The sequence below is a fragment of the Amblyraja radiata genome, chromosome 2, assembly GCF_010909765.2.
Source record: "Amblyraja radiata isolate CabotCenter1 chromosome 2, sAmbRad1.1.pri, whole genome shotgun sequence".
NCBI lineage: Eukaryota > Metazoa > Chordata > Chondrichthyes > Rajiformes > Rajidae > Amblyraja > Amblyraja radiata.
In genome coordinates, this window is record NC_045957.1 from 108,198,119 (window position 1) to 108,486,476 (window position 288,358).

General features: G+C 42.9%; 2 protein-coding genes and 1 long non-coding RNA gene across 3 annotated transcripts; 1 reads left to right on the forward strand and 2 right to left on the reverse strand.

The window, feature by feature from the left end:
* The first annotated feature begins 18,421 nt into the window (after nt 1-18,421).
* LOC116966871 lies at nt 18,422-22,109 on the forward strand. The gene is made up of 3 exons (XR_004410084.1): nt 18,422-18,593; nt 20,743-20,751; nt 21,801-22,109. It is a non-coding gene; the product is annotated as an uncharacterized LOC116966871 (long non-coding RNA).
* Nucleotides 22,110-24,096: 1,987 nt separating this feature from the next.
* rsu1 (Ras suppressor protein 1) lies at nt 24,097-221,356 on the reverse strand. The gene is made up of 9 exons (XM_033013184.1): nt 221,221-221,356; nt 220,646-220,757; nt 205,336-205,386; nt 140,678-140,798; nt 134,289-134,407; nt 128,856-128,938; nt 128,505-128,619; nt 82,616-82,748; nt 24,097-24,604 (listed from the first exon to the last, which is right to left on the reverse strand). Exons 2-9 carry the CDS (start codon nt 220,752-220,754, stop codon nt 24,502-24,504), a joined length of 834 nt encoding a protein of 277 aa, XP_032869075.1. The 5' UTR covers nt 220,755-220,757; nt 221,221-221,356; the 3' UTR covers nt 24,097-24,501.
* Nucleotides 221,357-282,525: 61,169 nt separating this feature from the next.
* Nucleotides 282,526-282,986, reverse strand: LOC116966867 (COMM domain-containing protein 7-like). Its single transcript, XM_033013212.1, has one exon. The coding sequence runs from the start codon at nt 282,885-282,887 to the stop codon at nt 282,582-282,584; it is 306 nt and encodes a 101-aa protein (XP_032869103.1). The 5' UTR covers nt 282,888-282,986; the 3' UTR covers nt 282,526-282,581.
* Between the last annotated feature and the right edge of the window lie 5,372 nt (nt 282,987-288,358).

The following is a 288,358-nucleotide window of genomic DNA, read 5'->3' on the forward strand; positions in this document are numbered from 1 at the left end:
TGAGGTACTAGCATGTGGAGAGGTGGCTGAAGCAGGTACATTAGGGACATTTAAAATAATCTTCGTTAGGCATCTGGATATGCAGGGGGTGGAGGGCTATGGCTTATGTGTATGTAGATAAATGATGCATTATGTTCGGCACAGACATTGAGAAACCAAAAGCTTATACTTGAGCTGTACTATTCTACAATCTATTTAATTTATTTTTACTCTATTTCATCATCATTTCCAGTTACAGGTTTATTTTTACAAAAATCTGCAAAAATGAAAATGTATTATACCATTATATTATATTATTCAAAGTACTGAACACGGGGGATCTGGTCCTTAAGCAATGCACTGATCATGTAAGGCCATAGTTACACTGTCACTCACTGCCTTATCCCTGTCCAGGGCCACACGGGCATGGACAGAGCCACACAGGCTAGCTAGAATAAACTAGTCTCAGGAATAGTTGCGAAGAGTTATATTTCTCAAACATTTGTGAAAGATAGCCTTATTTTACACCTCATCTTGGAAAGACTAATGCTGATTAATTAGAAACTAGAGTTAACTAACTATATTTAGTGTTAACCAAATTAAGATATACAGAACCTAAGGCATCCAAGGTTGAAGAATATTCACAGGAGTAAAGAGATTTAATTTTGGAACTGAGACCTAGGAGACATTGTGCAATTCCATTTCTTGCCGGCATTACCGTTGCTATGACAATCTTTATTTTGCTGCTTTATTTTCTGACCACGGCAGTCAGGTCAGTCCAACAGAGACCAGGAGGTGAGAAAGCAGTAAAGTGGTGAGACTGTGTAGCCTTTTTCAAAGTAGCTACAGTAGATGTTTGTTCATCCCTGTGGGTTGCTGAATGCTCAGTGTCAACTCGGTATGTTAGAACCACAAACTGAAAGCATCAGCTGGCAGTGATGGTTCAAAACTGCTGTATAAACACTGAGGACGTGCCGGCTTTCTTTTGCCGGTCACAGTCTATGTGTGAGCAGCAGATACGTAAGTGAAACCCTTTTAACGTTCAAATATCAGTAGCCTGCCCATTGCAGTGTTGCTGCATGTTTGGCAGAGGTTTGGTGGGTTTGGTCAGAGATGGACAGATTGGTAAAGATTAAGATAATCAGGAGATATGGGATCATTGTGGGAAAGTGATTCCGAAATGAAAGAACAGCCGTAATCTTATCAAAGGGTGCACCAGTTGCTTCTTAAAAATAGGGCACAAAGTGCAGGAGTAACTCAGCGGGTCAGGTAACACTTCTCGTAGCTTTCTTCACCACCCTCCCCCCCCCCCCCCCCCCTCACAATCAATCGGAAGAAGGATCACAACCCAAAACGTCACCTATCCATGTTCTCCAGAGATATTGCATGACTCGTTGTTACTCCAGCACTTTGTGTCTTTTTTTGTAAACCAGCATCTGCAGATCCTTGATTATCTATTTCTTCTTTTCATATTTTCCTCTGAGTTCTTCGTTTCCCATCGAGCACTTACTTTTCTGCACTGGGACTTGACCCAGACTTGCAAAACAGTTGAAGCTTTACGTTTTCTTACTCCATTCAAAAAAGGCTGACAGTTCAATTTTTGTTTTTCAGTTCAGTTTAGTTTATTGTCACGTATACCGATGTACAGTGAAAAGCTTTTGTTTCATGCTAACCAGTCAGCAGAAAGACAATACATGTTTACAATTAATCCAATTACAGTGTATAGATACATGATAAGCGAATAACGTTTAGCGCAAGATATGCAATGACATGCAAGATATGCGAGGATATTCTGAGGGACATCAAAGAGGTAGATAATCGTTCAGCACTGCTCTCTGGTTGTGGTAGGATGAATCAGTTGCCTGATAACAGCTGGGAAGAAACTGTCCCTGAATCTGGTGATGTGCGTTTTCACACATGTGTACCTTTTGCCTGATGGGAGAGGGGAGAAGAGGGGGTGGCCAGGGTGCGACTCGTCCTTGATTATGCTGTCTGTGTGGAGTTTGCATATTACCCTGGGATTCCGCAGGATGCTCTGGTTTCCTCCCACATCCCAAAGATGTGTGGTTTGTAGGTTAATTGGCCTCTCCAAATTGCCCCTAGTCTGTAGGGAGTGGTTGCGAAAGTGGGATAACATAGAACGAGTGAGAAGGGGTGGCGTGGACTCGTAGGCCAAAAATGTTCCCTTGCCTGGGATCGCTCCCACCGCGGCCTGCGGACTTACCATCAAGAGCTCGTGGTCTCGGGAGAGGCCGAGTCGGGAGCAGAAGGTTCGAACAGCCCCGACGCGAGGTTTGATCGCCCGGCGCGGGGGAGCTGACACCACCCCCCGATGCAGGAGCTGAACGCCTCGACGCAGATGGCCTGAACGCCGCCGGCTACGGGAGTCAAGACCGTCCCGGCAACGGAGGGCTCTAGGCCCCCGACCGAGGAAGAACAAAAGGAAGGCCTTGAACTTTATTTCGCCTTCCATCACAGTGAGGAACGTGTAGGAGTCACTGTGGTGGATGTTCATGTTAAAATGTGTGTTTGAATCTGTTGCTTTTAATTGTATGACTGACCTGGCAAGTGAAATTCCTCGTATGTTGCAAAACATACTTGGCAAATAAAATCTGATTCTGATTCTGATTAATAATATCACCTCTTCATAAATGTTATAAAGTAATCATTTTTAAGGATTATTCTTAACATAATCTTATTACACAGGAAAATAGTTGAAGATTTGGAATGAAATTTACTGTCTGCAGCCATTAATTGATGCATAGTTTAAAAAATATTTTAATCTTGAACAACTTTAGGTATTACGAGACCAAGTGGGACCCGTTGGGTCCCTGTCACATGGGAGGTCTGGTCCCCCTACGCAATATTCTACCACTGACCCATAGCCCCCAACTGCGCATGCTCGGCTGATGGACCCGCACTAATGGCAGAAATTAAGTTAAAGTTAATAACTTGGCGTTTAATATTTCCATTACCTCACCATCCCTCTTCCCCGATTCTTCTCCATTCCCCCTGATCCCCAGCACTTCTCCCCCCTCCTATTCAACTCTCTCTTCTGTTCCCTCCCCTACTCCCTCCCTCACCTCTCCCTCCCTCTCCTTTCCCCTACCCTCAGTCACTCCCTCCATAACCCCTCTCCTCTCTCCACCCCCCTTTATGTCATTGTGAGGTGGAAGCTGCTGTTTTTTAAAAGGGAGGTATTTTTTAATGTAAACGTGATCCCATTGCGATGTCATTCTGGGGTGGAACAATGCTGACAGGCAGTTTATATAAATGAGATCCCACTGTGACGTCATATGCTGCTAACTGCCAATGCAGATGGAAAAGTCGTTATTGTAAAGATTTAAATGTGAATAACTTGTAGAATATACCATCAGTCTGAACGAAACTTGCCACAGTACACCACTGGACAATGGTGAGTAAAGTGGGCCATAAATTGTAGTGCTATCGTACACTGTTTTGGTGTAATTTCAGGATCACACACACAGACATAATAACAAACAAGACGAGAGTTTTAGTAATATACTAGACTAAGTGGGATCCGTTGGGTCCCAGCTTCACACGGGAAGGCTGGTCCCCCAACGCAATATTCCACCTCTCCACCAATTCTAATATTGCTGGCCAGTGGGGGGACTTTCTAGAGCGCTAACATGGGTTTTGTGGGCCGAAGGGATTGGTTTCCAGAGGGTTGGTATGGAAATTGTGGCCCGAATGGATTCTTGGGCTGTCAGCTCAGTCACTGAGGCGTGGCAGCTCAATCACTCAGGCCTGGCAGGCTGGCAGCTCAGAAACTCAGGCCTGCTGGGCTGGCAGCTCAGAAACTGCCAGAAATTCTGCTGAAAACAGGTGACAGATTCTGTGAGAGAGAAGGGGGAGAGGGTGGACAATCAATTTTAGACATTTACATCTTTTTTTTACAGATCACAGCAATGAAGGAGGAAAGTCTATCCTTGCGTGGATCTCTGGAGCACTAGTGTGGGTGTTGTGAGCTGAAGGGACTGGTTTCCAGAGGGCTAGTATGGACATTGCGGACTGAATGGATTCTTGGACTCGCAGTTCAGTGAGTCATGGCTGGTGGGTTGGCAGTTCACCAAGTCATGGCTGGTGGCACACGCGGGAGCATCCCACAGTCACTGCCGCGATGCACCGCCATCGGACCCTAACCCCCACATTAGGGTGATTACCCCCCCCTCATGTCTCCCTTCTCTCTCTCCCCCTCTATCCCCCTTTTCTCTCTCCTCCGTCTCCACCCGCGGGTGGAGGTGTCGGGGGGGGTGTCAAAGTCTGAGGGTCGAAGGGGGGGAATCACCCTGGTGTGGAGGTTGGGGTCCGATGGCGGTGCATTGCGGTCAGTGATTGTGGGACGCTCTCGCGGGTGGAGACGGAGTAGAGCGAGACGGGGGAGAGAAGGGGAGAGAGAAGGGAGAGAGAGCTGGGGGGGGGAGGAGAGAAGGGGAGAGAGAGAGGAGGAGAGAGAGGAGGGAGAGCGAAGGGCGAGAGAGGGGGAGAGGAGGGTAAGAGAGAGGAGGAAAGAGAGAAGAGTGAAGAGAGGAGAAGAGAGAGAAGAGGGGAGAGAGGAGAGAGAAGGGAGAGAGACAAGGGAGGGAGAGAGGGGGAGAGAGAAAAGAGGGGAGAGAGAAGGAGACGGGAGCATGGGGTTCATTTTCCCACACAAGCCACAGGTGACTGGGCAGTCTGAACCCAAGCACCAAGTGGAAAGCGTCCGAAGGTGTGCATCGCTCGATACAGCCCCCACTCTCCCCCGGCCACCCTCCACGGGCTGCGGGTCAGGTGGAGCAGAGGTTTGGGACAATGTTCATGCATTCGCAGTGATGTGATTGACACGGGAGTCTAGACCAATCGCTGACGAGGCCCGCCCCCCGGCAACGTCATGACCGTTATTGGACTTTTCTGTTGAGCGGCAGTCGGTCCTTTGGCCTGTAGGCGACGCCGCCTTTCGGGTAGGTGGCGTTTCGACAGAGCGGCCATTCGTTAAGTTTGCTTTTAGACGACGCAGCCTTTCAGTTTTTTGGCTTTTAGGAGTCCCGCCCTTTTGGTTAGTTTGCATTTAGGCGTCCCATCCTTTCGGTTAGTAGGCGTTTCGTCTTTGGACTCTTTCGGTTCATTGGCTTTTCGGCCTCGTTTCTATTCGATTCTTTGGCTTCGACTTCTTTGCTTCGGCTTCGTGTCTGTCGGCGCTGCAGAGTAGTTACAATCACAGTTAAAGGTGCTGAGATGATGGTTCATTTTGACCTCCTACTGAGATTGCCACCATCAGTGGGGAGTGATTCTGTAATGATAAGACATTGTTGAGAGTACAGGATGTAGCAAAGGCCTTGTAACACAGCAATATTCTAGCTGCACGCCAAAGTCTTTTTTTGCCAGAACCAACTGAAATTCCAGTCAAACTCGTCCAATATGTTTATGGCATGGGTATCAACAATACTCAAGGGCGTGAACAATTGTTCAAGTAAGTCCTGTTAAAAAAACAGGACAAATCTAATCTAGCTCATCAATCTTCCGTCAAGTGAAGGAAGATAATGACAAAGTTATTAAAATAGCTCTTACTCGTTATTAACTTTCATATTCATGGTCTTTCGAAGTTCTGTGATAAGCTCCAGATGTTATCACGGTCTTCCATCAAATGTGGACAGAGGAACTGAATGGCAGAGGTAAGGTGAAAGATTCACGATTCAAGAGTTTATTGTCATGTGTCCCTGATAGGACAATGAAATTCTTGCTTTGCTTCAGCACAACAGAACATAGTAGGCATTTACTACAAAACAGATCAGTGTATCCATATACCATAATATAAATATATGCACACATGAATAAATAAACTGATAAAAAGTGCAAATTAACAGATAATGGCTATTAATGTTCAGAATTTTGTCCGAGCTACGTTTAATAGCCTGATGGCTGTGGGGAAGTAGCTATTCCTGAACCTGGTCGTTGCAGTCTTCAGGCTCCTGAAGGTAGTGGGGAGATATAACCATATAACAATTACAGCACGGAAACAGGCCATCTCGGCCCTACAAGTCCGTGCCGAACAATTATTTTCCCTTAGTCCCACCTGCCTGCACTCATACCATAACCCTCCATTCCCTTCTCATCCATATGCCTATCCAATTTATTTTTAAATGATACCAACGAACCTGCCTCCACCACTTCCACTGGAAGCTCATTCCACAGAGATGAGTGTGTGGCCAGGATGGTGTGGGTCCTTGGTGATACTGCCAGCCTTTTGAGGCAGCAACTGCGATAGATCCCTTCGATGGAAGGGAGGTCAGAGCCGATGATGGAATGGGCAGTGTTGTAGTATTTTCCGTTCCAGGGTGCTCAAGTTGTCGAACCAAGCCACGATGCAACCGGTCAGCATGCTCTCTACTGTGCACCTGTAGAAGTTAGAGAGTTGACAAACCGACTCTCCGTAATCTTCTCAGGAAGTAAAGCCTCATCAGTTAGCATTTGACTGAATGTTGCTCCGGGTCCCTAGTAAAATAAGTTAATAAGAATTGGTATGGGGATGTACTGGCCCAAAGGAAAATGGTTGATGCCACTGGAGACCAATTGTCGCAGCTAAATACTGTGTTGCAGATGTGGATTAGGGCAATGAACTGGGCCCAGTCACTCTCAACTGCTTCATCATTGATTTTGTATTCATCAAGATGTGGGGATAATCACTGAAAATTATAGAAAGTTCAGGCCCACTTGCAACTCCTTGGATGATGAAGCTGGAAAATGATATTTGCACCACATTTTCAACAAGATGGAGTCACACCTACCATGGACAATCAACAGTATGAGCATTCCCAACTTTCCTCACATTAATTTCTTGGTGATCACCATTGACTAGAAACTTAATTGGCAAGAACATAAATATTGTGTCTAAAAGGGCACATCAGATGCTGAGTACTCCACAGGGAGTGATTCCATAAAAGTCTTCCAGCACATAAAAGACCACCTGGAATGTGATGAAATACTCTCCTTTTGTCTGATCACGGTATTGTACTTAAACTGACTATGATAATGACAAGGATAAATCAAACATAAAATTACTTAAATTCCTAACTAGAAAAGAGCCAAATTTAGTGGCTAGAGAATAGACCTGGCTGGAGTAAATTTGAATCAAAGACTGGTAGCGAATTGCCTCTTTGAACAATAGGCAGCCTTTCAAGTGGACAGAGTTCTTTCAGGTACAGTTTGCAGATACAAGTCAAAACGTAGGGTAAAAAAAGCCAGAGGTCTTGGATTGCAAAAAAAGAGTAAGTGGAAGCAGAAAGTGAGTTTATTTATCAGAAGATAGGCACAAAAAGCTGGAGTAATTCAGCGGGACAGGCAGCATCTCTGGAGAGAAGGAATGGGTGACGTTTCAGGTCGAGACCCATCTTCAGACTAGTTAGGGGAAAAGAAAACCATTGTTTATCAGATGGAGGTGGGTAAAACAGATGGCATCCAAGCTAAATATAAGAAAAGAGAAAGTGAAAAAGAGGCATAAGGGGAAGTAGCTAAAATGAAAAGAGAAGCCAGAGATATGTTATTAAAATGTATTGATTTTGCAGGTTATGAGCTTTGCAGCAAGGCCAGCATTTTTTGTCCATCCCTAATTGTTCTTGGGAAGAACTGCTTTCTTAAATGCTGCAGATCTTCTGGTGATGGTACTCCTATAATACTGTTAGGATTTCTAGGATTTTGACAAATGAAGGGTTAGTAATGTATTTATAACTTGGGATGGTGCATGACTTGCAGGAGAAACTGTAGGTAACTGGGTTCCAATATATTTATTGCCCTTATCTTCAGTGAAACCCAAATTCTCAGATGGAGTTGCAAGAGACTGAAGAGGTTGGGAACCTGTTGCAAAGTATAGAGGGCTGTTGAGGAACTCAGTGGAACCCAGTGGCTTTAGGCAGCGTCAGCGGAGGAAAATGAATGGTTGACTTTTCGGGTCGAGAGGCAATGGGAATATACATTGTTCCAATCTGTAGGTCAAGAACAAGAGAACACAAAATTTTAAATGTTCAGCAAAGGAACCAAAGGCGATGTTCAGAAAAACTTAATATACACATTATAATATTGAGTAGTCAATATTCTCCCACTTACTACAATCAGTCTGGTGGTAAACTATTCATGAACTATTCATAGAAACATAGAAAAATATATGCAGGAGTAGGCCATTCGGTCCTTCGAGTCAGCACCACCATTCAATATGATCATGACTAGAGCCAGGATGTTTACGCACTAAAAAACACTGAAATAGGCAGGCAAAAGGGCATAATAAAACGTCAAAAGGCACGACAAAGGCATTTATTGACTAAAAAAAGGCATAACATGGCATTTATTTTCACCAACAAAATTTGGTTTTAAATGATAATATAAAGGTATACTGCATTAAATGACCAAAGTTGTCTGGTTGCACATAATTACTAGCTATTTTTTCAAGTTGTCTGGTGTTAAACTATGCCGTCTGTCAGACAGAATATGCTTCAGTTGTTTAAAACTTCTGCCTACCTCAGCTGTGGTCACTGGTGCATACCCGAAACAAGCTACAGACTCTATAGTCATGCCGATATCTTGTGCATTACAACTACCTTTGAGAACTTTAGTTACGTTTTGTATTTCATCAAGATCTTTGTTAGCTAAAATCACTCTCTCACATTTTCCTTGTATGTCTTTAACTACATCGCCAGGAACTTTACGAATATCTTTATTCACTAATGTTTCGCCACGTTCCTCAAGGGAAGTGATAGCTTGTGGGAAGTTTGCAAACCAAGTTTGGAAGCAATAAACACAAGATCGTGGTGGAGGGACTTTTTCTGCATGATTTCACTGATGATCCTGATTGCAGCAGATTCTTCTTCAAAGTTGACAATTTATTTTATCTTTTCAAAATTTGCAGCATAGTAGAGTACAGCAGAGATTCATGTACTCCATCTAGTCAAAATGCCATGAGGAGGTAGCGGAATCTCGGGTGCATTTTCTTGAACAACTGCACATGTGATGGTGCTTTGAGGAAGATTTTCTTGACATTGGAAACTAGGCGATCGACATTTGGAAACAAGGTATGTATGTGCTTGGCAATTCTATGAAGTTCTTGAGCTAAGTATGTCAAATGCAACATTTTGGGGAATAAAACTTTAAGTGACTAACAGAAGAACATTCTCGTGTTTTATACCATCTGGCCAAAGTACAGCAGGTGAAGATGTAAACAACTGAGCAATAGTTGAGCTGTTTGACTTCTCCACTTCTCATGTCAACAAATACTCCTTTGATGGTTGACCTGCCTCCAGTTTACCGATGATCACATTGGCAACATATTGCCCCACAGCATTGATTGTCTCGTCTATTGAGATCCATATTTTGTTGCATGCAACTTCATCTCTAATTTTCTGCACAACAATGTTGAAGTTGCTGTCAACATAACTTTTCCGTAATGATGACTTGCTTGGTATATGTTCCTCTGTGTATTTCTCTAAAAAACCTCTGAGAGATTTGTTTTCCAATTTCCACAGCGGAATTCCAGCATCAATGAATGCCTTGCACAGATTACGTGAACACTCAGATGTGCGACTGGAGCCAGCAGTAAATGTAGTGAGGAGACAAGCTTGGGTATTTCGCTTGGATAGTCTACACACCAGCGGTATCAACATTGACTTCTCTAATTTTAGATAGCCCTTGTCTTCTCCCTCCTCTCCCTCCCCCGTCCCAGCTCTCCTTCTAGTTCTACTGTCTCCGCCTCTTTCTTTCTTTTTCTGCCACCACATCAGTCTGAAGAAGGGTCTCGACCCGAAATGTCACATATTCCTTCTCTCCATAGATGCTTCCTCACTTGCTGAACTTCACCAGCATTTTTTATCTACCTTCGATTTTTCCACCATTTGCAGTTCTTTCTTAAATAGATCTTGGAGAAGACTGAACCAGCAGGTAGCGGCACAAACGAATGAATGACTGGCGGTGGCGCCCCCGGTTTCGCCCCAGTGCTAGAAGTTTTCATGTAAGTTTTACTATGTTAACACGTTAATAATAACATAAATATTAACGTATTAACATAGAAAATGTCATTGTAATCACGGTACAACTAGAAAAAATAGTGCAACCTTTTTAGCAAAACAGCAAAAAAAGGCTGATTTAGGCACTCGATCGTGAAAAAGGCATTGTCCTGGTGAAATCATCAAAAAAGGCATGAAAAGGCACATGCCATTTATGGCAAAATCCTGGCTCTAATCATGACTGATCATCTAAAATCAGTACCCCGTTCCTGCTTTTTCCCCATATCCCTTGATTCCTTTAGCCCTCAGAGCTAAATCTAACTATGTTATCCAGAGGTGCTGCCTGAACCGCTGAGTTACTCTTGCGCTTTGTGTATTTTTCTTGTCAAGAATGCAGTGTCTGATGGCTGAAGGCTGATTTTAAAAGGAAACTGGATCAGTACATGGCAAATAAATCAGATTTCTGAAAGGGTGTAGAGAATGGAAGTAGCTGCATTGCTCTTGCAGTAAGTCAGCATGCATTAAAAAGGCAGCTGGGCTCCATCTGCACAGTTAACATGCAATAATTCTAAGCAGGAGGCTCACCATCACCCACTCAAGGGTAATGAATGCCAACAAAGGCCACATCCCACAGGACATACAAAGATGGAATGTATAGGTTTATTTGCTGAAGATAAAATAAATTTGAGATGCTGCGGTAAAGAAGACTAGTATAGTTCAGAGGCACAGTGCAAAGGCTTTCTTAATAAATCAAGCTTGAATCCTAACGAACCATTCAAGTAGAATGAAGAAAGATTCATAACTGACCCAATAATGTATTGTACCATTATTACATACAGGATATTAGTGCAGACTTTTTTTATAAACACCACTGGAATTGTTATGAGAAATTGAAAAGCCAAGTTATTTTAATCCAGGAGTCTGAAGAAGGGTCCCATCCCAAAATGTCACCTACCCAAGTTCTCCAGAAAAGCTGCCTTACCTGCTGTGTTACTCCAGCACTTTGTATCTTTTTTGTAAACCAACATCAGCAGCTCTTTATCATAGTCCTTAATTCTAAGGAAGAGAAGAAAACATAGAAACATAGAAAATAGGTGCGGGAGGAGGCCATTCGAGCCAACTCCGCCATTTTTTGTGATCATGGCTGATCGTCCCCTATCAATAACCTGTGCCTGCCTTCTCCTCATATCCCTTGACTCCACTAGCCGCTAGAGCTATATCTAACTCTCTCTTAAATTCATCCAGTGATTTGGCCTCCACTGCCCTCTGTGGCAGGGAATTCCATCAATTCACAACTCTCTGGGTGAAAAGGTTTTTTCTCACCTCAGTCTTAAATTACCTCCCCATTATTCTAAGACTGTGGCCCCTGGTTCTGGACTCGCCCAACATTGGGAAAATTGTTCCTGCATCCAGCTTGTCCAGTCCTTTTATAATTTTATATGTTTCTATAAGATCCGCCCTCATCCTTCTAAACTCCAGTGAATACAAGCCTAGTCTTTTCAATCTTTCCTCATATGACAGTCTCGCCATCCCAGGGATCAATCTCGGGAACCTATGCTGCACTGCCTCAATCACAAGGATGTCCTTCCTCAAATTAGGAGACCAAAACTGTACACAATACTCCAGATGTGGTCTCACCAGAGCCCTATACAACTGCAGAAGAACCTCTTTACTCCTATACTGAAATCCTCTTGTTATGAAGGCCAACATTCCATTATCCAAAAGGAAGGAAGAGTCTATAAAAATCAGTTGTGTAGGGTGGGTGTTAATAAACATATTGAACATATTTTTTACAAGATACAGACGAAGTGGGACCCTCTTGTCACATGGGAAGACTGGTCCTCCAACGCAACCCGTTCCCCCAATGCAATATTCCACCACTCACCCATAGCCCCCACGGGAGGACTGGTCCACCAACGCAACCCGTTCGCCCAACGCAATATTGCACCACTCACCCATGGCCCCCAACTGCGCAGGGGAGGCTCATTTCCCCTTATCCCCAGCACTCCATCCCCCTCCTCTTCACACTCCCTCTTTTAAAACTTAAAACATTTTACTTTTCACTTTAAAAATCCAATTGCACTAGCTGCCAGGACTCAGTGTCCTGTGATTTGCAACATTGTAACAGGCAGGGCCAGCAAGTGCAATTGGATTTTTTAGTGAAAAGTTAAGTGGGCAGTTTATGTAAATGAGATCCCATTGTGACATCATAGCTGTTAACTGCCACTGCAACTTCGTGATTTTTCTCAAACTGGATTTTGTAAATTTGAAAATGTGAATAACTTGTAAAATATACCATCAATCGGAACCAAACTTAATACAACACACCACAGGACAATGGTGAGTAAGGTGATCCATAAATTGTAGCGCTATCGTGTACCATCGTGGTGTAATTCAGGCCATGGCCCACACACAGACTCACAAACAAACAAGATGAGAGTTTTGGCAATATACAGATAGATATTAAAATAATATTTTAGTTATTTTATAATATTATGAACGCACCAAATTTTCTTTCAATCTGTAGATTCTAAATTTCAGTCAGAAAAACAAAACATAAAGGCACACCCTTGGAATTAAGGTGCAACTTCATATGGTTGTAGTGGAGAAATCTTGGTATGGGAGATAAAATTGAATCATGTGCATCAATAGTAATAAAACACTTAAAAAGCTTACAAAGGTTTGGTGACATGGTACAACAATAAATGACTTACAATTGGTAAAACCGAGAGAGCGTTTTTTGTTTGTGTTATAGATTATCCCAGATGATCAGAGATGGAGTCCACTACAAATTTTCAGTGTAATTTCCATCGCCACACTATAAAGGGACTCGAATACAAGTACCGACATTCTCCACAGATGTCCGTGACCTGATGAGTATTTCCAGCATTTCCTATTTTGATTTTGCATCTTAAACTATTGAGTTATTTCTTGTACTTTCCTGACGTAGGATGTCAGCACCTGTCAAATTTAACACTGCATTATCAGTCTGCGATGTCAAGAATGGAAATATGGGAACCTTTCAAATATTTAAAGAGCTGAAAAAAGCAAATCTCCAGAAGAGTCTGGACCCAAAACATCATCTGACCATTACTTCCAAAGATGCTGCCTCACCTGCTGAGTTCCTCCAGAATTTTGTGTGTTTTTCCTCGGGATTCTAGCATCTGCAGTGTATTATGTCTCCAAATCTCCTAAAGAGATCCCTGCTGTACAGCATAACTTGACTAACCCTTAACTTTTTGTCATTGACCAGATATATCATTTAATCTTTCTGGTTATCAGCTCGAATGGCATGAGGCTGACATGGAGAAACTGTGATGAAGAATGAGAGTTCAACGTCAATTTCATAGGACAGATTCAAGGAAAATGAAATATTTATTTAGTGATTTATTTCCTCCCATGCTCTTATTCCCCCACTGATCCAACTCCTGTATGAACACAGTTAATCATCCAGTCACTTTTCTACATTACTGCTAAAGTAAACATATTGACACTGCATCACTGGCTATTAGGAGTTTGTAATTGTCAACAAATTTATCATTTTGGAAAATGGCACATCCTCTGAACTTTTGGTGATTTTTAAATTGTGGTAGTGGAAATCATAAAGTTGATTTTAAAACACACTCTGGAACAGCAGAAGTGTTTTAGCATGGAAATAGCCTGTGTGACCCTCTAGCGCACTCCAGCACTTTGCAACAGCAATCATGTCAATCTTTTCCACAGGTTTTTTCCCTGCAGCTCTGCGATTCTTCTTACCCAAAAATCAATGAAATTCCCTTTTGAAAGTCACAATTGAATCTGATTCCATCAACCCTTCAGGACCCAAATACCAAATCATGACCTCTTGTATGAATATGTTTCCTAATCATAAGATCATGTGATAGGAGCAGAATTAGGCCATTCGGCCCATCAAGTCTACGCCATTCAATCATGGCTGATATATCTCTCCCTCCTAACCCTTCTCCTGCTTTCTCCCCATAACTTCTGACATCCGTACTAATTAAGTATCTATCTACCTCTGCCTTAGAAATATCCCCTGGCTTGGCCTCCACAGCCTTCTGTGGCAAAGAATTTCACAGATGCACCATCCTCTGACTAAAGAAATTCCTACTCATCCCTTTCCGATAAGAACGTCCTTTAATTCTGAGGCTATGACCTGTAGTCCTATAAGCATACTCTCCACATCCACTCTATCCAAGCCTTTCACTATTCTTGGAATAGTGCCACCCTGGGTCTTGTAGTAATTAAATCGGTACCAGCTGGTTCTTGACTCTACTGTTAATGGGGATATCTTTGTTTATTTACTCTGATAAGATACTTGCTTACTAATTTTGAACACAAGTCAAAAATTGTTTTATTGTAATGTATCCGTGTCTGTAATAAGATAAAATATCTAGGGCATATTATTACAGAACAAATTACAGATGATGAGGATATTTATAGGCAACGACGCATGCTGTATGTACAGGCGAATATCCTCTTGAGTAAATTTGGTGCGTGTGCAGATGTGGTGAAGATGTCGAACTATTTAAAGACAAGTATGCAGAGACTAAAGGTGGCATATAACGATGCCATGAGAACACTGCTAAGGCAACCTAGATGGTGTAGTGCCAGTAATATGTTTGTGGCTGCAGGAGTCAGTACTTTAGAAGCTATCCTAAGACACCACATGTATAAATTCATTTGCAGGATAAATGACTCTAAAAATGTGCTTATTGTGGCCTTGACAAACATAAGGGTTAAACTACACGCTACGAATCCCAGCTGTGGAGACACTGGTATCGTTGTCTCGTTGTAGGACATTGATCATCTTTTAATCTGGATTTTTAACTTAAGTATTGTGTTTTAAAAAAAAAATATCAATTATGATGTTTTTATAAGTGATATACCATGGTTTTATATGTATTTATGATATTTTTTATCATATTGCATTTGCAATGCAATGCAATGTAATGCAATGCATTTTTAATGTAATGTTGCCACTTGTCTGGACCTTGAGTCCGTAATAAAGTTCATTATTATTATTATTATTTATCCCAGACAGAACTTGCAGGGTACAACATAGTACTCCTTAAACAATATAAGGGGAAAAAAACATATGTTTAATGAGCACTCATCCTCTGCTTTAACAAGAAGAATCCCAGCTTTTCCTAATAGCCACTTCACTCAAGCTCCTCCACCCCAACATGCTCTCCATATAAACTTAGTGATTTATCTAATTTCACTATAGGCAGCTTTTCTAGCACCTTCCTTTTAGCAATTTTATTATCTTAATTATCTTTGCTTTGAGTAGGACATGGGCAGAATTCTCCATCTTGGAAAAGACGTCACATATAACATGGAAATAGGCCTTTTGGCCAGAGTCCAAATCCATACGCAAATCCGAAGATAAAATAACCAGGGAAATAGCAGGTCCTATAATGGGCAACGGAGTCAATCTGTGCATAGGGCCAGGTGGAGGTCGGTGAGGCCCTAAATGGTTACTTTCCATAAAGGATGAGGTCCTAAATGGTTACTTTGCACAAAGGAAATAAACTTTGTTGCTGGTGGATTCAGCTCGGGAGAACGTGAAGTGCTAGTGCAAGCCTCCATAAATATAGAGGACATGCTTGATGCTTATCTCCCAGGGCTGGATGAGGTTTATTCCTGCAGAGGGAAACAAGGAAAGAGGAATCTTCAGTGGCCATAATTGAGGTACCAGATGACCAGAGAACAGTAAATGCTGCCCCCTTTTCGAGAAAGGCAATAGTGAAAAAACAGGTAATTATAGACCCGTGATTTAGTAGTGGGGAAGTTATTGGAAAAAATCCTCACTGATAGGATTAATGATCACTTGGAAAGGCAAAGACTAATTGGAGAGAGCCAACATGGCTTTGCAAACAGCAAGTCTGATCGATCTGATTGAATTTTTTTAAAGAAATAACAGGATATTGACAAGGGTAGTCTAGACATCACTTACATGGATAGCAGTAAGACCTTTGACAAGGTCCTGCATGGAAGACTGGTCCAAAAGGTTGTGGATCCAAGGCATTTTTGTAAATTGGATCCAAAATTGATCTGACTTAGCAATCGGAGACAGAGGATGAAGGCAGAGGGTTGCTTTTGCGATTAGATGCCTGCGACTAGTGGTATGCCACAGAGATAGGTGGTGGGACCCTTGCCGTTGTAATGTAAGTGAATGATTTGGATTTGGATGTTAGAGGCATGATCACATCCTTCACAGATGACATTAAGATTGATGGATATGTGTAGGAAGGAACTACAGATGCTGGTTTATGCCAAAGATAGACACAAAATGCTGGAGTAACTCAGCGGGTCAGGCAGCATCTCTGGAGAAAATGAATAGGTAACGTTTTGGGTAAAAAGCCTTCTTCAGACGGAGAGGGAAGAGGGAGAAAAATCAGAGCCAGCACTGATGACCAAGAAAAGGTGGAGCCAACAATAGTGATAACGAAGGGATTGTTCCAGGGGGTGCTGCACTGGCAGCAGCCTGTCCGTTTTTTCCCAACTTTTTAAATTTTTTTAGTATATTTAAAAGTCTGTTTTTAATGTTTCTTTGTGTGTTATGTGTGGGGGGTGGTGTGGGGGGGTGAGGGGGAAACCGTTTCGGCCGCCTCTTCCATGGAGAGGCGATTTTTTCAGGTCGCCTCCCCCGTGGCCTAACAGCAAGGATCGGCGAGGACTTTCCCGGAGACGCGCCCGGAGCTTCAGCGGCGGGCGCAGCGTGGACTCTCAACACGGAGCGGGTGAGACCTCGCTGGAGGGGAGCGCTCCGTTACGCTGGCCCGCGGCAGACGGCAGCCTGAAGCCGCAGTCTGCAGAACTCCAGCTGGTGCGGCGTCTACAGCCCGGGATCCCTCGTGGAGGACCCGGGGGGAAGAAAAAGCTTCCACCGCCGGCCCGCGGTCGTCTTCTACCGCGGGTGCGGCATGGACTTACCATGTCCCCTGGAGGGGAGCTTCGACCGCCGGCCCTGCAGACTGCGGTGCTTCCGGCTGCGGCACGGCAGGTACTTTAAAACTTTGACCGCCGGCCTGCGGCCTACACCAGCCTGAAGCCGCGGTCTCTGGTTGGGAAGAGCCGATCCTGGACTCACCTTGACTTTGACTTTGTCCCTTACCATCTGGATGCCCGCAGCAACGGCTGTGGAGGGTGGTGGTCCCGACCACGGGGGAAAATGGAGGAGGACTGGCCAAGCTCTGTGCCTTCCACCACAGTGATGAATGCTGTGGTGGATGTTTGTGTAAAATTTTTATTGTGGTTGTGTTCTTTATTACTGTACCGCTGCTGGCAACCCAAATACCACCGACCTTGGTTGTGTGGCAATTAAATTATATCAAATCAAATCAAATTATATCAAATTATCAAATGTATGGATGCGAACAGTGGAACTGGCAGGACAACTAGGATAGGGGAGAGGTGGAGAGAGAGGGAATGAAGGGGTTACTAACTGACAGGACGACGAGGGTGGGGGAGGGGCAGAGGGAAAGGGAACGCAGGGAGTTGTTGACAGTACGGAGGTCAGTCTAAGCAACAGGATGACATTGATGTGTTAGTGAACTGGGCTGAGTAATGGCAGATGAAGTCTAATCTCGATAAATGTGAGGCATGCATTTTGGGAGTACTAAGAATGCTCGGACATATATCATGAGTGGTGGGATCCTAGAGAACATTGAGGAACAGAGGGACCTTGGTGTACATGTCTAAAATGTGTTGCAGTACAGGTAGATAATGTGGTTAAGAAGACATATGGAACGCTGGCATTCTTTGTCAGGTAACTGAATACAAGGGCAAGGAGGTTATGCTCCAACTATATAAAACATTGCTCATGTTCCATTTGGTATTGATTTGGTTTATTATTGTTGCGTGTACCTGTATACAGAGAGAAACTCTGTTCTACGTACTATTCAGATCAATTGTTAATACATGATCATAATCAAGCCACACAACAGTACAACAGGTATTACAAGAGATAGGAAACAGTGCAGAATATAGTTTTATAGCGAGAGTTCCGATTTTAAAACATTTGCAAAGTAGATTGGGGGATTGGAAATGCTTCCTCAATTTGTGAGAGGTTCATTCAAAATTCTAACAGCGAGGAAGAAGTTGTCTTTGAATCTGGTGGTACATGCTTTCAACCCTTTTATCTTCAGCCTAACAAGAGAGGCGAGAAGAGAGAATGACCGGGCTTAAACAATCCTTGATTATTTTGGCTGCTTTCCCGAGGCAATGGGAAGTGTAGATTGGGTCAATAGGTGTGGAGGTTGGTTTGCATGATGAGACTACCCTGCATCCACAGCTCTCTGCAATTTCTCTTGTGATATTGGGTAGAGATTAGTTTTAGTTTAGAGATACAGCATGGAAAGTGGTCCTTCGGCCTACCAAGTCCACATCAACCATTGATCATTCACTCATTGTTATCTCACTTTCTTATTCACTCTCTACACACACGAGGGGCAAATTTGTAGATGCCAATTAAAGACAAACCTGGGATATGGGAGAAAACCCACATGGTCACAGTGAGAACATGCAAACTCCACACAGCCAACACCCAAGGACTGGATCGAGCCTGGGTATCCAGCACTATGAGGCAGCAGCTCTACCACTGTGTCACCATTGCCAAACCAAGTTAGAATAGAATAGAATAGTTTCTTTATTGTCATTGTAACATGAACCATGTACAACGAAATTTAAAAATGTCAGCCAGTCAGTGCACCATTCAAACATTTCTAAAAGCTAACGATACGTACAAGGTAAAATATTAAAAAAAAGATAAACTAAAATAAATATCATGAAAATAGCACGCATAAACACCCAGCCCTACATCCTTCTGTCGATTTCAGTGTACCACAGTCCCTTAGTATGTATCGCCCCTGCATTCCTTGGCGGCTACATTTAGTGCCTTTATAGCAGTGGGGTAAAAACAGTTTTTAAGTCTGTTTGTCCTTGTCCTTGTAGATCTGTACCGTCTGCCTGACGGCAACAGTTCAAACAGGGAGTGTCCGGGGTGGGAAATGTCCTTTATAATACTGGGATTTTTTGATGCAGCGGGAACTGTGTAAGTCCTCCAAGGTAAGGAGAGGGCAGCCGACAATCCTCTGGGCGTTGTCAATGGCCCTCTGGAGCGCTTTCCTCTGAGCTGCTGTGCAGCTGGTGTACCATACGCATACACAGTATGTTAGGATGCTCTCAATGGAGCACCGATAAAAGGACAGCAGCAGTCTCTGAGTGATGTTATTCTTCCTGAGCACCCTCAGGAAGTGCAGTCTCTGCTGGACCTTTTTCAGCAGCGCAGAGGTGTTCACGCTCCACGTCAGGTCCTCCTCAATATGGATTCCCAGGAAGCGGAAATCCGCCACCCTCTCCACACAGTCCCCTCTGATAATTAATGGTACCATGTCCGTTTTATTCTTCCCGAAGTCTATTATTATTTCCTTTGTCTTTAAGGTGTTGAGGAGCAGGTTATTTTCTCCACACCACACTGTCAGCTGCTCCGCCTCATCCCGGTAGGCGTACTCGTCCCCCCCGGAGATGAGTCCCACCACCATAGTGTCATCCGCAAATTTGACAATGGTGTTGCTGTGGTGGGCGGGGGTGCAGTCATGTGTGTAGATGGTGTAGAGCAGGGGGCTCAGCACGCAGCCCTGTGGAGAGCCGGTACTGAGGCTGAGGGCCGTGGATGTGTGATGGCCCACTCTGACTCTCTGGCTGCGACCCAACAGGAAGCTATTTATCCACATGCAGGCGGAGTGTGGAAGTCCCAAGTCCCCCAGTTTGTCCACCAGTTTGTGGGGAAGGATGGTATTAAAAGCAGAGCTGTAGTCCACAAAGAGCATCCGCACATAGCTCCCCCGCTGCTCCAGGTGGGACAGTGCAGCATGGAGAGCTGTGGCTACAGCGTCCTCTGTAGATCTATTCGCTCTGTACGCAAACTGGTGGGGGTCAAAGCTTCGGGGCAGGAGTGATGTGATATGACCCCGGACCAGTTGTTCAAAACACTTCATCACCACTGGTGTGAGTGCGACTGGCCGGTAGTCGTTGAGGCTGGAAATGTGGGGGGTTTTGGGCAAGGGGACTATGGTTGCAGACTTCAGACAGGGTGGAACAGTGGACTGGGCCAGAGACTGGTTGAAAATCCTCATACAGACTCCAGCCAGCTGGTCTGCGCAGTCCTTCAGCACGCGTCCAGAGAAGCTGTCGGGTCCAGTAGCCTTCCTTGGATTGATGGCCCGCAGCGTGCGCCTCACCTCATGCTCCTCTATCTTGAGGGTTAGGCTGCTGTGGACCATGTGGTGTGATGTGGCTGTCTCGGGTGGCTCCACTTCAAAGCGAGCAAAGAAGAGGTTCAGCTCCTCTGCCAACGAGGCGTCACCTTCAGCAGCTCCAAGGTTGGTCTTGTAGTTGGTGAGATACTGGATCCCCTGCCACACCTGCCTGCTGTTGTTACTGTCCAGGTAGTCCTCTATCTTCCTCCTGTAGTCTGATTTGGCCTCTCTGATGCCTCTTCAGGTTAGCTCGGGCCGTGCTGTATAAAGCCCTATCGCCAGACCTAAAAGCGGTGTTCCTCTCTTTTAACAGCTGCTGGATCTCCCGGGTCATCCAGGGCTTCTGGTTGGGGTAGACCCGGATGCGTTTGTCCACTGTGACCGTGTCCATGCAGTTTTTAATGTAACACAGTACACTGTCTGTGAACACCTCCAGGTCCCGGTGTTCAAACACATCCCAGTTGGTCCTGTCGAAGCAGTCCTGCAGCTGCTGAGATGCACCATCAGGCCAGGTTGTGATGGTCTTTGTGATGGTAGGAGCGGTTTTCCTGAGGGGGGCATATGCAGGAATTAAAAGCAGGGACATATGGTTCGACTGACCCAGGTGTGGTAGTGGTCTAGCCCTGTAGCCCAGCTTGATGTTGGAGTAGACCTTGTCCAGTGTGTTAGCTCCTCTTGTAGCACATTTAACATGCTGGTAGAATTTGGGGAGCATTTTCTTCAAGTCCGTGTGATTAAAGTCCCCTGCTATGATGTGAACACCGTCAGGATATATGCTCTGTTGACTGCTAGTGCTACCATACAAATGTCCGATAGCCGAGTTAGCATTAGCATCCGGTGGTATGTACACAGCAGTTATCATGACAACAGTAAACTCTCTAGGGAGATAAATGGGCCTGCACTTAACAGTCACATACTCCAGGTTCGGGGAGCAGTGACTGTCCACAATCACTGTGTTTGTACACCAGGTGTTGTTCACGTACACACAGAGCCCTCCACCTCTGCTGTTACCAGAGTCTCTTGTCCTGTCATGACGCTGTGCTGTGTAGCCTGCTAGCTCGATAGCAGAGTCCAGAATGAAAGAATGAAGCCAGGTCTCCGTGATCAACAGGATACAGCTGTCCTTCACGGCGTTGTTAGCTGCAGTCTGCAGCCTCAGTTCATCCATCTTGTTAGCGAGGGATCTGGCGTTCGTGAGAACCAGGCTGGGAAGCGGTGGTTTCAGTGGCTGCCTCCGTAGCCTGGCCAGCGCGCCGGCCCTACCGCCTCGCTTTTGCCTTCTCTCTCTGCGCCGTCTTCGCCTCCTCCCCGCGGGGATGGTGATCCACGGAGAGTCGGGGCTCCTCGCTATGTCCGCCGGGATCTTGTATGAGCGGACGAACTCGGCGGTAACCCCCCGTTCGCGACCGGCTCCAATCCTAAGAAGATCCTGCTGGCCGTAGACATTGTTCGCCCGACAGTAAGTACACAGGGCACAAAACAACACGCACACATACACAAAAAACACGAAGCACTGACCGGGAGGACATCGAGCCGCTGCAACTGTGTGCGCCGCCATTTTTTCTATCAGCATTCAATAGTATGCTTTCTATAATGGATTTATACAAATTGATTAGGGTCATTAGAGACATGCTTGGTCTTCTGAGGATGTAGAGGCTTTGGTGCCCTTTCTTGGCTTAGCATCAATGTGAATGGATCAGGTCACATCAGGTGGTATTGAGTTGGAGTAATGCCTGCAATTCCGGTCACTGCACTTAAGGGAAGATATTATAGTGCTGGAGAGGGTGCAGAGGAGATTCATCAGGCCATTCCCTGGGAAGGAACATTTCTATTGTGAGGAGAAATGAGAGAAGCTAGGTCTGTTTTCCCTGGAACAGAATTGGAGACCCTTGGATTATCTTTAATCAGACTTAATTTGACTTTATCTTGCACTAAACATTGTTCCCTTTATCCTGCATCCATACACTGAGGACAGCTTGATTGTAATCATGTATAGTCTTTCAGCGACAAAAAAGCCTTTCACTGTACCTCGGTAAATGTGACAATAAACTAAACTAAACCAGATATAATTGAGGTAGATAAAATAATGAGATAGACAGGGGTAGATGGCAGGAAAGTTTCTCCTATGCCACAGGAGGACAAAGATTTAAGGTAGGGGTGACAGATTCCGAGGGGACCCAAGGGGGACATTTTACACCCAAAGAGTGGCAATAGAGCAAGCTGGATATCATTGACCACATTTAAAGAGTGTTAAGACACGCACTTGAATTGCCCAAACACAGTAGGGTGTGAATCAAGGACTGGAAAATGGCAGTAATACTGATGTTTCCCCATTGATTGGTGTGGATGCAGTGGGCAAAATGGCATGTGTCCATGATGTGGAAGAGTATGAAGTGCTCAGTTACACTAATCCTGCACAGATACTTGTTTTCAATTCTCACATTCCCATCAATTCCCTCTTGGACAGTATCACTCACCTACACACCAAGGACAATTTACAGTGGCTGATTAACATACCAACCCGCACATACATACGATAAGAAACCAGTGCTCTCACATTAATCCCACTTGGTTACATAGGTATTTCACGCAAACTCTACACAGAGGCATCCAAAATTAGGATTAAACCCGGATCTGCGGTGGTGTAAAATAGCAGCTGTACTGGCTCCATTATTGTATGGGAAAGATATTCAGTTCAACTGCAGAAACTTCAAAATGTAGTAACATAATTCTTCTCAACATTGATTTTTATGAGGATGGTATTTTCAATAAAGGATTGGAATTTTGCTGAGAAAAGTTGAATTTGGCATTTCCCACATATTTTTCCATGTCACACACAGATAGATAAAACAAGAAGACAAAGATTTAATGTTTAAGAAGGAATTGCAGATGCTGGAAAATTGAAGGTAGACAAAAATGCTGGAGAAACTCAGCGGGTGCAGCAGCATCTATGGAGCGAAGGAAATATGGCCGAAACCCTTCTTCAGACTGATGTGAGGGTGGGGGGGGGAAGAAGAAAGGAAGAGGAGGAACCAGAGGGACGAGGGAGAGCTAAGAAGGGACTACCTGAGACAGTTGGGACTACCTGAAATTAGAGAAGTCAATGTTCATACCGCTGGGGTACAAACAAAGATTTATGGTGGGGTAATAGATTTAGAGGGGATTTGACTGTATGTTTTTCAAAAACATGTGAATTGGCTCGACCAAAAGCATGATCTTGTTAGGTTTTCTACTCATTCCCTCTTGTTCCCTAGCATCAAATTTTCCCCTTAATAATTCAAATGGTTAATATGCCATTTAATTCAATTTCTCATCATCTTGGCTATTAATTTACATTGAGATTTTGGACCATGTAACATTTACCGACAGGAAGATGACAAAATAATTATTCTGCATTTTTTTGGAATGCACCTGAGATATTGGTCACTGAGCCAGTCATCTACAACAGATTATATATATTTATACTGTGACAATGAGTAAATGTTACATTGATCATTTAGCAGTCAATTAATGTCAACACTGAGGATTTTCGACCAATACGGAGTAAAAACAGGAAACATTTATCTCATAATGTGAGAGAAAATGATTAATTAGAATCAAATTAATTTACTAACTGCTTACAGTGGATTATGGAATACACTAACGGATGATTCAAATAGTGCAACAGAATAATGGAAGGCACAACAATTAAACAGGGGATGATGTAACTGATGATTTTAAATTCACACCAAATTAATATGCTTGCCATCTAATGGAGAATTCCTGAAATTTCCATAATTATTATAATTTCTATATCCCCTTGGAAGCCATGGAAAGCCTCATCCATCTGGAAAATAGCACATTTCTGCAAACTGTCAAAAAATTAATTATTTATAAATATATATTTTATTCAAAAATCAAAATAGCAATAAAAATTAGTAAGCTGCATACATTAAAGTGTAATTATGAAAGCACATGTAACACCAAATACAAATGGTTTCCCTTTTTTTAAGCATAAATAACCTATTCAGTGTAACATTTGCGAATAAGGCGTAATTTGTATGTTTTATCTAAAGTGTTTACCCATTCAGAAAGTTTCGTGAAATTAATGTAAAGACCATTAACACTCAGTAGAATGTATTATCAGCTTAGGATATTAAGCTATAAAAACTACAATAAACATGAAAGATTATACACGGCTCCGAACACAAGATGTTAAGATAGTTGAGGTAATAAATACAGATTGAGGCACATGCAAGCGGAGTTCATCAGTAAGATGCAAGTCAATTGATTCATTTGTTTTTGGCAGCCAGAGGCTTCCGGCTTATCTTCTTAGTCTTGTCATTGTTCTTGTTTGGAGGTTCAGGATTTGCTTGCATGTGTCTACCATAAAGGCTGCAAGGAAAAACAAAATCAAGAAGTAGCTGTGAAATTTGCAACATTTGAAAAGGGCAATGACATAAATAAACTGAACTAGAGAGATAGGGTGGCCATTTACACCACTCTGATCCTCACGCCTTAACCGGAAAGCCCATGGGGTCAATAAAGCGACAGAGAAATAGTGTCAGGGCCTCCCAGGCTATTTCAACATGATTGATAACTTTGAGATAGCTACACAGCCATCAATGCCACATTATTAAATACTGGCGATTAAATGTTGACAAAATAACCAGTGATTTAGGAGGTTGGAATACCACAGCCTTCAAATGATTATTTAAAGATTTAACAAATTTGGCCAGATTCTTTATATGATTTAATTACAACAAAAAAAATATCATGAACCACTAAATATTAATCAAAAAACATTTATAACCAGAATATCAAAAAATAAAAACACCGTGTTAATCAGATTTATGTAATTCATTTTCATTTATAAACTTGGAAATTTTCACAAGACCGTGGGTCATTCGATATGTTACAATAGTTTTTTCAAATTAAAATTTTATAAATAAACAAAAATGTAATGCTTTATCTATTTAATAGTTGCATTACTTCAAAACCAATTTAAATATTCAACTTTGCATTATGCTTTGTATTATTGATACATTTTGCAGATCGATTTGCAGTGTACGTAAAGTATTTTTGCAGATCTACAATGCAGTGCGAGATTTGCATTTAGAGTAATGTTAATTTTATTCAGAATAAAAACAAGTGCTGCTTATGAATGCCAATGGGGTAAAAAGATTGGAAGATGGTGTTGGGAATTTTTTTTTAAACATAATCAATTGGAAGAATGCTCATTAAATTTTATCAGGCTACTAACAACAATGTCCTATCTTAATAAAAATAGGCAGAGATGATAGCAAGGATATTAACTGAAGAGTTTGGCTATGTATCAGAGGTCTAAGCTGTCATTGTATTGTACACAGTTCAGCAGGCACTGTCTCAGGGGACTGCAAGAATACAGCACACTTAATAAATGCAGGAAGGATCAATACAAGATGCTTACTGTTCCACTGTTACCCTCATATCTCTTTTTTTAACTTTTAAATAAATTACATGCACTTCTAGGGAATGTTATATTCATTAAAACAGTAATTAACTATCCCATGGGATAGCAATTTGTCACTAACACTACAAACTGGAAATATAATTCAAATGTCTTATCAATTTTCTTTAAAATTGGTGCTGAATGTTAATACTTTTGGTGATTACAAAATGAAAATTGAAAAGTGCATTGATGGCAAATGTTTCATATAATGATTCTTGCTTTCCTTCCTTCTCTTTACACCACAACCTTCCCCCATCGTTCCCTCCACAAAACTTGCTGCATCCACACCCGATTGAAAGGATCATTGTGGTGAAAGATCACATCATCAAACGACAGCACACACAGGAATTAGCTGGAAGCTACCAGCACTGACGGGAGCGACCAACTGAACAATGACAAACGTTATCAGAATAACCTGAGGAAAATGGGAAATTCTGCATGCTTACCAAATTTATCTAGTGAGCAGCTGAGCCCTACAGATCTGAAAAGCTCAAGATTTGGCTCTCAATCTATGCCGATTTATCTGATAGCAGATGATGGAGGGACTACAAATGTTCTCAGTGTGTCATGGTTACAAAGAGAAAACCAAAGTCAGGAGTGTCAGGCATCTTCCTCCCAATCATTACTGAAGCCATCAGTGTATTGGATTTTAGGTGAGCATAAAAATGTATGTAGCTCTCGTCTCTGCTCGATGAAAATATCAACTTACAGAAACCATCTTGACTAATTTATGAAAACAGATGGAGGGCAATGTGCTCCATAATCACATACCACCAGGGGGCACCGACGATGGCAGCTTTGCCAAGAGTCTGTCTGTCTTTACGTCTTTTTTTGTTATTTTCAGTGTATTTTAAAAGTTTGTGTTAATGCTCTCTGGTTTGTTTTATATGGGCGGTGGGGTGAGGGTCGGGGGAAACTTTTTTTCAATCTCTTACCCTGCCGGAGATGCAACTGTTTTCCTGATTGCATCTCCGGTCGCTCTGCAGCCTAACATCATGGAGCTGGTGGCCTCCATCGGAGCCTGCGATCCCTTGCCTGGGATCAATGCTCCAACCACGCGCGGCCTGCAGATTTCACCATCGAGCAGCTCACAGTCTCGGGTAGAGACCGATGTCGGGAAGCTCCAAACGACGCAGAAGGTTTTGATTAGCCTCGACCTGGGGTTAGATCGTCCGGCAAGGGGGAGCTGAGACCCTCCCCCCCCCCTCCCCCCCCAGATGCAGGACCTTGATCACCCTGATGCGAGGGCCCAAATGCTGCCGGCTACGGGAGCCAAGATCGCCCTCAACGGAAGGCTCGAGGCACCCGATCAACGGAAGGCACGAGAACAAAGAAGGGAAGGGATTGAGGAGGTAGGGCTACCAGGAGGAAGTGGCTAATCTGGCATCTAGTGTCAGGACAACAGCCTTCTCTTGAATATCAAAAAAACGAAGGAGCTGATCGTGGACTTTAGGAGGGCACATCATCCGAGGACGTACACACCATTGAAGATGAATGAGGATACTGTGGATAGGGGAGTCCACATCTCTGAGGAGATGACATGGACATCACACGCCGCAGCACTCGTGAGTAAGGCAAGGCAGCGCCTTTACCACCTCAGGCAATTGAGGAAATTCAGAGTGTCTCTGAGGATCCTCCAGTGCTTCTACTCAGCGGCTGTAGAAAGCATCGTGTCCGGAAATATCACGATTTGGTTTGGGAATTGCTCTGCCCAGGACAAGAAGGCTCTGCAGAGAGTAGTGCGTTCGGCCGAACGCACTATGGGAACTACATTCGCTCCCCTGCAGGAACTTTACATCAGGAGGTGCAACTCCAAAGCCAACAAGATCATGGGTGACCCCTTCCACCCCAGCAACGGATTGTTCCAGCTGCTACGGTCAGGCAAACGCCTCCGTTGCCATGCTGTGAGAACGGAGAGGATGAGAAGGAGTTTCTTCCCAGAGGCCATTAGGACTGTAAACTCCTATCTCTCCAGGAACTAACTTTACTGAACCATTCAGTGAGTCTGAAGAAGGGTTTCGGCCCGAAACTTCGCCTATTTCCTTCGCTCCATAGATGCTGCTGCACCCGCTGAGTTTCCCCAGCAATTGTGTGTACCTTTGAACCATTCTACTGTTGTGTGGTGTCTTTTTCCTTTTTCTTCCCTCCCACAAATATGTAATATGTGAATATGTGATTCTGTTCCATTCTGTTTGTAGTTTGTTTGGTTGTTTTTTTGCATAATACGCGAGCATTGCCACTTTTCATTTCACTGCACATCTCGTATGTGTATGTGATGAATAAACTCGACTTGACTTGACGAACCTTTATTCGCCTTCCATCACAGTGAGGACTGTGATGGATGTTTATGTTAAAATATATTTTTTGTGTGTTCTGTTGCTTTTTATTGGTATGACTGTGTCAAATAAAGTTCCTCGTATGTTGCAAAACATACTTGGCTAATAAAGTATTATTATGATTATGATTAGATTTATAAAAGACAAACTATTAATCACTTTAAGGTTTAAGCAAATAGTCAATCAGAAAGGGGAACATAACAATGAGATATGGGTGCATGGTGTTTAAAAAACAGCCAGAAATAGCCAGTTTGAATCTTTATACAATATTAATTAATGTTACATCAATGGACATCAATTTATTTTAATTTAAAATAAGTTACCACTTCCCACAAATTCTTGAACTAGAATTATGCATCCCAATTTTTTGGGACGTGCTATGCTCTAAAAGATTGGAAATATAAAAACTATCAAGATTCTCAGTTAGTCTGCAAATTAATTCTCCTCAGGCACATAGAGTGTGCAACAGTTAATTTACATGAAGATGTAGGCGATGGGATGGGAAAAGAGGGTGATATATAAATTTTCCGGATAAGTTGTTTTACAAAAACAAGCAAATCTGGAATTTTTATATAAAACTGATTTTCACAGCAACTTTTTATAAACTAAAGTTTACTCAATTGGAGGTAAATTAAAAATTAAAGTAATATATCCCATTTAGATTAACTAAGAATGAGATTTCCTAAATGGAATTTATATATTCTGTGTACTATTAGATCTACCATATCCAAATTCCATGTTACCATACAAAATGATGTACATGCCAGTGAATTGCAGCTGCTCTGTAATTAACAGTGGTGGATGTTAAATTTGTGTTTATTGTGTGTTTTTGTCATGTTTATTATATGTATGACTGCAAGGCAACGAAATTTCTGAAACCGAAAGGTCTGAATGACAATAAAGGCTACTTTGACTTTGACTTTGAACAGGATGGATATGGAGGCTTTGGAAAGGATGCAGAAGAGGAAGCTGTTGGGTGGGTAGCTTGCAACCCAATGGCATGAACATTGAATTCTCCAATTTTAGGTAACCTCAAACAGCCCTCCTACCCGAGCCCCACTTGGATTCCCACCGATTTTCCCCTCCATCCTCCTACATTCCTTTCTCTGGCTTCACAATTCGTAACTCCTCAATCCTATCTCACACCTGCTTTTATCTCTGGCCTTTGTTCCAATCATCTGACTATCAAAACCTTCCTCACCTGTGTCCACCTATTACCAGCCAGGCTTTGTCCTGCTTCTCCTGGCTTCCAGGTTTCTTCCCTCCCCCTATAATCTGTCTGAAAAAGGGTCCCAACCCAAAACATCACCTATCCATGTTCTCTGGAGATGCTGCCTGGCCCACTGAGTTACTCCAGCGCTTTGTGACCTTCTCAGCAGAATGTTGCCAGGATTGGGGGGTATTAGCTAAAAGGAGAGGTTGGACAGACTTGGGTTGTTTTCTCTGGAGTTATGGAGGCAGAGGGAGGATCTGATAGAAGTGGATAAAAGTATTAGAGGTATTGGAAGGATAGACAGTCAGAAGCTTTTTCCCAGGATGAAAAAATCTAAATCAAGAGGGTATAAGACGTGAATTGGCCAAGATAGACTGGCAATTGATTCTTAAAGGGTTGACGGCGGACATGCAATGGAAGGCATTTAAAGACTGCATTGATGAACTACAACAATTGTTCATCCCAGTTTGGCAAAAGAGTAAATCAGGGAAGGTAGTGCATCTGTGGATAACAAGGGAAATCAGGGATATTATCAAAACAAAAGATGAAGCATACAAATTAGCCAGAAAAAGCAGCCAACCAGAGGACTGGGAGAAATTCAGTCCAGCAGAGGAGGACAAAGGGCTTAATTAGGAAATGGAAAATAGATTATGAAAGAAAACTGGCAGGGAACATAAAAACTTTGGTTCTGTCTTCCCTAAGGAAGACATAAATAATCTGCTGGAAATAGCAGGGGACCGAGGGTCAAATGAGATGGAGGAACTGAGTGAAATCCAGGTTAGCCGGGAAGTGGTGTTAGGTAAATTGAATGGATTAAAGGCCAATAAATCCCCAGGGCTAGATAGGCTGCATCCCAGAGTACTTAAGGAAGTAGCCCCAACAATAGCGGATGCATTAGTGATAATTTTTCAAAACTCTTTAGATTCTGGAGTAGTTCCTGAGGATTGGAGGGTAGCTAATGTAACCCCACTTTTTAAAAAGGGAGGGAGAGAGAAAACGGGGAATTACAGACCAGTTAGTCTAACACACGGTAGTGGGGAAAATGCTAGAGTCAGTTATTAAAGATGGGATAGCAGCATATTAGGAAAGTGGTGAAATCATTTAACAAAGTCAGCATGGATTTATGAAAGGTAAATCATGTCTGACAAATCTTATAGAATTTTTCGAGGATGTAACTAGTAAAGTGGATAAGGGAGAACCAGTGGATGTTTTATATCTGGACTTTCAGAAGGCTTTCGACAAGGTCCCACATAAGAGATTAGTATACAAACTTAAAGCACACGGTATTGGGGGTTCAGTATTGATGTGGATAGAGAACTGGCTGGCAGACAGGAAGCAAAGAGTAGGAGTAAACGGGTCCTTTTCAGAATGTCAGGTAGTGACTAGTGGGGTACCGCAAGGCTCAGTGCTGGGACCCCAGCTATTTACAATATATTTTAATGATCTGGACGAGGGAATTGAATGCAACATCTCCAAGTTTGCGGATGACACGAAGCTGGGGGGCAGTGTTAGCTGTGAGGAGGATGCTAGGAGGCTGCAAGGTGACTTGGATAGGTTGGGTGAGAGGGCAAATGCATGGCAGATGCAGTATAATGTGGATAAATGTGAGGTTATCCACTTTTGTGGCAAAAACAGGAAAGTAGACTGATATCTGAATGGTGGCAGATTAGGAAAAGGGGAGATGCAACGAGACCTGGATGTCATGGTACACCAGTCATTAAAAGTAGGCATGCAGGTGCAGCAGGCAGTGAAGAAAGCGAATGGTATGTTAGCATTCATAGCAAAAGGATTTGAGTATAGGAGCAGGGAGGTTCTACTGCAGTTGTACAGGGTCTTGGTGAGACCACACCTGGAGTATTGCGTTTCTCCTAATCTGATTCTCCTAATCTGAGGAAGGACATTCTTGCCATAGAGGGAGTGCAGAGAAGGTTCACCCGACTGATTCCTGGGATGTCAGGACTTTCATATGAAGAAAGACTGGATAGACTCAGCTTGTACTCGCTAGAATTTAGAAGATTGAGGGGGGATCTTTTAGAAACGTACAAAATTCTTAAGGGATTGGACAGGCTAGATGCAGGAAGATTGTTCCCGATGTTGGGGAAGTCCAGAACAAGGGGTCACAGTTTAAGGATAAGGGGGAAGTATTTTAGGACCGAGATGAGAAAAACATTTTTCACACAGAGAGTGGTGAATCTCTGGAATTCTCTGCCACAGAAGGTAGTTGAGGCCAGTTCATTGGCTATATTTAAGAGGGAGTTAGATGTGGCCCTTGTGGTTAAAGGGATCAGGAGATATGGAGAGAAGGCAGGTACAGGATACTGAGTTGGATGATCAGCCATGATCATATTGAATGGCGGTGCAGGCTCGAAGGGCCGAATGGCCTACTCCTGCACCTAATTTCTATGTTTCTATGTTAAGAGTATTTACGGTGAGAGTGGAAAAATTGAAAGGAGATGTATGGGGTGTTTTTTTTTACAGAGTGATGGGTGCCTTTAACGTTCTGTCACAGGTGTTGGTGGAGGCAGATATGATAGTGGGGTGACAAAAGGCTTTTGGATGGGCATATGGATATGCTGGGAATGGAGGGATATGGATTACGAGCAGGAGGATAATTGTTGTGTTTTTACATCGTGCTCAGCATGGACATTGTGGACCAAAGGGCCTGTTCCTGTACTGCACTGTTCTAGTTCTAACTGCAAGCCTAAATATGTCCAACAATTGTTATATATTGGAGTGCAGACACATTACTTAGATTTGGCTTGCATCTTCAACTTATTCGTTGGCAATAAAATAAAATGATCCTACACTTGTTTCTTTGTATTGGAATGAAACAATTTCAATGAGCTTCAGAGAAAAGAGCTAGATTGTGAGACAATTACGGAGCTTTTTCAAAGAGATGGTACAGGCAAGCATGCTGAATAGTTGACTTTGTGCTGTAGGGTTCTAAGAAGAGGGACAGGATCAATGTATTATTCTGAATATGATTTAAAAGGTCGGTATGATTTGGAATTGAGAGGTTCTTGAAAATGGTAGGTGCAACCACTTTTATATTTGTCCAAAGTGCCTCAATTTTATTTGATGGTGCATAATAATTTCCGGTAAATTAAAAATCTTGTCTCCTTAATTATTCAATTTTATGGCATTCAGATTTGTTAGAAATTAATTTTGGCTGTGAAATTAAAAAAAAATAGTTTTACAAAATATTATAAAAGCGAATGTACATGGTACATTTAATTGCTGATACATGAGATACATTATGACCTAAAATTGGTAGAAATCCAGGTTCTGCAGCAGATTGCAGTCACTTGTGACACTTGAAACCGTGATAGAAAATGTGTTAAAACAAAGGTAGCCAGAAATCTTTGCAGGTGCTGGGATATTTGATCACGCTGATAAAAGCCATATGGGGTCTTTAGATTTAGAGGTAAAGTACGCATAAGCATAAGCATGTATGCTAAAATATCAATAATTAATCTCCAGTCTGAAGAAGGGTCACATCCAAAACTTCACCTGTTCATTCCCTTCACAAATGCTACCTGAACTGCTGAGTTCCTCCAGAACATATTTTGCTCAATAATTAATCTCTGATTAGTTGTCATGAAAAAAAACTTTTCAATTATGGATATTAAACTTTAGAAAATTTGGCTGGGCTTTGGATGGGCGATTTATTAGCAAAATGTTTGGATTATAATCTTGTGGATAAATCAATCATGCATTCTCTTCAGGACATGATGGTTTAAGGAAAATTTAATGGGGAATTCAAAAAGTCACTGGAAGAATCATCTTTTAAATAATTGCCTTAAAAATAGTGAGTATGGAGATTACAAATAACATTAGCAAGTTATGATGACTTCATACATATTGCCAGAGTGGATGATGTTAATATTAGTCGTTTAATGAACATAATATTTGGAAGGCTAAGGAGAAGGATGAGGAAGCACATTTGATAAGATAGCTGTCAGATAGAACTGGCACAGTTCTTTCTGACAGTGGTGGGTAGAATGGACTCCTCCTAGATGGTAAGATTCTGTAATTCTTCAGAGATGTAATTGATTACTGAAATAAAACAATACTTTTGAAAAGTAAATACTCATGTGATACTTTAGTATATTTTCAGGTCGCTCAATTGCATTGCATATTTGTCTGAGTGTGTTATGCTATTATTAACTGAACAATTGCAAACACAAACAATTGACACTTATACGTAGGAAATCTTCCCAGGAAGAAGAAGCCAGATATTAAAGGCTAAATATTTAAAAGCTAATATTAAAGGCTAACTAGAGATCTTTATAATTACCTGTAACTCATCTTAATGCATTAAAATTACATTAACTTCGCAATTCTAGATGCAATGCATTTAATTATCATTGCCACTTGACTTTAATAGGACAGATATACCAAACTAGAGTATGTGAACTTTATGACCAGTTATTTTAATCATTGCTATCATTTAGCTGCTTCTGTTGAACACATTTCACATTAAAGTGCATTCAATTACCCCATCTGAAGATTTTATGAGTAAGTGTCTTAACAGCAAATATATATCTGAAAGCCCATAGCATAGCCTATACCAAAGCTCACAGCCCATGCAATTAGAGCTTTCAGAAATGACAAGCTCACTGAGACTTCAGTTTCTATATCCTGCTGGTAGATAATAATATATTAAATGAAAACACAAATTAGCAGTTTAAATAGGTTTAAAAAGAAACGCACTGGATCATATTTCAGAGACTGATGCAAAATACTTTGAACCTCAGTCATGTAGTGGATCTGGACTTTCAGAAAGCCTTTGATAAGGTCCCACACAGGAGTTCAGTGAGCAAAATTAGAGCACATGGTATTGGGGGTAGGGTATTAACATGGATAGAGAATTGGTTGGCAGACAGGAAACAAAGAGTAGGAATAAATGGGTCCCTGTCAGAATGGCAGGTAGTGGCGAGTGGAGTGCCGCAAGACTCGGTGCTGGGGCTGCAACTATTTACAATATATATTAATGATTTGGATGATGGAATTAAAAGGAACACTAGCAAATTTGCATGTGACCAAAAGCTGTGTGGCAGTGTGAACTGCAAAGAGGATGCTAGGAGATTGCAAGGTGACTTGGATAGGTTGAGTGAATGGGCAGATGCATGGCAGATAATGTAGATAATGTAGATAAATGTGAGGGTATCCACTTTGGTGGCAAGAACAAGGAGGCAGATTATTATCTCAATGGTGTCAGATTAGGAAAAAAGAGAGGTGCAACGAGACCTGGGTGTCCTTGTACACCAGTCACTGAAAGTAAACATGCAGGTACAGCAGGCAGTGAAGAAAGCTAATGGCATGTTGGCCTTCATAACGAGAGGATTTGAGTATAGGAGTAAAGAAGTCCTTCCAGGTGAGACCACATCTGGAGTATTGTGTGCAGTTTTGGTCTCCTAATTTGAGGGAGGACATCCTTGCTATTGAGGCAGTGCAACGTAGGTTCACGAGGTAAATCCCCGGGATGGTGGGACAGTCATATGAGGAAAGATTGGAAAGACTCGGCTTGTATTCACTGGAATTTATAAGGATGAGGTTGGATCGTAAAAACATATACAATTATTAAAGTCTGAGGAAGGGTTTCGGCCCGAAACGTTGCCTATTTCCTTCGCTCCATAGATGCTGCCGCACCCGCTCCAGCACTTTTGTCTACCTAAAATTATAAAGGACTGGACAAGCCAGATGCAGGAAAAATGTTCCCAATGTTGGGGGAGTCCAGAACCAGGGGCCACAGGCTAAGAATAAAGGGGAGGCCAGACAGTTGTGAATTTATGGAATTGTCTGCAACTGAAGGCAGCGGAGGCCAATTCACTGGATGAATTTAAAAGAGAGTTAGATAGAGGTCTTGGGGCTAGCGGAATCAAGGGGTGTGGGGAGAAGGCAAGCATGGGTTATTGACTATGGATGATCAGCCATGATCACAATGAATGGCTCGAAGGGCCGAATGGCCTCCTCCTGCACCTATTTTCTATGTTTCTATCCCTTGCACTTTAATCACATTTTTCTAATTTGATAAAATATTATTCATGGCTATATGAAAATACAGGAAGAAATATTAGAAATAATGCAATAGAAATCTGTTAAAATTAAGTGTATTGTTCATCATTATCTATATAAACATAGAATAGTATAGCACAGGAATAGATCCATCAGCCCACAATGTCAATGCTGAACATCGTGCCAAATTAATCTCCTCTGCCTGCATGTGATCCATAACTCTCCATTCCATCTCTATCCATGTGCCTACGAAAAAACCTCTTAAACACCATCATCATATCTGCAACCACTACTACTCTTGGCAGCATGTTTCAGGCACTCACCACTCTGTGTAAAAACCTTGCCCTGCACATCTCTTTTAAGCTTTATCCCTCTTAAAGATATGCCCCTAGTCTTTGATAATTCCACCTGGGTAAAAGGTTATCACTATCTACCCTATCTATACCTCTCATAATTTGATATACTTCTATCAGGTCTCCCCACAACCTCCAGAGTTCCAGAGAAAACAATCCAAGTCTATTCAACCTCATTTTATAGCTAATACTGTACACTCTAATCCAGGCAGCATTCTGGTAAACCTCTTCTCACCCTCACTAAAGCCTCCACATCCTTCTTAAAATGTAGTGTTAAATGTTCAGCAATAAGATAACACACTGGTGAATATAGTACTTTTAAACCTGAAATTAAGTTAAAAAATGGAATTTTGATTGTTGGGCCTGCTCTGCCTTTCCAAAAAGTTCTGACTGAATTTCCACTAGCCAACTCTACCGTCATGCCCTATCCCCTTATGTAAGAAAGAAGGGAAGGAGAAAACAAGACAACATCAATATCTATCTATCCATCCATCCATCCATCCACACATCCATCTCTAAAACTTTCATCTTGTTTGTTTCCATGTCTGTCTGTTTGTGTGACTGTGATGTCTATTCAGTGATATCCTCAAATTACGCCAAAATGGTACACAATAGCATAACAATGTTTGGACCACTTTACTCAAAATTGCCATGCGGTGTGGTGTATCAAGTTTTGCTCATATTTATGGTATATTTTACAAGTTATTCACATTTTAAACTTTAAAAAAGTTAAAACAGCGCCCCCACTTGCCGTTAGCAGCATATGACATCACAATTGGATCTTATTTACATTTAAAAACTTGCTGTTCCTGATAAAAGCATGCTGGACACAGACACGGTCACAGACTGGGCCCTGAGCGCGACTCCGGGTCCTGGGCTGGGGTTCGAGGCAGTGCGGGGTCTGGGGGCTATTGCTCCGAACTCGCGGGGAGGCCTCTCCCTCTCCCAACCCCTCCCGCGGCTCCAGGCCGCATCCTCAAAAAGTGACTGACTGACTTTAAGTAATTTTAAAATCCGCATGCGTGGATGCCTGAAAGAGGAGGGAGAGGGAGTGCTGGGGGATGAGGGGGAATGGAGGAGAATAGGGTTAGGAAGCTGGATGGCGAGGTAATGGAGGAGGGGAGGGTGAAGAGAGAGGAGACGAGAGGAGGGAGGGGGTGTGGGGAGGAACCAGAGGACGGTTGGTGGAGGGTGGGGAGAGGGAGGATAATGGAGGAGGGAAATAGGGGACTGAAGAGGGAGAGTGAGCTGTGTTCACACTGATCTTATATCACAGGCACATGTCCCACTTGGTCTAGCTATATATTTTACTAAAACTCTCATCTCGTTTGTTTCTATGTCTGTCTGTGTGTGTGTGATGTCCTGAATTATGCCAAAATGGTACAAGATAGTGCCACAATTGGACCACCTTACTCACCATTGTCCTGTGGTGTGCTGTATCAATTTTCATTCAGATTGATGTTATATTTTACAGGTTATTCATATTTTAAACATTAAAACATTAACTTTTCACTGTAAAAAATCCAATTCCATTTGCTGCCCCTACCCGTTACAATATTACAAACGACAGGACACTAGGAGGGGCAGCACGTGGAATTGGATTTTTTAAAGTGAAATTTCAAATTTTTTAAGCTTAAAAAGAGGGAGGGTGAAGAGGAAGGGGAGGGAGTGCTGGGGACGAGGAGAAATGAGTCGTGCCTGTGTTATTGGGAACTATGGGTGAGTGGTGGAATATTGCGTTGGTGGAACTGGTTGCATTGGGGGAACGGATGAGTGGTGCATTATTGCGTTGGGGGAACGGGATATTTATAAAAAGGAGACCGCGTTCGACAATTGTTCGACTTTCTTCTGAGGTTGCAATTCACAACATTTATGAGAGATTGAGAGAATATGGTGTATTTGGAATATAGTTAATTTCAGGTTGGGAGGTTTAGTTTAGTTTAGAGATACAGCGCGGGAAACAGGCCCTTCAGTCCACTGAGTGTGTGCCGACCAGCGATCCGCGTACACTTGCACCACCACACTAGGGCCAATTTACAATTTTTACTGAAGCCAATTAACCTACAAACCTGTACATCTTTGGAATGTGGCAGGGAACTGGAGCTCCCGGAGAAAACCCATGAGGTCATGAACAGAATGTACAAACTCTGTACAGACAGCACCCGTAGTTAGGATCGAATCCGAATCTCTGGCACTGTAAGGCAGCAACTCTACCACTGTGCCACCCCTTGTTATGGTAAGTGGGGTGCCTCTGAGTTTGATGTAGGGAGTGCCCAGCTGCTCACAATATCAACAGATGTTCCAGTGATGAATGTCGGGCCATGGAGCTGTTGTGACGGTGGCAAACCACATTGGATTAGGCTGTTTGGGAAGCTGGAGTTAATGTGTGCCAACATCAGCTTCTTGAAGCACTTCATGATGGTGGATGCCAGAGCTAACAGACGGTAGTCATTAAGGTACACTGCTTTGCTTTTACTTGGCAATGGGATACCAGTAGTCTTTTTAAAGCAGTTGGGAACCTCAGAACAGAGTACGGAGAGGTTAAAGATGTTTGCGATTCCAGCTGATCTGCACAGGCTCCGAGAGGGGGACAGGGACTCCATCCAGACCAGTTTCTTTCTGTGGATTCACTTTCAGGAAGGCCGATCTGACCGGTGACAGTGATTATTGGCACAGGTACGCCCAAAGCTATTTGGGTGAATAACATAATTCCACCGGCCTTCTGTTCAAAGCGAGCATAGAATGCATTGAGCTCATCGGGGAGAGATGTGTTGTTGCCAATGATACTCTCCGACTACAGCTTGTAACCTTCATAGCACCAAAACCTTGCTACAATCAATGGATGTCCATGTAGTTATCAAGGACTGTAGATTGGTCCAGAATTCCCTCTTGGCATGTTTGATGAATTTGTGAAAACCGTACATACGTCTCTTGTACTGCTTTGGATCATTTGACCTGATCGTTGCAAACTTGGACTTCACCCAGGAATGTACCTCATGATTCATCCACGGTTGATTGGGGAACACATGTATTTGAATATGGACCAGTCCACTAACTTGAAGCATTCACAAAGGATCTCATCTGTTTCCTCGGAGCAGCATTGTATGACTCTCTGTAGCAGATCCTCCCGCTTCAGTTTCTGGTTTTAAGCAGGAAGTAGAAGCACAGTAGGTGGTCAGATTTTCTAAATTGCGGTCGGGAGATGGAGCGGTAGACATCTGATGGTTATATAGTAGTGGTCGTGGGTGTTTGGGTGTCCAGTGGGCAGGAGATGTGCTGATACAGTTTTGATTAACACTCTTGAGGTTGCTATACTTGCCTGCTAATTTTTTTGCTGGCAGTTACCCAGATCTCTTTAAATACTGACATTTCCCAATCACTCAACATTTAAATATCATATTTTGCATGTCTGATTTTCCTTTCCAAAGTCGGTGGCTTCATATTTCTCCACTTTATATTTTAACTGTCATGTTTATTTTAGAGATACAGCATGGAAACAGGCCCTCGTCCCACAAGTCTATGCCAACCATCCATCACTCATTCACACCAGTAGTGTGTTATCCCACTTGCTTGTCCACTCCTGACACGAGGGGCAATTTGCAGCAGCCATTACCTTGCAAACCAGCACGTCTTTGGGATGTGGTAGGAAACCGAAGCACCAGGGGAAAACTCACATGGCCACAGGGAGAATGTACAAACTTGCACAGACAGTATGTGAGGTTAGGATCGAACCCGGGTCTCTGGCACTTTGGGTCGGCAGCTCTACTAGCTGCACCACTGTACCACGCCTATGTTCACTTGGTTATCCATCTACATTCTTTTGAGTTTTTTTTTTAACATTTTCCGCACAGCTACCACCTCACTTTGGATTATCAGCAAACTTTGATTAATTACATTGGTCATTCATTGACATTGATCAAGGCCCAAATGCTAGTCCTTGCAGTAAGGCCCAGTTAAAACTTGCATTTAAAAAAATATTTATTATTCCAGATGTCTGCCTTCTGTTAACTAATCTTCAATTCAATCTTCACGTAATATCCTATTCACAGGGTGCTTACATTTTTTTGTGTCAATTCAGATCTACCTCTTATACAGAGGACGTTAAACGCGGATGCAAATTCTACCATCGTTTTCGATGGCAACTGCAGTTTTTTGCATGCAAGTCTCAAAAGGATTCGATCATTGTCCAAACTTGGTTGTGCCTTCAGCTAATTTGAAGTCGCATGTTTCAGTTAATACATCTGGACAATGTGCAGGATTTTGTAAATTTTGCTTAAAACCATCCAGCCAAGAGGCGTGGATGGCAATTGTGTCATAAGATACATGGTTTCAGTCAGTTGAATTCCATGGACATAGTTGGAATGCCTCCAAACCTTTAGGATTCAGCTAACTGGAACAATGTGTATAATCAACAAGAACAAAACAATAAATAATTTATAAACTCTTTCAGTAGCTTGATCAGAATGGTAAGCACATCCTGCAAGTCACTTGATGAATCAAAAATAATAAAGCACATCCCCATTGGCCAAACAACATTTTATTTTGAAAAGATATTTGTGAATATCTTCTCAAAAGAGAGACATTTTTGCAAAGGATTCCATCAAAATAGCTATAAAAATATAATCTGGTCAAAAATCAGAGAGAAGGCAGATGAACAATATTAATAAGTACAGGAAAACTCCAATAATCCAGCAACCTTGGGACTTTGATGGTGCCCGACTAGTGAATGTTCTGGACTATTCACCTTTGCAGAACTCCCTCCCTAACAGCATTGTGGAGTGACCCACACCTCAAAGATTGCTGTGAGTCAGGAAGGCAGCTCCTCCCTATCTCCACAAGGATACTTAGGGGCAAACTATTAATCACTGGTTCAGCCTGTGAAGTCCACATCTCTTAAATCAATAATAAAATATTAGGTGTTGTTCCTGCTAATTCCTTAACATACTTCTATTTCAGCAAAAAACAAACTGCAGGATGAACTCAGCAGGTTAGGCAGCATCTGTGGAGGGAATGAAAAGGTGTCATTTTGGTTCAGGAACCTTCTAGATATTTTTTCCTCTGGAACGTCAGAGGTTGATGGAAGACTTGATAGATGTATATAAAATTATGAGAGGCATAGATAGGATAGACAGTCAGAACCCTATTCCCAGGATGAAAATGCCCAACACTGGAGGGCGTAGCTATAAGGCAAGAGAGGGAAAGTTTAATGGATATGTGCATGGCAAGTTTTTTTAATATAGAGGGTGGCGGGGGCTGGAACACATTGCCAGGGCTAGTGGCATTTAAGAGACTTTTAGATAGGCACATGGAAGTGCAGGGAATAGAGAGATATGGATCATGTGCAGGCAGATGAGATCAGTTTAACCAGGCATCAAGTGTAGGAAGGAACTGTAGATGCTGGTTTACTCCAAAGATAGACACAAAATGCTGGAGTACCTCAGTGGGTCAGGCAGCATCTCTGGGGAAAACGAATGTGTGATGTGTCAGGTGAAGAACCTTCTTCAGTCTGTGACTGTTACTCCAGCCTTTTGTGTCTAACTAGGCATTATGTTCTGCACAAAGGTTGTGGACCAAAGGCACACAAAAATGCTGGAGAAACTCAGCGGGTGCAGCAGCATCGATGGAGCGAAGGAAATAGGCAACGTTTCGGGCCGAAACCCTTCTTCAGACCAAAGGGCCTGTTCCAGTGCTGGACTGTTCTTTGTTCTAGTAGGGGGAGGAAGCTGGCAACCGAGGGGGCACATTGAAAGAGGGTTTAACATAGGTCTTGTCAGAGAGAGGAAAATGTATTTGTTTTTTTACATACAAGTGAGTTTAAAGGGAGCGAGAAACATGCAAGCACTCTGGAACCCATCTCTGGCTACAATCCTCCCACTTGCCTGATCTTGTGATCCGGATTCTAATCTCGGTTGCACTTCTGGCTCATAGTCTAGGCTCCTGGCTCCGGCTGCCCACCCTGGTTGTTTTCCAGATTCCCAGCTGTTATTCCAGACTAACAAGAATGCGGATGCCAGACCATCAAGATTTCTGAACAATCGGACGCAGAATTATATTCTCATACTCTGTGTTTCAGGGACTATTGCAAGGTATTTGGATAAACTATGAGGCAAGATCAACTGTACTGAGCTATTACATTGCCAGGCTTGACAGGAAATATGCAGAGATGTTGTTTCCCCTGGCTGGGGAGTCGAGGATTAGGGAATAAGATTATCAAAAATAAGTATATTGCCATTAAGGATCAAGATGAGAAAAAAGTTCCACATGCAGAAATTAGTGATTCGTTAGGATTCCCAGAGGACTATGGATGTTTTGGCATCGAGACAAGGCTTGACCATTTTTGGATAAAAGGATATTGGATTCATAACGATAATTTGCGCTGAATTATTTTAAAAAGATCAACCAAAATTGTATTCAATTGCAGACTATGTACTAGGAACTGAATGGACTCCTCCTGTTTCTATTGGGGTTTTAAAAAAAAATAAGAATTGGTATACAATTAGTTTATAACAGATTTTCTCATATAGAGAAATTGTATTTTAAACTAACTGTAAACTAATTGTAAACTACATAGTTCTCCATAAACAGAGCCCAACACATAGATAACACAACCTAACAGAAGCTGGTCTGTCGATTGATCATGGAGATAGCTATCCTTTAAAACAGATTTTCTGTTAAACAGGTTTATTAATTCTAAAGGATAGCTACCTTCATGGTCAATCCCCAGACTAGATTCTGTTAGGTTGGGTTATCTATTTATCTCTCTACTTTATTGTCTAGTCTGAACTAGTCTGAAGAAGGGTCTCGACCCAAAATGTCACCTATTCCTTCTCTCCAGAGATGCTGCCTGTCCCACTGAGTTACTCCAGCTTTTTGTGTCTATTTTCAGTTATCTATTTTTGGGGTTGTTTGTTGGGTACTGTATTTACAAACCTGTTGTGCTGCTGCAGCACATAACTATTTCTTCATTGTTCTGTTTTGGGACATATAAAAATAAAACAGTCTTGATTCTTCTGATGGAGCTCCCATCAGCTTTAATGTCTAATACAAGGAACAGGAATTGTGCCAAGCAACTAGCCAGAATTAGAGATTTTTAACCATCTTGACATATTCAGATAATTCCAGCACCCGAAGAACCATAAGTAATTATGCACCATCAGTTCCACAGAGCAAGCAAAACTCTCATTAATTAGTTCCATGCTGCAACCATCTATATTTGAAGTGTGAATCTCCCTAATATGCATGTTATTCTCCGAGTACAACCGCCATGTACTTTAAGCCCATCTTCAGCAGGAAAGTAAAACGGATTTTCAAATTGCTTCAAGGTGGCATGTAGAGATGATGTTGGTCTACACGCTCCAACAACAGTGCTAGTACAATGAACCCATGCTATTAGAGAACATATCATTCACCACTGTAAGCGGAACTACTACTTGCTGCCTCATTAGCCTTAGATGAACAGGACATATACTTTTCTGACCTATAATTTACATCAAATGCATGAATGACAAATCTGCCAGCAACTTTAAGATGTATTTTTATGAGACTGTCCACGCACAGGTGCATCATCACAGTGTGAAATGGGGCTATCACAAGCTCCATCTAACAAAGTAGATAGCTTCTTCTGCAATAAAGTAAAGGTTTCTGACAGCGATTTTGGAAAAATACAAGTTATCAACAGAATGAAAAAGATCATCTAATTCCTCCTCTTTCATCCTAGTTATCACGATGCACAATAGTGGCGCTGAAAGAAACCTAAGCAATAGAAATCTTTGAGAGCTATAGAAGCATTTGAATCACTTGATATTTATCTGCTTCCACCAACATAACCTTTGGGGAAAATATTTCACTTGCTCACATAAGTAAAAGCACTATGTTTTGATTAAAAATAAAAGAAGTTTGACATTTGCCAATATTTAATGTAAGTTATCAGAAAGTTCAGGACACAAAATATGTTAGAGATTGTCATAACTGATTGATCTTTCTATTGCTCCCCTGTTTGATTTGTGTAAATAAATACTTTCCCTCACAACAGCATTATCATTTTTGTTAAAGAACGGGTCAAAATTTGTTTTGAACAAAATAAACTTGCATTGTGTGATCGATAGGCAACATGGCTGTCAGATACACAAAATTGCTGGGGAAACTCAGCGGGTGCAGCAGCATCTATGGAGCGAAGGAAATAGGCGACGTTTCGGGCCGAAACCCTTCTTCAGACCTCAAGGTATGGCTGTCAGATAGTCAGCTGAAGGACCCATTTCCATGCTGTATCTCTGAATTAAACTAAACTTGCTTTGGCAACCGCTCTTGTCCAGATTGAAAGAAAATGCAGATTTGTGGATGTCGCCCAGTTTATAATGTAACCCAGCCACTAAAGTCACACATTATTATTAAACATCGTAGGTCACTATTATTTTGGTTGAATTTCAGTTGTAATGTATATCAGTTGTATTCAATGATACTGCCATGTTCAGAAAACATGACAGGCAAATGAAATCAGCGTCAGGCTGAATGATGCCTAGACAAATCCCGTCCCGTTTTATGTTTGGCAGGACTCTGTCAGAGGCGGACACCAAACAATGTAACTTTGCTTTGTGTGTTACTCACACAGAAATAAAATGTGGAAATCATCCAGCTTCTGGGCACTTATCATCGCTGCTCTTTTGCTCCTATACTAGGCCCTCTAAACTGTCACTATGATGATGTGCAAACCCAAGATGTTTACTGTCACCAAATGACTACTTGCACTTACATTGTGGATGGGATTATAAACATTTTGTCAGTCTCAGTATGATGCCTTACTGTGGCCTGAAAAATTCACCAGTACTTCGCAAGCAAAAAACAAAAGTCTTGACTCTGGTCGCTGAATCTCAAGAATCTAAAGTTTATTGCCTTCCTCGAACATAACTGCCCCTACATTGAATATCTCCACAATAGGTGGAGGGGCAGGTAGTGTAGAGAAAGTAGGGACTCTGCAGAAGGACTTGGATAGGTTGGGAGAATGGGCAGAGAAGTGGCAGATGGAATATAGTATGGAGTCATGCATTTTGGTAGTAGGAATAAAGGCGTAGATTATTTCCTAAATGGGGAGAGAATCCAGAAATCGGAGGTGCAAAGGGACTGGTGCAGGATTCCTGAAAAGTTAATCTGCAAGTCGAAAATCTGTAGTAAGGAACGCAAATGCAATGCTAGCATTTATTTAGAGAGGGCTTATATACAGAAACAGGGATGTAATGCTGAGGCTCTATAAGGTGCTGGTCAGGCCGCATTTGGAATATCATGAGCATATTTGGGCACCATATCTGAGGAAGAATGTGCTGGCTCAGGAGAGGTTCCAGAGGAGATTTACAAGAATGCTCCCAGGAATTAGTAGGTTAACATATGATGATTGTTTGACGGCACTGGGCCTATATTTGCTGGAGTTTAGAAGATTGAGGGGGAACGTACAGAATAGTGAAAGGCTTGGATAAAGTGGATGTAGAGAGATTCTTTCTACTAGTGGGAGAGTCTAGGACTAGAGGTCATAGCCTCAGAATTAAAGGACATTATTTTAGGAAGACGAGGAGGAATTTCTTTAGTCAGTGGGTGGTTCATCTGTGGAATTCTTTGCCACAGAAGGCTGTGGAGGCAAAGTCAGTGGATATATTTAAGGCAGAGATAGATAGATTCTTGATTTGTACCGGTGTCAGAGATTATGGGAGAAGGCAGGAGAATGGGGTTAGGAGGGAGAGATAGATCAGCTATGAATGAATGGTGGAGTAGACTTGATGGACCGAATGGCCTAATTCTACTCCTATCACTTATGATATTAAAGTTGAAAAAATATTATCAATTCTGGTCACGAGGAGCAAATTTGGTGATTTTTTTGGTCCCTCAAGTAAAAACAGAAGTGAAAATCAATTAGCATAGCCTGTACTTTAATTTTCATGAACTTCCAAAAAAAGCTTAATCTTCCGTGATGGATCAGATCTCAATTTTTCAGATGCCAAAATCCAATTTTTTCTATTATTCCTAATAATCAATAAAGCATGGTGTGTTGAATGTATTCAATTATGTGATTTAAAACTGTTGTGCCTATCAAGAGATGCCTAGGATTTTGTTTATACATTCAAACAAAATTAACTCTAGTACTTCCTGTTATTTTATTTTTCCCGGAATTAATGTTGTTTGAAAACATTTGGATACACCAAACATTTGAATTGTTTACTTTATGTTTCCACTGACAACCTTACTGGATCCACCTAAATATTCCCTTTTAAATATAGACATACCGTAGGACCAGGTTTTGATACTCTGAACATATTTTTCATTTAGAGGGATTAGAGGAAAGAGGCAAAGATTGTTTAATATCAACCTCGGTGCAGGATTTGGAAGAAGGGAAAATTAAAATCACTTCTCCTAACCGTGCCTTTTTAAAATGAGCGTTGAATTTGGAGGAGAGACTATGAAAGTAAATATTCATTTGTTACTTGAGGGACCATTAGGGGAGGTGGATGGGAACCAATGCAAGGAGGCAAAGGGCCTTAAAAGGAGGACAGAAGCAAAAGATAGAAGGGTGAAAAAAAAACAACCTGAAAGCTTTGTGCCTTAATGCAAGGAGTATTTGTAATAAGGTGGATTAATTGAATGCGTAGCTAACAGATATGATATAGTTGGGATTACGGAGACATGGCTCCAGGGTGACCAAGGCTGGGAGCTAAACATGCAGGGGTATTTAATATTCAGGAGGAATAGACAGAAAGGAAGAGGAGGTGGGGTGGCATTGCTGGTTAAAGAGGAGATTAATGCAATAGTAAGGAGAGACATTCGCTTGGATGCTGTAGACCTATGGGTAGAATTGCGAAATAGTCAAGGGCAGAAAAAGCTTGTTGGAGTTGTATACAGACCACCAAACAGCAGTAGGGAGGTTGGGGATAGCATCAAGCAGGAAATTAGGGATGCGTGTATCAAAGGTACAGCAGTTATCATGGGTGACTTTAATCTACATATAGATTGGGCCAACCAAATTGGTAACAATGCTGAGGGGGATGATTTCCTGGAATGTATCCAGGATGGGCTTTTTAAGCCAATATGTAGAAAAAATGACTAGAGGACAGGCCACCCTAGACTGGGTATTGTGTAATGAGGAAGGATTAGTTAGCGATCTTGTTGTGCAAAGGCCCTTGGGCAATAGTGACCATAATATGGTGAAATTCTGCATTAGGATGGAGAGTGACACGATTATTTCAGAGATCAGGGTCCTGAACTCAAAGAAAGGAGACTTTGAAGGTATGAGATGGGAACTGGTTAGGATAGACTGGCAAATTATACTTAAAGGGTTGACGGTGGAGATGCAATGGCAAAGATTTAAAGACTGCATGGATGAACTGCAAAATTTGTTCATCCCAAATTAGCCTACCGATGTAAGGCTAACTGGTCTATTTTTCTCTCTCCCTCCTTTCTTAAAAATTGGAGTTACATTAGCTAATCTCCAGTCCACGGAAACTGATCCAGAGTCTATAGAACATTGGAAAATGATCACCAATACACCCACAATTTCTAGGGCCGCCTCCTTGAGTACTCTGGGATGTAGACCATCAGGCCATCAGGCCTTATCTGCCTTCAGTCCGAACCGTTTACCTAACACCATTTCCTGACTATTGGGGATTCCCTTCAGTTCCTCCCGCCCACTAGATCCTCAGTCCCCTAGTATTTCTGGGAGATTGTGGCAAAAATCTGGCAAAAAAAAAAAATGGGGAAGGTGGCTCAACCGTGGCTATCGAGGGAAATCAAGGATTGTGTTAAATCCAAGGAAGAGGCATATAAATTGGCCAAAGGAAGCAGCAAACCGGAGGACTGGGTGAAATTTAGAACTCAACAGAGGATGGCAAAGGTGTTAATTAAGAAGGGGAAAAAAGAGCATGAAAGAAAGCTTGCGGGGAATATAAAAACTGGCTGTAAATGCTTCTTTAGATATGCAAAAAGGAAAAGATTGGTGAAGATAAATGTAGGTCCCTTGCTATCAGAGACAGGTGAATTTATAATGGGAAGAACAGTTAAATGAGTACTTGAGTTCTGTCTTCACTAAGTAAGGGCCTGTCCCACTTACGCGATTTTTCAACAGACAGACAGACAGACAGACAGACAGACAGACAGACAGACAGACAGACAGACAGACAGACCCACACACACAGTAAAGGCAGGGGCCAGGGAAAGTGGGGGAGCGCTGTCTGAAAGTGCAAAGCCAAGGTGATACAGACACACACCGAGATGAACAGGAAGGTTAAGACGGCTAGCACAGTATACGGTAAGTCCTTTAAAAGAACAGGGAGCGGGTCGGGGGGGGGGGGGGGGGGGGGGGGGGGGGGGGAGGGGAGAATGGATTTTCTCCATGGCGACCAATGTTCAACATGTTGAAAAATTTGGTGCGACCATACTGAGGCCGCGACTAGTTCCCAGAATGCGGGAAATCCTCGCGACCATGAAGGGGACGCACCAGAGACCACCAGCGAACATGTGGCGACCATGAGGCGAGCGCAGAGTCTCCTGCACTCACCGTCACCTAAGTGGGACAGGCCCTTAACAATCTCCCAGAAATACTAGGGCACTGAGGATCTAGTGGGCGGGAGGAACTGAAGGGAATCCCCAATAGTCAGGAAATGGTGTTAGGTAAACGGTTCGGACTGAAGGCAGATAAGGCCTGATGGCCTGATGGTCTACATCCCAGAGTACTCAAGGAGGCGGCCCTAGAAATCGTGGAAAATTAGAGCACGTGGTATTGGGGGTAGGGTATTGATAGAGAACTGGTTGGCAGACAAGAAGCAAGGAGCAGGAATTAATGGGTCCTTTTCAGAATGTCAGGCATTGACTAGTGGGGTGCTGCAAGGCCCAATGCTGGGACCCCAGTTATTGACAATATATATATTAACGGTTTAGACGAGGGAATTAAGTGTAACATCTCCAAGTTTGCGGATGACACAAAGCTAGGTGGCAGTGTGAACTGTGAGGATGATGCTCTGAGGCTGCAGGGTGACTTGGATAGGTTGGTTGAGTGGATAGATGCATGGCAGATGCAGTATAGTGTGAATAAATATGAAAATATCCACTTTGGTGGCAAGAACAGGAACACAGGTTATTATCTGAATGGTGTCAGATTAGGAAAAGGGGAGGTGCAACGAGACCTGGGTGTACTTGTACATGGAGTATTGTGTCCAATTATGGTCTCCTAATTTGAGGAAGGATATTCTTGTTATTGACGGAGTGCAGCATAGGCTCACCAGGTTAATTCTCAGGATGGCAGGACTGACATATGATGAAAGAATGGGATGACTGGGCTTGTATTCATTGGAATTTAGAAGGATGAGAGAGGATCTTACAGAAACATATACAATTCTTAAAGGATTGGACAGGCTAGATACAGGAAAAATGTTTCCGATGTTGGGGGAGTCCAGAACCAGGGGTCAGGGTTTAAGAATAAGGGGTAGACCATTTAAGACTGAGATGAGGAAAAACTTTTTCACCTAGAGTTGTGAATCTGTGGAATTCTCTGCACTGAAGGCAGCGGAGACCAATTCACTGGAGGTTTTCAACAGAGAGTAGGGCCTGTCCCACTAGGCGATTTTTTCGGCGACTGCCGGCATCATTGGGTGACGTATCAGGTCACCAAAAAATTTGCGGCGTGATGCGGTGGTGACGCGGCGTAATGACGTATTGACGCGCGTTATTTTTTCAAGTGTCGCAACATTTGTTTTGTCGCCGCTGGATTTTGAAATGTTCAAAATCTTTCGGCAACACTGATATGACGCATTTAATAAAAAATTACAATAGGTCAGGTGGACTAAGTGGGACAGGCCCTTTAGATTTAGCTCTTGGGGCCAAAGGAATCAAGGGATATGGGGAAAAAGCAGGAACGGGGTACTGATCAGCCATGATCTTATTGAATGGCGGTACTGGCTCGAAGAGCCGAATGGCCTACTCCTGCACCTATTTTTCTATGTTTCTATAATTGTATGTAGACTGCTACATGTAGCTATTGTTAAGTAATTGCATTTAATAAAAATATACAATAGAAGTCAGGTGACTAAGGAGGACCTTTACTTTTACATTACGATGAGTACAGGTCAACATCAAGCAATTAGGCAGACAAATGGAGAAGGACATTTGGAGTGCAAGAGTAAAGATGTCTTACTGCAATTACACAGGGTCATGCTGAGAACGTACATTGTGGCTGGTCTGTTCTTCCCGCTCAAGGAATTATATTGTGTAGCAATGTTACAAAATTTTGAGATTTTAAAAATCAAGTCTGTAATTTATCCCATCAGATAAAGCATAAAAATAAGTTTAATTTGACACCTAATTCACATTCATATCTCAAGTATTTAAAAAGTTATGGCCATTTTCATACTGGGAAATGAGCATCTTGTTCCCTATTGATTTTCTATGGACATAACAAAAAAGCTGTGATCGTGAACAGTCAAAAGCCCATAACTTTCTTAAAAATTAAGAGAACTGAATGAAATTTTCAGTTATCATAGATTGAAGCATTCTGAAACAAATATAAAATAATCTTACTTGGATGACCTGAAATTAAAGCATATAATTAGTTAGTTACCTAATTGTAGCTAATTTCAGACTTCAATTACTAGATCTAAACATCTATCCATTTCTTAATAAATGATTAACATTTTTAAATAGCCTAAATGTCCAAATAATATTCACAAATAATTCACAATAAAACATGATTTTTAAATCTCATTTACATTAATTTATAGGCCAAATGGAAGGAATTTAGTGTTTAATTGCTGTAAATAAATGCCCATTTAAATCAGCTTTCCAGTGGGTCCCTGTGGAACGCGCTGGTTTAGAACGTTCACATTGCGGTAGATTTGTGCCCCAAATGCCGAGAAAAATACTGCGCGATATAATGGGCCCAAATTGAGCTACTCGCAATATTAAACTTAGTATAAAGGGATCTTTAGAAGCCCTTTTTAATGTAAAAATATACAACCTAACTTCTGCTATTTGCTTTATGAGACCCTGCGTTGCTGGCGGTCGCGGGTTTAGAGATTGATTTTTAAACTACTATAACTATTATTCAAGGCCTTTAAACCTAATAATAGCTTTTGCGACGGGGTCTTCCAGCGATTTTTCGTTAATAATTAACTAGGCTGAACATTTTCGATTGGAACAGCTTAGAGAAAATCGCGTTTTAAACCCGCCCCCTCTAAACGGCGCCAAAATCGCGCACACCCTCAGCAGCAGATCTTCAACGACGCTTCAGGTAGGCTTTGCAACATACCTATATTGTGATAGAGGGAGTACCACAAAGGTACATCAGACTGATTCCTGGGATTGATTTGAAATAAGAATGGCATCACAAAGGGAGTATAGAATGTCAGGATCAAGGAATTAGGATTAAGCTTGCTGTATCAATATATTCTTTCGGGTCTAGAGAAATAAGAGAACAGTCTCATTGAAACATAAAATTACTTCTTGCAGGGATTGATAGGGTTCGTGCAAGGGCCATGATTCCTCCAGCTGGGTTATATAGACCTGGGAATGGGGGGGAGATGAAGGAGAAGAGAGACAGTCTCAAAATAAGGGTTGGCCATTCAGGACTGGTGTAAGAATAAACTTCCTCAACCAGACAACAAGAAATGTTATAAATTCTTTATCTGGCAAGACTATGGAGGCGCGGTCATTGAGCTTATTTAAGGCAGAGGGACACACTTTTTGGTAACTTGACGAGCAATGAACTTAATACAGGAGAGAGTTGCCTTGGATAACGAACAGTTATGATCCTACTATTGTGGAGCACGCATCAGCAGCTATATGGCTGACTGCTGCTTTATCTAATTAGTTTAGAGCGCGGAAACAGGCCCTTCGGCCCACCGAGTCCGTTCCGACCAGCGATCCCCACACATTAACGCTACCTACAAACCCTCGGGACAATTTACATTTATACCAAATCAATTAACCTACAAACCTGTATGTCTTTGGAGTGTGGGAGGAAACCGAAGATCTCGGAGAAACCCCACGCGGTCACGGAGAGAACGTACAAACTTCGTACTGACAGCACCCGTAATCGGGATCGAACTCGGGTCTCTGGCGCTGTAAGTCCTGTAAGGCAGCAACTCTACTGCTGCTCCACCGTGCCGCACTTAAAACACAAAGTTCCGCAAAAGAGAAAAGAAAATTCACCTTTTCTGCTTACAAGAGTAAGCCCTGAATTTATCTGTGACTATAGTTTGGTATTTGACCCGACAACATGGGAGAGCATCTTGACATTTTACTCTTGCATATATTGATCTGATATGTAATTATACACATATTAGCAACTTCCACAACTACCTCTTTATGAAATATGGAATATCATATACAAGTGTGAGGATTATTCACACCTCTTCAATCTAATCTACAGAACAGATGGCTACAGAAGCAATTGCCGGGTTCTTCTTTAAAGACAAATGCAACTGAATGTCTAAAGTATGCTACATAAAGCAGATGTAAGTGTTTATCATACAGAATGTAATTTTGTCCTGATTTGGCAGTCCATTGTAACATTGATGCTAAAGTGGAGTACAGTGCAAAAATAGCAGCAAGCAATAGTTGCCAGAATACAACTGGAAGGAACTCGGTTAAATTCCATCAGAAATAGGATAAAACAAACTACTTTTTTGCAAACCAAGATCTTGAGAATGATTAATAACTTATTTACAATTATTTTGGTTGGATCCATCTCCATACGCTCATCATCCAAATTGCTGTCCTATAGCTTGTTTAAAATGCTTAAAACAGATACAAACTAGATCTAATTTATCCACGACCCCAGGAGATGTGTTTTAACATTTTGTCTCAAATCCTCCTATTGTTATGATAAAATTGATTTTTGAGGTTTATGAAAATATTATTTATTAATTTAAGTGCATTGCAACTATAAAGCTATGCCTTACATTTACACGGCTTTATTGTGAGGTTTACATCAGCAGTGTGTACACACTGAAAATGCAAAATATATCTGCCATGGAGATCAACAACCATTGCGCTGACAGTATATAAATTAATATCTTGTACATCAAAGTCGTATTAATTTATTTATATATCACATCGGTAAAAATCGTTTTACATCATCATGTTAACTCAACAAAAACAGACCTTTCTCTCGGTTAGATAACATAAGTATAGAAAGAGTAGATGAAAATAAATTTCTTGGTGTGATCTTAGACCACAAAATCTGCTGGAAACCACGTCAAAGCAAAACTGTCAAAGTCTATAGCAATATTGGGAAAATCAAGACACATTCTGGACCACAAATCATTACATACTCTGTATAATACACTCATATTGTCATATCTGAGTTACTGTGTGGAGATATGGGGTAACACCTACAAAACCCACCTACAGCCGTTATGCACATTACAAAAAAGAGCAATAAGAATTATCAATAATGTTGGATATCTTGAACATACCAATTTATTATTCTTAAAGTCACATACACTGAAGTTCACCGATCTGGTTAAATTTAAGACTGTGCAAATCATGTACAAAGCAAGAAATAATTTACTTCCAAGAAATATACAAACACTGTTTATGGAAAGACAGGGTGGGTATAATTTGAGAGGGGAATATAATTAAAAAAAACTCAATGTCAGAACAACTCTTAAAAGTATGTGCATAGCAATCTGTGGTGTGAATTTGTGGAATGGTCTGCAACAGGAGATAAAACTTAGCACAAACATAATTCAGTTTAAAAAGATATACAAAAACACTTGTTTAAAAGGATATTGGGATGAGGATAGGTGATTGTGAGTGGGATATTTGTTATACTGATTGTATTGGGAAGGGTGATTATAGGGTGATGGGTTGTATATATGACTAAGATACTGTATAGTATATGAGGGTTTTTTCTTTTCATTTTTCTTTTTTTCTCTCTTTTTTGTATGGCTTTGTAAATATTTGATTAATGTATAAATGTAAATAATTTGATGTACATATAGCTGCTGGTGTACATATAGCTGCTAAATTTGTATAAGATAATTATAAGCAGTTGAGTAAGGGGTGGGAATTAATAAGCTTTGGCTTCTTCCTGCTCCTTTTCGGACACATACGATTTCAGCTATTTATAGATATTGTTTATGACACTTTATAAATATTCTTGTTTTGTTTTTTGTATGCTGTTTCACACTTGCTTTTTATTCTTTTATTCTGTTCGAAATAAAGAATCAAATAATAAACAAACAAATAAATAAATAAATAAATGTTAAAATAAATTCTTATATTTATGGCACGTTTCAGTCATTAGTGATCGGATTCCAACAAAATCAATCTTCTAGGACACCATGCTTACTCGTTTGTTTTGATGCAGAATTTGCACATTTCTCCAAAATTATTAATTTATATAGATTTTTGCTGCGCATGAATTTTTTTTGCAAATGCCAGCTGTAACAGAGTTCATCAAAATGAGTCGGAGCCATTTGATTTGTCAACTGTTGACTGATGAACATGTCTGCATTTAAAAAAAAATGTACAAGTAAGATAGATATTTTATAGCAATAGACATTTCTATCTACAGGCAAACCATCAGGGCAGCATTTTGTCAAATAACTATTTGAATCTTCTGACAGTCCTGATGTCTATTTACTGTTTCCCTCCTCAGGCCAGGTTTGTTCTTGATGTATCTACGGAGAAAAGGCAAACTAAGCCTCATCTGTACAATTGGTAGGGATTATAATGATGCAGTGGGACCTATGATGTCAACACCAAACTTACATGCCCTTCCTCAAAGATTTTTAAATTATTCTTCATAAATGTTACCAAGTTTTAATGAATGGACTGGGTAAAGTAGATGTGGAGAGGATTTTTCCACTAGTGGGAGTCTAGGAGCAGAGGGCACAGGCTTGGTGTAAAAGGACGTATTGTACCTTTAGAAAGGAGGTGAGGAGGAATCTCTCTAGCCAAAGCGTGGTGAATCTGTGGAATTCATTGCCACTGATTACTGTGGAGGCCAAGTCATTGGGTATTTTTAAAGCAGAGATTGACAGGTTCTTGATCAGTAAGTTTGTCAAAGGTTACGGGGAGAAGGCAGGAGAATGGGGTTGAGGGGAAAAATAGATCAGCCATGATTGAATGGCAGAGTAGAGTCGATGGACCGAATGGCCCAAATTCTGCTCCTATAGCTTATGAGAGTGGCAATAAAGCAAGCTGGATATCACAGAACTTATTCCTATTCAATATGTTCTTTCAAGACTTAGCCCACTGTGTTCAATCAGCTATGGTTGAACTGTGGTGGCAGAATGGAAAAACAAATGCACCCTTTCATTGTGCATTTCTTTCTTTATTCTTCTAACTACTCCACCTCTGCCATTCCTATTCTTCTGCTCGCCATCTTTCATCACATTCCTGTTTTTTTCTCTTCTGTCCACTATCACTTCCTTTATTCACCTTTTAATTCTAATTCATCAACACTTAAAAGTTATTTGTGTATTCTTCTCATTACTGTGATGGCAATGCTTAGGGAGCATTTACGGGTAGGAAGAGAATGCTGAATAATTTTCAGCTGGCCAAATGATGAGAATGATTCAAGACAACAGATTAGTTCATTGATTGAAAAAGGCAACATTGAAACAAGTGCTTTGGCCTGCCATGTCCACGTCAACCACAGATCGTCGACCAATGGAGAAGAGGCACATTTACAAGGGAAGACACATGGTGCTGGAATAGCTCAGTGGGTCAGGCAGTTCTCAGAAGAACATGGATAGGTGACGTTTCACGTTGGGACCCTACAGAGGGGATTTTACCACGGTCAGAATGGCATGGAGGTTACTGACATATTCATACCTGGGTTGCCTCTAGCTTCCACACTCCATAAACCTGCAGTCACTCATGTTCAAGCTTGCTTTAATCCCATTTACTCATCTTTGTTTTACTTACTGACCCACACTGGCTTTTAGTTGAGCTAATTCTTGATTTAACAACTCCCAATTTGCTTTTTTCAAATTCCTGTGATCTGTAGATCTTGACCACCATTTCCCGAAATCTCGCTTCTTTTTCACCAAATTCCACTGTTAGTACACTTGACCAAGTTTTTGTTCATCTTCTCCAATGTTTTGTGTAACTGCCCAATCTTGATTTGTGTACATTGTTGTGAAGCACTTCAGAAAGTTTCTGCCTCACCATGGCACTTCACAACAGAAGAGATTGGTTGTTGATTATGACAACAGAGATGCCAGTGAGCTTCAATAAGACCAAATAATCATTTGTAAAAAAAAAAAGGAGTCAAGATTACTAAATGCTACATGCATTTGGCAGGTAAAGGTTAGGCTGACCAAATGGACCATAGCTTTAAATGTTGTCTATTCTTTATAAGACATTTCATTTAAAATTGACATATGAATTGATACACTGTGAATATTCACAGAGAATGAAATTGAGCTTAGATTAGAAATATAACTCGGATACAGGCCTCACCGGGTCCGTGCTGACCAGAGATCCCCGCATATTAATGATTGCACCCACTAGGGACAATTTTACATTTAACAAGCCAATTAACCTACAAACCTGTACGTCTTTGGAGTGTAGGAGTAAACCGAAGATCTCGGAAAAAAAACCCACGCAGGTCACGGGGAGATCGTACAAACTCCGTACAGACAGAACCCATAGTCGGGACCGAACCTGGGTCTCCGGCACTGCATTCGCTGTAAGGCAGCAACTCTACCGCTGCGCCACTGTGACCACCGTGAGCTGCAAGATCATTTTAAGAAATAATTGTATACATACAGACACATACAAACTCAGTCATATCTCAGATTGGATGTTAGCGTGAATAGTAACAGCTTATGCTTCTAGTGTACCTGAGGTTTTGATAAAAAGAAAAACAACTGCCTTTGTTAGAATTGATTAAACCTTTCCTCTTAAAATATTTCAATCAGAATTAGGGGTTTGGGTTTTCTATGTGCTAAAGTGAAATCATTGCAGAATGATGAAAAATGCATAAGTGGATTAAATCATTAATTTTAAAAAGGGTTTCAAGTTACAGTATGTAATTGCTAGAGATTCTTTTCACTTTGTTCAGGTTCTTTAGAAGAACTCCAGTACACAATATTGGTTTCATTATATGAACGTCAACAGAACTGGCAAAGCATCTTTCTTACTTTAACAAAAACATACTGAACAAACCAAATTCCATTTTAAATCTGCATTTTTCTGTTCATCCATCTGCAAAATTAATATGCAAGTCGCAGTAAATAAAGATATTGGATACAAGGTACACAGTGGTGCTCATGATTTTACTTTCACTGAGATGCCAATGGAAGCACCCCACGAAAATAAACGTGTTGGCAAAGTATAATGAAAGAGCTTGCGACAAGATGAATGAAAAATTGTCTCAAGGGCAGAAAACAAATGATCATAAACAATTACTTTTCCAGTGTGGAGAATGGTATGCTGTCTTGGTCTCTAGGGTGAGTGTACAGGCTCTGTCCCACTTGGCGATTTTTTTCGGCGACTGCCGGCTTCATATCAGTGTCGCCAAAAGATTTTTGAACATTTCAAAATCCAGCGGCGTGAAAAAGAATGTTGCGACACTTGAAAAAACACCGCGCGTCACACGTCATTACATCGCGTCACTGCCGCATCAAGCCGCAAATTTTTCAGTGAACTGATACGTCAGTCAATGATGCCGGCAGTCGCCAAATAAATCACCAAGTGAGACAGGCCCTTTAGGATCATCGCTTTAGATAAATATTTATGACATGGGAATACAAAGTACAATTTCAACAAATGCAGATAAATCCAGGCATGGATGTATGGTAAACAGTGAGGATTATAGAAACGGTTTGTTGAAAAACATAGATGGGATTGAAAAATGGGCAGAGAAATTTAATATAGAGAAATACAGAGCGATACATTTGGCGACAGAATAAAGAAAAGGAAGAAAGACTAAATGACAAAGTACAAAGGGCTAGGAACAATATATGCATCAATCTTTCAAAGTGGAGAATGGTATTAATAAATTATATGAGACACCGGATTTTATTAATTGAGAGTACAAAAGCTAGGAGGTTGCAAATTAGGCCATTTTGGTCAGCATGTTTTAGGAAGAGTGTGAAGAGTCTGCAGAAGAGATGTGGCTCCAGGGATGAGCGATTTCAGCTACAAGACTCGACTGAAGAAGCTGGAGTTATCCTCCTTGGAGCAAATAAGGTAGAGATTTAAAAGAGATGTAAATGATCAAGACTGGTTTAGATAGGAACAGGTTTCTATTTCTCCCATTAGTGGAGGGCTCATAAATCGGAGAACATTGATTAAAAGAGATGGTAAAAAATTACAGGAGTTACAAAGAATGCTTTAAATAAATGCAGAGTGGTTATGATCAGGAACACACTGCTTGCAAAGGGTAATGTAGTGGTGTTACTGGATTGCTGGTGACATCCATGTGTTGTGAATGACTAGATAAACATAAATAGTTAAGAGTCACTCAGGGTTTTCAAAATAATAACTGGTTTGGCACTTGAGGGAAAATAGGAAAAGAAAGAGGAAAGAAGACAGTATTACCTTCCATCGCAGTGAGGAATGTGGGGGAGCCACTGTGGTGAATGTTTATGTTAACTTTTATATAGTTTGTGTTTAGATGCTTTTTTTCTTGTATGACTGTATGGTAAATCAAATTTCACTGTACCTTAAATGGTACATGTGACAATAAAGGACCATTGAACCATATTCTGCAGTGCCAGTGGGGAGAAAACAGGGTAATGGACCAGTTTTAATTTGTTTATAGAGAGGCAGCATGGCCTTCTCTACTACAGTATATTGACACGTAGCTTTAGGTCTGACCAGGATCAGATATAGGATGGCAAAAGGACATTAAAGGACTGGAGTTTTTTTTTTTTTATGTTAAGACCGAACATTAAGGGACACTTTAAAGAAGTGTAATGATTAGGTTTGAAGGCATAAGACACTGCAGAAGATGGAATATGGAATATAAAAACATAATTAAAAAAATATGCTGGAGGTTATTTTTTGCTTTAGAAATTAGGCTTTCTCAGATATTTAACCTTAACCTTAACACGCAGTAGCAACTACACTGTAACTGGGCACTCACTGTTGTTAATGATTCGATTCTTGGAAAACAATGCAAGCATGATGCTCATTTTAAATTTGGTCAACACAGATCCCTGAAAGTGGAGGTTGCTCGCAACAGCTGAACAATTGGCTGAAAAGTGACATTAATGCGTACAAGGAGGCTCTTTTTAATTTGTTTTTGTTTTTTTTGAAAATATATTTAGACCCAATTATTGTTAAAATGCTTTTGTCTATCAGGAGGGAAGCATCTATGAAATGGTCTTCAAAGTCTTCACACAGCTTGAAGTTTGCTCCATTTTACAGGATGCTCATCAGCGTGGAGGATCAGATTCCCTTTCAAAAAAAAATTTCAAGCTTAGATAGTCGGGCTCTGCATGAGGAAATGCCAGGCAGCAGGCCAGGTCCTACACCATGGGGCTGTTCAGTTTAAATGTTCGATATTTGTAAAATGTGTGCAGGATAGTTTTTTGCAGCAATACATAGAGGTACCTACTAGAGGAGGGGCAGTGCTGGACCTCCTGTTAGGAAATGAGACTGGACAGGTGGCGGAGGTATACGTTGGGGAGCACTTCGGGTCCAGTGATCACAATACCATTAGTTTCAATATAATTATGGAGAGGGTCAGAACTGGACCTAGGGTTGAGATTTTTGATTGGAGAAAGGCTAACTTTGATGAGATGCGAAATGATTTAAAAGGAGTAAACTGGGACATTTTGTTTTATGGGAAGGATGTAGAAGAGAAATGGAGGACATTTATAGGGGAAATTTTAAGAGTACAGAGTCTTTATGTTCCTGTTCGGTTGAAAGGAAACAGTAAAAATTGGAAAGAGCCCTGGTTTTCAAGGGAAATTGGACATCTTGTTCGGAAAAAGAGGGAGATCTACAATAATTATAGGCAGCATGTAGTAAATGAGGTGCTTGAGGAGTATAAGGAATGTAAAAAGAATCTTAAGAAAGAAATTAGAAAAGCTAAAAGAAGATATGAGGTTGCTTTGGCAGTAAGGTGAAAGTAAATCAAAAGGGTTTACACAGCTATATTAATAGCAAAAGGATAACGAGGGATAAAATTGGTCCATTGGAGAGACAGAGTGGACAGCTATCTGCAGAGCCAAAAGAGATGGGGGAGATATTGAACAATTTCTTTTCTTCGGTATTCACCAAGGAGAAGGATGTTGAATTATGTGAGGTAAGGGAAACTAGTAGAGTAGCTATGGATACTATGAGTTTCAAAGTAAAAGAAGTACTGACACTTTTGAAAAATATAAAAGTGGATAAGTCTCCAGGTCCTGACAGGATATTCCCTAGGACATTGAGGGAAGTTAGTGTAGAAATAGCCGGGGCTATGACAGAAATATTTCAAATGTCATTAGAAACGGGAATAGTCCCCGAGGATTGGCGTACTGCGCATGTTGTTCCATTGTTTAAAAAGGGTTCTAAGAGTAAACCTAGCAATTATAGACTTGTTAGTTTGACTTCAGTGGTGGGCAAAATAATGGAAATGATACTTAGAGATAATATATATAAGCATCTGGATAAACAGGGTCTGATTAGGAACAGTCAACATGGATTTGTGCCTGGAAGGTCATGTTTGACTAATCTTCGTGAATTTTTTGAAGAGGTTACTAATGAAATTGACGAGGGTAAAGCAGTGGATGTTGTCTATATGGACTTTAGTAAGGCCTTTGACAAGGTTCCTCATGGAAGGTTGGTTAAGAAGGTTCAACTGTTGGGTATAAATGCAGGAGTAGCAAGATGGATTCAACAGTGGCTCAATGGGAGACGCCAGAGGGTAATGGTGGATGGCTGTTTGTCGGGTTGGAGGCAGGTGACTAGTGGGGTGCCTCAGGGATCTGTGTTGGGTCCTTTGTTGTTTGTCATGTACATCAATGATCTGGATGAAGGTGTGGTAAATTGGATTAGTAAGTATGCAGATGATACCAAGATAGGGGGTGTTGTGGATAATGAAGAGGATTTCCAAAGTCTACAGAGTGATTTAGGCCATTTGGAAGAATGGGCTGAAAGATGGCAGATGGAGTTTAATGCTGATAAATGTGAGGTGCTACACCTTGGCAGGACAAATCAAAATAGGACGTACATGTTAAATGGTAGGGAATTGAAGAATACAGTTGAACAGAGGGATCTGGGAATAACCGTGCATAGTTCCTTGAAGGTGGAATCTCATATAGATAGGGTGGTAAAGAAAGCTTTTGGTATGCTAGCCTTTATAAATCAGAGCATTGAGTATAGAAGCTGGGATGTAATGTTAAAATTGTACAAGGCATTGGTGAGACCAAATCTGGAGTATGGTGTACAATTTTGGTCGCCCAATTATAGGAAGGATGTCAACAAAATAGAGAGAGTACAGAGGAGATTTACTAGAATGTTGCCTGGGTTTCAACAACTAAGTTACAGAGAAAGGTTGAATAAGTTAGGTCTTTATTCTCTGGAGCGCAGAAGGTTAAGGGGGGACTTGATTGAGGTCTTTAAAATGATGAGAGGGATAGACAGAGTTGATGTGGACAAGCTTTTCCCTTTGAGAATAGGGAAGATTCAAACAAGAGGACATGACTTCAGAATTAAGGGACAGAAGTTTAGGGGTAACATGAGGGGGAACTTCTTTACTCAGAGAGTGGTAGCGGTGTGGAATGAGCTTCCAGTTGAAGTGGTGGAGGCAGGTTCGTTGGTATAATTTTAAAATAAATTGGATAGGCATATGGATGAGAAGGGAATGGAGGGTTATGGTATGAGTGCAGGCAGGTGGGACTAAGAGAAAATAATTGTTCGGCACGGACTTGTAGGGCCGAGATGGCCTGTTTCCGTGCTGTAATTGTTATATGGTTATATGTTTATATGAGCAGCCACTTGTAAATATTGAGGAAGCCTTTTTCAGAAATACATCATCGTTGAGTATGAGATACAAACAGGTCATCTAATTGTCATGTTAATTAAAACCTGTTAGGATTCTTCTCATTATTCACTCAAATGTTTTAGTGCAAAAAGGAGTACTTAATTTAATGAAGTGGATGACAAAAAGTTACTAGAGTGTAGCTTTCAGCGTTGTCACATCACAAGATACCACAATCATCATCACCTTTGCACCGTGTTTCTTGGAGTGTCTAATTATTCTTCTCATGTGCAAATTTATATTCTCTCACATTTAAACCAAACTTCAATTGCTATTCTTTTAGAAATTGTGTGGGGACCTCTCTACATAATAGATCTCAAACATAATTTGTATTATCATAATATCTCTCGCAGAAAACATAAATATGAACTTTTTGTTGAGCAAAATGGATCCACAGAAACAAAGAGGCCGGAGGAGGTGATTAATGTTTTGTCTCAATTGATTATGGATAGGAAAGGATGAGAGGGTTACGGGCCAAGTGCAGGCAAGGTCGGCATGGACAATAATGCCACGATTCTAAGATAAAGAAGTGTTGGTTGTGTGCACATCTATGATTTCAAGACAAATTGCCCATCAAAAATATCACTCTATTCAAGTTCTGACATTTTAATCCCAATGCCTCTGGAACAACTTCCTTGCTGGCTTCATCTAGTTTCTCCCATATTTTTTCCAAAGAGTGGGTCCAGCTTATTCAACTAATGTGCTTAATGACATAGTAGAAGACAAACTGTTTCTCAATCAAAAGTGACAGTTCTAGCTCAGTATTGCCACCTCTAACAGGGCATCAGAACGTTGCATAGACTGCTCTGGTTCCTTTGCTCCTGACATTGTGGTGCTATGCAGATGGTACGTATAGGTCATGAGCAGTGGTAGCTTCCTAAATCATGTTGACTCTGCCGCACAATGGGATGTAATGCTGAGGCCCTATAAGGCGCTGGTCAGGCTGCATTTGGAATACTGCGAGTCATTTTGGGCACCATCATTTTGGGCATTCATGGTGGCACAGCGGTAGAGTTGCTGCCTTACAGCAAAATGCAGCGCCAGAGGCCTGGGTTCGATCCTGACTACGGGTGCTGTCTGTATGGAGTTTGTACCTTCTCCTCGTGATCTGCATGGGTTTTCTCCGAGATCTTCGGTTTCCTCCCTCACTCCAAAGACGTACAGGTTTGTAGGTTAATTGGCTTGAATAATTGGCTTGATAAAAATGTAAAATCGTTCAAGTTGGCGATATGCAAGGTACTGCCCTGCCGACTACAAAAATCAGCAGGTTCATATATGAGGAAGGATGTACTGGCTCTGGAGAGGGTCCAAATGAGGATTACAAGTATGATCCCAGGAATGAGTGGGTTAACATATGATGAGTGTTTGATGGCACTGGGCCTGTACTCACTGGAGTTTAGAAGGATGAGGAGGGGGTGGATCTCATTGAAACTTACCGAATAGTGAAGGACTTGGATAGAGTGGATGTGGAGAGGATGTTTCCACTAGTGGGAGAGTATAAGACTAGAGGACATAGCCTCAGAATTAAAGAACGTTCCTTTAAGAAGGAAATGAGGAGGAATTTCTTTAGTCAGAGAGTAGTGAATATGTGGAATTCTTTGCCATAGAAGGCTATGGAGGCCCATGGATATTTCTAAGGCAGAGATAGATAGATTCTTGATTAGTACGGGTGTCAGGGGTTATGGGGAGAATGGAGTTAGGAGGGAGAGATAGATCAGCCATGATTGAATGGTTGAGTAGACAATGGGCCGATTGGCCTAATTCTGCTCCTATCCCATATGATAATAGAAACCCAATTTATTTTTTTGACAGAAGCTCCATTTCTGGAGAAACAATGCTGCCCTGATAATTTGGGCATCAGAATGAAGATTCATCATTCTGATCATTTGAAGAGGTGCGTAGATGTCTACCATCCTTGCATGTTCCACATATCCCTTATAGATCAGGTGCTCAATGACTGAAAGCCTCTCAAAAATCTGCAAAAGCGCCAAAGCACAGTAAATTGGAAAATCCACAACCTTGTGAATGGCCACTTCACATCCTCGACCACACCACAGAGTGGGCTCTTGGCTGATATTAAGCTCTAAATAAGAGCTGCTGCTTCCAAAAACAAAAGATGCTACATATTAAGATTTATACTTAGCAAAATATTATTGCTATTTGTAGAAGCTACACGAATAAGGATCAGAAAATCACCTATTTTGTTTGTTGTTCAGTATGCAAGTGACGTATTTAGCATACAGGTTGTTAATACCCCGTATCTTTGTTCACACAGTTATTTTGACATTGTTCAGGGGTATGCAAAGGGTGAAGCAGTGTGCAATTCCCTACCACATGCCAATTAATTGAATAAATAAATTGCGAGGTTAAACACATTCATGCGGATTTTCACCCTACAGCTTTAAGGAAATCTTTACATTCCTCCAAAAGTTAAAGTTTGATTTTTGTCCACAATCCTGGAACAGAACAAATCAATCATTTTCTCAATGAACGAACTCTTCCACGTTATTTGTTGGACAATCCCTGTGTGATTTAATTGCATAACAATATGCATGAACTCCAATAATCATCAGAAGCTATATTGAACCATTTAAATATCCAGGAAACACCAAGACCTGCTCTCTGTAACCAAAAATGATTAAAAATAAACATGTGCCTTCTTACATTCCATTCACTGGCATTCAAAGAAAAATGGTTTGGAGAAAGCAAGGTAAATGTTTGAGTTGCATGCAGTGAAATGCTTCTCACTGCCTCTTGCTTTAATAAAAACACAAATGGATACTCCCAAATTTGTTACATTTTTATTATTAACGGTTATTTTTTTACAGGGATTAGGGATAACATTCAATACTTTTCCATTTAAAATGCTTAGTATCATATAGTAAGACATAGAATATTTACAAAAGATTCTGGAATTATTTCATGTGGTGGGTGGGGCACTAATAGTAAATGTGTATTTTTTACAACAAATGAACACTTGCAATTTAGAACACCAGGAAGGTTAGAATTTTTACAATATTTAAATATGCTTGCCTTTTCTCACGTGGATCAAGGGATTAAAAAACTCTTAATTAAAAGATTAGCAACAACCGAAGATCTCCCATGGATCGGGAAAATTAGGCTTTTGATTAGATAAGATGCATGCAATTTTTCCTATCAAAATGTGTGTGTGTGTGTGTGTGCGCGCGCTTGTGCGTGTGTGTGTGTGTGTGTGTGCGCGCTTGTGCGTGTGTGTGTGTGTGTGTGCGCTTGTGTGTGTGTGTGTGCGTGCGTGTGTGTGTGCGCGTGTGTGTGTGTGTGTGTGTGTGTGTGTGCGTGTGTGTGTGCGCTTGTGCGTGTACACGTGTCTGTCCTTTAAACCAGGGAGGAAAACATTTTCCCTCACTCCAATTAAAATAATGTTAGGAGACTGAAACAGGAGACACGGAATTACTGATTTAGAAAATATAAAAGGTAATTTTACATGCAACCTTCAAATCTTTCAAGTAGTGAAGTACGTTTTGTAAAATGTCTCCACAAATTGAAAGGTATGATGGGTAATGGATATCAGGAACTCACGTTTCCAAAAAGTTGAGTCTACTAAAATTAAGACTGAGATCAATATATTTTGGGAAGCCTGGATGGGGGAATAAGGAGGGAGTTAGAGCATTAAAAGCTATTGTATGATCTAAATAAATGGTAGAACAGGTCAGAGGGGTTGAAAGATTTACTACGTCCTCTATTCTGAACAATATATTTCCATCTTTAATGGTATTAAAATATCCAAACTACTTCAAAGCTATCGAGGATGGTTCTTAAGCCACTATGAATGAGAGTTTTTTTAAAGTAGGGCAGAATGAGGGCACAAGATGGAGAGCCTTGGACAGAGGACAGATGCAATCAATTGTGTAAAGTGAATGTGTAGAAAGTGTGCCAAAACACAATCGGTCAATGTGGAATTTAGATTATGGTGAATTTGTTGTGGAATGGAGAATCTGAAATGAAAGGTTTCAGCATAAATGAGGAGAGGGTGGGGACAGGTGCTGCTGCAAAAGGTTGAAATAGCTATGCTTGATGCTTGACGATGTTTTGTGGTGGTAGCTGAACAAAGAGTTTTGATGTCCGTGATATTTATATTCCACTAAGTCCTGGCTGTACGGCTTCACACCATGTAAGTAACTCATCACCTAATAGTTGTTGTCAAAGAGTATAAAGTAACGGCCGAGAGGCAGAATAGAAACGGAATATGACCATCAGCATGATGTTGCCAGGGGCAACATATAGACAGGACATAAGCAAAGGTGGAACAAGCTACTTTTAAAAAAAAAGGCACTGCAACATTACCACAAAATAATTTTAGAAAAGCAAATTTGTGCTTGCAAATTCCTCCCATATTGAAAAGATTTATTGCTGTCCTAGTTCCTCTAAACTAAAAATACAGGCAATTTAAAACACCAATGCAACATCAAAGGAAATGCAAAAATTCTGTACTGTAGTTAAAATATAATACATTCAGTCTGTTGGAACTGCAACCTCATTAACACCTGTCCGCCATCATCTCTATCTGTTGAGCTTAACTCATCAAAAGAAATGCAATTAATTTTGCTGGAAGCATTACAACCCAAAGCTAGTTCTATCTTGAATCATTCAGCTCATCAACGGAAGGGAAAAATGTAGGGACACGACACTGATGTAGTTATATTCAAAAATGTATTCATTAGAACAACCAACTTTATCATAATATCTTTTGTCAAAACAACATTTTATAATCGTATTACTACCTTTTTGCCAGTAAAGTAGGGTGTAGCTGGTGTTTTATTTTACAGGTATGCTTATATGCATATTTTAAAATACATAACACTGCCATTAATCAGAATATCACACCAGGTGAACTTGATACTTATTACACAGAGACACAGAAACGAGCCCATCTGGTTTGGACCATGCTCACTGGCAGAAGAATAATAATTCTAATGACAGGCTAAATTTAGGTACATTAGCATTTGACTACTCCTCCCCTTACTTGGGACAAGATCAAGTCTCTTCAAAGCCAAATCCAGTCAGCCTGCAATACCTTAATGCTTACTGTAGAATATAGATGGTAAATATATCAATTTCTATCTTAAATGCAACTAACGTATACATTTTGCATAATTGCTATCTCCAAAAATACTAACATGAATAATACTTACTGGACTTCATTAATTTCATAAGTTGCATTGCTTTTCTGAATATCAGGTAGATATCAGAAATTACAGCTCTGTAATCGAGAGCTTAAAAACACAAGTCTAGAAATGGGATCTATTAGCACCCACTTCTCATGCACAACCCATGCATAAAAACAAATTAAGATGGGTTCTATAAACACATTCCCAACATTGGTTACAAATCTAAGAATTTCCCTAGCACCACTTCTTCCCTGGCTGACATAAATATGAGTTTTTAGGTACCATCTATGATCTTGTCACACACAAAGTGACCACACCGAATACAAGGAACAATCAGATCACCAATGGGACATCACTGAAAAGCGTCTCCATTCTGACAGTAATGCCTTCCACATACAATCCGCAGAACCGGAATTTTAATGCTTGGGTTATTAGAAACCTCAACAGCTTATTTTAAAAAGCTGCTTTGAACAGCAAGGAAACTCCATTTGATCACAGAGAAAGCTTCACCCTGGTCACTTGCAGCATGGGCCTCTATCAGGCAGACAATCATGGGGTTGGGATAAGCAGGTACACAGCAGCTAATTAGCTCTCCATCCAACACCCCCCCCCCCTCTCTTCTTCCCCCCCCCCTCTCTCTTTCCCCCCCCTCTTCCTCCCCCCCCCTCTCTTCCCCCCCCTCTCTTCTTCCCCCCCCCCTCTCTTTCCCCCCCCCTCTCTTTCCCCCCCCTCTCTTTCCCCCCCCTCTCTTTCCCCCCCCCTCTCTTTCCCCCCCCCTCTCTTTCCCCCCCCTCTCTTTCCCCCTCTCTCCCCCCCTCTCCCCCCCCTCTCTCTTACCCCCTCTCTCTTCCCCCCTCTCTCTTCCCCCCTCTCTCTTCCCCCCTCTCTCTTCCCCTCTCTCTCTTCCCCCCTCTCTCTTCCCCCACCTCTCTCTTCCCCCCCCTCTCTTCCCCCCCTCTCTTCTTCCCCCCCTCTCTTCTTCCCCCCCTCTCTTCTTCCCCCCTCTCTTCCCCCCCCCCTCTCTTCCCCCCCTCTCTCTTCCCCCCCTCTCTCTTCCCCCCCCTCTCTTCCCTCCCCCCTCTGTCCCCCCCCATCTCTTCCCTCCCCCTCTCTCCCCCCCCATCTCTCTCCCCCCCCTCTCCCTCCCCTCCCTCCCTCCCCCCCTCTCTCCCCCCCTCCCCCCCTCTCTCTCTCTCCCCCCCCTCTCTCTCTCCCCCCCTTTCTCTCTCCCCTCCCTCTCTCTCTCTCCCCCCCTCTCTCTCACCCCCCTCTCTCTCACCCCCCCTCTCTCTCACCCCCCCTCTCTCTCACCCCCCCTCTCTCTCACCCACTCTCTCACCCCCCCTCCCTCTCTCTCACCCCCCCTCTCTCTCCCCCCCCCCTCTCTCCCCCCTTCTCTCTCCCCCTCTCTCTCTCCCCCATCTCCCCCTCTCTCTATCTCCCCCTCTCTCCTCCTCTCTCCCCCCCCTATCTCCCCTCTCTCCCGCCCTATCTCCCCTCCCCCCCTGGGGGCCAAGATTTGATTCAGTAGTTACATCCTCCAGCCTGAAAAAGCAACGATTCATTCCCACTTTTTTTTCCCTATATGACAATTGCTTTACAATCCAGGCTAATCTAACATGCTTATTCAATACATTGGATCTTAACTAATGGATCAAACTCTATGTGGCACCTTGTCAAATGTTTTTTGGGAATCCAAATCCACTGATTCTGCAGGATATCCTACCAACTCTCCGCCACATCCTCAAAGAATTCTGCAAAATTCTGCCAGACAACTAATCAATTTTACTAAAATAAAAAATGTTTGAATGGTAAGGAATTATTATGTTGTAATAATTGCACTGGAAACAGCACGCTTGGCAGCATTAAGAAAGCATTAAACATTAACATTTCAGCGCAATGACTTCTCATCAGAACCGTCAGATGTGTTTCTATACCTCAGCAGCTTTCAATAAAGCAGTAAGAATCTTGGAAAGGTGTATTTGCCCGAGCTGGTGAAAATACTTCACTAGAATTGCAAACATAAGCAGCAATTCACCATCTGTCTCTGAAATAGTACACACCTTCAAATGGACAACAACATAGATAAAGTGTTAGAGAAAGAAACCCCGAAGAACATAAGGAATTAAATCAGATGGATAAGCAATACATATCTGAGTAGTAACGGCTTTGAACCATGGAGTTTTATACTTACTAAACCTGAAGCTCAAATTTAATTCAATCCAAAATAATTTTACTTCCACATTGTCAAATTCAAAAATGATTCAGAACAACTGTAATGAAGTGCATTAGAAGAACATTCATATCATCAGTTTACAATAGATTAAAGACGATTGCCTGTATACAATAAGCTGTCTTCCTGTTGTCAATCACTTATTGGAGTCAGGGATTTGAAGTGCACATATCTCTTCCAAATCCCTAAGTCTCTTCAAAATGTTAAATGCATGCAGCGTGATGCTTTGTCAAATCCTTTCCCTTGATAGGTGTTAGTCTGACAGCAGCTGAAGAGAGAACTTGCACTCTCTGCACTCAGCTGACAATATTTTGATAGCTGTCTGTTACCTTCATTCACAAATTAAGTTGTCGCCCTGATTTTTCTGAAATCAAGACTACTCTTGGGGGACAATCATTCCACACAGCAAGATGCTAACTATCACGTCATCAAACAAGCGGAGGGAACATAAAGCATGCCAAAAGTTGATGTAATCGTTGTCTGAAGATGGCCGTTTTAATAGAGCAATGACCTTGATCTCAGGCAGAGGCCAGAAATTTCAAATTAAAGCGAAAACACTCAGCAAGTTATGCAGCATCTGTGGAGAGATGCACAGCAGGAATTAACGCATTCAAATGCTGCAGAAAGATTTCTTTGCACTTCTGGGCCCCGGCGCCAACCTGCCTCTCTCTGCTCTCCTGCCTTCTCTCAATCTTTATGCTGACAAATGCCGGCACAATATTGACTTTGTCAGTTTCTCCATTGTTTACTCATCTCCACCTTCACCACCACCCTCAGAAGATCAAGCAGCTTCCTTGGAGATTCCATTATTTTTTTGTTTCTGTCCTGGCTGGCAAGATTTCATTCAGCATCTGTGCGCTGATAAATATTCTTCCCACAGAATGCAATTTCAAAATTACTATTCTATAATCATTAGACAAAATTGTGATATTATGAAAGGATTCAAATAAAACCTCTTCCAGTTTAAAAGAAAACTTGTTAATGGGCTTAACGCACATAAAATAATTTAGCAATGACCTTTTGATCTCTGTGCAGTGGGATGCACTTCTTCACTGCCATTTCCAGACCTCTGCAGTTCTCAAGATCACAGGGGCACTTTCTTGGCACTAATGCTCAAACTCACACAATCCATCATTTTGTTTTCTGTCATCATCCTAGGCATTCCATAGACCCTCTGAGGCTGTGATTACAATTCAAAGGTCACTTTTAAACTTGACTAAGTACTCCAATTGAAAAAAAATATTCACACAGTTGAAAAAATTGGATTAAGCAGCTGCCTTTAAGTTTTGCTTAATTTAATCAAATACAGAGCAATGCGCATATGCGTGATTTAGCAGGGAGGCTGCAGAGAAATTAGAATATACTCTTCTCAGCTTCACAGTTTTAAAAGACGAGAAGGAAATGTTTCAGTTAAGGAGACGGAAGTTACAGTAAACCAACTAAACAAGGAAAAGCACTCAAGGACTGCTTTATATATAATTGTTAAAGTGCCACATGTAAAAATTCAAATGCCAGAGATGACAAAAGAAAATCCATTCATCCAAAGGGCAACACTTTGTCACGGCATAATTTATTAATATTGAAAATATTAACATATATGAGGATTATCAAAATAAAATGTTTTCTCCTGGTTCCCTCAATAGATTCCAGCATAAATAATACTCTCCAAGGGATTATGTACAATTCCTTTTAGGTTTTATTAGAGTTAAATATTGTTTGGCATGATGGGAGGGTAATTTTTCTTTCTACACCAGTCACGACACAAATGCAAAATGTTCTATTTCTGACACACCACAATTCAAATGCATGTATTAATTACACTAAAATAATATTTTCTCCAGGCTGTGGTGTGGTTTAACCTTTAATAAAATTTTACTATCTGATGTAAGGACAACTGCCACTGAGTGTCCATTTTCCATTTTGCATCGAGAAAAATAGATTACTCTTTGCCAAACATCACTCACCTTGGACAGGCTTAAAGTTCCTCAAACACTTATGGGGCTTTTTCACGGGGCGACTTGACGCAAGAGTTAACCAGAGTTTAACATCGTGGGAACCTCGTGCGATAACAGTACGGCATTCGTGGACCACCGTGGACCACCGTGGCGCTAACGGCAGGTAATCGTGTAACTTGGTGACTCGGGAGAAAATTCAAGCAAGCTTGAATTTCTACAAGAGTGACTTGTACACTTGTGGTTGAGCATTGCAACATTATATGCACGTAGTGGCCAGTGCGATATCCGTGCGATATCCGTAATAACTCTTGCGGTTACCGTGGGAACTCCTGCGAACGGTAAACCCGGAAGCTGGACAGAGGGGACAGAAGGTGAGTAAAAAAGGTGTTCTCAATATCCTTTATAAATGTCTGTATGTTAATATGTGTGTCTTTTCCTCTTGGGCATTACTTTGTTTCTGTTGGTGGCTCCACATTTTATGATAGCCTGAAGTGTGATAAAGCTTTTACCTCAGCAGTTTGATTGTCAGTGCTTGTTTACCTCATTGTTAAATAAATATATTTTTTACTATCAGCTTGATGTCTGCAATTCTCCATTAACACATCACTACAAGATGAATGTCTCTAATGTTATAATCCCTCTCATGCTGAAACACAAAATAGTTGAAGGGAGGTGATATAATCACATTTTCATTAAGTTTCATTTTTGAGTGTTCAGGTCCATCAATTGTTGAGCTATTTAAACATTTGAAAGTTTCACCTCTCGGTAGAAAATAAAATAAGCCAATCAGTACGGTAAATGTGAGACAAAGTCTTTATTCCTATTTGACAATATAAAAAGACGACTTCTTGCACATATTGAGAGAAGGTGCATCACACCAAACATTAGTCCATAAAAGGGCCTCGCAAACACGAAAATCAACAAATGAGGCACGCTAGATTATTTTAAACACATTATATTCATTAACCTCCACAACAAGCCTAAACTCAGGCATTAAAAGGGACAATGCAATGTGCTGAATGGCAGGTTTTGCGGACGAACATCTTATAGGAAGCACTTTTCAGAGGACAACACTAGAAAGTCAGCTTATTTGCTATGCATTTCTGCTAACATGCAGTAGTGTTCCTGTGGTCGGCTATCCATCAATATAGCTGTCCTGCCACGGCACACTCCCCAATTGTGAATTGTAGTAAGCGCAGAGATGGCCTCTTTGCTCTTTCACACCCAGTGAGACTTCCTCTTAATTCTCTTTTTAATTAATCTCTCCCTTCTGCCTTCACGCAAGCATCCTCGATGCACATAGTGGGCTGCTGCATACAGCGCGTCAATGAAAAAACCCACCATCCTGTACTCGAAACTACTTAGTATAGGCATGTCTCCAAATGAGCCAATTCAACCAAGGGAGGATATTTATAGTGTGTGAAAAAAAAAGTGACATCATTTGTGCCACGTGTAGTTCACAATGTTCATTCAAGATTTAACGGGAAAGCTCGGGAGACGGAAAAGTCACTCGCACAAATAACGGAAATGCCGAGTACCGTGGGAACTCTTTATCTACACCCCGTTATATCGTGTGATATCGTGCTAGACCACGACCACTTCACTCTGGTTACATCTTGCGTCAAGTCGCCCCGTGAAAAAGCCCCATTAAGATATGATCAGAACCAGAGCAACAATTCATTAAGTGGGGGACTGATAGGAAGAGAGGTGTTATGACTAATACGTCTCAAAGGAAACACAGGCAGGGACAGGTAATTAATTTGGTGAGACTCGTGGGTGAGACTCATCGTAGTTATTTCAATGCAAGGAATATTCTGGGTAAAGCAGATGAACTAATGTTTCAGACAAGATAAAGAGTGCGGTAAAAGAAGTGGAGAAGTTGCATTATCAATCAGGGATGAGTAAGCAATCAGGATATAGATAAAACATCTGGTTTAATGGTGCTGCAAAAAAACTCTTGTTCAATGTCAACAAGATCAAGTGTTGATTTCAGAAAGGGATAGTCAGGAAATCAAAAGCCAGTTTTTATTGATGGATCAGTCATGGAGAGAGTTAACAGCTTAAAATTCCTGGGCATAGTCCAGAAATTCCACATGTCTCAGAATACTCTAACAAATGTTTATAGATGTACTGTAGAAAGTTTCCTAACTGGTTGCAATCTCCCACTCCCACAATCTCTCATGGCAATTCCAAGGTACAGGAATGCACGACGATGCGGAGAGTGGTGGACACAGCCCATTCCATCAAAGGCACAGCCCTTCCCACCATTAAAAGCATCAACATGAGTCCATGAAAGCCGCATATGCCATTAAGGATCTACCTATCTAAGCCATGCCGTCTTCTCACTGCTACTATCATGCAGGAAATACACCACACCACTAAATTCAGAAGGGACAAACTAGATGGTTCATTCATTGAGGCAATATGGTTAGAGCTCAAAAATAAAAAAGGTGCAATCACTTTGATGGAATTATACTATAGGCCTCCCAATAGGTAGAGGTATAGATACAGGGCATTCAGAAAGTATTCAGACCCCTTCACCTTTTCCACATTTTGTTACGTTACAGCCTTATTTTGTGGGAGATTGCAACCTTCACGAGGGCCGTCCTGTTTCAATGAATGCAATCAACCTGGCGTGCACAATCAAATAAGATCAAATAGAACAAGATGTCCTACAACTTTAGGCTGGGCATGCCATATCCAAGAAGAAGAAGAAGCCTTATTTTAAACTGGATTAAATTATTATTTTGTTTATCATCAATCCACACACAATACCCCAGAATGAAGAAGCAAAAACAGGTGTTTAGAAATTTTTTCGAAGTAATTACAAATAAATAACAGAAATATCACATTTACATAAGTATTCAGACCCTTTGCTATGACACTCAAAATTGAGCTTCGGTTCATCCTGTTTCCATTAGTTATCCTTGAGATGTTCCTACAACTTGATTGGAGTCCACCAGTGGTAAATTAACTTGATTGGACATGATTTGGAAAGGCACACACCTGTCTCTATAAGGTCCCACAGTTGACAGTGCATGTCAGAGCAAAAACTAAGCAATGAAGACGAAGAAATTGTCTGTAGATCTCCGAGCAGGATTGTGTCGAGACACAGATCTGGGGAAGGATATAAAACAATTTCTGCAGCATTGCAGGTCCCGAAGAGTACAGTGGCCTCAGTCATTCTTAAATTAAAGTATTTTGGAACCACCAAGACTCTTCATAGAGCTGGCTGCCTGGCCAAACTGAGCAATCGGAGGAGAAGGGCCTTGGTCAGGGAGAAGACCAAGAACCTGATGGTAACTCTGTCAGAGCTCCAGAGTTCCTCTGTGGAGATGGGAGAACCTTTCAGAAGGACAACTATATATGCACCAATTAGGCCTTTATGGAAGAGTGGCCAGACGGAAGCAACTCCTAAGTAAAAGGCACATGACAGCCCACTTGGAGTTTGCAAAAAGGTATGAGAAACACGATTCTCTGGTCTGATGAAACCAAGATGGAACTCTTTGGCCTGAATGCCAACCATCACGTCTGGAGTAAACCAGGCACCGCTCATCACCTGGCCAATACCATACCTACGGTGATGCATGGTGGTGGCAGCATCATGATGTGGGGATGTTTTTCAGCAGCAGGAACTGGGAGACTAGTCAGGATCGAGGGAAAGATGAACAGAGCAAAGTACAGAGAGATTCTTGATGAAAACTTGCTCCAGAGCATTCTGAATCTCAGATTGAGGCGGAGGTTCACCTTCCAACAGGACAACGACCCTAAACACACAGCCAAGCCAACGCAGTTGTGGCTTCGTGACAAGTCTGTGAATGTCCTTGAGTGGCCCAGTCAGAGCCCGGACTTGAACCTGATCAAACATCTCTGGAAGGACCTGAAAATAGCTGTGCATTGACGCTCCCCATCCAACCTGACAGAGCTTGAGAAGATCTGCAGAGAAGAATGGGAGAAATTACCCAAATACAGGTGTGCCAAGCTTGTAGCATCATACCCAAGAAGACTTGATGCTGTAATCGCTGCCCAAGATGCGTCACGAAGTACTGAGTAGAGGGTCTGAATACTTATGTAAATGTGATATTTCAGTAATTTCTTTTTAATTACTTTGGAAATTTTTCTAAACACCTGTTTTCACTTTTTTATTATGGGGTATTCTGTGTAGATTGATGATTTAAAAAAATGAATTTAATTCATTTTAGAATAAGGCTGTAACATAACAAAATGTGGAAAAAGTGAAGGGGTCTGAATATTTTCTGAATGCATTGTATGTCCAATATTGACAGAAACTTCCTAAGTGCAAGAGGCTTACATGGTGCAGCATTTGTGATTTGTATTAAAAAGCGTTTATTGAAACTTTATATGGATAGCCCAACTCGAAGTGAGACCAGACTGGAACATGCATTGGGAAATAATAATAATAATAATAATAATAATAATAATAATAATAATAATAATAATAATAATAATAAATACTTTATTGATCCCCTCAGGGAAATTCAGATGTCCAGAAGCCCCCAACCAACAAACCCACAGATTCAAAACTAACGCAGACAGAAAATACATAGAATACAATGTGGACACTACCTGAGAGCAATAAATACTTAAAAAGACCAATAATTAACAGTTAAAAATTAAAAATTGCAAAATGCATCCCCCTACAGCCTAGCGGTCCGAATTATAACATCTAATGGCTGCAGGGGTGAAGGATCTCCTGAACCGCTCCGTTCTACAGGGCAGGGAGAGGAGCCGGTAGTTGTTCCGAGTGCTCTTTTGACTCTCCAGAATTACATGGAGGGGATGCCCGGGGTTTTTCAGGATGACCTGCACCTTGTGCCTCATACGCCTCTCAAGCACATCCATCCCAGAGTCTACTCTCCCCTCCAGCACTGAGCTAGCTCGTTTAACCAGTTTGACCAGCTTCTTGTTGTTTTTTGCACTAATGCTGTTGCCCCAGCAGACAACAGCATAGAAAATAACACTTGCAACCACCGTGTTGTAAAACATGTGCAGCATCTCATTGCACACATTGAAGGATTTGAGCCTTCTGAGGAAAAAGAGTCTGCTCTGGCCTTTTTTGTAGAGGGAGTCAGAGTTGACAGACCAGTCCAGTTTGTTATCAAGGTGCACTCCAAGGTATTTATATGTCTGCACCATCTCAATGTCAGCCCTTGCAGCGTTGACCGGCTGAAGGGGGAGATTGGACCTGCCAAAGTTAACCACCATCTCTTTAGTCTTAGTTGTGTTCAGTATGAGACAGTTCTCTTCACTCCAGGCACAAAAGGCACTGGTCAAGTTCCTGTATTCCTCCTCCTGCCCGTTCCTTACACATGCCACAAATTAGCCTATAACTAGCGTTATAGTGGGAAAGCTTTTTGGGAACAGTATTCACAACTCCGAAAGTTTAAACAAAGGTTTGAATAAGGATAAATCTGGATTTTGGGGGGAAAAGCATGAAATTGGGGTTGTGCAAATTACAACATTAGTAGGCAGGAGCTAGCAAAGAATAAATTGGAACAAGCTGTTATTGGGTAAATCCACGTCTAACATGTAGGAGAATTTGAAAGAGCAGCCAATCAGTGTTTAGGACCAGTATGTTCCCTGAAGTGCATTTGAGGAATATAAAGAAAATAGAAAATAACTCGTATAGGTATAAGGAGGGCTAAAAGAGGCCATGAAATGCCATTGGTGATTGGGTTAAAGAAAATACCAAGATTTTGTAATACATACATTAAAAACAAGAAGCTAACTTGGGAAAGGGGTAGGACTAATTCAAGGATAAAGGAAGAAATTTATGCTTGGAGTCAGAGGATGTAGGTGAGGTACTAAACAAGTACTTAGCATCGGTATTCACTAAGGAAAAGGACCCAGACGACAGCAAAGTCAGTGTGTGGTATATTAACATGTTAGGGCATTTTGAGATCAAGGAGGTGGTGGTGTTGGGTCTCTTGTAGAAAGATGGCAGTTGGAGTTTAATCCAGACAAGGGTGAAATGTTACACTTTGGGAGATCAAATGCAAGGGGAAAGTATACAGTTCATGGCCCGACCCTTAACAATGTACTAAGGGATCTTGGAATCCAAGTCTACCTCCTGAAAGGTAGGAGTACAGGTAGATAGAGTGGTAAAGAAGGCATACGGTATGCTTGCTTTCAACCACTGGGTCATTGAGTATGAGTTAGGAAGTCATGTTGCAACTTTATAAAAGTTTTGTTAGGCTGCAATTGGAGCAGTGGTCCAGTGAAGAAGGAGCCCAACCCGAAACATCACTTGTCCATTTTCTCCAAAGATGATGCTTGACCCGCTGAGTTACTCTAGCATTTTGTGGCTATCTTTGGTACCAACCAGCATCCGCAGTTCCTTTTTATTACATTAGTGTGGGCCGTTTGCAGTCACCCTATTACAGGAAGAAAGTAGAGGCTTTGGACAGGGTGTAGTAGAGGTTTATCAAGATGTCAACTGGATTAATGCGGATCAGTTACAAAGAAAGATGGGACAAACTTAGTTTGTATTATCTGGAGCATTGGAGGCTGATAGGTGACCAGATAGAAGTTTATTAAATGATGACAGGCTTAGGTGGAGTAGACAGTCAGACCTATTTCCCAAGTTCAAAATGTCAAATACTCGAGGGCATAGCTTAAAGGGAGGGGTGACATAATCACATACTTTTTTTAGACTGAGAGTGGTGGGTGTGGAATGAGTTTCCGGGGTTGGTGGTGGAAGCAGATATGATTGTGGCTTTCATATAGGTTCATGAATATGCAAGAAATGGAAGTGCATGCATCATGTGCAGGTAGAAGAGATCAAATAAATCTTGCATCATGTTCGACATAGATATCATGGGCTGAAGGGCATGTTCCTGGACTATACTTGCCTTTTTCTACCAAATCTAAATTTCATTAACTTGGATTCATTGGTTTGAAATGAAGTTCATATCTCCAAAGATATGGATTGATATTGAACTATGTTTGAAGTTGTGAGTTCTCCAGCCAAGTAAATTAAAGCAGAAACAAGGAATTGCAGAGTCTCGACCCAGAAAATCACCTATCCACGTTCCGCAGCCTGACCTTCTGATTTAATCCAGCACTGTGTCCTTTTGTGTATTAAAGAGGCATCTGCAGTTCCTTGTTTCTAAGATCAGAACAATGCTAGGATTGATTGTAATCATAGCTCAACTGAGATCCCTCTACTCCTATTCCCATTCTGCCTCTCTCCATGCTTCCATCATGCTTCCTCCAAAAACAACCAAAAGGAATAAGAGAGATTAGGTTAATACTTTTAAATGTAACATTTTTACAATTTTGTTTTTAGTTATTCATTCATGGGTTGTGAATGTTGTGGTCAACACTGGGAAACAATGTCCAGTCCTATTTGCCCCTGAACTGAAGAGGTAATTAAGAGTGAATCATATACATAATCAAAGGGTTGATTCTACTGATTCATGAATTAGTAACAGGGATAAGAACACACTAGATAATGAGCGATACAAGTTTTAAGAAATTACATCTTGGTAATATGGGTGCTTTCAATTTAGGCGCCATCTTGAGACTGCAATCTAATTTGAAATATGATATCTGTAAGAAATATATAAATTGTACAAGATCATACCAACAGCTGGGATGTAACACAGACAGTCTCACCTGTACAATCTCTAGGCAAAATACCTACCCCCATCAAACTGCAGACCTCAACTTACGACCCCAGATTTTCCCCGTCTACCCATTGTGAAGCCTTGAGAAAATAATTTCTATCGATCACCTCACTCCCTTCCCACGCCTCTTCCTCCTTCTATCTTGAATGCAAGCATGCAGTCTTCTGAATATCTTCATCTCTGCCTCTATTTATAAAGACCTACATCCTGCAGTGTACAATCTGGCCTTCATAACAGGTTTATCATCATTCCATAAATAGTAGAGGAATGCAATTAAAATTCCACTACACTATAGATATAATGTAGGTTACGTTACTGCAAGGACTAAAACCTGGAGTCTGGTTCTATTGAATGAATGATATCTCGTCTGTTAAAAGCAGCACCCCTAGAAATTGACAAACTTAATTGAATTGTAATGAATACATTATTGTCACATGAGACAAGTCAAAGTGAAATTCTTTCTTTACATACGCAAGGCATGCAAATGTTTAAGAAGGAACTGCAAATGCTGGAAAATCTAAGGTAGACAAAAATGCTGGAGAAACTCTGCGGGTGAGGCAGCATCTATGGAGCGAAGGAAATGGGCGACGTTTCTCCAGCATTTCTGTCTACCAAGGCATGCAAATAGTCGCACATAAAGGCCGTTTACAAAGTTACAAATTCCCCACCCCCAAGTTCCCCCTTTGTTCTTCCCCCCTCCCTCACGGCGGTCCCCCCACGCGGGGTCCTCCATTGTCCATAGCAGCATAAGCTTAAGATGAGTGAAATAGTGAACAGTTAATGCAGATTTAAATGTGTCAGAGGACAGTGAAGGTTTAGAACAAGCTGTTCATGGATAGACAGTTGAGGAGAAGAACATTGGCGCAGCTGGTAGTGTGGTTGTCCCACATTGCCACCACCCTGGGTTCAATCCCAACCTCCTGTAGTGCCTGTGTGACCCTTGTACTAGAAACATAGAAACATGGAAAATAGGTGCAGGAGTAGGCCATTCGGTCCTTCGAGCCTGCACCGCCATTCAATATGATCATGGCTGATCATCCAACTCAGTATCCTGTACCTACCTTCTCTCCATACCCCCCTGATACCTTTAGCCACAAGGGCCACATCTAACTCCCTCTTAAATATAGCCAATGAACTGGCCTCAACTACCTTCTGTGGCAGAGAATTCCAGAGATTCACCACTCTCTGTGTGAAAAATGTTTTTCTGACTCGGTCCTAAAAGATTTCCCCTCTATCCTTAAACTGTGACCCCTTGTTCTGGACTTCCCCAACATCGGGAACAATCTTCCTGCATCTAGCCTGTCCAACCCTTTAAGAATTTTGTAAGTTTCTATAAATCCCCCGTCAATCTTCTAAATTCTAGCGAGTACAAGCCAAATCTATCCAGTCTTTCTTCATGTGAAAGTCCTGACATCCCAGGAATCAGCCTTCTCTGTACTCCCTCTATGGCAAGAATGTATTTCCTCAGATTAGGAGACCAGAACTGTACGCAATACTCCAGGTGTGGTCTCACCAAGACCCTGTACAACTGCAGTAGAACCTTTCTGCTTCTATAATCAAATCATGTGTTGGGTTTAGCCACAATTCTGTGGATTCTGTGTGGATTTGGTCGATTTACTTCGTTTCCCCCCCCACATCCCAGAGATGTGTAGATGAATTGACCACTGTAATTTGCCCCTTATGTGTAGGTGAGTTGATAGGGATGTGGGGAAATGTGGGGAATGTGGGGAAATGGCAGAAAAACTAACGAGGGAACGGGAAATCTCTGAGGGTCACATAATCACCTTCTAAACTACATGGAAATATAGAAAACATGGTTCTGCAAAATCAGGATGAACCTGGGCAGTTTCCTTTTTAAATATTACGTGACAGAAGATTGTGGAATAATATGGTTGGAACTTTGATCAGTTAAGTGTATGTTATTAATGTTATTTTGAGTATAATTGTTTTAATCTTTTACAGGTGATGGACTCGAGGAAAGGAAGGTGAAACAAGGATCCAAATGAGGGATGGACCCTAAATGCTGAAGTAACTAAGCTCTCAGTCTGAAGAAGGGTCTCAACCCAAAACATCACCTATTCCTTTTCTCCAGAGATGCTGCCTGACCTGCTGAGTTACTCCAGCATTTTGCATCTTCGGTGTAAACCAGCGTCTGCAGTTCCTTCCTACATAACCAAATAAGGGAGGTAGGATAGGCAGGGGGCAACAGTGAGAGGAGGCCACCCAGTGGGTGATGGACAGATGGAGTGGGCAGGGGAGGGAAAAGAAACTGGCTGAAAGGTGACAGGGGCGGGGAGTGGTTTGAAGAGAAGGGTGTGTGTGAGAGGACTTGGGTAGACCAGAAGGACGGCAATGTTACACAGGGGCAGCAGTTTACCATCATTCACAGCCCTTTGTTGCCGCCACCCATCATCTCCCAGCCTCTGTCACAAATCCTACCTTTCCCTCTCCAACCTGACTCCATCTGCCAATCCACCCATCCTCACACGGATCGAGCTATCACTTACAAGCTTTGTCACCCCCTTCACCTCTTCATACCTGCTATCTTCCCTTTACTCTTTCTGCCCAGATAATGGGTCCCAACACAAAATGGTTGACTGCTGAGTTTCTCCAGCAGATTGTTGCTCCAGATTCCAGCATTTGCAGTCTCTTGTGTCGCCATTATTTAAAATTAAGTTGTTTGTTGTATTTGAAGAATTTTAACTGTGGTAATACTTGGATAGAGCATTTCCTGTCAGAAAAGGACTGCATTGCATCTCCTGATGATGTCATGCACTCCTTTCCTTCTAAATCTTTCTTTTCCTTAAACTGCAAGTCAGCAAAATACTAAGGCTACTAGATAATTCACTGCTTAAAGATGCATTTGCATGAATGAAAAATTGAGCATATCTATAGGTCTTAGTTTCAGGAAGGCAACAAATTGTCACTTAACCATTTTAAAAGAAAGCAAGAATTTAAAATTAAAAATAGAAAGGAAAATTCCTTGTATGTGTACATACTTGGCCAATAAACTTATTCATTATTTTATTTTAAATGTATTTTATTGAGATGTTGGTATAAAAGCATTTCCACAATGTGTAAAATGTCTGTTGAAGCTCCATCCATGAAAAACTGAACCAGGTATCTACTACCCCAATTCACAATAATGCAGGATTTAATTTCAGGTCACATTTTGTACACAGAACTAGTAAAGTTTAATTACCCAGTGACAGAAATTGAATCCAAACCTCACAACCTATTACTGTCATTTAATACTCTCAGTTAAACAAAAACTCAATCATGTTTATGGTAGTGAACAGTGCATGAGTAAAAGTGCATCTCCTGCAATGTTATATTGGGATTTTTTTCCAGGCTTTAAAAAATCTCATTGCTGACAGCCCAAGCCCAATTTGAAGAAATTATATCTTCAGTTTAGAGATGTCTCAATTAGTGCACTCGATTAGGAAATACCCATCTCGATTCCATTCATTTTTTTACAGGAGTGTGAGATTAATAGCACCAACTAGATTCCCATGAATCAATGGAGATGCAAGAGACTTCAGATGGTGGAATTAGGAGCGTACTGTAATTCAGCAGGTGGAGCAGCATCCAAGGGGTGAAAGGAATTGTCGTTGTTTTGGGTCAAAACCTTATATCGGGACCGATGCAGGATTTTGAACAGAAATGCTGACAACTCCATTCCATCTCCTCACTAACCCCCCACCCCAAGAAAGCAGCACAACCTGCTGAGGGTATCTCCGACAGATTGTTTATTGTTGCATGAATCAGTGAGTGAAATGTTTGGCAGTTTCCTGCTTTATCTCCCAGGTTCTGTTTTAACACTTCTTAAAGTGGAGGAAACCAAGACAATTTTCTACGGTAACATCCACTTTCATGCTGGAGCAAATATAAGGCCTACTTTATAATAGGTTCAGACTAATTTCCATTTACTAAGTTGTAAGTGGTACATATAAAGATTTAGCACTGCAAAGATAAATGAATAAACATATTTAACACCCAGGAATCATTTAGTTAAGTTTTCAATGAAGCAATGATCATTTATTCTACTTACTACTTGTAGGTTTCAGAACGAATGTATTCAAAGACATGGGATACACCGAGTTGGAATTGGTCAGCAATTGGTGTAACCCATGGATTGTTCTCTGCTTTGAAGACTTGCTTTGGGCCAGTCAGGTCCAAATTACCTGAAAATGTAGACAGAATTCAAATTAATTAACAAAGCCATTCCATATTTTATGTAAAAATATCAGTACATCAAATCCAAAGAAATTGGCTCCCTTATAAGAAAGTAAATCTTAATTTATTTTGCACAGCCAAATTGATTGTGTCTAGACATTAAAAGCTGTCAGCAGAAAAGTAATCACTTCCCTTTGGTGTATCCACATCCTTAACAACTCGTGAAAGAAAGAACATAGAAACAAATGCATTGAAATATCACAGCAAACGGTTCAGAAGACGTTTTCACTTAGAGGTCCCAAGCAGATATTTATGAAATGGAGCTGAAGGATATTTAAGTTGTTTTTTTTTTTTTTAAATCGATACAAGCTTGTACAGAGCACCACAAGGATTACAGGTTGGAATACAATTTAAACCTCTACACGTATGGAATATACACTTTAGTATTCACTTGTCACTTCCTTATTAGAGCTTGCAGATTTTTCTTTAAAGAAAGAAAGTCAAATCAATAGACTCCTCAATTTCAATTGGAAGATATTTTTGCAAAGATTTGTTTCAGTGATTAAAGAAACGCAGATAAATTAATTTTTACCTATGGGTATTTTTTTTTGTTTGCCAATACTTGTTATTAAAAAACTGAACATAAGATATTAATTCAAAGTACAATTCTTCCCCAGTAGTTTTCCATTCTTTGAAAATATCCTAAAATGTTTCATTTCAGTTTTATAAAACAAAGACATTTTAATTATAAGAACACCATAAAAGTATATCCCTAGGGTGCTTTTGTTAATCAACAAGAATACAGCGAGAGAAGGTATAGATGAGGTAGCTGTGGGGGTCCATCGGTTTATGGTGGATTTCAGCAGATAAATTGGTAATTGATATAAAGATCTTTCAAAATAAATGTCAAATTGCCTAGTTGAATTTGATGGTAAGGTGGATGCTGATGAGAAAAGTGATTAAACTGATAAGTTCAGCATGGATAACTCAACTTCACCCTCTTCCACCCTGTAAGGATGCCATTCTTCTCTTCCATCTTCACAATTCTATATCTATTAATGCTTTCTACTCCAGGCCATCTGAAAAAAGCTCCTTCAAGAAGAGCGGCTTCTCCTCTGCCCCTCTTCTGCATTTCCTTCACTTCCTGCATAGCAGGTCTTATCCTCCCAAGACAGAACAGAGATAGAGACCCTATCGTACAGGATGTGTTCAAGAAGGAACTGCAGATGCTGGAAGATCGAAGGTACACAAAAATGCTGGAGAAACTCAGCGGGTGCAGCAGCATCTATGGAGCGAAGGAAATAGGCGACGTTTCGGGCCGAAACCCTTCTTCAGACTAATAGGGGGTGGGGAGGGGGGGGGGGAGAAGGAAGGAAAAGGGAGGAGGAGGAGCCCGGGGGCGGGGGGAGGGGAGGAGACAGCTCGAGGGTTAAGGAAGGGGAGGAGACAACAAGGGCTAGCAAAACTGGGAGAATTCAACGTTCATGCCATCGAGACGCAAACAACCCAGGCGGAATATGAGGTGCTGTTCCTACAATTTCCGGTGTTGCTCACTCTGGCAATGGAGGAGACCCAGGACAGAGAGGTCGGATTGGGAATGGGAGGGGAAGTTGAAGTGCTGAGCCACCGGGAGTTCAGGTAGGTTATTGTGGACTGAGCGGAGGTGTTCGGCGAAACGATCGCCCAACCTCCGCTTAGTCTCCCCGATGTAAATCAGCTGACATCTAGAGCAGCGGATGCAGTAGATGAGGTTGGAGGAGATGCAGGTGAACCTTTGTCGCACCTGGAACGACTGCTTGGGTCCTTGAATGGAGTCGAGGGGGGAGGTGAAGGGACAGGTGTTGCATTTCTTGCGGTTGCAACGGAAAGTGCCCGGGGAGGGGGTGGTACGGGAGGGAAGGGAAGAATTGACAAGGGAGTTGCGGAGGGAGCGGTCTTTGCGGAAGGCAGACATGGGGAGAGATGGGAAGATGTGGCGAGTGGTGGGGTCACGTTGGAGGTGGCGGAAACGATGGAGGATTATTTGTTGTATGTGACGGCTGGTGGGGTGAAAGGTGAGGACTAGGGGGACTCTGTCCTTGTTGCGAGTGCGGGGATGGGGAGAGAGAGCAGTGTTGCGGGGTATGGAAGAGACCCTGGTGCGAGCCTCATCTATGGTGGAGGAGGGGAACCCCCGTTCCCTGAAGAGTGAGGACATTTCAGATGTGGGCTGTGGAACGCCTCATCCTGGGAGCAGATGCGGCGTAGGCGGAGGAATTGGGAGTAGGGGATGGAGTCCTTACAGGAAGCAGGGTGGGAAGAAGTGGGCTGAATAACAATTTGTTTCTGTTGGTTTAGAAGCTCTACCTCGGCTATCTGCCATTATACACAGCAACATTAAGGAGTCTTCAATGCTGCATGACACGCAAGATATATATGTACAGTAATCCTAGCACGCGCATAGGACTGAAGCCATGGTGCAGTTATTATTGAACAGAACTTGGATCAGAAGACCCAAAGGCCAAGACCGATAGACACAGCCATCTTTCCACCACCCTCCCTCCTAACAAAAACTAATTTGTTTTCCAGAAGAAGGGTCTTGACCAGAAATATCAAATGTGTCGGAAGGAACTGCAGATGCTGGTTTACACTGAAAATAGACACCTATTCCTTTTACTCCAGATATGCTGCCTGACCAGTTGAGTTACTCCTGCGTTTTGTGTCTCCAGTCAAAAAGACTTGATTGAAACTGAAGTGTGGTGTGGGCCAGTGGCTGGGCGGAACCGCCAATACAGCCTGAATGTTTTTCTTCTATCCTTGATGATTAAAGTACTTTTTTCCTTTCACATGCATGAATGCAGAGACAATAGGGAGCGGTCTTTGCGGAAGGCAGACATGGGGGGAGATGGGAAGATGTGGCGAGTGGTGGGGTCACGTTGGAGGTGACGGAAGTGGCGGAGGATTATGTGTTGTATTTGCCGGCTGGTGGGGTGAAAGGTGAGGACTAGGGGGACTCTGCCCTTGTTGCGAGTGCGGAGATGGGGAGAGAGAGCAGTGTTGCGGGGTATGGATGAGACCCTGGTGCGAGCCTCATCTATGGTGGCGGAGGGGAATCCTCGTTCCCTGAAGAACAAGGACATTTCCGATGCCCTGGTGTGGAATGTAGAGACCCTGTCGCCCAGCCTGAAAAGGGGTTCCTATCCGAATGTCACCTGTTCATGTCGATGATGGGGAGGTCAGGACCATGATGGACTGAGGGAGTGTCACCACTTTTGGTAATCTCCTTCGTTCCTGGGAATTCAAAATGCCGAAGCAGGTCACGATGCAACCAGTTAATGGGATCTCTACTGTACATTTGCAAAAGCTCAAGAGAGTATTTGTCAACATACCAAATCTTCCCAATCTTCTAAGGAAGTCAAGTCAAGTCAAATCAAGTTTATTCGTCACATACACATACGAGATGTGGAGTGAAATGAAAAGTAGAGGCATTGTTGGGTTTTCTAAATGATTGCATCAATGTACTGGGTTCAGGACGATCTTCAGAGATATGCACGTCTATGATCTTAAAGTGGTTGACTCTCTCCATCATCGACCCGTTGATGAAGACAGGTTTGTGGATTCCCGTGCTTCTTCTTCTAAAGATTTATTTGCACCTCTCCCAATCTTGTCTATTGCCCCTGATGCTACGATATGGCCACCTCCAGGGACCACGGAGCTTTTTCGAAAGTGGGGAGGCTGAGCGATCACTGGCCTTGGGGATACCCGCGATGAAGTGGAGCGACCGAGTGGGGGTAGGGTGTTGGAGCGAGGCGCCCCCCCTCCCACTGTAGGGACTTTTTGAAATTTGATGTATTAAAATCATATTTTAGTGCATTGTAGAAGTATGATTTCAATTTTTTTGTTTGAAGTATGTTTTAAGATAATGTAGGGCCTGCATGAGACAATAGACAATAGGCAATAGACAATAGGTGCAGGAGTAGACCTTTTGGCACTTCGAGCCAGCACCGCCATTCAATGTGATCATGGCTGATCATCCCCAATCAGTACCCCATTGCTGCCTTTTTCCCATATCCCCTGACTCCGCTATCTTTAAGAGCCCTATCCAGCTCTCTCGTGAAAGCATCCAGAGAACCTGCCTCCACCACCCTCTGAGGCAGAGAATTCCACACACTCACAACTCTCTGTGAGAAAAAGTGTTTCCTTGTCTCCATTCTAAATGGCTTACCCCTTATTCTTAAACTGTGGCCCCTGGTTCTGGACTCCCCCAACATCGGGAACATGTTTCCTGCCTCCAGCATATCCAAACCCTTAACAATCCCAGTCTGAAGAAGGGTTTCGGCCAGAAACGTCGCCTATTTCCTTCGCTCCATAGATGCTGCTGCACCCGCTGAGTTTCCCCAGCAATTTTGTGTACCTTAACAATCTTATATGTTTCAATAAGATGCCCTCTCATCCTTCTAAACTCCAGAGTGTACAAGCCCAGCTGCTTCATTCTCTCAGCATATGACAGTCCCGCCATCCCGGGAATTAACCTTGTAAACTTTCTCAATAGCAAGAATGTCCTTCCTCAAATTAGGGGACCAAAACTGCACACAATACTCTGGGTGTGGTCTCACTACGGCTCTGTGCAACTGCAGAAGGACCTCTTTGCTCCTATACTCGACTTCTCTAGTTATAAAGGCCAACATGCCATTCGCTTTCTTCACTGCCTATTGTACCTGCATGCTTACTTTTGTAGACTGATGAACAAGGACCCCCAGATCCCGCTGTACTTCCCCTTTTCCCAACTTGACGCCATTTAGATAGTAATCTGCCTTCCGGTTTTTGCTACCAACGTGGATAACCTCACATTTCTCTACATTAAACGTCATCTGCCATGCATCCGTCCACTCCCCCAACCTTTCCAAGTCACCCTGCATTCTCATAGCATCCTCCTCACAGTTCATACTTCCCTTTGAGAGATAGGAGCCGGTGATTATTATTTTTGTTATTGCTTGACCTCCAAAAACTGGGGGATAATAATACAGGCCACCCCCTATCTCAAAAAGTGGGGTTATGTATCCCCCCCCCCCCCCATCCGGATCGATGCCAGTGCGTTCCACGGTACAGAAAATTTGACAAAAAAACTTTTAAATGTGTTATAATTTCAAGTGCTATTTTTTTTTTTTTGTAGTTGGAAAAGGGGACAAGAAATAATCATAACATTTCCTGATTTTGCAAAGTCATATAAATTATGTTTTGCTCGGGAAAATAATCAGAGTATTTTGAAAGTATGCATTCTCCTTTTGACGTATATTTCATTTTGATTTGAATTTAGAATTAACAAACCATGACATTAATAAAGGGTCATATATGTTTGTGGAAACGCTGCTTTTTTTAAAGTAAGACTTTCGAGAAATCTAAAATGCATTATAAACATACATTTCAATGCACTGTCTCTTGCCCAGAGTGGGTGAATCGAGGACCAGAGGACAGATTTATGGTGAAGGGGAAAATAATTCATAGGAATCTGAGGGGTAACTTTTTCCACACAAAGGGTGGTGGGTGTATGGAACAAGTTGCCAGAGAAGGTAGTTGAGGCTGGGACTATCGCAACATTTAAGAAACAGTTAGACTGATACATGGATAGGACAGGTCTGGAGGGATATGCAAAAGCAGGTAGTGTAGTTGGGACATGTTGGCGGGTGTTGGCAAGTTGGGCCGAAGGGCCTGTTTTCACACTGTATCACTCTATGACTACATTATACCTCCACCATGCATGAATGCTTCAAAATCAAGTGGTCGAGTTTTATTGCCATATACTCAAGCACAGAAACATAGAAAATAGGTGCAGAAATAGGCCATTCGGCCCTTCGAGCCAGCACTGCCATTCAATATGTCCATGGCTGTTCATCTAAAATCAGTACCCCTTTCCTGTTTTTTCCCCATATCCCTTGATTTCGCTAGCCCCAAGAGCTAAATGTAACTCTCTCTTGAAAACATCCAGTGAATGTTTCAGAGCGCACCCCCAGAGGTGAGGTCTGTTCAGAGGAACAACTCCAGGACTGTTTGTAGTCTGTAGACTGGGCAATGTTCAGGGACTCGGCAACGGACCTGAACGAATACGCCATAGTCGTTACAGACTTCATAAAGAAATGTGTGGAGGACTGCATCCCAACTAAAACCTTTCAATTGTTTCCCAATCAGAAGCCTTGGATGAACTATGAGATCCGCACTCTTCTGAAGTCCAGACACCGGGCATTCATGTCTGAAGATACTGAGGACTACAAGAAGACCAGATACAACCTTAGTAAGGCCATCAAAAAGGCCAAAAGGGACTTCTGCTCCAAGCTGGAGGATGAGATGGATGTTCGGCAGCTGTGGCGGGGCCTGAATGCAATCACCTCCGACAAGGCGAAATCAGAAGGCAGCACACGTCAGTGAAACTTCACTCCCTGACGAGCTCAATGTGTTTTACGCACTCTTTGATACGGAGAACACTTATGGGCCTTCTCGAGCTCCCATTCACTGTGATGGTATTTCGGTCACGGTCACTGAGGTCGACGTCAGAAAATCCTTCAGAGGGGTGAACCCTCGGAAAGCGCCTGGACCTGATGGCATACCTGGTCGTGTTCTAAAAACCTGTGCGGACCAACTGGCTGGAGTTTTTACGGACATTTTCAACCTCAAACTTCTGAGGTCTGAGGTTCCCACCTGCTTTAAAAGGGCATCAATTATACCAGTGCCCAAGAAGAGCAAGGTGACGCGCCTCAATGACTATCGACCTGTGGCACTAACATCGGTGGTGATGAAGTGCTTTGAGAGGTTGATCATGGCACAAATCAGCTCCTACCTCAACAAAAACCTGGACCCACTGCAGTTCGCTTAACGCCACAACAGGTCAACGGTGGATGCGATCTCACTTGCTCTCCACTCCGCTCTGGACCACTTGGACAACAAAAACGCATATGTCAGGCTGTTATTCATTGACTACAGCTCGGCATTTAACACAATCATCCCCTCCAAGCTGGTTACCAAACTCTCAGAACTGGGTCTCTGCGCATCCCTCTGCAATTGGATCCTCGACTTCCCCATTCACAGACCAGTCTGTCCGTATTGGTGGAAATGTGTCAGCTTCGATAACAATCAGCACGGGAGCACCTCAAGGCTGCGTGCTCAGCCCCCTGCTGTACTCACTCTATACTCATGACTGCGTAGCCGGTCATAGTGCGAACTCCATCATCAAGTTCGCTGATGACACCACTGTTGTGGGACGTATCACTGATGGAGATGAGTCAGAGTATAGAAGTGAGATCGACCGTTTGACCAAATGGTGCCAGCACAATAACCTGGCTCTCAACACCAGCAAAACCAAGGAACTGATTGTGGACTTTGGAAGGGGTAGGATGGGGACCCATAGTCCCATTTATATCAACGGGTCGATGGTGGAGAGGGTCAAGAGCTTCAAATACCTGGGCGTGCATATCTCTGAAGATCTCTCCTGGTCCGAGAACACAGATGCAATTATAAAGAAGGCACATCAGCGCCTCTACTTCCTGAGAAGATTGCGGAGAGTCAGTATGTCAAAGAGGACTCTTTCGAGCTTCTACAGATGTACAGTAGAGAGCATACGGACTGGTTGCATCGTGGCTTGGTTCGGCAACTTGAGCGCACAGGAGCGGAAAAGACTACAAAAAGATGTACACACTGCCCAGTCCATCATCGGCTCTGTCCTCCCTACCATCGAGGGGATCTACCGCAGCCGCTGCCTCAAAATGACTGCCAGCATCATCAAGGACCCACACCATCCTGGCCACTCACTCATCTCCCCGCTGCCCTCAGGTAGAAGGTACAGGAGCCGGAAATCTGCAACATCCAGGTTCAGGAATAGCTACTTCCCCACAGCCATCAGGCTACTAAACTCAACTCATACAAAACATTAATAGCCCATTGCAGTTTATCTGTTTATTTATTTGTGTGTGTCTATATTTATTCAATGGTATATGGACACACTGATCTGTATTTATGCCAACTATATTCTGTTGTGCTGAAGCAAAGCAAGAATGTCATTGTTCTATCTGGGACACATGACAATAAACTCTCTTGAATCTTGAATTGGCCGCCACTGCCTTCTGTGCCAGAGAATTCCACAGATTCACAACTCTCTTGGTGAAGAAAGTTTGTCCTCATCTCAGTCCTACCCCTTATTGTTAAACAGTGACCCCTGGGTCTGGACTCCCCCAACATCGGGAACATTTTTTCTGCAGCTACAGTAAGTGAAAATTCAGCAGGCAAACAGGATGCTTTCTCCAACCACCCCCATTTGAAGGTCACTATCTCCCACCGCTTCTACCCAATGCTTGGTACCTACTTCCAGCAGCCACTGGTTGTCCTCCAGGATGCACCGAGCCGCAGCCTGGTTCATGCCGGTCACCAGGGCAAATTCAGCGCATACTCTCACGGCAGTGGCGCAATGCTTCCTCCTCGCCTTCAACCCAAGGCCTCCGACGGCCCGGGATTCTTTCACTGAGGCTGCTCCATGGCCGGAGCTACAGCGAGCGGCTCGCCAGCCCGGCAAACACTCGCCAGCCCGGCTCCCCGTCCGCATCTGCACCCGCTGCTGCTTCTGCTTCCATCCCTCCCTCCGCCCCGGGTCTCCAACACCCACGACCAGGTTGCTCAGAGCACAGCCGCGCCTCGTCCAAAGCCGGAGACATTGAAACATGTCTAGCCAAAAATGTGGGGGGACTGCAGCCCCCCCCCCCTCCCCACGGCCCATAACCTCTACAATGGCGAGACCAAGCATAGATTAGGTGACTGTTTTGCAAAGTACCTGCACTCTGTTCACAGTGGCCATCTTGTGCTTCAGTTTGCATGTCATTTCAACCCCATTTTCTATTCCCAAACCAACCTTTGTGTCCTACGGCTTCTCCATTGCCACAGTGAGGTCAAACACAAACAAGAAGAATTACACCTCATATTCTGCTCAGTGAGCCACCGTTAGATACATTGAATTTTCCAATTTCAAGCACTCCCAGCGTTCCTTTCCAGTTCTCTTTGGCTTTCTTCCATCCTCTTTTTCTCCATCATTAGCAAGAACCATTATCCTCTCTCAACTGATTCCATCTTCCCTCTACAATCTCAGTACTGATGCCGGGTCCTGACCAGAAACCTGTGTATCCCTTTGCCTCCGCTGATGTTGTTCAATCTGTTAACTTCTTCGAGCAGTTTATTTTTTGATCGATTCCTGTATCAGTAGTCTTTGTATCTCCCAGATGAGCCAATCCTCAGATAAATCCTATTTTCCTGCCGCTCCTCTTATCCCTCTGCTCAGTTAACAAAAAAATGTCATTCTCATATATGAAATTGATCTCGCATCAAACATTTTTTTTTAAAGAAGGAAGCACCAGACTTCCATGTTTAAGAAGGAACTGCAGATGCTGGAAAATCGAAGGTAGACAAAAATGCTGGAGAAACTCAGTGGGTGAGGCAGTATCTATGGAGCGAAGGAAATAGGCGATGTTTCGGGTCGAGACCCTTCTTCAGACCAGACATCCATCAATTGTTGTGTGCAGAATTTCCTGACCTCATATCTGGAAGACCTTGCTATAAGTTTTAGTCTCTTCCATTTAACCATGTACCAAAAGTGAGTTACCCTTACCAAAATTTCCAATATTGAGAAAACTGACCTAATCATCCCGTCCTGCTAATTTCAAGGGATCAAATCCTAATGTGTAGAATATGTGCTCCAAAACTTGAAGTCCAGATATAATCTTTACTCTGAAGATCTAAACAGGATTGTGTAACCATAGCAGTACACAAAATGCTCTTGTATTATATCCCTCCATAATATTCATGGCATCAGGATAGAGGCTGGCACACTTTCTGTTAGATTTTATAATTACTTTTTATAAGAATCATTACTTTTTAAAATATTTACTGTACACAGCCTCCCACAAGTATATTTGTTTTTCACGATAGAGAAAATAAACCATTCGATCCTCATGTGGTCCAAAGCTTTTGCAGTCTTTTTCCTTTTTACTGCTTTATATATCTTATGAATAATTTATGTTTTGTGTGTAGCCTGAGTCTACGAGCTTGTGATACAGCTGCAAGCAAGACTTTCACTTTACCCGTTTCATCCCATACTTGTGCATATGACAATAAACCTGACCAGCCTTAAATCAGTAAATATTGAAATGCACGTGACATAGTTTTGTTCATTTAAGTTAGTTTAGTTTAGAGATACAGTGTGGAAACAGGCCCTTCAGCCCGCCGAGTGCACACGGACAGTGATCCCCGCACATTGATGTTATAGCAGCGCATTTGGAAAGCAGTGACAGGATCGGTCAAAGTCAGCATGGATTTATGAATGGGAAATCATGCTTGACTAATCTTCTGGAATTTTTTGAGGATGTAAATAGTAGAATGGATAAGGGAGAGCCAGTGGATGTGGTGTATCTGGACTTTCAAAATGCCTTTGAGAAGGTCCCACACAAAAGATTAGTGTGCAAAATTAGAGCACATGGTATTGGGGGTAGGGTATTGACGATACCCAGATGTGGCGCTGAAGGACGAGAAGCCGAAGCAAAGAAGTGGAAGCTAAATAACTGAACGGACATGAAGCCGAAACGCCAAATAACCGAAAGTGTACGAAGCCGAATCGCAAACTAACCAAAAGGGTGGGACACCTAAATGCAAACTAACCAAAAGGGCGGGACGCCTAAAAGCCAACTAACCGAAAGGCTGCGTCGCCTACAAGCCAACTCACCGAATGGCAACTCAGCCGAATAGTCAAGTAACGGACATGACGTCGCCGGGGGGGGACACACTTGTCAATGATAGGTCCAGACCCCCGCGTCCATCGTATCACTGGCCGGTGGAGACGGGAGGGTGGGGGTCATTTTCCCTCACAAGCCATAGGTGACTGGGCACTCTGAACGAGTTGGTGTTTCGGCATAGCGGTGAGTTGGCTTTTAGGCGACGCAGCCTTTCGGTTAGTTGACATTTCGACTTTGTTTCCGTTCGGTTATTTGGCGTTTCGGCTTTGTTTCCGTTCGGTTATTTGGCTTCCACTTCTTTGCTTCGGCTTCTCGTCCTTCGACGCCACGTCCGCACACGGGTATTGACATGGATAGAGAACTGGTTGGCAGACAGGAAGCAAAGAGTAGGAATTAACGGGTCCATTTTAGAATGGCAGGCAGCGACTAATGGGGTGCCACGAGGTTCAGTGACGGTTATTTACAATATATTAATGATTTAGAGGAGGGAATTAAATGTGACATCTCCATGTTTGCGGATGACACAAAGCTGGGTGGCAGTGTGAGCTAGGAGGAGGATGCTATGAGGCTGCAGGGTGACTTGGATATCGTGGGTGAGTGGGCAGATTCATGGCAGATGCAGTATAATGTGGATAAAAGTAAGGTTATCCACTTTTGTGGCAAGAACAGGAAGGCAGATTATAATCTGAATAGTGTCATATTAGGAAAAGGGGAGGTGTAACAAGACCTGGATGTGCTTGTACATCAGTCACTGAAAGAAAGCATGCAGGTACAGCAGGCACTGAAGAAAGCTAATTGCATGTTGACCTTCATAGCAAAAGGAGTTTAGGAGCAAGGAGTTCCTACTGCAGTTGTACAGGGCCCTGGTGAGACCGCACCTGGAGAATTGTGTGCAATTTTAGTCTCCTAATTCGAGTAAGGGCATTATTGCTATTGAGGGAGTGCAGCGTAGGTTCACCAGTTTACTTCCGGGATGACAGGAATGACATATGATGAAAGAATGGGTCGACTGGACTTGTGTTCACTGGAATTTAAAAGGATGAGAGGGTATCTTATAGAGACATATACAATTATTAAAGGATTGGACAGGCTAGATGCAGGAAAAATATTCCCGATGTTGAGCGAGTCCAGAACCAGGGATCACAGTTTAAGAATAAGGGGTAGGCCATTTAGGACTGAGATGAGGAGAAACCTTTTCACCCAGAGTTGTGAATCTGTGGAATTCTCTGCCACAGAAGGCAGTGGAGGCCAATAAGCGAGTTCGGCATTACAACTGTGCATGCCCAGGTCATGTGTCATTCGGGATAAACATTCTCGCCAGCTGAGCTACTGTGTGGTAACGGACCTACGTTTCACACGTATTTTCCAGTTTTGCTTCTTCGAGGTAAGAAAATACTGCGTTCAAAACTATTATTTTGGTGTATTTATGGTTCATTTGTATAAAACTACGATGATTTTGGTGGTTTTATTGCTTTATGCTTCGGTGAGTGAACAAGATCGTGATGATGAATAACAACCATTTTTTATTGTTTTTGTTTTTTTGCGGGGGGGGGGGGGAGGGGGAGTGAAATGAAATGTATGATTTCTAAAACTATCAATAGATAATATGAAAAGTTTTTGTGGGGTTTTCACCTCTTACTATACTAGTCCACGGACTGTGTACACGTTTGTTGACCTGAATGATTTCTGCATGTACAGTACATGTGTAAGTAAAGGTGTGTAGTGCAAAACTTAGTCACGAGTCTCCTGACTAATCATGTCTCTTCTGATTCCCATTACATTGGATAATTTTAATCAGTATTTGACATTCCAATTTTCTGTTATAATCTTGTATGGGATGAAAGAAGACTTCTTTCAGCCATCTAGCATCAAAATAGCTATAAGCCTTGCCTTCTTTGTAGTTGCAAAGCTGGCGAGACTTCAGTGAAGTAGCTGGCTGGTTAGCCTCATCATAAATGGCAAGATGATTTGACAGCTCGACAGATTCTCCAAGCCACCCATCTTTCCGTTCGCTCATGGGATCGGGAAGATTTTTTTCTCCACATTTCAAGAGTTCCTTGTATTGATCAGCATGACACCGTTTTTCTTCACCGGCAGTCGGTAGCACGGGCTTCTTCATGTATGATGCAGCATATGCAAGAGCAGCGAGTCCGTCTTTTCATCCCGTCTTTTTCAACCCCCTGTCCGCTAAAAAATGCTTCAAAGCTTCGATTTGCCATCGCAGAAAATCATCCATATCGACGTAATTTGGGTCAGCCATAACCAATATATGATTCAAAGAAGACGAAAACTCAGACCAAAAATGTACTCACAGTTTATACAGCGCTGCGTTCGCTCTTTTAAAATCCTGAATGACCTTGGACAAATTCTATGATTCCTTCCATAGACTTCAGTTCAGCCTTCAACACGATAGTCTGGACAGTCTACCATGCAGGACCTCAAAACCCTTGCTAAAGGTCCATGTAGACACGGTAGTCCCCACCAGATTGTCCGAGAAGCTACTGGAATTGGGGCTCAACACCCCCCTGTGTGCCTGGGTCCTGGACTTTCTCACCACCAGGCCCCAGGTGGTCAAGATGGGGGGAGAAATACATCGAAGTCCCTCACCCTGAGCACAGGATCCCCCCAGGTTTGCGTCCTCCTGCTGTACTCACTGTACACACATGACTGTGTAGCTAGGTTCAGCTCCAACTCGATATTCAAGTTTGCTGATGACACTGTGGTGGTGGGCCTGATCTCAGACAACGATGAGAAGGCCTACCGGGAGGAGGTGGCTGATCTGGCTCTCTCTGCACTCCCTCTATGGCAAATAATGTCCTTCCTCAGATTTGGAGACCAAAACTGTATGCAATACTCCAGGTGTGGTCTCACCAATACCCTGTACAACTGCAGTAGAACCTCCCTGCTCCTATACTCAAATCGTTTTGCTATGAATGCTAACATACCATTCGCCTTCTTCACTGCCTGCTGCACCTGCATGCCTACTTTCAATGACTGGTGTACCATGACACCCAGGTCTCGTTGCATCTCCCCTTTTCCAAATCGGCCACCATTTAGATAATAGTCTACTTTCCTGTTTTTGCCGCCAAAGCTCACATTTATCCACATTATACTGCATCTGCCATGCATTAGCCCACTCATCCAGCCTATCCAAGTCACCTTGCAGCCTCCTAGCATCCTCCTCACAGCTAACACTGCCCCCCAGCTTCATGTCACCCGCAAACATGGAGATGTTGCATTCAATTCCCTCGTCCAAATCATTAATATATATTGTAAACTAGACCAAGTGCAGACCCGTTGGGTCTGTACCCCCAACGGCGGTTGTGGGGGGGGGAGGCGGCATGCAGCGTCACACACACTAACTATCCCCCCCCCACCCCCGCACTCACGCTAATTGCCCCCCTTGATATTATATTAATATTATTAATTTGCTCCTTTTACCCCATAAACACCCTATCTACTGAGGCATAGCCCCCAACTTGCAGTCACACCTAGAGAGAGGGGGGGGGGTAGAGAGTGAGGGCAGAGAGAGAAGGGGCAGAGACAGAGAGAGAGACAGAGAGAGGGGCAAGAGGGAGAGGGGGGTGGAGAGGAGGAGAAGAGGGAGGGTGGGTGAGGGGGGAAAGGTGGGGAGGAGGGGAGGAGAGAGAGAGGGTGAGAGTGAGGGGGAGAAAGAGGGGGGTGAGGGGGAGAGCGGGAGGTAGGGGGGAGGGTGGAGGGAAGATGGTAGGGGGTGTGGAGGGGAGGGGGGTTAGGGGAGGGAGGGAGGGTGGGGGAGGGGATGGAGGGGAGGAGGGGAGAGAGAGACGAGGGGCGGGAAGTGGGGGGAGGGGGGAGGACGCAGGAGGGGAGCGAGGAGCAGAGAGGGGGAGGAGATGAGGGGGAGGAGAGGAGGGGAGGAGAGAGGGGGGGCGGAGGAGAGAGGGGGAGGATGAGATGGGGAGGGAGGATGAGAGGGGGGAGGGCAGAGAGTGAGAAGAGAGGGGAGGTGCGGCAAGCCGGGAGAGAGGGGGGAGGGGGGATGAGAGGAGGGGGATTGAGAGGGGGGTAGAGAGGGAAACGAGGGGAAAGAGGGCGGAGAGAGAGGGAGAGACGAACGGGTGTGCTGAGAGGGGCAGGGGGAGATGTGGGGAGCAGGTGAGGGGGTAGGGGGTGTGGGAGGGGCGAGGGGGGTTTAGGGCGAGGAAGGGTGGGTGGAGGGATGGAGGCGGAAGTAAAACAGAGGGGAGGAGAGAGCAGGGCGTGGGAGAGGATGAGGGGGGGACGAGGATGGAGGGGCGGGGGGGGAGGAAATGGGGGGGTGAGACTGAGATGGGGGGGGAGGCGAGGGTGGGGGGGGAGGATGGAGGGAGGAGGGGGGAGAGAGAGAGAGGGGGGGAGTGGGGGAGGGGGAGAGGGAGGAGAGAGGGGGAGGGGGGGGGAGAGAGGGGGGGGGCGGAGAGAGGGGGAGGGGGGAGAGAGGGAGGGGGGAGAGGGGGTAGAGAGGAAAGAGGGGAAAGAGGGGGAGAGAGAGGGAGAGAGAGGGTGTGCTGAGAGGGGAGGGGGAGAGGTGGGGAGCAGGGAGGGGGTAGGGGTGTGTGGAGGGGAGGGGGTTTAGGGGAGGAATGGTGGGGGAGGGGATGGAGGGGAGAAAAAGAGGGGAGAGAGAGAGGGGGGGAGAGGAGAGGGGGGGAGAGGAGAGGGGAGGGGGGGGAGGAAATGGGGGGGGAGAGAGATGGGGGGGAGGAGGGGGGGCGGAGAGGGGGGAGAGGAGAAGAGAGGAGAGGCAGGGGAGAGGGGAGAGGAGAGGAGAGGGGGGAGAGGAGAGGGTGGGGGAGAGGAGAGGGGGGAGAGGAGAGGGGGGGGGAGAGGAGGGGGGGGAGAGGAGAAGGGGAGGAGGGGGGAGGAGAAGGGGGGGAGAGGAGAGGGGGAGAGGAGAGGGGGGGAGAGGAGAGGGGGGGGAGAGGAGGGGGGGGGGAGAGAGGAGAGGGGGGAGAGGAGGGGGGGAGAGGAGAGGGTGAGAGGAAGAGGGTGAGAGGAGAGGTGGGTGAGAGGAGAGGGGGGGAGAGTAGAGGAGAGGGGGGAGAGAGGATATGGGAGGGAGAGGAGAGCGGGGGGAGAGGAGAGGGGGTAGAGGAGAGGGGGGGAGTGGAGAGGGGGGGGGAGAGGAGAGGGGGGGGGGAGAGGAACGGGGGGGGGAAGAGGAAAGGGGGGGGGGAGAGGAAAGGGGGAGGAGAACCTAAAAAAACATTTTAGAACCAAAAAAGACACACTCTGCAAGCATTGTAGAACCAACAGAGACACTTTTTGCAAACATTTTAGAACCAATAGACACTTTTTACAAACATTTTAGAACCAATAGACACATTCTGCAAGCGTTTTAGAACCACTAAGGACACTTACATTTGAGTTTACATGTGTTCAGTGTTATTCACAGCTCAGAGAAATGTGACCCTCTGCCTTCCTCCATCTTGAAGAGACTGTGAGGCACACCACTTCCTGGTTTTATAGTCCCTCCCCCCTGCCGCCAGCAGGGGCAGCAGAGAGAATGGGGAATTTTGTAAAAACATTTATATCTCTGTCATTTTTCATCAACGGGAAAAATCCTCGGCACGCATACGGCGGAGGGGGGCTCTGAGCAAGGTGGCCAAAAATGATGGCCGTAAGTGGCGGTGTTCTCTCGGAAATCGCAGCACAGATGGCCAAACCCGGTCAAGAACAGACTTTTAGTAATATAGATAGAAGATAGATAGAAGATAGCTGGGGCCCCAGCACTGAGCCTAGCGGTACCCCACTAGTCACTGCCTGCCATTCTGAAAAGGACCCGTGTACTCCTACTCTTTGCTTCCTGTTTGCCAGCCTGTTCTCTATCCACATCAATACTGAACCCCCAATACCGTGTGCTTTAAGTTTGTATACTAATCTCTTATGCGGGACCTAGTCAAAAGCCTTCTGAAAGTCCAGATATAACACATCCACTGGTTCTCCATTATCCACTCTACTAGTTACATCCTCGAAAATTCTATAAGATTCGTCAGACATGATTTACCTTTCGTAAATCCATGCTGACTTTGTCCAATGATTTCACCACTTTCTAAATGTGCTGCTATCCCATCTTTAATAACTGACTTGTTCTGTTCATTAGACATTTCATTCTTATAAATACATACAAATCGGGTCTCTTATTTGGTCAAAATGTTAAATGTTTAGTTAAACATTGGCCTAGAAATGTGTTCGCAGATCAGTGGTATTAAATGCAGAATATTTTACAATCTGCATGTTGGATATGACATCCATTGAAGCCAAACCATGGAAGAGAACTTCTTTACCCAAAGAATATTAATTACCTGACAAGAGGTTAGTCAACTGTTTATGATTCTTGCTTTCCGTACCATCTTAAATAAAATGACATGCCTGATTTTCCCATGTAAAGATGCACAATTGAATCAAAAGTGCCTTGGAAGATTATAATTTGAAGCATCTGTTACTTTAAGAACATGGGATAGAAATTGTCTAGTTGTAGGGATCCATCACTCTCTAAATGCATATATTCATCAGTGTTATTTTGGTGATGTTAACTTTGGCAAGTCCCTGCCTCGATTCCCAATCTCAAATTTAGCATCTCAAGAAAATAATATGGTCAAAATGAATGACTAAATGACGACAATCATGTGTTGTTATTTATTTTGGCAAGTTATAAAAAGAAATGGATATGAAACTTGTTATTTTTAAGCACAGGAAGAGATCTGTTGCTGTTGTCTCATTACCATTTTATCGTCTGTTGTACAATTCCGTGAACACTTGTGTTTAGGTAATGCTTCCTTTAGAATACTCATTCATTCCATTTAATTAGATTTTGCACCATATTTGCCTTTGTTTTGTGGGAAAGAGTTTAAGAATCATTTAGCAGAGCCATATTATTCAGGCTGATGCACTCAACTACAAATAGGGAAATAATGAGGTGCAATCTGATCCTAATACACCTCTCTCCTTTAATTGCAATTTAAGGTCAAGCATTAAGAAATGCAACTTCAAACTTTGAAGATTACACCAAATGCTAAGGAGGGCAGAAATAATAGGGAAATATTAACATTAACCATAAAATAAACTTCAAGGAAGACATGTGGTGAATACATTTTGGGAAAAGGATCAAAAAGCCTCTGAGTATTCAAGATGTAGAGAAACTGGAATCTGGGGGCATAACTGCACAAATCACTCAAAGTAAAAATGCAGAGTAAAAAAGGTCTATTAAAAAACTTAAAACCATTGGAATTTTTTTCTGGAGGAATAAAATTGAAAGGGGAGAAATTATGATTAACTCCTAGAAAATCTTAATTATACCACAGAAAATCTCCATTCTCCATATTAAAGAATGTGAAGGCATTGGAGAAGATGCAAGCACCGATGATACCAGAACTGAGAACCACTACAGATCAGGAAGCATTGAACAGGTTGAGAATCTCCATGGTACAGAGATGGTCTGGTAGAGGTCTATATAATTAGGACCATGTTTGATAAGTACATTTGGAGAGGATGTTTCCAGTGAAACAAAGGATGTGCAGGAAGAAGGGGTGGGTGGGAGAGTGGGACAAGCTATATTGCTCCTATACACTCAGCAGATTGGATGTGCTGTAACCTGTGCTGTAACCATTCTGTAAACCTGAGAGATCACACAAAGATGCTACTTCTATCCACAAATAGTGTTGTGAAAAATGTCCACGAGTAAAAAAATACTCGTGATGAAAAAATGTTTTACTTTTTACTCGTACGAACCCCTACTCATTCGAGCTTGTGTAATGTATCGATATAATCTCCTTTTTAAATTTTTTTTTTTTTAATGTTTTGTTTATTTTATTAGAAGTTAATACAGTACAAAACAGTACAGTGGAACCTAATTTTAGGTGCCAACTATGTCATACCGTAATCCATTCTATGTACAACCTCTACTTTTATGTTTTGAGAAGGGAAGTAAGACAAGAAAAAGAAAACAATAGAAAGGGGGAAAAGAGGAAAAATAGATGGTAGAGAATAGAAAAACGTGAAGTGTGTATATAAAAAAAAGAAAAAGTAGAAAGTAGAAATAGGAGAGAAGGCCCCTTAAAAGAGAAATTTTCAAATCTTTATTCGGAGATGTAGATCTATCCGCGGCATGAACTGAAATCAGCAATCCTTACGGTACCGCTGCATCACATGATTCCAAAAAGTCGATGAAAGGAGACCAACTCCTTAAGAATCGGTCATATTTATCTATTAGTCGGAGTCTCATTTCTTCAAGGCGTGCTATGTCCATCATATTCCTAATCCACATTTTAACAGTTGGTATGGTTGTATTTTTCCAAAATTTAAGTATCAATTTCTTTCCAATTATTAAACCATAATTAAAAAAAACGTTTTGGTCTTTATTTAAATTGATATCTTCTACTATTATTCCAAATATAATCCATTCCATTTTGGGTTCTATTGTGGACTTAAAAAGCTTTGTAAATATATCGCTCCAAAATTTATTCAACTTTGTACATCAGCGTTTTGAAACAAACATTTATCGCATCTGGGAGAGACGTTTGGATAAAATTTATTCAACCTCGTTTTTGAATAATATAGTCTATGTAATAATTTGAATTTAATTAAATTATGTCTTGCATTAATAGAACAATTATGTGTGTTCATCAGATACTTTTCCCATCTATCCTTCGAGATCTTTATCATTAGCTCATGTTCCCAATCTTCTCTTAGTGCTTCTGTTGAGGGTAATTCTCTATTTAATATATTATTATAAGAGTATGATATTAGTTTTTGTGAATCAGCCTTAATATTCATTGCTTCTTCTACAGGGTCTAAAAATATAGTTTGAAATCTATGTATATATTTCTTCATAAAGTCACATATCTGTATATATTTAAAATATTGATTATCCTTCAGTTTAAATTTAAATTTTAAATGTTGAAATGATAACAGTTTGCCCAATTCATACATATCCCCTACTTTCCTAATCCCCGGTCTATCCCATTGTTGATATGTTTTGTCGATGAGAGATGGTTTGAATGCGGGATTGTTCACTAGTGGGGTTAGTACTGATAGATTATTTAATTTCAAGGATACTTTTATTTGTTTCCAAATTCTTATTGTATTGTGAATAATTGGGTTCTTCTTATATATTATACTATTCAATTTTATCGGTGAGAGCAAGATCGTTCCTATATCGTGCGGATAGCACTCCTCTTTCTCCATTCTTATCCACTCCAACTGCTGAGTGGAACTATCCAATCAGTACATTATGTTCTTAATATGCATTGCCCAGTAGTAATACATAAAGTTAGGTAATGATAAACCCCCAACTTCTTTAGGTTTACACAAATGCTTTCATTGAATTCTGTGTGCTCTGTAATCCCATATAAAATCAGTAATAGTAGAATCTAGTTTTTTGAAAAAGTATTTTGGAATATATATTGGGATCGCTTGAAACAAATATATTAATTGTGGTAAGAAAGTCATTTTTATAGCGTTAATTCTACCTATCAATGAGAGCGGGAGCGTTTTCCAAAATTTAATCATATCATTCAGTTTATTTAATAGTGGCATAAAATTGGCACTAAATAATGATTTGTGTCTTCTCGTAATTTGAATACCCAGATACTTGAATTTTTCTGTTGCAATTTTGAAGGGGAATTTTAGTAAGTGTCTCGAATCCTGTGGTTTTAAAGACACAATTTCGCTTTTATTCCAATTTATTCTATATCCTGAAAAAGAGCCGAATTCCTCAATTAATGTTAATAATGTGGGTATACTCGTTTGTGTATTAGTGATATATAAAAGGATATCATCAGCGTATAATGAAATTTTATTCTTTGAGTCCTTAGTGTTATATCCGTGAATATTCAGGTGATTTCTAATCCTTTCGGCCAGCGGTTCTATCAATAAGGGCAAATAGCAATGGTGATAAAGCACAACCTTGCCTATTACCCCTTGATAAGTAAAATTTTGGAGATAGCATATTGTTAGTTAATATTCTTGCCGTAGGTCTATCGTAAAGTAGTTTAACCCATCTAATAAAATTCTCTCCCGTATTAAATTTTTGGAGTACCTTGTATAAATACTGCCATTCTACCTGATCAAATGCCTTCTCTGCATCCAGCGTAACAACTGAAATATCTTCATTGTCCTCATTGTGAGAGTACATTATATTGAAAAGCCTTCTCAAATTATTAAATGATTGTCTTTTGGGTATAAATCCCGTTTGATCCGTATTTATTAAATTGTTAATATAATGATTTAGTCTTCTAGCTAGAATCTTTGCTAAAATTTTCTGATCCGTATTTAATAGTGAAATAGCTCTATAAGAACCTGGTTCATCTAAATCTTTATCTTTTTTTGGTATAAGCGTTATTGTTGCTTCTGCTAGGGTTTCTAGTAGTTTATTTTCGGTATAAGCCTGCATGTATAAATTGAATAATCTTGGTACAATTGACTCCTGAAATCTTTTATAAAATTCATTACTAAAACCATCTGGTCCTGGGGTCTTCCCATTTTTCAGTGAGTTTATTATTTGTTTTATTTCTTCACCTCTTATTAATATCCTTATTAATATCCTTTGGCAGTGTTAGAAACTCACCCTTATCCGATTTAATGTTAGTGATAGTTTTTTCCTTTTCTTGTTGCTTCAGTTGCCTCGCAAGTAATTTATGTGGCTTATCCCCAAATTCGAAGTGTGCTTGTTTTGTAATTTGGAATAATCTTATTACTCTTGCCGATAGTATTCTATTGATTTTATATTTCAATAAAGTTATCTTATTATGTTTATCTATGGTTGGGTCAGTTGCATTGTCCAGTTCTAGTAATTTTATTTCCTGTTCTATCCGCTGAAGTTCTCTTTTATTTTCCTTATTTTGAAAACTTTGGTAAGAGATTATGACGCCGCGAATATATGCCTTGAAGGTTTCCCATAATAGCGGTGCAGAAATACCCGGTGTGTCATTTATTTCGAAAAAAATTTTTGTTTGTTCTTTTATATACTCATAGCCCTGCAGGTTATTTAATATGTGTGCGTTGAATCTCCAAAAAGGTTTTATACCCGGCATTCCCTCAATTTTAAGTATAAAAGTCAATGGTGAATGATCAGAAATAATACTATTATGATATGATGGTTTATTCGTATACGGGATTAATTTTGTGTCCAATAAGAAATAGTCAATTCGTGAATAAGTTTTATGAACTGATGAGTAAAATGAATATTCCCTACCACTTGGATTTGCTATTCTCCAAACATCAGCTATGTTGTTATTTTTTATATATTTAAAAATTCACAGGTCTTAGTTTTAACAAGACGCTTCCCTACCTTTAATGATTTATCTAAGTATGGATCTATAACACAGTTAAAATCTCCCCCCATTATTATATTTTGATAATTATGCTCTGCGATTAAATCTATTATTTTCTTTAAAAATTGTGTTATCAAAATTAGGCGTGTAAATATTTATCATAGTTAATGGTGTATTGTAAATTTCTCCCGTGACTATAATGTATCTTCCCTCTTTATCAGATATGGATTTCTTTAATTTAAAAGGTATACCCTTCCGAATTATAATGGCCGTGCCTCTTGCTTTAGAGGTGAATGAGGAGTAATAGGTTTGACCTATCCAGTTTGCCCTTAATCTGATCTGAGTTTGTTGTTTCAAATGTGTCTCTTGTAGGAAAGCAATATCCATATTTAATGATTTTAATTGTGCCAGAATTTTACCCCTCTTAATTGGCTCGTTCGCACCTCTGATGTTCCAACTACAGAAAGTGAGACCTCCGATATTTGTTCGACTATTATCTTGCATTGGCTATTATTACCAGACTGTATGATTCATGTGATGCAGCCAAGTACCTCGGGATCCCGATTCCAGAGTTGTCCTTCATAATTTCCGCAGTAGCTTTACATCTCCTGACACTATTAAACATAATTAAGGGAAAGAGAAAAACATAACATAAAGTGTACATAAACATTGTTAAGTCATACAACACATAATTGTGAATAAACAAATAAAGTGAGTGTAAGTTATCAAAAAAGCGATATCTTACAAAAAAGCCACCAATGGTAGCTAGGATTGTTTTTAAATTGACCTCCGTCGATGAAATTATGCACTGGGCCTTACCCCCCTATTAAAGTGTGACCCAACGTTAGTCAGTTCCCTCTAGTTGTAACCAAAATTATCATATCAGGTCAGTTAATAGCTGAACAGTTTAAAATAGAATAAAAGCTAGAAGATTTGGACTAAAATAAAAGTAATTATGGGTTAAATTACCTTGTTAATAATTACACTTTTCATTAACCTGTATGTTAGTTAATTCATAATTAGTATTTAAAATATATGTCTAACCTCCCCCATCCTTCCTGCTATATAGTTAGTCGTGTTAGTATAGTACATTACGCCTTTAACGCTAGTTGAGTTTATTGCACGTAAGTGTTTAATTAGTTAGTTAGTTATATGTGTAAATAATAGGTCATATAATGTTGGACAGATGCATCATATCTGAAGAAGGGTTTCGGCCCGAAACGTCGCCTATTTCCTTCGCTCCATAGATGCTGCTGCACCCGCTGAGTTTCCCCAGCAATTTTGTGTACCTGCATCATATCATGGCCATTTCAAAAGGGGACAGTCTCATAATTGTCAGGGCTGAAGGACATGGCAACGAGCCTGCGACCTTGAGCTTCCATCTGTGCTTTCAGTTCAGAAATTTAATTCGGGCTGTGTTATTGAAAAACACATTCTTGCCAGATAAGCCTGTCTGGTAAGCGTCTGAGCAGTTCTGAGCAGTTCGAGTGTCTTAATTGAAACAGAGAAAACAAGTTCCACAGATAGAATGGCTATTATTCTGTTCCTCCTTGAATTTTGTTTAAAATTTCCTGGGCATATTTGCAAGCATGTCCGGGTCCGTGAATGAGCGTTGCTTGCCTTTAAACAAAATTAGCATTTTCGCTGGATAGATCATGCCATAACGAACTTCAGAATGTCCATATAAAATACTGCTTGCCCTTTTAAACTCGCGTCTTTTTGCCAGAATTTCCCGAGGATAATCCCTGTAGAATCTTACGATATTATCAGCGAATGTAAGATTTTCTCCATAGGGTATCTTCTTTAATAGATTTACCAAAGTTGAAATGTCTAGGAACTTTACGATAATTTGCCTTGGCGAAGCACTAACTCCTATAATCTCCTAAACCCCTGTCTTCAATCATAGTGACAAAGGAGGAATCCTTGAAAAGATATAAAAATCTGTCACTACATCTACTCGAAAGCTACCTCACAGCCAGGAGGTAGAAGATTGGTCTCATAGAAGAGGGTCAAAAGATTGGGCTGTATCTCTGGAGAGAGATAACTGCCTGAAGAACTGGTTCCGTAGAAGAGGATCTGAAGATAGATCTCAGCCAGAGATTGGTTTAGAGCTTACCTGTTCCGTAGGTTAATGGACAAAGCCATGCGACTTATCTGAAGATTGAAAACTTCACTAATCGAGAGCTTGCGTAGAACAGCTATTGTATTATGCTGTAAATTTGAAAGCCAGAACGCTTTAATTAGAACAGCTTCTTAACGAGATGCTGTGAAAGTTCAACAAACGTCGTATTTTAAAGTAAAATGACAGGCTCTTATTAGTCTAGTACTGAGATGCCAGTTCTGCTTAGTTTTGGAAGGGAGCCAAGGATGAGTAAAACTGGAATCCAGGTGCTGGCCTTGGTATGTTTTGAAGTTGAGATAAGATACATTCTTTCTGAACTGAAGTCACTTCTATACTTTGAAAATAACTGGATGTTTTCTGAAAGTCCAGTTTTGTTTTGGATTCTTATCAGGTGTTTACAGAACACGGTTCAGAATGTTTATCAATAATGACAGAAGCAAACTGAAGAGGTCATGTTTGTCCAACTAGCAGATATGGCAGTCTGCCAAGACCTGTTTAATCCATGGAGCAAGATGGAGCAGGTGAGTCAGAGGAGCCACAAGGTGGCGGAGAGAAGCCAAGATATCCGAAGAGACAAACTAAGGTATCTGAGAAGATAGGAGAAACCTATCTGGAAAAATTCCAGAAGGAGAGAGACAAGTTGTGGAGAAGGGTGTCTAAGAAAATCAAGAGCCAGAAGAAACTGATGGAATCCACAGAAAATGTGACGACGGTGCGATTAATCAGGAACAATTACTATGTCTTGGTCTCCAGGTTAGAAAAAGGCAAGAGGCATTAACGAAAGGCAGACTGCATGGGGAGGAACTTGAAAGACACACCCAGTGGTTTGAAGAGAAGGTGCAATTTTTCGATGAATTTGTGGAGTTTATGAAGGACTGGCTACTTGAAGCCGAAGAGCTTATGGACCCTGTTGCTGAATGTGCAATGCAACAAGGTGTCGAAATCGAACAGACAGTAACACCACTAGATAATATCTTTAACGTCTCTACACGAAGATCAGGACATAAATCTGGTTCTATAGCCAGTTCATCCACAAGGGTATCAGTTCAAGTGCAAGCTGAAGCTGACATAGCTGCTCTTTCGTTAAAAGTTAAAGCGATGGAGGAAATGCATGAGATTGAGATTAAGGAGCTGCTGGAGACCAGTGCTAGATGGACTAAGGACCACACGATCATCTGCATACATAATATGGTTCACTAAAATATTACCAATCATGCACCCAGTATTACAGGCTTTCAATTGTTTGGACAGATCATCAATATAAAGATTAAAAAGGATGCGTAGTAAAGATTATTATTATTATTATTATTATTATTATTATTATTATTATTATTATTATTATTATTATTATTATTATTATCAAGCAAAAAGGATTTTGTTTGTTATGTGATGAAGTTGGTCACACCATAAGGTGGTGTCGAAGAATCAAGAAGTAATATAGAGAAAAGATGGATTTCTTAAAGGAGAAGGGAATCTGTTTTGGATGTTTGAAAAAAGGACACATGGTGAAAGACTGTGAGTCCGATAACTTGTGATAGGTGCAAGCAAGATCATCCTGAAGCACTTCACACGGAGCAGAAGAAGCCGGAGCAAATAGAACAAAAGGAGAAGCCAGCTACTAGTGATACTGTCACCTCACCTCAGATAACTGCCCATATTGGGGCCGGGGTAGAAACCTGTATCCTGTATCTTCTCTATCTAACCAGTACAGGTAAGGAATAGTAAGATGAATGCAGTGTTACAAACATGTGCATTCTTGGATCATGGAATTTCGGCTACCTTTGATACAGAAAGTTTGATGAGAAGGCTGGACATCACAGGAGAAAAGACTAAGATTCTATTGCATACCATGAATGAGGGGAAATCCTGCAATAGTCATTATCCTAGTGAGACCACATCTGGAGTATTGTGTGCAGTTTTGGTCCCCTAATTTGAGGAAGGACATTCTTGCTATTGAGGGAGTGCAGCATAGGTTTACAAGGTTAATTCAAGGGACGGCGGGACTGTCATATGCTGAGAGAGTGGAGCGGATGGGCTTGTATATTCTGGAATTTAGAAGGATGAGAGGGTATCTTATTGAAACATATAAGATTATAAAGGGTTTGGACACGCTAGAGGCAGGAAACATGTTCCCGATGTTGGGGGAGTCCAGATCCAGGGGCCACAGTTTAAGAATAAGGGGTAAGCCATTTAGAACGGAGATGAGGAAACACTTTTTCACACAGAGAGTTGTGAGTCTGTGGAATTCTCTGCCTCGGAGGACGGCGGAGGCCGGTTCTCTGGATACTTTCAAGAAAGAGCTAGATAGGGCTCTTAAAGATAGTGGAGTCAGGGGGTATGGGGAGAAGGCAGGAACTGAGTACTGATTGGGGATGATCGGCCATGATCACATTGAATGGTGGTGCTGGCTCGAAGGGCCGAATGGCACCTATTGTCTATTACATTACAAGTATGGAAATATGTAGTCTGGATGAAGACAATTTTATACCAATATCTGAGGTGTTTACACATGAGACCACGCCTGTTTGTCATCAAAATATACCCAGACATGAGGACTTGAAACAATGACCTTACTTGAAGGATGTCAAGGTACCTAAAATAAATTCTGGTATCGACCTACTTATCGGAACGAATGCTTTGAAGGCATTGGAACCTATACAGACTGTGAGGAGCCAAGGGGATAGACCGTTTGCTGTGAAAACCCTACTAGGATGGGTTATTGTTCAAAAGGGGACTGCAGATGCTGGAATATCGAAGGTACACAAAATTGCTGGGGAAACTCAGCGGGTGCAGCAACATCTATGGAGCGAAGGAAATAGGCGACGTTTCGGGCCGAAACCCTTCTTCAGACCTGAAGAAAGGTTTCTGCCCGAAACGTCGCCTATTTCCTTCGCTCCATAGATGCTGCTGCACCCGCTGAGTTTCCCCAGCAATTTTGTGTACCTAGGATGGGTTATTGATGGCTCCTTGAGAAGGAACAGCAAAAGCAGGAAGCAGAAGAACTACCCTGCTGCTGCTGTTACTCAAATATCTACTGGTAAATTAGAAAGCTATTGATCAAGCATTACAAACATGACTTCAATGAAGGTACCAGTAAGGAATCAGAAGAAATTTCCAGGGAAGAGTTAAAGTTCGTGGATATTATGAACTACTCAGTAAAGATGATAGACGGACTCTATTGTTTGGACTTACCTTTCAAACAAGAAAGTGTTAGTCTGCCGAATAATCATCGTATGGCAGAGCAACACACCCAATATCTGAAACGCAAGTTTGGCAAGAATACAAAATTTCATGAGGAATATACGTCCTTCCTAAATAATATGATTGACAATGATTATGCTGAAATGGTACCAACAAACCAACTAAATCGAAGTGACGGAGAGCTTTGGTATATTCGGCAACATAGAAACATAGAAAATAGGTGCAGTAGTAGACCATTTGGCCCTTCGAGCCTGCACCACCATTCAATATGATCATGGCTGATCATCCAACTCGGTATCCTGTACCTGCCTTCTCACCATACCCCCTGATCCCTTTAGCCACAAGGGCCACATTAAATATAGCCAATGAACTGGCCTCAACTACCTTCCGTGGCAGAGAATTCCAGAGATTCACCACCCACTGTGTGAAAAATGTTTTTCTCATCTCGGTCCTAAAAGATTTCCCCCTTATCCTTAAACTCTGACCCCTTGTTCTGGACTTCCCCAACATCGGGAACAATCTTCCTGCATCTAGCCTGTCCAACCCCTTAAGAATTTTGTAAGTTTCTATAAGATCCCCCCACAATCTTTTAAATTCTAGCGAGTACAAGCCGAGTCTATCCAGTCTTTCTTCATATGAAAGTCCTGACATCTCAGGAATCAGTCTGGTGAACCTTCTCTGTACTCTCTCTACAGCAAGAATGTCTTTCCTCAGATTAGGAGACCAAAACTGTACGCAATACTCCAGGTGTGGTCTCACCAAGACCCTGTACAACTGCAGTAGAACCTCCCTGCTCCTATACTCAAAACCTTTTGCTATGAATGCTAACATACCATTGGCTTTCTTCACTGCCTGCTGCACCTGCATGCCTACTTTCAATGACTGGCGTACGATGACACCCAGGTCTCGTTGCATCTCCCCTTTTCCTAATCGGCCACCATTTAGATAATATGGGGTGCATCACTCGAAGAAAGGGACCTTGAGGGTGGTATTTGACTGCTGCAGTCTTCAAAGGAACATCACTTAACTGTCATCTTCTGCAAGGTACAGACCTTACCAACTCACTCATTGGAGTTCTCATTACATTCAGACAAGAACCAATTGCTTTGATGGCTGATATTAAAGCAATGTTTCATCAAGTTTCATCAAGTGATAAGGTTATATAAGTTAAAGTATCAGAAAAACACATTGACTACTTGCGATTCCTATGGTGGCCTGTAGGGGATGCACAACAAGATCTCTTTGGAGCAGTGTCATCATCAAGTTGTGCAAACTTTGCATTAATGAAGACCGCAGAGGGCAATAAAGCTCACTTTCCAGAAGAAGTGATAACCACTGTGAAGAATAATTTCTATGTGGATGATTACTTAATATCCATGTCTATGGAGCAGGAAGCAATTCAAATGGTAAATTTTCCTCTGCAATAATGGAGGATTTACACTTTCCAAGTGGATCAGCAACAGTCGTGTTGTATTGGAGAGCATTCCACCAGATGATAGAGCCAAGGAGACCAGGGAGTTGGATTTGGACAAAGACAATTTGCCAATGGAAAGAGCATTGGACTGCACTGGTGCGTTGAAACAGGTGTGATCAAGTTCAGAATCTCGATTCAAGAGCGACCATGTACTAGAATGGGTATCCTATCCGCGATTGGTTCTGTTTACGACCCTGTGATTTCTTGCACCATTTACACTGCCAGCCAAGTTGATTTTGCAGGATCTTTATCAGGAAAAACTTGGATGGAATGAGAGTATAACGCAAACTTCCTCTCACCGATGTCTCAACAAGATCTCAGAATTCAAAGTGGACTGGTGCACGAAGCCTACAAGCTTTGGTAAGATCAGAAGTGCACAGCTGCATCATTTCTCAGATGCCAGTGAAAGTGGCTAAGGTACTGTTTCATATCTAAGACTGGAAAATGATAACATTCTTAATGGGAAAGGCCAGAGTGGCGCCATTGAAGCAAATGACAATTCCCAGAATGGAACTTACTGACGCAGTCTTAGCTGTTAAAGTTGACATATTTCTGCAAAAAGAACTACAGCTTCAACTGGAAGAATCTATCTTCTGGACCGATAGTACTACGGTGCTTAAATACTTCAACAATGAGAACAAACTTTTTTGACATTTGTAGCAAACAGAATCTCTTTTGTATTGGGAGCTAATGTTTCACAATGGAAATATGTTAATACAAAGAAATATCCTGTGGATGAAGCTTCTAGAGGACTAACAGCAGACCGCTTCTTAAGCAATAAGAGTCAATGGACCAGAGTTTCTCTGTAATCTAGACAGAGAATGGTGAAAGCTTGAGCTGGGATTTGAAATCTCTGTTAATTATCCGGAAATTAAACAAAACATCACAGTGAACGTTATTGCTAGAAATCCTATTATTCTTTTGAAGGATTTTCACATTTCAACATTATTGACATATCCATGAGTTGATCGGACATGGAGGAAGAAGTTTCATGCTGTCAAAACGTTGGACTTTTGTGTTTTGGACTATATACTGGGTATCATGCCTGATGTTAAGGGTTTGGTGCGCAAGGTACGACTTCAGACTAAGAACAATGTTTTAATAAGATCAATAACCAAGTTATGCTTGCTTCTAAAAGGCGAAGATGAAGATGGAAGAATCGCCAAAGAAGTCTGAATGCTGATACATAATGTATGCTATTTTTTGTTTTTTGATATATGTTAAGCTATTATAGCTCCTTTTTTAATGTCTATTAGTAATTGCCTCGTTATATACTCAGAACAATTAGGGGCCGGTTGGTAGTAGCCATTTAGGTTAACTCAGTATGTTATAACTATAACAAGTTACCTTTAAATTTTATCTGCCTGTAATTATGTGGGTGGGATTTATTATGTTGTCGGAGGCGTGTTTGCGGCCAGGATTCTCGCGCAGACGCCCTAGTAGTTTTTAGTTTAATTTGAAGAAGCATGGGGGAGAGGTCATAGCCTTCGACCATGTATGAGTTTGACTACAAGTAAGATCAAAATGTACTTAAACAAGAAGTTTGGATGAATATCTCACTGTTTATACTACAACAATAAAGAAACTATTAATTAAGAAACTGTGTATTGAAGAATTATCTTTGGACATCAATGAATGTCTCGTGGAGAGCCCGTGAATGCGTATCGATTATAATCTCCTAAACCCCTGTCTTCAATCATAGTGACAAAGGAGGAATCCTTGAATCGGTATAAAAATCTGTCACTACACCCCTGTCATTGCATTTCTAATCCACCTTTGTAATCCTCAACATTGCTGAAATTCTTAAAAACAGAGAGGATTATCCAATAATGGTCTATTTCATGAAATATTGATAAACCAAAGGGCAGCACAGTGGCTCAACGGTAGAGTTGCTGCCTTACAGCACCAGAGACCTGAGTTTGATCTTAACTACGGGAACTATCTGTACGGAGTTTGTACTTTCTCAGCTGTGACTGTGTGGCTTTTCTCTGGGTGCTCTGGTTTCCTCCCGCACTCCGAAGATGTGGAGATTTGAAAATTAGTTACCTTCAGTAATTTGTAAAATTGTCCTGAGTGAGTGTACGTTAATGTACGGGGAGATGGTAGTTGGCGTGGACTCAGTGGGCTGAAAGGCCTGTTTCCGCCCGCGCTGTCTCTGTAAAGTCTAAAGTCTAAATCAGTTGATGTGGCATCTTAATTTAACAGCACAGATGGCTCTAGCTGAAGAGAGAATTCAATATATATTATATGTTAGTTGTCAAGTTTTACAAATGTTTTATCCGAAGGATTCAGATTACAAGTCTGGCAGCACCAATCTCTTAAGTAGAGCTGCAACCAAAATGTAAACTTGCCTTGTCCAGATAATTTCACCAACCTAAAAGGCACAGGAAAACCAAATTCTTCTTGACCGCTATCGTCAGCAACTCACAACAAGCTTCGTGTTTTAGATTGTAAAAAGCTGTAAGACACCCATGTGTCTTGATCCAACACCCATGACAATTGCTCCAACTCAAATACCCCAGGCGCCCCTGATCCATTAGGTGCATCTGCAAGATAAATTACCAGCTTAATCAGGCCTCCAACAACCCCACAAGCTAACATCATTGGTACCTCAAAGAGGGGTGGAAACCAGGTGTTCCCCCTTTCCAACAATGATGGCAGCACTCTGGCTATTGAACACATTAAGATCAGTATATTTAACAATGAGCCAAAACCTCCACTATCTACAAGGCACAAGGTTTATTAAGGAGTCATGACCTGATGTATGCTTCAGTGGTTCCAGTCTGGGAATTCACACCCATTATCCTCATCTATAAGTCTTCTAACCAACCAGGACATGGCCTGCACTTAAATATTCCAGGTTATAAGGCCAGTAGAAAACATATGGTAGCAAGGAGGAAGGTTAGCCTTGTAGATTAAATGTACTCTTGCAGTATTAAGATGAGAAGAATTATTTGAGAGGTGATGTACAAATCAGCAAAGGTTAATTAAATGATGGCAAAAATGCATGACTGAATAGTCCGGTCCAGTACCTATGAAAGGCCAGCACATGGAATGTGTCGCTTTTCATTTAAACTTTAATATTGAGTCTGCTTCTTTATGTCTTTTTTTTATATTGTTATGCCTTACACAAGAGTAATTCCAAGCATCAATATGCCCTTAATCAATAGATCAGCCATGCATTCAATGTATGATCAGAATATATCCAAAATAATGTCATAGACTTAATGAAAGATTGGAATTCCCAAGGTTGTTTAATATGGGCAATAAATTGCTAATTCTGCCAGGTTTGAATAATGGCTAACAAACCCCTCCTGGTGAGATACTATGTGTGTTGAAGCCTTGCACACATAAAAGGCTAAATGTGTAAACAAATAAAATACCTAAAACCATTGCTATTCTCTCCCTTTTTAAATGTTCTTAAAAAAATCTTAATGTACCGAATGTTGCACAACCTTTTATCCGGAGTTCCGGAAACCGAAAAGCCTTACCGGGTTGCCGTGCAGTAAGCTCCGGAGCGCTGTGGCCGCCGACTCCCAACACCGCGGAGCTGGGGCTGCGGGCGTTCGGCCGCGGGCGGCGCCGGTTGTAGCTCCGACCCCGGCAACTCTACCCCTGGCTGCGCGGCGCTCCAAATCCAGCACGGCCCACGGCCCGCGGCCGGATGCCCGCAGCCCCAGCTCCGCGACATGTGTCGGCGGCCACAGCGCTCTGGAGCTTACCGCATGGCGACCCGGTAAGGCATTGCCCGCTCCCCGCTGGTATCCCAGCGCTGCGACGCCGCCGACTCCCAACATCGTGGAGCTGGGGCTGCGGGCGTCCGGCCGCGGGCCACGCTGGATTTGGAGCGCCGCGCAGCCAGGGGTAGAGTTGCCGGGGTCGCAGCTCCAACCGGCGCCGCTATCGGCCGGACGCCCGCAGCCCCCAGCTCTGCGATGTTGGGAGTCAGCGGCCACAGCGCTCCGGAGCTTACTGCACGCGACCCGGAAAGGCATTGCCCGCTCCCCGCCTCTCCGACCAGGTAGGGGACTAAGAATTAAAGTTTCCCCCTTCACCCCCCCCAGCACATAAAATCCCTCCAAACTAACTGACTAACATTTAAGCAATGATTTACAATGATTCCCCGGTCTCCGGGGAGGATGCAGCCGCTCCAGACTTTTCAAGCCGCCCGCGCTACCTACCTAATCTACGCTAAAAATCTTCCATTCGGAAATCCGAAAAATTCCGAAATCCAAGAAGTGTATGGTCCCAAGGCTTTCGGATAAAAGGTTGTGCACCTGTACCACATTTTCTTTCAGTTACCAGTTTAGCTATACCATGCAAAACCATTTGACATATGATCCTTTTTAACCACAAAGCCTATTTCAGTTGGAGAGTTGCATATAATCGCTATGCAGCATAGCTTCCCGTGTGACCTGTGGTTGAAGATGAACAGGGAATAGGAGGCGGTTGTGTTTTAAGTATATACTAGACCAAGTGCAGACCCGTTGGGTCTGTTCCCCCAATGCGTGTTGGGGGGCGGCGGCATGCAGCGTCACACACACTAACCGCCCCCACACACACACTAACTACCCCCCTTGATATTATATTAATATTATTAATTTGCTCCTTTTACCCCATAACCGCCCTATCCACTGACGCATAGCCCCCAACTCGCAGGCGTGTCTAGAGAGGGGGGGGGGGGGGTGTAGAGAATGAGGGCAGAGAGAGAATGGGGAGAGACAGAAGGGCAGGAGACAGAGGGGGGGGGGTGGAGGGGAGAAGGAGAGGGAGGGTGGGTGAGGCGGGGAGAGAGATGGGAGGAGGGGAAGAGAGGGAGGAGGGGAAGAGGGGGAGGAGGGGAAGAGAGAGAGGGGGGGCTGAGAGGGCAGGAGGTGGGGAAGGGAGGGTGGAGGGAAGGGGGAAGAGGGGAGGGAGGATGGGGGAGGGCAGGGGGTTGGGGGAGAGAAAGGGAGGAGAGAGAGAGAGAGGGAGGGGAGGAAGAGAGAGGAGATAGAGAGAGGGGGAGGAAGAGAGGGGGGGAGAGAGGGGGAGGGAGAGAGAGGAGAGGGGGGAAGAGAGGGGGGAGGGAGAGAGAGATGGGGAGAGAGAGAGAGAGGGGGGAGAAAAAGAAAGAGGAGAAGGGCAGGGCGGCAGCCCGAGCGCGAGGCACGGAGCGATCTGAGGGCGGTGAAAAGCAGCGGGGGGACCAGCCGCGCCAGCGTGACAGAGCCGGGCCGGGTGGGGGGTGGGACAGATGATCGTGTATAGGATCTTTGGTAGAGAGGAGAGAGGGAGGAAGGAGGTGAGAAGAGGAGTGGGAGGGAGGGGGGGGGGGGGGTGGAGGGGAGCCGGGCTGCCAAATGAAGAGAGGAGAGAGAAGTGGCTTCTGACTCTGGAAACCCACAGCTGGAATGAGCGCGAAGGGTTTCACGAGCTGCGTCAACAGTGATGAGAAGATTCAGCGCGTGATCCTATAGTGGAACGGAGCTGTATGAGGAGAACCTATGAGGAGTAGATTCAGCGCGTGAGGAGTTGCTGCCCCGAGATCTGTAGAATAAATAAGCTAGAGCGGTACAGAGCTGTAGAATGGTGGTTCTGCAGAACTTTCTCTATCTCTCTGTGCCTTTAATCCACAGCGGCGGGGGGACGGGGCCTGGAGGCAGGTGGGCCTGGATTGGTCAGCATGTGGGCATTGTGACGTCAGCAGCTGATGAGCGCAGTTTACATTTAAAAAATGAGTTTTGTGATCAATTTAATTCAAAATCTGGGGAAATAATTGACCAAGGAGTGGATTTCTGAAATCATAAATTAAATCCCTACCGAAATTGTAAAAAATCTCCGCGTTTTTGCGTCTGGTTTTCCAGGAGATACGTTTCACATGCAAAATAACACATACACACACACACAGTTTTAATAGAGAGATACAAGATTAAAGAGATACAAAGAACATTTATTATCACATACACCTAGAATAGGGTGAAAGGCCTAACAGCTGCTGGCAGGGCAGCAATACTGGACGGCGCCCCTGTCCCCCTTCTGATATATGATATATACCATGGCTTTGGAATTGAGCAGTTTTATCTTATACAATTACCCAATCCCATTGCCTGCTGTTAGAATGCTGCAGCTGCTTGAGTTGCAGATGAGGGAAATGGGTGTGAATTCCCAGGCTGGAAGCACTGGAGCATACAACAGCTAAGGCTACTGCTTCTGTCTGACAGAAAGGTGAAACGCTTCCTGCATGTGTTATTGAATAATGGAACATGCCAAGAACTGATATCAGAAAAGTTAAGTGAGGCAATACCAGTTTCATCGATTCAATTATCATAGAATGAGACAATTTACTGTCTAACTTGAATATAGTGCTGTTTATGAAGTGATGATGCCTTTCAAAATCTACAGCAGTATATTTTTGGTAAATGAAGTAGTCACACATTATCTGGCGGTGCTTAATTTTCCGAGCCTATTGAGTTCATTGTAAGCTTTTCTTCTGCACTAAAGCATATTATCCTACGTGGGTGGACAGATGGATCAAAATGGTTTCTTCCAGTGCTGTATTATTCCTGTATCTTAACATTCCCCTCTGTTTAAACAGCACTTTCATTTCATATTCCTATTATTTACTGTATACATTAATTTTATCAGGATTTTTTCACCAGTTGTTTGAATCATCATTATCAACACACGGCAGGGAACCTCTTTTCCCTCAACTGCTTAAAATAATATAGTAGAGAAAATTTCCTTCGTACTCATCAGTTTTTGACCACAGAAAATTTAGCCCAACATACGGTGCCCTCCATAATGTTTGGGACAAAGAGCCATCTTTTATTTATTTGCCACTGTACTCCACAATTTGAGATTTGTAATAGAAAAAAAATCACATGTGGTTAAGTGCACATTGTCAGATTTTATTAAAGGCCATTTTTATACATTTTGGTTTCACCATGTGGAAATTACAGCTGTTTTTAAACATAGTCCCCCCATTTCAGGGCACCATAATGTTTGGGACACAGCAATGTCATGTAAATGCAATGACTGTTTGAAGTCTGCGATTCATGGACATCACCAGTTGTTGGGTGTCTTCTCTGGTGATGTTCTGCCAGGCCTGTATTGCAGCCATCTTTAGCTTATGCTTGTTTTGGGGGCTAGTCGTCTTCAGTTTTCACTTCAGCATTTAAAAGGCATGCTCAATTGGATTCACATCGGATGATTGACTTGGCCACTTAAGGATTGACCATTTTTTAGCTTTGAAAAGCTCCTTTGTTGCTTTAGCAGTATGTTTGGGATCATTGCCTTGCTGTAGAATAAACTGCCGGCCAATGAGTTTTGAGGCATTTGTTTGAACTTGAGCAGATAGGATGTGTCTATACACTTCAGAATTCATTATGCTACTGCCATCAGCAGTTGTATCATCAATGAAGATAAGTGAGCCAGTACCTTCAGCAGCCATACATGCCCAGGCCATAACACCCCCACCATCTGGTTTCACAGATGAGGTGGTATGCTTTGGATCTTGGGCAGTTCTTTCTCTCCTCCATACTTTGTTCTTACCATCACTCCTATATAAGTTAATCTTTGTCTCATAGCCCTTGATTCCACTAGCCCCTAGAGCTCTATCTAACTCTCTCTTAAATCCTTCCAGTGATTTGGCCTCCACTGCCCTCTGTGGCAGGGAAGTCCACAAATTACCAACTCTCTGGGTGAAAACGTTTTTTCTCACCTCAGTCTTAAGGTGACTGGCCTCCCCTTTATTCTAAGACTGTGGCCCCTGGTTCTGGACTCGCCCAACATTGGGAAAATTTTTCTGCCAACTCCAAGGCTCTGTGGGGGAGGACCACAGTCTAGTGTCCTTCCGCTGCTGGACATGGGGGGCACTGTATGGTGGAGATGCCCCTCAAAACAAGGGAAGGTATCCCACGCCAGGGGGTCACATGAGTGGCACAGGTGGGGGACAGACTTGAGAAATGTATAGACTGTATTGAACAAGGTGTCGAGCCTCCGAAAATGTCGGATGAAATTTTTCGCACGGTTTACGTATTGTATATATTTATTATTTGAATAAAGTCTATTTTGAAAAAAAAAAAAAAAAATCTTGCTTGTCCAGTCATTTTATAATTGTATATGTTTCTATTAGATCCCCTCCTCATCCTTCTAAACTCCAGTAAATATCTTAATCACATCCTTCCTATTACATAGCTATCAGAACTGCATGCAATATTTACGGTGTGTTCTGACCAGCCATAACATGATGTCCCAATTCTTGTGCTGAATGTCCAGTCTTCCGTATACATTCTTCCCAACCCCGTTTACCTGTGTCGCTATTTCCAGAGATTAATGTCTTGTACACCTAGATGTCTCTGATCTACTATACTCTCCCTGGCCTGTCACATACTGTGTAAGTCTTGAATCACTTCACATTTGTCAGAATTAAATTTCATCTGCCAATCTTTTGCCCACTTTCCCAGTTGATCTAAATCCTGTTGCAATCACAGACAACCTTCTTCACTGTCCAGCTCACCACCAATTTTGATATCATTGGCATAATTACTAATCATGTCTCCTACATCCAATTGTTAATATAAGACCATAAGAGATAGGAGCAGAATCAGGCCATTCGGCCCATCGAGTCTGCTTCACCATTGAATCATGGTGGATCTATTTTTCCCTCTCTACCCCAATCTCTTGCATTTTCCCCATAACCTTTGACACCCTTACCAATCAAGAACCTGTCAATCTCTGTTTTAAAAATACCCAAAGACTTGGCTTCCACAGCCATTTGTGGCATTGAATTCCACAGATTTACCACCCTCCGGCTAAAGAAAGAAGAGGCATATAAATTGGCCAGAGGAAGCAGCAAACTGGAGGACTGGGAGAAATTTAAAACTCAACAGAGGAGGAAAAAAGGGGGTAATTATGAGGGGGGGGGGGGGGGGGAAGCATGAAAGAAAGCTTGCGGGGAATATAGAGACTGTCTGTAAAAGCTTCTTTAGATTTGTAAATAGGAAAAGATTAGTGAAGACAAATGTAGCTCCCTTACGGTCAGAGACAGGTGATTTTATAATGGGAAAACAAGGAAATGGCAGAACAGTTAAACAAGTAATTTGGCTCTGTCTTCACTACGGAAGACACAAACAATCTCCCAGGAATATTAGGGGACTGAGGATCTACTGCGAGGAACTGAAGGGAATCCACATTAGGCAGGAAATGGTGTTTGGTAAACTGTTGGGACTGAAGGCAGATAAATCCCCAGGGCCTGTTGGTCTGCATCCTAGAGTACTCAAGGAGGTGGTCCTAGAAATTGTGGATGCATTGGTGATCATTTTCCAATGTTTTCTCGACTGGATCAGTTCCTGTGGGCTGGAGGGTAGCCTGTGGCCCCTTCACGCCCACGTTTCTTTTGCAACCAGCCTGTCATCGCTGGCGACTCATCAGCAGCCTCACAGCCACTAGAGCTCAATAACAACTCTAAGGTCAGATGCACTAATTGGCCTTATCTCTATACTGGTTATGATTGATGAGAATGTAGGTAAAAGGGGCTTCTGGAATAAACGTGACACAAGGTGTCTAGATTAGCTAAACGTCGTTTGTCCTTTGCATTCTGTCGTGGGATTCAGTGGATCCTACAACTGGTGACCCTGGCGCTACACGCACCCTTCCACTTGCTCACGAAATGTATGATGATAAAAGTGACACCGTGTCAGTTAGCGAAGTAAAGCTCGATGTCCCAACTCTTTTTACAACCAACTCAAGAGCGTGGTTTTTAATACTAGAAGCTCGATTTCACCCCCTCAATATCACAAGCCAACGGACAAAATTCGGGTTCCTAGCAGCTCATCTTCCAGAGCAGATCACATGGGAAGTTGAGGACGTGGTCCTTAATCCTGAAGAAATGACGCCATAGGACGTGCTTAAATCCGCTATCTTGGAGCAAACGCAGCCCTCAAAGCAAGCCCGCATTTCGGAGCTGCTGGGAGATGATAATCTTGGCGATAGGAGGCCATCACAAGTGCTGCGGAGATGGCGCAGGCTGGCGGTAGACTACAAGATTGACGGCGATGTCTGGAAACAGATGTTTCTCAGCTGCATGCCTACTCAGGTGCAGGGGCACCTGTAGGTATGTTTCAATCGGCCAGCACAGGCGAGCTCGCAAAACAGGCCAACATTGTCATGGAGACAACCACTGCGCTGCAGGTGACTGTGATTAATGCAACAACAGTAAAGCTGAAAATGCACAGCAGGAACAGCAAATTGCAGTGCTCGCTGCGCAAGACGAGGCTTTGGCAGCCGAGCAGAACCATCCACGTTTCAGGTTTAACACAAACCTTGGGGGTCGGCGACGTCCAACGCATTTGGTGGAAACACCAGAAATATGGTGCAGCGGCCCAGTCGTGTCAAACTCCTTGCTCCTTCTACAAACATCAACACCCGGGTAACGATGAGGCCCGGCAGTAGAGGCGACTGCTGCCCGTGGGCAAACTAGCCACCGCCTTTTTGTCAGCAACCACCTCTCAGGTATGCAATATCTCATTGACTCCGGCGCCGAGTTATCGGTCGTTGCTCCCAGTCCGCAAAAGCGTTTTCACCCTATCCCCGGATGTGTTCTCACCACCGCGAACAATTCTAGCACACAGACATTTGGTCAGAAATTAGTCACGCTCGACTTCGGTCTACTGAAAACGTTTCGCTGGAATTTCACAGTCGCCGACATATCAAAACCCATTATTGGAGCGGATTTCCTTACACACTTTTCTTTGCTGGTGGATTTTAAAAATCGTCGCTTCAGTGATTACTGCACCCGCACACAGGTGAACTGCATCTGCCGTCCGGCAATGACTCTCACCTTACCAGCCTCCAACCCAGCACCGGCCCATATCAGGAGCTACTTAACTAATTTCCACGACTAATAACTCCGTCTTACTGGCACAATGATATCAAACACTCTGTCACGCATCATATTCGGAACCGCGGCCCACCAGTTTTGGCAAGAGCACGCAGGTTACCCGTAGATCGCCTCAAAGTTGTAAAGGCCAAGTTTGACCATATGTTGGAGCTGGGGATTATCCGCAGGTCTAGGAGTTCCTGGGCATCACCTTTTCACATGGTCCCGAAGAAGTCTCCCGGATATTGACGACCCTACGGCGACTACCGTTCACTAAACCATGCCACTATTCCAGATCGATACAGTATCCCACACTTGCAGTTTTTGCAGAGTAAGCGGGTGTTCGCAAGCATCAATCCCGTGCGCGCGCATTATCAAATTCCGGTCGAGCCTGCCTATATTCCCAAGACAGCCGTGGTCTCTCCGTTCGGTAAGTTCAAATTTCTACGGATGCCGTTTGGTTTATGGAATGCAGCACAATCGTTCCAGCGTTTCATGGACCACGTACTCTCCGGCCTCGATTTAATCTATGCATACATCGACAATGCGCTGGTAGCGAGCTCCAGCGATGACGAACACAAGAAACAACTTGGTTTACTGTTCCAGCATCTTGACGTATATGGTATTGTCATTAACACGAACAAATGTGTGTTTGGTGCTCGCGAACTCACTTCCCTCGGGCATCGCGTGACAGAGAACGGCATCCTGCCTGGTGAATCAAAGGTGCTAGAAATCCGAAAAATACCCAGTGCCAAATTCATTAAACCAATTACTGCGATTTTTGGGGATGATTAATTTCTACCGCCACTTTCTACCGAACGCCGCAGGTTCCCTATTACCCTTGACCAACTTACTCAAAGGTTCAGACAAATTGACTTCAAAGAAACTGTTGTGTTTACCCGAGGATGCAGTGCAAGTCTTCAACGCCGCTAAGAGTACTCTCACCTACGCAACTATGCTGGTCCATCAGAGGCCCAATGCCTTATTTTCACTCACCACTGATACCTCCATCAACACCGTGGGGGCCGTCATGGAGCAGAGAGTCAATGGCAGGTGGGAGCCTCTGGCATTCTTTTCGGCAAAATTATCACCCACTCAGATGAGGTGCAGTACATTTGGGCGAGAACTTTTGGCTATGTGCCTCGCTGTCAAACATTTCCGCCATCTGTTGGAAGGCCATCCCTTCACTATTTATACGAATCACCAACCGCTCACATACACTACGCGTACAAGTGTGGGGAGCTATTCACCACGGGAAATCCGACACTTGGACTTTGTTCTGCTATTCTCCAGTGATATCAGGCACATTCAAGGAAAAGCAAATCCGGTTGTCGATGCCCTATCAAGACTGGAAGTTGCTGCTCTGAATGCGACCACACTCATCGATTTTTATGCCATGGCACGCGCACAGCATACTGATCCCGATCTAGTCCATTGCACTGGACGCACACAGCCCTAAAATTGGAAGATGTACCTATCGGTGACACGAGAGAAACCATCAAATGAGCACTTCCATTGGTAAACCAAGGCCGTTTGTGCTTAGGACGATGCGTCGAGAAGTTTTCAGCGTGCTGTACAACTTATCACATCCGGGCAAGAAGGCTACGATAAAACTAATCCCCGAACGTTTAATCTGGCCTTTCTTCAAGCGTGACGCTGGATTAAGGGCAAAGACTTGTCTACCATGTCAACAATCCAAGATCTCCAGGCACATTAGGACCCCGTTCGGTGAGTTTCCTGTACCGAATACCCGTTTCGAGCACGTGCACCTGGACTTGGGCGGCCCACTCCCACCGTCAAGAAACTACACATATCTGCGCACTTGTTCACAAGATGGCAAGATGCTATCCCAGCCATCGACATTTCAGCGGAAACAATAGCCCGCACTTTTGTTGACCGATGGGTTTCGGTCTTTGGGTTCCCAAGTACGATCACAACAGACCGGGGTCCACAATTCGAGTCTGCGCTGTTTCAAACACTAACCGACCTCTTGAGTACGAACCGGATTCGAACGACTGCGTATCATCCACAAGCAAAAGGCCTGATTGAACGGTTCCATCGCCAGTTGAAAGCCGATCTGACAGCCGGAAAAGATGCGTTGAACTGGAGTGAACTGTTGCCTCTGGTTCTACGCATGTTCCCATCAACTCTCTCACACAGTATTTGTAGTAGCCAATTAACCTACCAACCTACATACATTTGGCAATGTGAGAGGAAACTGGAGCATCTGAGGGGAAACCCACGCAGCCACAGGGGGAATATGAAACCTCCACAAAGACATCAGAGGTCACGTGTGGACCTGGGTCACTGGACCTGTGAAACAGCGGCTACACTAACTATGCCGCTGTGCTTCCCTGGTGCACATTCTTTTGCAGTTTCTGGCTAGACAGGATCAGTTGCACATACATGACCTTCCTAATAGAAAGACAGCAGGATCCTTGCAGAAGCCAAATACTAATTTTCACTTTAAATAATTTGCTATCCCCAAAGATTAACATACTGCTCTGAAAAAGGCAAAGATTGAACATCACACATCAAGTAGCATCACTAAATTTAAAAACTTTTTTAAGATCCTGACAAGCTAAACACTAAATGTAACCAACCATCAATGTTCTTAATTGTAGCTTTATGTAGTAATCATTTTGGACATGTATCAGTCACTTGGTGGTTAAAACTTACTATCTGATTTGAAGTATGATTCATACTATTAAAACCCTCCACCTGCGCAATAATCCAAGATTGATGATATGTGAATATTCTGGGGAAATCAAAATTTCTACCATTGAATTTCAGGCGCAAATCTAATGAAGTTTCACAGCCAAACCATTTGGCCCCACAGGTTCTAATAGTGAATGATATGTGCAATAACACAAAATTGCCTTAGGGATGGAGAGTGATGTCTAGTGAATGCTTCTGTAAAATGGTTATGAAAAATTTCCAGTAGAAGGTCAACTTATCATCAAGCTTATATTGCAAGTGTGGTGTCAAATGGTATTTTCAGTAACCATTTTCACAATTTTTTCCTCTATATCGAATACTGCCATATTTTCAATCAAAGGCTTCATGGCCCTCTCTAAAACCTTGTCAAAGCAGCTGTCTAGATTTGGAAGAAGGGACTCTGTACTTCAGAATTGTGACCAATAAATAAAGACTAGGCAATGGGCCAATCAAACTGGTAACCTTGCAGCAATTCATGGTATCGTCACTTGATACTTTATACTGGGCATGAAGAAACTGGCAAGTTCCACTATAATAGACCAGGAGAGAGAATCTCAGCACCTTTGCAAATGTTGAACGCTTGAACTACAGAATGAAGAAATGATGTAATTTATATTGGAGATCATGACATGAACACTTATGCACACAAAGGCAAAGCGTGGATGACATTTCCAATGGATGTTTGACTTTAATGCATGCTGTCTGGCACGATGTGAATTCAGTAATGAGAAACCTCAATTGTCTTTTAAAAAGCTCATCCATTAATTCTTCAGTCTTAAGGTATTTTTTGTTTTCCGTTGGTAAGTTGTAAGAATTGCATGAAATTCACCTTTACTCAGATTACTCAATGAGCATCAGCAGTAGCTAGAATGCAGTGGTAGGCTGTACTATATTTTAATTTGCCATACGACATATTGAGCCATGTCCAAAACAGCCAGAATTCTATTTAGAAATGCCTTCAAACTTGTTGTTACAAGTTTCTGCACCTACAATCTTAAATTCACTCAAAATATCACCATTCACCTATCATCACAAACAGGTTAAAGCACAATAATCTACTCTGATTTTCCCTATCCATCAAATATTCCCTATTCACTATACACATTTGTACGAGGGTATATCAATGGTGGAATGGATAAATGTTTAGGATAGTAGATGCAAAATCAATCAAGCAGAATGTTTTGTCCTGGACAGCAATGACCTTACTCCAGTTGTTGGCGATCCATCCATTCAAGCAGAGGGAACATGTTCCATCACACTCCAATTTTGTGCCTTGCAGATGATGGAAGCTTTGACTTGAATTGTAGGCAGAGCATTTATATGGCTAGTCTAGTTGAGCTCAGTGGTATTATTGATGGTGGGCTATTGAATGGCAAGTGGAGGTGGTTACACTGTATCTTTGAGATGGGAATTTGTCACATATGCAATGTTATTTATCAGCCCATGCCAGGAAGTTGGCTAGGTCTTATAGCATGATCACATGGACTTTTTCATTTGCCAAATGGTTACAAGTGGAATTGAACACAATGCGATCATCCCCACGTCTCACCTTGTGATAGAAGAAAGGAACAGAAACAGGCCCATGGCCCAAAATTGTTAACATGCTCGAAGATAATTCGGCCTAGGATATTGCCCTGAGGAACTCCTGCAGTGATGTCCAGAGGGTAGGATGCGTAATATTTGGGGGTTTTCACAATGACCCCCATTGACTTCATATGTACCCGGGCACCCTGCAACAACATTTCTAACGCAGTAATAGTGTTCACGAGGATAGTTTAATGCATATTGTATGTGGACTTTCCCAATATAATTTGGAAATACGTTTACAACCATGCTTGACATGGACCCAAACTGTCTTCTTCTTATCGAGTCCACACATAAGATTAGAAGTTGTTCAGCCAGAGCTGGACACACTTCTCGACATCTGCATGCAATGGTATCTGTCTTGCGCTTCTTGTGCTTCTTGTGCGTGGTGGTGGAAAGATTGGTGAAAACAGGGCCGCGACGTGAATGCTGTTTCCTTGACCCCACCCAAACTGTAGTCGTATTCCCACGTTTGTGGATGATTTAAAACTTTTTAGCACAGTAATTAGTTTATCAGGATAGAAATAGACTTCAGAGGTCACAGACAGATGTTGTACATCTACGTTTCGTGATGCATTCCATTACTTCACTGTGCTGGGTGCAGTTCAAGCATTGCACGTCAGCTGACAGTAGCTACAAATCTGTCAATAAGCTAAGAACTGGATGTTTCAGAAACAATAATCCCAATAAGGAGTCCTGCAAAAGAAGCCTAAAAATGTGGGTTCTGCTGCAATTAAAATTTATCAAGTTGACAGCAGGGTTTTGTCCGGCAGCCATCCAGCTACACTGCCTGCCTGACAATAATACTCTCTGCCTGAAAGATGGATAAGCTGACAATATATGTCTGTAAGATACAGAGAAAAGAAGTAGAGGAATAAATTGATGGGTTTGCCCTGATGGGCACTGACTTGATGTGCTGAATGGCCTCCTATACCAGGAGAAAATATGATTTGTAAAATATATTGGGCCTAAATAACATAGGACACAAGAGGTGCCATGTCCATTGTCTTTCTTGTCCCATTTTTCCTAATACCTAAACACGTGGTTAAAACAAAATATGTAAATTGCACAAAACATGCCGGCAGGTGACCTCAGTTAAAATAGAAGTGGATGAGCAGAGAAAATGGAAGAGGTGGGTTAGGAAATGGAAAATTCGAACTCCTACACGATCCAAACCCACGTTCTTCTTTGCTGCATGACAATTGGAAAGAAATGCTTTTTCTAAATCACCAAGTAGCCACTGCATTGGTTTCTGTTTTTTTTTTAAATCCAAAATTCATGAGTCTAGTGAGATAATCCATTCCTTCAGTCATTCCACAAAGGGGCGGGCTTCCAAAGAACCATTTAATTCTAATTTTCACAGTACTGCTGTGCATGAAAATTATCTGAACTGACAAGGGAGTGTTGATGTAGCGCTCCACTCCCTGATCCCAACACCAAGCCAAGTACAAAATTAAAATTATATTTATTAGTATTTGTCTTTGTGATAAAAGGCCAGTTACAGTTGAGAAAAAAAATTGCAGAAGAGAAATCAGTAGAAAAAATGTACATTTTGTAAATACATTTTTTTTGTTAAAGCTATTAATTTAAATGTCTGAGTTTTCAATTCTAGACTACTTCAGTTTACAGAGTTTATCCTTTGTTTAAAAAAAGAAATGCAAATTGAGCTTTTAAAATATTAGGTATTCACTTTAAACGTTTCTATTTATTAACAGTAAACAAAACACAACATAATATGGACTAAGGCCAGCAATCTGGCCTCTGTTCTTACCCATTTCTGGCGGGAGCACAGTCAGTCGATTTCCTTGAATATGGAGCTCCTTCAATTGAGACAAGTCCCCAACCTCCTTTGGCAGTGATATGAGGTCATTGTCCCTTAAGCTGATCTGAAAATGGACATCTATTAGACCAATTCACATTTCAAATGAAACAGCTTGGAAATAATTCCTAGTTTCCTCTCTTAATTTATGGCAAGTCTATACTGTTAAAAGGGTATATTGTCAGGTACAGCGGTTTATCCCAACAAAAATAAATACCATAGCAGCTTGAATTGACTTCATTCAGAATTTACAAGAACTGTAAAACCAAATTGATATTTCAAAAATTTAGATAAATTACTTACTATCTGCAACTTCGTGAGCTTCGCAATTTCTGGTGGCAGGGTTTCAAAATCGTTGTCACTTAGATAGAGTGCACGCAAGGTGGCTGCAAATTAAACAGCAATATATAAACTGCATGGCATGTAACCAGACCATTGAGGCTCAATCAATAAAAGTAGTCAAGCTTGATTAATAGCCTTGGCTTTGCAAAAGTCTCTGACATGCCCAGGGCACCCAATAATAACAAGCAGGTCAAACTGATTTTATGTGTTAATGCTAGAGCTAGGAAAGTGATCACATCCTGCAGCTAATGACACAATTAACAAACACAGTTATAATATAAGCTTGTTGCCCTGTAAAAAGACGGATAAAGAAACAATTGTAAGCTCAATTATCGCGACAAATCTTTATAACCTTTGCCATTATAACTTAACATGAAATTTGCAGCTTGCAACCTATATACTTTTTTAAGTAGATACAAAATAATTTTCTTTACAGGCATTTAAGACCTTTAACGTTAACCGCACTGCTCATTAACCACCCAGTGTTCTCTAGTGTGCTCCGTTTTTTTGATTTTTTAACTAGATCAGGTTTCCATAAATCAAAGGACAAGACACCGCAGATACTGGAATCTCGAGCAATAAACAAAGTGCTGGTCAAACTTCAATCTGAAGTGTCCCAATCCAAAATGTTTGTACATTTCCTCCTTAGGCGCTGCCTGGCCTGTTGTGTTCCTCCAGCACTGTGTTTTGTTATATGAATTAAACCTCCATTTGGTAACATACCAGTGCATAAGTTCCAAGTCATAAAACAGAGCAGGTTAAAAAATAAATAAAAGGTTTATGATAACCAGCAGATGCAGTAACAATTTACTGTAGGTAAGAATATTTGATTGAAGGACATCTAAAACAGATGTAAATGGATACCCGTGTCAAGGAAGGGATTGAGATGTTGGCTTTCATGGTAATTTTGTTTGGAGACTACCTTGAACCAGCAGCCAATGGTTTTAACAAAAAACACCTCATGTATAAAAAGCCTAACCTTATTCATACTGGCCAAGGGATAAATGGAAGTGAACATGTAGCTGGTATAGAAAAGCTTTGTTTTTCCATATTTTCTTTCAAAATATCCAATTTTACATACCACATTTGCTACATTTTTAACCACTCGGTTAAAATATAATTTCCCCTGTTCCCTCTTAATTTACTAGCTATCTATGCGCTGTCAGTAAATTTAGTAACTTTTCCCTCAATATCTTCAAGCAGGTCATTTATTTAAATTGTAAATTGTTGAGGACCCAGCACTGATCACCGTGACACACCACTTGCTATGTTTAGTCTAACAGACAAAAATTCATATGCCTCCTCTGTTTTCTGTTTGCTTGCCTTTCTTCATCACGTGCTTTTATCTTCTGCAATAACTGTGAAAGTGGTACCTTATAAAATGCTTTCTGGAAAACTATGTACTGCATACTGCATCCACTGGTTATCCTTTTTATCCACAGTATATGTTACTTGTTCAAAGATATATTCCAATAAATTGGTTGTGCTATTGACACTGACCTCCATGGATAGAGCAGTCCAGATATACTGCAGTCATAGATCTTAATGAGGATAAAAGAGTACAGTTTGAGCGTTGGCCTTTAAATAGCATGGCTTTGGAATACAAATGGGTTGGCAAATTGTCAAATTTTGGAAAATTGTGCTGGAGATGAATTTTGGGCATTTTCTTAGGGGAGTTCTATGTTGGCTGGGGAAAAACATTAAGTACAAATTAGAGGTGGTCTTCTTGGGAGCTTGGTTCACCAGGCTTTAAAGAACTAGCTCAGCAGACTGACAAATCTACTTTGATATGATTCCAGAAGGACATTGATTGTGTTACCAGACATATTACCTCCTCTGTTAAAGGTCTTCAATATTCCATAAAATAAATATAGGTGTTCCTGGTTAGTGTACACATAATTATGACCAAGAATGTAACAGCTAATTTATAATTAACCTACAAAATGAAATATTGTTAGAAATATACCAAATAACAGTATTGACCAGATAAGACTAATTATAATTTAAAGCATTTTACTCCACTTTCATATATTCATAGAAAGGATGAATACTATGGCATAACAAAGGATCTTTGTCGTGAAAGATTAATATTGTTTCTCTTTCCACAGATGCTGGTTGACCTGATGAGTGTTTCAAGCATTTTCTGCTTTATGTTGAATGGTTAGCATCGGCAATTTTTTGCTTTTCATTTTCAAGGGATAAAGAAGTGTCAAAATGCATATCTCCAGATTCTGAGGCAGTTTTTTCACAGCTGTTATCGGCCAACTGAACCATCCTATCACCAACTATAGAGAGGTCTTGACCTACCATCTACCTCATTGGAGACCCTCAGTCTATCTTTAATTGGACTTTACTGGACTTTATCTTGCACTAAATGTTATTCCCTTTACCCAGTATCTGTACACTGTGGACGGCTTGATTACAATCATGTATAGACTTTTCACTGGCTGGATAGCACACAACTAAAAAGCTTTTCACGTGACAATAATAAACGAAACAAAACTAAGTACTACTGAGATTTTTTAGACATCAAAATATCATTTTGAATATGAAACTATTTGCCTCATGGTCATTAAAAGTGGTGTGTTGTACAATAGGACATAGAAATCACATTTTTTTCCTATGGATGGGTATGCTTTTGTGATGGTCACGTATACAAGACATCTGCCGTTGATGAATTTAGTTATTTTTCTTCTAATATCTAACATATGCAAATTTGTCCTAGGTCATGACCTTTTTATGCTAAAACCATCTGTAATAAGATGCAGTGGAAACATTTTTTTTAAACCAAATAATGAATTAAAAACTAAAAAGACAACCTATTAAATAGTTATTTTGTTGAGGCCATTCACACCAATGCAATGCAGGTGCACAACGGGATTTGTAAAAGAATGGTTAGATTTTCTCCCATCAATATTAAATGCAATTTATTGCAAAGAATCAAGTTACACAGAACATCCAGATAGATTTAAATTTTGATTACATTTATTCATTTTAAAGCAATGATGATTCACCTTGCCCCATATCCAGTCAGATGGATTAACAAATCCATTTGTACATTCAATAAATGTATATTCACATTACCTGAAACACTTGGTTTAATTGCAGCTAGGTCAAAATGGCAAAGCTGCAATCTGTTCACACAATGTGCAAAGTCTCAATGAGAAAAATAATAAAGGTTTGCATATTTTTAATTAGAATCGGCCACTGTACTCAAGTGTAAAGAAACAAGGTGAAAAGATAAAGCTTCGTTATGTCTGAATTATATTAATGGAGAGGAAAACTCAATTCTCCAAGTCAATGATAATTTACAAAATTTATGAAAAGGAGACAGAACGCTTCCATGATTATGACACAATGTTTAAGATCTTGGGTTTTGCAATGAGAGGCCTGAATATCAATATGACAGGATTTTAAAAAGCAGCATTATGGTTTGTACAGCAAATTTTAAAAATCTTGAGTGTAATAGGTTATTAAACAAATTTCAATGAAATATGACAAAAGTGCCCCCGCCATTCAACTGTGTTCTTTGTTGACAATAAAAACAGAAAATCCTGGAAACATTCAGATCAGACTGCATCAGTGGAAAGAGAAACAGTTAATGTTTCTGGTCGAAGATGCTCTTCACATTACCATTTTTAACCTGAAATGTTAATTAGTTCTCTTTTCAAAGATACTCCTGACCTGCTGAGTGATCTTAGAATTTTCAGTTTTGATGTCAGATTTCCAGCATCCAAGTTTTTTAAAATTTTTATTTCTGAATTTCTGACAACCTGAATATGCAGGGAAGAACATGGAACACAGCATATATCAGCAAATTAACGTCTGAATTTCACATCTATCATAGAAACATAGAAAATAGGTGCAGGACAGGCACGTACCGTCAGGGTAGGCAAGGTGGGCACTGCCTACCCTGACAAATTATAAAATGGTAATTATTAAATATAAATAGTAAAGGCACGGGGGAATTATGCCTACCTAAGAAACCTACGCCCCCCAATTGGTCCCTTGAACTAGTATTGTCATTCAATAAGATCACAACTGATTCAACAGGTCCCGGTGTGCTCCCGTTTTTCCCACCATCTCTCCACCTGCCGTCACCCTCCACCCCCCACCCATTCAGTGATTCAGAATGAAGGAGATTTGGAAGCCTTGGACAAATTGAATTGTTACTTTCGTTATTTTTTTTTTGAGCGTGAGAAATTTTATGTCCCGCCAGCCTTCCTTCAAAATGTAGCAACTCAAAATGGGGGTGCGGCTTCGACACAGGTGCATCTTCATTGCCGGGAAATACGGTACTTTATTAAGAGATATGGCTTTTGAAGACTTTATAAAAGTTGACTGACAGCTGACAGCTTACGGAGAGGAGTACAATCTGCGCATGCCTGGTGCAGGAGTAGGCCATTCTGCCCTTCGAGCCTGCAATATGATCATGGCTGATCATCCAAAATCAATACCCCGTTCCTGCTTTCTCCCCATATCCCTGGATTCTGTTAGCCCTACGAACTATATCTAAATCTCTATTGAAAACATCCAGTGAATTGGCCTCCACTGCCTTCTGTGGCAGATAATTCCACAGATTCACAACTCTCTGGGTGAAAACGTTTTTCCTCATCTCAGTCCTAAATGGCCTACCCCTTATTCTTAAACTGTGACCCCTAGTTCTGGACTCTCCTAAAATCAGGAACATTTTTCCTGCATCAAGCCTGTCCAATCCCATAGGAATTGTATGTTTCTATAAGATACCCTCTCATCCTTCTAAATTCCAGTGAATATAAGACGTCAATCCATTCTTTCATCATATGTCAGTCCCTGCACTCAAATCCTCTTGCTATGAAGGCCAACATGCCTTTTGCTTTCTTCACTGCCTGCTGTACATGCTTACTTTCAGTGACTGATGTACAAGGACACCAATCTGATACCAATCTGACCATTCAGATAATAATCTGCTTTCTTGTTGCCACCAATGTGGATCACCTCACATTTATCCACATTTTACTGCATCTGCCATGCATCTGCCCATTCACCCAACCCATTTAAGTCACTCTGCAGCCTCATAGCATCCTCGCAGCTCCCACTGCCATGCAGCTTTGTGTCATCTGTAAATTTGGAGATGGTACATTTAATTCCTTCATCAAAATCGTTAATATATATTGTAAATAACTGGGGTCCCAGCACTGAGCCTTGTGGCACCCCAGTAGTCACTGCCTGCCATTCTGAAAAGGACCCGTTAATTCCTACTCTTTGCTTCCTGTCTGCCAACCAGTTCTCTATCCATGTTAAATCCCTACCCCCAATACCATGTGCTCTACTTTTGCACACTAATCTCTTATGTGGGAGATTGATCTATAAAAGTCTTAAAATTAGTATTTAGAAAAGAAAGTAAGTTCTTACTGAGGTAGAAGAAGTTGCCAGGGAGGGATTTCTCATTCATATTGTTGTACGTCAAGTCAAGCACCTCCAGTGCTGGCAGAGATCCAAATCCTCTTGGCAGAGAATTTAATCTGTTCATGCTGTTGGAAAACGGTGGGAAATGAAAATTAAGTTTAGTTGCAAAGTAACATACTAAAGCATGGGTATGCAAGCACCCATCCAGCAATGTTAAAAATCAGTGTTGCCTTACCTGGTGACTATTTCAAAATCATTTTTAGATATTCTGTAGACATATAGTATTAGAAACATAGAAAATAGGTGCAGGAGTAGGCCATTCGGCCCTTCGAGCCTGCACCGCCATTCAATATGATCATGGCTGATCATCCAACTCAGTATCCTGTACCTGCCTTCTCTCCATACCCCCTGATCCCTTTAGCCACAAGGGCCACATCTAACTCCCTCTTAAATATAGCCAATGAACTAGCCTCAACTACCTTCTGGGGCAGAGAATTCCAGAGAATTCAATTGCAAGATTAAAATGTGTTGATAGTTTTTTTTATTCTGATGTGAAACTATGAGCGGGCACAGATAGGGTAAACAAATTAATTTTCCCAGGATGGCAATATCAAATATTTGAGAGCAAAGTTTAAAGGAGATGTGTGTTTTTTTATTTACACAGAGAGTGGTGGGTGCGTGAAACAGCAGTGGTGGTAGAGGCAGATACGATAGAGGCATATAAGGTCATAAGTGATAGTAGAATTAGGCCGTCCCATCAAGTCTACTCTGCCATTCAATCTTGGCTGATCTATCTCTCCCTCCTAACCCCATTCTCCTGCCTTCTCCCCATAATCCTTGACACCTGTACTAATCAAAAATCTATCTATCTCTGCCTTAAAAATATCCACTGACGGCCTACAGCAGCCTTCTGTGGCAAAGAATTCCACAGATTCACTAGCCTCTGACTAAAGAAATTTCTCCTCATCTCCTTCCTAAAATAATGTCTTTAATTCTGAGGCTATGACCTCTAGTTCTAGACTCTCCCACTCGTGGAAACATCATCTCCACGTCAGCTCTATCCAAGCCTTTCACTATTCTGCACGTTTCAATGAGATCCCCCCTATTTCTTCTAAATTCAAGTGAGTCCCGGCCCAGTGCCGACAAACGCTCATCATAGGTTAACCAACTAATTCCTGGGATCATTATTGTAAACCTCCTCTGGACTCTCTCCAGAATCTGCACATCCTTCCTCAGATATGGTACCCAAAATTACTCACAATGGGGAGATGATGTTTTGGGTTTGGACCCTTCTTCAGAGATGGAGTAGAGGGAAGTAAGCTGGGGCAAGAACTGGTTAAGTGATAGATGGATACAGGCGAGCCAGGGCTTAGACAAAAATGCTGGAGAAACACAGCGGGTGCGGCAGTACCTATGGAGCGAAGGAAATAGGCAACGTTTCGGGCTGAAACCCTTCTTCAGACTGATGCAGGGTGGGGGGAATTGCCAGATGGGTGGAAATGTTAAACAAGGTAGAGCTGACAACGCTGGAGACAAAAGGATGGAGATGTGAAAAATGATAAGGCAATACAATCCTGGACTCCCTAACTAGGAAGAAAATATTCTTTCCCAACCCATCAGTTTTCCTTAAGCAGGTCTTCAGGAGTCATGCTAGCATTCATGTTTCATATCCAACCAAAATGCAGAACTAGTGCTAGACAATGATTATAGAAACCCTGTGCTGTGAAGCTGATCTATTTTGAACTAATAGCCTTACATAATTCAGAGCCACAACGTAAATGAAAACCTCAGCTGGACATAGACAGAGCATATGGTCAAAATTTAGTTCCCTTAGTATGGTATCAAAAACAGGAAAGCATGTAAGGCAAACTAACACCTCTAAAAAGTTACGTCTCACTATTACCGGCATCTTTATATCTACAAAAATAGCACCTGGTTTAAGGTGTAAGGAAGGAGTTTTAGAGGGGGATTTGAAAGTTTTTTTTTTAACATAGTAGAATGTACTGCCAGAGGTGGTGGTGGGTACAGAACCAATAACCAGATTTAGGAGAAATTTAAGCAGACACTTGAATAGGTAAGACATGGAGGGATATATTCAGAACACACGCAAATGGGATTAGGAAAAAAATGGTCAGAATGGACCTAGTAAACTAAAGGTCCCATTTCTGTGTCATTTGGCTATACATCACAGGAACAGGCCCTGCTCCCCAACTTACCCATGCCGACTGAGTTGTCCAACGGAGCGAGTCCCACTGACCCCTCTAAACCTTTCTTATCCATGTACAGCACCTGTTTCAATGTTTTTCACATTTCATAACTGTATCCACCTCTATATTTCCTCTGGCAACGTAGTCATCTACACGTCACCCTCCGTGTGAAAAGGTTGCTCCCTTCGTCCCTTTTAAATACCTCCCCCTCACCTTAAATCTGTCCTCTCTAGTTTTAGACTCTCCTACCATGGGGAAAGACTGTGGCCATTCACCTTACCTATGCCCCACATTATTTTATGTCTTTTACAGGCAGTGCATTTCTGTGCTTTACAGCTCCATTAATCTATGAAATCCCAACTCTTGTCTTCAGGCTTTCTGTCCATTTTCTAACCAGGTTTCTGGTAACTCCATGAACTGAAAATCTCTTTGTTAAAAAAATTCTTAAAATTAAATTAAACAACTCCAAAAGACCTAACTCTACTTTGATTGCTCCTAACTCTATCAGGGATCTGGTAATTTACCCATAAATGTGCCTGATTATAGTTCGATCTTATACTGAAATTAAGATGTATAATTGGAAATGCTGCCTTGATCAACATAATTGACAGTGAACTCGAATGTAAATGCGTGTTTATATCCTTGCTTATCAGCACACAATTCAGCTGATAACAGCTCACTATATCTGCCAATTAAATGATACATGTCTGATAATATGTTGCTTTGATTTGGTCACAAAATCACTGTTGTATTCACCTACGTGCAATCAATTTTAAAAACGTAAATGGATAACAAAAAAATCAAATTAACCCTATTCGTCAGTTTTAATATTAAAAAAACCCATTAATGATACAAAATAAAAAAATATTCACCCCTACCCTATGTCAGTGCTTTCAAGCGCACTCCTGGAACAGATGTGTCAACAAAGAACCATAAAACCATAGAGAGCCTAAAATTTGATCTTGGTGTCACAATCAGTTATGTTTGGTGCGCCCAGACGGACAAAAATCAATCTTGAATCAGCTTAAAGTAACAGGCAAGCAAATTTTGGCATCAGCTTACACTTAGATTGGTCAGATTCTGTCTAGAGTGCAATGGTATTACTAATGGAAATAATCTGAGTGTTCCATTCACGGTTCAAAGAGTGTATTCTATTGCTGTTGACAATATTATTTAAAAAAATGAAACAATTACATGAAACAAATGTAATCTGGCATAATTTCTTCCAAAGGATCAGGATCACCAATTAGTGCTCCTTCCAATCAATTCACAAATAAGAACACAAGTGCTCCAGTCAGCCAGCTCTGATTATGGCTGAACATTCATTGTGATACCACTTTGCCACTCTAATCCCATACCCTAAATTCCCTTAATGTTTAATAATCTATTGATCTTATTCTGAGCCATCGTCTCTCTTCAGTTCCCTTGGGTAGAGAATTCCAATATTCCCTGCCCTCAGGGTGAAAACAAATTCTCTTATTTCCGACCTGAACAGCCAACCCTTTATTTTTGAAATTGGCCTCTGGTCCTAGTCGGGAGAAATATCATCCCTGCAAAACCCCATGATTCTTCTAAATTTGAAAGTGTAGTTACAGTCAGTCTAATCCTTCCTCACATGACAAAATCACAAGCCCAGGAATTGATCGGGTGAACCTTTGTTATACTCCCTCAAACAGAACTATACGCTTTCTTAGACAAGGAGATTAAAGCGGTGTACGATATTCCAGATATGGTTTCATCAGGCCAGTATTATAATTGGAGCAAGATATCCAAAACAATTTCCCTTTTGTAACTCTATGTTCTTTGCCCTGATACCACTTCCTTAATAATCAATTTCAGCATTTTCCCTAGAACAGCCATCTAGTTTATTTTTTCCCTCTTCCTTGATTGTGGCATTAAATGTATTATCTTCCAATCAATGAGAATTGTTCTGGAGCTTATGACATTTTGGAAGGTGACGAGCGACCATCTATTTCCACCTTCTTCAAAACAGTAATTGGCTGCTGAAAATTTAATTCCCTCCAATATTATACTTTCTTTTTACCAGTGCTATTTTGTTTTAGTTTGAATTCACTCTAGATCCGTGTGTATTCACAGAGGAGTATGTTAGATTTTCTGATTTTAAGGAAAGTACAGGAAGGTGTTGCCGAGGTATAAGATCAGCCATAATCTTATTTAGTAGCAGAACTAAGACTATGGGCTGAATGGCTGAGCCGTGTTTCTATTTCTCATGTTCTTGTATATCCAGGGCGTTTAGTGTATCTTCCCAGGAGGTTAGGTGTATCTTCCATGAAGACAAGTATGTTGAATGTTCCTGCCATTTCCCTACTACTTAAAATGTTTGCTATCTGTGTCTACAAGGGACTCACATTAACCTTTGCTAATCCTTTCCTTTTTACATCCGACAGAAGCTCTGACAGTTTGATTTTGTGCTTCATGCTAATGAATGCTCACATTCCACTTGCTCTTTCCAATGCACTGATCCTCCTTTGTAGAATTTTAAAATTCCCCAATCCACAGATTTGTGTTTTTTTTTTGGCAACATTACCAGTCTTTTCCTTTGAATCAATACTATTTTTAACTTCTCCTTATTAGCTGAACAAGTTTTCTTCCTTTTTTTCTTTAAGGTATATACATTCAGTGTAGGTATTAATTCTTAAAATATTAGACATTGCTTACTTATTGTCGTACCTTACAGGGTAACTTCTTGATCTACCACATTCAATTTGTGCCTTTGAGATTAGTTTTATTCAGATTTAATATCCTGGTTTCAGTGGAAGTGATTGTAACTCAACTAAATCACCTGTAGATTACTGAAAAGAATAGCTTATCATGTTATGATCACTCTTTCGTGAAGGTTCCTTAACACAAGATCCTCAACTAACCCTCCTTCATTAACAATTAGATTCAGATATCCCTCCCTCTAGCATTACATTTCACTCCTCTTGTACTCTGCTTCTCTCATTATCTCACAAGCCTTTTGTCTCCCATTCATCTGTAATTTTTTTTCACTCATCTTCCAATCAAAACCTCCCCATCACCTGCACCCACCTGTCACTTGCCAGCCATTATCCTGTCCCCCACCTCTTATATAAGCTTTCTCTCCCCCACTGCAATCAATCTGAAGAAAGGTCCTAACCTGAAACGTCACCTATGCACATCCTCCATAGGTACTGCCTGACTTACTGAGTTACTCCAGTGCTTTGTATTTTACTACATATTGGAAGGTACAATTAAATTAGCAGAAATTAAAACAAGCTATTAATAGACATTTAACAGGCTTGCTATGATATCTGATTTTAAACTTTTTATTATACTCTACAAACAAAACTTCACAATTTATAATATCTCTGTTAATTATGTGAACAGAGCAGATTTAAAACCAATAGTATAATCTGGCTGATGGCAGTCAGTCTCTTATGGCCTGGATTCCTGCTTGGAGGACAATTTTGTTGAACTTGCTTGGGATCTGCTTTGCTTCCAGAACCTTAGATGCACACAGTTGTTAGCTTATATGAAATTGACCTCATTCTAATTTCTACCCAATTAGTCTAGTCTCTTGTGGTCCATGAGGAATGAGGGTGAAGATCCACTAGCTGTATTACATTTGAAACAAAAATTGATTCTACAATACCAAAATAACTGCATCCTGTAGTTCTTGCTTAAAATAATTTATACGATCAACACAACAGTCCAGCCCTAACATTCAATTGTATAATGAATATCAAATCTCATGGTTCATGTATACCATTTCAGATGGAAAGAGATCAAAAGATTTAGAACAGAGACTTACTGAGAGGAGGATGGAGCTCATAATGCAATAGAAACCAAACTTCTTCCAAGTTCTTACTTTAAATCAGGTTCAGACAGATAGAATGAATACTCTGATTTACAGCAGTTTATGAGTTTTAAGTGAAATGAGCTTAGGTGCATTCAATTCCATCCCACAATGGACAGAAGTTAACAACATAAAGTTATACAAGTTTAAATATTAATGCAGTAATTTGCTGAGAAAATGAACACTGGGGTGAATAAAATGGCCAGTCTGGAATATCTCATTCAAATATTACAATTAGGTTGTCTTTAGTATATTATGGAAAGTTTAGTTTGTGAATGGTTATTTCATCTCAGCTTTTTCCAGTTTCTTCACCTTCCACTGCTACACAATTACCAACAGGATCCACTTACCCAAGGTTAAGATGTTTCAGTTTCTGCAGGCTGCTGATTTGTGTCGGAAGGTCTTCGATCTGATTGTTGAAAACATTCAGTACCTCCAGATTCCTCAGGTCAGCTACGTTTGCTGGAACACCTGAATGAAAGGGAGCAAAATACAGTTACATCCATATTTATTTTACAGGTGGACATCAGGGCTAGGAGGCAAATATGAAAAAGCGCAACTTTATATTTTGGTGTATAACAGTAATGGCCCTGTCCCACGGTACGAGTTCATTCCAAGAGCTCTCCCGAGTTTAAAAGAATAACCAAACTCGTGGTAAGCACGGAGAATGAACGTAGCGGATACGTCGGAGCTCGGGGACATCTCTTAGCGGCTCGTAACGCTAACGGCAGATAAGCTCGGGAAGACTCATGAAGATTTTTCAACATGTTGAAAAATGTCCACGAGAGCCCCGAGTACCGACGAGCGGCCATTACCGTAAATCTCTGAGTTCGAATCAGGGCAAACTCGGGAGAGCTCTTGGAATGAACTCGTACCGTGGGACAGGGCCATAAGTTCGCAATAATATGTACACAAAATATAATTGCCCATTCCAGTCCCAATCAAGAAGAAAAACTTTGAAACAACTATTTTATTGAGAGAAATAAGGGGAATCTGACTTTTTTTTCAAAATCTGAGATTGGTTGTAGATAATGAAGGATGTGGATGGTGGCTTGGCAGGAAGGATTCGGATGGTGCAAAAGAGGTTCATCGGGATATTGCCCAGATTGATAGTTTCGCTATCAGAAGAGATTGGGAAAAAAAAGTTTTGTTTATGCGACAGCATTGAAGGCTGAGAGGTAACCTGGTAAAAGTACTTACTCATAGAGTGATACAGTGTGGAAACAGGCTTTTTGGCCCAACTTGCCCACACCAGCCTACATGTCCCAGCTAGACTAGTCCCACCTGTCAGTGCCTGGTCCATATCCCTTCAAATCCGTCCTATCAATGTACCTATCCATGTCCGACTGCTTCTTAATTGATGGGATAGTCCCACCCTCAACTACCTCCTCTGGCAGCTTCTTCCATACACCCACCACCCTCTGTGTGAAAATGTTACCCCTCGGATTCCTACTAAATCTTTTCCCCTTCACCTTGAACCCATGTCCTCTGGTCCTCAATTCTGGGCAAGAGACTTTGTGCATCTACCCGGTCTATTCCTCTCATGATTTTGTACACCTCAATAAGATCACCCCTCATTCTCATGCGCTCCAAGGAATAGAGACCCAGCCTACTCAACCTCTCCCTATAACTCACACCATCTAGTCTTGGCAATATCCTCGCAAATCGTTTCTGAACCCTTTCAGGCTTGACAATATCTTTCCTATAGTAACATGGTGTCCAGAACTGAACACAATATTCTAAACGCGGTCTCACCAAGTTCTTATTCAACTGCAACCTCCAAACTACTATACTCTGACTGATGAAGGCCTAATGCCTTTTTGACCACCTTATCTACCTACAACTCAACCTTCAAGAAACAATGCGTCTGCACTCCTAGGTCCCTCTGCTCTACAACACTCCCCAGAGGCCTACAATTTACTGTGTAGGTCCTGCCCTTGTTAGGCGTCCCAAAATACAACACCTCACACTTCTCTGTATTAAATTCCATCAACCATTCCTCAGCCCACCTGGCCAATCGATCCAGATCCTGCTGCAATCTTTCACAACCATCTTCACTCTCTGCAAAGCCACTCACTTTTGTATCATCAGCAAACTTGCTAATCTTGTCCTGTATGTTCACATCAAAATCAGTGATGTAGATGACAAACAGTAACGGGCCAGGCACCGAACTGGTCACAGGCCTCCAGTCCAAGGAGCAACCTTCCACCATTACCCTCTGCTACCTTCCACGGAGCTAATTTGCTATCCATTCAGCGATCTCTCCTTAGATTAGGTATGTTGCAAAGCCTACCTGAAGCGTCGTTGAAAATCTGCCGCTGCGGGTGTGCGCGATTTTGGCGCCGTTTAGAGGGGGCGGGTTTAAAACGCGATTTTCTCTAGGCTGTTCAAATCGAAGATGTTCAGCCTAGTTAATTATTAACGAAAAATCGCTGGAAGACCCCGTCGCAAAAGCTATTATTAGTTTTAAAGGCCTCGTATAATAGTTATAATAGTTTAAAAATCAATCTCTAAACCCGCGACCGCCGGCAACCGCAGGGTCTCATAAAGCAGGCAACTGAAGGTAGGTTGTATATTTTTACATTAAAAAGGGCTTCTTAAGATCCCTTTATACAAAGTTTAATATTGCGAGTAGCTCATTTTGGGCCCATTATATCCCGCAGTATTTTTCCCGGCATTTGGGGCACAAATCTACCGCAATGTGAACGTTCTAAACCAGCGCGTTCACAGGAACCCACTGGAAAGCTGATTTAAATGGGCATTTATTTACAGCAATTGAACACTAAATTCCTTCCATTTGGTCTATAAATTAATGTAAATAAGATTTAAAAATCATGTTTTATTGTGAATTATTTGTGAATATTATTTGGACATTTAGGCTATTTAAAAATGTTAATCATTTATTAAGAAATGGATAGATGTTTAGATCTAGTAATTGAAGTCTGAAATTAGCTACAATTAGGTAACTAACTAATTATATGCTTTAATTTCAGGTCATCCAAGTAAGATTATTTTATATTTGTTTCAGAATGCTTCAATCTATGATAACTGAAAATTTCATTCAGTTCTCTTAATTTTTAAGAAAGTTATGGGCTTTTGACTGTTCACGATCACAGCTTTTTTGTTATGTCCATAGAAAATCAATAGGGAACAAGATGCTAATTTCCAAGTATGAAAATGGCCATAACATTTTAAATACTTGAGATATGAAAGTGAATTAGGTGTCAAATTAAACTTCTTTTTATGCTTTTTATGGGATAAATTACAGACTTGATTTTTTAAATCTCAAAATGTTGTAACATTGCTACTTAGATCCCATGAGATCTAACCTTCCAGAGAATCCTACTATGCGGAACCTTGGTGAATGCCCTACTGAAATCCATCTACACAACATCTATAGCTCGACCTCTTCTTAAAAGGTGGGGTTACATTGACTACCCTCCAGTCCACAGGAACTGATCCAGAGTCGAGAGAACATTTGAAAATGATCACCAATACATCCACCATTTGTAGGGCCACCTCCTTGAGTACTCTGGGATGCAGACCATCAGGCCCTGGGAATTTATCTGCCATCAGTCCCAACAGTTTACCTAACACCATCTCCTGACAAATGTGGATTCCCTTCAGTTCTCCCCTCCCACTAGATCCTCGGTCCCCTAGTATTTTTGGAAGATTGTTTGTGTCTTCCTTAGTGAAAGTACTCGTTTAACTGAAGATTTATGGGATTCATGTAGATTAAAATGGTTGGTAAGGATGTGGGCCGGTTTATGTGCTGTACAACTCTATAACAGTTTACAGTGATTTCACATTTTTGGAGTGTTTGTTTCAACTTGAAATATCCCAAAAGCTAAAAATGATTGTTCACATCTACCTTGCTATACAAGCATGCCCATCACATTTTGGAAAGAAGAACAAGGGAATGGTCCAGAAACATGGAAAATCATAAAAAGTGGTATACTAATCTAGAAAGATGAGATACATACAATAAAAATATGTAAATATTGATCCTGCTGAATGGTGGTGTTCAGGGAACTTTTAATTTATTTTTACAAGGAACATACAGTCACATTGTAGGTGGGGCAAACAATTATGAAAGCAAATGCAATGGTGATCTGTATTGCAAGAAAAATGGAGTCAGAACATTTTGCTACATCTGCACACACCTAATCAGATCACAACCTGGTTTATCTAAGGCCTTCTTAAAGGGCTTTCTCACGGTGCGACCTGACGCAAGGCTTAACAAGAGTTTAACATCGTGGGAACCTCCTGCGATAACAGTACGGCATTCGTGGACCACCGAGGACCTCCGTGGCGCTAACGGCAGGTAGTCGTGTAACTTTGTAAGGTCGGGAGAAAATTCAAACATTTTTGAATTTCTCCAAGAGTGACTTGAGCACTTTTTGGTGAGCGTTGCAACATTGTATGAACGCAGATGCCAGTGCGATATCCGTGCGATATCCGTAATGACTCTTGCGGGTACCGTGGGAACTCCTGCGAACGGTAAACCCGGAAGCTTGACAGAGGGGACATAAGGTGAGTAAAAAAGGTGGTCTCAATATCGCCAATGGACCATGTGTCCATCGAGGACGTCCCACCTAATTGTCATTGTTTGAGAATCTTTTTCACAGTAATGCGGCTTTTACACGGGGCGACTTGACGCAAGAGTTAACCAGAGTTCAACATCGTGGGAACCTCGTGCGATAACAGTGCGGCATTCGTGGACCACCGTGGACCACCGTAGCGCTAACGGCAGGTCATCGTGTAACTTGGTCACTCGGGAGAAAATTCAAGAAAATTGGAATTTCTCCAAGAGTGACTTGTACACTTGTGGTTGAGTATTGCAACATTATATGAACGTAGTGGCCAGTGCGATATCCGTGCGATATCCGTAATAACTCTTGCGGGTACCGTGGGAACTCCTGCGAACGGTGAACCCGGAAGCTGGACAGAGGGGACAGAAGGTGATTACATATTATCTTCAGTGGGATTGAATTTAAAAAATAAATAAAAATAAAGATTTACATCCGCATATGGACATCAACTTATTCATGAGTTATGTTAATGAGATTCAAGAAAATAACTATAATCTTTAAAAGGGACTTTAAAAGGGACTTTACTGAAAGGTTACGCATTTTTATGGTCCGTGAGATATTTTTCACATGTACTTCTTTGAGAGATACAGGTCGGAGTCCTCGGGTCCAGGGGTCCGGAACGCTACCAATCAATGTTGTGCAGAGACCCGTGTAAGGAGTGAACTGCACATGCTGGTTTAAACCGAAGACAGACACAAAAAGCTGGAGTAACTCAGCGAGTCAAGCAGCATCTCTGGAGAAAAAAAGCTGATGTTTCGGGACGAGACACATCTTCAGACTCAATTCCGATTAGGATGTCTGAAGAAGGGCTCCGATTCGAATCGTCACCTATTCTTTTTCTCCAGAGATGATGCCTGACCCGCTGACTTACTCCAGCTTTTTATGCTTTTCTTCCCAGATCTGACTTACCTGCTGAGTTACACCAACATTTTGTGTCCTTCTGTGCATATTAACCAGCATTAACCAGCGTCTGCAGTTCCTTTAGACATTACATAACTTCAGATTTTAGAGATATAGCGCGTGGGAACTCCTGCGAACGGTAAACCCGGAAGCTGGACAGAGGGGACAGAGGGTGACTAAAAAAGGTGGTCTCAAAAGGACACATGGGAACATGTGTCCTTCGAGGACGTCCCACCTAATTGTCATTGTTGGATAATCTTTTTAACAGGAACACTTGCAGAGATGGCTCCCAGAAAATCTCAAAGGAAGGGGGTAAAGCGGGTCAGAGATGTTTTTGCCATGCAGGAGAATGAGGAGGAGACGCAGCAAGAGAGACAGGTGGAGAGGCAACAGGAGATGCCACAGATAACACTGCCTGTGGGCTCCTTGGAGCAGGGAGAGGGTGAGCAAGGTTCGGCAGCCTGGCCAGCTGTGACTTTCGCTTACCGCCGACACCTCCAGCCCTCCTTCTCATGGCCGATCATCGGTTCATGAGTTGGATGGGGTGCCGAATATTCTCCGGTGCCCGGGCCAAAACTCCTCAGCTGGCCCACCGGCTCGGTCAACGAATTGCCGTCGGCAAATTTGTCCCTTATTTTGACCCTTTGACCCTTATTTAGGAGTGAGAAAGTTGTCAACCCTAGTTGGCGTGGGCAAGTTGGGCCGAAGGGCTTGCTTCCGTGCCCAATTACTTCATGACTTTGCACAAATATGGTTAGAATTCTCAATTAATGCAGATAACTGTCTTGCTCTTCCGACCCCTGTGCATGCCTGGCACGCTTGCCAGATGTGGGCTTGGCGTGCAAGCGGCTGAGCAAATAGGGACCCATCTAGCAAGCCAGAAGGAGCTCAGAGGGTGGGTGGTCCACCGAAAGGGTCACGTGGGGAGAAGGGGGGGGGGGCGGTTGATTGACAGCGGAGGCGACCATTCGCAGGCAGGCGGCGACGACGTCACAAAGGGAGGGGTCGGGGAGGGAGCGGGCGGGCCAATGGGAGCGGGCGAGGTGGGCGGGACCATGCCCCCTTTGTTACTGTAGCGAGATGGAGGAGCCGTGGGCGCGGGGGCAGCAGCAGCAGCGGCGCCGCGGCAACAACAACAACAACAACAACAGCAGCAGCAGCAGCAGCGGCAGCAGCGGCAGGAGATGCCTCTGGTTGCACTGCTTGTGCTGCTGCGCCCTGCTCTTCCTCCTTGTGACTCTGCAGGTCAGGCACATTCTTGCTGCTCTGTCCCATTTGGAGACAGAGGCCCTATTGCCACCTCCCTACCCCCCTAGTCTGATCGGAGCAGATCACGGTGCAGGGATGGATCATCTGCGAGGCAGCAGTAAACACCCTCTCTGTAAAAGGTCATGTCCTTCCTTCACATCGTTTTTGCATTCACGTCCACGTTTTTAATGCAAGCTCCGAGTAAACTTGCACATTCCTGCCAATGGGTCTCTCTGCCCATATACTGCCAATGAACTTGCATTTACGTGGCGCCTTTCACCACCTTGGAAGATCATAAAGTGCAATTCGGCCAGTAAGTTAGGTTTGAAGCATTACAAATCAAAGCAAGTACTGGAATCACAGCATCTGTGGTTACTACTGGATAGATTAATAAAGGCACTCCCGTTATAAAAGTAAAACGAATTCACGAATTGAAAAGTTGACTGGTAAATGTGTGCACATGTAAGATTTTTATATGCATATGTGCAAGCTTCGTCTTTATGAATAGCGCCTGGGATAAACCATAGTTTAGACATTTAAATGATCGCCATACAAAAGTTATTAATTTATAAAAACTATTTTCCTCCATTTAAGTTTCCCATTCATTTAAAATCCAGTTGCAAACATTTTGATGGCTACGTTGCAATTTACTTTCTTGCCATAATACAGAAGACATTTGAGCCGATTCAACCAAGGGAGGATATATATAGTGTGTGAAAAAAAAAGTTACATCATTTGTGTCACGTGTAGTTCACGATGTTCATTCAAGATTTAACGCGACAGCTCGGGAAACGGCCAAGTCACTCGCACGAATAACATAAATGCCGAGTACCGTGGGAACTCTTTATCTACTGCCGTTATATCGTGCGAGACTCGTGCTGGACCACGACCTCTTCACTCTGGTGACATCTTGCGTCAACTCGCCCCGTGAAAAGGCCCTTTAAGACTTGCAGAGATGCCTCTCAGAAAAGCGCAAAGAAAGGGGTCAAAGAAAGTCAGAAAGTTTTTACCCATTCAGGTAAATGAGGAGGAGACTCAGCAAGAGAGACAGGTGGCGAGGCAAGAGGAGATGCCAGAGATACCACTGCCTGTGGGCTCCTTGGAGCTGGGAGAGGGTGATCCTTTACTCTTGTGCATTTTTTTTTTCTGTTGGTGGCTCCACATTTTATTATATCCTGAAGTGTGATAAAGCTTTTAACTCAGCATTTTGATTGTCATTGCTTGTTTACCTCACTGCTAAATAAATTTATTTTTTACTATCAGCTTGATGTCTGCAAATCGTCATTAATACATCACTACAAGATGAATGTCTCTAATGTTATAATCCCTCTCATGCTGAAACACAAAATACCTTAATGGAGGTGATATGATCACATTTTCACTCATTTACATTTTTGAGTGTGCAGGACACTGAAATGTTCAGCTATTTAAACGTGTTCTTCACCTCTTGGTAGAAAATGAAATAAGACAATCAGCACGGTAACTGTGATACAAAGTCTTTATTCCTATTTGACAATATAAGAAGACGAATTCTGTCACATATTGAGAGGAGATGCATCACACAAAACATTTGTCTGTAAAAGGGCCTCGCAAACACGAAATACAACAAATGAGGCACGCGAGATTATTTAAAACACATTATATCCATCAACCTCCGCTACAAGCGTGAACTCAGGCATTTAAAGGAACAATGCAATGTTCTAAACCACAGGTTTTGCGGACGAACATCTTATAGGAAGCACTTTTCAGAGGACAACACTAGGAAGTCAGCTTATAACATGCAGTAGTGTTCCTGTGGTCGGCTACCCATCAATATAGCTGTCCTGCCACGGCACACTCCCCAATTGTGAATTGTAGTAAGCGCAGAGATGGTCTCTTTGCTCTTTCACACTGGATGTGCCCGAGTTACCTTTCAAACGCTGCAGTGAGACCATTTTCAACTTGTTCGCACCACTTCTCCAAGCACCTAGTGTTACTTCCCCTGTGTCACTGTCCACTATGTCACCGTCCTGGATGGATGTTGCTGATCCAGCAGCTGCACCTCTCATTCGGATCAGGTTGTGCAGAACACATGCTGCATATACTATACTCTCCACATTCTTGGGCCTCTGCTCCATTGTCTTGAGCAAGCATCTAAATCTGTTTGCCAAGATGCCAAAATAATTTTCTACTATCCTCCTGGCCCTTGACAGCCTGTAATTGAAGATCCTCTGTTCCTTAGTTAGATTCCTCTGTGGATATAGAAACATAGAAATTAGGTGCAGGAGTAGGCCATTCGGCCCTTCGAGCCTGCACCGCCATTCAATATGATCATGGCTGATCATCCAACTCAGTATCCCGTACCTGCCTTCTCTCCATACCATCTGATCCCCTTAGCCACAAGGGCCACATCTAACTCCCTCTTAAATATAGCCAATGAACTGGCCTCGACTACCCTCTGTGGCAGGGAGTTCCAGAGATTCACCACTCTCTGTGTGAAAAAAGTTCTTCTCATCTCGGTTTTAAAGGATTTCCCCCTTATCCTTAAGCTGTGACCCCTTGTCCTGGACTTCCCCAACATCGGGAGCAATCTTCCTGCATCTAGCCTGTCCAACCCCTTAAGAATTTTGTAAGTTTCTATAAGATCCCCTCTCAATCTCCTAAATTCTAGAGAGTATAAACCAAGTCTATCCAGTCTTTCTTCATAAGACAGTCCTGACATCCCAGGAATCAGTCTGGTGAACCTTCTCTGCACTCCCTCTATGGTAATAATGTCCTTCCTCAGATTTGGAGACCAAAACTGTACGCAATACTCCAGGTGTGGTCTCACCAAGACCCTGTACAACTGTAGTAGAACCTCCCTGCTCCTATACTCAAATCCTTTTGCTATGAAAGCTAACATACCATTCGCTTTCTTCACTGCCTGCTGCACCTGCATGCCCACTTTCAATGACTGGTGTACCATGACACCCAGGTCTCGCTGCATCTCCCCTTTTCCTAGTCGGCCACCATTTAGATAATAGTCTGCTTTCCTGTTTTTGCCACCAAAATGGATAACCTCACATTTATCCACATTATACTGCATCTGCCAAACATTTGCCCACTCACCCAGCCTATCCAAGTCACCTTGCAGTCTCCTAGCATCCTCCTCACAGCTAACACTGCCCCCCAGCTTAGTGTCATCCGCAAACTTGGAGATATTGCCTTCAATTCCCTCATCCAGATCATTAATATATATTGTAAATAGCTGGGGTCCCAGCACTGAGCCTTGCGGTACCCCACTAGTCACTGCCTGCCATTGTGAAAAGGACCCGTTTACTCCCACTCTTTGCTTCCTGTTTGCCAGCCAGTTCTCTATCCACATCAATACTGAACCCCCAATGCCGTGTGCTTTAAGTTTGTAAACTAATCTCTTATGTGGGACCTTGTCGAAAGCCTTCTGGAAGTCCAGATACACCACATCCACTGGTTCTCCCCTATCCACGCTACTAGTTACATCCTCGAAAAATTCTATAAGATTCGTCAGACATGATTTACCTTTTGTAAATCCATGCTGACTTTGTCCAATGATTTCACCACTTTCCAAATGTGCTGCTATCCCATCTTTAATAACTGACTCTAGCAGTTTCCCCACTACCGATGTTAGACTAACTGGTCTGTAATTCCCCGTTTTCTCTCTCCCTCCCTTCTTAAAAAGTGGGGTTACTTTTGCTACCCGCCAATCCTCAGGAACTACTCCAGAATCTAAAGAGTTTTGAATATGGCTTCATAATCCAGGGCCGTAGTGCAAAGGCTTCATCAGCAACCATCGCATATGGGATGTCCGGGTTGTCTTCTCCTGACAGAGGTTCTGGATCAGGCATGCCTGCTGTTCCACCTTCCATTTTCTTTCCAAGCCAGGTTTCTTTCCAAATCCGGCCATCACCAACACTTCCAGGTGTGCCCACATCCACATACATGAAGTTGTAGTTATAATCAACCACCGCCATGCGTACAATTGAGTGGAATTTCTTGTAATTGAAATAATTTGAGCCACCGGTGGTTTACGGATTGCCACATGCTTGCCATCCAAAGCCCCACATGTGTGAGCAAAGTTCCACCTGTTTTCAAACCCCAGTGCAACTCTCTTCCACGCATCTGGTGTATTGGGGCATTCCATCACTTCAGCTGAATAAAATTGGATGATCGCCTAACAGGTTTCTCGGACAATACCACAGATGCTGTTGGTGGCGACAAGAAAGTTGTAAGATAGACTTTTATAAGAATCGCCTGAGGCCAAGTAGCGGAGGGTGATTGCTATGCGCAACCCTGGTTTCAGTGCCTTTCTCATTACAGTGTCAGTCTTCTTCATCAGAGGCCCCAAATTATTCTTTAACTCATTAAAGAGCTCGGGTGAAATTCTGACAAAGTTTTTGAATGCACTTTTATCCTCTTCGCACAGCACATTAAGCAGTTGCTCATATTGTCCTAATTGAGGTCTCCGTTGAAACATGGGCTTAACCCAGTGAGACTTCCTCTTAATTCTCTTTTTAATTAATCTCACCCTTCTGCCTTCACGCAAGCGTTTTCGATGCACATGTTGCGCTAATGCATACAGCGCGTCAATGAAAATAACTACCAGCCTGTACTCGAACCAACTTTATATAGGCATGTCTGCAAATGAGCCAATTCTACGAACGGAGGATATTTATATAGTGTGTGAAAAAAAGTGACGTAATTTGTGCCACGTGATTAACTACACTACAGTCCATGATGTTCATTCACGATTAACGGGAAAGATCGGGAGACGGACAAGTCACTCGCACAAATGACAGAATTGCCGAGTACCGTGGGAACTCTTTATCTACCCCCCGTTATATCGTGCGGAACTCGTGCTGGACCACGACCACTTCACTCTGGTGACATCTTGCGTCAGGTCGCACCGTGAGAACCGGCCATTACAAACCCTGTGTACTGAGACAGCCTACAACCACCCGGTCTTTCAGAAAGTGGACACCAGAGGCCAGTGAATCACTGAGGGACTGCTTTCAATGCACAGACTGGGACATACTGATGGAGCCACAGGAATTAAACAGCTGTATGGACATCGACAGGATGGCTGGATGCATAACGGACTACATCAACTTCTGTAGGGATGTTGTTGTGCCAGTAAGAACTGTTTGTTGCTTTCCCAATAACAAACCTTGGATTACAAGCAACATCAAGAGCCTCCTAAACGAGAAAAAGGAGGCTTTCAAGGTTGGTGATCGGGAAAAAAATCAAGAGGGTACAGCACCACTTGAAAAGGAGTATGAAGCAGGCAAAAGGGGACTATAAAAGGAAGCTGGAGAAGAAACTGCAGTACAACAACATCAAAGAGGTGTGGAGAGGAATGAAGACCATCACTGGCTTCAAGGAGAAGAGAAGCCAGCCATCAGGAGACGTGGACAAGGCCAATGAGTTTAACCTGTTCTATAACAGGTTTGATCTGGTATCCCCTCCCACCTCTACAGGTGCAGCCTCTCCCCCACCATCACCTCCACGAGGTAGCCCCCCCAACACCACAGCTGCAGCACTTCCAATGCCGGCATCTCCTCAACTGTTCTTCACGGCGGACGAGGTGAGAGCTGAGCTGAGGAGGTTGCGCCCTGGTAAAGCAGCTGGCCCTGATGGTGTATGTCCCAGGCTACTAAAAGATTGTGCGGCTCAGCTGGCGGAGCCGCTCCAGACCATTTTCAACTTGAGCCTCCAGTCAGGAAGGGTACCAGGTCTGTGGAAAACATCATGTCTCGTACCGGTTCCCAAAGCAGGGCGGCCGACCGAGATCAATGACTACAGACCGGTGGCCCTTACATCCCATATCATGAAAACAATGGAGCGGCTACTCATTCGTCTCCTGAGACCACAAGTCCAGCACGCACTCGACCCACTACAGTTTGCATACCAGGAGAACATTGGGGTGGATGACGCAGTCCTCTACATGCTGCACCGGATCTACTCCTTTTTGGACAAACCCGGTGACTATGTGAGGAATATGTTCTTCGACTTCTCAAGTGCGTTCAACACCATCCAACCCCTGATTCTGAATGACAAGCTTAAGAAGATGGGGGTGGATTCCACATTTATCTCCTGGATATACGACTACCTGACGGGTCGACCACAGTTTGTCAAGCTGGGGGACAGTGTGTCTGGCACAGTGGTGTGCAATGTTGGAGCCCCACAGGGAACGGTTCTGGCCCAGTTCCTCTTCACCCTGTATACAGCAGACTTTAACTATAAGTCTGACACATGCCACGTACAGAAATATTCAGATGATACAGCGATTGTGGCATGTGTAAGGAACGGGCAGGAGGAGGAATACAGGAACTTGACCAGTTCCTGTTGTGCCTGGAGTAAAGAGAACTCTCTCATCCTGAACACAACTAAGACTAAAGAGATGGTGGTTAACTTTGGCAGGTCCAAGCTCCCCCTTCTGCCAGTCAACGCTGCAGGGGCTGATATTGAGGTGGTGCAGACATATAAATACCTTAAAGTGCACCTTGATAACAAACTGGACTGGTCTGTCAACTCTGACTCCCTCTACAAAAAAGGCCAGAGCAGACTCTTTTTCCTCAGAAGGTTCAAATCCTTCAATGTGTGTAATGATATGCTGCACATGTTTTACAACACTGTGGTTGCAAGTGTTATTTTCTACGCTGTTGTCTGCTGGGGCAACAGCATTAGTGCAAAAAACAACAAGAAGCTGGTCAAACTGGTTAAACGAGCTAGCTCAGTGCAGGAGGGGAGAGTAGACTCTGGGATGGATGTGCTTGAGAGGCGTATGAGGCACAAGGTGCAGGTCATCCAAAAAAAACCCCGGGCATCCCCTCCATGTAATTTTGGAGAGTCAAAAGAGCACTAGGAACAACAACCGGCTCCTCTCCCTGCCCTGTAGAACGGAGCGGTTCAGGAGATCCTTCACCCCTGCAGCCATTAGATTTTATAATTCGGACCGCTAGGCTGTAGGGGGATTCATTTTGCGATTTTTAATTTTTAATTGTTTATTATTGGTCTTTTTAAGTATTTATTGCTCTCAGGTAGTGTCCACATTGTATTCTATGTATTTTCTGTCTGCGTTCGTTTTGAATCTGTGGGTTTGTTGGTTGGGGGCCTCTGGACATCTGAATTTCCCTGAGGGGATCAATAAAGTATTTATTATTATTATTATTATTATTATTATTATAGAAGATCATACTGCAGTACTATGTGTATTCTTGGTCAATTTTGATATTCTCAGCTCAGAGGTAATGCAGACAAGATTTATTCCAGGTCTGAGGAGTTTGTTTATGAATAAAGATTAAGCAGTCTACACTTGCTGAAATTTTGAAAAATATAAGGTGATCTTTATGCAATATACTAGATCTGGTGGAGGTTTTATAAAGGAAACATCCTTTCAGCACCAGTCACGATGGGAAGAATCTGGAACGATTGGCATTTTCTTAGGACATCTTTAGATAAGGAGGCATTTCTTTTTTCAAAGGATTGTGAACCTTTAGAATTTTTTCAGGGTTCTGGAATCATGTTCAAGGCTGATGATTTTTTGGTAGAATCAGAAAGTGGGGAATACAAGAAATATATGAAGTACAAGGAAATATAACCCAGGCCAGGATCAGATTAACCACCATCTCATTTAAAGATGCCATTCACTTGAAGTACTTATGGGCTACTCCTGACCATGTGCAAATCGATTGCTGATCCTCTGATCTGCTCCATAAAGGATGTAGCGAATTTTCTGGACAATGAAATCCAACAATACAGATGTATTGTGCATGTCATTGGATCAACTTGGCTACTCCTGTTATTCACTTTACTATTAACATCCTCCTTCTGGATGGTCAAAAAAAATTTGATCCTGGTCACAACTACAATTAGCTAAGAAAGTAAACACAATGTCTGTTTAAGCGCTTGTAGATGCAGGAGCAGGAAGCAATTGTATCAAAAAGTAGACTAGCATTAAGATTCATTGGAGCCTGCAGCTGCAACACTTATTGATTTGTTGTTGTGCCCAGTTTGCTAATTCACCCCTGTCCACTTTTCATTTAATTCACTGACATCTTGTGAAATTTAATAGCTCTTTGTTCTTTGAACTGATTTATGCACTGGTGCTACAATGTTCAGTCGTCTCCTTTTCTTGTGTATGGCTTGTGTTGGTTTTTGTTCATTTAGATACGGTGCTGAATACTAATTTAAATTTGCATGCTGTTTTAAAATAAAGCTTCCCACAAATAAATGTTTCCAGTGTGCATTATCATATTAAAAGAAGCTAGAACCATTCAAAGGTACACAAAAATGCTGGAGAAACCTGCACCCGCTGAGTTTCTCCAGCATTTTTGTGTACCTTCGATCTTCCAGCATCTGCAGTTCCTTCTAGAACCATTCAAGTTTGGAGACTCTTTTGAATGGAAGGCCAAATGGTACATGAAGTTTTATTTCAAGCACGCTCAGATCCCAGCCAATAGAAAATGTGAAGGGGCGGAATCATGAGAGAAAAGCATGAAAGTCACCAGTGAACACATGACAAGATAATTATTTCTCTGTACAGTCATGAAAAATCTCCACTAATAAATAGAAAACAAATGTGATGTATTATTCAAGATGCTTTCCTTAAACTGATTTAATCAATTTTATCATTCTGTGGTTGAAGTTTCTGCAACAAAAAAAAAATGACAGAGTACATTTTAACAACAATCTTTTAAGCAAATTATTCTGCAGTTTCACTGGCTTGTGTAAGCAAATAACAAATCATATTTCACAATAAGACTTTACAGATTAATTTAATCATGTCTGTCAGTATCTTTATTAAAGTTACTTTCTTTGAAACTGAAGAGATTCGGTCTCTCTCCCCAAAGCCTGGATACTATTTTGATCTGGTCACAAATCATGCAATCTCAAAATGCAGAATTAAAAACAGAAAGGCATAAAGCTTTGGACTTACTCCAGAAACAAGGGATTTTTCCACTATTACCATTTTGATCTTGCATTAAAATACTCCCAAAGTATCACAGAAAAATCGCATTGCCAAAAGTGGTTCTTAAAAATACCCAGCATTCAGATTAGTTTTCCTCGTTGTCTGTTTATTTTCTCTAAGTGTATATTAAAATACTGTATTAAAGTAAAGAATAATAAACTCATACCATGTACCTTAAGGAATCCATTCTACAGATGTTGTCATACATATCTAATTTTAAACTTTTGAGCACCAAATGTAGGTCCCTTACAATCAGAGACATGTGAATTTATAATGAAAAACAAGGAAATGGCAGTTAAACGAGTACAGGTGCACAACCTTTTATCCGAAAGCCTTGGGACCAGACACTTTTCGTAATTCGGAATTTGTCGGCCTTCGGAATGGATTTTTTTTAGCGTAGATTTTAATGGCTGGCTCAGTGGTAGAGTGCTCGGCTCATATCCGCAAGGTCGCGAGTTTGCGCCTTGATCCCGGCAGTTCCTCGGTCGCGAGTTTGAGTCTTCAATGTAGTTTTTCTTGCAGAATAAATGTCTGTATGAAATGCAGTGTGTTGAATGAATTCCTGAATTTGTAAATGTGACCGCAGCATTGAATCACCTCTCGCACTCATGTCACCTTAGCGGGGCTACATGCCCTTAGGCGGCCAAAGGCGACATTTTCACACTCTTATATCCGTGTGCAGCAGAGGCGACGTGCGTTTGGCGCCAAACGTGAGCTTTGGTGAGCTTTGGTGTGCAGACGACATCCTGGAAAAAATGTCCGGTTTCTTCCAGGTAGGCGATATACCCTCCCGGGCAATATACCCTCCACTTCTCTTTTATGAAGGGGATTTGGTTCCCCTTTCTTCCAGGACCGACCGGAGGTTCCGCTGTCACCTCTGCGGGCCACCCTCGGTGAACGCTCACTCAACTTTGTCTTGGGATTCCTACTCTCCCGCGCAATATACCTCCACCTTCTCTTTTATGAATGGGGATTTAGTTCCCCTTTCGTCGAGGACCGACCGGAGGTTCCGCTGTCACCTCTGCGGGCCGCCCTCAGTGAACGTCCTGTCTCCCTGTCCCTGGGATAGTAGGGGGCGATCAAACAGCACAATACCCCCCCTCCAACTCCAGAGGAATCCGCTCCCCGATGGGCCGCTACGGCGACAAGTGGCAGTTCGCCCACAGCCCGAGCTGCGCGACCCCAAGAACAAGACGTACCTTGCACACCATCAACTTCTGCCCCTACGGGGAGCGTGTTCCTCTGGAGTTGGAGCGGGGCTGGGCTGGAGTTGCTGATCTGGGATCTCCGTGCTTGCAGTGGGCCTGGGGGTTGGTGTCCCGATGAGGGGGCACAGCTCGGGCTGTGGGCGAACTGCCACTTGTCGCCGTAGCGGCCCATCGGGGAGCGGTTTCTGGTGGTCCTGATGTATCCGGCCAGTTTGCAGTTTTCCTCTGGAGTTGGAACGGCGCTGGGCTGCTGCTGGCTGTGGGTCTCTGGGATCTCCGTGCTTGCAGTGGGCCTGGGGGTCGGTGTCCCGTTGGTCCTGACGTCTCCGGTGACTTGCATCGCCGACGTGAAGACAGTGCAAAGCCCCCGCGCCGGTGCAATGGGCGGGGAGCTGGAGAGGGGAGGGAAGGGGTCACACACATGGCCGGGAAGCAGAGGGGTGTAGGTGGGGTGAATTTGAAGGGAGCGACAATCTGCTGCTGCCTGCCCGCTGAGTTAAAAAGTTCCCACGCAAGACTCACGATACACTCTGTATCGTGAGTCTACCGTGGGAACTTTTTAACTCAGCGGGCAGGCAGCAGCATATTGTCAATTATTAACCCTCCTGCGCAATATACCCTCACCTTCTCTTTTATGAATGGGGATTTAGTTCCCCTTTCTTCGAGGACCGACCGGAGGTTCCGCTGTCACCTCTGCGGGCCGCCCTCGGTGAACGTTTTCAAGGACCGAAAAAATGTCCGCTATTCGGAGGTTTTCGTTATTTGGATCTTCGGATAAAAGGTTGTGCACCTGTACTTTGGTTCTGTCTTCACTAAGGAAGACACAAACAATCTCCCCGAAAAACCAGGGGACCAAGGATCTAGTGGGAGGGAGGAACTGAAGGGAATCCACAATAGTCAGGAAATGGTGTGAGGAAAACTGTTGGGACTGAAGGCAGATAAATCCCCAGGGCCTGATGGTCTGCATCCCAGAGTGCTCAAGGAGGTGGCCCTAGAAATCGTGGATGCATTGGTGATCATTTTCCAATGTTCCATAGACTCTGGATCAGTACCTGTGGACTGGAAGGTAGCTAATGTAACTCCACTTTTTAAGAAAGGAGGGAGAGAGAAAACAGGGAATTATAGACAAGTTAGCCTTACATCGATAGTGGGGAAGGGGTGGAAGATTGCAACCTTCACGTGGTCCGCCCTGTTTCGACTAATGCAATCAACTCGATGTGCACAAACGGAAGATCAAATAGAAAATGTTGTCCAACAACTTTAGGCTGTGTACGCCACGGAAGAAGAAGATAGTGGGGAAGACACTTGTGTCAATTATGAAAGATGTTATAGCAGCACATATGGAAAGCAGTGACAGGATCGGTCAGTCAGCATAGATTTATGAAGGGCAAATCATGCTTGACTAGTCTTCTGGAATTTGTTTGTGGATGTAGCAAGCATAATGGGTAAGGGAGAGACAGTCGATGTGGTGTATCTGGACTTTCAATAAGCCTTTGACAAGGTTCCACACAAGAGATTAGTGAGCAAAATTAAAGCACTTGGTATTGGGGGTAGGGTATTGACATGGATAGAGAACTGGTCGGCAGACAGGAACCAAAGAGTAGGAATTAACAGGTCCTTTTCAGAATGGCAGGCAGTGACTAGTGGGGTGCCGCAAGGCTCAGTGTTGGGACCCCAGTTATTTACAATATATAGTAACAATTTAGATGAAGGAATTAAATGTAACATCTCCAAGTTTGCAGATGACCCAAAGCTGGGTGGCAGTTTGAGCTGCGAGGAGGATGCTATGAGGCTGCGAGGAGGATGCTATGACTTGGATAGGTTGGGTGAGTGGGCAGATGCATGGCAGATGCACTATAATGTGGAGAAATGTGAGTTTATCCACTTTGGTGGCAAGAACAGGATGGTAGATTATTATCTGAATGGTGTCAGATTAGGAAAAGGGAGGTGCAAGGAGACCTGGGTTTGCTTGTACATCAGTCACTGAAAGTGAGCACGCAGGTACAGCAGGCAGTGAAGAAAGCTAACGGCATGTTGACCTTCATTGCGAGAGGATTTGAATTTAGGAGGTCCTACTGCCTTTGTACAGGGCCCTGGTGAGCTCAGCTTAGAGTATTTTGAGCAATATTGGTCTCCTAATTTGAGGAAGGATATTATTGCTATTGAGGGAGTGCAGCGTAAATTCACCAAGTTTATTCCCGGGATAACTGGACTGACATATGATGAAAGAATGCGTCGTCTGGGCTTGTATTCACTGGAATTTAGAAGGATGAGAGGGGTTCTTATACGATACGATACAGTGCAACTTTATTCATCCCAGGAGGGAAATTGTTCTGCCAACAGTCACAACACACAAGGTACACAAAAACGTGAAATTAAAAGTTTCAAGCGACTGTTGGCTGGCTGCCGTGTGCACAGAGCCTTCACCAGAACAAATGAACAAACAACGAAACGCAGGCTTAACCCCTGGGCAGAGGATTCTAAACTAGATTGCCCCACCCCCTCCCCGGGTTCCCCTTTGTTCTCCCACTGTCCCTCACAGCGGTCCCCCCACGCCGGGTCCCCATTATCTTCCACTCCACCCACACGTTCATCAACCATTGATCACGGGTCGATCGCGAGGCCTCACCACCACCGGCTCCGAGGCTCCCGTTGCCGCTGAGGCCCCACCGCCATTGAGGTTCATGCCACCGCCGAGACTTCCATCGCCGCCGCTGAGGCTCTCATCGCCGTCGCCGCTCATTCGGCCCAGACAAGCCTCGCCTCCCGGCTTCTCCGGTAAGTCGGGCTTGCCGGGGCACATTTGGGTCGGCGGTGCGGTTGTTCGATGGGTGGATGGTTCCCGTGCAGCTCCCTGGGACACTCCCGCTGCGCGCGTGGCTCCCTAACACAATCCCGCTGTGCGCACGGCTCCCTGGGACACTCCCGCCACGCTCGCAGCTCCCTGGGACACTCCCGCTTCGCGCACGGCTCCCTGGGACACTCCCGCCACGCACGTTTATAGAAATATATAGAATTCATAAAGGATTGGACAGGCTAGATGCAGGAAAAATGGTCCCGATGTGGGAGGAATCCAGAACCAGGGGTCACAGTTTAAGAATAAGGGGTTGGCCATTTACGACTGAGATAAAGAAAAACTTTTTCACTCAGTGAGTTGTGAATCTGTGGAATTCTCTGCCATAAAAGACAGGCCAATTCACTGGATATTTTCAAGAAAGAGATAGATTTGGCTCTTTGGGCTAAAGGAATCAAGGGATATGGGGACATAGCAGGAACAAGGTACTGACTTTAGATGATCAGTCTGTTCGTATTGGTGGAAATGTGTCAGCCTCGATAACAATCAGCACGGGAGCACCTCAAGCCTGCGTGCTCAGCCCCCTGCTGTACTCACTCTATACTCATGACTGCGTAGTCGGTCACAGTGCGAATTCCATCTTCAAGTTCTCTGACGACACCACTGTTGTGGGACGTATCACTGATGGGGATTAGTCAGAGTATAGAAGAGAGATCGAGCAACTGTCCATATGGTGCCAGCGCAATAACCTGGCCCTCAACACCAGCAAAACCAAGGAACTGATTGTGGACTTTGGAAGGAGTAGGATGGGGACCCACAGCCCCGTTTATATCAACGGGTCGATGGTTGAAAGGGTCAAGAGCTTCAAATTCCTGGGCGTGCACATCTCTGAACACTTCGAGAACACTATCAAGAAAGCTCATCAGCGCCTCTACTTCCTGAGAAGATTACGGAGAGTCGGTTTGTCAAGGAGGACTCTAACTTCTACAGGTGCACAGTGGAGAGCATGCTGACCAGTTGCATCGTGGCTTGGTTCGGCAACTTGAGCGCCCTGGAGAGGAAAAGACTATAAAAAGTAGTAAACACTGCCCAATCCATCATCAGCTCTGACCTTCCTTCCATCGAGGGGATTTTCACTTTAATAAAACCCAATGACTTGACTTTCATATCCATCTGTGGCAATGAATTCCACAGATTCTCCACCCTCTGGTTAAGTCTGGTTAGGGAAATTCCTCCTCATCTCCATTATAAAGATACATCCTTTTATTCTGAGGCTGTACCCTCTGGTCCTAAACTTTTCCACTACTAGAAATAACCCGCCAAGGTAGATTAAGAGAGTTATGAGTAAAGATTTGAGGGGTAGAGTAATTAAACCAGTTTATGGTTAGATAGTTTAAGGAGAAATGTGCGTGGTGTGTCGGACAATAGACAATAGGTGTAGGAGTAGGCCATTCGAGCCAGCACCGCCATTCAATGTGATCATGGCTGATCATCCCCAATCAGTACCCCGTTCCTGCCTTCACCCCATATCCCCTGACTCCACTATTTTTAAGAGCCCTATCTAGCTCTTTCTTGAAAGCATCCAGGGAACCTGCCTCCACCGCCCTCTGAGGCAGAGAATTCCACACACTCACCACTATCTGTGAGAAAAAGTGTTTCCTCGTCTCCGTTCTAAATGGCTTAAGGGCCTGTCCCACCAGCTTGCGACTGCATGCGGTGAGCGCGACCAAACGTGGTGGCTTGAGGCGTACGGCCACGCGGGGCCGTATGGAGCTGGTCCCGACATCATACTCACCAATCAGCTGGGCAGGAGGCGGGCCGACTGAATTTGGACGTCGCACGGCGTCGGGCGGTTATGTCATCACGCAACGGCACGTCGGGAGGTGACATCATCGCGCAACGCCACGCGCTAGGCTACGCCGTCAAGGCGCTGCGTACGGCGTCGAGAGGCTGCGTATGCCCATCGAGACGCTGCGTACGGCCTCAATGCGGCTGCGGGCCGACAGGCCGTTGGCGCGCGGGATTTTTGGACAGTCAGTTTTTCGGAGCCCCGCGTGATGTCCGGACCAGCCCCGCACAACTCCATACGGCTCCGGCGATTGAAGTGGGACCGGCCCCGCGAGGCCGTACGGCTCAAGCGACCACGTTAGGTCGCGCTTGCCGCATGCAGTCGCATGCTGGTGGGACAGGCCCATTACTCCTTATTCTTAAACTGTGGCCCCTGGTTCTGGACTCCCGCAACATCGGGAACATGTTTCCTGCCTCTATCGTGTCCAAACCCTTAACAATCTTATATGTTTCAATGAGATACCCTCTCATCCTTCTAAACTCCAGAGTGTACAAGCCCAGCTGCTCCATTCTCTCAGCATATGACAGTCCCACCATCCCGAGAAGTAACCTTGTAAACCTACGCTGCACTCACTCAATAACAAGGGAGGGTGTTGAGGGAGAGCGAGTGTGTCTTTATCATAAGCAGTATATATATTGTGTGCGACAACCTAGACTAACCAGGAGATTGAATCTCTTCTGAAACTGAAGTTATATAAGATGCTGATCCACTTCCAAAAAGAATTCCCAAAATGATAAAAAGTGTACTTTATGCATATGCTTCTCTGTGTAAGATGTGGTCTTGGGATGAAGGGGTGCACAGTAACAAGAACCTGTTTAATGTGTAATGTTAATCTGTATTCCTTTCCTCCTGCTGTTCATTTAGAGTTCTTAGTTTGATTGTGTTTTTGTATTAATCTTTTAAAAAAGTTGTTCAGGGACCAAGGTAATGCATAAATTATGGGGCAACAGAAAATAGATCAATCTACATAAGGTTAGGCTACCCTATTAATGTACTTCTCACCAGATTTGAAACAGCAACCTCCTGCTGCAGCAACATGACACTTAAATTTCTCAAAAACAGCCAGCACCACGACCACTAAATAAAATTGCCAATTAGCGTTGAATTATGAGAAATCGGATGAAAGCAATTTATGCTTTCTTGAAGCTGGGTTTATTGTCCAGTTTAATTCGGAATTCTCACACAATTAATCAGCAAAGAATTGTACAGCAACAAAAAGGTCCTTCAGCACACTACATTTATGCCAACCCTTTTACACTAATCCCATTTGCCTGCATTTGATTCAATTCCTTCTATGCCTTGTCCTTCAAATGCATATCCAAATGTTCTTTTAAACACAGATATCATGTTTAACTACATCACCTCCTCTGGCAAAAAAATTCAGATATAAACCTTTCTCCGTGTATAAAAAAATCCCCTCAAATCCCCTTAACCTGCACCCTCTTGTTTTGATAACTTTATTATGGGAAAAAGATTTTGACTATACTGTCTATGTCTCATAATTTTTTATACCTCAGCCTTCTTTGCATGAGGGAAAATAAGTCCATCTTATATAATCTCCTCTGCACCCTCCAGTGCAATTACATCCTTCCTAAAATGTGGTAACCAGAACTGCACACATTATAAGTGTAATCAAAATAGTGTTTTGTAAAGTTGCAACACAATGTATCAACTTTTATATTGTTTGCCCTGACGTATGACGCATGCCACATACCATCTTCACAATAATAAACCATCCTATCAACCTCATTTGCCACTTGCAGGGTACTGTGGGCTTGAAGGTCACTCTGTTCATCAGCATTTTGTTGAGCATCCTTTTGTTTACTATCTAGTCTTACTTGACTTCCATAAATGCATCACCTCACACCTACCATTTGCCAATGTTCTGCCCAAATTTCCAACTGACCTACATCCTGCTGTAGCCTGAGGAAACTTCCCTTGATATCCAGGGCACTACCAATTTTCGTAGTCATCTACAAACTTCCTAATCTTTCCTCTTATTTTCACATCAAAGTTGTTAATATTTAGTCACAAACAGCAACTGTCCCAGCAAATGCATCGAAATTGACAGCAAGGATTCTAAATCTATTAGCTTCTCCCAATCTAATTTTGATGAGGGGGATCTCATTGAAACCTACCGAATAATGAAAGGCCTAGATAGAATGGACCTGGAAAGAACTTTTCCAGTAATGGGAGGGTCTAGAATCAAAGGGCACAGCCTCAGAATATAAGGATGCACCTTTAGAAAGGAGATGAGAACGAATTTCTTTAACCTGAGGGTGGAGAAACTTTGGAATTCATTGGCACAGACGGCTGTGAAAGCCAAGACTAGGTATTTTTAAAGCAGAGATTGATAGGTTTCTTGATTAGTAAGGGCGTCAAAGGTTACGGAGAGAAGGCAGGAGAATGGGCTGAGAGGCAAACCACTGTCGACCAAACCACCTTCTTTGGTGTAATCTGCTAATTTACTAACAATGTTAACTTCATGGTCATCCAAAACATTAAAGTGCACACAACTGCAGACCCCATACCGACCGCTGAAGCAGTCTCCCCGGTGTCAGACAACCAAAACCACTTACAAGCCAATATTGAATTGGTTAGCTTACCTTGGAAATTCTCGCAATTTAACCATCCAAACTAGTCTATTATGCAGGACCATATCAAGGGACTTACTAAAGTCCATACAGATAGCATCCACTAAAAAGGACACAAAGTGCTGGAGTAACTCAATGTGTCATGTTCTCCAGAGATGCTGCCTGACCCACTGAAATATTCCAGCACTTTGTGTCTTTTTTTGTAAACCAGCATCTCCAGGTTGTTTCAACATCCACTACTCTGCCCCCATCTATCAGCTTGGTGACCTTCAAAAATCTGTACCAGGGTGGTAATGTGGTGCAGTGATAGGGTTGCTGACTTACAGCGCCAGACCCGCATTCAATCCCGACCACGAGTGCTGCCTGTATGGAGTTTGCACATTCTCCCTGTGACCACGTGGGTTTTCCCTGGGTGTTCCAGTTTCCACCCACATTCCATTGACGTGCAGGTGATGAAAGCACGGGTCGACTGGGCTTATATTCACTGGAATTTAGAAGGATGAGAGGAGAACTTACAGAAAAATATTAAATTCTTAAGGGATTGGACAGGCTAGATGCAGGAAAAATGTTCTCAATGTTGGGGGAGTCCAGAATCAGGGGGTCACAGTTTAAGAATAAGGCATATGCCATTTAGGACTGAGATGAGGAAAATGTTTTCATCCAGAGAGTTGTGAATCTGTGGAATTCTCTGCCACAGAAGGCAGTGGAGACCTCTGCCTCAGCCCTCGGGCTCCTCCCCCTCCTTTTTCCTTTCTTCTCCCCACCTCCCCTCATCAGTCTGAAGAAGGGTTTTGGCCCGAAACGTTGCCTATTTCCTTCGCTCCATAGATGCTGCTGCACCCGCTGAGTTTTCTCCAGCATTTTTTGTGTGCAGTGGAGGCCAATTCACTGGATGTTTTCGAAAGAGAGTTAGGGCTAACGGAATATGGGGGAAAAAGCAGGAACGGGGTACTGATTTTAGATGAACAGCCGTGATCATATTGAATGGCGGTGCTGGCTTGAAGGGTGAATGGTCTACTCCTGCACCTATTTTCTATGTTTCTATGTAGGTTGTAAATTGTCTTCTATTGTGTAAGATAGAACTTGTGTATGGGAATAGCTGGCCCATACCCATCCAAATCCTGTCTCTAAGAATCCTCTCCAACAACTTTCCCACCAATGAGGTTAGGCTCACCAGCCTGCAGTTCTTGCTGCCTTTCTTAAATAATGGTACAACTTTAGCCACCCTCCAGATTTCTGGAACTTCACTTGTGGGTAAAGATGATGCAAATATCTCTACAAATGCCTCTGCTGTTTTCTTCATAGCTCCCTACAAGGTACAAGAATGTACTTGGTCAAGAACTGTGGATGTATCCACTTTTAAACAGCCCACACTTCCTCCTTGAGAATTCATATACTCATTAATCGTGGTAAAGTGTGTCCACCACTGACACAGGCTTGAGGGTTCTTTACCCTACTCCATTTCTTCAGACATGAATGTCAGGCTTGTGTTGGACATTGCAAATATTAAACTCAAGGGAGATAGGAAGATTAGAACCAGAACCTCTGCAATTACCATCATGGCTTTCCTCAGAAACCAAGCATACATTCTATCCAAAATGTGCAATCTTTACACTTCAAGTTTAAGAACTTCCTCTATTTTTATTCTGTTTAATTTCTCCAGTGCCTTCACCTCTACTGTGATTGGAATAGATTTTATTAAAGGATGCTGCCAAAATACCATTTGGTATTGTCGTGGTTTAGGGACTCGGGGTTGGATAAGATGACACAGACACGGAGAATTCTTCAAGAAGCCGAAAGCCTTTATTTGCAAATATTCGGCTGGAACATTCAGAGATGACACCACCTGTTCGTTCTCTAATTGCTCTCCGATTCACAGAAACAGGCACCCTTTTGCACGGAGTGCAAATTATAGACAGTCTCACCTGGTCCAGGAACAACACTGAGATTGCCAAACGGGCCCATCAGCGACTACACTTCCTGAGGAAACTCAAACAGGCCTCACTTCCCACCAACATCCTCAGGACTTTTTACAGGGGCACGGTGGAGTCTGTACTCACGTACTGCATGAACACGTGGTACTCCAACTGTAATTGCTCAGACAGGAAGGCTCTGCGGAGGGTAGTGAGGGGAGCAGAGATGATCATTGGCGTCACCCTACCCTCGGTACAAGAACTGTTCCAAAGCCGCTGCCTGAAAAAAGCTCTGAGAATAGCTAAGGACAAACTGCACCCCATCCACACACATCTGGATCTCCTGCCATCAGGCAAGAGATACCGTAGCATCAAAGCCCGGACTACCAGACTGCTAAACAGCTTCCTGCCACAGGCTGTGAGGCTGCTAAACAGTCACTCCACCTGATGCTGCGGCTATGCACTGACATTTTAATAACTCTGGCACTGGCCACTCAAATCAGCTGCCCTGGACATTTTAATGACTGTTTTTACTGTATTTTAATGTTGCTGTTTTACCTGCTTTTAACTATTTATACTGTTTCATCAGGGACTGGATTGTTTTTACTGTTAATATGTGTGAAATGTTTAAGTTTTATGTGTGATGCTCCGGTATTCCCTGGGAAACGTCTTCTCATTTTGCACTGTACAATTGTTGCTTTGCAAGATGACAATAAAGGTTGATTTGATTTTTATTACAGTTTGTCAGCCATATCTTCTCCACCTTATCTTTCATGCTGTACTCCTCTTGCATCAATCTGTCTTTGATTCTAGCATTCTCTGTCTCTCCACCATTAACTTCCGACCTTGGTTCAGTCTTTACATTTCCCCTCATATCTCTTCCTCTTTCGGCCGCCCTCAAATTCCAAACTGTTACTTCTAATCTCCCAGCTATGTCTGCTGTGCCTCCATTATGTTTTAGCGAAAGCCAAGGTTACACACACCATTTTATACTGTGACACACACCATTTTATGTTTAATACAAGGATATAAATGTATTTATTAAGAATACAAAGGTGCAAAAGTAGAAGTAACTTGTTTAGTGTCTTGATTCTTAAATAAATGATTTGATTAAGTGTTGCTAAATGGCTAACAATCACGTGAAGCTAAATAAGACAAGCTGATGTCTGATTACGTAAAATAGCTGACATCTGCTGGCTATGATAAATGTTTTAATTAAGTGTTCTTCTATATAACTTCCATATAACTTTACCCTACTCCATTTCTTCAGACATGAATGTCAGGCTTGTGTTGGCCATTGCAAATATTAAGCTCAAGGGAGATAGGAAGATTAGAACCAGAACCTCTGCAATTACCATCATCGCTTTCCTCAGAAACCAAGCATACATTCTATCCAAAATGGGCAATCTTTACACTTCAAGTTTAAGAACTTCCTCTATTTTTATTCTGTTTAATTTCTCCAGTGCCTTCACCTCTACTGTGATTGGAATAGATTTTATTAAAGGATGCTGCCAAAATACCATTTGGTATCTCTATTTCCATAAGACAATCGCCACTTGGCTAAGATGAACCTCACCCATCATAAACTACTCTTTACCTTGCTTTTGGAAGGCACTTAGATCCTTTTGTTACCTGTTAATACGTTTGTACAGACATTCTGTGTTCTTTCATTTACTTTTTCAGTTCTCTTATACAAGTCTTCTTTCATTGTTTGGTAGAAAACCAATCTACATTCTTTCTTTGTTTAATTACAAACTCAAAGTATTTGTCATAAATTATATCTATTCCATCCCTGCTCATTAGAAAAACAGTCACAGATTGGTGAATATGTTAGAATGAACACAGCATGCATTTATATAATTAATGAGCAGCAGGGAGGCTTCAATATATTTGCTAAACCTGTACAAATAATGCACTTTTAAAAGCCACAATACTTTGTTTTGCTTATTATGCGGATAAAGAGGCTGAAAATAATTTCCGGAATGTTGCCTGGACTGGAGGACTTGAGTTATAAAGAGAGATTCGAGAAGGTGGGGCTGTGTTTATCCCAGAGTGAAGGCGACTGTGAGATGACATGACAGAGTTTCAGAAAATAATGAGGGTCATTGTTAGGGTAGATAGTTAAATGTAGACAAATTAGATTAGCATGGACAGACGTCTTGGACGGCATAAACGAATTGGCCTGAAGGGCTTGTTTCCCTGCTGTATAACTATGTGAATCTCAATCAGAAAGGAAGAGTAACCAAACTGTTTGCTGCTTAATGCTTGTTTTAAAACAGGAAGGATCTATGGTTTGTACAAACAATAGACGTGGACAAGCTTTTTCCTTTAAGGTGACTTTAATTCCTCTACATACCTGTCCAAATGCCCCTTAAATGCATTTCAGGTGAGGCAGAGGTTCACTTGTACCTCATCTACTGTAGCCGCTGTTCCAGGTGTGGACACCTAAATAGCGGCGAGACCAAGCGCAGGCTCGGCAATCGTTTTGCTGAAAACCTCCTGCCTAAACCTACCTGATCTCTCGGTTGCTAAACATTTTAACACCCCCTCCTATTCCCACACTAACCTTTCTGTCCTGGGCCTCCTCCATTGCCAGAGTGAGGCCTAGCGCAAATTAGAAGAACAACACCCCAGCAGTATGAATATTGACTTCTCGAACTTCAAGTAACCCTTGCTTTCCCTCTCTCTCTCCATCCCTCCCTCCCCCTTTCCCAGTTCTCCGACTAGTCTGACTGTCCTTGTTTACATTTTATCTCTGCTTGCTTTGTTGTTACCTTCTCCTAGCTAATAATGATCTATTCTAGATTTTCCATGAACTCCATCGCCTTTGTCTAATTCTCACACCTTGCACTTCCTTATCTCTATCTCCCTCGGCCCTGACTCGGTGTGAAGAAAGGTTTCGACCCGAAACATCACCCATTTCTTCTCTCCAGAGATGCTGGCTGTACCGCTGAGTTACTCCAGCAATTTGCATCCATTAGATATTGTTGTATTCGCCTCAACCACTTCCTCTGACAACTCTTTCGATATATGTACCAGCCTAGAAGTACAAATAGACGAGGGAAGCATGATAGGAAGTTGGAACCAGGTGGGAGCAGGAATAGGAAAGAAGAACCAAGGTAGGAGAAACCCAGGTGGACAGGTATGTGGGTGGTGGACAGATGGAACCACATGACAACACGTAACAAGTCTTGGTAACGGGGGGTGGAATGATGAAAAAGGTGAGCAACAATAGAGAGAATCTAGGTGGATTGGTGGGAGCAAGAAAGCAAAGGCAGGGGAGTGGGTTACTTGAAATTGGAAAATGTAATGTTTTTACCCTTGGGCTGTAGACTGCCCAACAGAATAAGAGGTGCTGTTCTTCTAGTTTGTGTTCGGCCTCAGTTTGGCAGTGGAGAAGCTAGAGCTGTGCAAATGGGAAGGAAATTGAAATAATATGCAAATGAAACCAGGTGGCCATGCAGGCACAACATAGACACCTTGCAAAATGGTCGACTTGGTCTCACTAAGGGATATGAAGCCACATCGTGAGCTCTATACAGGAGATGTAAATTAATCTCCACTTCATCTGGAAGTTTAGGTCCCTGGCTGGTGGCTCAGAGGCATGGAGAATAGTTTTTACACCTCCATTTGCAGGGGTAATTGCTGGTTATAGGTGCACCAGGGAGATGTGGGAAGATGGACCTGCAAAAAAGCATGGGGTAGAGAGAGGGGAGAGGGGGGTGGTGAGGGTAAAATGTGACTAATGCTGGGATCTTGTTGAAGCTGTCAAAAGTAGCAAAGCATGAAATACAGGCTTCCACCCAGATCTGAAATTCACCTGGATTATTTCTTCCTTTTCTAGATCTATTCGTATTAGTGGACAAACTACCAATACCTACTATGAAAAGCAATGGACTCCCACAACTGGAACACAAAGTGCTGGAGTAACTCAGGTGATCAGGCAGCATCATCTCTGGCAAACATGGATGGGTGATGTTTTGGGTCGAAATTCTTCTTCAGACTGATTGATGATAGTTGCTTCCATGCTGCATCCTGTAAATATACCATCTCTTGCATTTTCTCCATCTCCGCTGTATCTGCTCTCAAAATGCTCTAAGACTTCTGAGATGCCCATCTTCAGGCAACTTGGCTTCCTCTCTGCATTAGATGATGGCGTCCGCACATGCACTTCCTCTATCTCCCCGAGATATAACACATCCATCCTCCGCTCATTACTAATGACCTCTTACTCTCCTCCAGCCTGCACGTTTCACTCTACCAGCCTCCGCTTTCAGCATATTGTCTTTGCCACTTCCGCCAGGTCCATCCTCCCCATCCACTCGCACTCTCTCCTGCGGCTGCAGAAGTCACAACACTTGTGCTTGTACCTCCTCCATGGGGTCAAGGAAAGAGCGTTCACGTCGCGGCCCTGTTTCCACCAATCTTTCCATCACTACGCACAAGAAGCGCAAGATACCATTGTCAGCAGATGCCGAGAAGTGTGTTCAGCTCTGGCTGAATAATTTCTAATCTTGTGATGTGGACTCCATAAGAAGACCTCCTCCATCATCATCAACCTGGGACATAATCATCCCTTCCAGATATGGTAGATTCACATGCAGCTCCTCCAAACTGGTCTCTAGCATTTGTTGTTCCCATTATAGACACCTCTACATTGGCGACACAAATTTTGCAGAGGATCTACAATCTGGTTCTCCAACCAATGCCCAGAGTTCCTTTCTCATTCCCACCAGTCCACCCACATTTTCTCTTCCTTTGTACCTTTTCTATCTTTCGCTCGATCAATACTAAGGACCATTACTCTCCACAACTTGGTTTCATCTGCTCATCATCACTATCCCCTCCCTCAGTTCTACAACCATCTACCAACCCCACCCCTCCCTTATATATATTGGCCATCTTCCCTCTATACAACTATGTCTAATGCAAGGTTGCAATCTGAAATGTTCACTATCCCTTCACATCCACAGATTTTGCTTGACACTTTGAGATCGTCCAATGGCTTATTGTTTTTATTCCAACATCTTTTATCCTTTATCGTGTGGGGTTTTTTGGGTTCTCAAACTGGACAGCTCAAATCTAAAAATTGAGCTCCTCAATAATAAATTAAGTTTAACAAAATTAAGTTTAACAAAAATAGTAGAAACACCTAGTCTCCAAAATATTCACAAAAGACGCCCGTTACCAGATGCAACTCGTGAAGAATGGTATTCTTCATCTCTCAGCAGTTACAAATAAATAATTGCATTACTTCGGATTTGTGCTCATTACCCATATGCGTTTCAAACAATCCTGTCTTCCAGAAAATTAACATACTGAATGTGTGCATATCTGTCCAATTCGTGGCGTTTGTTATATTCTACTCATCTGTCCTTTCTATTGTAACATTCTCAAATCTGAATGAATGCCATCTCAAAATGGGTCTTCATAGTGCGACAATAAATAGTAATTTAGTGTATAATTCGTAAGTACTGCAGTTAATAGCCTTCAGGAATTATGGAGAAAGCATTAATGCAAGACTTTAATTATGGAGGCAGTAAACAAATGCATATCTTTAGATAGAGCTCTTAAAGATAGCAGAGTCAAGGGAGATGGGGAGAAGGCAGGAACGGGGTACTGATTGTAGATGATCAGCCATGATCACATTGAATGGTGATGCTGGCTCAAAGGGTTGAATGGCCTACTCCCACACCTATTGTCATATACTGATATAAAATCTTCATGCATTGCCCTCCATCCATAATCGCCAGCTGAGAAATTCCTGTGCTCACTGGATTTATTTCCACGGCTTATTAATGACTCATAACCACTATCGGTGTATGCTCTTTATTTTATTTCCCATTTAATTGATTTTTTTAAATATACAATTTAGAGTTGGGTGAATTAATAAAATGGATACGAACAGGGATACAATTTCTGAATTTATTAAAAGAGAATTAATTTATTTCAAGCAATTCAAAATAGTCAAATAATGTACATTTTCTACGCAATGTAAAATTTACATTAAAAGTTGTAAAGCTTTACCATAGTCACACAGAGTGGAAACTGGCCCTTTGGCACCACTTGCCCATGTTGACCAATATGCCCCATCTACACTAGTCGCTGCCTGCGGTTTGGCCCATATCCCTCCAATTCTATCCTACCCATTTACCTGTCCAAATGTCCTTTAAACATCATGATAGTACCTGCCTCAATTACCTCTTTTTGCAGTCCGTTCCAAATACCTTCCACACTTTGTATTAAAAAAATGTTGCCCCACAGGTTCCCATTAAATCTTTCCCTCCTCACATTAAACACATGTCCTCTGGTTCTTGATTCTCCTAATCTGGGTGAAAGACTGAGTTTACCCCAACTTTTCCTCTTGTGATCTTATACTACCCTATAAGATTACCTCACATCATCCTGTGCACCAAGGAATAATGTCCTAGCCTGCCCAACCTCTCCCTATCGCTCAAGCCTCTGAGTGTTGGCAACATCCTCATAAATAGTCTCTGCAGCCTTTCCACCTCAACATCTTTCCTATAACAGAGTGACAACTGAACACAAACTGAACACAATACTCTAAGTGTGCCCTCGCCAATGTCTTGTCGAACTATAACATGACCTCCCAAATGATATGCTTAATACTCTGACTGATGAACGTCCATTATTGACCAAAGCTTCAATTTCTCTCATCAGCCAAGCGCCCTTACGTCCACCTGTCATGCTCTTCACTGCAACAGGAACATGCAGGACTGGACTCATCAGCACACTTTAAAATATCCTACTTTCTGGACGTTCCTTTTACTTCAAACAATCTGCTCCAGTCAACTTGAGCGGGTTGGAACAGGAAATCTATTTGTGTATATACAAGCAATGTAGCTATTGCGTACAATATGTACTTCATATTTATCCATAAAATATTTCATTTGGATTGTGAAAACCATAAATTCTAATAGTTTACAAAATATGAAGATATATTTTAGAGGACGAGAATGGAATCTTTACATTTAACGTATAGTTTTCACAACTACAAAACATTCCTGCAGGCTATGATTTTTTAACATAGTGATTCTACTGCTATGGAGTTCTCAGCCCAACCAATTATAATGCAGATGCTAGTCTCTGTCCATAATGACAACGTTATCAGGATGAGTGGACAAGACAGTTTAGAAGAATTGTTTAACAAAACCCAAAGGACACTAGTCTTCTCTGCAAGGCTTAAAATTATTCCAAAGAAAACTCAAGAGATGATAGTTGAGAAATTCTAGTGTACCTAGAAATTGATCTTCCAGATAGATACTGCAGTATCTATCTGTGGTCAGGCAAATGAGAAAACGGGTTTTAAGAAACCCGAGAAGAGAATAAAGATCTGGCAGCACGAATAATGCTTCATTGTGGAATAATTAACTTCATGTTCCACCAACATTTCAAATGAAATAGCACAAGGAATGACTGTCCAATGAAATGGCAAAATGAAATGGCAAATATGGAAATCAAATCAAGGTACAAAGGTGACTTCTCAGGGTATTTGCAGTCAAATTTTAAGCATAACACAAAACAATCCAGAAAACAATATTTTTATGCTCCACAATGGAAAACAAAACTATTTAAATGCATAATGCAGAGGTTGGGTTGAAGGATATGCATGGAGAATACGAGGTACTGTTCTTCCAGTTTGCATGGTCTTCCTCTGGTTGGGGAGGTGGTCAAGGACAGACAGGTCGGCATATGAATGGGACGGAAATTTAAAGTGGCTTGCAACTGAGAATTCTAGCTGGTCCCTGTTGAACAGAGTGTAAGCGTTTGATGACACGATCACCTGGTCTATGCTAGGAAACATTTGTTGGGACACGAGCCAAACATGGGCAGGCTTGACTAGGGGAGATGGTTCACCTTTGTCGGCATGGGCAAGCTGGGCCAAAGGGCTCATTTCTGTGCTGTACAACCAAGCAGGAAATGGAGGCATATGGTCCATGTGCAGGCAAGGAGGATTAGTTTAAAACAAACTAGAACATATTCAAAATGAACTTGCTAGTGGATAAATGTAATGCATGCTTTCAGTCATAAATCAGGAGGTGTGGAGAAAGCATGAAACAGATGCTGCTAGCTTATGGACCAGCTGAAATTCACTCCTACAATCTAATATCAGGCAAGATGCCATGCGTCCAGTGACAGATTGCTGTACTAATAAACATTAATTTCAAACTACACTAAAAAGCTGGAGAAACTCAGCGGGTGCAGCAGCATCTATGGAGCGAAGATCATAGCATATATATATTCATATATATAGAATATATATGCTATGAAATTTATAATTTCAAACTGTTTGCTTCACCAACAGTGGCTCCATAGAAACCTCTGGATTGGTGACAACAGTAGAATAAGAGGAAGGTTAAATGTAGCAAGAGAAAAGATTAGTCTCTATATTGAGGAGGTGTTTGCAATACATACATCGTTTTCCCAATTTGGATAAAGGCAGCACTTTTAAAATGTTTTTACAATAACCTGAATGTTCTGTACCTGAAAGCGTTAATCAGTATTTGTGTATCCTGAAAACAGAAGGCACTTTGCAATTTAGTTCATTAAATAATAGATGACTATTGTTACTATAAATAAGGTAAGAATAATTTCTACCCTCTTAGATATTCATAATACAAAAGCTAGATCTTTGTCTTCTGGCTGAATCTCCTGTTGGTCAAGGTACCACCACTATTTCATGGGAGCATTTTCCCAGTAGGTGGCAGTAAAATAACATTGTTACCTCCTGGGTGGTCACAACAGAAACTGCCAATGACATAATTTTGGCACTCAGTGACAACTTCAGCACTGGGACTTCAATGGTTCTTGTCATTTGGTTAAACAAAAACATGGAAATAGTTTTACTGAGATAACACTGTTCAACATACAATGTCCTGGAATGGTAGAATATCAAAAATTAACCATTCTTTTCTGTGCAATTGTATTCTATGGGGGTGCAGTGCGTAAAACTGACCCAAAGTGCAGCATTAATGCTCACATTTTAAAAAGTAGAGTGTCCGATTAAACTACGATGCAATGATTGGAAAACAAAATACATTTTAGTCACTTTCACTACAGTTTGAAATATTTATTTACGACACCTGGAAATTATCTTCCATTACATAAAATGTTACATAAGAGAGATAGATTCCAGATGGCACCTTCAGTAGACAAGGTCAGCAGGTGTCCATCAGCAGATCACATCTCACAAAGGGCGGGGAAAAAAAAGGTATCAAAATTTCTAATTAGTTGTAGTCACAGTTTTCCCACGGGCCACAAGAGCAAAATTTCAAAGAAAGTGATTTGGCCAGGAAGAATACTTGCAATGGAAGTATCCAAGTACTCCTACAAAAAATACTTAATGCGCATAAATATTAAAACATCAGCATCTTAGCAACACAAGGAAATGGGATTACTTTCAAAATGAACACCCATCTTTAGACGAGAGTGCAGAAACAGCTATACGAGCCCATAGAGTCCGTGCTGACCAGATTACCCCATACACAAGCACTATCCTACACTCCAGCAACAATTTACAATTTTTTTACTGAGCCCATGCTACCAATGGGAATGAACATGCTTCAGTTTCCAGTTTTGAAAGTGCATTATAGATCCAAGTCAGTGATTACCCTAACTCTGATCATCTCAACCACTAGAAGTCAAGCCTTTACCCATTTCCTTTTCAGATTTGAAATGATTGCTAATCTTTAAAGTCCTCCATGGCCAGAGTGAGGCCCACCGTAAATTGGAGGAGCAGCACTTAATATTTTGCTTGGGTAGTTTACACCCCAGCGGTATGAACATTGACTTCTCCAATTTCAGATAGTCCCTGCTTTCGCCTGCTTTCCCCTCCCCAGCTCTCCCACAGCCCACTGTCTCCGCCTCTTCCTTTCTTCCCCCCCCATCAGTCTGAATAAGGGTCTCGACCCGAAACGTCGCCATTTCCTTCGCTCCATAGATGCTGCCTCAACCGCTGATTTTCTCCAGCAATTTTGTCTACCTTCGATTTTCCATCATCTGCAGTACCTACTTAAACATTTTGTCTACTCCACTGTGAAATCTCAAGGTATGCCTACTTTGAAGAAGTTCTCCACCTCTCTCCTCAGACAGTTTACAAACCACCTCTCGCAAGGGTCTCTGTGCATCCCTCTGCAATTGGATCCTCGACTTCCTCATTCACAGACCAGTCTGTCTGTATTGGTGGAAATGTGTCATCCTGAATAACAATCAGCAAGGGAGCACCTCAAGGCTGCGTGCTCAGACCCCTGCTGTACTCACTCTATATTCATGACTGTGTAGCCGGACATAGTGTGAACTCCATCATCAAGTTCGCCGACGACACCACTGTTGTGGGACGTATCATTAATGGGGACAAGTCAGAGTATAGAAGTGAGATCGACCGATTGACCAAATGGTGCCAGCACAATAATCTGGCTCTCAACACTAGCAAAACCAAGGAACTGATTGTGGACTTTGGAAGGGGTAGAATGGGGACCCACATTCCCGCTTATATCAACGGGTCGATGGTGGAAAGGGTCAAGAACTTCAAATTCCTGGGCGTGCATATTTCCATAGATCTCTCCTGGTTCCAGAAAAATGATGCAATTATAAAGAAAGCACATCAGCGCCTCTATTTCCTGAGAAGATTACGGAGAATCGGTATGTCAGGAGGACTCTGTCAAACCTATACAGGTGCACAGTAGAGAGCATGCTGACTGGTTGCATCGTGGCTTGGTTCAGCAACTTGAGCGTCCAGGAGCGGAAAAGGCTGCAAAAAGTTGTAAACACTGCCGAGTCCATCATCGGCTCTGACCTCCCTACCATCGAGGGGATCTATCGCAGTCGCTGCCTCAAAAAGGCTGGCAGCATCATCAAGGACCCACACCATCCTGGCCACACTCATCTCTCCGCTGCCAACAGGTAGAAGGTACAGGAGCTTGAAATCCGCAACATCCAGGTTCAGGAACAGCTTCTTCCCCACAGCCGTCCGACTATTAAACACAACTTTAAACAAACTCTGAACTATAACAACCTATTGCACTTTATCTGTATAATTATGTATATGTGTATTTATATTTATATTTACTAGAATGTTGCCTGGGTTTCAACAACTAAGTTACAGAGAAAGGTTGAATAAGTTAGGTCTTTATTCTCTGGAGCGCAGAAGGTTAAGGGGGGGGACTTGATAGAGGTCTTTAAAATGATGAGCGGGATAGACAGAGTTGATGTGGACAAGCTTTTCCCTTTGAGAATAGGGAAGATTCAAACAAGAGGACACGACTTCAGAATTAAGGGACAGAAGTTTAGGGGTAACATGAGGGGGAACTTCTTTACTAAGAGAGTGGTAGCGGTGTGGAATGAGCTTCCAGTGGAAGTGGTGGAGGCAGGTTCGATGGTATCATTTAAAAATAAATTGGATAGACATATGGATGAGAAGGGAATGGAGGGTTATGGTATGAGTGCAGGCAGGTGGGACTAAGGGAAAATAATTGTTCGGCACGGACTTGTAGGGCCGAGATGGCCTGTTTCCGTGCTGTAATTGTTATATGGTTATATGGTTATACTAGACTAAGTGGTACCCGTTGGGTCCTAGCATCACACAGGAGGGCTGGTCATCCAACGCAATATTCCACCTCCACCAATTCTAATATTGGTGGCCAGTTGGGGGGGGGGGGCTTTCTGGAGCGCTAGTATGGGTGTTGTGGGCTGAAGGGACTGGTTTCCAGAGGGCTAGTATGCAAATTGTGCGCTAAATGGATTCTTGGGCTGGCGTCTGTCAATCAAGCCTGTTGTGCTGGCAACTCACTCACTCACGGCTGGTGGGCTGTTAGTTGACTCACGGCTAATCCTTGAAATTCTATTTCAAGCAGGGTATAAGGCCACCAAATTCAAGTGCAGTTGTAATGCAACGCAAAGGGATCTAGGGGTATTAGTACATGAATCACTAAAAGTTAGTATGCAGGTGCAGCAAGCAATCAGGAAGGCCAATGGAGTTTTGGCCTTTATTGCTAGGGGGATTGAGTATAAAAACACGGAGGTCTTGCTGCAGCTGTACACAGTATTAGTGAGACCACATTTGGAATACTGTGTACAGTTCTGGGGTCCATACTTAAGAAAGGATGTACTAGCCCTGGAGGCAGTGCAGCGAAGGTTTACAAGATTAATTCCTGCAATGAGGGGATTGACATATGAGGAAAGGTTAAGTAGGCTGGAACTCTACTCTTTGGAGTTTAGAAGAATGAGAGGCGATCTCATTGAAACATATAAGATCGTGAGGGGCCTTGATCGGGTGGATGCACCGAGGATGTTCCCAATGATCGGGGAAACTAGAACTAGAGGACATAGTTGCAGAATAAGGGGGGGCTCTTTTAAAACTGAGATGAGGAAGAACTTCTTCACCCAGAGGGTGGTTAATTTATGGAATTCACTGCCCCAGGGAGCAGTGGAAGCAGAAACTTTAAATATATTTAAGACTAAAATAGATGGTTTTTTAGCTGCCAAGGGGATAAGGGGCTACGGGGAGAGGGCAGGGATATGGACCTAGGTATGGTTAGTATAGTAAGACCTGAGTGATCTCCTGGACAAGTGTCGATCGCCTGGATTGGGGTCGGAGAGGAATTTCCCGGATTTTTTTCCCGAATTGGACCTGGGTTTTTATCCGGTTTTTTGCCTCCCTCAGGAGATCACGAGGTTCTTGGGGTGGAGAGGGGTGATAGCGGTATAAAGGGGAGGGTAGTGTCTTGTGTTCTGTGTCTTGTGTCCAATGTTTGTGGGTAAGTGTGTCTGTTTAGTGTTCAGCCATGAGCGAATGGCGGTGCGGGCTCGACGGACCTGGTGGTCTACTCTCGCACCTACTTTCTATGTTTCTATGTTTCTATGTTTCTTACCACTTCTAGCAGGGTTTAAGGCCACCAAATTCAAGTGCAGTTTCATACCATTTGAAGTAGGGTGCAAAGCCACTAAAGACAGCGAGTCGTGACCCGTCCCTCCTCCATCTTGCAGAGACTGAGCCACACCCACATATCCGGGTTTTACAACCCCTCCCCCCCCAAAGGTGTGGCTTTCATGAAGTGATTGACAGGAGAGAGATTCTCAACTTTAAAAAAAACTAATAACACTTTTATTTTTCATTGATGGGAAGAATTCTCTGCACCTGCTCAGCGGAGGGGGACTGAGTAAGATGGCCAAAAATCACAGCCGTAAGTGGTAGCGTTTTATCTAAAATCAATATACAGTGCAAACAGGAAGTAAGTGCATTTACAGTCCTGCCTTTTAACTGCAAGCCAATGCACCCAAGCCACCATTTGCAGTAAGTAGTGCCTTTTAACTGCAAGCCAATGCACCCAAACCACCATTTGCAGTAAGTAGTGCCTTTCAACTTCATGCCACCATTTGCTGTAAGTGGTGTCTTTCAACTTCAAGCCACGCCCAAGCCATCATTTGCAGGAAGTAGTGCCTTTTAACTTCAAAGCTCCCAAGCCACCATTTGCAGTAAGTAGTGCCTTTCAACTTCATGCCACCATTTGCAGTAAGTAATGCCTTTCAACTTCAAGCCATTGCATCCAAGCCACCATTTGCAGTAAGTAGTGGCTTTCAACTTCAAGCCACACCCAAGCCATCATTTGCAGGAAGTAGTGCCTTTCAACTTCAAAGCTCCGAAGCCGCCATTTGCAGTAAGTAGTGCATTTCAACTTCATGCGACCATTAGCAGTAAATAGTGCCTTTCAACTTCAAGCCAAAGCACCCAAGCCACCATTTGCAGTAAGTAGTGTCTTTCAACTTCAAGCCACAATTTGCAGTAATAGTGCCTTTTCTACTTCAAGCCAAAGCTCCCAAGACACCATTTGCAGTTAGTGCCTTTCAACTTCAAACCAAAGCACCCCAGCCACCATTTGCAGTAAGTAGTGCCTTTCAACTTCATGCCACCATTTGCAATAAGTGGTGTCTTTCAATTTCAAGCCACACCCAAGCCACCATTTGCAGTAAGTAGCGCCTTTCAACTTCAAGCCAAAGCAACCAAGCCACCATTTGCAGTAATAGTGCCTTTCAACTTCAAGCCAAAGCAACCAAGCCACTATTTGCAGTAATAGTGCCTTTCAACTTCAAGCCAAAGCAACTAAGCCACCATTTGCAGTAATAGTGCCTTTCAACTTCAAACCAACGCTCCCAAGCCACCATTTGCAGTAAGTAGTGCTTTCAACTTCAAGCCAAAGCACCCAAGCCACCATTTGCAGTAAGCAGTGCCTTTCAACTTCAAGCCACAATTTGCAGTAAGTAGTGCCTTTCAACTTCAGGCCAATGCACCCACGCCCCCATTTGCAGTAAGTAGTGCCTTTCAACTTCAAGCCACACCCAAGCCATCATTTGCAGGAAGTAGTGCCTTTCAACTTCAAGTCAAAGCAACCAATCCACCATTTGCAGTAAGTAGTGTCTTTCAACTTCAAGTCACACCCAAGCCACCATTTGGAGTAAGTGGTGTCTTTCAACTTCAAGCCAAAGCAACCAATCCACCATTTACAGTAAGTAGTGCCTTTCAACCTCATGCCACCATTTGCAGTAAGTAGTGCCTTTCAACTTCAAGCCAAAGCAACCAAGTCACCATTTGCAGTAAGAGTGCCTTTCAACTTCAAGCCAAAGCTCCCAAGCCACCATTTGCAGTAAGTAGTGCCTTTCAACTTCATGCCACAATTTGCTGTAAGTAGTGCCTTTCAATTTCAAGACACACCCAAACCAAGCCAAGCCAACCAGGGGAGGAGAGGAGGGGGGAGGGGGGGGCTTTCTGGAGTGCTAGTATGAACCATTTTAGAACTAATAGAGATATTTTTGCCAGCTTTAGAACCAATAGAGATATTTTTGCCAGCTTTAGAACCAATAGAGATATTTTTGCCAGCTTTAGAACCAATAGAGAAATTTTTGCCAGCTTTAGAACCAATAGAGATATTTTTGCCAGCTTTAGAACCAATAGACATATTTTTGCAAGCTTTAGAACCAATGGACATTTTTTTGCAAGCTTTAGAACCAATAGAGATTTTTTGCCAGCTTTAGAACCAATAGAAATATTTTTGCCAGCTTTAGAACCAATAGACATATTTTTGCAAGCTTTAGAACCAATGGACATTGTTTTGCAAGCTTTAAAACCAATAGACATTTTTGCAAGCTTTAGAACCAATAGACACTTTTTGCAAGCTTTAGAACCAATAGACATTTTTTGCTAGCTTTAGAACCAATAGACATTTTTTGCAAGCTTTGGAACCAATAGACATTTTTTGCAAGCTTTAGAACCAATAGACATTTTTTGCAAGCTTTAGAACCAATAGACATTTTTTTGCAAGCTTTAGAACCAATACACTTTATTTGCAAGCTTTAGAACCAATAGACATTTTTTGCAAGCTTTAGAACCAATAGACATTTTTTGAAAGCTTTAGAACCAATAGACATTTTTTTGCAAGCTTTAGAACCAATACATTTTTTTGCAAGCTTTAGAACCAATAGACACTTTTTTTGCAAGCTTTAGAACCAATAGACACATTCTGCAAGCATTTTAGAACCACTAAGTGCACTTACATTTGAGTAGACATGTGTTCAGTGTTATTCACAGCTCAGAGAAACGTGACCCTCTGCCTTCTCCATCTTGAAGAGTGAGTGAGGCACACCACTTCCTTGTTTTATAGTCCCTCCCCCCTGCCGCCAGCGGGGGCAGCAGAGAGAACGGGGAATTTTGTAAAAACATTAATATCTCTATCATTTTTAATCGACGGGAAAAATCCTCGGCACACATGCGGCGGAGGGGGGCTCTGAGCGAGGTGGCCAAAAATGACGGCCGTAGGTGGCGGCGTTCTCTCGGAAATCGCAGCACAGATGGCCAAAACCGGTCAAGAACAGACTTTTAGTAATATAGATGTATATGTGTGTATATGTATGTGTATAAGTATGTGTATGTGTATGTATATATACACACGTATGTATATGTATATACATACTATGGTATATGGACACACTGATCTGTTCTGTATTTATGCCTACAATATTCTGTTGTGCTGCATGACACATGACAATAAACTCTCTAGACTTGACACTACGACCACATCCTAACCCAGACCCGTAACCACAGCCACGTTTGCTTTCTCAGGACTTGCCTGCACATCCATCTTGTATCTCATGGTTTCCAGCTCTAGTTCCCTACCTCCCAGTTCGGACCCAACCCGGACTATAGATACCGACTGGATATCTGCCGCCATACATGGCAGTTCTCCTTCCGAGCTCTGCGGTCTACCATGGCAGCGATGCGCCAGCACCAGCAGGACCTCGCCTTGACTCTCCTGAAACTTCAGGCCTCACTCACACAGACCTGCAACAGACCCCAACTCTACTTCATCCTACGGAAGTTCCACTTCTTCAATAAACGATTCCTGGCCCACCTGGACTCCAACATGGACCTTAAACTCGCCCGCTTCCAGGCTGCTCCTGCCACTGACACTCTGCCACTTGACCGCCTGCAGGCCCCGGGTCCCAACGCTGGCCCGCGCGAACACTACCAGGCCGAGTCCCGCGACACCATCTTTGCCACGAGGAGCAGCACCAGCACTCACGGCCTCCCGGACCGACCTCAGGCCCGGACCACTGAAGACGCCGCTGTCGCCGACCTCCACGTGGCCGCTGCCACCGACCTTCACCCACCCACGGATGATGCTGATCCTCGCTGCCTCTCCAGTAACTCTGACTATCGCCCTCTCACTGTTAACGGCGACCCTCGCTACCTCCCCGATTCCTCCCACTATCGCCACCTAAACGGGACCGCCTCACCTTGCCACCTCACAGGGACCGCCGAACCTCGTCGCCTCACCGGCCATCCGCTGACCTCCTACGCTTTGCCTGGTGACCCAGACTTCACTCCCCGCGGGCCTCCATCATCGACTCGACCAACCCTCGCCAATCCCCCGCCCTCCAGCAGTCCACAGCCGTTGCATTATCAGAGTCCTAGGCTCAGCACAGGGCCTGACGTCTCCACGCTGCAGACTTTGACATCACGGGGTCTAACTGTGCTGGGTCCAAGTGCTCCCCCCCTAACACAGGGAACCTCAGTGGTTGTTCCACTGGGTCTTCCCCTTTCCCCTCAAACCATGCGACCCCACCTCCTCCCCACCCACACTATAGTCCACATAACCCCCCCCCCCCACCCTCCTCCCTGACCACCCACCACCAGACATCGCCTCGGCCTCCATCCACTCACCTGCCTTCCTCCGGCCCCAACCCCCATCCTTGCCGTGTGTTCACCATCCCCCCTGACCTCTCCCTCTCGGATACCGGACGGTCTGTCCTCGGCAGAGGCCTCACCTTTGTTCCCCTCCATCCCCACCTCAATGAGTTCCGCGTCCACCACGATGTGGAGCCCTTCTTCCGTCGCCTCCGCATCAAAGTGTTTTTCCATGGGAAGGAGTCCGCACCCCCCCCCCCCCCCCAAGCGATGACCCCTTCTCCCCTCTCCAACAGACCCCCTCCTCTTGGACTCCCTCTCATGGCCATCTACCGCCATTAGACCTTTTTATTTTAAACTGCCGGTGGGACATCAACCGCCTCAACTTCTCCACTCCCCTTTCTCACTCTAACCTGCCCCCCCCCCCCCCCCCCCCCCCGAACGTACATCCTCTCTCTGCAACAACCCAGAATGGGTGATCAAAGCTGCCAACAAGGGAGATGCCGTGGTAGTCTGGCGCGCTGATCTCTACAAGCCTGAGGCCACGCGCCAACTCTCATCGACACCTCCTCCTACTTATCCTTGGACCATGACCCCACAGACGAGCACCAGGCCACTATCTCTAACACTATCACTGGCTTCATCACTTCCGGCTCCCTGCCCTCCTAAGCCTCCAACCTCATCATTCCTCAGCCTGACTTTACCTTCTCCCCAAAATCCACAAACCCGACTGTCTTGGCAGACCCATTGTTTCTGCCTGTTCGTGCCCCACCAAACTTATTTCCACATACCTCGACTTCATCCTATCCCCCTGGTTAAATCCCTCCCTACCTATGTTCAAGACACCACACACGCTCTTCGTCTCCTCCATGACTTCTGTTTTCTAGGCCCCCATTCCCTCATCTTCACCATGGATGTCCAGTCACTCTACACCTCCATCCCCCACCAGGAAGGTCTTGAAGCCCTCAGTTTCTTTCTCGACCGCAGAACCAACCAATCCCCGTCTATTGATACGCTCCTTCGCCTAGCAGAGCTGGTCCCGTAACAACTGATCCAAGGCGTAGCTATGAGCACGCGCATGGGCCCAAGCTATGCCTGCCGCTTTGTAGGGTAATCCTTGTTCGATGCGTACCATGGCCCTATCCCCGAACTCTACCTCCGCTACATCGACGACTGCATTGGTGCTACCTCCTGCACTCATACAGAACTCACTGACTTCATCCATTTCACCACTAACTTCCATCCAGCACTCAAATGCACCTGAACCATTTCCTACAACTCCCTACCGTTTCTAGACCTCATTACCTCCATCGCAGGTGACAAACTACTGACCGACATCTACTATAAACCCACTGACTCCCATGGCTATCTGGACTACACTTCTTCCCACCCTGCTTCCTGTAAGGACTCCATCCCCTACTCCCAATTCCTCCGTCTACACTGCATCTGCACCCAGGATGAGGTGTCCCAAACCAGGGCATCGGAGATGTCCTCATTCTTTAGGGAATGGTTCCTCTCTTCTACTATAGACGAGGCTCTCACCAGGGTCTCTTCTATACCCCGTAACTCTGCTCACACTCCCCATCCCCCTTCTCCTCACCTTCCACCCTACCAGCCGTCACATAAAACAAACAATCTTCCGACAATTTCGCCATCTCTAACGGGACCCCACCACTGGCCACATCTTCCCATCTCCTCCCCTTTCGGCTTTCCACAGAGACTGCTCCCTCCGTAACTCTCTGGTCAATTTGGCCCTTCCCACCCAAACCACCCCCTCTCCTGGCACTTTCCCTTGCAACCGCAGGAAATGCTACATTTGTCGCTTTACCTCCCCTCTTGACTCCATCCAAGGACCCAAGCAGTCTTTCTAGGTGCGACAGAGGTTCACTTGCACCTCTTCCAACCTCATCTATTGCATCCATTGCTCTAGCTTGCTCTACATCAGTGAGACCAAGCGCAGGCTTGGCGATCACTTCGCTCAACACTTCCGCTCGGTTCACAATAACCAACTTGATCTCCCGGTGGCTCAGCACTTCAACTCCCCCTCCCATTCCGACCTTTGTCCTGGGCCTCCTCCATGGCCAGAGTGAGGACCACCGTAAATTGGAGGAGCAGCACCTCATATTTCGCTTGGGCAGTTTACACTCCAGCGGTATGAACATTGACTTCTCCAATTTCAGATAGTCCCTGCTTTCTCCTTCTTTGCCCTCCCCAGCTCTCCCACAGCCCACTGTCTCCGCCTCTTCCTTTCTTCTTCCCGCCCCCCCACATCAGTCTGAAGAAGGGTCTTGACCCGAACGCCACCTATTTCCTTCACTCCATGCTGCCTCACCCGCTGAGTTTCTCCAGCATTTTTGTCTACCTTCGATTTCCCAGCATCTGCAGTTCCTTCTTAAACACTCCGACTATCCTTGATCAGACTTCGCTGGCTTTACCTTGCACTAAATGTTATTCCATTATCATGTATCTATACACAGTAAATGGATCGATTGTAATCATGTATTGTCTTTCGGCAGACTAGTGATGAAGCTGAATTTTAGTTAAAATATAAGAAGATATTAAAATAGGTTTCTGGGCTAGTTTGCAGCTTATATTTAGTCTCAAATTAGGCTTGCCTCAGGTTGCTGTGTGTGAGATAATAAATCCTATAACATTGTCTCCCAAGTGACAAGCAGAGAGGAGAAGCTAGAGAGATCTCTTTGAAGTAAGATGCCATAAACCAAATGGCCAATGTTATGGGGGAGGAGGCGAGAAAGGAAGAGAGAAACAGCTAGTCATATCTGTGAAGTAAGATGCCATAAACCAAATGGCCTATGTTTATGAAGGACCAAATGACAGCTAGGGTGATCTCTGTGAAGATAAAATGGCCTTATCCAAATAGCCAATGTTTATGAAGGACGAGAGAGGAACAGGGAAGTGGAAAGATAAAATGTCGTAAACCAAATGGCCAATGTTATCTTGTAACATGTAAACAAAAGGCCTTTGATGTGATGCATTCTGTGGAAACCTTTTCCTGTACCTCTGACCATGACTAATGTCTGTGAAATGTGCTAAGGGGACAAAAAAAACCCTATTTAAGGCAATGTAATTCTGTTGTTCAGAGAAGGTGAACGGAGGACGGTCAAGTGTCTGTAATGGTCACTTGACTGGAGTCCTCCCTCCTTCCATCGGCCGATGTTAAGTAAAGTTTTGATCTGGTCTACCAAACAGTTTGTGTGGTGTCTGTTTATTAAGAAGCGAACCTGGTTTAGTAGTTAATAAAGTAGCTTTTTCATTGGCGTAGTTATGCAGGCCTCGCTGGGACCACATCAACAGCTGACTGTGCAAGAGGTTGCAGAGGTTGCCGGGATTGGAAGGGAGATAACTGAGCTCTTTCGGCCCCCTTGTAAGACCGACTCCCTAGAAACTCCCGGGAACATCTGTGATCCTTCATCAGACATTGAATTGGTTCCCTGCCGAGGTTCTTAGAAACAGACAAAGGTAAGACCAGTTGGGCTTTATATGGTTTTTTTTTTAAGAAGGGATTGTGTATGTATTTTTAAGACAGAATTGTGTATGTATTTTTAAGACAGAATTATGTATGTATTTTTGAGAAGGGATTGTGTATGTATTTTTAAGACAGAATTGTGCATGTATTTTTAAGAAGGACTTGAGCGGTTTCTCTTTCTATCTCTCTTTGTTTTCTCTTTTTCTCTATCTCTACTAAGGGCTCATAGGCCTCATTGAGACATCCGTGATTTGTCGGGTTGAGAATGGGGGGTTGAGGTGTGCGTCTGGCTTATTGAGACATCTGAAGAGTTGTCGGATTCAGAAATAAGTGGCGTTGTATATTAAAGATTTAAGAAGTCTGCCAGGTTGAGAAACGGGGGTCTTGGATAGCAGGTCTGCTTCGTTGAGACACTTGGGGCTTATTTTAAGAGTTAAGGAGTCTGCCAGGTTGAGAAACGGGGGTCACGGATAGCGGGTCTGCTTCGTTGAGACACTTGGGGCTTATTTTAAGGGATAAAACGTCTGCCAGGTTGAGAAACGGGGGTCTTGGTTAGCGAGTCGGCTTCGTTGAGACACTTGGGTCGTATATTAAAGAGTTAAAAAGTCAGCCAAATTGAGAAACTGGGGTCTCGAGTAGCGAGTCGGCCTGGTTGATATATTTGGAACGATTCGGAATTAAAAAGTCTGTTTTCTCTTTCTCTCTCTTTCTATCTATCTATGGGGAATGCTCTGGATAACAGTCCAACATATGTGTTATTTGAATCCTAAGTATAATAAGATATTTAGAATGTTAAGTTACAAGTTGGCCAAACGGTTAGGGGATGAAGCCTGGCCAGTAGGGGGAACATGGAATGTAGAGACATTTATATGGGAAAGGAAGGCAGGAAAGAAATGGAAGAAAGGAATTAAAACATGGGACGCAGACGCAGTGAAGAAGCATGAGGAGAGTATAGTTTGAAGATGGATGGATACTGCATGTCAGAAGGGGATAGAGTTAAGAAACAAGGATAGAACTCGGAAAGGATGGAACGTATTGCAACTAGAATGCCAGTGGGCAGAGGAACAAGAGGAAATAATTAAAAGACAGACAGGAGGTGAGAAACAGGTGATGGTTAGTAAAAAATAAACCCAGTACTGGTAAATCCTCTGGAGGAGACTTCATGTCTGGCACGACGACCCTATTTGGTAATGAAGATGAGGAGTTAGATAATTTTGGGAGATGTCCACATGTCCACCTATGCCCTACCAGTAGCAATGGCATCTTTACCTGGGACAGTTCCGTCAGTAACATCCCTATACCTTGAAGTTCTGACCTTACAAAGCTCCCCAGGATTGGGAGCACGGGAATGCCTTTCTTTGCGTAATTTGTTTAACGCATTGATGCTACCAGAACAGCTGGTCATTGTTAAATGTACTGCACACACTGGTGCTGGGGACCCTATAGCAAAAGGCAATGAGTTGCCGATAGTGTATCCAAACAGGCAGCCTGTACATCCAAATGTGTAGTGACAGCACGTAAACAGATGCTAGCAAATAGAACGGTCCTGCCAAACATGAAGGAGGTATGTACATTACAGAGGGACGCCTCTTATATATAATATAACTATGGAAACAAGAGGGCTGTGCCATTGATTCAGCACACCCCGCTTGGACAAGTTGGTGTATTCGATACATTTTTACTCGTCTTACCCATGCTGGTAAGGAGGGAATGATAGGATAACAAAGGAAACGTGGTGGCAGGCCTCTGAATGTAAAATTTGCCAACAAAGTAATCCAGGCAAATCATTTAAGATACCCTCAGGGGTGACGCCAATGCCATCACGATCGGTTGAATGTATACAGATTGATTTTATTGAAATACCAAGGGCCCAGTGTTATAAATATTGCTTAGTGATTTTAGATTTATTTAGCAGGTGGAGTAAAGCTCTACCAACCACTAATAATACTGCTGAAACTATGGTAACATTGTTGTTAAGAGAAGTTATTCCCAGGTTTGGCCTACCTACTGCCATAAGTTCAGACAATGGTCTTCATTTTATTGCCACTATTAATAAGGAAAAATGTGCACATTGTAATATTCAACAGCAATTTCACTGTGTACACCACCCACAGGCATCTGGGATGGTGGAAAGAGTCAATGGGGATTGCAAAACAAAATTACCCCGGAGGTAAATCCTTTTTCTGACAGGCAACTATGTTATAAAAAAATTGGGGATGAAGGGAAATTTGATGGAGAAATGAGGAAAGAGCTAGGGAGACTGAAAAGTCAAGGGGAGTCTGACTAATCATGATCTGGATCAATGTCCAATTAGGGTTAGGTAACCAGGATTTTGGTAAACAGAAGTCTTGTCAGAAAAAGGGAAAGTAAATTACAAAGAGATGTCTTTGAAGATGAAATATTATATACTGCTGGTAAAACAATGTTTTTGTATATATACTGCTGGTAAAACAATGTTTTTGTATATATACTGCTGGTAAAACAATGTTTTTGTATATGTACTGCTTGTAAGACAAGGTTTTTTGTATGTGGAATGTGTGAAATTCAAAGCAATGAGCAAAGTTGTGTGTCGCTTTAAGAAGTTTGTCCTTTAAAATGCAAATGAACAGTTTATGGTGTGCTCCGTTAAGAAACAGGCATGAATGGGGGGCGGAGCTATACTCGAATGATAAAATGTGTTGGTTGATTATAAGTCTTTTGAACCAAGTTTTTAAAAAAAACTCTTCCCGATTAAAGTGTTAAATGAGATTGGAAATGTCAAAATTACAGAGAAAAAGAAAATGTATTATTGATTACTGATTCTGAGTGGGAAAGATTGTTTTGATATGATAACAGAGGTTGTCTTTTAAAATGCAAATGAAGCAAGATTACTGTTTTCAAGCAAACAAAAAGATGTTGAAGCATGTGCTGTGTGAGGGAAATTAGGTAGATAAAAAATTGTATTATGACTTACAAAAGGGGGTTTGAGGGAAGTAGATTGGGGAAGAGAACATATTTGGAGAATTGAATATTTAGGTGGGGAGAGCCTCTTCGGATATTATCGAATTAAAGAATAAATTCAAAGGGAAGTGTTAGGAAGGAACTGGAGATTCTGGAGGATCAAAGGAAGACAAAAGTGCTGGAAAAACTCAGCTGGGAACAAGATTGATACAGGAAAAGCTGCTGTGTCCACCCCCTGGAGAGTGGGGGGAAGCCACCTACAGGCCCTGGGCAATTAACTAATTATGTATGGACGGCAATTAACCCATGTCTTGCCAGATCTACATTCTCAGGATGGAGGAGCTTTGCTGGAAGCCATAAAAGCTATACGATGATGGTGCTGGGACAAGAAAAATTGAGACTGTGTTAAAAGAAACAACCAAGAGTTGCTAACAACATGAACTGCTGTAAAGATTGAAGATCATCGTCGCTGGATACATTTGATTGACTGTGAACAGTTTGTGGAAACAAGGACTATGGGCTATTGATGCACCCTTTATTCTGGGGTGGCCCAGCCCACATGGACTGAACTTTCTTCAGAATGGCAAACTTGTGGACTAACCCACATTTAAAGGATGGTACACACCTCCTTTTAAACAAGATTGAAGTCAAACATGACAAGCGCAGCAAAGATACCCTGACTACAGACAGTAAGAGGTCTGCAAAGGCCAGTTAAATCTACCTGTTTTTGCCACAACCAAGGCACTGGTGTATTTTTAGGAAACAGTATATTTGTGACAGGCATTGTTATGTTGCAAATGCAGTGCCACACAAGAGAAGCATGAACCAGTTACACCAGCACACGGGGAATTCCAAGCGAAGCCGAATAAAGGCTGAGCAATTTTTATGATCCTTTTCCTGTCCTATGGTAGTATCTTAGTGTCACGTTCGGGGGAGGTTGGTGGCCATTTAAAATGTTTGGAGGGACTTGTGGAACGATTGTCCACTATGAAATGATTGTGTTACTAGTGTACTATTAATTTGTCTGATGAGATGTTATGGTTTTCGTATGTACTCAGCAAGGACTGTAGTTGTTATCAAAAATTTGATAAAAGGATGGAATGATGAAGCTGAATTTTAGTTAAAATATAAGAAGATATTAAAATAGGTTTCTGGGCTAGTTTGCAGCTTATATTTAGTCTCAAATTAGGCTTGCCTCAGGTTGCTGTGTGTGAGATAATAAATCCTATAACATTGTCTCCCAAGTGACAAGCAGAGAGGAGAAGCTAGAGAGATCTCTTTGAAGTAAGATGCCATAAACCAAATGGCCAATGTTATGGGGGAGGAGGCGAGAAAGGAAGAGAGAAACAGCTAGTCATATCTGTGAAGTAAGATGCCATAAACCAAATGGCCTATGTTTATGAAGGACCAAATGACAGCTAGGGTGATCTCTGTGAAGATAAAATGGCCTTATCCAAATAGCCAATGTTTATGAAGGACGAGAGAGGAACAGGGAAGTGGAAAGATAAAATGTCGTAAACCAAATGGCCAATGTTATCTTGTAACATGTAAACAAAAGGCCTTTGATGTGATGCATTCTGTGGAAACCTTTTCCTGTACCTCTGACCATGACTAATGTCTGTGAAATGTGCTAAGGGGACAAAAAAAACCCTATTTAAGGCAATGTAATTCTGTTGTTCAGAGAAGGTGAACGGAGGACGGTCAAGTGTCTGTAATGGTCACTTGACTGGAGTCCTCCCTCCTTCCATCGGCCGATGTTAAGTAAAGTTTTGATCTGGTCTACCAAACAGTTTGTGTGGTGTCTGTTTATTAAGAAGCGAACCTGGTTTAGTAGTTAATAAAGTAGCTTTTTCACTAGTTAGCACACAACAAAAGCTTTTCACTGTACCTTGGTGCACATGACAATAAACTAATGTAAACACAATATCATATCAGGATGCAAATGCTCAAATTCACATGAATCAACATTTAAGAGAAAAATTATATTGTATCTATCATTCAAACAATTCATAATATTGAAATAGCGAGGCAGACTACAGAATATCATGTACACAAAGCAGATAGGAAATAGTGCAACTTGTACGTTTGAATACGGTCCTTCAAATCCACAATTGCCCCTCGCATATAATACAGCATTGGCCCCAGTTATTTTAATAAAAAGATATTGTTCCCAAAGTTATCTTTTCATTAATACAGTAAGTATGGATAAATGTGTTTAAATGCTCATAATAAAGTTGAGATATAGCTGTACTAAAATACACATACATTTGAGTTAAGGCAACAGAACTGGTTAAATAAAGTACTTCAGTAAATCGCAGCAATGAATTATTAGCAGGATATTCATACATGCCAAGAAAGCACACCTTTAGTTCCGTGGAAGACTAAGGAAATTCAGCATCCTTTTCAATGTCGTCAGCTGCACCATAAAAAGCATCTTATCTAGATGCGCCATAGTTTGCCCAAGATTGCAAAAATAAAATTGCATTTGTGAAGGAGCCTTATCTATCATGGAATCTAGTCTTCTTCCAACCACACCAAATCGACTCCATCTATACTCAGGAAGAGGCATCCTGATCCGAAATGTTGCCTGTCCTTCTGCCTTTGCGGACGATACAACCCGGATTGGACTGATCCAGGATGGGGAGGAATCTGCCTACAGACAGGAAGAGACACAGCTGGCGTCTTGGTGCTGTAGCAATAACCTCGAGCTCAATGCTCTTAAGACAGTTGAATTGATTGTAGACTTTAGGAGAGCTCCCCATCTCCTCACCCCCCTCACCATCAACAACATCACAGTCACATCTGTGGAGTAATTTAAGTTCCTGGGAACCATCATCTCCAAGGACCTTAAGTGGGGGGCTACCATTGACTCCACAGTCAAAAAGGTACAACAGAGGACGTACATCCTACGGCAGTTGAGGAAGAACAATCTGCCACAGGCAATGATGGTCCAATTCTATTAGGCCATCGTAGAGTCTGTTCTCACCTTCTCCATCATGGTCTGGTTTGGCTCAGCCACCAAGTACGACACCTGGAGGCTGCAGCGAATCGTCCGATCAGCAGAGAAGGTTATTGGCTGCAACCTTCCCTCCATTGATGAACTGTACAATGCAAGGGCCAGGAAGCGAGTGAGCAAGATCATCTCTGAACCCTCTCACCCTGGCCACAAACTCTTTGAATCACTCCTCTGAAAGGCGACTCCGGACTGTCAAAGCTGCCACAGCCAGGCATAAAAACAGTTTGATCAATGGTGTTTTATCATTAATGTTTTATTATTATTAATGTTTAGTGTTTCCCGAGTCATTCGTAACTGTCACTGTATGTCATGTTGTTACTTGTGGGCGGAGCACCAAGGCAAATTCCTTGTATGTGAATACTTGGCCAATAAACCTACTTAGTTAAGCACTGTTTTGTTCATTTTCGTACTGCCTCAGGAAAACAGCCAACATATTCCCTCTTGACCCCTGCCCCATAAATCTGGATATACAAAATCCTAAAGCACATATCACCAGATTCAAGAACAGTTTTTGCCCTGCTATTATCAGCTACTGAACAAACGTCATATGCTATGGACACATTTCCTGAACTTCCAAATTTATTTTGTTGCTGGCCTTTCACTTTTTTTGTACTTTCTCTGTAGCTGCAACATTATATTCTGCATACCATTTTCTCTTGTGCACTACTTGTTATACTATGTATATCTGCCTAGATCAAATGCAAAACAATTTTTTGCCATCTCAGCACATTTGATAGGAATAAACCAACACCAGCACTCTACTTTAGGAAAAAGCAGGGGTAACTCTTTACTTAAGGACTCCAGATTACTTTTATCATTCAACACACTAATAAAATTAGTCACAAATCTGGATGTGTTAGCTACGGGATGGTGCTTACCACTGCCTGAAGCAAGCTACCTCAAATACACTTGACACCATTTGGGGTTGACTTGCATTCTGGCGCCATCTACAGCTCCTTCTTCTTCTTGTGTATGGCGTGCACAGCCTAAAGTTGTAGGACAACTTGTTCTATTTGATCCTATTTGAATGTGCACACCAGGTTGATTGCATTCGTTGAAACAGGGCGGACCATGTGAAGGTTGCAATCTCCCACCCCCCATCTACAGCTGATCTATTACACAACAGAAATTGAAGTTAATAAACTTGTACTTGAATGGAAGAATTGCAGAACAAGAAATAAAAATAATTATGTATTACACAAAAGCAGGATAAAGATAAGGGCATACACATTGGATTAAGATGAAATTGTGTTTTCTAGTTTTTAATCTCCCTGATTAATACGATCAGTCATAGAGAGCCGATCATGCAGCACGGAAACAGGCCATTCAGCCCAACTAGTCCTTGTTGACCAAGTGGCCCCATTTATGATAATCCCATTCGTCCATTTTTGGCCCAAATCCCTCAAAATAATTCCTATCCATGTACCCACCCAAGTATTCAACCATTTTGATTCTTAACATGATATAGAGAAGTGGCTATTGAGAAGTTGCCAAGAATATGGGTAATATAGACTGGAATTAGTTAGCATTCTAAATGTGGCTCTTAAGATAACGCTCCAGGTCCACCTGCACCATGAACCAAACTGCTCCACGACAGATGGATTACTAGTATCCACTAGAGTATGTTGAAAATTCCACAGGTATTCCCATTTCAAAAACTGAAAAATCCAATTTACCTGTCAAAGTGATAGGTGCTACCTAACAATCCCATTAAGTGGCATTGACTGATCAACAACCTCTCACTCTGCAACCCAGACTGAGTGATCCGAGATTTGAGGCAGTTTAAAAAGATCAGTACCTCGAACATGTAACAGAGGCAGATGGTGGAAGCAGATATGATAGTATTGTTTTAACTGACATTTAGACAGATAGATGAATAGGCACGGACCAAGGGATACCGACTATATGTTGGCACTTGAGATTAGTTAGATTGAATGATCAGTACAGACGTGGTCTGTTGTATTGTTCAATGTTCTAAATTCTTCATATTGCACATCCTAGCAACTATGAGCAAGACCAACACCAGCTAGAGTCATTTTGCAAAAAGTTGGGCAACCTGCACTCAAAAAGACATGCATTTCACCATGTTACAAGAGATTACATTGAATCGCAGAATATGAGGATTAGCTCTGCAAAACACCACACCAGAGGAGAAGCAGTGTCTTTGACAGAAACATATGTATTTTACAGTTAATTATACATCCAGAAGGTGTTGCTGGATGGACAGAGAAGTGATGAGGAGATATGATAGTTTTGCTGTAATTGAAATCGCACATGCCAGTTCAATGTGTCCCATTTTAGCTAGGAATAGCTGCCAAGCAGAAACAAAGGCATATTATCCTGCTTCTGTACCTTCACACTCATCTCTTATGTGAAGCAAGAAGTTTTGGAAGAATTCACGTTGACAGCTCGGACAAGAGTGTGCTTTCCACAGCAATTAACATCTAATAAAGTGGCTAGAGACAAATATGATAACCAATTAGACATTGTGATGTCAATATCAGGCTAGAAAACAGCCACTAAGGATTTGACTTTTACAAATATTGATTTGTGGTTAAAAATAAACTGGACCATGTAATCCTTACAACAAGCTTACATAACTGTTCTACCATTACCCGTCTATTATTAGGGATCATAGTATAGGTCACGAAACATTTCAGTGAGTGACTATTCAATTAAAAAGAGTTGGTATTACATTCAAGGGTAGGATATTTTGAGAAAGGCTCTTTATTTAAGCCAAACAACATCATGTAAAATTGCACGAGTAAAGGAATACCCTCCATTTGGTTGTGCGAGTTAATGCCCACTGCAGAATTTAGGCACACGAGTCAGGAGGGACAATCTCTGACAGATCCTCAACAGCATGTCACACTGCTCTGTAACAAATGAATTGTGCATTTAACAACTTAAAATATTATCAGGTATTCTAAGGTGTTTCACAGCAGTGGATACAAATAAAAATACTGGTGACATTGTCATGTTACTGTAAGCTTGATTAAGGAATTTGGATGGAGCGATGAAAACCAAATCAAGAGCACAGCCCAATAGGTTCCTTGCTCAGAAACCGATGGTTTAAAACCAGAGCAAAAGGATTATTTTATTAAAAGCATTGTACAGTGGCAGGCATTTGAATTTTCACTCCTTTTTGCACCCAAAAGCAAAGAAAGGGATAAAACTGCTAGAACTCCGAGGGTCAAAAACACAGCAGTTTGTTTGAAATATTTCAGTATCAATTCTGCACTGACAGATCCATCACAGATTTCACAAAGGCACCCCTGGGCTAAGCTGTCAAAGACTATTAATAGTAGAGTAAGAGTTCAATATCACTAACTCACTTCATTTCTGGTGAAGATCAATTCTAAATAGGAGTGGTTCCAGCAATAATTATACTATTACAGAAATTGGTCACTCCTGTGAACTACTTTTGCACCAGCATAAAAGCCACTAAACCCCATTTGGCACAACATAAAGTGAAAGACTTACCATGATGTACAGTAAAGGACACACTGATGGATCACAGTGGGCCTTTCCTGGACATCAGTGGCGGTCACGGTGGCGCAGCAGTAGAGATGCAGCCTTACAGCGAATGCAGCGCCGGAGACCCGGGTTCGATCCCGACTACAGGTGCTGTCTGTACGGAGTTTGTACATTTTTCACCGTGACCTGCGTGGGTTTTCTCCGAGATCTTCGGTTTCCTCCCTCACTCCAAAGACGTACAGGTTTGTAGGTTAATTGGCTTGGTAAAAGTAAAAATTGTCCCTAGTGAGTGTAGATGGTGTTAATATGCGGGGTTCGCTGGTCGGCGCGGACCCGGTGGGCCGAAGGGCCTGTTTCCGTGCTGTATCTCTAAACTAAATATTAAACATTCTTGTTTAATACTATTGGTGCTTCCAAGCCATAGGGCAATAAACTCCATTTAAGCTGGAGATTCATCGTCCAACAGGAGAGAGCAGTTACTTTCAGTAAATCAGACCATAGCAACATAGAAAATAGGTGCAGGAGTAGGCCATTCGGCCCTTCGAGTCTGCACCGCCATTCAATATGATCATGGCTGATCATCCAACTCAGTATCCTGTACCTGCTTTCTCTCCATACCCCCTGATCCCTTTAGCCACAAGGGCCACATCTAACTCCCTCTTAAATATAGCCAATGAACTGGCCTCAACTACCTTCTGCAGGAGAGAATTCCAGAGATTCACCACTCTGTGTGAAAAAGGTTTTCCTCATCTTGGTCCAAAAAGATTTCCCCCTTATCCTTAAACTGTGACCCCTTGTTCTGGACTTCCCCAACATCGGGAACAATCTTCCTGCATCTAGCCTGTCCAACCAATTAAGAATTTTGTAAATTTCTATAAGATCCCCCTCAATCTTCTAAATTCTAGCGAGTACAAACCGAGTCTATCCAGTCTTTCTTCATATGAAAGTCCTGACATCCCAGGAATCAGTCTGGTGAACCTTCTCTGTACTCCCTCTATGGCAAGAATGTCTTTCCTCAGATTAGGAGACCAAAACTGTACGCAATACTCCAGGTGTGGCCTCACCAAGACCCTGTACAACTGCAGTAGAACCTCCCTGCTCCTATACTCAAATCCTTTTGCTATGAATGCTAACATACGATTCGCCTTCTTCACTGCCTGCTGCACCTGCATGCCTACTTTTAATGACTGGTGTACCATGACACCCAGGTCTCGTTGCATCTCCCCCTTTCCTAATCGGCCACCATTCAGATAATAATCTACTTTCCTGTTTTTGCCACCAAAGTGGATAACCTCACATTTATCCACATTATACTGCATCTGCCATGCATTTGCCCACTCACCCAGCCTATCCAAGTCACCTTGCAGCCTCCTAGCATCCTCCTCACAGCTAACACTGCCCCCCAGCTTCGTATCATCCGCAAATTTGGAGATGTTGCATTCAATTCCCTCGTACAAATCATTAATATATATCGTAAATAGCTGGGGTCCCAGAACTGAGCCTTGCGGTACCCCACTAGTCACTGCCTGCCATTGTGAAAAGGACCCGTTTACTCCTACTCTTTGCTTCCTATCTGCCAGCCAGTTCTCTATCCACATCAATACTGAACCCCCAATACCGTGTGCTTTAAGTTTGTATACTAATCTCTTATGTGGGACCTTGTCGAAAGCCTTCTGAAAGTCCAGATATAACACATCCACTGGTTCTCCCTTATCCACTCTACTAGTTACATCCTCGAAAAATTCTATAAGATTCGTCAGACATGATTTACCCTTCATAAATCCATGCTGACTTTGTCCAATGATTTCACCACTTTCCAAATGTGCTGCTATCCCATCTTTAAGAACTGATTCTAGCAGTTTCCCCACTACCGACGTTAGACTAACTGGTCTGTAATTCCCCGTTTTCTCTCTCCCTCCATTTTTAAAAAGTGGTATTACATTAGCTACCCTCCAATCCTCAGGAACTACTCCAGAATCTAAAGATTTTTGAAAAATTATCACTAATGCATCCACTATTTCTGGGGCTACTTCCTTAAGTACTCTGGGATGCAGCCTATCTAGCCCTGGGGATTTATCGGCCTTTAATCCATTCAATTTACCTAACACCACTTCCCGGCTAACCTGGATTTCACAGTTCCTCCATCTCATTTGACCCCCGGTCCCCTGCTATTTCTGGCAGATTATTTACGTCTTCCTTAGAGAAGACAGAACCAAAGTAGTTATTCAATTTGTCTGCAATGTCCTTGTTCCCCATGATCAATTCACCCGTTTCTGACTGCAAGGGACCTACATTTGTTTTAACTAATCTTTTTCTCTTCACATATCTATAAAAGCTTTTGCAGTCAGTTTTTATGTTCCCTGCCAGTTTTCTTTCATAATCTATTTTCCCTTTCCTAATTAAGCCCTTTGTCCTCATCTGCTGGTCTCTGAATTTCTCCCAGTCCTCCGGTAGACCAATTAGATGCCAACAAACTGCATCTCCATTTTTATTTGCATCCTCCTCACAATGAAAATTAACAGCAAGGATGAGGGAGTCCATAGTGTCAGGGCAGTTTAAACCAGCATCTGCAATTCGTCTTGTTTATATATTGGTTTAAACCTGCACCCTTTCAATTCACCAAAATAATTTTAAATGTAGTGTCCGCAATGGGCAGTCTCCTCACCAAGGACTAAGCAGGAGATACAACATGGACCTTGTGTGTGGGGAGGTTGGGAAGAAAAAAGAAGGGGAAGATTTGAGATGTGGAAGGATTATGATGGATTCACTCTTGATCACGATTAGCTTGATGTGGTCCGTCCTTGCGGTGTTAGGTAGGCTGGTGCAAGCAGTGTAGCCAATCAGGGCTGTGGGGCTCAGGGCTGCACTGAGGCTGGGTCGGTGAGAGCATTGGTTAGGACTGGTGACTCCTGCAGACCACCCTGACACTATGGACTCCCTCATCACATCCCAGCGAGCGGGCCTGAACATCGGGCCACCTGTAGCAGCGACAGCGGGGGGTTCGGAAGCCCCCCCGATCACGGGAGGACAACAGAGGAGGATGACTGAATGTTGGAGCCTTCCCTCAGTGGGAAACTTTGATCCCACCGTGTGGGGATGTTTGTGTTACGTGCTCTTTATTACTCGTATGGCGACCATACATTTCACTGTGCCAATTTGTACATGTGACAAATAAAAAGCATCTTGTATGTAAAACATTCTGTTGTCACACTCTCCCCAGCCCAGGGTTTCCTCAAAAGCAACGAGATTGAGTAACTACTGGCCAAAGAATGCCAAAGTTTCGATTCACCAATGCCATCAATAACAAATTTCTATGTTTCTAATGCTATAACGACCCCTTTTGGTGTCAATCGCATCCACGTCTCATCAGGGGGAACACATACCTATGGTTAAAGTAATCAGTGCCATCTATTCACAGCTCACGGTGATATCCTCTACAATGGAAAGACCGAACACAATCTGGATGACTATTCAGATTGTAAATAGCCTCAAACTTCTGAAGGGCTGCCAGATTATTTTGCTAACCCACTCCACTCTTACTTCTGTCTTGGACATCTATAGATTAAATAGAATTCAACTGTACAAACAATATTGTTATCCCCATTTTCACCCCAAGTGAGATTGGTCACCTACCATTTGTCATCATCCCGACAAGCATCACCCCGACAACTTTTAGACTCAGAATCAATAGACAATAGGTGCAGGAGTAGGCCGTTCGGCCCTTCAAGCCAGCACCGCCATTCACTGTGATCATGGCTGATCATCCACAATCAGTACCCAGTTCCTGCCTTGTCCTCATATCCCTTGACTTCACTATCTTTAAGAGCTCTATCTAACTATCTAAAAGCATCCAGATAATTGGCCTTCACTGCCTTCTGAAGCAGAGAATTCCACAGATTCACAACTCTCTGGGTGAAAAGATTTTTCCTCATCTACATTCTAAATGGCCTACCCCTTATTCTTAAACTGTGGCCCCTGGTTCTGGACTCTCCCTAACATTGGGAACATGTTTCCTGCCTCTAGCGTGTCCAATCCCTTAATAATCTTAGATGTTTCAATAAGAAACCCTCTCATCCTTCTAAATTCCAGTGTATACAAGCCCTGTCGCTCCATTCTATCTACATATGACAGTCCCACCATCCCGGGAATTAACCTTGTGAACCTACGCTGCATTCCCTCAATAGCAAGAATGTAATTCCTCAAATTTGGAGACCAAAACTGAACATAATACTCCAGGTGTGGTCTCGCTGCAACTGCTGAAGGTCCTCTTTGCTCCCAAACTCAACTCCTCTTGTTATGAAGGCTAACATGCCATTAGCTTTCTTCACTGCCTGCTGTACTTGGATGCTTAGTTTCAATGACTGATGAACAAGGACCCCCAGATCTCATTGTAATTCCCCTTTTAACAACCCGACACCATTCAGATAATAATCTGCCTTCCTGTTTTGCCACCAAAGTGGATAACCTCACATTTATCCACATTAAACTGCATCTGCCCACTCACCCAACCTGTCCAAGTCACCCTGCATCCTCATCGAAGCCTCCTCACAGTTCACACTGCCACCCAGCTTTGTGTCATCTGCAAATTTGCTAAAGTTACTTTGAATCCCTTCATCCAAATCAATAATGTATATTGTAAATAGCTGCAGTCCCAGCATAGAGCATTGCGGTACCCCACTAGTCACTGCCTGTCATTCTGAAAGGGACCCGTTAATCCATACTCTTTGTTTTCTGTCTGCCAACCAATTTTCTATCCATGTCAGTACCCAACCCCCAATACCATTTGCTCTAATTTTGCCCACTAATCTCCTATGTGGGACCTTATCAAAGACTTTTTGAAATCCAGGTACACTACATCCACTGGCTCTCCCATGTCCATTTTCCTAAAAAGATTCCAGAAGATTAATCAAGCACGATTTCCCCTTCGTAAATTCATGCTGACTCGGACTGATCCTGTTACAGATATCCAAATGTGCTGCTATTTCTCTTTTATAATTGAATCCAGCATCTTCCCACTATCTATGTCAGTCCTACAGCATGGAAAACGGCCCTTCAGCCCAACCTGCGCACACCAGCCAACGTGTCCCATCTTAGTTCCAACTGCTTGCATTTGGCCCATATCCCTCTAAAACTGTCCTATTATTGCATCTGTCTAAATGTTTCTTAAACATTGTGATAGTACCTGCTTCAACTACCTCCTCCAGCAGCTCGTTCCTACACCAACCACACTTTGTCTGTAAAAGTTACCCCTCAGGTTTCCTCCCTCACCTTAACCCTATGCCCTCTGCATTATGCCCAGTCAGAAGCTTGCCTTTCATTCCTCATATCGGATTCAACTTTGTGACCAGATCAATGTTTACAATATTGGTTTATTTATGCAATTCCAATTATTTTATTTGTTTTCTGAATATGCACAATGATCGCTTCTTAGTAATGACCATCGAACAGTTCAACGTGTTGCTTTCCAAGATCGTATAGTCCATCCCAACTACTTCCCCACTTAAGCATTCACCAATAAAGACTACTTTATCGCGTGACAAGCGTTGTCAAAAAGTGTTCTTTATTCAGTTAACACAAAAGAGCTCTCAAAACCACAAGAGTCAAAGGCGATACCAGCAGTATATATACCCCAGGGGAGACTGGTGACCCTCTCTTCCCGCCAAACCAAGTCTCATAGCCCAACCCCCAGAGCCAAGCGTTCGCACCACGAGTGGCTAATCACCATGGGCCACCACCGGACCCCCCCCCCCCCCCCAGAACCAGAGGCACGGAATTGAAAGGGAAGACGATCGAGGCGTTGCCTCCTCACATCGACTAACAGTGATTAAGCCCGCATGAAATGGCGGTGTATCTGTCCGACTGTCGAGGCGATTACAGGCGGCCGGACCCGCCATTTCCCGGAAACAAGCAGGGCGAGCGGCATTGGCGGGCCGCGGAACCCCAGCATTGGTGGTAGAAGCACCACTTCTTACCGGCTTCTCCCAGAGCGGGAGACTCAGCTGTGCCCACCCAGGGCGCTGCCCCTGGTCGCTATGTTTTTCAAGGCGCTGTCGATACACGATCGAGCGAACCGCTGCCCTGCTGCTTGGACAGCCACAGCTCGTCGGCGCGTTCTGCTAGTTGCAGGGGGTCGTCGAAGTTCTCATCTGAGGTGCAGATGGATGTCGTCCGGCAACTGCTCCAGGAAGGCGTATTTAAAGAGCAGGCAGGGCCAGTGGCCGTCCATCAGTGTGAACATAACGCTCACAAGGACCGATGGCTTGCGGTCGCCGAGCCCACCCATGTGGAGGAGCCATGCCGCTCGATCCAGGTGGCTGAGCCCGAATGCGAGGAGAAGCGGCGCCTTGAGGCCCTCATACTTATCAGCAGCTGGTGGCTCGCATAGGTAAAGAACCAAGCAACTGGCCGTCTCCTGATCGAGAGAGCTGACCACGTAATAGTAGCGGTGTCGTCGGCTGTGATTCGGTGGATGTGGAACTGGGCCTCGGCCTGCTGGAACCACACCATGGGCTGAGAGATCCAGAAAACCGACATCTTAAGTTCGACAGCCTTTTGTTGCGCTGGATCGGCAGGTTGAGTGTCGGCAGCATCCATTTTTGCAACGCAAAATAACTATTTTGGACTGTCGGGGTCACCAACATAGCGAGCACGTGTTGTCAAACAAAGTGTTATTTATTCAGTTAACACAAAACAGCCCTCAGAACCACAACAAGTGGCAAAGGCTTTACCAGCAGTGTATATATACCCCAGGGGAGACCAGTGACCCGCTCTTCCTGCCAAACCAAGTCACATGGCCTAACCGCCAGAGCCGAGGGTTCGTATCACGAGTGGCTAACCATATACACATACACAAATATAAATATACTAGACTAAGAGGGACCTGTTGGGTCCCAGCATCACATGGGAGGACTGGTCCCGCAACGCAATATTCCACCTCACCACCAATTCCAATGTTGGTGGCCAGTGGGGGTGCTTTCTGGAGTGCTAGTTGGGTGTTGTGCGCTGAAGGGATTCTTGGGCTGGCGGCTACACTTGTCGCTTTACCTCCCCCCTTGACTCCATTCAAGGATGCAAGCAGTCTTTCCAGTGCGACAGAGGTTCACCTGCACCTCCAACCTCATCTATTGCATCCACTGCTCTTGGTGTCAGCTGCTCTACATCATTGAGACCAAGCATAGGCTTGGCGATCCCTTCGCCCAACACCTCCGATCGGTCCACAATAACCTACCTGATCTCCCGGTGGCTCAGCACTTCAACTCCACCTCCCATTCCGAATCCGACCTTTCGGTCCTGGACCTCCTCCATGGCCAGAGTGAGGCCCACCGTAAATTGGAGGAGCAGCACCTCATATTTCGCTTGGGCAGTTTACACGGCAGCAGTATGGACATTGACTTCTCTAATTTCAGGTAGTCCCTGCTTTCCCCTCCCCTTCTCAGCTCTCCCTCAGCCCACTCAGCCTCTTCCTTTCTTCTTCCCGCCCCCCCCATCAGCCTGAAGAAACATGGCAAATGTCTCTCTACCAAATCTACGCCCTCATCTTAGACACCCCGCTGAAGGAAAAAGATTCTTACTACCCTACCTTATCTATTCCTTCCCCCCCCCCCTGTTTTTGTACAGGATCTTCCAATAGTCACTGTTACTATAGGGTGCTATGATATGCAATTCCTGATATTATCAGCCCCACTCCCATTGCCAGGGACCCAAGCCCAATTCTCTGGCAGACTGCTTTAGAAGGGCTGGCACTTGGTTAGCATCTTGCCATGCTGTGCATTATCTTAATAACAACTCATCAACTGGTGTGACATCAATAACCTTCAACTCAATGTCAATAAAACAAAATAAATAACTGGACTTCAGGAAGAAACAGACAGCACACACCCCACTCACCATAAATGGCAGTGCAGTGGAGTCTGTGAAAAGCACCAAGTTCCTGGGAGTGCACATCACAGATGATCAGACATGGTCCACCAACACCATCTCCCTAGTCAAGAAAGCACAGCAACGCCTCCACTTCCTTCGACGGATGAGGAGAGCCGACCTCCCCCCTTCTGCCCTCACCACTTTTTACAGGGGTGCCATTGAGAGTATTCTTACCAGCAGTCTCTCAGTCTGGTATGGCAGTTGCTCTGCTGCTGACCAGAAGGCCCTACAGAGAGTGGTGAGGACAGCAGAGAAGATCACTAGATCACCCCAACCAGCAATCCAGGACTTATACCCATCTCGCTGTCGCAAGAGAGCAACCAATATCATCAAAGACACCACCCACCCAGCACACAAACTGTTCACCCTCCTACCATCCGGCAAGCGCTACCACAGCATGCGGAGCAAAACCACCAGATTCAAAAACAGCTTTTTCCCTCAGGCCATCAGACTACTCAACACACTCAAGAAAATTCCATGAACATTACACAAACAAAGACCAACTGACTGTCAAATTAACTTTAACTCAATGTCTGCAGGATGCTATTTGCACTTTTCTATATTGCACCTTTTATTATTGCACCTTAATAATATACCACAAAATGTTACTACACTCTGGCACAGTGAATATTTTATATAATGTATTTGTCCATTGTCTATCTTTATTGGTATATTGTCTGTCTGTGTTATAAATATTACTTGCTCATTGGAGTATGGGGAAACGCAATGTCAATCCTCTGTGTAACTACTTGTTGCATTATTTGAATTGACAATAAAGTTTACTTTGAACTTTAAGATATTGAAGAATGTGACCCATCTAGAACTTGACACTCCCACTTGAAAACTAGCAGTACATGTTGTGCAAACACAGCAGCAGTTCATTAAAATTAGCACTCAAGCTTACTTACTTGTTAACTTGTTATGACTCAGCACCAGTTGGGTTATGTTGGATAGAGTAACTGCAACAGAATAAAAAGAATAATACAAGTTGAACTCATTACGTCAGTTTCTATCATATAGAATCAATTCATAAGCATTTTTGTTGTTTAAATGATCTTTAACCATTTAACAGAGATTTCAATGGGGAAAAGGGGATTTCACGTTAACTGACAGAAATTCATTTTGTATCAATGTGATTAAATTAAAATACTCAAAACTCACAGCAGTACATTACCTGAACCTAAAGACTGTGAATCTTGGGGGGAAAAAAGCAAATTGCTGTTGCCAATGCCTTTTAGAGTCATAGAGTGATACAGAGTGGAAACAGGCTCTTCAGCCCAACTTGTCCACACTGTCCAACATGTACCATCTACACTAGTCCCACCAGCCAGCGTTTAGCCCATATCCCTCTAAACCTATCCTATCCATTCATGTACACATCTAAATTCTTCTTAAACGTTGAGATAGTGTTAAAATGAGTTATTTTCGTCAGTCCAATTCAAGAAAACTTGAGTCAAACCATTGCTGCTAAAATCAGTTCTTTATTCTGTCAGCGCTGGAGAATTCTTTATACCTTCCAACACAGAGTTAGCAACTCTGGGGCAGGTCGAAAGAATTACTGACTTTGGCATAAATGTAACACATTATATAGGTAAAAGACAAGGATAACACAAAAGGAGTGGCAAACTATTAACCAATCATTATGGTTTACCATACATTTAACTTATTTGCATTAACCAATCAACTAAATCCTTTCCATTGATTGACAACACGTATAGTCACATGATTTTCCCTTTTCCAGCCCCTTTACAACCTTCTTCCCCTCTGTGGTTTCTTCAACCTCTTTGCTCAAAATCATTTTATTTCAATAAAGCAAAACCACAGATATACAACTAATTCTCAGAATATATACATAATACAACAATCACACACATACATACAAAACATATTTTCACTTTTGGAAGAGAAAGTTATTTCTAAAACTCCGATTTAAACAAAGTCTAATACTTACAATCATAATTAAACACAATACACTTCACAATTAATTTCCTTACAACCACATAGTTAAAATACAGTTACTTATGGATTACAAAGATTAAAGATGAGTTTTGCCTCATTCTTACAAAGTGATAAAGACAAAGTTCTAATCACACAATTCCCAACTACAGACACATAAAGGCCATTAATTGTCACACTTGATTGCTTCTTCCCAAGCTCGGGTCTAATTTCATTCTGTATTACAACCTCCCCCTACTATCTCTGGAGGAAAGGAATGTAACGCTTCTTCACTAAAAGCATTCCTCACAACAAATGAAAGAGTATCAAAACAGAGTTACTTTCTCAGTTTCTGGTAACCATAAGAAATCCTTTTGCAAAGGTCACACAACCATCACCTCTGTCTTATCTCTTATCCCAACATAAACACATGTAAACAGCACAAACCATCTCACAGTCTAGTATCTACCCTTGGTGCCTACATAGGCAACCATAAATCGCCTTAAATGACACAGCCAAACTCTGAGATGTGTCACAAAGGAAGAAGGATGGTGCCCATGTCATGGAGAAAGATCCCATTTACAACTTCCATTATAAACAGTTCAGATCAACCTATTCAGATCAACCTTTCCATGTTATGATAAGCCATCTGTTCTCCTGTGTGTGTTCTTTGTTCTTTATTTCTTTGTGGAGGCCTGTATTTCTGAAAGTCCCAACTCCAAACCCTTCTCTTGCAACTTAACACAAGTTCCTTAAGAACTTATCATTTGAGCAATTTTATTATATATTTCCTCAATAGCACTTGCCTCAATTACCTCCTCCGGCAGCTAATTTCATATACCCACCAATTCTGGGGAAACTATGGGCCGAATGACCTACATTTGCTCCTATGACTTATGAACGATCCTTTGTTTAAAAAAAGTTACCGCTCGGGTTTCTATTAAATCTTACTGCCTTCAACTTAAACCTATGCTTCTCGATTCTCCTACTATGGGAAAAGATTGCGTTTAATAACGTGCATCCAGTCATCCTTGCAACTGCAGGGATATAATAGCTATTCTGTACTGAATTCAAAATATTCTATACAATTAAACAAACAATATTTAACATATTTATAATTATGCAATGAATGAGACTGAATTAATAGATGGGAAATGAATTTAAAAAACATGGATGTGATGACTAAGCCATTACTTTCCAAAACTGAACAAGTTGGGGCAAATCACATTCAGGGATATGGTACCAGAGGGCGAGAATACAGACTAGAATCAACCATATCAGAGCCACAATACCTTGAATCAGTACAAGGACTGAACAGTAAATCTGGCATAAGATCTTGGGCAAGTCCTAGTTTCCTTCAATTAAATTTAGTACTATCTCTTCATCGCAATCTGTATCACACCCCACCATAATTTGTGGTGCATCATAAACTCCACTCTGTAACACCACCTCCCTCCTCAGCCACAAACAAACTCATGCTGTGCACATACTTCGAACAAGGTTGGCACAGAGTCTCCTAACCTCTTCAACGACATGGCTAAAGATGCTACAGGCACAATAGAGGTGCTCGCAAGAGATGGGAAGGCGGTGGAGTTGCCATTTTGATTTAGGGAGAACATCACAGCAGTTTTGGAGAAGATATGCGGTGGATTATCTCAGAATAAGAGATGATCACTTTGACAGGAGCTTTGACGGAAAAATTAGAGCAACCCCCCCACACCCCCTCCCCCATAGTGCATCAAATATGTATGGAAATCACAGACACCTACAAGGATAATAAGTTGTGAGAGTAGCTGCTTTCAAGTTACTTCATATCGACTGGGATTAGCATAACTGCATCCAAAAAAAAGTTCACAAATAATGTACCATGGGCACTTCGAGAGAGAGGCCAAAACTAGATTTCCAAACGGGAAATGAAGCAGTGCAAGTGACCAAAATGTCAGAGGGGGAAACACACTTTTGGACCAGTGACCTGATTTTAAATTGGTTATGTAATAATATAGGACTAGTCTACAAATGAAAGCACTAATTTGGCACAAGGCTATTTATGAAAGCATTTGATACGAACATGCAGAGGTTGATTGGAAGTGGCAGGTAAAAGCAACATTTAGTGTGCGAAGAGATTTTAAAAGCGAGAAAAGGAGAGCTCAGTGTCAACACATTCCTGTTACAATGAAGAGCAAGGAGACCAGAAACTGCAGATAGCAGAATCTTGAGGGGATAAAAAAATGAGAGAGAAACTCATCAGGTCGGTCGCACAGGGAGGAATCTGCAACGTGCCATTCGCATTTCAAAACAAGTGGGCTTGAGGAAGCCGCTGATTGGTGGAAGCAGACAAGAGGGAGCAGCTGATTGGGAGTCAGATCACTGCTAATTTCTTCCAGCAGTTTGTATTGTATTGTATTGTACTTATTATACTCCTCTCATTGTATCCTAGGTAAGAGGGGAGTATGAGTGCCAGGGCAGTTTACTGTTCTGGATGTCAGATGTGGGAGGTCAAGGAATCTGATAGCCTTCCAGACGTCAACATATGCGCCGAGATGGGGCTCCGAAGGGACCGTATTAGGAACCTGGAGCAGCAGCTCGATGACCTCCGTCTGGTCAGGGAGAGCGAGGAAGTCATTGAGAGGAGTTACAGAGAGGTGGTCACTCCAAGACCACAGGAGGCAAGCAAGTAGGTCACGGTTAGGAGGGGCAAGGGGCACAGGCAGGGACTAGAGAGTACCCCGTGGCTTTACAACTTGACAATAAGTACTCCTGTTTCAGTACTGTTGGGGGGGGGGGTGGGGGGACAGCCTACCTGGGGGTAGCAACAGCGGCCGGGCCTCCGGTACAGAGACCGGTCCTGTTGCTCAGAACGGTAAGGAAAAGAAGAGGGCAGTAGTAATAGGGGACAGGCAATTCTGTGGACGCAGTCGGGAGACCCGGATGGTTGTTTGCCTCCCTGGTGCCAGGGTCTGGGATGTGTCTGAACGTGTCCAAGATATCCTGAAATGGGAGGGAGAGGAGCCCGAGGTCATGGTACATATAGGTACCAATGACATGGGTAGAAAAAGAGAAGAGGTCCTGAAAGGAGAATTTAGGGAGTTAGAAGGAGGGTTAAAGAGAAGGACCGCAAAGGTAACAATCTCGGGAATACGGCCTGTGCCACGCGACAGTGAGAATAGGAACGGAGCGAGGTGGAGGATAAAGGCATGGTTGAAGGACTGGTGCAGAGGGCAGGGATTCAAGTTTCTGGATCATTGGGACCTCTTTTATGGGAGGTGCAACCTGTACAAAAAGGATGGGTTGCACTTGAACCCGAGGGGGACCAATATCCTGGTGGGGAGATTTACAAAGGCTACTGCGGAGACTTTAAACTAGAACGGTTGGGGGGGAGGGACTGAAATTGGGAAAGCTAGCAGTCAGTGTGTGAGGCAGAGAAGGGTAGCACTCGGACACAAAATGTAGGGCAGAAAGAAGAAAAAGATAATAAACAAAGAATGCAAGGGGATGGGTTTCTTAAATGTGTATATTTTAATGCTAGGAGCATTGTAAGAAAGGTGGATGAGCTTAGACCTGGATTGACACCTGGAAGTATGATGTTGTGGTGATCAGTGAAACATGGTTGCAGGAGGTCTGTGATTGGAAACTAAATATTCCAGGATTTCGTTGCTTCAGGTGTGATAGAATTGGAGGGGCAAGAGGTGGAGGTGTTGCATTGCTTGTCAGGGAAGATATTACAGCAGTCCTTTCGCAGGATAGATTAGAGGGCTCGTCTAGGGAGGTTATTTGGGTGGAACTGAGAAATAGGAAAGGTGTAGCAACACTTATAGGGGTGTATTATAGACTGCCTAATGGGGAGCAAGAATTGGAAGAGCAAATATGTAAGGATATCGCAGATATTAGTAGTAAGCACAAGGTAGTGATTGTGGGAGATTTCAATTTTCCACACATAGACTGGGAAACACATTCTGTAAATGGGCTGGATAGTTTGGAGTTAGTAAAATGTGTGCAGGATAGTTTTTTGCAGCAATACATAGAGATACCTCCTAGAGAAGGGGCAGCGCTGGACCTCCTGTTAGGAAATGAGACAGGTCAGGTGGCAGAGGTATGTGTTGGGGAACACTTCGGGTCCAGTGATCACAATACCATTAGTTTCAATATCATTATGGAGAGGGTCAGAACTGGACCTAGGGTTGAGATTTTTATAATATATTTTTTTTTATTAAAGGTAATCAATTACAGTGCTTCAAACAACTTTATATCAAATTAATTCAATTTGCATTAAGTAAAACACTAATAATACTTATCTACTATTTTTTTTTGGAGAAAGGCTAACTTTGAGGAGATGCGAAAGGATTTAAAAGGAGTGAATTGGGACATTTTTTTTATGGGAAAGATGTGGAAGAGAAATGGAGGACATTTAAAGGTTAAATTTTAAGAGTACAGAATCTTTATGTCTCTGTTCGGTTGAAAGGAAATAGTAAAAATTGGAAAGAGTCATGGTTTTCAAGGGAAATTGAACACATGGTTCGGAAAAAGAGAGAGATCTACAATAATTACTAGACTAAGTGGGACCCGTTGGGTCCCAGCATCACACAGGAGGGCTGGTCATCCAACGCAATATTCCACCTCTCCACCAATTCTAATATTGGTGGCCAGTTGGGGGGGGGGGGGGGGGTTTCTGGAGCGCTAGTATGGGTGTTGTGGGCTGAAGGGACTGGTTTCCAGAGGGCTAGTATGCAAATTGAGCGCCAAATGGATTCTTGGGCTGGCGTCTGTCAATCAAGCCTGTTGTGCTGTCAACTCACTCACTCACGGCTGGTGGGCTGGTAGTTGACTCACGGCTAATCCTTGAAATTCAATTTCAAGCAGGGTATAAGGCCACCAAATTCAAGTGCAGTTTCTTACCACTTTTAGCAGGGTGCAAGGCCACCAAATTCAAGTGCAGTTTCACACCATTTGAAGTAGGGTGCAAAGCCACTAAAGACAGCGAGTTGTGACCTCTCCCTCCTCCATCTTGCAGAGACTGAGCCACACCCACATTTCCGGGTTTTACAACCCCTCCCCCCCCCCCCCCCCCCCCCCCCACTGGAAAAGGTGTGGCTTTCATGGGGTGATTGACAGGAGAGAGATTCTCAACATTTTTTAAAACACTAATAACACTTATTTTTCATTGATGGGAAGAATTCTCTGCATCTGCTCAGCGGAGGGGGACTGAGTAAGATGGCCAAAAATCACAGCCGTAAGTGGTAGCGTTTTATCTAAATTCAATATACAGTGCAAACAGGAAGTAAGTGCATTTACAGTCGTGCCTTTTAACTGCAAGCCAATGCACCCAAGCCACCATTTGCAGTAAGTAGTGCCTTTCAACTTCATGCCACCATTTACAGTAAGTGGTGTCTTTCAACTTCAAGCCACGCCCAAGCCTTCATTTGCAGGAAGTAGTGCCTTTCAACTTCAAAGCTCCCAAGCCACCATTTGCAGTAAGTAGTGCCTTTCAACTTCAAGCCAAAGCAATCAAGCCACCATTTGCAGTTAGTGCCTTTCAACTTCAAGCCACAATTTGCAGTAAGTAGTGCCTTTCAAATTCAGGCCAATGCACCCACGCCCCCCATTTGCAGTAAGTAGTGCCTTTCAACATCATGCCACAATTTGCAGTAGGTAGTGCCTTTCAATTTCAAGACACACCCAAGCCAACCGGAGGAGGAGGGAGGGGGGAGGGGGGGGGGGGGGGGGGGGGCTTTCTGGAGTGCTAGTATGAACCATTTTAGAACCAACAGACCCATTCTGGCCAGCCTTGGAACCAACAGGCCCATTCTGGCCAGCCTTGGAACCAACAGGCCCATTCTGGCCAGCCTTGGAACCAACAGGCCCATTCTGGCCAGCCTTGGAACCAACAGGCCCATTCTGGCCAGCCTTGGAACCAACAGGCCCATTCTGGCCAGCCTTGGAACCAACAGGCCCATTCTGGCCAGCCTTGGAACCAACAGGCCCATTCTGGCCAGCCTTGGAACCAACAGGCCCATTCTGGCCAGCCTTGGAACCAACAGGCCCATTCTGGCCAGCCTTGGAACCAACAGGCCCATTCTGGCCAGCCGTGGAACCAACAGGCCCATTCTGGCCAGCCTTGGAACCAACAGGCCCATTCTGGCCAGCCTTGGAACCAACAGGCCCGTTCTGGCCAGCCTTGGAACCAACAGGCCCGTTCTGGCCAGCCTTGGAACCAACAGGCCCGTTCTGGCCAGCCTTGGAACCAACAGGCCCGTTCTGGCCAGCCTTGGAACCAACAGGCCCGTTCTGGCCAGCCTTGGAACCAACAGGCCCGTTCTGGCCAGCCTTGGAACCAACAGGCCCGTTCTGGCCAGCCTTGGAACCAACAGGCCCGTTCTGGCCAGCCTTGGAACCAACAGGCCCGTTCTGGCCAGCCTTGGAACCAACAGGCCCGTTCTGGCCAGCCTTGGAACCAACAGGCCCGTTCTGGCCAGCCTTGGAACCAACAGGCCCGTTCTGGCCAGCCTTGGAACCAACAGGCCCGTTCTGGCCAGCCTTGGAACCAACAGGCCCTTTCTGGCCAGCCTTGGAACCAACAGGCCCGTTCTGGCCAGCCTTGGAACCAACAGACCCGTTCTGGCCAACCTTGGAACCAACAGACCCATTCTGGCCAGCCTTGGAACCAACAGACCCATTCTGGCCAGCCTTGGAACCAACAGCCCCATTCTGGCCAGCCTTGGAACCAACAGCCCCATTCTGGCCAGCCTTGGAACCAACAGCCCCATTCTGGCCAGCCTTGGAACCAACAGCCCCATTCTGGCCAGCCTTGGAACCAACAGCCCCATTCTGGCCAGCCTTGGAACCAACAGCCCCATTCTGGCCAGCCTTGGAACCAACAGCCCCATTCTGGCCAGCCTTGGAACCAACAGCCCCATTCTGGCCAGCCTTGGAACCAACAGACCCATTCTGGCCAGCCTTGGAACCAACAGACCCATTCTGGCCAGCCTTGGAACCAATAGACCCATTCTGGCCAGCCTTGGAACCAATAGACCCATTCTGGCCAGCCTTGGAACCAATAGACCCATTCTGGCCAGCCTTGGAACCAATAGACCCATTCTGGCCAGCTTTGGAACCAATAGACCCATTCTGGCCAGCTTTGGAACCAATAGACACATCCTGGCCAGCTTTGGAACCAATAGACCCATTCTGGCCAGCTTTGGAACCAATAGACCCACCTTGGCCAGCTTTGGAACCAATAGACCCACTTTGGCCAGCTTTGGAACCAATAGACCCACTTTGGCCAGCTTTGGATCCAACAGACTCATTTTGGCCAGCTTTGGAACCAATAGACCCATTTTGGCCAGCTTTAGAACCAATAGACCTATTTTTGCCAGCTTTAGAACCAATAGACCTATTTTTGCCAGCTTTAGAACCAATAGACCTATTTTTGCCAGCTTTAGAACCAATAGACCTATTTTTGCCAGCTTTAGAACCAATAGACCTATTTTTGCCAGCTTTAGAACCAATAGACCTATTTTTGCCAGCTTTAGAACCAATAGACCTATTTTTGCTAGCTTTAGAACCAATAGGCCTATTTTTGCCAGCTTTAGAACCAATAGGCCTATTTTTGCCAGCTTTAGAACCAATATACCTATTTGTGCCAGCTTTAGAACCAATAGACGTATTTGTGCCAGCTTTAGAACCAATAGACCTATTTTTGCCAGCTTTAGAACCAATAGACATTGTTTTGCAAGCTTTAGAACCAATAGACACTTTTTGCAAGCTTTAGAACCAATAGACACTTTTTGCAAGCTTTACAACCAATAGACATGTTTTTGCAAGCTTTAGAACCAATAGACATTTTTTTGCAAGCTTTAGAACCAAGAGACATTTTTTTGCAAGCTTTAGAACCAATAGACACTTTTTTTGCAAGCTTTAGAACCAATAGACACATTCTGCAAGCATTTTAGAACCACTAAGGGCACTTACATTTGAGTAGACATGTGTTCAGTGTTATTCACAGCTCAGAGAAACGTGACCCTCTGCCTTCTCCATCTTGAAGAGTGAGTGAGGCACACCACTTCCTTGTTTTTATAGTCCCTCGCCCCTGCCGCCAGCGGGGGCAGCAGAGAGAACGGGGAATTTTGTAAAAACATTAATATCGCTATCATTTTTAATCAACGGGAAAAATCCTCGGCACACATGCGGCGGAGGGGGGCTCTGAGCGAGGTGGCCAAAAGTGACGGCCGTAGGTGGCGTCATTCTCTCGGAAATCGCAGCACAGATGGCCAAAACCGGTCAAGAACAGACTTTTAGTAATATAGATATGCAGCATGGAGTAAATGAGGTGCTTGAGGAGTATAAAGAATGTAAAAAGAATCTTAAGAAAGAAATTAGAAAAGCTAAAAGAAGATATGAGGTTGGTAAGGTGAAAGTAAATCCAAAGGGTTTCTACAGCTATATTAATAGCAAAAGGATAACGAGGGATAAAATTGGTCCATTGGAGAGTCAGAGTGGACAGCTATCTGCAGAGCCAAAAGAGATGGGGGAGATATTGAACAATTTCTTTTCTTCGGTATTCACCAAGGAGAAGGATATTGAATTATGTGAGGTAAGGGAAACAAGTAGAGTAGCTATGGAAACTATGAGATTCAAAGAAGAGGAAGTACTGACAGTTTTGAAAAATATAAAAGTGGATAAGTCTCCAGGTCCTGACAGGATATTCATTCAATGACTAGGACATTGAGGGATGTTAGTGTAGAAATAGCAGGAGCTATGACAGAAATATTTCAATTGTCATTAGAGACGGTAATAGTGCCGGAGGATTGGCGTACTGCGCATGTTGTTCCATTGTTTAAAAAGGGTTCTAAGAGTAAAGCTAGCAATTATAGACCGGTTAGTTTGACGTCAGTGGTGGGCAAATTAATGGAAAGGATACTTAGAGATAATATATATAAGCATCTGGATAAACAGGGTCTGATTAAGAACAGTCAACATGGATTTGTGCCTGGAAGGTCATGTTTGACTAATGTTCTTGAATTTTTTTGAAGAGGGAAATTGATGAGGGTAAAGCAGTGAATGTTGTCTATATGGACTTCAGTAAGGCCTTTGACAAGATTCCTCATGGAAGGTTGGTTAAGAAGGTTCAATTGTTGGGTATCAATGGTAGAGTAGCAAGATGGATTCAACAGTGGCTAAATGGGAGATACCAGAGAGTAAAGGTGGATGGCTGTTTGTCAGGTTGGAGGCCGGTGACTAGTGGGGTGCCACAGGGATCTGTGTTGGGTCCACTGTTGTTTGTCATGTACATCAATGATCTGGATGATGGTGTGGTAAATTGGATTAGTAAGTATGCAGATGATACTAAGATAGGTGGTGTTGTGGATAATGAAGTCGATTTTCAGTCTACAGAGAGATTCAGGCCATTTGGAAGCGTGGGCTGAAATATGGCAGATGGAGTTTAATGCTGATAAGTGTGAGGTGCTACATCTTGGCAGGACAAATCAAAATAGGACGTACATGGTAAATGGTAGTGAGTTGAGGAATGCAGTTGAACAGAGGGATCTAGGAATAACGGTGCACAGTTCCCTGAAGGTGGAATCTCATGTAGATAGGGTGGTAAAGAAAGCTTTTAGTGTGCTGGCCTTTATAAATCAGAGCATTGAGTATAGAAGTTGGGATGTAATGTTAAAATTGTACAAGGCATTGGTGAGGCCAATTCTGGAGTATGGTGTACAATCTTAGTTGCCTAATTATAGGAAGGATGTCAACAAAATAGAGAGAGTACAGAGGAGATTTACTAGAATGTTGCCTGGGTTTCAGCAACTAAGTTACAGAGAAAGGTTGAACAAGTTAGGTCTTTATTCTTTGGGGCACAGAAGGTTAAGGGGGGACTTGATAGAGGTCTTTAAAATGATGAGAGGGATAGACATAGTTGACGCAGATAAGCCTTTCCCATTGAGAGTAGGGAAGATTCAAACAAGAGGACATGACTTGAGAATTAAGGGACAGAAGTTTAAGGGCAACATGACGGGGAACTTCTTTACTCAGAGAGTGGTAGCTGTGTGGAATGAGCTTCCAGTGGAAGTGGTGGAGGCAGGTTCGATTTTATCATTTAAAAATAAATTGGATAGGTATATGGACGGGAAAGGAATGGAGGGTTATGGTCTGAGTGCAGGTAGATGGGACTGGGGGAGAATAAGTGTTTGGCACGGACTAGAATGGCCGAGGTGGCTTGTTTCCATGCTGTAATTGTTATATGGTTATAGGTCAGGCAGCATATGTGGAGGGAATGGATAAACAAGATGTTGAGTTGAGACCCTTCTTCAGACTTATTGTACTAAGAGGGCATAACTAAGAGGGGCAGGACAATGCCTGGCAAGTGTAAGGTGGATAAATGTGAGGAAGGGACTGATTGACATAGGGACATCATTTTGAATGCTCAACTCCATTTAAGGCCAGTCCTTGTTGATTGAAGCTATCTTATCCTTCTGCTTGTCTGGCATAGAAGTGAGTTTAAGCGGGGAAAACAGTGGATGAAGAACATGAGATAGGCAAGCTTCAAGTCCTTGGTTGTAGTGGTGATATTTAGGAGAGATTCACATATCTACAGTTGGCCAGGAGACCATCCGAATACTTTCACAAACAGCAATGAGTGCAGAGTATGGGATGCAAGAAAAAAAATCAGCAAGATGCCTTTGAAATCGCACCAACCTGCACCAGTACACACAGACAATGCCCAAATGACCACTGCAAGCTTACTATCCTCCCCCAGCAAAAGGCTGGAAACAGCACCAACGCTGTGGGAAGCGCACCAGAGACTATTTAAGTTATGGGGCACTAAGATGAGCCTTGATGACACAACCACTACTTGCCTACCAATCAGACCTCTTATTGAACATCTACAATATCTTCATTTTTATGCCATTCGCTTTCTTTACTGCCTGTTGACAATGGTTTCATGGAACACAAACTTGATACTCTTTCAGAATTACAGCATCCTGCCACTGCTACTTTTCACATGCAACCAACAGCCAGTATCCCGAGAGAGCGGTCATCTGCACAGAGAAGACACGGTCAGGAGTTGGACATTCGCTAATATGCCCTTTACTGAAAAATTAGCCGTTGCCTGTCAGTTTTCTTCCAGCACTAGGACAGAGGAAATTAGACGCCAACAGGATATAACTGGCAAGTGCATGCAAATGTGATATTTCACCTACAAATTTGGCTAGTAATATTTATTTAGCATTGTGCCTAAGCTCTGGGAAATTTTCTAATGATTGTACAATGTTCAATCTCTTTTGCATACCTCAAAAAAAATGAAGTGAGTTTCATACCAGGCTAACATCAAAGCATGAATTGAAAGCTGGGAAACTGCTTTGACACAACTGTAAGACAAATGACCATCTCCAGCAGACAAGGGAATAACCACCTAACCATGGTATTTCCTATTGACATCCCAGTGGTCAACATTGACCAAAACACAACTGAAGAAGCCACCTAAATGCTGTGATTACAGGAGAAGGTGACAGAATGGGTTTAGAGAAGCTTCATTGGAAGCTTCATTTTGTCAGGAATGTGGTGGAATATTCTCCACTTGCCTGAATGAGTGCAGTTCCAACAAGACTGTTTTTCAAGGAGGCGAGGAGGCCAAAGAACGACATTGATGTTTAAAAAACGCTGAGGGGCTAGTAGTAAATATTTAACTCAAAGCAGAGCGAATCCAGAGTGCTTGGGTTTAAGAGTTAGGAGGACCTGGGAAGATGTTTATTCCACCAAGAAAGGGGTTAGTATCCAAGGCACACTGCAAGAGGCATTCTAGTACACAAGGGGCACTCAAACTGCCAAAAGCATGCAAGTCCTGGTGGCTACATGCGAAGAGTGGCAGTGGCAGGATCATAAATGCTGTAGTTCTGAAAGAGAGTATCAAATGTGTGCTCCATGAAACCATTGCCAGTCCCACAGTGTTCCTCTGTAATACTGGCCATCTGATGGAGATCAGAATAGAGGAGGGTTGCAATATACTGGAAGTTGCTTTGGAACTTTGTTGTGCAGAGTCATGATGGTAACAGACTGATCTTGCATAGCAAAACTATGGCCTTCCAGTGTGATATCTAGATATGTTGGCAGGTGTCTGTTTGTGCTGTGACATTAACATTAATGTTGTATTAGATTCCTGGTTCATTCCCACTGTTAACCAGTATCTTGGTAACTGTGTTTCCCAATAATAGTCAGACAATTGGCCCAGCCATGGTTAGAACACAAGGATGCAGTTGCCCTCCTCCAGATTGTGTTACTCCATTTGCACAGCACAGTTCCAGCTGAGTTCCTGTGGCAAGAAGCGACTCAGTGAGTGTAGTGCATGTAACCTATGATGTACTGTTGGGATATCTTGTGTGTTTAGTTTGCAACATAAAGTAAGCATGCAGGTACAGCAGCCAGTGAAGAAAGCGAATGGCATCTTGGCCTTCATAACAAGAGGAGTTGAGTATAGGAGCAAAGAGGTAATTCTGCAGTTGTATAGGTCCCTAGTGAGACCACACCTGGAGTATTGTGTGCAGTTTTTGCTAGTGGGGGAATGCGAGGGTTCACAAGGTTAATTCCCGGGATGGCGGGGCTGTCATATGCTGAGAGAATGGAGCAGCTGGGCTTGTATACTCTGGAGTTTAGAAGGATGAGAGGAGATCTTATTGGAACATATAAGATTATTAAGGGTTTGGACACGCTAGAGGCAGGATACATGTTCCCGATGTTTGGGGAGTCCAGAACCAGGAGCCTCAGCTTAAGAATAAGGGGTAAGCCATTTAGAACAGAGACGAGGAAATACTTTTTCACACAGAGAGTTGTGAGTCTGTGGAATTCTCTGCCTCAGAGGGCAGTGGAGGCCGGTTCTCTGGATACTTTCAAGAGAGCTAGATAGGGCTCTTAAAGATAGCGGAGTCAGGGGATATGGGGAGAAGGCGGGAACAGGGTACTGAATGGGGATGATCAGCCATGATCACATTGAATGGCGGTGCTGGCTCGAAGGGCCGAATGGCCTACTCCTGCACCTATTGTCTACAGATTTGCACAAGAAAATAGGATCAGTAATGATGGATATTCAATGGATGAAGGGGTCCGTTTCTGTGCTGTTTAATTCTGTAGCCTATTAAAAATTCCATGACAGGGATGGTCCAGTGGTGGTCCAGCAGCGCTGTTTGCTTTTTCTTTATTGTGAATTACTTTTGACAAATACCATGATTCCTTGCGTTATTCAGAATACCGAACTCACTTATTCTAGCCCCTGACAGTGTTGGCATTGACACCACAAAGAAAGAGTGCAAAATCGTCTGGGAACCCATAACAGTCAGTCTCGCACACTCAACTTGCTGCTCTCTGGCTTCCTTTGAAGAGAGCATTAGCAACCCAGTTAGTGATGAATTGCAAGGTGTTGCAAATATCTCCAGCTTAAATTTGAAAGGAGCCCATTGCATAGAAAGTTCAGTGCCATGGGCATAGAGTGATACAGTGTGGAAACAGGCCCTTCGGCCCAACTTGCCCACACGTCCCAGCTACACTAGTCCCAGTAGAGACACAATAAACCAAGTGACTTCTATTAGCATTGTGAATTTTCTGTAATTTGGTCAGTCAGGCAGACTGGGAATTATGAAGGTTGGCTTGTTTTCCTTGAATAGCAGAGGCTGATAGGGCCTTAAAATCTTGTGTCTGATGCTGAATGTCTCATCTCCAAAACATGCATGAGGAACTTGAGGAGCAATCTTTGCACTGTGAGTGGTGGGAATATGGAATGTTTACAGGTGATAACCCTTAATTTTCCATTGACAAGGTGCCCTCTCCTAATTCCCCATTTACAACCACCCCTTTGTCCTCATCTACAGGTGTGACTAAAAATTACGAGCATCAAATAACCTACATGTCCCTACTTCGACATCTTAACAGCAACTGGTAATACTGTGCCTAAGCAACACAAATATTGCAAAATAAAGTGCCACATTTCAGTGATGCTTCCTTATTGAAACATAGACACCAACCATTGTTTCCCACTGTGGGTTATACATCCAGGCACCAGACAGTTGCTCAGGATTGGTTCCTTTATCATCCAAAAATGGACACCCATGGTACTCCAGCACAGGATTATGTATTAAAGCGATTGGCAAGGACCTAATTAAGTTACTGTCAATTACATTCAGTGCCGATTATATAGCAACATTTTCACTTCAAACCTTTCTGAACAAGGTGTTAAACCTAACTACTCATTCATGGAACAACAGTTATAAAGAAAGAGAAAACTGAAAAAGTTGTGCTTACACAGTCCTGAAATATCCAACATGTTGGAGATCCCCCTGTCACACATATCCAGGTCTGGTAGATTCTTTTCCTTGCATTCTTCCACCATCTTCTTCAGCGATTTCGACATTTTCTGTACAAATAATATATAAAAGTTTATCATATGTGGAAGACACAAAATGCTGGAGAAACTCAGCGGGTGAGGCAGCATCTATGGAGAAAAGGAATTGGCGACGTTTCGGGTCGAGACCCTTGACAAGACTATTAGTCTGAAAAAGGGTCTCGACCCGGAACGTCGCCAATTCCTTCTCTCCATAGATGCTGCTTCACCCGCTGAGTTTATTCAGCATTTTGTGTCCACCTTCGATTTTATCAGCATCTGCAGCACTTTCTTAACCAAAATATATGATATGTGCAGGTTAAATTATGAACCGAGGCGATCTAAAGTTTCAAGAAGCAACAAGGGCCTCTAACTATATACTTTTCTAACCGCACAAATGAAAACAACCCATTTCGTCTTAACCTTTCCTGTCCCACATTATTCATTATTCGGAATTGAAAGTAAAATAAAACATCCACTAACTTCGATTACTTACCAGAAACTCTAGGAAACGCCGCCAGATACAAAAAAAACCAGTTCACGCCCAGCCGGAAGTAACAAGAAAGGAATTGCTGCTTCTGTGAATGCTTTTGCTTTAGAAGGACATGAGCGCGGAGCAGCCGGAGCAGCGAGAACAGCCGCCAATTGCAGCGGCAAGAGGCGCGTCCACCCACCCGCCCTGCAATGTCCCCGTCCTATCACTATGGCCCGGACCGCCCAACCGGCCGCTGCACAACCGCCAATCACCACCACCGTCCATTCACATGGGTGCATTTCATCTATGTGTAGGAAGAGACTGCAGATGCTGCTTTAAACCGAAGATAGAAGACACACTAATGCGAGTAACTCAGCGGGACAGGCAGCATATCTGGAGATAAGGAATGCGTGACATTTCGGGACGAGACCCTTCATACCGCAGAATGCCTGTCCCGCTAAGTTACTCCAGTTTTCTGTATCTATCTTCTGCTTTGCATCCATCCCAGATTGGAGGGTGGTGCCAATCAGCTTTGACTCTTCCACCCAACCGAAGGACCAGCAATTACTTGGAGGCAGTGAAGCAAGTACTCCAATGATTTTACAACCCAGTGGTATGATATTGATTTATTTAACCTAAGTATGATCAAGCCATGATCATATTGAATGGCGGTGCAGGCTCGAAGGGCCGAATGGCCTACTCCTGCACCTATTTCTATGTTTCTAACCCTTGCATCCCCCTCTTACTCCATCCCTCCCCCACCCAAGTTGTACTTGCTTCAAAGTCGTCTTGTTGAGTCTCATTGTCTGTAACTCGTTTTCACCTAGCCCACAGCTAACAATGGCCTGTTTCCTTTATCATTACTTTTTTGCATATTTTTCATTCATTTGTTCGATATCTCTCTATATCACCGCCTATACCTCTCGTTTTCCTTTCCCTTGACTCAGTCTGAAGAATGGGCTTGACCCAAAACGTCACCTATTCCTTTTCTCCAGAGATGTTGTCTGACCCTCTGAATTACTCCAGCTTTTTGTGTCTTTCTTCCGTTATCTATTGTCAGCACCGCTTGGAAATTTTCCCGGGTAAGATAAAAAGACATCTCGGTATCATTTATAAATTTACGAGTGTTTGGGTTCCGAATAATGCGTTTTAACAATGGCTTACCATGCGGACTTAATCTGTTCACGTTTTTTACAGTTCAGTTTAGTTTATTGTTACGTGTACCGAGGTACAGTGAAAAGCTTTTGTTGCGTACTATCTATAATCTATAATTATAATCGATCCATTTACAGTGTGCAGATACATGATAAGGGAATAGCGATTAGTGCAAGGTATAGCTAGCAAAGTCCAATCAAAGATAGTCCAAGGATCACCAAATAGGGTAAAAATTGTACAGCATTGCTCTCTGGTTGTGTTGGTCGCAGCGGCCTCTGCAGTCTGTCTGTCTTTTTTTAGTTTATTGTCCTGTTGAGTGTATAGTTTGTGGTGGGTTTTTGACTGTATGGGGGGGGGGTGGGTGGGGGAAACTTTTAGATCTCATCCCTGTACGATATTGACTCCTAGGAATTTGAAGTTTTCAAGCATTTCTATTTCGGCACCGTCAATGCAAACTGTGGTATGTGTACCACTTCGCTCCTGATTTGATTACTATCTCCTTTGTCTTGCTGACATTGAGAGAAAGGTTGCTGTCTCGACACTAGGACATGAAGTTCTCAATCTCCTTCCTATACTTCGTCTCATCATTATTTGATATCCGGCCCACAATGGTGATGTCCTATCTAATCGGTCAAATAGTTGGAACCCTTATCATAAAAGAGACATGTACGTGGTGAAGACAGACATAAAAAACTGGAATAACTCAGCGGGTCATGCAGCATCTCTGGAGAGAAGGAATGGGTGACGTTTCAGGTTGAGACCTTTCTTCAGACCCGAAACGTCGCCTATTCCTTCTCTCTGTAGATGCTGCCTGACCCGCTGAGTTATTCCAGCATTTTGTTTCGATCTTTGTTGTAAACCAGCATCTGCAGTTCCCATTTTGTTTCTACCTTCGGTGTAAACCAGCATCTGCAGTTCCTTCCTACACAAGTACATGATAGGATGTGTTTAATAAACTTTTCAAACGTTCAGTTAAAACATTTTCAAATAAGTGTACAATTTATTATTCCCACTTTTAATAAAAGGCTGTCAACTTAGGGATGCGGCAGGGAGTGTAGGGCCTTAGTGGTGGAAAAGTTATTAGATGGATGCTGTGATTGCAGTATTGATTTGCATTTGGAAACACAATGACTATTGGTGATAGTGGACATGACTTTGGTCCTGCAAAATTGTGAGCTTTTCGAAGAATTTTCACTCAGAAGGTCACAAAATGCTGGAGTTCCTGATTTCCTGATTCCCACATTTCTGTAAACTTCAGCTTATTTCAGCACCCAGAAAAGGCTGGGTTATACTCAGGCTATACTCAAGCTAATATTTTACTTAATCCATTCTAATTATAAAATATTTCATTATTAACTAAGAAATTATCAGTAATTCAGCAGGTCATGCAGCATCTCTGGAGAACATGGATGGGTGACTTTTTGGGTTGAGCCCCTTCTTCAGTCTGAAGAATGGCCGCGACATGAAACATCACTTACCCCTGTTCTCCAGAGATGCTGCCGGACCTGCTGAATTACTGATCATTTCTTAGTTAATAATGAAATATTTTATAATTAGAATGGATTAAGTAAAATATTAGCTTGAGTATAGCCTGAGTATAACCCAGCCTTTTCGGGGTGCTGAAATAAGCTGAAGTTTGCAGAAATGTGGGAATCAGGAAATTGGAGGCCAGCTTTCAAACTGCCGTTCAAGCTGGTTCCTGTTATGTGCCAAGTAGAACACCATTCACAATGGTGAGAAGGGATGTACTTTCTGGGAAGGTTCAGCAAGGATGAGCTTCCTGAGAACTTGGTATTCTCTGCTAACATGAATTTCAGTGGGTAGCTGACATTCAAATATTATCTTGTTAAGACAGAATTGTAATGGTTGGGTTTCTTGACTAACTTCCTGCTTTCGAATGTTTGGGATCAACAGTTTTATGATTGATAGAAGCACAGGATGGCAAATTTATTGTATCAGTGACAAGCATACTTTGATTGGGTAGATTTGTATTAAACATCATTGCTGCCATTCTGTATGAACATGTGACTATGTTTCCAAAACATTATAAAAGAAGCTGTATGTCTTCATTCATTCGAGTGTTAGCCCAGGGAGAGCCAAGTATCGGCTGTATGCTTGACTTTGTATCTCCTAACACTTTCGCCGGCTCAATGATCAGTAAAGCTTGTTGGTTTTACCTAACTTATCGTGAGTTGTCTGTTTTAAGAAATGAACTTTAACATTACTCCAGCACTTTGTGTTCTTTTATGTATTAACGAGCATTTGTAGATCTTTGTTTATTCACTCAGAGGGTGGTGGGTATATGGAGGCAGCTTCCAGAGGATGTAGTTGTTGCATAGAACAGCATTTAAAAGATCCTTGGACAGCTACATGGATAGGAAAGGTTTTAAATATATATGGGCCAAACACAGATAAATGGAACTAGCTTAAATTGGGCATCTTGCTCGGAATGGACTCTAGGTGACTGAGAGGATTGACAAAGGCAGGGCTACATGTAATTTTGCAAAGCCTTTGACTAGGACCTACATGGTACACCTACATGGTACACAAGACAGGAAGTTCTGAATCCTAGGGATCCAGAGTGACTCGCAAATTAGATACAAAATTGATGGAGGGAGGAGAACTATATTCTGTACTCCCATTTGCTCTACCTATTGTACTTGAGTTTGACTTGATTGTATGGTTTAGTGGAGAGTTGGCAGTTGGAGGCCTTTGACCAATGGTGTGTCCCAAGGATATGCGCTGTCTCCATAATTGATGTTATAGTGGACAGTGAAATAGATAGCAAAGGAATTGCAGAGGGAATTTATCCCTTTGTTGTACCAACCATCTGAACTTGTCTTACCACAATTAAAGATTAGTGTATCAAGATTTTCTGTTTCTAGTCTCCCCCCACTTTAATATTGTATTATTTTTATACTTCAATTTGATTTAAGAATATGTGGCATTCTGTGCCACGGAAGGCAGTGGAGGACAATTCACTGGATGTATTCAAGAGAGAGTTAGATATAGCTCTTAGGGCTAAAGGAATCAAGGGATATGGGGAAAAAGTTGGAACAGGGTACTGATTCTGGATGATCAGCCATGATTATATTGAATGACGGTGCTGGCCTACTCCTGCACCTACTTTCTATGTTTCTAAGACATTATGGGTATGGCAATATAATCGAGGGCTATCTGTCGCCATGGCAAATGGGGAATCTGAATACAAAAAATAATATTCCTCTGGATTCATTTTTTGGGGGGAAAAAAGCTAACTTAATTAACAGGGATTGTGAAAATGTGGGATTGTCATCAAATCCATCTAGTTACCAATATTCTGAAGGGAAGGATAAAGAAGGACAGCATCATACAGCACAGAAATTGTCCATTCAGCCACCTTATCCATACTGACCATCAAGCACCCATCCATACTATTTCCATTTACCAGTATTTGGACCATATATAGCTTTCTATGGCTTAGTGATTCAAAGTGATTCAAATCCTCATCTAGGTATGGATTAAATATTGTGAGGTACCTGCCTTCATTATCCCCACAGGCAATGCCATCCAAATTACAACCACGTTGTGAGTGAAAACGGTTTTTTGATCCCTTCTGCCTCTGCCTTTATCAAATCTTTTCCCTCTAGTTTTAGATACCTCTGCCATGGGGAAATGATTCAGACCATCTAGCCAACCATGTTCCTCATAATTTGGCATACCTCTGTCAAGTCCCCCCTCAGCCTCATCTGCTCTGAGTAAAACCGACAGTTTGTTGAAGAAGGGTCTCAACCCAAAACGTCACCCATTCCTCTCCAGAGATGCCGTCTGTTCTGCTGAGTTATTCCAGCATTTTGTATCTATCTTTGGTGTAAACCAGCATCTGCACTTCCTTCCTACACTGTTTATGCAATCTCTTCTTATAACTGACTTTCCAACCCAGTCAGTATCCTGGTGAATCTCTACAGTGCAATGACATCCTTTCTATGTTGTGATGACCAGAACTGCAAGAGTACTCCAGCTGTGGCTTAACGCGTGTAATCCATAGTTATACTATAACCTTCCTGCTCTTATGCTCTAAAGCCTGACTAATGAATGGAAATAAGCCTTCTTCATCACCTTATCTACCTTCCACCTTCATGGAGCCTTGGATGTATACACTGAAATACCATTGTTCCTTAAGACTGCCTATGCCCCTACCATTCATTATGTATAAAGTGTTAGAGTAACTCAGCAAGTCAGGCAGCAGCTCTGGAGAACATGGATAGCTATGTTTTGGGTCACCTATCCATATTCTCCAGAGATGCTCTCTGACCCGGAGATGCTTTCTTGATTAGTACAGGTGTTAGAGGTTATGGGGAAAAGGCAGGAGAATGGGGTTAGGAGGGAGAGATAGATCAGCCATGGTTGAATAGTGGAGTAGACTTGATGGGGCGAATGGCCTAATTCTATTCCTATTCCTTATGACCCACTAGTTACTCCAGCACTTTGTGTCATTTTTTGTAATCTAGCATCAGCAGCTCCTACATCCATTGCCTATATCTTAATTGTCCTCCAGGAATGAATCACCTCGCACTTATCTGGATTAAATTGCCATTGTTCTGCCCATTTTACCAACTGATAAATATCATTCTGCAGTTTACAAATATTCTCTTCACTTCAACAACCACAACATGGCTAATACTTAAATTAGGTCTCCAGGTGGTTGATTCTTCAGTAGACAATAAGTGAAAGCATTGTCAATGAACACGTACATCACATGAATACAGGAATGAAGATCATATTTATTCTGCTTCACTTTTATTACTTATGCATAGCATACATACCTACCTCCAACATGGACATGCACACTCTTTCTTGGTGGTAACTAGCCTTACCAGTATGCTTAATAGTTTGAACAAAATTAAAAAGATAAACCTTTGAAAGAGTATTGACAATGGGGAGCATTATTCAAATTTTTTTTTTCAATGCCTATCTATGGAATTTATCAATAAAACATTGTTGCCAATAGGGAATAATTTATGATGCTGTGATATGTATATAATGTATAATATAAGTTGGCTTCATATATATTAATAGAGTACATGTTTCTGTTTATTTTGCAATTAAATGTAGTTTTACATAGAGCATCTTTTTCTTTTGGGGTTCAGTGGATTTTTCACACAATGCAAGATTTGCGTCGTTGTAAATGTTAAGTGTCTATGCCAATGAAAGCTGTTGGAAGAATTCAGCAGGACTGGCAGCAACTAATGAGGGATTGGGCAGATGATCAATCTGCAATTTGAGAGGGAGAAGGTTAAATCAGAAGTGTCAGTGTTGCAGTTGAACAAAGGGGACTATGAAGGCATGAGAGAGGAGCTGGCCAAGGTCGACTGGAAAAGGATCCTAAAAGGAACGACGGTGGTACAGCAATGGCAGGAATGTTGGGGCATAATCCAGAAGATGCAGGATCATTTCATTTCAGAGGAAGAAAGATTCTAAGGGGAGTAAGAGGCAACCGTGGTTGACAATGGGAGTTAGGAACGGTATAAAACTAAAAGAAAAGGTGTATAACACAGCAAAGAGTAGCGGGAAGCCAGAGGATTGTGAAACTTTCAAAGGACATCAGAAGGTAACAAAATGGGCAATACGGGGTGAAAAGATGAAGTATGAAGGTAAGAATATAAAGAAGGATAGTAAAAGCTTCTTTAGGTACGTTAAGAGAAAAAGATTAGTAAAGACAAATGTGGGTCATTTGAGGGCAGAAACAGGAGAAATTATTGGGGAACAAGGAAATGGCAGAAGAGTTGAACAGGCACTTTGTTTGTGTCTTCCTTAGTGAAGACAGAACCAATCTCCCAGATGTACTAGAGGACAGAGGATCTAGGGAGTCAGAGGAATTGAAAGAAATTTGCATTAGGAGAGAAATAGTATTGGGTAGACTGATGGGACTGAAGGCTGATAAATCCTGAGGGCCTGATGGTCTGCATCCCAGGGTAATCAAGGAGGTGGCTCTAGAAATCGTGGATGCATTGGTGATCATTTTCCAATGTGCTATAGATTCAGGATCAGTTCCTGTGGATTGGAGAGTAGCTAATGTTATCCCACTTTTCAAGAAAGGAGCTAGAGAGAGAAAACGGTGAATTTTAGACCAGTTAGCATGACATGGGGAAGATGCTGGAGTCAATGATTAAAGAAATAATAACAGCGCATTTGGATAGCAGTAAAAGGATTGGTCCAAGTCAGCATGGATTTATGAAAGGGAAATCCTGCTTGACTAATCTTCTTATTTTTTGAGGATGTGACAAGTAAAATGGATGGAGGAGAGCCAGGGGATGTAGTGTATCTGGACTTTCAGAAAGCCTTTGATAAGGTCCCACACAGGAGATTAGTGGGCAGAATTAGAGCTCATGATATTGGGGGTAGGGTATTAACATGGATAGAGAATAGGTTGGCAGACAGGAAACAAAGAGTAGGAATAAACGGGTCCCTGTCAGAATGGGAAGCAGTGACGAGTGGAGTGCCGCAAGGCTCAGTGCTGGGGCCGCAACTATTTACAATATATATTAATGATTTAGATTATGTAATTAAAAGTAACACTATCAAATTTGCAGATGACAAAGCTGGGTGGCAGTGTGAACTGAGAAGAGGATGCTAGGAGGTTGCAGGGTGACTTGAACAGGTTGAGGGAGTGGGCAGATGCATGGCAGATACAACATAATGTAGATAAATGTGAGGTTTTTCACTTTGGCGGCAAGAACAAGGAGGCAGATTATTATCTCAATGGTGTCAGATTAGGAAAGATGGAAGTGCAACGAGACCTGGGTGTACACCAGTAACTGAAATTAAACAAGCAGGTACAGCATGCAGTGAAGAAAGCTAATGGCATGTTGGCCTTCATAACGAGAGGATTTGAGTATAGGAGCATTGAGGTCCTTCTGCAGTTGTACAGGGCCCTCTAGAGACCACACCTGGAGTATAGTGTGCAGTTTTGGTCTCCTAATTTGGGGAAGACATGCTTGCTATTAAGGGAGTGCAGCGTAGGTTCACGAGGTTAATCCCCGGGATGGCGGGACCATATAGGAAAGATTGGAAAAACTGGGCTTGTATTCACTGGAATTTAGAAGGATGCGAGGGGATCTTATAGAAACATATAAAATTATAAAAGGACTGGACAAGCTAGTTGCAGGAAAAATGTTCCCAATGTTCGGGGAGTCTAGAACCAGGGGCCACAGTCTAAGAATAAAGGGGAGGCCATTTAAAACTAAGATGAAAAAAATTCTCTGCCACAGAAGGCATTGGACGCCAATTCACTGGATGAATTTAAAAGAGAGTTAGATAGAGCTCTTGGTTCTAGCGGAATCAAGGGGTATGGACAGGCACGGGTTACTGATTGTGGATGATCAGCCACGATCACAATGAATGGTGGTGCTGGCTCGATGGGCCAAATGACCTCCTCCTGCACCTATTTACTATGTTTCTATGACCAAAAACGTTATCTGTCCATTCCCTCCATAGGCTCTGCCTAGCCTGCTAAGGTTATCTGGCAATTTGTATTTTCCTGAAGATTCCAGCATCTTCAGTTTCTTGGGTTTCAAGTTTCATATATGCTCGTAGAGACTTTTCTAGAGTCTACGTGCAAAATTGAGATCTATTGGTGATTCTGAGACAGTAAACCAAAGCAAAGTTTCAGTTCATGCCATGAATAGTAAGTGCATTAGCCCAACAGAATACAAAAAAAAAGATTTTTAGCTCATTCAGTTTTATCATGTCAATACAGAATATTTTGAAAATGGCAAATTGGCTCTCCACATACTCTATCAGTCGAAGAGGTGCTGAAGGTACTATCATGTTTGAAGGTAGACAAACCTCCAGGGCCTGATCATATATATCCGAGGACATTGTGGGAAACCAGAGAGGAAATTGCGGGAGCCCTGGTTGAAATTTACGAGTCGTCTTTAAATACAGGAGAGGTGCCGGAAGACTGGAGGGTGGCAAATGTTGTGCCTTTATTCAAGAAGGGCTGCAGGGAAAATGCTGGGAACTGCAGGTCAGTGTGCTTAATATCTGTAGTTGGAAAATTATTAGAGGGTATTCTGAGGGATAGGATATACAGGTATTTAGACAAGGGCTGATTAGGGATAGTCAGCATAGTTTTGTATGTGACAGGTCGTGTCTCACAAATCTGATTGAGTTTTTGAAGACGTGATCCAAAAAGGTAGATGAGGGCAGAGCTGCAGATGTTGTATATATGGACCAATAAAGCATTTGACAAGGTTCCTCATGGTAGGCTGCTCTGGAAGGTTAGATTACATGGGATCCAAGGAGAGATAGCTGAATGGATAGAAAATTAGCTTCATAAAAGGAAGCAGAGGGTGATGGTGGAAGATTGCTTCTTGGACTGGAGGCTGTGACTAGTGGTGTGCCTCAGGGTTCGGTGCTGGGCCCGTTATTGATTGTCATCTATATCAATGATTTGAATGAGAACATACACAGCAAGTTAAGCAAGTTTGCTGATGATACAAAAGTGGGTGGTTTTGAAGATAGTGAAGATAGTTGTGAACAATTGCAGCAGGATCTTGATCAATTGGTCAAGTGGGCTGAGGAATGGTTGATGGAATTTAATGCAAAAAAAAGTGAGGTGTTGCATTTGAAGAATAAGCTGCCAGAGGAGATAGTTGAGGCAGGGACTATCCCAACATTTAAGATGCAGTTAGACATGGATAGGACAGGTTTGGAGGGATATGGACCAAATGCTGGCAGGTGGGACTAGTGTAGCTGGGACATGTTGGCCAGTGTGGGCAAGTTGGTGCAAAGGGCCTGTTTCCACACTGTATCACTCTATGACTCTTTGACATACCCTGCCTGAATTGCTGAGTATTTCCAACATTTTCCTTTTTTTGTTGGACGTCTTTGAATTTTGTTGTGGAACTTTATTCTGGTCCTTACATTGATCACAGCAACTGACTCCTCCCACAGAATAGTTTGTGAGGACAGTTGAATTTGAAATATTGTATTCACTGTTGTTGACTATTGGAATATTAATTCACATTTTTGTGAATAATGTCGTCATAATCAAATGTATCTCGGGCTTCTATTAATAACTGATAGTGTATCCTTTAAGTGAGACAAATATGCTTCTGTGGGTATTCCCCAAAGTGTGTGGGTGACATGACTGACAAGTTTGAATAGCTAAGAGTGTGTACAAGCTATAAATATGAGAGAAAGGTTTACACCAACATTAAATATGATTGTGTGGGATGAGTCGAGAGTCAAGAGTGTTTTATTGTCATATGTCCCAGGATGAAATTATTGCTTGCTGCAGCACAACAGAATATACAAGATACAAGATACATTTATTTGTCACATGTACCAATTGGTACAGTGAAATGTGTGGTCACCATACAGCCATACGAATAAAAAAAAGAACACAACACACGATAGACTCCAACATAAAACATCCCCACACAGCGGAATCAAAGTTTCCCACTGTGAGGGAAGGCACCAAAGTTCAGTCATCTTCTCTGATGTTCTTTGATGTTCACCCATGGTCGGGGCCTCCCGAAGCCCCCTGCAGTCGCCGCTACGGGTGGCCCGATGTTCAGGCTCGTTCGCCGGGATGATGGAACTCCGACGTTGGAACGGGAGAACAACCTCAGCGGGTGGACTTCCGAATCGGCCACTTCCTACCTGAGACCGACTAGTGGCCGACTAGGAAAAGGGGAGATGCAGCGAGACCTGGGTGTCATGGTACACCAGTCATTGAAAGTGGGCATGCAGGTGCAGCAGGCAGTGAAGAAAGCGAATGGTATGTTAGCTTTCATAGCAAAAGGATTTGAGTATAGGAGCAGGGAGGTTCTACTGCAGTTGTACAGGGTCTTGGTGAGACCACATCTGGAGTATTGCGTACAGTTTTGGTCTCCAAATCTGAGGAAGGACATTATTGCCATAGAGGGAGTGCAGAGAAGGTTCACCAGACTGATTCCTGGGATGTCAGGACTGTCTTATGAAGAAAGACTGGATAGACTTGGTTTATACTCTCTAGAATTTAGGAGATTGAGAGGGGATCTTATAGAAACTTACAAAATTCTTAAGGGGTTGGACAGGCTAGATGCAGGAAGATTTCTCCCGATGTTGGGGAAGTCCAGGACAAGGGGTCACAGCTTAAGGATAAGGGGGAAATCCTTTAAAACCGAGATGAGAAGAACTTTTTTCACACAGAGAGTGGTGAATCTCTGGAACTCCCTGCCACAGAGGGTAGTCGAGGCCAGTTCATTGGCTATATTTAAGAAGGAGTTAGATGTGGCCCTTGTGGCTAAGGGGATCAGAGGGTATGGAGAGAAGGCAGGTACGGGATACTGAGTTGGATGATCAGCCATGATCATATTGAATGGCGGTGCAGGCTCGAAGGGCCGAATGGCCTACTCCTGCACCTAATTTCTATGTTTCTATGTTTCTATGAGACCGCGGCTCCCGGTCCACATACCGCGCTGGGCAGAGATTCATGCTGCGGCCCTCGGCAAAGGGTCCTAGGACTCCGCGATATTGGTCATCGCCGCCCGTGCTGGGAGCTCTACGAACCACAGCTCCGCGATGTTGAAACAGCAGGCCCAACACGCCGGAGCTTCAAATGGCGATCCAGGTAAGGCATCGCCCACTCAGCAGTGAATCCAGTGCTGCGCCGCCGCTGCAGCTCTGGTCCGGTCCCCGGCAGGAAAGGCCGCGCTAATCCAGATGGTAGTTGGCAAGGGGGGTCGAGGACGCGACTCGAAGAAAAGACGCATCCTCGCCGGGAAGTGACTGGGGAAACGGCTTCCCCCTTACCCGTCCCCCTCCCCCACATAGAAACACTAAAGAAACCTCCACAACATAATTTTAAAAACATATTTTTTTAAAAAGATAGAAAAAACAGACAAACTGCAGGCAGAGGCAGCCATATGAATATGTAAACATTGTGCACTCTAAATAATACGATAAACGAGAAAGAGAAAAAAAAAGTTCAGTGTGTATATATACACATACTCACTTATATACACACACGCACACATACTCAAAAAAACAAACAACAGTGGAATAATAATAATGATAATAGTCTGTTGCAATTCAGAGCTTATGAGGTTGGAGTGTTTAATAGCCTGACGGCGATTACTGAACCTGGACTTTACAGTTCTCAGGCTCCTGTACCTTCTTCCCAATGACAGTGGTGAGATGAGTGTGTGGCCAGGATCGTGTGGGTATCTGATGATGTTGCCTGCTTTTTTGAGGCAGCGACTACGATAAATCCCTTCGATGGTGGGGAGGTCAGAGCCGGTGATGGACTGAGCAGTGTTCGCAACTTTTTGCAGTCTTTTCCGCTCATGGACGTTCAAGTTGCCTCGATCGTACACGAGCCGGTCGTGTTAGCAGGCCGGTCGTGAAGTATCCGGACTATGTTTGAGTCTGTCATCGGTTGTGATTTTTGCTTTGCTTAGTTATGGGGATGTAGATTAGTGGCTCATATTATGAGTCATGCTTTTGTAGTTACGCCCACTAGCTTATTAGCGTCGCGGTCTACTGCACTCTCCAGTACGAAGTTAATTCTCAAGTAAGAACTTAGAAACATTGTAACATAGAAAATAGGTGCAGGAGTTGGCCATTCGGCCCTTCGAGCCTGCACCGCCATTCAATATGATTATGGCTGATCATCCAACTCAGTATCCTGTACCTGCATTCTCTCCATACCTCTTGATCCCTTTAGCCACAAGGGCCACATCTAACTCCCTCTTAAATATAGCCAATGATCTGGCCTCGACTACATTCTGTGGCAGAGAATTCCATAGATTCACCACTCTCAGTGGAAGTGGAAGTGGCGGCGCTGTGATACAGCTGCGGCTCGCCTGCAGTCTGTCTGTTTTTACTTTTTATGTCGGTTTTTTTTTGTCTAGTTTAGTAATTTTTTTGGTTATTAGGTGGTGTTATGTGTGTGGGGGGAGGGTGAAACAGAGCTTTCTGTCTCTCCCTACGGGGGAATGCGACTTTTTGTCGTATCCCCCTTCTCTTCCCCCGTCTGCGCTGAGGCCTAATGGCGGAGCTGGCGGCCTCCAACCTGCGACCGACCTCGAGGGTCCGGAGGTAGAGCCAGCCAGGACTCACCAACGCGAGGCTGGCCGTCTTCGAGCTGTGGCGACGTCCGGGTAGCGGCACGACTCGGCGCTCCGGTGAGGGCGAACGGTGCGGAGCTGAGACACTCCTGTGCGGCCGGCACGGCTACCGGCTGGAAGGTGCTCCCGTGTGAGCAGCCCGGTGCAGGGCTGAGACGCTGCCTTGTGGGCGGCCCGGTGCGGAGCGGAGACGGTGCTACGGCGGCTGAGGCGGCGTTCTGGCGGCGGCGACATGGATCCTGGGCTCGGCCGCGGGCCGGTGGAGGACAATGTCGGGAGCTCGCAGGTCACTGGCTGGTGCCTGTTTTCCGGAGCACCCGTTGCAACAGCTGCGGGCAGCTTCGACCACCCCCCGGGCCGCCATCGCCCGGTGGGGTATCGCCTCGGCGCAGAGGGAGAAGAGGAGGGAAGAGACAGTAACTCTAAGACTTTTGCCTCCATCACAGTGAGGAGGTGTTTGGTGAACTCACTGTGGTGGATGTTAATTTGTGTTTATTGTGTTTTGTTATTATTACATGTATGGCTGCAGGCAACAGCATTTCGTTCAGACCGAAAGGTCTGAATGACAAATAAAGGTATTCAATTCAATTCTCTGTGTAAAAAATGTTTTTCTCATCTCAGTCCTAAAGGATTTCCCCTTTATCCTTAAACTGTGACCCCTTGTTCTGGACTTCCCCCACATCAGGAACAATCTTCCTGCATCTAGCCTGTCCAACCCCTTAAGAATTTTGTAAGTTTCTATAAGATCCCCCCTCAACCTTCTAAATTCTAGTGAGTACAGACTTGTGGTTGTTTATTCTAAATAAACAGTGTATAACCTGTCAAGGTGTGAGGTCTTTATTATTACAAGGACTCTAAACCAACAGGAATGCAGCGTAGGTTTACAAGGTTAATTCCCGGGATGGCGGGACTGTCATATGCTGAGAGAATGGAGCATCTGGGCTTGTACACTCTGGAGTTTAGAAGGATGAGAGGGCATCTTATTGAAACATATAAGATTGTTAAGGGTTTGGTCACGCTAGAGGCAGGAAACATGTTCCAGATGTTGGGGGAGTCCAGAACCAGGGGCCACAGTTTAAGAATAAGGAGTAAGCCATTTAGAACGGAGACGAGGAAACACTTTTTCTCACAGAGAGTGGTGAGTCTGTGGAATTCTCTGCCTTAGGTGGAGGCCGGTTCTCAGGATACTTTCAAGAGAGAGCTAGATAGGGCTCTTAAATATTCCGGAGTCAGTGGATATGGGGAGAAGACAGGAATGGCTACTGATTGGGGATGATCAGCCATGATCACATTGAATGGCGGTGCTGGCTCGAAGGGCCGAATGGCCTACTCCTGCACCTATTGTCTATTGTAATGGTGCGCGTCAGTCACATAACATGATCTTGGTGCTTGATTACAAAGGCTATATAATTAAATCCCAATGAGTCTTATCAAGTGCGGATTATGTCCTGTCCAAGTTTAATTGCATTAAAATTAAATGTAAATTCATGTCAATAAATGTTTATATACACGTCTCTATGCCAAATAAATTTATCGTGAAAATTACTAAGATATTATAACATGAAAAGTCAAAATAAATGTCAATAATTTTGTCAAGTGGTGGGAACAGTTTACAGATTTTGACGGTCTTTGGGTCTATATCAATTGTCATTCTGATGAGATTGAATGCAAGAATTAAACATAATTAACTGATTGGCCTTTCATATTTTGCACCTAATGTATTTATCTTCTGAGTTGTAACATCAATATTGTTCCATCCATCTCATTAACCTTCATAGTACAATAGATTTACTCTGACCAGTCAATTGTAACTTTCCAATGATAATATACAAGTTGAGGGACTGAATACCAATTATGCAATTACTGACCAACAACTTGGAAACTGCATCAAAGTCTAAATGGAAATTAATAATTTGAACAATAAAGCTAAAGTTTCTACTACATTCTGATGGATTAAATGTTGGTGATGGATTGTTCTGCATTTCCATACTGCCCAGGAAAGGCTGCTCCAGTTCACTCGATTAAAGTCGCTTCTCACTCCTCAAATTTTCAAATATTACGGCAACATTTCTCCAAAATATTGCATTGGCTGCAGTTCGCTGGTGCAGCAATAGTTGTTTGCGAGAACAATCTATACAGTTAATACCTTCTATCGTGCTAGCACAGCAATTATTTTATTAGATAATTAATTATAATTATAGTTATATTAATATAAATAATAACTAGACTAAGTGGGACCCGTATTCCACCTCTCCACCAATTCCAATATTGGTGGCCAGCGTGGTGGGGGGGGGGGTCTTTCTGGAGCACTATAATTGGTGTTGTGGGCAGAAGGGATTGGTTTCCAGAGGGCTAGTATGGACATTTTGGGCCGAATGGATTATTGGGCTGGCAGCTCAGTCACTCGTGCCTGGTGGGCTGGCAGCTCAGTCACTCGTGCCTGGTGGGCTGGCAGCTCAGTCACTCAGGCCTGGTGGGCTGGCAGCTCAGTCACTCGGGCCTAGTGGGCTGGCAGCTCAGTCACTCACGGCCTGCTGGGCTGGCAGCTCATTCACTCGTGGCCTGATGTGCTGGCAGCTCAGTCACTCATGACTGGTGGGCGGGCAGCCGACATTCGGCAGGTGGGCTGGTAGCTGACTAACTCCCCGCTGCTGGGCTGGCAGTTGACTCACTCATGGCTGATGGGCTGGCAGTTGACATACTCATGGCTGGTAGGCTCACACCCATCCTCCATCACATATGCACCCTCCATCACAAACACACTCCATCTCACACACACACACACCCTCCATCTCACACACACACACACCATCCATCACACACTCTCACACAATCACACACTACATACATATGACAGTAAAACTCTTGAATCTACTCACGCGGTTGAGCACGGCCTATCCCCTGAGTGGGACTTCCTCAGTGAGCGGGACTTCTGGAATGAGCGTGACATTTAGTTCAAGCAGCACAGTTTACAGACCAACCCTTCAATTCAGTTCAAGCAGCACAGTTTGCAGACCAACCCTTCAATTCAGTCCAAGCAGCACAGTTTGCAGACCAACCCTTCAATTCAGTTCAAGCAGCACAGTTTGCTGACTCGCAGTTCAGTTCACTTACAGCGTAGACTCGCAGTTCTGGACTCAACTCTCACTCACGGTCTTCTGGGGTGACTGATTTGCATCCGGCCTCCGGGGCTTTATTCTCCTGGCCTCCCGGTAGGGGCATCTTGATGACTGACAGGCGGGAAGACCAATCTGCTGATCTCACGAATTTTTAAACATTCAGAACTTTTTTATTATTTCACCGATCGGAAAAAAACTTGGTGTGGTTGGAGGAGAGGAGGACGGTGAGCAAGATGGAGAAAAAATCATAGCTATATAGGGTAGCATTTTTTCTAAAATGTATTTACAACGTAGACAGGAAGTGGTCAAGATGAGACTTTTAGTAATAGTATAGATAATAATACATAGATAATTAGACCAACCTGTTGTACATTTTGACAGCATTCATAATTGTCTGCAACTCTACTAATTTTAGCACATTTACATTGCAAACTTACTCACCAACCCATCTATATATACATCCAATTTGTTTATATATATAGTATATACTTAGTATATACTAGACTAAGTGGGACCCGTTGGGTCCCAGCATCACACAGGAGGGCTGGTCATCCAACACAATATTCCACCTCTCCACCAATTCCAATATTGGTGGCCAGTTGGGGGGGGGGGCTTTCTGGAGCGCTAGTATGGGTGTTGTGGGCTGAAGGGACTGGTTTCCAGAGGGCTAGTATGCAAATTGTGCGCCAAATGGATTCTTGGGCTGGCGTCTGTCAATCAAGCCTGTTGTGCTGGCAACTCACTCACTCACGGCTGGTGGGCTGGTAGTTGACTCACGGCTAATCCTTGAAATTCTATTTCAAGCAGGGTGTAAGGCCACCAAATTTAAGTGCAGTTTCTTACCACTTTTAGCAGGGTGCAAGGCCACCAAATTCAAGTGCAGTTTCATACCATTTGAAGTAGGGTGCAAAGCCACTAAAGACAGCGAGTCGTGACCTCTCCCTCCTCCATCTTGCAGAGACTGAGCCACACCCATATTTTCGGGTTTTACAACCCCTCCCCCTCCCCCCACCGGAAAAGGTGTGGCTTTCATGGAGTGATTGACAGGAGAGAGATTCTCAACATTTTTTTTAAGACTAAAAACACTTTTATTTTTCATTGATGGGAAGAATTCTCTGCACCTGCTCAGCGGAGGGGGACTGAGTAAGATGGCCAAAAATCACAGCCGTAAGTGGTAGCGTTTTATCTAAAATCAATATACAGTGCAAACAGGAAGTAAGTGCATTTACAGTCGTGCCTTTTAACTGCAAGCCAATGCACGCAAGCCACCATTTGCAGTAAGTAGTGCCTTTTAACTGCAAGCCAATGCACCCAAGCCACCATTTGCAGTAAGTAGTGCCTTTCAACTTCATGCCACCATTTGCAGTAAGTGGTGTCTTTCAACTTCAAGCCACGCCCAAGCCATCATTTGCAGGAAGTAGTGCCTTTCAACTTCAAAGCTCCCAAGCCACCATTTGCAGTAAGTAGTGCCTTTCAACTTCATGCCACCATTTGCAGTAAGTAATGCCTTTCAACTTCAAGCCATTGCATCCAAGCCACCATTTGCAGTGTAGTGCATTTCAACTTCTTGCCACCATTAGCAGCAAATAGTGCCTTTCAACTTCAAGCCAATGCACCAAAGCCACCATTTGCAGTAAGTAGTGCCTTTCAACTTCAAGCCACAATTTGCAGTAATAGTGCCTTTTCTACTTCAAGCCAAAGCTCCCAAGACACCATTTGCAGTAAGTAGTGCCTTTCAACTTCAAACCAAAGCTCCCAAGCCACCATTTGCAGTAAGTAGTGCTTTCAACTTCAAGCCAAAGCACCCAAGCCACCATTTGTAGTAAGTAGTGCCTTTCAACTTCATGCCACCATTTGCAGTAAGTAGTGCCTTTCAACTTCAAGCCACAATTTGCAGTAAGTATCCATATAGCAATTACAGCACGGAAACAGGCCATCTCGACCCATCTAGTCCGTGCCGAACACGTATTCTCCCCTAGTCCCATATACCTGCGCTCAGACCATAACCCTCCATTCCTTTCCCGTCCTTATAACTATCCAATTTATTTTTAAATGATAAAAATGTACCTGCCTCCACCACCTTCACTGGAAGCTCATTCCACACAGCCACCACTCTCTGAGTAAAGAAGTTCCCCCTCATGTTACCCCTAAACTTCTGTCCCTTAATTCTCAAGTCATGTCCCCTTGTTTGAATCTTCCCTACTCTCAGTGGGAAAAGCTTATCCACGTCAACTCTGTCTATCCCTCTCATCATTTTAAAAACCTCTATCAAGTCCCCCCTTAACCCCCAAAGAATAAAGCCCTAACTTGTTTAACCTTTCTCTGTAACTTAGTTGCTGAAACCCAGGCAACATTCAAGTAAATCTCCTCTGTACTCTCTCCTCTGTACATCCTTCCTATAATTAGGCAACTAAAATTGGACACCATACTCCAGAATTGGCCTCACCAATGTCTTGTACAATTTTAACATTACATCCCAACTTCTATACTCAATGCTCTGATTTATAAAGGCCAGCACACCAAAAGCTTTCTTTACCACCCTATCTACATGAGATTCCACTTTCAGGGAACTGTGCACAGTTATTCCCAGACCCCTCTGTTCACCTGCATTCTTCAATTCCCTACCATTTACCATGTACGTCCTATTTTGATTTTAATCAGCATTAAACTCCATCTGCCATCTTTCAGACCACTCTTCCAACTGGCATAAATCTCTCTGTAGACTTTGAAAATCTACTTCATTATCCACAACCCCACCTATCTTAGTATCATCTGCATACTTACTAATCCAATTTACCACACCATCATCCAGATCATTGATGTACATGACAAACAACAGTGGACCCAACACAGATCCCTGTGGCACCCCACTAGTCACTGGCCTCCAACCTGACAAACAACCATCCACCATTACTCTCTGGCATCTCCCATTCAGCCACTGTTGAATCCATCTTGCTACTCCACCATTAATACCCAACCATTGAACCTTCTTAACCAACCTTCCATGAGGAACCTTGTCAAAGGCCTTACTGAAGTCCATATATACAACATCCACTGCTTTACCCTCATCAATTTCCCGAGTAACCTCTTCAAAAAATTCAAGAAGATTAGTCAAACATGACCTTCCAGGCACAAATCCATGTTGACTGTTCCTAATCAGACCCTGTTTATCCAGATGCTTATATATATTATCTCTAAGTATCCTTTCCATTGATTTGCCCACCACTGACGTCAAACTAACAGGTCTATAATTGCTAGGTTTACTCTTATACCCCTTTTTAAACAATGGAACAACATGCGCAGTACGCCAATCCTCCGGCACTATTCCCGTTTCTAATGACATTTGAAATATTTCTGTCATAGCCCCTGCTATTTCTACACTAACTTCCCTCAATGTCCTAGGGAATATCCTGTCCGGACCTGGAGACTTATCCACTTTTATATTTCTCAAAAGTGTCAGTACTTCCTCTTCTTTGAATCTCATAGTTTCCATAGCTACTCTACTTGTTTCCCTTACCTCACATAATTCAATATCCTTCTCCTTGGTGAATACCGAAGAAAATAAATTGTTCAATATCTCCCCCATCTCTTTTGGCTCTGCAGATAGCTGTCCACTCTGACTCTCTAATGGACCAATTTTATCCCTCGTTATCCTTTTGCTATTAATATAGCTCTAGAAACCCTTTGGGTTTACTTTCACCTTACTTGCCAAAGCAACCTCATATCTTCTTTTAGCTTTTTTAATTTCTTTCTTAAGATTCTTTTTACATTCTTTATACTCCTCAAGCACCTCATTTACTCCATGCTGCCTATAATTATTGTAGATCTCCCTTTTTTTCCGAACCAAGTGTCCAATTTCCCTTGAAAACCATGGCTCTTTCCGATTTTTACTATTTCCTTTCAACCGAACAGGGACATAAAGATTCTGTACTCTTAAAATTTCACCTTTAAATGTACTCCATTTCTCTTCCACATCTTTCCCATAAAACAAAATGTCCCAATTTACTCCTTTTAAATCCTTTCGCATCTCCTCAAAGTTAGCCTTTCTCCAATCAAAAATCTCAACCCTAGGTCCAGTTCTGACCCTCTCCATAATTATATTGAAACTAATGGTATTGTGATCACTGGTCCCGAACTGTTCCCCAACGCATACCTCTGCCACCTGACCCGTCTCATTTCCTAACAGGAGGTCCAGCACCGCCCCTTCTCTAGTAGGTACTTCTATGTATTGCTGCAAAAAACTATCCTGCACACATTTTACAAACTCCAACCCATCCAGCCCATTTACAGAATGTGTTTCCCAGTCTACGTGTGGAAAATTGAAATCTCCCACAATCATTACCTTGTGCTAACTACTAATATCTGCAATCTCCTTACATATTTGCTCTTCCAATTCTCGCTCCCCATTTGGCGGTCTATAATACACCCCTATAAGTGATGCTACCCCTTTCCCATTTCTCAGTTCCACCCAAATAGCCTCCCTAGATGAGCCCTCTAATCTATCCTGCCAAAGCACTGCTGTAATATCTTCCCTGATAAGCAATGCAACACCTCCACCTCTTGCCCCTCCAATTCTATCACACCTGAAGCAACGAAATCCAGGAATATTTAGTTTCCAATCACAGCCCTCCTGCAACCATGTTTCACTGATCGCCACAACATCATACTTCCAGGTGTCAATCCAGGCTCTAAGTTCATCCACCTTTCTTACAATGCTCCTAGCATTAAAATATACACATTATATATATACATTAAAATATACACATTAATATACACATTAATATTAATATATATATAAAATAATATTAATATTAAAATATACACATTAATGCTCCTATCATTAAATGCTCCTAGCATTAAAATATACACATTTAAGAAACTCACCCTCTCTTATACGGAGGGGCCGTAGGCGCAGATTGGCAGCCACGCTTCCGTCAGTCTGCCCCAGGGCAGCTGTGGCTACAGAAGTAGCTTACCACCACCGAGTGTGACTGAGGAGTGAATGAATAATGCGATGTAAAGCGCCTTGAGTATTAGAAAGGCGCTATATAAATCCCATCCATTATTATTATTATTCTCTGTTTATTGTCTTTTTCTTCTCTCTCCCCTACATTTTGGGTCAGAGTGCTACCATTCTCTGCCTCCTGCCTCACACACTGACTGCTAGCTTTCCCAATTTGAGTCCCTCCCCCAACCATACTAGTTTAAAGTCTCCCCAGTAGCCTTTGCAAATCTCCCCGCCAGGATATTGGTCCCCCTCGAGTTCAAGTGCAACCCGTCCGTTCTGTACAGGTCGCACCTTCCCCAAAAGAGGTCCCAATGATCCAGAAACTTGAATCCATACCCACTGCACCAGTCCCTCATCCACTCATTTATCCTCCACCTCTCTCCATTCCTACTCTCACTGTTGCGTGGCACAGGCAGTAATCCTGAGATTGTTACCTTTGCAGTCCTTCTCCTTAACTCTCTACCTAACTCCCTAAATTCTTCTTTCAGGACCTCTTCTCTTTTTTTACCTATGTCGTTGGTACCTATATGTACCACAACCTCAGGCTCCTCTCCCTCCCATTTCAGGATTTCTTGGACACGTTCAGACACATCCCTGACCCTGGCACCAGGGAGGCAAACTACCATCCGGGTCTCTTGTCTGCGTCCACCGAATCGCCTATCCGACCCCCTGACTATAGAGTCCCCTATTACAATTGCCCTCCTCTTCTTTTCCTTACCCTTCTGAGCAACAGGACCGGTCTTTATGCCAGAGGCCCGGCCGCTGTCGCTGCCCCCAGGTAGGCTGTCTCCCCCACCCTTACTCAAACATGAGTACTTATTTTCAAGGTGTACAGCCACCGGGGTACTCACCAGTCCCTGCCTCTGCCCGTTGCCCTTCCTAACTGTGACCCAGTTTTCTGTCTCCCATGGTCTTGGAGTGACCACCTCCCTGTAACTCCTATCTATGACCTCCTCGCTCTCCCTGAGCAGACAGAGGTCATCGAGTTGCTGTTCCAGGTTCCTAACACGGTCCCTTAAGAGCCCCATCTCGACGCACCTGGCGCAGATGTGGACGTCTGGAGGGCACTCAGACTCCATGACCTCCCACATCTGACATCCAGAACAGTAAACTGCCCTGGCCCTCATTCTCCCCCTTAACCGAATACAATAAAGCCTTACCCGGGATACAAGCCAATCAGCTGCTTCCTCTAGTCCTGTAACGGCTGCTTCCTCTAGTCCGTTCGACCAATCAGAGGCTTCCACCAGCCCCCTTAATTTGAAGTGTGATCTGCGAATGGAACGTTGCAGATTTTGGTAGTCCTCCCTCTGTAACGGCTCCTGGGCCTCTGTTGAAACAAGCCCCGCGATGGGTTTTTTAACTCACCACATGGAGGTCGCTCCTCCCTCTGTAACGGCTCCCGGGCCTCTGTTGAGACAAGCCCCGCGATGGGATTTTTAACTCACCACACGAAGGTCGCTCCTCCCTCTGTAACGGCTCCCGGGCCTCTGTTGAGACAAGCCTCGCGATGGGTTTTTAACTCACCACAAGAAGGTCGCTCCTCCCTCTGTAACGGCTCCCGGGCCTCTGTTGAGACAAGCCCCACGATGGGTTTTTTAACTCACCACACGAAGGTCGCTCCTCCATCTGTAACGGCTCCCGGGCCTCTGTTGAGACAAGCCCCGCGATGGGTTTTTTAACTCACCACACGAAGGTCGCTCCTCCCTCTGTAAAGGCTCCCGGGCCTCTGTTGAGACAAGCCCCGCGATGGGTTTTTTAAGTAAATTGTGCCTTTCAACTTCAGGCCAATGCACCCATGCCCCCCATTTGCAGTAAGTAGTGCCTTTCAACATCAAGCCACACCCAAGCCATCTTTTGCAGGAAGTAGTGCCTTTCAACTTCAAGTCAAAGCAACCAATCCACCATTTGCAGTAAGTAGTGCCTTTCAACTTCAAGTCACACCCAAGCCACCATTTGCAGTAAGTGGTGTCTTTCAACTTCAAGCCAAAGCAACCAATCCACCATTTGCAGTAAGTAGTGCCTTTCAACTTCAAGCCACACCCAAGCCACCATTTGCAGTAAGTAGTGCCTTTTAACTTCAAGCCAAAGCAACCAATCCACCATTTGCAGTAAGTAGTGCCTTTCAACTTCATGCCACCATTTGCAGTAAGTAGTGCCTTTCAACTTCAAGCCAAAGCAACCAAGCCACCATTTGCAGTAATAGTGCCTTTCAACTTCAAGCCAAAGCTCCCAAGCCACCATTTGCAGTAAGTAGTGCCTTTCAACTTCATGCCACAATTTGCAGTAAGTAGTGCCTTTCAATTTCAAGACACACCCAAGCCAAGCCAACCAGGGGAGGGGAGGGGAGGGGGAGGGGGAGGGGGGCTTTCTGGAGTGCTAGTATGAACCATTTTAGAACCAATAGACATTTTTTTTGCAAGCTTTAGAACCAATAGACATTTTTTTGCAAGCTTTAGAACCAATAGTCATTTTTTTGCAAGCTTTAGAACCAATAGACATTTTTTGCAAGCATTTTAGAACCAATAGACATTTTTTTGCAAGCATTTTAGAACCTAGACTATTTTTTCAAGCTTTAGAACCAATAGTCATTTATTTGCAAGCTTTAGAACCAATAGAGACACCTTTTGCAAGCTTTAGAACTAATAGACATTTTTTTGCAAGCTTTAGAACCAATAGACATTTTTTTGCAAGCTTTAGAACCAATAGACATTTTTTTTGCAAGCTTTAGAACCAATAGACATTTTTTTTGCAAGCTTTAGAACCAATAGACATTTTTTTTGCAAGCTTTAGAACCAATAGACATTTTTTTTGCAAGCTTTAGAACCAATAGACATATTTTTGCCAGCTTTAGAACCAATAGACATATTTTTGCCAGCTTTAGAACCAATAGACATATTTTTGCCAGCTTTAGAACCAATAGACATATTTTTGCCAGCTTTAGAACCAATAGACATATTTTTGCCAGCTTTAGAACCAATAGACATATTTTTGCCAGCTTTAGAACCAATAGACATATTTTTGCCAGTTTTAGAACCAATAGACATATTTTTGCAAGCTTAGAACCAATAGAGACACTTTTTGCTAGCTTTAGAACCAATAGACATTTTTTTGCAAGCATTAGAACCAATAAACATTTTTTTGCAAGCTTTAGAACCAATAGAGACACTTTTTGCAAGCTTTAGAACCAATAGACATTTTTTGCAAGCTTTAGAACCAATAGAGACACTTTTTGCAAGCTTTAGAACCAATAGACATTTTTTGAAAGCTTTAGAACCAATAGACATTTTTTTTGCAAGCTTTAGAACCAATAGACATTTTTTTTGCAAGCTTTAGAACCAATAGACAATTTTTTGCAAGCTTTAGAACCAATAGACATTTTTTACAAGCTTTAGAACCAATAGTCATTTTTCTGCAAGCTTTAGAACCAATAGAGACACTTTTTGCAAGCTTTAGAACCAATAGATATTTTTTTGCAAGCTTTAGAACCAATAGATATTTTGTGCAAGCTTTAGAACCAATAGACATTTTTTTGCAAGCTTTAGAACCAATAAACATTTTTTGCAAGCTTTAGAACCAATAGACATTTTTTTGCAAGCTTTAGAACCAATAGAGACACGTTTTGCAAGCTTTAGAACCAATAGAGACATTTTTTGCAAGCTTTAGAACCAATAGAGACATTTTTTGCAAGCTTTAGAACCAATAGACATTTTTTTGCAAGCTTTAGAACCAATAGACATTTTTTTTTGCAAGCTTTAGAACCAATAGACATTTTTTGCAAGCTTTAGAACCAATAGACATTTTTTTGCCAGCTTTAGAACCAATAGATCTACGTGGATAGATCTACATCTCCGAATACAGATTTGAAAAATTCTCTTTAAAGGGGCCTTCTCTTCTATTTCTACTTTCCACTTTTTATTTTTTATTTATTTTTTATTTACACACTTCGCGTTTTTCTACTCTCTACCATCTATTTTTCCACTTTTTCCCCTTTCTATTGTTTTCTTTTTCTTGTCTTGCTTACTTCCTTCTCATAACATAAAACTAGAGGTTGTACATAGAATGGATTACGGTATGACATAGTTGGCACCTAAAATTAGGTTCCACTGTTTTGTACTGTATTAACTTCTAATAAAAAAAAAAATAAAAAATAAAAATAAATAAACAAATAAAAAGAACCAATAGACATATTTTTTGCCAGCTTTAGAACCAATAGACATATTTTTGCCAGCTTCAGAACCAATAGACATATTTTTGCCAGCTTTAGAACCAATAGACATATTTTTGCCAGCTTTAGAACCATTACATATTTTTGCCAGCTTTAGAACCAATAGACACTTTTTTTGCAAGCTTTAGAACCAATAGACATTTTTTGCAAGCTTTAGAACCAATAGACATTTTTTGCAAGCTTTAGAACCAATAGACATTTTATTGCAAGGTTTAGAACCAATAGACATTTTTTTGCAAGCTTTAGAACCAATAGACACTTTTTTTGCAAGCTTTAGAACCAATAGACACATTCTGCAAGCATTTTAGAACCACTAAGGGCACTTACATTTGAGTAGACATGTGTTCAGTGTATTCACAGCTCAGAGAAACGTGACCCTCTGCCTTCCTCCATCTTGAAGAGTGAGTGAGGCACACCACTTCCTGGTTTTATAGTCCCTGCCCCCTGCCGCCAGCGGGGGCAGCAGAGAGAATGGGAAATTTTGTAAAAACATTAATATCTCTATCATTTTTAATCGACGGGGTAAATCCTCGGCACACATGCGGCGGAGGGGGGCTCTGAGCGAGGTGGCCAAAAATGACGGCCGTAGGTGGCGGCGTTCTCTCGGAAATCGCTGCACAGATGGCCAAAACCGGTCAAGAACAGACTTTTAGTAATATAAAGATATAGATAGAAGATAGTGGCTTGCAAAAGTTTTCATGCCCCTTGAACTTTTCCACATTTTGTCACGTTACAACCACAAATGTAAATGTATTTTATTGGGATTTTATGTGATAGACCAACACAAAGTGGTGCATAATTGTGAAGTGGAAGGAAAATGATACATGGTTTTCAAATTTTTTTACAAATAAAAAACTGAAAAGTGTGGTGTGCAAAAGTATTCAGACCCCCCTGAGTCAATACTTTGTAGAACCACCTTTCGCTGCAATTACAGCTGCAAGTCTTTTGGGGTATGTCTCTACCAGCTTTGCACATCTAGAGACTGAAAATGTTGCCCATTCTTCTTTGCAAAATAGCTCAAGCTCAGTCAGATTGGATGGAGAGCGTCTGTGAACAGCAATTTTCAAGTCTTGCCAGAGATTCTCAATTGGATTTAGGTCTGGACTTTGACTGGGCCATTCTAACACATGAATATGCTTTGATCTAAACCATTCCATTCTAGCTCTGGCTGTATGTTTAGGGTCGTTGTCCTGCTGGAAGGTGAACCTCCGCCCCAGTCTCAAGTCTTTTGCAGACTCTAACAGGTTTTCTTCCAAGATTGCCCTGTATTTGGCTCCATCCACCTTCCCATCAACTCTGACCAGCTTCCCTGTCCCTGCTGAAGAAAAGCATCCCCACAGCATGATGCTGCCACCACCATGTTTCACAGTGGGGATGGTGTGTTCAGGGTGATGTACAGTGTAAGTTTTCCGCCACACATAGCGTTTTGCATTTAGGCCAAAAACTTCAATTTTGGTCTCATCTGACCAGAGCACCTTCCTCCACATGTTTGCTGTGTCCCCCACATGGCTTGTGGCAAACTGCAAACGGAACTTCTTATGGCTTTTTTTCAACAATGGCTTTCTTCTTGCCACTCTTCCATAAAGGCCCGATTTGGGGAGTGCACGACTAATAGTTGTCCTGTTGGCAGATTCTCCCACCTGAGCTGTGGATCTCTGCAGCTCCTCCAGAGTTACCATGGGCCTCTTGGCTGCTTCTCTGATCAATGCTCTCCTTGTCCGGCCTGTCAGTTTAGGTGGACGGCCATGTCTTGGTAGGTTTGCAGTTGTGCCATACTCTTTCCATTTTCGGTTGATGGATTGAACAGTGCTCCGTGAGATGTTTAAAGCTTGGGATATTTTTTTATAACCTAACCCTGCTTTAAACTTCTCCACAACTTTATCCCTGACCTGTCTGGTGTGTTCCTTGGGCTTCATGATGCTGTTTGTTCACTAATATTCTCTAACAAACCTCTGAGGCCTTCACAGATCAGCTGTATTTATACTGAAATTAGATTATACACAAGTGGACTCTATTTACTAATTAGGTGACTTCTGAAGACAATTGGTTGCACTGGATTTTATTTAGGCGTATCAGAGTAAAGGGGGCTGAATACATTTGCACGCCACACTTTTCAGTTTTTTATTTGTAAAAATATTTGAAAACCATGTATCATTTTCCTTCCACTTCACAATTATGCGCCATTTTGTGTTGGTTTATCACATAAAATCCCAATAAAATACATTTACGTTTGTGGTTGTAACGTGACAAAATGTGGAAAAGTTTAAGGGGTATGAATACTTTTGCAAGCCACTGTATATCTCTTACAAACAACAGAGGAGCCAGCACAGATACCTGCTGAACTTCATTGGATACAGACCTCACATCAGAATATCACCCTTCCACAACTCTCTGAGAAAGTTAGTTCTGAATCCATATGACAAAGTTACCGGGGATCCCATGCATTTTAATCTTCTGGATCAGCCTATTGTGAGGGACTTTAACAAATGTCTTACTAAAGTTTTATTTTAAAACAATGACAAGTTGATAGTGGGAGAGTTTGATGATAAATACGTATTGGACTGCTGCTTGGTACTTAAACTGGGAAGCATTGCTTACCTTTCTTGGCAGGCACATGATTGAGCTTTCTCACTGCACGAATTTAGAGAAAATTTACAGTCTCAATCTCCTCCTGGAGATTATGGAATTCCCTGCCTCAGAAAGCAGTGGAGGTCGATTCACTGGATGCATTCAATAGAGAGCTAGACAGAGCTCTTAGGGCTAGCGGAATCCAGGGGTATGGGGAGATGGCAGGAATAGGATACTGATTGTGGAAGATCAGCCATGATCACATTGAATGGCGGTGCTGGCTCAAAGGGTTGAATGGCCTACTCCTGCACCTATTTTCTATGTATCTGGAGGCTTTTCTTTCCATCAGTGAAACCTTCTTGATGCAGAAAGGGCAATTTTCTCAGAGCTGCTGATAATTTGAAGTGGTTCAAATTTTAGCTCTTGGTTATTTTTGACAAGAACAGATGTGTGTTTGAAGCCATTCAGAAATGTAGCCAATGTTTACAAACATCAAGTATAAACGTTATCAAGGACATGAAGACTTAAGGGTCTGTCCCACTGAGGTGACCTAATTGGTGAAGTTTAGGAGAGTTTGAAAAAGTGTCATGTTGAAGACCTCCTTTGACTATGTGGAAGACTAGCTTCGACTAGCTTCGACTTGCTTCGGGAAAATTGGACACCGAGTAGTGGAGAGTGAAGACGACCTCCTTCGACCTCCCTTCGACTATGTTGAAGACTATCTACGACTACCTTCAACTACGTTCGATTACCTTTAACGACCCTCGATTACCTACGAATAACATGCCGACCTACTGAGGAAATATTATATAATAGAACCGCTCAGATAGTGACTTTTATATAAGCTAGGTAATTTGCAAGAGAAAAGCTTAAGGTTTTCAGAAACACATGTTTCCTAGAGAAATAAAGTACAAAGAAACACATACAGGGAACAGATGAATCAAAACATAGAAACGCTAGTCTGAACCTGCATATCTTAGTTTATTGAAGGTACACAAAAATGCTGGAGAAACTCAGCGGGTGCAGCAGCATCTATGGAGCGAAGGAAATAGGTGACATTTTGGGCCGAAACCCTTCTTCAGACTGATTTCTTAGTTATATCTTAGTTTATTGCTTTGAGGCAATTATAACGCTGGAGGAAATTGTATTTGATATAATTTTGTGTTGAAGAATGGATTGCTGAATAGGGCCTCTTCTCAGGCCAGAGGTCATCTGCTCTTTCTCTAAGGCACATTCCTGAGCTCTGAGTGTGACATATAGATAAAGGGTTATGGCTGTTTATGCTGAATTCGAGGCAGAATTCAAGGCTGAGAGATAATAGACTCTGTAGTTAGCTTTAGCTATGTTAAATTATAATGATGTTGAGATAAGGGATCGGACGCTTGGAGAGGAAAGAATCAGATTGATGGATTTGTGACCTTCCTATGTTTCGAAGAAAAAAACATAGAAACATAGAAACATAGAAAGTAGGTGCGAGAGTAGACCACCAGGTCCGTCGAGCCCGCACCGCCATTCGCTCATGGCTGAACACTAAACAGACACACTTACCCACAAACAGTAGACACAAGACACAGAACACAAGACACTACCCTCCCCTTCATACCGCTATCACCCCTCTCCACCCCAAGAACCGCGTGATCTCCTGGGGGAGGCAAAAAACCGGATAAAAACCCAGGTCCAATTCGGGAAAAAAAACCATTGCCATCAACGAAATGTCAGCACCTATATGACTGCTCTACAACGATTCTTAGGCATGGTAAACAACCTTGGGAAATTCATTCCAAACTTCAGCGAGCTATCAGCCCTGCTGCGACAACTGACCCACAAGGATACGCACTGCTGCTGGCACCAACACCAGCAGAGGGCATTTGAAACCCTCAAACAACTAGAAGCGGCTGTACTTTTGAGGTAATGGTCTGAAGTTGTAAATTTACTCTTTGTTCTGTAATATTTGTAAAAGACCTTGCAGATGAAATTGAAATTCATTCTCCCAGAGATAGCAGGAAAAGGGGAGGCTGTAAGTTAGAATGAAGCTGAATCCTGGCACAAAACACTTATCATCAATTAAGTTGACAGATTTACGACCCATGTATGCTTGGAGTTGGGAGGTGTGTGGGTTTGGAATTTTAACTTACAAGCTGTGTAATTCGGCGAACTCATATAATTAATGTTTTTAATAATGAATGAATGAATGAATGAATAGTTTATTTCGGTCATACATTAAAAAGAACAAAACTTTACAATCTGTGTGAATATGAACCAACACTGTATCCATTTCACACAACGTTCACATAATCAATGACCGAAAAAGGAATCGGCTGAAGCCACAAAGCTTCTTTTTGCCTGTCCTATACAATCCATAAGATAACCCAGAATATCAGCATTACAGTGATGAAAAAATAATATAAAAATTACTCTAAATTGTAATCCTTACTTATTTTACATTATAATCCTTAATTATTTTACATTTTAAGGCTTTTTTGAAACTCAACAGAGAGCTACAAAATTTCAAATCATCACTAAGCCCGTTCCATAATTAGACTCCCACAACTGAGACACATCTATATTTTACATTGGGTCACACTTTACATGTTTAAAAAATACACAAAATACATTAAATTTAATCCTCTTAATTAAAAAAAAATTTGAATACTAACAGGAAGACTTTTATTCCTAACTCGGAAAACATAAAAGTATTTTAAACTGTGTAAAATTGTAATGAAACCATTTATGAAATGTATTGTGTCTAAGTAGGTTGTAAACATTAGACCTAGTTTAGATTTATAGAAATATCTTTCTTTTTGGTATGGAAAATGTGTTTTGTTTATATGACTTGTGTGATCATTGTATTATATGTGTATCTTATATTTTGAGGAGTGGTCACTGATAATTGAGCCTACTGGGGTTTTGCTTTGTTGAAATAAAATAATTCTAAACAAAGTTAAACCACAGGCAAACGAAGGTTATAAAATGAGGCCAGAGAAGGGGGGGATCATGTGACTGCTGTTGTAAATCACCAGAAGGACTCAGATGATTGGTTACTAGTTTGTCATACACTCTGTATCAGAAATGTCAAATACCTATATAATGCTTTGAGTTTGTACCAAAGTCACTAATTCTCTGGACCTGCCCTGGAGCTTTCAGCTCTGTGTTAGAAGGTTTAAAGAATTATCCAGCGCTGTAGTAAAGATTCAATTTCAAAAGCAACAAGCATTTTAGTCGAGTTTTTTTGAATTTAGATTGATAAAAGAACTCAGTTTAACACTACTACGACCTACTTCGACTAAACCTACGAGTAAAAGAAATATCGATTTTTTCCATGGCGACCTTTTTTTACTCGCGGGCATTTTTCAGCATGTTGAAAAATACAACACGACCTAGCTGAGGCCTCGAGTACAAGGGGAGATTACCCTTGAGCATGAAGGAGTGTTACAAAGACCTCCTAGGACCTCGTGTCGACCACGCTGCGAGTATGAGTCGAGGGCAAATTCTTATGAACTCGCGGATTAGGTTGCCGCATTGGGACTGCCCCTATACGTGGACAGGAGACAGAATAAGCAGGTAAATTGAGGTGATTAGATGGGATAAATCTAATGAATAAAATACTTCAAACAAATTAACATTGGTATTGTTCCCAAGTTTTTAATTTCACTACAACCTAATTACAGCAACAATGTGAATAAAATAATAAATTAATTCATCAATTCACTTGCAGCTTTTTACTTCAGATTTCTAGTTTTCATTTTTTTCTCATTTTAGTTCATATTTTCATTACTGCTGACATTTTCTAATATCCCAGCTCTATATTGTTAATGTTAGCAAAAGGATCTAAACATTATTAGTTTTTTAGAACCGTCTGAGCTACAGTTATATAAAATGTATGGCCCAAAACGGTCGCAATATTTTAAGTGGAAAAGGACAGGCAACTGATGTGGTGTGATGTGTTTTATATTTGTTGTAAAGTCCTAAACCGTAGTATAGTTGTGATACAATACACTTTGCATGGGGATTGAGTAAAGCCAACTTCCTGTTTGCACTTATCAAAATCAGCAGCAGTCAAAGACTGACCGCCATCTTCACTCACATCACTGCTGGACAAGCAGCCAATGTTTTGCTCCTGTACACTGATAATAAGCAGGCTGGCATAGTATAATTACAATATCAGCAAATACAAAATGATAATAAAAAAACAGACTGCTGGAGTAAGCATAGAAACATAGAACATAGAAACAGAAAATAGATGCAGGAGGAGGCCAGTCGGCCCTTCGAGCCAGCACTGCCATTCATTGTGGTCATGGCTGATCATCCACAATCAGTAACCCGTGCCTGCCTTCTCCCCATATCCCTTCATTCCGCTAGCCCCTAGAGCTCTATCTAACTCTCTTTTAAATTCATGCAGTGAATTGGCCTCCACTGCCTTCTGTGGCAGAGAATTCCACAAATTCACAACTCTCTGGGTGGAAAAGTTGTTTCTCTTCTCAGTTTTAAATGGCCTCTCCTTTATTCTTAGACTGTGGCCCCTGGTTCTGGACTCTCCCAACATTGGGAACATTTTTCCTGCATCTAGCTTGCCCAGTCCTTTTATTATTTTATAAGTTTCTATAAGATTCAGTAACTCAGCATGTCAGGCAGCGTTTCTGAAGGACATGAATATGTGACATTTTGTGTCACGATCTCTTCAGACTAATTGAGTAATTCAGACCTACTGAGTTACTTCAGCACTTATTTTGTAAACTGCAGTTTTTTTGTGACTGCTCCTTGTGTCTCCAATAATGACAATAATTTGTGTTTTTCATTAACATCTGGCAGAACACAATTTTTGTCCAACTAGCAAATTATGCTTCATGTACATTCTTTATGACGCTTAATTCTACTTGGAGGAGCATAGAATTCCATATTTATTCTAACACTACATTCTATTCTTGTATTTATATTATTTCCAAGCAGACTCTCATCTGAGAATAAATTCACAATGGTGAGAGATATAAAACTGTGAGGTTGTTATCATAATCCGCCGTCAAAACTTACTGTACCTCCAAACCTTAAATCAATTATGGTCTTTGGGTAGAAATAGGGAATAATTGGGACAGAGGATGTAGATATAATAATGCACCTGTTTTAAAATCATTACGTTATATTTATACAGTACTAGACTAAGTGGGACCCGTTGGGTCCCATGTTCACATGGGAGGGCTGGTCCCCCAACGCAATATTCCACCTCTCCACCAATTCCAATATTGGTGGCCAGTGGTGGGGGGCGGGGGTTTCTGGAGCGCTGGTATGGGTATTGTGGGCCGAAGGGACTGGTTTCCAGAGGGCTAGTATGGACATTGTGGGTCAAATGGATTCTTGGGGTGACAGCTCGGTCACTCAAGCCTGATGTGCTGGCAGCTCACTCATGGCTGGTGGGCGAGCAGTTGACTCACGGCTATTCCTTGAAATTCCATTTCAAGCAGGGTGCAAGGCCACCAAATTCAAATACAGTTTCCTACTATTTCAAGCAGGGTGCAACGCCACCAAATTCAAGTGCAGTTTCCGACCACTTCAAACAGGGTGCAAGGCCACCAAACTCGAGTGCAATTTCCTACCACTTCAAGCAGGGTGCAGGGCCACCAAAAGCTAGTGCTGTTTAATGCCATTTCAAGCAGGGTGCAAGGCCACCAAATTCAAGTGCAGTTTCATACCACTTCAAGCAGGGTGTAAGACAACCCAATTGAAGTGCAGTTTCAGACTATTTCAAGCAGGGTGCAAGGCCACCAAATTCAAGTGCAGTTTCATACCATTTCATGCAGGGTGCAAGGTCACCAAATTCAAATGCAGTTTCATACCATTTTATGCAGGGTGCAAGGCCACCACATTCAAATGTAGTTTCATACCATTTCAAGCAGGGAGAAACCACCATAAAACCAGACAAAACACCACATAAACACCACACTCACAGTTCACTAGACATTCAATGTGTTCAGTTGATTAACAGCTCAGACAGAGTCATGACCTCTCCCTCCCCCCATCTTGCAGACACTGAGCCACACCCACACTTCCGGGTTTTATAGTCGCTCCCGCCGGAAGGGCGTGGCTTTCATGGCGTGATTGACAGGAGAGAGATTATTAACATTTATTTAAAAACTAATAACACTTTTATTTTTCATTGATGGGAAGAATCCTCTGCACCTGATGAGCGGAGGGGGACTGAGTAAGATGGCCAAAAATCACAGCCGTAAGTAGTAGTGTTTTATCTAAAATTAATATACAGTGCAAACAGGAAGTTCAAACCAGTTACCACCACCACCAACCATTTGCAGCGCAGCATTTCAAATCAGCTACCACCACCAACAACCATTTGCAGCGCAGCATTTCAAAACAATTACCACCACCAACAACCATTTGCAGCGCAGCATTTCTAAGCATACACCACCAACAAGCATTTGCAGCGCAGTATTTCAAAGCAGTTACCACCACCATCAACCATTTGCAGCGCAGAATTTCAAAGCTGATACCACCACCAACAACCATTTGCAGCTCAGCATTTCAAAGCAGTTACCACCAACAACAACTATTTGCAGCGCAGTATTTCAAAGCAGTTACCACCACCAACAACAGCCATTTGCAGTGCAGCATTTTAAAGCAGTTTCATTTTCAAACCACATTAAGGGCGCTCACATTTGAGTAGACATGTGTTCAGTGTTATTCACAGCTCAGAGAGACATGACCCTCTCGCTTCCTCCATCTTGCAGAGACTGAGTGAGGCACAACAGCGTAGGTTCATGAGATTGATCCCTGGGATGGCGGGACTGTCATATGAGGAAAGATTGAAAAGACTAGGCTTGTATTCACTGGAGTTTAGAAGGATGAGGGGGTTCTTATAGAACCATATAAAATTATAAAAGGAGTGGACAAGCTAGATGCAGGAAAAATGTTCCCAATGTTGGGCGAGTCCAGAACCAGGTGGCCACAGTCTTAGAATAAAGGGGAGGTCATTTAAGACTGGGGTGAGAAAAAACTTTTTCACCCAGAGAGTTGTGAATTTATGGAATTCCCTGCCACAGAGGGCAGTAGAGGCCAAGTCACTGGATGGATTTAAGAGAGAGTTACATAGAGCTCTAGGGGCTAGTGGAGTAAAGGGATATGGGGAGAAAACAGGCACGGGTTATTGATAGGGGACGATTAGCCATGATCATAATGAATGGCGGTGCTGGCTCAAAGGGCCGAATGGCCTCCTCCTGCACCTATTTTCTATGTTTCTATGTTTCTAACACTTCCGGGTTTTATAGTCCCTCCCCCTGCCACCAGCAGGGGCAACAGAGGGAATGTCAACATTTTTAAAACATTAATAACTCTTTTATGCTTCAACAATGGGAAAAATCCTATTGTCCTGCGCAGCGGAGGGGGGCTATGAGTAAGATGGCCAAAAATCACAGCTGTATGTGGCAGCGTTTTCTTTTAAATCATAAAACAGAAAAACAGGGAATGGTCAAGCTCTTACTTTTAGTAATATAGATATCATAAATATGCATAAAATAGATTTTTTACCCAATGCAGAACCACTAAAATAATTCAATAAAAGTTGCTACTATTTTATGGAAAAATCCAGATTCCAGCTGCTTAACCTGCCAGAAAGGAATTCAATAAATGCGATATCAATAGCAGGAAGGTTAAATATTTATTTCCATGTTCATTATTTATAATAATCTAAATCAGTGCTTTGTAATACCTAGTATTTATGAGCTACTAAAAATCTGTTCATTTCCTATTAATAAACAATCCCAAAATGTAATAATGATGTAATAATTTATAGTCACTATAATTTTCTAAAATGATCCCATGTACAACATAATATGGGGTTGCTTTGGTTTCTCTAACTGTGACAATGTTTGTTTTTGTTCCAAGAAGATTGAATATAATGAACAGGTTATCATTAGATAACCAAATCTGAAGAGCCCATATTATTGAAATGAGCAGATTATGGCAAATTGTGAAATCATTTTAATAAATTAGTGAATATAGGATTAATATGTTTTTAATATTAAAACCTTTATCACCTTCATGAATTTATAACATCCCAAGTATAAAAAAGTGGCATAGTTATAGATTAACTCTAAAGAATGCAATTGCATTAAATGGCAATTGACAGCAATAGATTTGATATTCTGATTAGCTGTCAGTGTCTTGCCAGTTTGGAATAGGAAGCCATGGCTTGAAAATTAGATGTATATTTTATTCTGAATGCAACATTTTACACTGTTTTAATCAATGTGGAAGTATTCATATGCAAAATATATTTTTATACAAATTATTCAACCTTCAATGATTGCTGAAAACTAAACTGATCACACCAAGATATCAAGATTACCATAATTTCCCTTTTCTGATTCCCAGGAATGCAATATCTCCTTCCCAAAGTCCAGTAAATGGGAAATTATGCTTGAAAGATGGACATTTTAAAGCACTGTTTCTTTTCTTGGTCGAACTGCATTGTAAATGTAAATAACCATTTATTATACATGTTGAGCTATTCTTTTGGCAGAATATGTTTTGAATATGAATTTAGATAGGTGGACAGAGCTCCGCTCCCAAACAACTCCTAAGGAGTTACTTTTACCCCAATCTGCGATTCTTCCGTATTTATGCATGTCTTCATATTGAAATTCTACTAGACAGGAGAGTCTTGTGAGTGTGGCTGTTGTAAGCAGTAAGATTAGTTGTCCAGCTTACTCGATGTATGCAGTAAATGGCTCTAGCTGCAATGTGCACAACAGCACATTCAGATGGCTGAGAGTCATGTGATTTAGCTGCAGTCAGGATGTGTTCCTCGAATTTGCCTTGGTTACACGAGGGACTTTGTGCTTTGTTTTGTTTTACACTATATTGTTTTTTGTTTTTTTAATGAACTTTTTTTTGTTTGTTACATATCTACTGAGTAATGTGTTTACAGACATGTTATGCTGCTGCAAATAAGAATGTCATTGTTCTGCTTTGATACATGACAATTAAACACTTGGTTCTTGAACGAGAGCACAGATGGAATCATCACAATGTACCAAGTTTTTATGACCCCTTGCTGACAGTGATGGGAACCAGGGTGAAGGCTCATCCTTCTGCTGGTGCTCCCGTGGCAATGGCTAAAGTTTTAACCAGCAGCAATCACTATTGAGTTTTTTTACCATAGAAAAACCTGCTGACTGACGAGATCCAAGCAGCCAAGCAAAGAGAAGGGAGATTGTATTTGGCAGCTTGTCATTATGCGGAGCAGATGATGGCTATCCCCAACAGTGGCCGTACTCACCGTGTCGATCAAGGTGTAACCCTGACCCCACACCTCAGCGCTGAAAGGCCTCATTGCTCGTCTGACCCACCCAACATCAGCGTTTACAGGCTGCCTCTCCACAATATGGGATCACTGGGTCCTGGGTGTTCAGGGTCCAGTACCAAGACCACCATAATGCAAGGTGGAGCTGTACAGTGTAGCAGTGTATCTTACCTCTTGCTCTGTCTCTGAATTTACCATTCAAGTCCAGGAGCATCCTTTAAAAAGCTGAGCTGATGCTCGGGACACACTTTATATCTGGTCTCTCAGCTTTGCGTCAACCTTAGTGGCTCATCAGGCAGCTGACCTTCATTTAAAAAGCAGGTTTACTAACCACTTTGTTTTAGTTCTGCATGTATACTGTTTTAAATTAATCAGCAGCATTTTCGTACACCTCTCGAAGCATTATCGTTTTTTAAAAATCATTTTTAATTGTGTTTTTAAATCATCACTGACTGGAAATGTTTTCATTGGAAAGGCTTCATGACAGATGGTAGATGGCCGACGTGCATAAAAGTTCACTATTTATTACAGGGGGAAAATGAAAATTAATATTCTTGTACAGCAAATAAAATTACAGTAAATCATTATTAATGTAAATTCCATTATGTGGTTATTTTTGTTATTGTGCAGAAAATAATGTGTTACTGCTCAAAAAGCAAAATGAGAACTGTAGCTCGTGAGATGGATGTGGATGGCCAGAGGTTCTGTCAGTCTTAGAACTGTCAACGTTGATTTTGTGTCATTGGCTTCATTATCCTCCAGTCCCTCATCACACACTCAGGTGGCCCAAACCTTCTTTGACATGGTATTCTGACTGCTTGGGTAACTAACAGGTTCTTGGTTCGTGAACAAAAGCACAGATGGAATGGTACTTGAAGGGTAAATTTAGAGACAGAGCAAGAGGTAAGATACACTGCTACACTGTACAGCTCTACCTTACATTATGCTGTATGCTGACTTGCCCTCTCTGCTCCTTCATTGCTTCCCCTCTGTCACTATCCCTTGAGGTAGCTGCTTACTCCATGGTTTTTCCCATAAAATAATTTAGTTTAGTTCAGAGAAACAGCGCGGAAACAGGCCCTTCGGGTCACCGTGTCCACGCTGACCAGCGATCCCCGCATATTAACACCATCCTACACACACTAAGGACAATTTTTACATTTACCAAGCCAATTTACCAACAATCCTGTACGTTGTTGGAGTGTGGGTGGAAATTGAATAACAAATGAAGTTCAAACAAAATTTGGTTTCTGCAGTCATACAACAAAAAGAAACAATTTTACAAGACACAGAACCAGCACAGTTCACACAGACATCCATCACAGTGAATCTCCTCACTGTAATGGAAAGCAAAGTCTTGTCTCTCCCCTGCTCTCCATTCTTCTTCCGATGTTAAAGCCCCCGGTGGGCAATGGCAAGTTCCGCGGCCGTTAACGCCGCGCCGGGCGATGTAAGGCCCCGCTCCGGGTCTTGATGTCGGAGCCCCCAGCGGGAGCTGGCAAGTCCCGCGGCTGTTAAAGCCGCGCCGGGCGATGTAAGGCCCCGCTCCGGGTTGTTTTCAACCCCGCAATTTGGGCAGGAGAATTTGCCGTTGCTGGAGCTCCGAAAAGCGGTCTCCCACCCGGGACCCACGAGCTCCCAATGTTACCGTCCATCGGGCTTGCTGCTGGAGCCTCCGAAGCTCCGGAGTCGGGTCGCAGCCGCGCGCCACCACAGCTCTCCACGCTCCGAAGCCGGCCAGCTCCACGATGGTAAGCCCGCAGGCTCCGCGACTGGAGCCCCGAGGTCATTCCGGTTGGAGGCCGCTCCACGGTGCTAGGCCCCAACGACAACGGAGACACGACAGAGAAAAGATCGGGTCCCCCGTACAGGGAAGAGATTTAAAAGCTTCCCCCCGTCACATATACACAGTTAAAAACAATATATAAACCACTATAAACTATACACTCAACGGGACAAAAATTAAAAAAAGACAGATGGACTGCAGAGTCGGTCGCGCTGCCTCAAAACCCATGCAGGTCACTGGGAGAACGTACAAACTCTGTACCGACAGCACCCAAGTGCTGCAAGGTCGCAACTCTACCACTGCACTACCATGCTACACCAAATTAATTTGGTATTTTTCACTTCCTATCTACCTTGCCATTTTTTCTGCTTATTGACCAGCCTGTAATGTATTTTGAAAATGTTTTGCTTCTCCTATTTTGGCTATATAACATTTCCAATTTTTATTAGCTTTTAAAGATTACAGCAAAATTATTTTCCTTTATTCTTCTACTATTTTTTATTAAAGTTCACAAATCCACATTGCAGATTTGCAATCTTCTTTTCCTTAATATTGTAAAGTCCAGTAAAGTCATGGCAATCTCTGATGATATTAGACTTTCCATCTACCTACTTCTGTTAAAGATGGAAATAAGCCCATGCTTGGAGTTATTTAATTGATTGTGAGAATGACTGCATCAGCCATTGGAGGTAAATGGCATTAACAATGTAATCAAAACCCAAGTGAGCTGACACCAATATATAACAGTAGTTGCTCCCCACCCAATCCTAAACATGAGCAGGATTACGTGGCAAATGTTGTCCACCTGAAAGAAGGCACTCCTGTCATTCCAGTGGACTATGGTCCACCTACTAACAACTATGTTCTTGAACATTATATGCTAATATTGAACAGAACTGTGTTTCTCTGCCCACCATGGTAACCTGCCGTGTAATTTATTCAGTTAACCTTTACAGGACTAGTCTTGACAACTCCTCCTACTTTTCCTTGGACAATAACCCCACAGACGAGCAACAGGCCTTAATCTCAAACACCATTTCTGATTTCATCACTTTTGGCTCTATGCCCTCTAAAGCCTCCAACCTTATCGTTCCCTAGCCCCGCACGGCCCGATTTTATCTTATCCCCAAAATCCATAAACAGAACTATCCTGGCAGACCCATTGTTTCAGCTTGTTCATGTCCCACCGAATTAATTTCCACATACCTCGACCATCCTATCCTCCCTGGTTCAATCCCTCCCTGCCCATGTCCAAAACAACTAACACGCTCTTCGTCTCCTCCCTAGCAACATGGACCCGCTACAGTTCGCATACCGTCCGAACAGATCCACGGACGATGCAGTCTCCCAGGTTCTGCACAACGCTCTCTCTCACCTTGACAGCCAGAAGGGGGGCTATGTGAGGATGCTGTTCATTGACTTCAGTTCAGCTTTCAATACGATAGTCCCCACCAGACTTGCCGAGAAGCTGCTGAAACTGGGGCTTAACACTCCCCTGTTTGCCTGGGTCCTGGACTTTCTCACCGCCAGACCCCAGGTGGTCAAGATGGGGGGACATACATCCAACCCCCCCACCCTGAACACAGGATCCCCTCAGGGTTGCGTCCTCAGCCCCCTACTGAACTCCCTGTACACACATGACTGTGTGGCCAGGTTCAGCTCCAACTCCATTTTCAAGTTTGCTGATGACACTGTGGTGGTGGGCCTGATCTCCGATAACGATGAGAAGGCCTACCAGGAAGAGGTGGCTGATCTGGCACTCTGGTGCCAGGACAACAGCCTCCTCTTGAATGTCACAAAAACTAAGGAGCTGATTGTGGACTTTAGAAGGGCACAACATCCGAGGACGTACACACCACTGGAGATAAATGGGACTACTGTGGATAGGGTGAGCTGCTTTAAATACCTGGGATTCCACATCACAGAGGATCTGACATGGACAACACACATTGCCGTACTGGTGAGTAAGGCAAGGCAGCGCCTTTACCACCTCAGGCAGCTGAGGAAATTCAGAGTCTCTCTGAGGATCCTTCAGTGCTTCTACTCTGGGGCTGTAGAAAGCATCTTGTCCGGCAACATCACAATCTGGTTTGGGAATTGCTCTGCCCAGGACAGGAAGGCTCTGCAGAGAGTAGTCCATTCGGCCGAACCCACTATGGGAACTACACTTGCCCCCCTACAAGACCTATACACCAGGAGGTGCAGATCCAGAGCCAACAACATTATGGGGGACCCGTACCACTCCAGCAACGGACTGTTCCAGTTGCTACGGTCAGGCAAACGCCTCCCGCTGCCATGCTGTGAAAACAGAGAAGATGAGACCGAGTTTCTTCCCACAGGCCATCAGGACTGTAAACCTATCTCACCAGGGACTAATTAACTGTACTAATTTACTGTTCGGTTGTGTCTTTTCAAAAAAATTATTTTCTACCATGTAAATACTGATTTTGTTCTGTAGACAAAGAGTCTGAAGAAGGGTTTCGGCCCGAAACGTCGCCTATTTCCTTCGCTCCATAGATGCTGCTGCACCCGCTGAGTTTCCCCAGCAATTTTGTGTACCACTGATTTTGTTCTATTCTGTTCTGTAGTTTTTGCACAATCCGCAGACATTTCATTTCACTGCACATCTTGTATATGTATGTGACAAATAAAGTTGACTTGACATGACTCAATAACCTCCATTTTCCAGGCCCCCACTCCCTCATCTTTACTATGGATGTCCAGTCACTCTACACCTCCATCCCCCACCAGGAGGGACCAAAGCCTTTTGTTTCTTCCTCGACCGCAGAACCAGCCAATTTCCATCTACCAATACGCTCCTTCATCTAGCAGAGCTGGTCCTTACCCTCAAAAACTTCTCCTTCGACTCCTCCAACTTCCTCCAAATCCAAGGCGTATCTATGGGCACTCACATGGGCCCTAGAAATGACTGCCTCGTTGTTGGATACGTCGAACAATCACTGTTCCATGAGTACACTGGCCCTATCCTCGAACTCTACCTCCGTTACCTCCTGCACCCATGCAGAACTCAGTGACTTCATCAACTTCACCACAATTTTCTATCCTGCACTCAAATTCACTTGGACCATCTCCGACATCTCCCTACCATTTCTAGATCTCACCGTCTCCATCGGAGGAAACAGACTATTGACCGACATCTACTACAAACCTACTGATTCCCATAGCTATCTTGACTACACTTCTTCCCACCCTGCTTCCTGTAAAGATTCTATCCCCTACTCCCAATCCTCCATCTACGCCGCATATGCACCCAGGATGAGGTTTTCCATACCAGGGCATCGGAAATTTCCTAATTCTTTAGGAAACGGGGGTTCCCCTCTTCCATTATAGATGAGGCTCTCACTAGGGTCTCCTCGATAACCTGCAGCTCCGCTCTTACTCTGCCTCCCTCCATTCGTAACAAGGCCAGAGTCCCCCTTGTCCTCACCTTCCACCCCATCAGCCGTCGCGTACAGCATATAATCCTCCAACATTTTCGCCACCTCCAATGTGATCCCAATACTGGCCACATCTTCTGCTTTCCGCAGAAACCGTTTCCTCCGAAACTCCCTGGTCAACTCGTCCATTCCCACCCAAACTACCATCCTCCCCAGGTATGTTCCCCTGCAACCGCAGGAGATGCAACACCTGTCCCTTTACCTCCCCCCTTGACTCCATCCAGGGACCCAAACAGTCTTTCCAGGTGAGGCAGAGGTTCACTTGCACCTCCTGCAACCTCATCTGCTGTATCCGCTGTTGCAGGTAACTACCTGAAATTGGAGACGTCAATGTTCATACCGCTGGGGTGTAAACTACCCAAGCAAAATATGAGATGCTGCTCCTCCAATTTGTGGTGGGACTCACTCTGGCCATAGAGGAGGCCCAGGACAGAAAGGGAAGATTGGGGATGGGAGGGGGAGTTGAAGTGCTGAGCCACTGGGAGATCAGGTTGGTTAATGCGAACTGAGCGGAGGTGTTGGGCGAAGCGATCGCCAAGCCTGTGCTTGGTCTCATCGATGTAGAGCAGTTGACACCTAGAACAGCGGATGCAATAGATGAGGTTGGAGGAGGTGCAGGTGAACCTCTGCCTCACCTGGAAAGACTGCTTGGGTCCTTGGATGGAATTGAGGGGGAAGGTAAAGTGACAAGTGTAGCATTTCCTGCGGTTGCAAGGGAAAGTACCAGGAGACGGGGTGGGAAGGGCGGGAAGGGATGAATTGACCAAGGAGTTGCAGAGGGAGTGGTCTCCGTGGAAAGACGAAAGGGGAGGAGATGGAAAGATGTGGCCCGTGGTGGGATCCCGTTGGAGGTGGCAAAAATGTCGGAGGATTATCTGTTGTATGTGACGGCTGGTAGGGTGGAATGTGAGGACAAGGGGGACTCTGTCGTTACAAGTGGGGAGATGGGGAGTGAGAGAGGAGCAATGGGATATAGAAAAGACCCTGGTGAGAGCCTCATCTATATTAGAAGAGAGGAACCCCCATTCCCTAAAGAATGGGGACATCTTCGATGCCCTGGTTTGGAACACCTCATCTTGGGTGCAGATGATGCGTTGACAGTGGAATTTGGAGTAGGGGATAGAGTCCTTACAGGAAGCAGGGTGGGAAGAAATGTAGTCCAGATACTCAAATTCACCTGGACCATTTCTGACATCTCCCTACCGTTTCTAGACATCACTATCTTCAGGTAACAGACTACTGCAAACCCACCGACTCCCATGGCTATCTGGACTACACTTGTTGCTTTATCTCCCTCCTCTACTCCATCCAAGGACCCAAACAGTCGTTCCAGGTGAGGCAGAGGTTCACCTGCACCTCCTCCAACCTCATCTATTGCAACCGCTATTCTAGGTGTCAACTATTCTACATCGGTGAGACCAAGCGCAGGCTTGGCGATGGCTTCGCCCAACACCTCTGCTCAGTTTGCATTAACCAACCTGATCTCCCAGTGGCTCAGCACTTCAACTCCCCCTCCCAATCCGAATCCGACCTTTCTGTCCTGGGCCTCCTCCATAGCCATAGTGAGTCCCACCACAAATTGGAGGAGCAGCACCTCATATTTCACTTGGGTAGTTTACACCCCAGAGGTATGAACATTGACCTCCAATTTCAGGTAGTCCTTGCTTTCTCCCGTCTTCCCCTCCCCTTCCCAGCTCTCCCACAACCTACTGTCTCCGTCCCTCCCACATCAGTCTGAAGAAGGGTCTCGACCCGAAACATCACCTATTCCTTCGTTCCAAGGATGCTAGATGTGTCTTGGAATATAGCAAAGACGTCTAGTAGAATCTGGTTATTATAGGGTGAAAATCTACAGTTCATGTTAGAACTCTGGGCTATACTTATCTTGGTACATACAAAACCAGGGTTGTGAACTGTCTGCTTCAGTTTTAGACAGTTGATTCAGTGCCAAGTCACTGTAGGGTGTTTAATTCCCATTGTAAAGTAACCTCACAATAGTTGATTTTATTTTAATGCAATTCTCTGTTTATATTAAGTTAACAGCTATGTTTATTAAAGTGGAGGCAATAAATTAAACAGTGTGATTCAACTGAGTGCCCAGGAGGTGTCCTCACTGGCCCAGATATTGCTGTCAGCAGCGAATAAATTGTGCTGAAACACATTACTGAAGAGCACAAAAAAACAAACAGCTGGAGGAACTCAGTGGGCCAGGAAGCAAGTAATTTTTCAGTTCGAAACTTGACAAAGGATCCTGACCCAAAACATTGCCACAAAATGCCTGAGCAACTCAGCGGGTTAGGCAAAATTCCCGGAGAACATGGACAGGCAACATTTCAAGTTGGATCCCTTCTTCAAACTGAATTTTGGGGGGCGGGAAAGAAAGCTGCAAAAAGAGTAGGAGCAGGACAGAGAAGGCCGATAATATGTGAACACTGGTGAAGGGATTATTTAGTAGGCAGATTGTTGGACAAAGGGCAGATAGGAGGAGATGTTATCTGTCCATTTCCCTTCACAGATGCTGCCTGACCTGCTGAGTTCTTCTAACAGTTTGTTTTTTTTGCTCAATGTCCTAGCAACTGCAGTCTCTTGTGTCTCCACATTACCAGCTTTCTTTGATCCTTTGTACCAAAACTGACAATGCTTGGAAATCACACTACAACACTCCTTGCAGGGGATCAGCACCAGAAAAGCAACTGTGTGCCTCCTCAACTAATTAGATTGAAGAATTCTTATAATGGTATGCAATATCTGAATGAGAATCTGTAACCTAAAATAAATTAAATTTAAAGTCATAACAGAACATAATATAAGGAGAGTGAAAGCAATTTGAAAAGAGAAAGACAAAAAGGGTTGGAGAGTGAAGCATAAGTCTCCACCAATAATTTAAATAGAAGGAACATGTTAAAAAACATATTTAGCAGTAACTAAGAACTTTCATACTCAAATTAACAAACCATAACTTTGTTTAGCAACTTTGGTGGGCACCTCATTGACTGACATAGACCTTGAAGACACTGTAAATAACTTGGTCAGACACTGATGCGGTGAACATTTTGTCAGAGCTAGGAAACTTGGATAGCAACATTTCCGATTTCTTCATTAATTGTGCATTCGACCAACACAGGCTGTTCTGTAATTAGAGTGAATGCTGGTGACAATATTGTTATTGTTACCACATATCCAGGCCCATAACGTGTAGAAGTAGATATACTGTAGAGTAGAACATTGTTTTTCATTTTACCGATAAAGCATAGTTAGAATTTTTTTTAACCATCCTCAAAGTAATAATTGATTTTGGCATTTAAGAAGGGATTAAAAGTTAGACAGTAAAATAATTTATTTATATGCAAGCACATTTGCTGCATGTCAGTCCATGAGTCGCTTATGAGTGGTGAATTAGAAATGTTTAGTTTAGTTTATTATTGTCATGTGTACTGAGGTATAGTGAAAAGCTTATTTAGTGTGTGCTATCCAGTCAGCAAAAAGACTATACATTATTACAATCAAGCAGTCCACAGTGTACAGATATAGGAAAAAAAAGGGGAATAATGTTTAGTGCAAGATAAAGTCCAGTAAAGTCCGATTAAAGATAGTTCGAAGATCGCTAATGTGGTAAAAGGTAGGTCAGGATCACTCTCTAGTTGGTGACCTGGCATATCATACAGCCCCGAGCAATTGTCAAACAGTTACCAGGATCATCTATCTATATCTATCTATATATTACTAAAAGTCTGTTCTTGACCGGTTTTGGCCAACTGTGCTGCGATTTCCGAGAGAACGCCATCACCTACGGCCGTCATTTTTGGCCACCTTGCTCAGAGCCCCCCTCCGCCGCATGTGTGCCGAGGATTTTTCCCGTCGATTAAAAATGACAGAGATATTAATGTTTTTACAAAATTCCCCATTCTCTCTGCTGCTGGCGGCAGGGGGGAGGGACTATAAAACCAGGAAGTGGTGTGCCACACAGTCTCTTCAAGATGGAGGAAGGCAGAGGGTCACGTTTCTCTGAGCTGTGAATAACACTGAACACATGTCTATTCAAATGTAAGTGCCCTTAGTGGTTCTAAAGCTTGCAAAAAGTGTCTCTATTGGTTCTAAAGCTTGCAAAAAAATTCTATTGGTTCTAAAGCTTGCAAAAAAATGTCTATTGGTTCTAAAGCTTGCAAAAAAAATGTCTATTGGTTCTAAACCTTGCAAAAAATGTCTATTGGTTCTAAAGCTTGCAAAAAGTGTCTCTATTGGTTCTAAAGCTTGCAAAAAATGTCTATTGGTTCTAAAGCTTGCAAAAAAATGTCTATTGGTTCTAAAGCTTGCAAAAAAATGTCCATTGGTTCTAAAGCTTGCCAAAAAATGTCTATTGGTTCTAAAGCTTGCAAAAAACTTGAAGTTGAAAGGCACCTCTTACTGCTAATGGTGGCTTGGGTGTGGTTTGAAGTTGAAAGGCACTACTTGCTGCAAATGGTGGCTTGGATGCAATGGCTTGAAGTTAAAAGGCATTACTTACTGCAAATGGTGGCTTGGATGCAATGGCTTGAAGTTAAAAAGCATTACTTACTGCAAATGGTGGCTTGGGTGCATTGGCTTGAGGTTGAAAGGCACCACTTACTGCAAATGGTGGCATGAAGTTGAAATGCACTACTTACTGCAAATGGTGGCGTGGGTGCATTGGCTTGAAGTTGAAAGGCACTACTTACTGCAAATGGTGGCTTGGGTGCTTTGGCTTGAAATTGAAAGGCACTACTGTAAATGCACTTACTTCCTGTTTGCACTGTATATTGATTTTAGATAAAACGCTACCACTTACGGCTGTGATTTTTGGCCATCTTACTCAGTCCCCCTCCGCTGAGCAGGTGCAGAGAATTCTTCCCATCAATGAAAAATAAAAGTGTTATTAGTTTTTTTTTAAATGTTGAGAATCTCTCTCCTGTCAATCACTCCATGAAAGCCACACCTTTTCCGGTGGGGGGGCGGGGGAGGGGTTATAAAACCCGGAAATGTGGATGTGGCTCAGTCTCTGCAAGATGGAGGAGGGAGAGGTCACGACTCGCTGTCTTAAGTGGCTTTGCACCCTGCTTCAAATGGTATGAAACTGCACTTGAATTTGGTGGCCTTATGCCCTGCTTGAAATAGAATTTCAAGGATTACCCGTGAGTCAACTACCAGCCCACCAGCCATGAGTGAGTGAGTTGCCAGCACAACAGGCTTGATTGACTGAGACGCCAGCCCAAGATTCCATTTGGCGCACAATTTGCATACTAGCCCTCTGGAAACCAGTCCCTTCAGCCCACAACACCCATACTAGCGCTCCAGAAAGCCCCCCCCCCCCCCAACTGGCCACCAATATTAGAATTGGTGGAGAGGTGGAATATTGCATTGGATGACCAGCCCTCCTGTGTGATGCTGGGACCAACGGGTCCCACTTAGTCTAGTATAATACTAAAAGTCTTCCTATTGTTTGTGTTTGTGCCCATGATCTGTCCACGATATGTCTCTGTATCAATCTGGTTTTCCTATTTTCTTCCAAACACTAGGTCACAGCCTTCCTATTTTCACACATCCTACTCACATTTTTCTCGTGGTGGTGATAAACATCTTCCCCTCGCATTCCCACCTATATTTCCGAAGTTATTATTCCTTGAAAGTTTTAAAACAGCTTGATTTCTTCAAACTCACCCACTTAGGGTAAATAAATCTGAGGACGTCACAATGCACTTGCAAGGCAGGATGGGACACTCGGGGAGGGAGGGGCACTCCAGCACTCGTGGTAAGCGAGGAGTGGTGGCAGCTGCTGACGCATGACAACCACCGGGTACCTGGTGGGGAGGATGGTGCCGCGGGCCAAGCCCGGGGACTGGGCCTGGGCTGGAGCCGAGCCTGATGCTGGAGCTGGAGTGAGGGCCGAGCCCGGGGCTTGGGATGGGGCCGTGACCGGGGCAGAGAAAGAAGCCGCTTCAGGAACCAAGGACGAGTCTGGGTCTGGGGTCAGGGACGAGCACAGAGATGAAGTTGGGGCCTGGACTGAAGCCCAGGTGGCGGCCGAGCTGACAGCTGGAGTCTACAGCCAGGGCTGGGTCGACCACGAGAACCAGGCTGAGTTCCAGGCCCTGGCGCTGCTCTACGACCTGGGTAGGTGCTGGGGCAGGGAATGGGAGGAGGATGAGGGAAATGAGGAGGAGGGAGATGGGGGTGGGGAGTGGGGTGGTAGAGCGGAAAGATCCTGGGGAGGTGAGGAGGAAGAGTGGGAGGTTTGAGGGAGAGGAGGGGGTAGGGGGTTAGTTGCCATGTCTGCACCTTATCTCGTCCCTTCCCTCTCCCTCACCCACTCCCTCTCTACCCTCCCCTTCCCCCCACTCTACCCCTCTCCCTCTACCCCTCCCTCTATCTCTCTACCCCCTCCCTCTCTACCCCTCGCCCTCTCTACCCATTGCCCTCCCTCTACCTCTCTACTCTCCTCCCCCTCCCTCTCTACGCACCTCCCCCTCCATCTCTACCCCCCTCCCTCTCTACCCCCCTCCCTCTCTACCCCCCCCCTCCCTCTCTACCATCCCATCCTCTCTACACCCCCCTCCCTTTCTACCCCCCTCCCTCTCTACCCCCTTCCCTCTCTAGGGATTGAAGAGGGAGGGTGAAGAGGAGGAGGAGGTAGTGCTGGGGGATGAGAAATGAGCCATGCCTGTGCAGTTTGGGGTTATGCGTGAGAGGTGCATTATTGCATTGGGGGAACGGGTGAGTGGGTGGAATCTTGTGTTGGGGAAGCAGATCCAATGGGTCTGCACTTGGTCTAGTTAATACTAAAGACTATTAAGTTTATTGTTACTACTCATCCTGTTGGTGTCACAATTATACACTCAGACTCAGTATTGATGTCATATGTGGAAGGATAATTAGGATGATAAAAAGAACCACTGGGGCCAAATAGTTTTCCACCTCAAAAGACTCACAAGGTAAAATGCCAGGTATTTGGAAACTACATTTCACTGAGCTCTGCTTTATATGAATAATAACCCAATACCACAAAAACATTTTTGCATAATACACAACAATTAAAACGTTGCAACAAGCAATTGACATCGGTCTTTAAAAATTCAACTAAATATAGAGACAGTTGGCTCATTTATATCATGCAAGTGTACCATGATTTCATATGAATCAGTTGTGGCTTTGTGAAGGGGAAGTCCTGTTTAACGAATCTGCTCGAATTCTTTGAGGAAGTAACAACCCGGGTGGATAAAGGGGAACCGGTGGATGTGGTATACTTGGACTTCCAAAAGGCTTTTGACAAGGTGCCACATAAGAGACTATTGCTAAAAATAAAAAATTATGGGATTGGGGGTAATATATTAGCATGGGTAGAGGATTGGCTAACAAATAGGAAGCAGAGAGTGGGGATAAATGGTTCATACTCGGGATGGCAACCGGTAACTAGCGGGGTTCCGCAAGGGTCGGTGCTGGGACCCCAGTTGTTCACAATTTATATAAATGATTTGGAGGAGGGAACCAAGTGTAATATATCAAAATTTGCGGACGATACAAAAATGGGAGGAAAAGTAGGGGATGAGGAGGATAGGAAGAGTCTGCAAAAGGATATAGATAAGCTAGGTGAGTGGGCAACAACTTGGCAGATGAAATTTAATACTAATAAATGTGAAGTCATTCACTTTGGGAAAAAAAATGATAGGGCAAGTTATTTTCTAAATGAGGAGGAGCTGCGTTGTAATGCAACGCAAAGGGATCTAGGGGTATTAGTACATGAATCACTAAAAGTTAGTATGCAGGTGCAGCAAGCAATCAGGAAGGCCAATGGAGTTTTGGCCTTTATTGCTAGGGGGATTGAGTATAAAAACACGGAGGTCTTGCTGCAGCTGTACACAGTATTAGTGAGACCACATTTGGAATACTGTGTACAGTTCTGGGGTCCATACTTAAGAAAGGATGTACTAGCCCTGGAGGCAGTGCAGCGAAGGTTTACAAGATTAATTCCTGCAATGAGGGGATTGACATATGAGGAAAGGTTAAGTAGGCTGGAACTCTACTCTTTGGAGTTTAGAAGAATGAGAGGCGATCTCATTGAAACATATAAGATCGTGAGGGGCCTTGATCGGGTGGATGCACCGAGGATGTTCCCAATGATCGGGGAAACTAGAACTAGGGGACATAGTTGCAGAATAAGGGGGGGCTCTTTTAAAACTGAGATGAGGAAGAACTTCTTCACCCAGAGGGTGGTTAATTTATGGAATTCACTGCCCCAGGGAGCAGTGGAAGCAGAAACTTTAAATATATTTAAGACTAAAATAGATGGTTTTTTAGCTGCCAAGGGGATAAGGGGCTACGGGGAGAGGGCAGGGATATGGACCTAGGTATGGTTAGTATAGTAAGACCTGAGTGATCTCCTGGACAAGTGTCGATCGCCTGGATTGGGGTCGGAGAGGAATTTCCCGGATTTTTTTCCCGAATTGGACCTGGGTTTTTATCCGGTTTTTTGCCTCCCCCAGGAGATCGCGAGGTTCTTGGGGTGGAGAGGGGTGATAGCGGTATAAAGGGGAGGGTAGTGTCTTGTGTTCTGTGTCTTGTGTCTACTGTTTGTGGGTAAGTGTGTCTGTTTAGTGTTCAGCCATGAGCGAATGGCGGTGCGGGCTCGACGGACCTGGTGGTCTACTCTCGCACCTACTTTCTATGTTTCTATGTTTCTATGGCTGTTACCCAGCTTTCTAAAGGATGTAGGAGCCAATATTCTTGTCCTTAGACTGATGGAAAGCCAGTGTGGGCTAATAAACATGCAATGCTTGACCAACAGTCGTTATGCACAGCCGACATTTCGGGTCGACACCCTTCACCGTTTTGCTTCCGTTTTTCTCCCCCAGAATGGAACATGATTAATATAGTTTATCAGGTAGGTGTTCTCTATGGACAAGGGATGGTAAAGGTAAAGTGGTAATCCAGAGGAGGCACTGTGCCATTCCCTTCATAAATTCTTCTTTCTCCTCCACACAAATCAAACAAAACGGTGGAATTCTCTGCCTCAGAGGGCGGTGGAGGCCGGTTCTCCGGATTCTTTCAAGAGAGAGCTAGATAGGGCTCTTAAAGATGGAGGAGTCAGGGGATATGGGGAGAAGGCAGGAATGGGGTACTGATTGGGGATGATCAGCCATAATCACATTGAATGGCGATGCTGGCTCGAAGGGCCGAATGGGCCTACTCCTGCACCTATTGTCTATTATCTATTATGTTGTTAGAATGGAGCAGCTGGGCTTGTACACTCTGGAATTTAGAAGGATGAGAGGCGTTCTTACTGAAACGTATAAGATTATTATAGGTTTGGACATGCTAGAGGCAGGAAACATGTTCCCAATGTTGGGGGAGTCCAGAACCAGGGCCACAGTTTAAGAATAAGGTGTAAGCCATTTAGAACAGAGAAGAGGAAAAACATCTTCACACAGAGAGTTGTGAGTCTGTGGAATTCTCTGCTTCAGAGGGCGGTGGAGGCTGGCTCTCGATGCTTTCAGGAGAGTGCTAGATAGAGCTCTTAAAGATAGCGGAGTCAAGGGATATGGGGAGAAGGCAGGAATGGGGTACTGATTGTGGATGATCAACCATGATCACAATGAATGGCGGTGGTGGCTCATAGGGTCGAATGGCCTACTCCTGCACCTATTGTCTATTGTCTATTGTCTATTGTCTGCTGCAACCTGAAAAGGATGGACAGAATCACACAACTTAACAACATAACACATAGAAATTGTGGCAGTATATTATGGATTATTAGTTGGAAACATATATAGACAATCATCTTTTACTACTAAATATCTGTGAGAATATTGTCCACTTCTTGCCTTTACCTCTCACATTTGGTACCACTGATCAAAATGTGTGGAGGTTAGCATGAATGGCAAATGAGTATAAACAAAGTTCTACCCCTTATCTATCTATATAATATTAAAACTCTGTGGCTATTGGCTGGCTGTGTTTATGCCTGACTTGTGGATGCCAGCCTGTGGGTGCCAGCCTTTGATTCGTTGTTACGCCAACACCAGACCCACAAATGCCCAGATTTTTCCCATTTCGGTAGAGATTTCACTTTTCATTCCAAGTATCCACTCCTGATTAAATTTTGTCGTGTTTATGTACACATTTTAAATAAAATCCTTCTACTCCCACCCCCCCCCCCCCCCCCCCCCCCCCCCACCCCCCACTCACTCATTTTGTCGCCTCCTGCTGGCCAGCGACCATAGCGACTGCTGGCGCCCGCATCTCGCCTCAAAGACGCCATTTAAAAACAGCCGCACTGCTGAGTCCTGAACAGCTTGAGTTGGAGGACCACGTCTCCCGTGGGGGCTACGGGTAGGGAACGGCTGCTTTGGGGGAGCAGACCCAACGGGTTTGCACTTGGTCTAGTACAAAGTTTAAATTATATGGATGAATCAAAAGACAGCTTTCATGTCTTTCATCAGTTGAAACATTGACTCAGTTTCTTTCTCCTCAGTCACTGCTTGGCCTGCTGAATATGTTCTGTACTACTACAGATTTCCATCAAACCTTCTTGCCAGCTTTAATAAACCTGGCAAGTGCAATGTGAATTTGATTTTTACATTCAGTATTTTTTGTTAACTTTAGTCATTCCAAGCAGATGTTTAATTGCCTATTCTGTGGATAGCTGCAGGAACCAAACCTACTCATTTGCAGCAATGCTTCCTGCCTTGGATATGATTCATAATTCAAAAACTCAAAATCGACCAGCTTTTAATATAGCCCAGATGCAAATGCGTCATCTGACATTTATTGTCCATCTTTACCTTATCTGATCTATGCTTTAGATATTTCAGGTGATAGTTAAGAAAGTTCTTCCTGAGAACACTGAAAAAGACTGCTCTGCCCCCAACAGCTGCTGACAACGTTCTACCGCTGCACCACAGAGAGCATCCTAACGTATGGCATCTCTGTGTGGTATCTCAGCTGCACGGAGGCGGAGAGGAGAGCTCTTCAGCGCGTCGTCCACAGAGCGCAGAAGATTATTGGGACACAGCTACCAGCCTTGGAGGGCATCTACCACACACAGTGCCTCAGGAAGGCCGTCAGCATCCATAAAGACTCCTCACACCCTTGTAATGGACTGTTCGAACTACTTCCCTCCGGCAGGCGTTACAAGGCCTTCTATGCCCGAACCTCCAGACTCAAGAACAGCTTCATTCCCAGAGCTATAGCGGCTCTGAACCGGCCCTGCTGAGTGCCCCCCACCCCCCCTGGACTGTCTCCCTCGGATGGTCACGTCGCACAGACACATCTGCACTTTAGTCTGTTTTGACTGTTTCGACTATTTTACTGTTGTAATGTTCTTTTTACAAACCATGTTCTCGGGGTATCTAAATCTAAATTTTATTAGTTATTTAAGTTATGACATCGGATGGAAGCTGCATACCAAATCTCGTTGCGCTTATGGGCAATGACAATAAAATATATTATTATTATTATTAGAGTTTAATCCATCAGATAAGGTAAAGCAAGGCGGCAGAACAAGCTTTTTTTTGCATTCATGTAATTACTACTACTTCCTGCACTCTTTACCAAAATAACTTTTTATTTTTGAATTTAAACTACATTAAAATTCTCCAACTGCCATTGTGCTTTTGAAATGTATGTTCTCCGGTCATTAAAATAAAATAAAAACTGCAGCTGCTGGAAATCCATAAGAAAAATGCCCAGGAGGTCAGGCAGCATCTGCAGAAGAAGTAGAGTTAACATTTCACATTGTAGATTCTTCAATAAGACAGTGTTGACATCATTTTCAGTTTTTATTTCTCTAGTTAGTGGTTCAGCTGCCTGAGTAAAGAGTACAGAGAAGTTATCACAACAGTAATTCACATGATTTGAATGTCATTTTCTGGCTATTAGACCTAATCCTTAAAGTAGGTGCTCATCCAGTACTCACCAAAATGCAATTTATTGCAATGTATGCAAATAAGTGTCCTGAACCGAATAGCCACCTATTCATGTTCTCCAGAGATGTTGCCTAGTTGCTGAGTTACTCCTGCACATTTCCTTTTTTGTAAACCAGCATCGTTGTTTCTACAAAATGCAAAGTATGGTTCATTAGCAGAAAATGAATATACTAAATATTTCATGTGAAGCACTAAAAGACCATCTTGTGAACACCAAATGCAGTAATTGGGTAGACCCTTAGGAACATTGATGTACCGAAGGATCTTGGGATGTAAATCTAAAGCTCCCTAAAAGTGGAAACACGAGGGTGGCAAAGAAGCCATAAGGCATGCTTATCTTTATCAGTCAAGCAATTAAGCTTAAAGGTTGGGATATCACGTTGCAGATGAATAAAACTTTGGTTTGGCTACCTTTTCGAGTATTGTGTGCTTTTCTATTGACCACACCATAGGAAGGGTGTGGAGGCTTGGAGAGGGTGCGTATTAACTATGAGGAGAGGTTGGCCAAATTTGGATTGTTTTTTTCTGGAGCTTTGGAAGCGGAGGAGCGACCTGAGAGATGTATACACAATGATGAGAGGCACAGAGTGGCTAGATGGTCATAGGCTGTGGGGTGAGCATCGAAAATGTAACTAGAATTTAACTTTCGTGACCCATGTCACGGAACTACATGACATTTTGCACAGATTTAGATAAAATATAATTGAGAAGGAAGTCATAACTCGTCAGTGCTAAAAGGTGCACATTAATTAATTAAACTAATTAGAAAATGAGATCGCAAAAGTAAGCACCTTCTAGTGTCCAGTGACCATATTACACCATGGGAAGCCTAATTCTGTGCTGCGGTCTATTTAAACCATACTAGGCCAAGGGGGACCCGTTGGGTCCCGTCCCTTCAAAGTGTGCCTGAGGCATCACACACACACTAACCACCCCCCACACATAAACCATCCCCTTGATATCATATTAATATTATTCATTGGCTCCCTTTACCCCATCCCCGCCCTATCCACTGATGCATGGCCCCCACCATGCAGGAGCGTCTAGAGAGGGAGGCGGGGGGATAGAGGAAGAGGACAGAGAGAGAGTGGGCAGACAGAGGGGCAGAGACAGAGAGCGAGGGCAGAGAAAGAGAGAGGATGAGAGGGGAGGGAGAGGGGGGAGAGTGAGGGAGGGGGTGCGAGGGAGGATGGAGAGGGGAGGGGAGGAGAGGGGGAGAGCATGGGAGGAGAGGGGGCAGAGAGAGGGGGAGGAGTGAGGAGGGGGAGGGGGAAGCGAAATGGGGTGGGAGGTGGAAAGGGGGAGAGAGGGGGTGGAGGGAGAGAGGGGTGGGAGGAAGGGGGAGAGTGGGGAGAGGAGGCCTCGGAAGCCCAACCAAATTATTGCGTGTTCAGCGGCTTCAATCCAGAGCCCTGGGGGGGAGGGAGGCTGGGCTGCGGTTGGAGCGGGGCAGGGCAGGGCGGACGGCCAGCCGAGCGCGAGTTGACTGTGCTCGGGAGGTGACAAAATGACTGCGAGTTGGGATGTGAATCGCAGAAAAACACACAAATATATCCACATCCAAGATCAGTTTTATGTATATTGATATTATTATACCACATATATATATACATATATATATATATATATATATATATATGACTTGTGAATATCACTAATCATATATAATTATGTATAATTATATTAGAAAAAAATAATATAATGAATATAATTGTGAGCGTGTATTTTGAATGAGACTGCCGCAGAGGTCCGGCTTCTGAACCAACCTAATTAATGGGTGAGGGCAGTTCCTGTGAGTTCCCCCGTTTACTGAACCCCACTGACTGCCAGTGTGCAGAGTGGGGGTCACGGCCATGGTGGGACTGGGGCAGTGCCAGGCTGGACGATGGCCAAGGCACCTTCCACTGACAGGAAAATGCCGAACCTTCACCCTAACTTGCCCCCCTTCCAGAGCTGCCCACGGCTGGAGTTGGAGCCGCTTTAGGACCAGCTGCGGGCTCCGTAATTGTGGCTCCGCAGCACGTCACCTCGGCCAGCATGCCCTTCTGGATCATCGTGATGATGATGCCCTGCATGCCACCCGGGCCGCCTTCAGCACCCCCTTAGCGCCGGCTCCGTCAGACCGCCCACTCGCTCGCTACAACCGACAGCCCGACCGACCACTCGCAGCACCCACCGGCCGTCCGACCACTTACAGCACCCACCGGCCGACTGACCATTTGCAACATCCATCGGCCGACCGACCGACTGATCGACTGACTGACTGATGGACCGACCGACTGAATAACCGACTGACCGACTGACTAAATAGCCGACCGACCGACTGACTGATTGACCGACCGACCAACCCTGATCCTAATCCTAACTCTAGTTTTACATTTGTTATTTATCATTTTTTATTTAACAGTACACATCATAACTTTACAAAGATAAATCAATTGAAAAACAAAATTATCAGCAAGGTTAGCATTACCTTTATTCCTTGGAAACCTTGTCATTGTTTTGATGTAATTAGGAGACAGCCAAGATCCCAGGGTCCTCGCTGCCTAGCTACCATAAAACAAAGCGCTTGATTGGAAATTTGGCGTCCGACCTCAATGTCAAACGTGCATTAATTGGACAATTACTACTCGGAAAATTTAGGTTTTTCTCATATTTTAAAAATATGTGCAGGCCTTTCTCACTCCAGGGAAAACAATCCCTTCTTATAACCCACGCCCTCCAGTCCAGGCCACATCATTGTGAAGGAAAGACACAAAGTGCTGGAATAACTCAGCAGGTCAGGTCATCTCTGGAATTTTCCAGGATGCTGCCCGACCCGCTGAGTTACTCCAGCATTTTGTGTCTTTCCTTGGCAAACCAGCATCTGCAATTTCTTGTTTTAACATGTGTGAATCTTTGCTGCATCCTTTCCAGTTTAAACAGTTCCTTCCTATGTCGTGACAACCAGAACTGCAGAGTATGCTCCAAGTGTGGCCTAACCAATGTTTTGTACAACTCTAAGATGATGTCCTGATTTTTGTAGCAGTGTTATGGCTGATGAAGGAACGCATGCCTTCTTCGCCACCTTGTCTAGCTGTATTGTAACTTCAGGAAACTACGTATATGTACCCCCAGGTCTCTTGATTCAATAGCATTCCCCGGGGCCTGCCATTCATCATGCATGACGTGGCCTGGTTTAACATCCTGAATCCATCACTTTGCACTCGAAGTAATTAAATTGTTGCATCTCCTGCCCTTGCTTATTTTTTCCTCCCTCCTTTCCGAAGGATCATGGTTAAACTTGCTCACATTCTAGAACACGTTCAAAAGGTGTTTATTTGAACTGTGTAGCCATCAGTGATTAAAATACTTATGTATTTGCACATAATAATGATGGATGGGATTTATATAGCGCCTTTCTAATACTCAAGGCGCTTTACATCGCATTATTCATTCACTCCTCAGTCACACTCGGTGGTGGTGAGCTACTTCTGTAGCCAAAACTGCCCTGGGGCAGACTGACGGAAGCGTGGCTGCCATTCTGCGCCTACGGCCCCTCCGACCACCACCAATCACTCACACACATTCACACACAGGAAAGGTGGGTGAAGTGTCTTGCCCAAGGACACAACGACAGTATGCACTGTATGTATACACATACAGCTAACACTGGAAAATCCCTAGATTAGCTGAGACATCTGAATATTGAAATCATTCCGGATATGAGCTGGCATCAGTACAGTAAAGTGGCTGTTAAATGCGGTCAATGACAGTGTCTATAGCTGAACTTGATACTTATGTTGAAGAACAATTTTCTGAGGCACTCACGATAAAGAGGACCAGACTTTATTTTGAGTTCTACTGGGAGCCAGCAGTTTCATGCTAGCCGGAGAACTATTCTCTGGCTCTCTGCCCAGACAGCAGTTCCTGATGTATTCAGCCTGTAGTAACCTCTGATGCATAATTATTATAATGAAGGACAGATGATGAAAATACACTGTTTAAAAATATATATTCACCAGTTTGTGCCCTGGTAATTCTGTGGTGCCGTGATTGGAAAATTAAGAAAACCCTGCTGATGCAGGAAATCTAAAATTGAAACTGAAACTGCTGGAAAAACTCAACAGGTCAGGCAGTATTTTGTGGAAGAAAATTAAAATTAATGTTTAACAAGACTTTAACTCCCCCTCCCATTCCCACACTGACCTTTATGTCCTGGGCCTCCTCCATTGTCATAGTGAGGCCCAGTGCAAATTGAAGGAACAACACCTTATATTTCACTTGGGTAGCTTGCACCCCAGCAGTATGAACATTGACTTCTCTAACTTCCAGTAGCCCTTCTCTCCATCCCCTCCCCCTTCCCAGTTCTCCTACCAGTCTTACTGTCTCTGACTACATTTATCTCTGTCCCGCCCACTCCCCTGACATCAGTCAACCATTCCTTCTCTCCAAAGTTGATGCCTGTCCCACTGAGTTACTCCAGCATTTTGTGTCAACCTTACTCTCAACATCAGTTGGAGCAGGGAACTGATGGTGGAGTTTGGAAGAGGAATAATAAGGATCCACAACCCTATCTTTATCAACTGAACAAGGGTGGAGAGGGTCAAAACCTTCAAAATCCAGGGCGCGTGCATCTGTGATGATCTGGCCTGGACCCAGCACATTGGTGCAATTATGAAGAAAGCCCATCAATGTCTCTACTCCCTTAGAAGATTGAGGAGATTCAGAATGTCAATGAATATTCTCTTGAACTTCTACAGGTGTACAGCAGAGAGCATAATGACTTCTTGCATCACGGCCTGGTTCGGCAACTTGAACTCCCAGGAACAAAGAAGATTGCAAAAAGTGGTAAAAACTCCCCTGCCCATCATGGGTACTGAGCTTCCCACCATAGAAGGTATCTACAGGAGTCGCTGCCTCAAAAAGGCGGCCAGCATCATCATAGACGCACACCACCCTGGCCACGCTCTCATTTCACTCCCGTCATTGGCAAGAAGATATAGGAGCCTGAAAACTGTTATGTCCAGGTTACAGGAGCAGCTTTTTCCCTACTTTCATCAGGCCATTAAACACTGCAGCCTCCAAATAAGCTTGGGGAACATATTTTTAACTTTGCACTACTATTGTCTATTTATTTGTCTTTTTTTTAATATATGAACTAGACTTTAATTTGTTGCTGATTATGGGTTTTACAGAGTATTTACATATGTTTACATTGCTGTAGTGCTGCTGTAAGTCACAGTCACAGAGTGATACAGCGTGAAAACAGGTTCTTCAGCCCAACTTGCCCACACTGGCCAACATGTCCCAGCTACACTAGTCCCACCTACTTGCATTTGGCCCATATACCTCCAAACCTGTCCTATCTATGTACCTGTCTAACTGTTTCTTAAATGTTGGGATAGTCCCTGCCTCAACTACCTCCTCCAGCAACTTGTTCCATACATCCACTACTCTTTGTGTGACCCCTCAGATTCCTATTAAATCTTTTCCACTTCACCTGAAACCTATGTCCTCTGGTCCTCAATTCACCTACTCTGGGCAAGAGGCTCTGTGCATCTACCCGATCTATTCCTCTCATGATTTTATACACCTCTATAAGATCACCCTTCATCCTACTGCACTCCAAGGAATAGAGTCCCAGTCAACTCAACCTCTCTCTATAGCTCAGACAATAGACAATAGGTGCAGGAATAGGCCATTTGGCCCTTCGAGCCAGCACCGGCATTCAATGTGATCATGGCTGATCATCCACAATCAGTACCCTGTACCTGCCTTCTCCCCATAAATCCTTGACTCCGCTATCTTTTAGAGCTCTGTCTAGCTCTCTCTTGAAAGCATCCAGAGAGCCAGCCTCCACCGCCCTCTGAGGCAGAGAATTCCACAGACCCACAACTCTCTGTGTGAAAAAGTTTTTCCTCATCTCCGTTCTAAATGGCTTACCCCTTATTCTTAAACTGTGGCCCCTGGTTCTCAACTCCCCCAACACCAGGAACGTGTTTCCTGCCTCTAGCAAGTTCAAACCCTTAATAATCTTTTATGTTTCAATAAGATATCCTCTCATCCTTCTAAATTTCGGAGTGTACAAGCCCAGCTGCACCAATCTATCAACATATGGCAGTCCCGCCATTCCGGGAATTAACCTGGTGAACCTATGCTGCACTCCCTCAATAGCACTCTGTCTGGTCCTGGCAACATCGTCGTCAATCTTCTCTGTACCCTTTCCAGCTTGACATCTTTCTTAACATGGTGCCCAGAACTGAACGCAATACTCTAAATGCAGCCTCATCAACGCCTTTTACAACTGCAACATAACCTTCCAACTTCTATACTCAATACTCTGACTGATGATGGCCAAAGTGCCAAAACATAGAAACATAGAAACATAGAAAATAGGTGCAGTAGTAGGCCATTCGGCCCTTCGAGCCTGCACTGCCATTCAATATGATCATGGCTGATCATCCAACTCAGTATCCTGTACCTGCCTTCTCTCCATACCCCCTGATCCCTTTAGCCACAAGGGCCACATCTAACTCCCTCTTAAATATAGCCAATGAACTGGCCTCAACTACCTTCTGTGGCAGAGAATTCCAGAGATAAAAGGACCCGTTTACTCTACTCTTTGCTTCCTGTCTCCCAGCCAGTTCTCTATCCACATCAATACTGAACCCCCAATACCGTGTGCTTTTGACAGCGCCACAGAATGCAATTTCCACTGATCTGCAAAGCATCCCGCCTTCTCCTCACTGTCCCAGAGCAATGAAATCAGCTTTGACATGTTCAGCTGTCAAATTTCTTTTCAAGGCACCATTAGGAACCAACAGAGCACTTTTCACAATGTTCTTCAAGGGGCCCAAGATCATTCCATTTTGTGAGGCAAATTCACCGAGCTCGTTCAGTAACCGCTCTGACTCCGTAGGTTCTGTAACAAAGCGAAAGAGTATTTCTGTCAATGCTGCAAATTGCTGGTCGGAGAATTTGTTGAGGGTCTGGATGTCGGTGGAGGCAGCGTCGGCCACGGGCTCCCCGCTATAGTGCAGCCTCTGCATCTTGTCCCCCTGTGTCCCCCTCTCTGTCTCTCCCCCTATCTGTCTCTCCCCCTATCTGTCTCTCCCCCTCTCTGTCTGTCTCTCTCTGTCTCTCTCCCTCTCTCTCTCTCCCCCTCTCTCTGTCTCCCCCTCTCTCTGTCTCCCCCTCTCTCTGTCTCCCCCTCTCTCTGTCTCCCCCTCTCTCTGTCTCCCCCTCTCTCTGTCTCTCCTTTTTGACCACCCCATCTACCTGTAACTTCACCTTCAAGGAACTATGCACCTGCACTCCTAGATCCATCTGCACTACAACACTCCCAAGAGCCCTACCATTCGCTGTGTAGGTCCACTGATGCAGCATTAGGTTGCAGCAGAGTAGAAAGGGCCCGCATCAAATACAAGCAATAATTCATTTGGAATTGAACAATTCACAATTTTTATTTTAGGATCCATAAAACCTATTTTTCTGGGGAAACAAATACACAGTTGGAGCAGCTGAACTGGAACTTCATGAAAAAGCTCCAGTTAGTTCACACTATTATACTTTTTTTGTTTTAATCTAGCCTCTTTAGGACTCTTGACATTATTTTCCACATGGTAAACCAAACAGTTATCAATTATTTTTAATGAGTGGTGATGCTGTATCTGTGATTGAGCAGTTAATTCATGCATCGCCTCTGAATCATGCACTATGTCTTTATATTGTTGAATCCATGTCTGACCTTTGGCCAATCTTTCATCTTCTAGTAATCCAGAGTACAGACTGCTAAATTGAATTCCAGTAAGGTCACTCTGATTTGTTCCAGTGCAAGAGCCCTGATGGTCCAGTGACAGATGGTAACAGGTGGATATTCCTGTGGGTTCCCAGGAGAAATAATGTTCGGAGGCATGTTGGATGCATTGAAAACTCTCCCACACGGCCCAGAAAATACAAAATAGTAGACAGATATGAAATACGTGGAGAAAACAAAGACAAGTTTTGGGTTTTTTTCAAAACGAATAATGTTTCTTTGCGGCATTGATTTCACTACTAAGGTCTTAAGGAATAGGAGTAGAATTAGGCCATTTGGCCCATCAAGTTTACTCCACCATTCAATCATGGCTGATCTATCTCTCCCTCCTAACCCCATTCTCCTGCCATCTCCCCATAACCTTGGACACCTGCACTAATCAAAATACCACTATTATAATATTTGAAAAGGAAACTTAAATAATGGCTAGAAAAAGAATATGGACATTTTGATGATAAACAGCAGGTGGCACTAATGCACTACTTAAAAATTGCAAAGTAAGATTGTGTTATTAAAACTATCATTTTGCTGCACAAATAACATGAAAAGTTATTCAATAAAAATCCTATTGTATTCGGTAAAGGTATCTTGATCTCTTCAGCATTTTTGTCTACTTTTGATGTCTTCAAGTGTTAGTTTCTTTTATAGATTTTTTTGTATTTAAATAATTGCAGTTTAAATTAAAACAGTCATGGGATGAATATTCATCTTATCAAGATTAATTATTCTGAGGTTGGGGAATAGAAAACATTTCCCTTTCAATTATTCCTGGTTGTGGTATACAGTGTGTTTGATAGCCAAACACCTGGTTGCATCAATTGTCTGATCTCGCTTTGGAAAACGATCTGCAGAAGTTCCATCATAAATCCAGCAATAAGCAAGAGATTCCTGTCAGATTCAGATTCAGATTCAATCTTTATTGTCATTGTGCAGTGTACAGTACAGAGACAACGAAATGCAGTTAGCATCTCACCCAGAAGAGCAAACATAGAATAATGAACAGCAGAATATATATATGTACATACATTAATGCAATTTTTCTGGGGGAGAGAGTGTCAGGAGGGGTGACTGGCAATCACCAAGGTGCAGAGTTAAGTAGTGTAACAGCCGCAGGGAAGAAGCTGTTCCTGAACCTGCTGGTCCGGCAACGGAGAGACCTGTAGCGCTTCCCGGATGGGAGGAGGGTAAACAGTCTATGGCTGGGGTGACGTGAGAACTAGCAATCAATCCCTGAAAGCTTTGGCAATACCTCCCTAATGTGTCACCAACAAGAAGGAAGAGGGTAGCAGGCAAATGGGAAAACCACTTATGGTTTCCACTCATGGAAAATCATCATGGGTTTAATCATTTCAACAGCAATCGGGGATGGAAAAAATGACAACATCCCAAAAAGTGAGTAAATAAATAGATTGCTGATTACTGATAAATCAGTGACACATGTTGACCTGGCCACAGGAAAGCAGACCAAACTGTGAATTTCATTTTTTAGTAAGAGAGATCTAGTAAGGAACAGATAAACTTGCTTTAAACCTGTTTGACTACACTTGTAAGCACAGTTATGAGTATGATGTCCCAAAAATTATATAGATATGTCACTGAAGATGAAAAGGAAGATATTGGATAATGCTAGCACAGTGAAAAAATACTTATGAGCAAAGACCATGCAAGCTGGAGTTCTTTTTTGCTAAATATACAAAAGCAAAGAGAAAGACTGATGGAATTTTTAAAAGTTCTGAGAGGATTTGATAGTTTAAATATGGAGAATATGTTTAGTGTTAGCAAGTGTTAAAAGTAGAAGTTACCAACAAAAGGTAACAAAAGTAATAATCACTGATGAATCCAATTGAAATTCAGAAGTAATACTTGTGCCAAAGGTGGTAAGAATGTGGAATCTGCTACCACAGGAACGATGGAGACAAAAAGCACAGGTGCATTTAAGAAGAACCTAGCGAAACATACACACGTGAGAGGAAAGGGCTAATAATATTAAGTGAAATGGGTTGGGAAGACGCACGTATGGGACACTAACACCTTAGAGAGCATTTTGTCTATTTGGCCTTTTCCTGTGCTGCAAGTTTTGTAACTTGATGAATTTGAGCAGCAGTTAGAGAACAACAAAGCAGAACAGTTGATTCCTTGGAAACTCAGGCCAGAGAGGAATATTTGCTCTCGGCAAGATGCCATTCTGAAATTCATCAAGTCCACAGACTGAATACTGCATTGGCACCAGCCGCTTTCATCTAAAACTTGTTCTGAAGTCCTGAGAGAATGGATGGCTGGAAGATATGTTGCTCTACCATGTGAAAGTGTTGGCTACTTTCCAGTCTTTTGCTACATAAATCTTAAGAAGTCAACATTTTAACTCAAAGGTGGGATTGAGTGGGGGTAGATATGAATATGGTCTCTAACTGCTAAACCCTCTTACCCAAAGCCATCAAGGTAAAGTTACAGCTGGAAGGTGGGAGACAAAATAGGCAGGATTTGTCTTCCACCACAAATCCTTAAATGAATACTGAGAAAATTGATAAGATTTAGAATTGAAGAGGTAGGTAAAATTAAGGGCATTCTTGGCTACCAAAAGCCTCTGATCCAAAACATCTTGGGGTGTGAATGACAGTAACTTCAACTGAACTGCAGTCTTATCACAGCCAGAATCATTCCCATGCAATTTTTTCAGGGTTTCTTTAATCTTAAAGTGAGCTAACTAATTGAAGTAGCGTGGGCAAATAATTGCAGAGCATTATGAAGAAGGCAGGCACTGTACACTGGTGGTTGTGGAGATGAATGTTTAAGTTGCTTGATGTGCTGCCAAACAAGTGGACTTCTTTATCCGGAATGGTGTCAAGCTCGAGATTTGTTGATACTACACTACCTTTGTTGACACGACAGGCAAGTGTTCCATCACATTCCTGACCTGTGCCTCGTAGATGGTGGCAAAGCCTTTGGGAATGTAAGGAGTGAGCCGCTTGCTCGGAATAGTAAAGAGAGGACTGGAGGAATTATTTAAAATTCCGAGAGTTTGATAGTTTGAGCATGTAGAAAATGTTCCAGTAGCTCGCAAGTCTCAAAGTAGAGGTTATGAACACAAGGTGATCACTGATAAATCCAACTGAGAATTCAGAAGTAACGTACTTGCCAAAAGTGGTAAGAACGTGTGGAATGTGCTACCACGGGAATGATGGAGACAAAAAGCACAACCAACTTCTACAGATGCGACTTAGAAAGCGTTTTACCGGGATGCATTCCAGCATGGTTGGGGAACAGCTCAATCCAAGACCGCAGTTGCAGAGAATTTTGGTCGTAGCCTTGACAATCACGCAAATGAACCTCCCTTCCATTGATTCTACATTTCATGCTGCCTCGGCAAAGCCACCAGCATAATCAAGGACGAGTTTCACTCCGGACACTCCCTCTTCTCTCCTCTCCCATCAGGCAACAGGTACAGAGTGTGAAAACACAAACCTCCAGATTCAGGGACAGTTTTTTTCCCAGGTGTTATTAGGCAACTGAACCATCCTATCACAACTGAAGAGCAGTCCTGAGCTACTAACTGCCTTATTGGAGACCCTCAAACTATCTTTAATCATACTTTAGTGGACTTATTTTGCACTAAATGTTATTCCCTTTATCAAGTATCTGTACACTGTGGATGTGATATACAAGTAATAAATATAGTTTTTCTGCTGGCTGGTTATCATGCAACACAAGCTTTTCCCTGTACCTCGGTACATGTAACAATAAACTAAACTACAAAAAAAGACCCTGGACCTTCTGCAGCCTCTGACCTTATCTTCCAGCCATCTCGTTGGGTGGAGGGTCCAATTGAACTTCTAGACAATTGTCACTCCCAGAATTATAGTGGTAGGAGGTTCAGCTCTGATAATGACCTGTAAGAATTTTCATTATGTGTAGAAAGGAACTGCAGATGCTGATTTATACCGAAGATAGACACAAAGTGCTGGAGTAACTCAGCGGGTCAGACAGCATCTCTGGAGTAAAAGGATGGGTGATGTTTTGGGTCAGGTCCCAGACTGAAAGTAGAGGGGGAAGCCATTGTACTTTTTAATTATATGTGTACCTCACCGCACTTGTGTATGTGACAATAAACTCGACTTGACTTAACAATGATCAATGCCTTTGAAAATCAGTGGGTGTTACATTTTCTTCTTGTTTAAGAGTGTGATGGAAATTAAAAGGAAATAACATTGAACTTTCCTATGGTAGTTGGAGATAATTTCTGCTTATTGAGTACTGAACACCAGGCAGGACGCATGCTGAATTCGAAGAAATGCATGGGTCCACTGAGATGGCGGTAGGATAGGGGGGGAGGATATTTTCAGCAAACCTGTGAAATCTGACTAGCTTTTGCATGATATTACTGTAAAGAATGCAGTAGAAAAATAGTATGGCACCAATGTGGGAGGGGAAAGATTCAAATGGAACCTCGGGGGCAACTTCTTCACACAGAGGGTTGTGCATATTTGGAACAAGCTGCCAGAGGAAGTGGTAGAGTTGTTGTTATTATGATTTTTAAAAGACACTTGGACAGGTACATGTTTAGGAAAGGTTTGGATGGATAAAGATCAGGGATAGGCAGGTTGGATTAACTTGGTTAAGCAATTTATTTGGCATGAATGAGTTTGGCCAAAGGGCCTGTTTCTATGCTGTGAGCTCTGTGATTCTATCTCTAAGGTAAATCTTTGA

Coding starts and splice junctions, on each gene's coding strand:
- rsu1 (XM_033013184.1), bottom strand. CDS start 220,754: ATGTCGAAATCGCTGAAGAAGATGGTGGAAGAATGCAAGGAAAAGAAT. Junction 205,387..220,645: donor GTTGGATATTTCAGGACTGT/GTAAGCACAACT, acceptor ATTCTGTTGCAG/TTACTCTATCCAACATAACC. Junction 140,799..205,335: donor GAGTCATAACAAGTTAACAA/GTAAGTAAGCTT, acceptor CCTTTCATTCAG/GTGTTCCAGCAAACGTAGCT.
- LOC116966867 (XM_033013212.1), bottom strand. CDS start 282,887: ATGCAGAGGCTGCACTATAGCGGGGAGCCCGTGGCCGACGCTGCCTCC.